The 288358-nt window shown below is 36.5% G+C and overlaps 3 protein-coding genes across 7 annotated transcripts; all 3 read right to left on the bottom strand.

The window, feature by feature from the left end:
• Positions 1-31603: 31603 nt before the first annotated feature.
• On the bottom strand, positions 31604-33559 carry LOC141399274 (membrane metallo-endopeptidase-like 1). The gene has a single exon (XM_073977785.1). It carries the CDS (start codon positions 33557-33559, stop codon positions 31604-31606), a length of 1956 nt encoding a protein of 651 aa, XP_073833886.1.
• Positions 33560-71813: 38254 nt separating this feature from the next.
• On the bottom strand, positions 71814-181628 carry Naam (Nicotinamide amidase). Of its 2 annotated transcripts, none has more exons than XM_073989145.1 (8): positions 180824-181628; positions 116829-117064; positions 102131-102317; positions 78834-78938; positions 72981-73115; positions 72622-72919; positions 72410-72552; positions 71814-72348 (listed from the first exon to the last, which is right to left on the bottom strand). In XM_073989145.1, exons 2-8 carry the CDS (start codon positions 116912-116914, stop codon positions 72229-72231), a joined length of 1074 nt encoding a protein of 357 aa, XP_073845246.1. In that variant the 5' UTR covers positions 116915-117064; positions 180824-181628; the 3' UTR covers positions 71814-72228. The 2 variants fall into 2 exon arrangements, with proteins under 2 accessions (XP_073845246.1, XP_073845237.1); XM_073989136.1 differs by lacking the exon at positions 180824-181628 and adding an exon at positions 117288-117608.
• Positions 181629-196373: 14745 nt separating this feature from the next.
• On the bottom strand, positions 196374-242089 carry LOC141404964 (proclotting enzyme). 4 transcript variants are annotated; one of them, XM_073988841.1, is made up of 7 exons: positions 241751-242089; positions 241139-241512; positions 208420-208506; positions 206978-208340; positions 206791-206901; positions 196839-197151; positions 196374-196777 (listed from the first exon to the last, which is right to left on the bottom strand). In XM_073988841.1, the coding sequence occupies exons 2-7, from the start codon at positions 241167-241169 to the stop codon at positions 196619-196621; spliced, it is 2064 nt and encodes a 687-aa protein (XP_073844942.1). In that variant the 5' UTR covers positions 241170-241512; positions 241751-242089; the 3' UTR covers positions 196374-196618. The 4 variants fall into 4 exon arrangements, with proteins under 4 accessions (XP_073844942.1, XP_073844958.1, XP_073844931.1 ...); XM_073988857.1 differs by lacking the exons at positions 241139-241512; positions 241751-242089 and adding an exon at positions 212608-212642; XM_073988830.1 differs by lacking the exons at positions 241139-241512; positions 241751-242089 and adding an exon at positions 212508-212619.
• Positions 242090-288358: the final 46269 nt, after the last annotated feature.

Genomic DNA, 288358 nt, shown 5'->3' with positions numbered 1-288358 from the left:
TGTACGGGTCAATAGAGCCAGACTCCCCGGATATGCTGCTCCGGATACAAATACAAACATGTGTAAACTGAGGTGACATCCGGAACACTGGTGTTTTGTGGTTGCGGGTCAATCCGGTATGGCCGCCGGAGGATTGCCGTGTACACTTTGCTGTCGTCTTCCGTCACTGATGAACCATTATTCCTATCTTTCCTATTTGGAAATTATAATTCAAAAGGCGGTGCACAATTTGTTGCGTTTCGATCAGTTCTATATACATAGGTGTTATATATACATATGTATATTCCCGGTGACTTAAAGTTTTTTTTTGGGTTTTTATAGGAATTGATTTCATCTCTGACTTGATACTCTTCGCAGCAGCACGGTAGACCCTTATTGTCTTCCGTCGTTAACAGGATATTGGCATAGTAGTCCGTTCATTAGTCAGATGTGAGGCAGTGGAGAGTGTTACATTGTTTATTGAATCTTTTAATTTATTTTGGGATTTTCGACAAATCTGTGTTTCCCTTGATGTTTGAGCTTTGTTCGGCTATTTTAGCACGATTTAATGTTTTCCCTCCTCTATTAGTTCGAGGTCTCATCCGATTTCCTTTCTTGCGGAAATTTTAGAGTACTCCATGCTATTTTCAGCTTGCAGCTGTATTATAAATTTGTGTCTCGGTTTGGTCTGGGCATACCCATGTGACATTATATATTCTCCAATGCGGAAATATTGTACCACCAATAGCGAGATTGTATTTGGCGAATGCTTCCGTCCGTGCTTTTGCCTCACCTGTCTCATGTTGAAGTTACCGGAGCGCGGAAATCTCTTATCATTAGTACTATATCACGTCATAGTTGGGTATCATACCGCTGTCAGCAGTTTATATGCTTTGAATGCCTTGATTAGCTGAGCAAGTATCATTCTATAAGCGTTTAAATATTCCTGGTTTCGATTCATGTCCTTAACAGAAACGCATATTGAAATATCAGAGGGTACACAAAATATGAATGGGTTTTTATTGACGACGTCCATGGTGTAGGTCCATACAAATGAACAATAAAATACATATGTTTTTGTACACATATTTGTATGTATAGAAATATAGAACCTTAAACAGTTCGTTTATTTGTAAAGGTTAAAGAAAATATTTACATACAAGGTACGAGTATGTTCCACTTTTTCCAATGATGCATGAAGGAAGGAAATCCGTATATGGGCAATATTTTTGAAAATTTAACATAGTTGAAGCCAAGGTTTAGGTTCGGTTAGGTTAGGTTAAAAAGAGGGGCGCACGTCGCCACATGTCCAATGGACATACACTTAGACCAGAATAGGCCTGTTGTGCGCTCTAGATTAATTAGAGAAAGGCGTATTTGGTATCCCTTAACTGTTTAACATCATTTACCGTTATCTGATTAAGTCCCGCTATATTGTCGGTCCCTAAAGACTGGGACCTGGTATTTGCGAAAGCTGGGCATTTGCAAAGAAAGTGTTCCAACGTTACGTCGTCCTCTCCACATGCCCTGCATAAGCTGTTATGTACGCATTTAATTTTATGCAGATGAGCTTGTAGGCCCAAGTGACCAGTAAGAATACCTGTTAGCCTACTAATGTCTGCCTTACCTAATAATAGTAAGTTTTTAGTTTTATCCTCGTTTGGGTCCCCCAGAGAATCTTAGTGGTTGTCCCTATCTGCTCTCTATTCCATAGGGATGTATGGGCCTGTTTTGCTCAAATTTTTAACTCTAGACGTGACGCATTTAGAGGCTTTGCGCTGTCCAAGTTTATTGTTGCTAATTCCCTGCCATTTTTTGCCAGAGAATTTGCTATTTCATTACCTTTAATCCCCGCATGTCCTGGTACCAGCGTTGCCGACAGTTTTTGATCGGAAATCGTCAAAAATCGACATTAAAATTTGGAAAATCGTCAAAAAATCGTCAACATAGTCCAAAACTCGGTTTGGTTACCGGTTAATGCGATTTTTCGCTGATATTTTTGTGAATGAGACTGGCAACATAAGATATACAACCCACAGCAATAAATCTAACCCAATATCACTTAAGTACCCTATAAAAACAGCACTCAGTAGATGATAGTTTCCTATGGTTATCGAGTTTGCAGTAATGCAGCATGGTAAAATTGGGTACACATTGTCATTTTGAATTACAGCTTAGCTCAAAAATCGATTTCTTGACAGTGTGACCGCCCATGATTTTCGGTACAGGTACATTTTGGTTGTTGGGCAGTCGGATATCGATAAAAATTGTCATTCAAAACTGGCTGACAGTTTAAAGGGGGCGTTAATAGGAAGTTAATAAAGCTGGACTCATATTTTTTACAACAAATTTATCTCGAAAACTTTTCAAGGAAGATTTTCATCCATTAACAAAACTAAACGAAAATTTTCAGCTGATGTAATTTGAATGTGGGGCAAAAACTATGAAAATACCTGTATTCCAGATATGTTCCTAAATATAGCCACTCCGTCTGGAAATTGCTATAAAACATTAAAAAAGCTCAAAAATCGAGTTTGGAACATTGTTTTCCTTAAAATCTTTCGGAAATTTTGGTCAAAGTGTAGTTATCGTCTTTTATTTCATGCATTTCTGGCTTAAGTGAAAAATCGTCATTTTGGACCATAAAATCGTCAAATAGTCATTTTTCAATTTTGTGCCAAAAAATCGTCAAAATGACGATAAATCGTCAAATTCGGCAACACTGCCTGGTACCCATATGATACGCACTATTCCTTGCTGGGAATAATTGTTTATCGTATTTATGCAGTGCAGTACAGTTTTCGATTTTACTGTCTTGGATTAGCATTAAACCAGTTCAGACACTCTGTGATCGCCCTGATCTCCGCTTGAAGGACCGTATTGCGATCCGGCAACCGAAGAGAGATTTCGGTCTCTGGTTCTTCAATAAAAAGTTCTGTCCCGTCCCGGGATTTTGCTCTTAATCATGGTATCGACTATACGTTCCATGGTTTTGAGTAAGAAAGATGTAGACTTATCGGCCGATAAGACTTAGGAATTGCGTAGCTAGCCTTTCCAGGTTTTGGGATAAATACTACCCTCGTTTCCTGCCTGGCTTTAGCGGTATACGCAAATTTTAAGCAAGCGTTGAAGATACCAGCTAATTTGGACGAAATATAGTCCACCTCCTTTTGGAGTAAGGCCGGAAAGACCTGGTCTGGTCCCGCTGCTTTAAAACTGTTGATGGCATCTTTAAACATTGTTTCATCAATGTTTGGTGCTTCGTCCGTAGCATTTTCCCCATCAGCCGATATCCCTACATTTGCCGTAGTGCTTAGCGAAAAATGCGTATTCATAAATAGCCCCAGCGTGTCATCGATTGTTTCCATCTTATTTCCCATATCATTCACCATAATCTCGGTTTGTGTATGGGTTTTCGATAGAAACTTTTTTATTTTTGATACATCATCAGGTAGACAGCGTTTCCAGGAATTCCGCTTTGCTGTTCTAGTCATTTTGTTGTATTCTTTAAGTTTTGTGTGATATTTATCCCAGAATACAGCTAATTTTTTACGCCGAGCTCTGCTGTAAAGCCTTTGGACCTCTTTGCCTTTGTTGCGAATTTCTCCTGTCATCCAGGGTTTTTCGTAGGCAGATTTCCTCTTTCGAAGGGGGCAACTTTCTTCGAATGACTTTACTAAGACCTCCGTTATAATATTGACATTTCTGTCTATATCTTCCGCGCTTAAGCATTCATAGCTATCGCGCCCTAGCCTTTCTTTTATTAGTTTTCCAAATTTTATTCAGTTGGTTTTGGATTTATTTCGGAAACTTATATGTAGGTTTCGGCGGTGGCTGTGTTAGTTCAAATTCTGCACATCCTTTATAAGATTTTCGGAACATATTGTTATATCTAATACCTCTTCGCTAATCTTGTTAACAAAGGTGAGTGTATTCCCTCTGTTTTGCTTCCCTCACCAGCCGCTGCAGCTCCGACGTAGGTGAATCATACGGCAGATATACTGACGCCAGGTATATGTTGCCATTCCCCTGCTTCAGTACAGTTGCGTCCGATGTTGACAACTCTGGGGAGAAAAGAAAACTTAATTTTTTGTAGCATATTATACAGGTTCTCGGGCGAGACCCTGTATTAGCATAAAAAACTTGGTAATTTATATGGTTTAGTCCAGAAACCTTGTTCTGAATAGTCCATGGTTCCTGGATCAACCCGATGTGTACTTTACCTGTGTTAATTTGCTCCATCAGTGCCATGGTTGCCGTCTCGCTCCGATGGAGGTTTATCTGGATGACTCCGCCAGCCAAGCCAAGGTTTACCCTTTTATAACTCGCAAATAGTGGTTGTATATGGCACAAGTTAAATGCTTTTGGATAAAATGAAATGTTTTTAGACTTGGCAAAAAATATTGTCCATAAAAGATAATTTGCGTGGAAGCTGTGGCTATATTTATGTCAAAAAATGGGTTGAATCCTTTTTTCTTGTTTCTCTCGATTTGTGAGTAAACCACACTTCTCACGATTTTCCTGTCAAAGTAAAGTAGAAGCCAACTAAATAAGGATAATCTCACTAATGTATTTCTTTTCAAAATTTGATCTGTGTCTAGCATTAAATGATGCTGATAACTTGAAGCCAGATTTTAAGTGTTTCTTGAAATTTTCTTCTAATATCGTTCTGTTTTTGCGATCTTAAGTTATTTGATATACATATGTGTCGTGAATGTAGTCTATACAGCATCACAGAAACCTGTATCAAAATTTTTGTGTTAACAATTTTCTAAAAATCATATTTTTTGGGCTTAATTTTTACAATTGTCATTCGATTTACTCGTACTTGATTGCAAATTTTAGATTTCTACGTTGCGGATCTAATAAATCATTACTCGTTACTTAAATCATCCATCTACTAGAAATTGTTTTTGAAAATATCGCGCATTTTATCGCGTTTTCTGCGGGTCGTTTCCACTACAATGAAAAAAATTGGTCCAGCATCTTCTTTTTTGCGGAAACAGAGATTTAAAAACTTCACTGATAAGGGAGCTACATTAATTTTATCCCAAAAAATGGTGTATGATGCTAAATCCACGGTTCTTGATTGATCGCCTTCAAATAGATATATATCGATGTAGATTTTCATGGTGCACACTGTAATCGGATGCGGACAAAAATTGTATGCACTTTGCGCAAATTTGCGATATTTTATAGGTTTTTTAATGCTAAGATGCAGCCGATGCTACATCTTAGAGTCCAAATTATATTTGAAAAAAATATATACAAATTAAAAATTATGCTCTTGCTGGACATAAAAACCACATGCGGACAAAATGATTTTGATGATTACGCGATTTACACATATGTATTTTAATAATGCATATAAATTTAAACGATTTAATTGAACTCTATATCCGTTTAAGAAGCATAATGATTTATCTCAATAACCCGATAACTTTCCGCAATGGAAAACCTTCTATTTGAATGTAGATAAAGAAAAAACCGCCCATTTTCTTGAGAGTTTCAAGAAAAATAATAGAAGTACTCCTATAGATTTTTTCCAATACTTTTAACTCTAGAATGCATGTGAAAACTATTTTTTTAACCAAAATTTATTTTTTGTTACCCAAATATGTGTTTATTTTGCCTATAACATCCTAACTATTATCCCGATCATTACAATTTTGGTCTCATTTGACTCCCCCTGAAGTTTTTATTAAAAACTAATATGTATTTTCCAATTATTGACGGGTAAATGGTCCTATATTCTGAAATTACGCGAATACTGAGTTACATTTTACAAGTATTATGCAATCTGTCTGCTGACGTCGCTTCGTGATAAACTTTTAGTGACAATTGTGCTCATTAAAATAATTAGCGTTTTTATAATATTTTTTCTTAAAAGCAGAAGTAAAACCGCGATAACTTTTGTCCGCAACAACCAAAAATTTGCTAGCGAGCGCATTTGTACTGGGGATTTTTTCTTAACCTATGTACACAAATATTGTTGATTTAGCGCTAAAAGAAAAAATTACATTTTTTTGAAAATGGAATATGAAAGATTTTACAACATTTCCCATATGTATGTGCGATGTTAGTTTTGTTGGTGTTTTCGAATTCCTTGCTGAAGAAAATTAATTATAAAGGAATGACTAAATCCGGCCCATTGGGAAGCATAGCGGAGTGCTACAGGATATGTCCAAAGGTTGCTAATAATAATGGAATCCTCAGTATATATATTAGTCAGCTGCAACTTAAATAAACAACAATCGCTGGCAATTCAACGAATCTGGAGGTCGGTCTCGAATGGATGAAAGATAATATTTTGGGCCTATGTTGCACTTATGATCGATTCGAAAAACAAACACCAACTCGGATGAACATATTGCAACATACTGATAACCTCATCAGCATGTTACAGCCACATGACCAGAGGAGGAACGTATTCTCGGTGATTTGAACGAGTGTATCATATTTCCAAACTGTACATTGGATGGGTAGTATACACTTGTTAAAGTTGGCAAGAGTTGGTTCTGGGGTTCTTGCAAAATATTATTTACTAGCAGACCCCGGCCCGCGTTGCTGGCCCGTCGTAATGAAATATTTTATGGACATTATGTTTGACAATTCAAAAATAGGCATTTACCTAACTACTTCGGTCCATTGTGAAACAGAGGAGGATTTTAAATTTATCAACAGATTTTGTCTGTAAATTTCTTTTCTCTTAGGGACTTTGTCGGATTTATTTGCCCATTGATGCTGTTTAGGATTTATTATCCTCCATGTCCCCTGTCTTTATCCTAAAGCGATCTAATTATAAAAGCTAAAAAATGGTTAAGTCGAATTCTTCTGCTTATTGAGACTTATATGATTTTAGTTTTTCATTTATAAAGATTATGCTATGTCAGACCACATTTAATTTCCTTGGCCGATGCCCTTTATTATTGATCACGAGTTCACTTCATATGGCTTCATATTCTTATTTATGTTCATTTTACTACCACTATATTCTCAACTAACAAAAATCTCAAAAACTACTATATATATATCGTTTCATATAAATATTTACGTGCATACGAGTATTAACCCCAATTGAAAATGTTTCATGTTACCACCGACTGACTGACAATCAATAAAATGTAAAACAAACCACAAAAAAAATGCTAAACCACATTCCATGTTTTTACAACATTTTTGTTCTGAGATTTCCGATTTAATGTTCAAAATCATGTTCTCAATATTTCATTGCAGAAAAAACAATGAAGTGGGAGGGCGGAGGAGTGAGAGTGAAATATTTGTTCTAACCATACACGACATTTAGAAACACACATCGTTTGCACGTGACAGTCATAAAAATTAACATTTATATTCACCTATTAAAATTACGAGACAGTATTGATTTCACATCAATAAATTGTATGAGAATTTTTATGTTGTAATTGTACGATTAAGCTATAGCTGGTGTTTTTGAAAGAAGTACAAGAAAAGATTATTGTCAAATGCCAATACACAAGTTTTGGAGACTTCCACACTTTCTAATACCCTAAATGTTATTGTGATGTACATTAGGAGTAAACCCAAAAAATACCACGGTAGTACCATGTGCGGAATATTTTCCTGATAACGAAAACGCGTGTTTTAGTTCGATTCGGTGAAAAAAGTTTCCGCACCGACTGCGATTACTAAAGCCCTTTTGATATTTTTTCTATTTAAACATTTAAATTTGCTTTATTTGAATAAATATTTATAGAAAACAAATACCATTCTCACAGGCAAATTCATTAAAAACAGTCTGTATCTTTCGCGAATTCGTTGCAAATGACCACATATTCTCTTGTCCGATAGGTACAGTAAATATAAACATAAAATTCGCAAGTTTTTGAAGAAAAACAAAAGATTTCAATATTGTCAAAGGTTCATTAAATGCTCTGAAATATCGCGATTTGATAACTAATTGGTCCAGAATGGTTCGAGATTGATTTTAAATTAGATTAAAACTATTAATAAGTTAATGCGAAAAGCGTATATGTCGTTATAACAAATAAAATGATATAATGCATTACTGAACTTCAATGCATTTGGTGCGGAAACTTTGTTTGTGATAGAGAAAAAATGACACCGTATTTCACAGTAGTTTTTCATGCTCTACACGGCTATGTGGTGGTATTTTTGATATTTGCAAAAATTGCAAAGAAGTTATAACCCTAATACATGGTACATGGTATGCACTTCAGAAGTTGTAGTCATATGACTACACAAACCAACAGAAAATTTACACGACTCAACATTTATTTTATTATGACATACATATATACATATGTATCACCATAAATATATATGTAACATCTGTATAAATAACCAGTAAGGAAAGGATCAAAGTCGAGCGGGCCGACTATATAATACCCTACACCACTGTGAATATGTAAAATATATACGGAAGCTAAATCCAAATCAGAACAGATTTTGATATAATTTTTCACATTTATTTGTAGACCAAATTCCGTCACATAGTCCAAATTTCATCAAAATCGGACAAATATAGCGTGTTTCGTGCATCAAATACCTCAAATCGGTGGAAAGTATATATGGGATCTATATCCATATATGAACCGATTTCGATATAATTTGGCACACTTATTTCTAGGTCAAATCCCGGCAAACATTCCAAATTTTATTGAAATCATACATATATAGCGTGTTTCGTGCATCAAAGACCTAAAATCGGCCGAGAATATATATAGGAGCTATAGCCAAATTTGCCCGTGGGGGTTTGCTAGATCCTCTATCGGGACCCTCCCATTGGCGAATTGGGGACGTTCGGTTTGATTCAACAACAAACAGGACACCGGGGAAATAAAATACCTGGGGGTGACCAAAATCTAGCCTAAGGGACGGCAGCTGGTCCCTTAGTACAACTGACGGGCAGAGGTTGAGTCAACTGGTATGGTCGTCTGTGGATAGCGGGTGGCGCGGCAAGAACTGCATAAGCGGCACACGAACAGCGAAACGCGGACGTCGGACTTGGAGCAAGCGGTTCGCACTATAAACGTTTTTAACAAGAGGCGGGATGGATCCTCCAAATTGGCATGTTTGTATGAAGTATTGATGTGTGTAATCAAATTGGAGCTTGGGTACCGCTGGACTGGTAAGAAGACAGATTAAGTGAGAGCCTAAACAAAACAAACTACGTATGCTAGTAGGTTTGTTTGTAGCTCGCAAGGTTGTTAGGAGAAACGAAGGAAGAAAAATAAAAAAAGAATGTAAAACCAAATGTGTTGACTTCAAGTGTTGGACATGAACTTTATTTTCTTCTGAGGTAGTTTACTTTACCAAAATAGATACAGGTGTTGATTCTTTGAGTTGTTGAAAAAGACAAGATCGATTTAGAAAAAGGAAATGATCTTCTCAACATGGCCGATTATTATTGGTAACTACAACTGGTTATTTTAGTACGAATTTTATCTGCCGTGTTTACATTAAGGTAACCGGAGATTTTAATTACTGTTTTGAGGGGAAATTTAGGGCTTACAGTTTTAGCTTAAACATTCCGCCTCCCCTTGCAGTGTATGCTGTAAAACAAAGGATAAACGAGCCAAAAATACGGGCACATGTTGGGAAGATTATATCCAAGAAAGAATATGGGGTATTATACTATTTTATCATCTAGGAGCTTAAGTATAATATATGATATTTATTTTAGAATTCATGTTTTCTTGTAATTCAAATTTTGGTTTTGTTACCTTAAAAACTAGAATTAAGTTTACTAGGGTATATTCAAAAAAATAAACTGGTTTTATAGGGATAAAAAAACAGGCTTAAGGCTAATTGTTGAAAGATCCGTAGAGAACAATTCCAAAAATGGTGCTCTGGGCTGTTGGAAGTCCTGGTTTTATAAAAATACCATCAAGTATTATTTTGGAGTACACGTCCACTCCTAGGACAATGTCGATGGGTGCGGATTTATTGAAATATTTATCGGCTAAAACGAAGTTTACAAAGCTATTTTTTAGAGCATTAGGAAGTGACTTCTTCGGTGTCAAGGTGCCAATTCGATTGTTGACTCTCAAAGTAACGTCTATTTTTTGATTCGGATCTGCTGTAGACCACAGGGTTAAAGAACATATAGTTTCCTTCTCAAGTTCGAAGCTCATAACTTCCAATTTGTCAAGATATTTCTGGGAGATATAGCTTATTCTGGCTGCCGAATCCAATAAGCACCTAGCGTAATGCTTCTTACCATTGTTTTCTACCTTGACTAAGGCGGTTGGGAGTAATGTGGCCGTATTCTGATGTAGAAGGGATGTGAGAGAAATGCGATTTTTATCATTGGATGCCGATGCTATTTCGCGTCCGGGATCGGTTTCTTTGGGAGCAGAACGTGTTTCTCGACTAGATTTCCTACTTGGCAGTGAAGACCTATCATTTAATGGCGTCGGAGTCCTCCCGTGCGACCGACTTGACGATTTCTTTAATCTAGAATGCATATGGAGGAGGGTATGATGAGGTTTCCCGCAGTACCTACAGCCAGTCGTAGTGAAGCATTTTCGTTGTGAGTGCGTATGCGCAAGACAATTTATACAGTATCCGTACTTTCTTACGGCATGCATACGATCAATCGTGTTATAACTGAGGAAGCGACGACAAGACTTTAGTGCATGCTTCTGTCTACAAACTCTGCAGTCGAATTTGGTTTCAGCTGATAATGACTTCGATTCTTTGGAGGATGTCATATTCTGGAAGAGAGGAGAGGGTTAGCAATTGGGAATGGATAAGGAAAAGAGAGCAATGGTATGTCTGAAAAAAAATAAAGGAAAATCATAATGGAAAGCAGAATGTAGAGGTTTTTTAGGATATGTTTTCGGAGAGGATGACTAATTTGGTAATTGGCCGCGTTATTGTTCCTCTTTGTGTGAGGACATCTGCTACTCGTACCCGATGGTCGACACCCTGATATACTTTCGTCACTCTCCCTAGGCGCCAACTATTTGGGGGTAGGCTTTCATCGCGGATTACTACAAGCATGTCTTCCGCGACATTGATTTCAGGCGTTTTCCATTTGTGTCGTTTCTGCAGTTCCCTTAAATATTCATTTTTCCAGCGGATACAAAATTGTTGGTGAATGGCTTTTAGTCTCCGCCAGCGATTTCGTATGGATACGCTTTCCTCTTCGATTTCCGGTTCTATGGGTGTCAGGATAGCTGTACCAATCAAAAAATGACCAGGTGTCAGTGCAACGAGGTCTGATGGGCTAGGAGATATTGGAGATAGTGGCCTGGAATTTAGGCAAGCTTCTATTTTTGATAATAAAGTTTGGAATTCCTCGAACGTATATTTGTGTGATCCTGCTGTTTTCTTGAAGTGTTGTTTGAAACTTTTCACCCCCGCCTCCCATAAACCTCCCATGTGAGGAGCGCCCGGTGGAATAAAGTGCCAGGAGATGTTTTGATGGGAGTATGTGGAGGTGAGAGCTTTGTGAGAGGATTGGATAAATTCTTTTGCGAGGATACGGGAGGCCCCAACGAATGTTGTTCCGTTGTCGGAATGCAAGTGAAGAGGACAGCCCCGTCTGGAAACGAAGCGGCTGAAAGCTGCCAGGAAAGCCGGTGTAGACAAATCGGAAGTTGCCTCGAGGTGGATTGCTTTAGTGGAAAAGCAGACGAAAACGCAAGTATATCCTTTAGTTACTCTACAGCGTCGCCCGGCATAGCTTTTTATTTCAAATGGCCCGGCAAAGTCTAGACCTGTGTGTGTGAATGGTCGAGAATAACTGCACCTTTCTGGTGGTAAAGCTGCCATTAACTGTTTTTGGCATTTTCGCTTGTATAAGATACAAGGATGGCATTTATGAATAGTAGTTTTTATTAAGTTTTGAACCTTTGGTATCCAATATTGGCTGCGAACCAAACGAAGTACCAGTTGGTTACCGCCATGAAGAGTAATTTTGTGGACAAATGAAACGAAAAGGGTTGAATATTGACACTTATACGGGACAATAATAGGATGTCTTTCGTTAAACGGAAGACTAGGAGAGGCCTCCAAACGACCACACACTCTCATCAGTCCATCTGAATCCATAAAAGGATTCAAATTCAATAGCTTACTTTTCGAGGACAAAGCCTGTCCGATTAGAAGCGCTGCATATTCGGTTGGATATTCTGCTTTTTGACTTATGCGTACTAACTGCTTTCGAACGTAAGACATTTCACTTGGTGAAATTAAACTAGTTTCTTTTCTTTGGTAATTACCTTTGTGCTTTGGATGCGTAGCTTGGATAAAACGATATACGTACGCCATAATCCGCATGGCTTTGGAAAAGCAGGAAAATCTTTTCAGAACATCTTCGTATTGGTCGAAATAGGAAAAATGAACCTGCAAGGATTTTCTCTCTAGCCCGATTTCAGGATCAATATATGGAGTGGATTTGGGCCAAAATTCGGTCGGTTTAGATAGCCAACTCGGTCCCTTCCACCATAGAGAACTATCGATTAAATCTTTTGGATATACACCTCTGCTAGCTAGATCCGCTGGATTAAACATGGACTCAACGTGGAACCATTGAGAAGGCTCAATCACTTGGACTATTTTGGACACTCTGTTTGCCACAAAGGTATTCCAAAAACAAGGTGGTTTTGCCAACCAGGACAACACTATTGTGGAATCTGTCCAGCAAAACACAGAATAATTTTGTAAGTCAAATTTAGGAAGAATATTGTCTATCATCTCTGCCAACATCACTGCCCCGCAAAGTTCCAGTCTTGGAATGGAAAGAGTCTTTATGGGGGAAACTTTTGTTTTGGAGGAGATCAAGCTAGTATAAATTTGATGTTGGTGAAGGACTCGGACATAAACGGCAGCAGCATATGCTTTTTCTGAGGCATCGGAAAAACCGTGGAATTGTACCTCAGCATCTGGAGTAAAATGGACCCATCTAGGAATTCGAATTTCGTTTATAAAGGGATATTGACCACGAAATGTTTTCCACAAGTGCAGAGATTCGACTGATATTTCCTGGTCCCATTCGGTCTTTTCCATCCAAATGTTTTGCATTATCATTTTGGCTAATATGATTACCGGTGCTAGCCAACCTGCGGGATCAAACAGTCTAGAAATCTGTGACAAAACAGCCCTCTTAGTGAATCCCCCATCAGCGGAAAGCGTTGTAGTGGAGAAGAAAAAATCGTCCGAACGGGCATTCCAACGGATTCCTAAGGTTTTTACCATACTGCAATCATCAAAGTTCAGGAAATCTGAATGTAACAAGTCCTCAGGAGGTAGACTTTCTAGAATTTTCTTGGAGTTAGAAGTCCATTTTCGCATGGAGAATCCCGCTGAAGACAATGCTTTGATTAGTTCATCCCTGGCTTGAATGGCTGACTGGATATCATGTGCCCCTACCAGCGCGTCGTCGACATACATTGAGGACCTCAAAATCTTAGAAGCAATAGGGAAAGTGCTTTGGATATCATGTGCTAGTTGCATCATTGTCCTTATTGCCAGATAGGGAGCACAATTAATGCCAAAAGTCACCGTTTGGAGCTCAAAATCTTGTATTGGATCGTCTGGACTTTGACGAAACAAGATTCGTTGAAAGGAAGTGTGATCAGAATTCACACGGATTTGTCGATACATTTTTTGTATGTCTCCATTGAAGACGTATCGATAAAAACGCCAGTTAAGAATCAGAATAGTTAAGTCGTTTTGTAATACAGGACCGGTATACAGAATGTCATTCAGGCTTAGGCCGTTTGACGAAGGACAAGAAGCATTGAATACCACTCGAACTTTCGTGGTAGTACTGTCAGGCTTTATCACCGCATGATGGGGTAGATAGAAACATGACGTGTTCAACAGAGGACCATTTTGTTGTATGGGAGACATATGCTTTAATGTTATGTATTCATTAATATTATTATCATAATCTTTCTTAAGTTGTGGGTCACGTAAGAGACGACGCTCGTTACTAAGAAATTGAGACATTGCGCTATTTCGCGAATAACCCAAGCTGGTAAGTGGTGAGTATTCCTCTTTAAATGGAAGAGACACCACATATCTTCCCTCTTCATTGCGAGTCGTCGACTTTTGATATAGATCCTCACAGAATCGGTCGGATTTGGACAAAATTTGTTTGGATGGAATATTCTCCACCTCCCAAAAACGTGAAATCTCTTTGTCAACAGAGATTTCACAGAAATACGAGACACGAGTTGAGAATGAGCTGATGGTTTGGTTCGGAACTGGTCCAGTTAGGATCCAGCCGAAGACTGTTTCTTGAGCCATTAGGGACCCACAGATTCCATGCCTACAACCTGACAACATTATGGAAGGCAGCACATCAGCACCTAAGAGCATGTCGATTTTTGAGCTTTCGTAAAATCGTGAATCTGCCAGCTCAAGATCAGGAAGATTGGAAACAATGTCCATGCTTAACGTTGTAGAAGGGAGATTGTTCGAGAGATGGGGAACAACTAATGCGGAAAGGTGCAGTTGAAAATGTTCGTCGGTATTGGAACCCATTGTGAGTTGACATTCCTTCTGCACATCGGCTGACACCGAATTGTTCAGACCTGATATCTTTGCCGCGGTTCGTTTAGATGGGAGCTTTAAAAGGTTAAACATCTTTTCAGATATAAATGTCCCCTCTGAACCAGAATCAATTAGCGCCCGTACCGTATAATCAACGTTGCAGTATAAGATTTTCACTAGTGCTGTTCCTAACAAGACGCCTTTGGAATTTAAGGCAAAACAATTCTGAATTACGCCTTTCGATTTTTGAGTGGACTGTATTGAAGTTGAGGTTCGTGGAGTAAAAGGTGCTGCAGAAGAGCTGGGAGATGAACTTCTAGGATGCTGGTGGTTGACGCTATCCGTATCCTTATGTAAGAGAGTGTTGTGGCGCCTGTTGCATTTAAAACAGGAATTCTTGCTTTTACAACTTCTTAGTAAATGTGAGCTAGAGAAGCAATTGAGGCATAGGTTATGACTTTTAATTTCTGCTAACCTTTGGTTGTAGTTCATGTTCAGAAACTTGGGACATTTTCTTATTATGTGGAGATCGTTTGGACAAAGTTTGCACTTAGGCTTGGATACATTGGCTTGGAATGTGTTTATTTTAGAGTTACCAGCCTTGAACGGCGAAGCTGATTTAGAACTGGACAGAAGTGTCTTACTTTTATGGACATTTTTCATATCAGAGACTGACTCTAACGTCCTATACCGGTTAGTTAAGAAAGCGTCCAAGTCCGACCACTTTGGAATGAGGGTTTTATCACTTAAGGTCTGTTCCCAAAGAGTGAGAGTCGAGTCAGGAAGACAGTTAGAACACAAGAAAACGAAAATTGGGTTCCAACTCTCGACATCGATTTTGTAATCCTTCAGAGTAGATATGCATGCATTTACATCTCTCTGGAGGTTCTTAAGCGAAGCTGCGTTTTCAACTGAAATTGCTGTGAGATTAAATAATGCCCTTAACTGTCCGTTTATAAGGATTCGCTTGTTTTCGTAACGAGCAGATAGATTGCTCCAAGCGGTAGTGAAGCCATCATTGGTTAGAGGACTCTTAGCAACTATTTCATGAGCCTCACCCTTGGTCTTCTGGTACAAGTAGAAAAGCTTTTCAACGGAGGTTAATTTGGAATTACGGATACAAACAGCCGTAAACATATCGCGGAACGAAGGCCACGATTTATAATCACCATGAAATGTGGCGAGTTCGATTGGCGGAAGGTGGAATGTAGCATTATTACTCGAGGGGGGATTAGGACTTGGACTAGGAACCGTGGATGAAAAGTTTTCAATAGATTCGTTTAGCTTTGAAATAATGCGACAGTATGTCGAATAGGATTTCATGTATTTTTGTTTCACCGTCTCTATTACAGACGCTTCATCCTCGTCCTGTGTTTTGTCCTTATCTTCATCTTCCTCTTTATTAGTAAGATCAGCCAAGCACTTGTCATAGACTTGCTTCAGGCTTTTCCACGTAGATTTGACTTCATCCTGATGTGTTTCGAGAAGACAGCGAGTGCTTACTGGTAACTCGTTACCATTTAATGAAGCCTCGAACTCTACCAGGTTGTCGGCTAAGCGTATGAATTGGTCCAGTGACATTTTAAACCAGGATTGGAAAAAAGGGGAATTGAAGCCTTAAATGAGGAAGGGTTTGTAACGAAGATGTTAGGTACCTTGTACCTCTATTCGTCTGTAGGGTCAAAACGACCTATAACAGGTTTTGGCTATTTGGAAATGATGCAGAAAATGGCTAAAAACAGCGAAGATGATAGCTGTGAGGAGAGCTTGTAGTATCAGAAGAGTAGATAGACAAAGAAGAGTTAATTTAGATACCGGTAATATAGAACGAGTGACAAGTTGATATTTGTTATAGCAGTAGGAGATGACAATTAGGCGGTATGATTACATGTAGGATGATTTTGTAATGGAAGATAAGATTGCAACACAAAATTATTTTTCCAAAAATAAGAAGATAGTCTGACTGATCCGTGAATGAAAAAAAAAAAATATATTTGACCAAACTTGAACTGCTGACAATTGTTATTACAGTGAACACTGTTGCAAGAGTGTTATCCTAGACAAATGTATACTAGGGGATGTATGTAGTTAAGTTTCTCAACAGGAATATTGTACTCAAAATAATCGATAATCGATTCCTTAATGCAAATAAACTTATAAGTATAAGCCCGATTTTATTACTCTTCGGCCCACTGTGCCGATGTATCTGTTTGAATCTGTATCTTAGCTTATAACGCTTATGAATACAAATCCTCGGCATTCAACTGTAGATTCGCAACAGAATGAAATCGGCACGTTGAATGCAAGTAAACTGGAACGTCTGGAATTGGACTGATTTTTATTGTGCAAGTACTCAGAAACAACACGACGTACATATACTATAGAGATAACAGGTTTAGAGAAGAGCGCTTAAAACGATCTATGATGATGTTCCTCACTATTCCTTTAACAAGAGCGACGAGTTTACTCAATCACTCACAAAATATAACTTCCACTCAAAGAGAATGACGAAGAGGTAATGAAATCGATTTACAAACCAAAGGGCAACAACAAAGGGCCTTATCACACATACAATAGCAATGCCAGCAACAGTGATGAGAGCGCTACTACCTTTCTGGCTCTCAGTGACACAAAGAGACGTCCCAAAAATGAGAATTCAAATATGCATGTTACGGAGTGTTTGTTGTAATCTGCGCTCAATGGACATGCGCATTAGGAGAGCTGTGTTGAGATATAATAACAACTGAGAGCAAATATTTTGGATATGTTAAACATGGATGTATGTATGATCGGAAATGTTAATGCAGATAAACGCTCGCTCAATCGCATTTAACAGAATAAAAAAACCCACGTTTTTAGGAGCGTGTTCTTACACTTTTGAACAAAAGTATGTCACACTTTTTTCACAAGTGATTTCTTACAACAAAAGTTAGGCGACTATGCTTTAAAATTTCATGTATGTATATTTTATTTTGCAGGAGGATTTCACTTTTGTGTTAATTTGGAATGGATTTAGGCAGGTTAACATCGAACGGAATAAGAATTTATATTTTTGATTATTAAGGAGTAGTATAGGTCACTTACTTATAGAGATTGTTACCACCGAATGAATTTCACTGTAACTTACTTCAGCTACTGTTTTGGTAATACCTGCCGATTAGTGTGTAAATCACTGCACCACTTATTCACTGCTGTTGACAATCCAAGTTTACCGGCAACTTTAGGCTTAGTCTTAATCCAAGTTTACCGGCAACTTTAGGGTTTTATTTAGTCCAAGTTTACCGGCAACTTTAGGGTTTATTCGAATCCAAGTTTACCGGCCACTATAGGGGGTTTCCTTGTTATTTAATCCACTTTTTTACTTTATCTGCCCGGCGAATCCTCACAGAACTTGAACGCGGCAATTGTTTGTGAAACTGTACGACCAACACAGAACTAAATCAAAACCGCGTGCTTGAACGATGAAACTGATGACACTCAACAAACAATGATAAAGGAAGCCAACAACCACTAGAACGGTCTCGTACCAAACCTCTGCTTGCGAAACTGAAATCTCTCACTGTCTCCAATCCGGCTCGTTGTGGACCAAATGTTTGTATGAAGTATTGATGTGTGTAATCAAATTGGAGCTTGGGTACCGCTGGACTGGTAAGAAGACAGATTAAGTGAGAGCCTAAACAAAACAAACTACGTATGCTAGTAGGTTTGTTTGTAGCTCGCAAGGTTGTTAGGAGAAACGAAGGAAGAAAAATAAAAAAAGAATGTAAAACCAAATGTGTTGACTTCAAGTGTTGGACATGAACTTTATTTTCTTCTGAGGTAGTTTACTTTACCAAAATAGATACAGGTGTTGATTCTTTGAGTTGTTGAAAAAGACAAGATCGATTTAGAAAAAGGAAATGATCTTCTCAACATGGCCGATTATTATTGGTAACTACAACTGGTTATTTTAGTACGAATTTTATCTGCCGTGTTTACATTAAGGTAACCGGAGATTTTAATTACTGTTTTGAGGGGAAATTTAGGGCTTACAGTTTTAGCTTAAACAACCATCCTAGGACTCAGCAGGCCAATCACCCACTAGTCCGAATCAAAACACGATTAACGAAACTTCTACAACAAATAATGAAAATGAACAAACCCCCAACTCGTTGACGACTATTGGCTCACGGAAAAGGATACGAATAGGACAATGGAACGTCAGGACACTTAAAGAGACATCTAGACTCGCCCAGCTAGAGTCGCAACTAATGAAATATAACCTAACCATATTAGGTATAAGTGAAATGAGATGGCCAAAAAGCGGAACGATCACAACAATGAACGGAAACATTGTTTTGTATAGCGGAAAAGAGAATAAACATGAAAATGGGGTGGGTTTCCTAATAGCAAAGCAGTATACTAAAGCACTTAAAGACTGGAAGCCAATCTCCGACCGCATAATAACGGCTCGGTTCCACACTAAGTTGAAGAAATGCATTACCATTGTTCAATGCTATGCTCCAACGGAGGAATCTGAAGACTCTATAAAAGATGAATTTTACGACCAGGTCACAGCCACATTACACAACATCCCAAAAAGGGATATAACATTGTTAACAGGCGACATGAACGCCAAAATTGGTAATGATAACGTCGGGCTAACACAAATTATGGGAACTCACGCTATTGGCTCAAAAAATTCTAACGGAGAACGGTTTGTTGAGCTCTGCCAAACATTCAACCTGGTAATTGGCGGGTCAATCTTTCCCCACAAAATCATCCATAAATATACATGGACCTCGCCTAATGGAACAATAAGAAACCAGATCGATCATATATGCATCAGTGGAAAGTGGAGAAGGAGTTTAGAGGACGTGCGTTCCAAAAGAGGAGCAGATATCGACAGCGACCATGAGCTAGTGGTAGCTACAATAAAACTAAAACTCGAAAATATCCACAAAAAAAGAAGGCAAGCGACAAAAAAAGGCTTGATGTAGCAGCGCTACGAAACGTAGAAACAAAACATGAGGCCGGACAAAGATTAAATACACTATTGCCCTTAAATAATAAAACATGGGACGAAACCTGCAGGCAACTATATGAACTAGGAGAAAACATCGTAGGATACACCCAAACAAACAAGCGTAAACCATGGATATCAAACGAAACATGGAAACTGATAGAAAAGAGAAACCTGCTCAAACCGCAACAAATAGACAACCCTGTCATAAAAGAACAATATAAAAATGTTGCAAAGAAGGTCAAAATATCAGCACGGAACGATAAGAGGGCATACTTCGACAACCTAACAAACGAAGCAGAGGCAGCAGCAGGAGCCAACAATATGAAAGAGTTACACCAAATAATCAAACAATTATCAAACCAAAGGAAACCCCACAACCATTTAATCAAAGACAACAATGGTCAACTTCTTACCACAACCGAAGAGCAAACTGAAAGATGGAAACAACATTTCGAGAACATAAGTAACGATACTGAGGATTTAACACATCAAGCCATATTCGAAAGATCCGCGGTCGACCAAAGAATCAATGTTTCCGTTCCAGACGCAGAGGAAACAGAAGCTGCAATTCTAAAACTAAAGAGAAATAAGTCCCCTGGAGAGGACGGCATACCCGCAAAGCTTCTTCAGACCAACTCGACAGCAGCTGCAGAAATACTGCTACCATACATTCAGCAAGCGTGGATAGACGAGGAATTGCCTGAAACTTGGACGAAAGGAACAATCATAAAACTTCCAAAGAAAAACGATCTGACAGATTGCAATAATTGGCGGGGCATTACCCTCCTCAACACCATATATAAAATACTTGCAACAATAATAAATGACAGGCTAAAGATCGTGGAAAGGGGACTAAGAGATGAGCAAGCTGGATTTAGACCCCACAGGAGCTGTCTGGATCAGACGAACACCATCCGGATAATCATTGAGCAATCGATAGAGTGGAGAACCCCGCTATACTTAGTCTTTATCGACTTTAAAAAAGCCTTCGATTCCATAAAAAGAACAGCGATATGGGATGCACTTCAGGCGAAAGGTGTTCCATTAAAAATAATACATATAATAAAAGCTATGTACCACAATGCTGCGCTCCAAGTCCGACACAATGGGATGGCGAGCGAACCTTTCTACACCATGGCCGGCGTAAAACAGGGCTGCCCATTGTCACCACTGTTGTTTGCGGTGGTACTAGATGAGATCATGCTAATTCTAAGCAAGAAAAAAAGAGGAATAACTTGGAACTTTCAACAACATCTGGAGGACCTCGACTATGCAGACGACATATGTCTATTATCCCACAAATTCAATGATATGCAGAGCAAATTAAATGACCTGGTGAAACTTGCGAAAATGGTTGGACTGGAAATCAATGAAGAAAAAACATATGCAATGCGCATAAACCATATAACCGACAACAACCTCACTGTCAATAATTACCCGATTTCCTATACTAACAAGTTCTGTTACCTGGGAAGCGTAATGTCAGTAGACAATGGCGTGGAAGAAGACGTTACAAATAGACTTAAGAAAGCACGATCAGCATTCGGTCGCCTCAATAAAACATGGAGAGCAACGAGCATATCAACAAAAACAAAAATGAGACTATTCAATGCATGCGTAAAAAGCACACTCCTCTATGGAAGCGAAACGTGGTTGATGACTAAGATCATAGCCCAAAGACTGCAAACGTTTATTAACAAGTGTCTACGAATAATACACAGAATATTTTGGCCAATAAAAATCAAAAACGAAGAACTACTCCTATTAGCCAATGAGGAACCTATAGGAAAGCAAATAAAAAGACGGAAATGGAAGTGGATAGGACACACACTTCGTAAATCACAAAACAGTATAGCAAGAGCAGCATTAGAATGGAACCCACAAGAAGACCGGGAAGACCAAAGAACACATGGCGACGAACAGTGCTTGCCGAATTGAATAAGATCAACAAATCATATAATGAAATAAAAGTAATATGTAATGATAGAATAAGTTGGAAGTCCTATGTTCCCATGAGGAATAAATAAAGGAAAAAAAAATAGCCAAATTTGAACCGATTTCTATATAATTTGGCACACTTATTTCTAAACTAAATTCCGTCGCACATTCCAAATTTCATTGAAATCGGACATATGTAGCGTGTTTCGTGCACCAAATGCCTTAAATCGGGCGAAGATATACATGGGGTTATATCCAAATCTGAACCGATTTTTACCAAAATAAATTGCGTTCGTCCTTTAGCCAAAAAAAACTATCTTCCCCAATTTTCATGCGAATCGGACAATAAATGCGACCTGTACTTTGTTTACAAAAATACATGGACAGACGGTCAGACGGACATGCGTAAATCGACTCAGAAAGTGATTCTATAATTCTATGGGTCTATCTCGTTTCCTTTTGCATGTTACAAACTAATGCACAAAGACATAATACCCCTTACCACAAGGTGGTGTAGGGTATAAAAATCAAATGTCGTTCGGTGGTACTGGCATCAGTTGAGAACGGCTGGACCGATTTGGATAATTCTTTTTTTAATGTTCGTCATAACCAAACTTAGGCTTTTATGCAAAGAAAATTTGACCACACTCACTTTTTTCAATTTTAATCTTTTCTACAAAAACTACTGAGCTGATTTTCCTGAAATTGTCATAGAATGTACAGAGATGACCCCCGGTGAAAATAGGCTACAAAACTTGTTGATATTCGGAAGGGGCGGGGTACTTCCCCTATACACTATTTGTTTAAAAATGCAATATTTACAATAATTACGAATGTATCGGTTTGGAAATTAATTTGCGAGACAATTGTGGTTGTGTCTCTGACCTTACCTAATTATTTGGGACCCAACAACTTTTTAAAATATGTTACATCTACAAAACTACTGAACCGATTTTCTTGAAATTGTTAGGGAATGTACAGGGATGGCCTCCGAAACAGGCTACATATTTTATTGAAATCCAGAGGAGGGCGCGGTACCTCCCCTATGCGATATTTAAAAACAAAACGCTATATTGGCAAATATTACGAGTGTATCGGTTTAAAAATTTACCAATTATTCTACAATTTTTTTAAATATGTTTTATCTCCAACACTACGGAACAAATTTCCATGAAATTTGCAGCAAATGTGCAAGGTTTGCCGTTGTTATGTATATTTTATGTGTTTCTGGAAAGCGGGGGTATCTTCCCCACGTCTTTCTTTTAAACGCTATATGTATAAACCAAACCTATGATAATATCAGTTTCAGCATAAATTTTGGAATACAAATTACTGGACCAAGGCATCTTTTTATATATGTTATATATTGAAAACTAATGACCACGCCCACTCTTTTCAATACATTATTTTTTGACAACTACTGAACCTAATTTTATGCAATTTTCAGAAAATGTTCATGAATGTCCCGTGGTCCTAATTGCCATTTATTTACATACAAATTTCCGGGGCGTTTTGTTTTTATAATCACTATATTTGTTAAACTTATGAGTGCATCGGCTTGCAATTTAATTTTCGAGACAACGGTGGTTGCCAAGAAAAGCGATATACATATGTATTTACAAATTTCCTTAAATGGTGAGGTTCAACGGTCCATCAGCCATGAAAAACTAAAATCATATAAGTCTCAATACTCGGGAGAATTCTACTTTTTTATCATTTAGAATTAGACCGCTTTAGTAAAAATACAGGGGACATGGAGGATAATAAGTCCTAAACAGCATCAAAGTGCGAAAAAATTCGACAAAGTCCGTATGAGAATAGAAAGTTCACAGACAAAATCTGTAGATACTATAAAAATCCTCCTCGGTTTGACAATGGACAGAAGAAATGAGGTAGAAAATACCAATTTTTAAATTGTCAAGTATAAAGTCCATAAAAAGTTGTCATTAAAACTCATTATGACGGGCCAGCAACGCGGACCGGGATCTGATAGTATACATATATAAATAAGTGTACGAATAGTACTGAAAGTTACTAAATTTGGAACCAATTGTTTATTTTGAACAGATATAGCTAGAATGAAATTTGGTAGGGGAACCAATGTTGGCAAGTGGTGTTATGGGAAATTCGTACCTATATATACGAAAAACACTAAATTTGGTGCAATTTGAATTTGGGTGAAATGATAGATAGATGAAATCTGGATTTAAGATTACTGTTGGAGTATAGGATTGAGGTATTTTTGGAAATTCGACCTTATGAGTATGAAAAGTACTTAATGGTACTAAATTTGGTACAAATTGGCTTTGAGGTAACGGATAGATTCTGAAATGTGGAACTCTGATTACTGTTGGAGTGATGTAGATTTTAGAGTTGGGTAAACGGAAAGATCTGGCTAGAATCCTGAAATTTGGAATTATGATTACTATTAGAGTGTAGGATTCCTTAAACTGGAGATAGTTTTGGAAATTCTAAATGGTACTAAATTTGATATTGGGTCTAAGAAGGGAGTTGGGATTCGAAATTTTGGTATTAAAGTCGCTGTAAGGGTGTAGGGTTGAGATATCGATGTGGTTTGGGAAATGTCTACCATAAATATACGAAAAGTACTAAATGGTAGTCAATTTGTTATTGAATGTAGTGAAAGAGCTGGAGTGTGGCGTTAGTATATGGAGTTGATATGTATGTACCATAAATACACGAAAAGTACTAGATAGTTTTATGGACAGCGCTGGAATTCTAAAATTTTGTATTAGAGGGGTGTAGGGTTGAGATATGAGTTAGAATTAACCTGGAATTTTTAAATTCGGTATTAGGATAGCAGTTGGTGTATAGAGTGGTGATAAGGAGGATGTGGGAGAATGGATAGAGCTGAAACAAAATTTGATATAATTATTTATTATCTAAAGGAAATGTCCTCGAATTTTGAAGTATTAGGAAGAGGTTTTGGAAATTCGTACTTATGAATGAATATTTTAATATACGAAAAGTACTAAATAGTGGCATAATTGTTTCTGGGTGAACAGGTAGAGCTGGAAATGAGAATCGCGTTTGATATATAGATTTGATAAAAGAAGTTATTTATTAAGCTTAGACCCTTATGTACGAAGAGTACAAAATTTGGTAGCAATTTCGTATTCCGTGTGGGAATAAAGCAGGAATTATATAAGTGTACTAAAAGTACTAAACATTGAATCGCTGATATAAAATGGACTGGTAAATCCAGCGCTTTGAAATTTGTTATGTGGATCACGGTTGGGATTAGATCAGAATGGTTATGAAAATTTAAAAAATTGTATTCAATATTGTACCAAAACCAATAGTACAATATTTAATAAAATATTTCAAACCCAGGCACAGTGCGAAATATGAGCACTTTAGCGGAACTTTGCTAATAACTTTTAAAGGAAAGGGCGTAGACTCCTAAAATTTTCCAAAAATGTCTCTTATATTAGTGGATAGTGTTTGGCTAAAATTGGGCTACATAGGCCCGTGGTTTCCCGCGGCTTTCATGTAACGCCGGCTGCCGTTTTTACGTTTTACATAAATTTTTCAATCGATTTTGATGCAAATTGGTATATTCAGTATTCAGCGGATAGAAAACTTATGTACAAAATATTTTCAATGTAGGTTCGCGTTCAGGTATAGCCCCCATTGAACGGTACCGGTAGATGGGACCTATTTTAAATGTTACAGACACATTTTCCAATGTATTTGGTTGTATTTTAGCATTTTATGTTCTTCGTAGGTAGAAAACCACTGTGCGAAATATTAGCATCGTAGATACGCGTTTTTGGTATAGCCCCCATATGACGGGTTCCTTCATATTAGGTATTTTAAATTTTGAAGACAAAAATTGCAACCCATTTTGATGCAAGTGTACCTTTTAAGATATTAGCGAATACACATCCTACTCACATAAAATCTGTCAACATAGGTCCACTTCTGGGTGAAGCCCCACAACCCTACACATCCATTAAGGAGTAAAATGTCAATAATTTTTGTTTTTCATTTGTAGCTATAATGTGTATTGGTCTATTTAGCAGGTCTGTACCATTAATTTTATTAATAATGTCTCTCAGATTAAGTTCAGGTTGGAACTGCATTACAATTTTTAACATATAATGGTACATGTACACATAATGGTACGAGTACTTGTACAGCATCCAAAAATGTTGCACTAAATCACCAACATTTACAGGTCAAAACTATGAAAAATTGCGAGAGGATTCTTAATTTAACAGAAATCACCATTTGTTAGAATTAGTGAGTCCATTTTTTTCAAAACACAGTCAACAATGGCGTCCATTGCCACGTTTACCTTCCACTTTGGAAATACAATTAAATGAATTTTCCCAAGTCATTTAAATAAAACTTGAATTCCTACGAAGACCGCACGTTACCGCAGCTGTTTTATGGCTTTGCGAATAGAGGAGACCCGAAACTTTCAGATCATATATATCTTAACACGGAAATGTACGGAACACACTTTTGAAATATCCACGAAAAATAAAAAAATAATTTTGAAAACTTCAATAAAGCACTTTATTCCTATTAAAATTGCATGAAAACAATAAGAGTTTTTTGCATTTTTTTAAAGAGTAAAATATCATAATTGTTTTGTAAAATATTAAGAAAAATTAGTCATGGCATACTGACTTACCGTTTGTCCGCGCCACGCTATTTTTTAATGAATCCAAATTATATTTCTTAGAAAAAACATTATGAAACAAAAGTGCAATTTAAAGTGCATTTTTAAGTCGTTTCGCGGAGTAAATCGCCAAACTGAGTATGGATCATTTGCAGTGGAGTACTTAGCTAAGAAATTCAATAAAAATTTAGTTAATTTTATGTACTTCAAAATTCCTTAAAGTTCCACTAAACTTCCCATATTTCGCACTGTGGCAGGACGCGAAGGCGTTTTCTAAATAACTTTCTGAAAACAAGTAGTCAAACGCGAAGAATCATTTCAACAAAGTTTGTTTTTCTGTACTTTTTAGTAAATTCATTTGGAAAAGTAGACAAACTTGACAATTTCTACAAGAAGGGTTTTATCCTTAATTGAAATACCTAAAAAAATATTGGTCACTGTTGATGTTTTCGGGTGAAATGCGAATAATTTTTGGAAATTCGAACTAAAGGGGTTCGAAGAATATTTAAATAAATATGTATCAATTAACAACAGAAAATTTTCTTCCGTAAAGACCTTCTCCTCGAAAATACGAATAACTGACAAAAATTTTTACAGAAATCGGCCTAGCCGTTCTGATTTTATGAATTACTATACATTTTTTACACCATTTTTATATATATAGATTCTTTAAAAAAATCCACGGGTTTTTGTAAAAATATTTTTTAAATCCGCTATTTTTGGAAAAATATTATTTAAAAAAATCCATGGTTTATCTTTATTCTTTAAAAAAGAAAAATATTAATTTTTTTAAATCCACGATTTTTATTAAAATATTTTTTTAGGAGGGTTGGCGTTTTTTGTTTGGGATGACGACATCTATTTTGTTTTTCAAAATAGTCAGGCTTAATCCCATAGTCGTTGTTTTAATATATTATTAAAACAACTTTAATTTATTAGTGGGAAAAAATGGCGATGTTTACCAAGGGGTAAGGCAGGGAATACTATAGTTTCAGATCTCGCCACAGATCTTCATCAGTTCCCTTATTTCTTGTTTTTCAACAAGAATCTTTTTATACCCAAGTGTCAATTGCTAGCTCAAATAGATACGTGCGCAAAGAAACACTCTGATCGAGAATTTCTTTGGCACTAGCTAAACTCTAGCAACTTCACTTGCAAACAAATCCAAATTTTTCCCACTGCTATGCGTTCGTCGATTCTCGACGAAAAAGCACATAACTAATTTGTTGGTATTGTATACTACAGCAATAAACAACATTTTGACGGTGCCCGGTCTCACAATTAGGAGGGTTGGCGTTTTTTGTTTGGGATGACGACATCTATTTTGTTTTTCAAAATAGTCAGGCTTAATCCCATAGTCGTTGTTTTAATATTTTATTAAAACAACTTTAATTTATTAGTGGGAAAAAATTGGCGGTGTTTACCAAGGGGTAAGGCAGGGAATACTATAGTTTCAGATCTCGCCACAGATCTTCATCAGTACCCTCCTAATTGTGAGACCGGGCACCGTCAAAATGTTGTTTATTGCTGTAGTATACAATACCAACAAATTAGTTATGTGCTTTTTCGTCGAGAATCGACGAACGCATAGCAGTGGGAAAAATTTGGATTTGTTTGCAAGTGAAGTTGCTAGAGTTTAGGTAGTGCCAAAGAAATTCTCGATCAGAGTGTTTCTTTGCGCACGTATCTATTTGAGCTAGCAATTGACACTTGGGTATAAAAAGTTTCTTGTTGAAAAACAAGAAATAAGGGAACTGATGAAGATCTGTGGCGAGATCTGAAACTATAGTATTCCCTGCCTTACCCCTTGGTAAACATCGCCAATTTTTTCCCACTAATAAATTAAAGTTGTTTTAATAAAATATTAAAACAACGACTATGGGATTAAGCCTGACTATTTTGAAAAACAATATTTTTTTTAATTAACTGGATTAATAGAGCTAATATGGCCTAAGGAGTTTTGTATTGAAAAATGAATTCTAGCGAAATACCACACACTCAACCATTACGCTACGATCGTTTCGCCTGGTGGTTTAAGCCAGGCTCATCAGGCGTATTTGAATGCTAATGGCTAGAAGACAAAGGCTGATTTTGATAACTTCTATTTATACAAACATTTTTACAATTTTGTAATTATGAAGTATTTATGGAAGTCTTTTTCTTTATCAAGTCACCCTAGTGTCTTGTCTAGGAATCATTTTCTCAATACATACACATATACAATCGAAGGGGGGGTTTCCTTCATGAATTGTAATGCCTTCAGTTATTGAAGTTTTGGATATCATGTCGACTAGTTTTGTTGATATGATACATTGGCATCATGTCGACTAGTTTGTTGATATGATACATTGGCAGTGGCTTAGAACGCTGAGATCTCGACAACATTGTCTGTTTGTTGGAGAGGACCCAGGTTCAAACCTCAGCCGGGGCAGCCGGGCTCTGCTGTGAAGATTTTTATTTATTATTGTCTTTTTAGGACGAAGGCCATTATTTATGAAAGTTTTTAATTAATTAATTGGATTAATCGAGCTAATGGCCTTCGTCCTAAAAAGACAATAATAAATAAAAATCTTCACAGCAGAGCCCGGCTGCCCCGGCTGAGGTTTGAACCTGGGTCCTCTCCAACAAACAGACAAGGTTGTCGAGAATCTCAGCGTTCTAAGCCACTGCCAATGTATCATATCAACAAACTAGTCGACATGATGCCAATGTATCATATCAACAAAACTAGTCGACATGATATCCAAAACTTCAATAACTGAAGGCATTACAATTCATGAAGGAAACCCCCCTTCGATTGTATATGTGTATGTATTGAGAAAATGATTCCTAGATAAGACACTAGGGTGACTTGATAAAGAAAAAGACTTCCATAAATACTTCATAATTACAAAATTGTAAAAATGTTTGTATAAATAGAAGTTATCAAAATCAGCCTTTGTCTTCTAGCCATTAGCATTCAAATACGCCTGATGAGCCTGGCTTAAACCACCAGGCGAAACGATCGTAGCGTAATGGTTGAGTGTGTGGTATTTCGCTAGAATTCATTTTTCAATACAAAACTCCTTAGGCCATATTAGCTCTATTAATCTAGTTAATTAATTAAAAACTTTCATAAATAATGGCCTTCGTCCTAAAAAGACAATAATAAATAAAAATATTTTTTTTTAATTCAAGACTTTTGAAAAATATTGTTTAAAAAACTCACGATTTTTTTAATCCAAGATTTTTGAAATAATGTTCTTTAAACAATCCAAGATTTTTAAAAAAATATTCTTTAACAATCCAATATTTTTGGGTAAATATTGTTTAGAAAATACACGATTTTTGGAAGAAAAATTATTTAAAAAAATTAATGATTTTGGGAAAAATATTATTCAAAAAATCTACGATTTTTGGAAAGGTATTGTTTAAAAAATACACGATTTTTGGGAAAATTATTGTTTAAAAAATCCACGGTTTTTGGAAAAAAAATTATTTAAAAAATCCAAGATTTTTGCAAAAATAGTGTTTAAAAAAACAGTGGTTTTGGATAAAAATTGTTTGTTTTAGAAAAATATTTTTTTTTTTTAAATTCAAGACTTTTGGAAAAATTAATGGTTTTCGATAAAAGTTGTTTAAAAAATCCGAGATCTTTGGAAAAATGTTGTTTAAAAAAACAGTATTTTTGGAAAATATAGCTAAAAAAAATTTTTGGAGATATTTTTTTTTAATATAATATTTTGGAAAAATTATTTTTTTAATTCAAAATTCTTGGAATAATGTTTATTTTTTTAAGTCCAAGATTTGCAGAAAATATTCTTTAAAACATTTCAAATTTTTGGAAAATTTTTGTTAAAAAAATCCATGATTTTTGAAAAAATATTGCTTAAAAAAATTGGAAAAATATTGTTTAAAAATCCAAGATTTTTGGAAAAATATGTTTTTAAAACCCATGATTTTTGGAAAAATAAATTTTAAAAATCCACAATTTGCGAAAAAGTAAGAAAAATATCGTAAAATAAAGATCGTAAACGATTAAACTTTAACAGACATTTTGTTTATTAATTATACGCTCAGCCTTTAGGCTAAAGAGGGTATTTACACTTTGATACAACCAAAAATGTGCCACATCGAAATAATGGTTTTAGACCCCAAGTATGTTTGTACGATATCCGTTTCAGACAATTTTGAGTAGATCTAGCTATGTCCGTCCGTCTGTCTGTCTGTCTGGCTGGCTGGTGCGCACGAAAACTATCGAACGGATCAATCGATTCGGTTCAAATTTTGGGTATCGAAATATTTTGTCCAGATTCGATTTAAGTTCGAAGATGGGCCATATAGGTCCACTCCTTCAGGTACCTCCCCCACAAATGTTCAAAATTTTTCGCAAAACTTGTGCGCACGATAACTCTTGTAGGGAATAACCGATTTGGTCCATACTTTACACATCGTGTAATTTCTACCAAACTTAGATGAGGTTCCAATATGGACTCAATCGGTCCACTCCTTCGGCTACCTCCCACACAAAATTTCGGAAAAGTTCAGTTTAGGACCTGCTCTCGAATCGCATTGGTTTTTGTTGTAACATCTTGTATTCACTGTCCCCTATGCGAAGGTACAAGTTTCCTCAGGGGCAAATCCATACTTCCTGAAAACACCATGTTTATGGGTGGAAGCGTAATATTGTTTCCAAACTTAGTTTAACCCCCAGTTTATGTATTTCGAAACGAAAATGTGTGCGCATGAAAAACACGCAAACCTTATTTTTGGAAACATTAATTCCTTTGCTTTTGCTTCAAAACAAAAAACAAATTTGAAAAGCACACTCAAATTTGGTAGTTTTTCTTGCGTATTCATTTTCTTATCGACATACATAAACAGGCCCTAAGTTCGTAGATAAGCCATATCGTTCCACTCCTTCAGGTACCTACCCCACAAATTTTCAAAAATATTCAGAAAAATTGTGCGCACGATAACTCTTGATGGAAGTGACCCATTTGGTCCATACTTTACACATTCTCATAATATCTACCAGATATAGATCAGGTTCGAATATGGACTATATTTGTCCACTCCATCCAGTACCTCCCACACAAAATTTTGGATAAGTTCGCTTTAAGACCTGCTATTGAATCGCTTTGATTTTTGTTGAAGCAACTTACATTCGCTGCCTCAATTACGATGGTAAAAGTTGTTTCAGAGGCAAGTCCATACTTCTTGAGAAAACAGCCCGAAGGTTGTAAAAACCCCCTATGGCACCCCCATGGTCTATGTCGGCCCATTCCTTTAAGTACCTTTTCCGCAAAATGTTTGAACTTTAATCTTAATCAACATTTTTGTCGGTTCATACGACCATAATTTTGAAACCCCCTAAATACATAATTTTTTTTTTTGTGAAAAAAAGTGTTTCAATTTGCACAGGCTGAGGGTATATCTCTGTCGGCAAAGTAGACTGATACTTTTTTACTTGTTTCTTTATAAAAATACACATTTATTCGAAAAACAATTATTTGAGTTTATTTTTTACATTTTTTAAAACGCTACAAAAACTCATAATCATCCGAAAATGTGCACATGTCCTTGGGTTTTATGTCACTTCGTGGACATGAAAATGCCTCACGGAAACCAGGGAATCGCTCTGTTATTGTTTGCAAATAGAAATTATTTCTTTTTCTTAAATGTGGTTCACTCGTACAAAATGTTTGTGCCAAATTAAGAAAGAATAATTTTTGCCATGGTATATCGGTAAAATCAGGTTGCAACTGATTTGGGTGATTTTGAAGATAGGCGTGATAGGCCACTGCTGCAGCTCCAATATTTCGAGTAACACCTATAGTTTTGCTATTATTTTGAAATTGTTGTATACACTGACGATATAATTTTGGTTCCATAGATGTTGATGGAAAATAATAGGGTATCCCAGCATCGTAGGTGTGGATAATATTTCTTGCCAATATAAATCCCAATGTTGACCATTTAAAGATGGGATGTAAATCTGGATGATAAATTGGTGGCTTTAGCAGACCGAGAGGTAATATCAACATGTTGCGGACTTCATCGTGAAAGGGTGTGGATGAATAACCAATACCATTGTTAGGCGAATACATGACATGTGTGCGATAGTCAAAACGTTTAAATGATGTGATCATTTTGTGTCGTAGTAACTGCAAGTGATTCATGTAGAAATCATTTGGTTGGAGTTGAGGTATATGGACAAATAATCCTTTGATGTGAGAGTTACGTACATTTCTGGGTTGATTTCCAACATTCATGGTGGTGTTCCTTAATTGTGGTTTGAATTCTGTGTTAAAAGGAAGTCCAGATTTGTTTTCGAATTGTGTTACGAGTTGTGTCAGGCTATCAACTAGCTGGCGAAATATATTTCTTATATCAGGATTCGTTTTTATTTCATTTGACTTGTAGACATGTAAATAGTATAGAAATGTTAATGGTAAATCTAATTTTTGTCGTACCTCTTTTATACACTCCAATTTACTGTAGCCAGTGGTGCCTTTGTCCTTAATCAGATATTGCAACAGATTTAGCATTATATAGTTACATAGCTTCTCCTTCATTTCCTTGGTCCAGTGTAGGCCGAATAAATTATAAAAATATGGCACATCGGCAACGTAAATTTTTACATTTTTCTTTGTATGGAGAATTCCAATATTTTTAATATATCTATAAAAACTTGCAAAGTTTCCTTCTTTAAGTCTCTCGAAATCATCGTTGCTTTCGAAAAGTACCGTGCGATGCCCTCGTTTTTCTTCGTAGCTTTTACTCATATTATTTAAATCAACTTGTAGAGATTGTAGTTCTATGGCATCGACAAACTCCGTTAGTGAAGGACGTTTTTTTCTTCTTAATTTTTCTATCATATTTACAATAATGTATAAGTCTAGAGTATTTTCAGTGGGTCGCGACAAAGTTATAACAGCATCACTGGCCGTCTGCTCAATGTGCGCCCTTATCAGAATATTTCCAAAGCCGTAGTCAAACAACTGTCCCAAAAATGCATAAACATCAAATTGATCCGCAGGCCATTTTTTACCATCGCTACCTTCTCGTAAATGCCACAATAGTGGCCACTCCAAATTCTTCGCCGGCTTAATAATTTTCAAGTACTCTAGCATTGGAGCACTGCCCTCAGCTTTGAGACATGATTGATAATAATTGAATGTATGGTTGAAGACGTCCATTTTAAGTATTTCATCATTCATATTGGGTACAATTTTTATTAATTCCAAATTAGTTCGGTAATCCACCAACTCTTCAATATTTGAATAATGTTCATTTTTTTGATAAGACGACCATTCGCCACAGGCGAATTCATAGAAGTTGACACAGGGATATTTCATTAAATCTATAGAAGACATTAGTTGTTTCATGTGTTGTAAATTAGGCTCCAAAATCTTCTCCGGATATGAATTTATGATGTTAATAAACAAACTAGACATTTGCATGACAAGGAACAGCAATTTGTATTTGTGACACATTGTGGGTTCGACAACTCTTATCGTAAGCGGCGTGTTGACCGTACCCAGGCATTAAAACAAACTAAATTGTTATGATAATGTGGACGAAGTCTTCCAAAATGTTATGTACAGAAGCTGGTGATAAGAAATTGTCTTTTGACAGATAACAGTCTGCTCAAGAGTTTCTCTCTTGAAAACGTTGCCGACGCTACAACCAGTGATGCCAGATAAGCTTACTCGAAAATCTTAAATTTTAAGTAAAGAAAACAATTACCAATTCATAAAACAAAACAGTTTTGTTACAAATGAAACCTACACCTACGAAACGCTGTTTATGAAAAAAAGCGGTGTTCACTATAGGTCGAGAAGGACTGTACCGATTATCATATAATTTTGTGGGCTTATTAAGTACAACACCGCCCAACCCTCACTTGCCGCTTCTGGGATGTTTGTGGAACAATTATATTATTAAGTACATAAAAATCGTTTCTTTAAAGAAGAGATTTTTTTAAAATTTTGAACGTTTTTGGCCAAAAGGTACCCAATTTTTTAACAAAGTTTGAATTTTAAAAGTCTACAATTTTTTTAATTAATATTTTTTGAAATTCCCTCTAAAAACAAGAAAACTAGATACATAATAAGCCAATAGAAATATGTGATGATCCGTACAGTCGTTTTCGAGATAGAGCGTACAACGCTAGATGCTTTTTTTAAAAACAGTGTCTCGTAGATGGCCACTTGTCACAAAACTATGCAATATTTTTCAACAAAAAAGTACCGAATGTAGATCAAAATATGCATTTCCTCATGACAAAATATCTGTTAAAAAAGCCTGGTCCTTTTCTTGGACAAAAAAATCATAAAAAATTATACAAATCACAATATTCACACAAAACGCTAATTTTATGTGAAAAAGTTGCCATAACTACAAATCGGCGTTTTAGGGTTAAAAATCAAATCGGCATTTCTGTTATTTGGTCTAAAAATTTTAAAACTGGCGATAAATCGGAAAATCTGGCATCACTGGCTACAACTATAATAAAAATATGTGTTACATATAGTCCAGAATGAAGATTCCACACTAGGGTGGGACGATTTGAACACCATCACGGGCGCCTTGAGTTTCTGATTCTTGGGATTGTACTGAGCAAAAAAGTCCACTAGACCACATGCCTACGGTGAAAATCGAGCTCCCGAAATTTGACTTGAAGTTTTTGTTTTTCAAGGTTTTTTGAATATTTTAGCATATAACAGCCAAACCACTGAGATTTTCGATCCAACAGAAAGTCAAAAATTGTGGCCAAGGCAATAATTAAGAAATCTCTAGTACATCGCAAAAGCAATGGAACGCTCTTTCAGGTAGTTATGGCCTCGATAAGATGCACATTTTTCGGAAGATATCTATAAATGACACTGTGCTACAAAATGGGACTCAAAGTCAGTGGGTAGAAAATTTCTTTTGGAGATGAAAGCCCTTGGTGAGTGTACTAAGATCCCAAAAGGAAGTGTTTACCATAGGTCAAGTTTCTGACATATCACGTGATTAATGGTTTAGTTTTTGCCCCATATTTGTGAGAAAATAGCTTTTTATTTCTGTTAAGCGTTATTATAGTTTCATTATACCCTCAGCCTTTAGGCTATGAAGGCTATATACACTTTCATACGGGCAAAATGTGCCTCATCGAAATAATGGTTTTAGACCCCAAGTATGTTTGGACGTAATGTGTTTCAGACAATTTGGAGTCGATTGAGCAATGTCCGTCCGTCTGTCTGTCTGTCTGTCTGTCTGGCTGGCTGGCTGGAGCGCACGATAACTCTCGAACGGATGAACCGATTCGGTTCAAATTTTGGCTTTCGTAATATTTTGCCCAAACTTAGTTTAAGTTCGAAGATGAGCTATATCAGTCCACCCCTTCCGGTACCTCCCCCACAAAAGTTCGAAAATGTTCGGAAAATTTGTGCGCACGATAACTCTTGAAGGGAGTAACCGATATGGTCCATACTTTGCCCATCGAGGAGCGTGTACCAGACTTAGATCAGGTTTTAATATGGACTCAATTGGTCCACTCCGTCGGGTACCTCCCACACAAAAATTTGGAAAAGTTCAGTTTAGGACCATCTCTCGAATCGCTTTGATTTTTGCTTTAGCAACTTGTATTCACTGTCCTCCATACGACGGTATAAGTTTCATCAGGGGCAAGTCCATACTTCCTGAGAAAATAGCCTGAAAGTTAAAAAAAACCCCTATGACACCGTGTGAGGAGGTTGGAGGGCAAAATAACTCTCGAACAGGTCTGCCGATTCTGTCCAAAGTTTGGTCTTAGTAATATTTTGTCCAAACATAGTTTAAGTTCGAAGATAAGCCATATCGGTCCACTCCTTCAGGTACCTCCCCCACAAAAGTTCAAAAATGTTCGGTAAAATTGTGCGTACGATAACTCTTGAAGAGAGTGGCCGAATTGGACCATACTTTACACATCTTAATATATCTACCAGATATAGATAAGGTTCAAATATGGACAATATTTGTCCACTCCATCCGGTACCTCCCACACAAAATTTCGGATACATGTTCACTTTAAGACCTGCTTTCGAATCACTTTGATTTTTGTTGAAGCAACTTGCATTCGCTGCCTCAATTGCGATGGTAAAAGTTGTTTCAGGGGCAAGTCCATACTTCTTGAGCAAACATCCCTGAAGTTGTAAAAAACCCCTATGGTACCATATGTAGTGGCTGGAGATCCATTCTTTTTAGTATCTCCTCCGCAAAACTTTTGATCTCTAATCCTAACCAACATTTTTGTCAGTTCAAACGCACAAAATTCAAATACATGCGTTTTTTAGGAAAAAATTGTTTCAATATACACAGGCTGAGGGTATATCTCTGTCGGCCAAGCCGACTGATACTTTTTTACTTGTTTTGAAATTACATGCCTATACAGTCAAATCGAATGACGAATCTTTTTGTAGAATATTTCATCCCCCTAACTCAGTTCCTTCCATGTCCTTTTAGTCTTTTATTTCTTGAACTGTAGTCAAAGTACCACAAGACAAGATTTTAGGTACGTTTCACATTGATGACTAATCGATATTTCCCCGTTTTCATGGTCCTTTTTATACCCTCCACCAGAGCTCCGAAATACTCGCTCGAATTCTACTCGCGAGTGAAATTCGAGCGAGTTCGAGCGGGAGTACTCGTGCGAGTAGAAAAAATAAATCGAGTATACTCTATTTTTACTCGTCACTCGCGAAGCATATTTCAGACTTGCTCGTTTTTACCCGCGAGTGAAAAGTGTTTGCGAGTACGAGTACTTGAAGAGTACGAATTTTGCACGAAAAAACGAGTGGGAGTTAAAATGCTCGAAATAGAGTACGAGTTTACTCGAAGAGTAAAAAAAAATTATTTATTTTTAGACCCTTTGTGTGATTGAAGGAGGTTGTTCGAAGATCGGTGAGGGTGGTCGGAGGTCCAAAGGAGGTTGTTCCGAAGTTCGGAGGTGGGTGGTCGGAGGTCCGGAGGAGGTTGGTCGAAGGTTGTTCCGAAGTTCGGAGAGGGTGGTCTGAGGTCCAGAGGAGGTTGTTCCGAAGTTCGGAGGTGGGTGGTCGGAGGTCCGGAAGAGGTTGTTCCGAAGTTCGGAGGAGGGTGGTCGGAGGTCCAGAGGAGGATGTTCCGAAGTTCGGAGGAGGGTGGTCGGAGGTTTAGAGGAAGGAGTTTGGAGTTCCGAACAACCTCCGACCACCCTCCTCCGAACTTCGGATCATCCTCCTCTGGACCTCCGACCACCCTCCTCCGAACTTCGGAACATCCTCCTCTGGACCTCCGACCACCCACCTCCGAACTTCGGAACAACCTCCTCTGGACCTTCGACCACCCTCCTCCGAACTTCGGAACAACCTCCTCCGGACCTCCGACCACCCACCACCCACCTCCGAACTTCGGAACAATCTCCGACCACCCACATCCGAACTTCGGAACAACCTCCTCTGATCCCTCGAACAACTTGCTCTTTCCATATTCAGTCCACAGGAACATCAAAACCTGTTCACTACTAGACAGGCAAAAGCACACGAACAGCAAACAAATATTTTTTCACTCGATCTTACTCTTCGAGCAAACTCCGACTCTATTTCGAGTATTTTCACTCGCACTCTTATTTTTAAACCAAGAGTACTCGCGAGTGCTCCCAAATAAAACAAAAGAGTGGAGAGTAAACTTATTGTAAATCTCGTACTCTTCGTGTACTCCCACTCGTAGGTATTTTTCACTCGCGAGTAAAAACGAGCAAATCAGACTTTTTAATCGCACTTTTCGAGTACTCCCACTCGCGAGTACTTTTCACTCGCGAGTAAAAACGAGCAAATCGGAGCTCTGCCCTCCACCATAAGATGGGGGGTATATTAAGTTTGTTATTCCGTTTGTAACTACTCGAAATAATCATTGTAGACCCCACAAACTATATGGGGATTTCTGAGTGAAATCGGACACTTTTTCAAGATGAGGTTTTTGATTTCCTTTATTTTTTACTGCGGTGATGCTGCTCATTAGCAAAACATTTTAGTATATTTTCAGATTTTTTTGGACTAACGGTTCCAGAGATATCGTGCCTTGAAAAAGTCAAATTCTGTAAAAACTACATGCAAAGAAATACTCATAACTTCTTTAATATTGGTCCAATTTGAAAAAATCTTTTTTTGTATGTTTTGTTGTTTTATCAGCTATTAACTAAAAAATAGCAAAAAATTGCACAGTGGGCTTGGATGCTATTTTCGCGATTTAATATTTAAAATCAATTTTTAAAGATGTTCGACCCCTTTGATTTTCTTTAAATTTTTTTGTATTAAACTACGTTCAATTACAAACATTTTAAGTCCTATGTGGTAATGGGATTCGGACGATTACTATTTTTCTGAATTTTTTAAAATTTGTCAATTCAATTTTTCCTTTATAACTTTGTCCAAAATTAGTATTTCCTGTATAGTTGATGCTAAGAGTACATATTTATCATTATATATTATATATTTATTATAAAAAAATAGAAAAAAACTGTACAGTGGGCTTTAATGGAATTTTCGCTGATGCATTTTCAAAATCGAAAAATGGCGCCGTTTTTAAGATGTTTGAGATAAAATTCATAAATATAAAATCAAAACAAATATCTATAAATGAAAGTTTTAATTTTTTTAACAAATTAATAAATGTTGCACAAAGTTATAAAGGAAAAATTGAATTGACAAATTTTAAAAAATTCAGAAAAAATAGTAATCGTCCGAATCCCATTACCACATAGGACTTAAAATTGTTGTAATTGAACGTAGTTTAATACAAAAAAATTTAAAGAAAATCGAAGGGGTCGAACATCTTTAAAAATTGATTTTAAATATTAAATCGCGAAAATAGCATCCAAGCCCACTGTGCAAATTTTGTTGCTATTTTTTATTTAATAGCTGATAGAACAACAAAATATACAAAAAAAGATTTTTTTTAAATTGGACCAATATTAAAGAAGTTATGAGTATTTCTTGCATGTAGTTTTCACAGAATTTGACTTTTTCAAGGCACGATATCTCTGGAACCGTTAGTCCAAAAAAATCTGAAAATATACTAAAATGTTTTGCTAATGAGCAGCATCACCACAGCAAAAAATAAAGGAAATCAAAAACCTCATCTTGAAAAAGTGTCCGATTTCACTCAGAAATCCCCATATATATTCTTGATCAGCGTACAATTCTACATCGATATAGCCATGTCCGTCCGTCTGTCCGTCCGTCTGTGGAAATCACTCTAGCGTACGAACGGATTAAAGTAGGTGGATGAAATATTCGTACAGCCCGCATACAAAGTGACGCGTGACGCGTCGCACAGTGTTGCCGCGTGGACAAAAATCAAGACATGTGATGTTAACTTTTACATATCTTTATGTTTTTTTCTTACAGTAAACACATCCGATACAACGAATCTGAAAGAATTTTGTCGATATGTGCGCCCATAATGAAGTAATAGCTCTTTAAATATGAAAAATATTTCTCAGGTAATCTAAAGCGATAATCATATAAAAATTAGACGACATTTAAAATAACATTTTTTGAAAAGTTTGTTGGTAACATTAAAAGTTTTGGATGGGGATTTGATGGGTGGGCTATAAATATAAAATTTTAGTACAAGTTGACATCAACTGGAGATGGGCAAAGTACCGTTATCAAGAATTAAAAATTTAAATTTGATAAAAAACATATAAATTCTTAATATTTGGTAGAGTATATCTTTTGATTGCCACCTATCGCCACCTTGGCTCTTGATTTTCGTTAATTGGACATCTCTTCCGAAGCTAAATGTGTAAAAACACTCTGCCCATCCCTACAACCTTTTGAGATATATCGGTTCATATATATCTTCCCCCGATTTTGCTATAACTCGGTCAATTTTAATCGAATAGCCTTGTATGTGTGATATTTTCTTAGGCCCCTGAATAGGTTCATATATGGAGGCTATATCCAAATCTGTACCGATATTTGCGAAATCAAATCAAAATCGGAAAATTTGAAGGCTATTTATCAAAAATTGAGCGATTTATAGCAAAATCGGGGAAAGATATATATGGGGACTCTATCCAAATCTGAACCGATATTTATGAAAATAAGTGAATATATTTAGGTGCCTAAGAAAATGTCACACATACAATTTGAAGGCTATTCGAATAAAATTGACCGAGCTATAGCAAAATCGGGGGAAGATATATATGGGGGTTATATCCAAATCTGAACCGATTTTTACGAAAATCGGTGAAACTACCCGGTGGCAAAATAGAAAGAAAATATCACATACAAAACTTGAAGGCAATTTGACCGAGTTATAGCAAAATCGGGAAAGATATATCCAAATCTGAACCGATTTTTGTGAAAATCTGTAGAGCTACTCAGGGGTCTAAGAAAATATAACATATCAAATTTGAAGGCTATTCGAACAAAATTGACCGAGTTATAGCAAAATCGGGGAAAGATACATGTTTCCCGTCATATAGCCCCCCTAGAACGGTACCTCCCAATTGTCGGAATTTTTGGAATTCATTTCAGTAAAGTTCGTGGTGGAGGGGACAAAAAGTTCGGCCCGGCCGAACTTAACGCTATTCTTATTTGTTGGCATTTATCCGGTTTTTGTTCAGAAAACTATGTTTTGTTAATACCCTCCATATGATGGAGGGTATAATTAAATTTGTCATTCCGTTTGTAACACATCGAAATATTCCTCGGAGACCCTATAAAGTATATATTATTGATCAGCATAAAATTCTATGTCAATTTAACCATGTCTGTCTGTCCATCCGTCCGTCCGTCTGTTGAAATCAAGATACAACTCGCAATTTTAAAGATAGAGAGTCAATATTTGGTACAGAAGTTTTTATTACTTGCAGGATGGTTAGTATTGAAAATGGGATATATCGGTCCACGTTTTGATATAGCCCCTATAGAACGGTACCACCCGATTTTCGGATTTTTTAAGGTTTTAGCTTCATTATCACACCGAAATGGCTGAAATTTGGTATTTAGACTTCGTTGGGTACTAAAACTTCCCCTTTAAATTTGTCGGTATACTCGTAGGTCCACGCCTTCATATAGCCCCCATGGAAAGGTACCTCCGGATTTTCGGTATTTTGAAGGTTTTAGTTTCATTATCACACCGAAATGGCTGAAATTTGGTACTTAGTCTACGTTGGTGGTATAAAACTTTCCCCCAGAACTTTGCCGGTATCGATCCATGCCTTCATATAGCCCCCATAGAACGTTACCACCCGATTTTCGGTATTTTGAACGTTGTGGGCTCAATATTCCACCGAAATGGCTGAAATTTGTTATTAGGGTACTAAAACGAAGGGTACTAAAACGAAGGGTACTAAAACTTCCCCTTTGTCGGTATAGGACCACGCCTTCATATAGCCCCCATGGAAAGGTACCTCCCGATTTTCAGTATTTTGAAGGTTGCGGCTTCAATATTCCACCAAAATGGCTGAAATTTGGTATTTAGTCTTCAATGTGATATAAAACTGTTCGCCAGAAATTTGTCTGTACAGGTCCACGCTTTCATATTGCCCTATTTCGACTAAAATCCGTCCGTATTGGTCCACGTTTCGATATAGCCCACTTAGAACGGTACCTCCCGATTTTCGTAATGCTGAAGATTGTGACGTCAATATCTCACCGAAATGGCTGACATTCGTTATATAGTATTCCAAGAGTTATAAAATATTCCAGAAGAGTTTTAATAGTATAGGTTCACGTCTTCCTATATCCCCATAGAAGCGTACTTCTTGATTTTCGATATTTTTTTAAGTTTTAGCCACATTCTCTTACCGAAATATAAATATAATATTTGATATTTCCGTCAAAAACTTGTCGCTATAGATCGACGTTTTGAAATGGACCCCACAGAACGGTGCCCCACATTGTTTTACCGAAATTGCTGAAATTTAGTATTAACAGGGTGTTTTTGTAAAAATGCTTGCCTGTCACACGAACCGTTCCACTGTGGGCGAAATTCAAATCTAGCGGGGAAAAAGTCCGAAAACTGACCAAGAGCTAAGTAAAAATCATTAATGCAGTATTTTTCCAAACATACTGGTAGACCTAAAAATAACAATCAGTATTGCATTTAATTGTTATTGGCCGTTATAACGGTACATTTACTAGGAGTTTTTTTGCAAGTGATAAAATCGAATTTTTTGATGACTTCTATATTGACAAGTAATATGGACAAATGAAAATAAATATGACCTAATTTAATTCTTTCAGATAGTTTGGAAGTAGTGTTTATTAAAAAAAAATAATAATTGTAGCATTATTTGATGCTGTAAATATTCTGAAAAAAATCGTTAAACATTTGTATGAGATTTTTTCTACTTAGAGCATTTTGAGTAAAGTGCAACTTATGGGAAACACACGGAAACACTACAGGACTTTTTTAATATTAAATTACATACTCCGAGGTATCTACTCCCAAAATTTCGTCTGCCTTTTTTTGCCTTTTTTCATGTTATCAACAATTTTAAAAAACCCATTTTTACATGAAAATACGTAATATAAAGTAGGGCATTTGTATGGGGGATATACCAAAACGTGAACCTAAGTGAATAATGTTTGGTGTGTAGATGTTTTGTCTACTAAAAACCCGAAAACAAAATTTGCAGCCATTTCCGTTGGAAAATGTTGCTAAAACCTTCGAATTATGGATATCGGAAGATACCTATATATGGGCACTATATCAAAACGTTGATCTAGGTCGAAAATTTTTGGTACGGAGGTTTTGTGTGTACTTAGAACCCGAAATACCAAAGTACAGCCAATTTGATTGGACAATATGAAGAATACATTCAAAATAACAAAAATCTCGGGGTTAGACCAAACGTGGACCTAAGACCCCCATCATTGGAACTAATGTTATATACCCCCTGAAGATCGTAAATACCAAAATACAGCAAAATTAACAGAACGTGGTGTGATAAACGTGGGTCCCTGCCTTTCAGCCTAACCCCACGGTGTCCTCACAACACTGGACTGGTAATAAGCGACCAATCAGAGCCCCTTGCACCGTAGTGAGATACCAATTGCGTTCAGGTGGTTGGCCCTGTTCACCACCTTGGTTTGGCGCGGAGCATCATCTAAAACTCCTGTCTTTTTATGGCGCACAGGCGGGAGAGAATGCTACCCCATTCGAGTCCTACGAACTCTTCCCACGATTTTGGGCAACCACAGCCACCACGATACTCCCCGAAGGGCATCACCAACTACCGGCCCCAGTCCGAGACTGCATTCCCGAAGGAAAGTGCTACAAGGACCAGGGGGCTTGCCGGCACCCGTGGTCCCAGAATTAAGTCTCTGGTACGACCTCGTACCCATGAAGGCTACTACCAGTTGGTCCCCAAACGGACCCGGGACTGGTGGCCCGGAGCAAAATTAACAGTGAAATGTGGTCCACATACCCAAAATACCTTATATGCGGAGGTACCGTTACGAGGACGATATGCTTTAACGGTGAGCTATATTCGCCATGCTCAGTGTAATCATACCTATACAAATAAGTAACATCTGTACCAAATTATAGCCGCTTACCTCAATTTAGGAGTTATTAATTTTCCCCGCTAGATTTGGATTTCGCCCACAGTGCGTTCGTACTAAAACGTATACGTTCAAAATTTGGTTCTTGTAAAATTTTACGATTTTTATCTGAAAGCTTTCGTCTATTTCATAAAAGCTTTTATATTTCAGGGTTTCCATGATACTTATTTTGTGAATTTTGCATAGGCATCTGCACGTAAAATGTGTTACTTGATGGCAACCCCGATAAACAGATGAAAAACAAAAAATAAGAACAAAATGTAATCAACCCAGCAAACCAATCGTACCGATATCGTAACGAAATCGGAACAAAATTCGGACGTTACGTCCGATATCTGATCCGAAATCGTAACGATATCTTAACGAAAGTTGTATGAAGTGGTTGACATAATTTCGGAACGAAATGTCGGAGCGAAATCGGATCGATTTCGATCAGAATTCGCTACGAAATCGGAAGAAAATCCTTGGGAAATTCGGAATTCGAATTTTTTCCTTCGAATTTTCGTACAGATTTCTGAACGATTTCGGAATAATGTCGTATGAAAATCTGAGCTAACTTCCGAACTTTCGTAAAGATTTCTGAACGATTTTGGGATAATTTCGTATGATTATTGAAGGAAAAAATTTTTCTCTAATGCCTCTTTTTTATTGATAAATTTGCTTTGTTATGTTTTTTATTGGAAGATTATAATTTCAAAGATATGTAATGATTTTGACTGTTGTTATCATTTTGTACTTATAGTAGAACAATGCAAACTTTGTGTACGAATATGTTGAGTCTATCAGCACTAGCTTGAATTATTATATGTTGCATTTATATTTAAAATATTTAAAAAATGTATATGCGAATTTTATAACCAACAATTTTGTTTTTCGACAACAAACTAAAATGTTGCTTGTTAGATATATACAAAAGGTGGTTGTTGTGCGAAGGGAAATTTGTTTCCGACATATCGGAACGAAATCTGAACGAATTCCCCTACGAAAAATCGTATAGAAATCGATACGAAATCTGAACGATTTTGTTTCCGAAATTGTTCCGATATGTCGGACATCCGACATTTGGTTTGCTGGGCAAATTTGTCAAAAATAATTGTGATTATATGAAGAAACGGCTGTACATATACGCGTGTGCTTCTATGGAAATAAATAAAATTGCATTCACTTCCAGTTTTCGTGTGTTTTGTGCCATTTATTACTCAAATTATTTAATTTTCATTCAAAACGATGGGTCTTTTCCATTCGTTTATTTTTGACGTATTCGTTCGTCTGATTTTGTTACGAAAACCAAAAAAAATACGAAAATAAAAAGCTTTCATTTGTTTGTCACACGAATACAAACGTCAATCGCTATGAAAACCAAATTGTGTCTTCGTTCATGAAATCGACGAACGAATGGACAAAAACTTTTTACAAAAACACGCTGTAAGTCTTCTTCATACACGAAAGGAAACTAATTATTCCATTTTACTTCAATAAAACTTGTGGTGGAGGGTATAACAAGTTCGGCCCGGCCGAACTTAACGCCTTTCTTACTTGTTTATAAGTAAAACAGGTAAAAGAGAGAACTGTAAAAATTGCTCCAAACAAAAGTTTTTTTGAAATAGTTCGGGAACGGAAATGGAAAAAACGTCAAAAAACTGGTAAAATGTCAGAGTCGGCGTATCAGCCAATCAGACGCCGTCAAATATGTTACTATTTTTTACTCGCACAAATTTGTCGTGTAAATGTTTTTAAAGAGAACGTCATTCAGCGCCATTTTTGTTTAAAGAGAAGTGAACATTTTACAACTTTTTTGTGTACGGGTATTCGGGTAAAATGCGTTTTAAAGTGGTAAAAATTGTAAAAACTTTTTAGTTCTGGAACAAAGCTCATGTTTTTCAATCAGTTCAATTGTGTGTGTGAGAATTTTTTACCCACACAGTTACAAATGGGAGCCCATTGCTTACCCCTGCTATTAAGCATTTATATGACAGTTTTTTAACAGATGTTCTGACATTGATTTCTCATTCACAAAACCTCGATACACAAAATGAAATCGTTCTACAAGATTGTTTTCAAATCAATCACTATCCCAAAACAACAAAAAAAAAACGAAGAATTTGACATTAAAATTTAAATATTCGGTAATTTCTTACGACACAAAAAATGTATAATTTTTCCTGAAAAATGTCCAAAATCTCAACGTGGTTCTGAACCTAATTGTTACTTACAATAACTACGATTACTTGAGTAAAAGATCACAGTTATTAAATATTTAAAGGCAAGCAAATATTATAATGAATTCATAATGAGCAATTTTAAAATTACTCGGGACGCCTTTAAGAACATATGTACATATAAATCCACTAGTGATCAAGAATATACACATATACTTTACTAGCAAAATGCCCGCTACTTCGTATGCGGAAAGGATATAAAAAACAAATAAACAATATATAATATGGAAATGACAAACACTGAAAATTTGGTCGCACTAATACCAATTTACTTCCAAATTTCAGGATTCAAACTCTATCCGTTAAACCAAATTAAAATTGTACTAAATTTAGAACAATTTAGAATTTTCGTACCAATTTTCAAAACTTCCTCAACGCAACAGGGCTACAATAATCATACTTTCAAATTGCTGGATTCCACCGCTATCCGTTCATTTACATACAAATTGTACTAAATTTAGTACCATTTAGTGCTTTTCGTAACCATAAGTTTGCTTTTTCAAAACAACCTGAATCCTACTCTTCGACTGTAATCGTAATTCCAAATTTCAGGATTCCAGCTCTATTAATTCACCCGAATCCAAATTGTATCAAATTTAGTACCATTTCTTTCCCAAACAAAAATTTCAGGATTCCAGCTCTACCCGTTCACCCAAATCCATATTGTACCATATTTAGTACCATTTAGTACTTCTCGTACCCATACGTACGACTTTTCAACATTTCCTCAATACTACATTCCTACAGTAATCTTAATTCCTAATTCCAACACTATCCGTTTACTAAAATTAAAATTGTACCAAATTTAGTGCTTTCTGTACCCATAAGTACGAATTTCCAAAACTACCTCAATTCTACTGTCCGGCAGTAATCTTAGTGCCAAATTTCAGAATTCCAGCTCTATCCGTTCATCCAAATTGTACCAAATTTAGTACCATTTAGTACTTTTCGTACCCAAAGGTACGAATTTCCAAAACTATCTCAATCCTACACCCCTACAGTAATCTTAATTCAAAACTTTAGGATTCCAGCTCTATCCGTTCACCCAAATCCAAATTTAGTACTGCTCGTAATCATAAATACGAACTTCCAAAACCATTTCCTTATTTCAACGCCATTTCCCAACCTTGATTTCCATACCAAATTTGAAGATTCTAGCTTTATTCATTAAAAATATGCAATTGGCACCAAATTTAGAAACTTTTAGTACTTTTCGTACACTTTTAGGTCGAGTTTCTAAATACCCTTTGGTACACTTTAGCACTTTTCGTACCTTTCTAGGACGAATTTCCAAAAACCCCTTTACACAAAATCAAATTGTACAAAATTCTGTACAATTCGATTTTCCAAAACAACCTTAATCCTCCACTTCAACAGTAACCATAATTCCAAATAACAGGATTCCAGCGCTATCCGTGCACTCAAATCCAAGTTGTACCATTTGGTACATTTCGTACCCATAAGTACGAATTTCAAAAACTACTTCCATCTCAATCCTATACTCCAACAGCAGTCTGACCAAATTCCAGGATTCCAGCTCCATCCGTTCCCCCAACTCCAAATTGTACCACAGGTAGTACCACCTACACTCCAATAGTAATCCTAATTTCAAATTTCAGGACTCAAACACTATCCGTCACCCAAATCCAAATTCTACCTCTATAGCCTACCGAGAACGGGTTGCAAATTCTAACTCTTTCCGTTTACTAAAATTCATACTTTAAATTAAAATAAATAAAATTAAAATACTTTAAAATTCAGGATACCAGTTCTATCCGTTCACCCAAATCCAAATTGTAATAAATTTAGTACCATTTAGTACTTTTCGTACACATAAATACGAATTTCCAAAATTTCCCCAATCCTATGCTCCAACATTAATCTCAATTTCAAATTTCAGGATTCCAGCTCTGTCCGTTCACTCGAATCCCTATTGTACCAAATTTAGTACTTCTCGAACACATAAGTACGAATTTCCAAAACCACCCTCATATCTCAGTCCTACACTTCACAGTAATCTTAATTCCAAATTTCAGGCTTCCAGCTACATACATACGTTCACCCAAATCCAAATTGTACTAAATTTAGTACCATTTAGTACTTTTCGTACCCATAAGTACGAATTTTCAAAACTCCCTCAATTCTACACCCCACCAGTAATCTCAATTCCAAATTTTGAGATTCCAACTATATCCGTTCACCCAAATCCCCATTGTCCCAAATTTGGTACCATTTAGTACTTTTCATTCACATAAGTAAGAATTTCTAAAACTTCCCCAGTCCTACACTCCAACAGTAATATCAATTCCAAATTTCAGGAATCCAGCTCTATCCGTTCACCCAAATCCAAATTGTACTAACTTTAGTACCATTTAGTACTTTTCGTACACTCAAGTTTCCAAAAACCCTTTGGTGCATCTTTCTTACTCTTCATCAGTGATCCTCAGTCCAAATTTGAGGAATCAAGCTCTATCCGTTCACCCAAATCGAAACTGTACCAAATTTAGTGCTATTTAGTATTTTTCGTACCCTATGTACGAATTTCCAAAACTTCCACAATACTAAACTCCACCAGTAATCTCAGTTCCAAATTTAGAGATTCCAGCGCTATCCGTTCACCCAAATCCCCATTATACAAAATTTAGTTCCATTTAGTACTTTCCGTACACATAAGTACTAATTTCCAAAACCACCCTCATATCTCAATCCTACACTTCAACAGTAATATTAATTCCAAATTTCAGGTTTCCAGCTCTATCCGTTCATTCAAATCCAAATTGTACTAAATTTAGTACCATTTAGTACTTTTCGTACCCATAAGTACGAATTTTCAGAACTACCTCAATCCTACACCCCACCAGTAATCTCAATTCCAAATTTCGAGATTCCAGCTATTATCCGTTCACCCAAATCCCCATTGTATCAAATTTAGTACCATTTAGTACTTTTCATACACATAAGTACGAATTTCCAAATTGTACCAAATTTAGTACTATTTAGTACTTTTCGTGCACATAAGCACGAATTTCCAAAACTACCCTCATATCTCAATCCTACACTACAACAGTAACTTTAATTCCAAATTTCAGGTTTCCAGCTCTTTACGTTCACCCAAATCTAAATTGTACTAAATTTAGTACCATTTAGTACTTTTCGTACACATGATTGGTAATTTTCCAAACCATTTCCTTTTAGAAGCACCACTTCCCAACCTTGCTTTCCATACCAAATTCCTATATTCCTATATTCCTGGGGCCTATTATTGATTTCATTAATTATTTAGCGATTTCTTCAAATTACAGATTTTGAAATTGAATAGTTATAACTGTACATCTCCATGTACGATAAAATTCTTAATTGCAAATAAATCGTGGTAATATGCACAATTTTATTGCACTTTCATTGATTTGCAAACATTTAGTTATTACCGAAAAGTGAGGTCCATACAGTTTTTAGTTGTTGTTATTTCTGGCCGATTTCTGAATTTATTCCCCTAATGTTGTCTTCAACAGCAACTCATTTGTTTTAATTTTAAATTGAAAATCAAAATTTTTACAAATGCATCCTTTGTAATCATCTTTTCTAACTGTATTTTAACGAATGAAAATCTTTTGTGCGACACCTGTTATGTGAAAACTAAATCAGGATCGGTTTTTATTTTTCGCGTAATTGATGTTTATATCATTATCACCAACTGCGGCATCTGTTGCAATGGAAGATAACAACTGTCTTGTCTTTCTATTATTTAGTGGTTTACGATAAATTAAGTGCGCCTAGAAGTAAACTACAAAATTTGAAATTATGTGTGATCGTTTACGGTATCAAGATGTTATAGCATTGTTAATTTGACACATGTCTTGCAGAGGGCCAACTAAGTGAATAAGTACGTAATATTAATGAAAAATAAGGATTTTTGTTGTTGTTATTTTTTGTGGTTCCAGGACGAATTTTCTAAAACCCGGCCTTATCTCGCACATTTGCATCAACAGTGACCCACTGGTAAAATTTCAAGCTCCTAGCTTTAGCCGTTTTGGCTGGGCGTTGATGATGAGTCAGTCAGTCAGTCAATCACTTATCACCAAGCTCATTTATATATATAGATAGAGTCTCGGACGAGTAATACCCTGTAGGAAGCATGGGGTCATGTGTCGACATATCACCACTTTGTTTACTATTTTGGTGACAAAAGTAACACTTTGTTAACATGTCAACAATTCATACTTTTACCTTAATAAGAAGAAGCATTGTTTATATTGACAGCTGATAGCTCAAAGAAGCATCTTCTTATTTTTTTCACTTTCTTAAGTGTATGGTGTAAAATAATTTTGGAGGTTCCTGAAAAAAAGTGTTTTTGTGAAAATTAGTAAATAAACATTATGATTTTAATAAGTACAAGTATGAGCATAAGAAATTATAAAAGGCAAGTGAAAAAATAGCAATTGTATATATAAAAACGCAAATTCTGAAACGGCTGACTACCTTTGAGGTGAAACTTCATTGTAATTACTCTAGTGTGGACGGAGAATTAGACATTTTTCAAACCTTTAGAGAAGGTTGTGGAGCCTGACGAATATATTGTCTCGTCTCGCTGAAAATGCTGAGCGTAACTTACATATCGTCTGCTCCGTCGGAAAAGGTCGTAAGTCCCTCTCAATAAGTTTTTCAGGAGGAAGGAAAAACGTTCCAGCGCTTTCTGTATTAAAGATTTTATTATGGTGGTAAAGTCAGTATTCTTCGTTTATTTATTCCGCTTAAATAGCGCGTTTGGGAGATAATTGGATGTCTTTGGACTTACGACCTTTTCCTTGTGCAGTTTTGTATTTTTGTAGGGACTAACGACCTTTTCCTACAATTTACAGACTTTTTTAAAATAAAATATTTATACTTTACAAAACAACAAAGATGTCAATATTATAAGATAGGAAAAGTCACTTGTGAAAAATTAACTGTAGAGGGAGTTAACCTCTGTTGCTACGATATCATAGCAACATTCTGTTAAACGAAAACTGTTACTCATTGGAATATTGACAAGAAAAACATTAAAACTCAAGTTTGACGGCATTCGCTTTTGATTTTTTCATTGAATGTACAATAAAAAATGAAAAGAAATAAATTTCAGCCACAAAACACGACGTTAATGTTTTCTGCCGCGAGAAATGTGAATCAAAAACGATTGGCATTGCTGTTATCAATTCCAGTGAGTTGTGTAGCCATCTGTAACCAAAATGTGGAACTATTAGCATATGTTTTGGGAATATGCATTTGTTCGGGTCTTTATATCTATACATCTTTGAAAACAATGTGGAAAGGGTATTATAAGTTTATTTTGTCCAATATTCGTGTGATATCGCGAAGTTTTCGTCGTAGACCCCCCCCCCTTGCCATTTTTTCATATCTTGACATCCATTAACAATTGGAATAAAACTCCAGGTCTCAAATTTGGACCGATCGTCACGAAATTTTGTGGAGAGGTCGAGAGAGATCGAAAGGTGTGAAATGGACCACCATGGTCACTACTGAATTTCGAACGACACGTTCAAACAAAATCTCTATAGGAAATTACATGAGTTGTCTACAGTTTGTCAGTAGTACTGTTGACAATGTCAGTAGTAAGTCAGTATAGATTCACTATTGACATTTCCTACATGAAAGAGACACGCATTACAATGCAAAAATCGACTTTGCGATCTTTTGACTTTTATTTAAAACTAAAATTTCGATCTTTTGATTTCAAAAATCGATCTTTTGATTTGTACTTAGAACAAAATCGACTTTTCGATCATTCGATTTTTTTTCTTTCGACACTTATCCTTTCCATTTTGTATATTTATTTGGTCTGTTCCTTTACTTTTAAAAATGGTAACAGTGGCAAAATATGGTTAAAGTGGTAAACTGCTCTCATATAAATTGTATGCTTTTTAAAGTAAAGGAACGCTTTGCTGGTTAAAAATGGTAAGAAATGGTAACCTCAGGCACGTAAAGGAACAGAGCAATTATAAACAATGCTCCAGAACCTGTCACAATGAAAACGTTCAAACGTTTTTCAAGTACAGCCTTTGCAAGGATGAGTAATGACTTTCCTAATCTCTAAACAATACTATACTTATTGTATTTCAAAAAATTAGTTAAACGAAAGTTTTTATTTGTCAAAAAATTGTCGTAAAAGTACGTTGACTGTCAGTTTTGATTATGTACTCCACTTTAAAGTCTAGAAAGTCGATCTTTCGATTTCGACAGCAAAAATCTCAAAATAAAAAAATTAAATCGACCTTTCGATTTTCTGTGAAGTCAAATGCCTTGCTCATACTGACGGTAATTCGCTCTCTATTCGTTGTTCGAGCCAAAATAATGTATTAATTACTTAATTTTGCATACAAAATTCTGACAGCGACGAACGATTTTTGTACATTGTTCAATTTAAATTACCCTCCGAACGACGAGAAAGTATGTCCCATCTCTAGCAAATGAGAGTATTTATCGAAATAAATTAATTATGACATACAAAATACAAAATTTAAAAATTTATGAAAAACAACAACATTTTAAGAAAAACTGCAAAGCATGAATAAAGAGTAAACTTTTAGTATAGATTCAAAGCATAGTAAGCATAATTTTGAAAATAGAAAATTTAAAAAATGTCTTGAAAACATCACAATTTTTAGCAAAAATATAAAAAATCAATGAAAAGAATAGAATATAACATAAGATAGATTTTTGAAGGAAAGAAAATTATTTTTCCAATTCATGTCTTTTGTTTGAAACTTCCTTTAAAATCAACAAACAAAAAGTATGAAAATATGAACTATGTGGGTATGAAGTATGTACCATGTCATATGAAATCTATTATACGTAAACCTCCATTATCCGGGAAGGAAAACACAGAAATTTTGGTTTGTTTTTCACCGACCGTAATGCTTCCGGTCTCGACCATTACGGATAATCGAGATCCGACTGTATTTGTTTATTGTTTTCAATATGTGACAGTGCTCTTTATTCGTAATACATTTTGGTTTCAATGTTTTTGCGACAGACTGTATAGACTGTATATAATCCGGACCATTCGATAATTCGGACACCGCCGAAACATGTCGTGCCCCAATTATCGAGATTATACTGTATACATATGTAATCTATTATTAAATCAATCAAAATCAATATACAGGAAGTGCCAACATTATTATTTGTAATTTTTATGGCACCCTGTTAAACATTATAAATGTCCATCCTAAAAGTATGCTAACAATTTCGACATATTTCTACGTTTAAACAAATTTGTACTTAAAAAATAGATCTGTCTACTTTATTTTAACATGTTTCTGTTATACAGAAACAACTTTGTATTTTTTGTTAATTATTTCCATGTCAAATGCATTTTTGCCGTATTTATTACTTTTATGTCTTTGCCTGTTTTCCAAGAGAGAATCAGACTTTAGGCTCTCATATGAAATTTTATTGAATAGTAAATCAAGCCATAGGGGGACAGTTAAACATCTTCCCAGTTTTTGCTAGAAGCAATGTCTCCCGTAATAATTAGGAAATTCTTATTCGTAAACTAACAAAACTGATAGCATTTGTGGTACTTTAGCACACACACAAAATCAACGAACATTTGGAAACAGTTGTTATCATCAATATCGAAAAACAGCAGAACTTAATGTTAACTATAGCACAGTGTAAAACTTTTAAATTTGACATGAGGTAAATCAAGAAATTTATTTAAGTGTTTTGTTATTTTGCCAAGCAGATGCCAGATGGAGTGGGAAATTATCAAGAAGTTTTCGTAAAACTTAAAGTAAACAGAGCCAAAATCAAACTTTCAAAATTTCAAAGGCTGGGTGGAATGATGAATGGCATCTTAATTATAATAAGAGAAGGGACATTTTTAAAGTAACTTAGTAAAGTGGACTATTGTCGTTAAAGAAACATGACGCCTACCATAACAAGTAACGAAATACTAGCATAAATTGGTGGTTGGTAGACTTATTGTGAGCGTGGAAAACAACGTCCTTCTAACATCAATTAGTATGTAACACCAGGGACGTAGCCAGGATTTCATTTCGGGGGGGGGGGGGGGGGTGGGCCACCTGACCAAAATTTTGAAAGTTCATGTTAGCGAAAATGCCTTATTTATCAAAGATATAAACCTTATTTTATACTTATTTTACTGATGAAATAATTTCCATTACTATTTTTAAATACAAATGGCGTAAGACCTCTTGGCAAATTTTATCTTGTTTTTAGAACTTTTTTGACAATATGTCACAGTTAATATATGGTCAAAACAATGAATATATTAATAATCCCATATATTTTTGGGCGTATCATTTATCAAATAATTCACAACTACAGTGAATGTTATGAAAATCAGTTATATCACTTCGGTAAGACCAAAAGAAAGCGAATACAATCGGAAAACCTTAGAAATATCATAACATTGAATTTTCAAATATCTTGTTATAATTTTCAAAAATATGCAAAAATCCGATGGCCGAGAACTAATGATAGTTAGTCTATCCATAAAAGAAATTCTAGCACCTAATCGCGGTTATGTAAATGACAAATTCTGTCGCCAAATCGTGCATCTGTTAATAGACAGCCTTTAGCCAAAATGTGCCTCATCGAAATAATGGTTTTAGGGCCAAAGTGTGTTTGGAAGAAATCTGTTTCAGAAAACTGGGAGTCGTCATAGCTATGTCCGTTCGTCTGGGTAGCTGCCTGGAGAGCACGATAATTCATTCTCAAACAGATCAACCGATTCGGTCCAAAATTTGGCATTCGTTATATTTTGTCCAAATTTTGATCAACTTCGAAGATGTGTCATATCGATCTACTCTTTCGGGAAGCTTCCGCAGAGTATTTCAAAAATTTTCGGCGAAGTGCAGTTTAAGACATCTCTGGATAAGCTATGTAAGCTTAAGACCTCAATAATCATGGCTTATTTATGCTAATAATTTAGTTATAAGTAGACAGCGGAATTTTATGCAACCCGTATTTTTGGTCCGATTCATGTCAAATTTTGGGACTGGGCATATTTTTGGCTTCTGATTATATTGCAATCGAAACATATGACATATGCAAAATGCATACATTTTTGCATATGCAAAATTTATGCATTTTACATATTTTCTTATGCAACAAATATTTCAATAATAGGTACAAAAATGTTTGTGTGTACAATTTTTCTGTTTAAAATTTTCTTCAGACAAGTCAATAAAATAGAGAAATGTATAACCACAGCCACAACCTTCAAAATGCCGAAAATTGGGAGGTATCGTTTTATGGGGGCTATATGAAGGCCTGAACATAAACCGGCCAATTTGTAGGTGTTAATTTTTTTACCCACAACGAAGACAAAATGCCAAATTTCAGTCATTTCGGTTGGATATTGAGGCCATAACCTTTAAAATACCGAAAATCGGGAGGTACCAATCTATGGGGCTATATGAAGACGTGGACCTATACCGATAATTTCGGAGGGATATTGAGGGCACAACCTTCAAAATACCAGAAAGCCGAAGGTACCAATCTATGGGGGCTATATGAAGACGTGGACCTATGCGGACAGATTTCAGTTGTAAAGTTGCATACCCCTTACGAAGACTTAATACCAAATTTCAGCCATTTCGGTGGGATATTTAGACCACAAATCCTTGAATATATTTTTGCATATGGTTTTGCATATGCTCATTTTATACAGATATGTACAAATATGTCAAAATATGCACGATATGCAAAAAATGCAAAAATTTCTGGGCCTAATTCGAGTTTTTGTCTAATCAAATTTACTCTGCGACCATCCTAACCATATATGCATTTGCATAGGATTCCGCTGTCTAGTTATAAGTAAAAATATGAAATAAATAAATTAATAAATAAAAAGAACTCTCTGGAAACCCTTTGCTGTTTTGCAACAAGTGTTTTCGGGGCCCCTATTACTACAGTACAAGTTTTACAGAGGCAAGTCTATACTTTCAGAGAAAATGGCCCGAAAGCTGTAAAGATGTAGTGGCTAGTGCGCACGACAACTTTCGAACCGGATACTGCGTTGGTCCAAACATTGTTTCTCGCAATATTTCAGCGAGGCTCAAATTTCAAGAATTTTAGCTAAAGTGGTATCCGCGAATTTTCTTGAACAGAGCAACAGATTTGGTCCAAACTTTGGATTAAGTAATATTTTTCCAAATTTAGTTTTTGCCCGAAAATGGGCCATACTGGGGTACCTCCCTCACAAACCTTCAAAATAGTTGTTTAAGTGCAGTATAAGGTATATTTGAGGATATTTAAAAAAAATTACTGAAGGTATTCCATGTGATTAGAGCGGTATTATGTTTTTCGTGTGCAATCCATGACATAAGGATCCAAAAGGTGAAAATTATACTGTGGCGAACTGAAATGACTGGTGGACGCAATATCTTTTAAAAGGAATGACTCTCAAAATAAGATCTACTCCCAAAATGAACTATGTCGGTACGGTCCATTTCTCCATATCTCCTCCGCAACATTTGTGATCAATGATACAAATCCATATTTTGTTTGCAAGTTCATACGTCCGAAAATGGCTACAAATTTCTGAAAATCTCCTAATACCTAGTTTTTGGGTTAAAGGATTTAGGCTGTGTAGCCGCTATTCGAACTGTCCACAGATGAAAGTTTCAATTCACACAGGCTCAGGGTATATTCCTGTTCGCAAAGCCGAGTGGTACTTGCTGAGATTTTGACGAAGAAGAACCTGTTTCCGATCAGTTTTTAGATTTCGTTTGTCGTCACAAAGTCCTTTACCGAAGGAGGAAAAATTAAAATTTCTAGAAAGGTGCATCCATTAAAAGTACTTCCCAAAATACAATTGCTGTGGGTTTCTATTACGTTTTCTTCTGGTTTTATTCAAAGAGTAACGGACAGAAAAATCCCTGAACATGAAATTCATTGTAATTTTGAAATATTGGAAATAATATGTGATAATTAAAATATAAACATTGACCTCAAGCTACATAATAATCTTTATTTTATTAACATTCAAAAGGTCGAACAAAACATAAAAATTCAACAGAAAAATCCTTTTGTCCAATAGACATTTACTAATTTGTAGCAAGATACCAGTTTCAAATAATTTCAACTGACGGCACTTCGGTGGAACAGAAATTATATCATAAAAAATGGTTGATATAGTTTTTTATTGCAAATTTCAAACATAATAAAGAATCTGTAATTGTTATTAATTTCAAAATAGCTCATTATAAAACCGTGTTAGAGGAAATATGCAAACTAGGGTTATGACTTTTTTACAGCCTCATATCCCTGTATCATAGCGTGATGAGTTTTGCCATAAGATTACATAAAATCTTAATTATAAGGTGATTCGGTGAAAAAACCTCACGCACAAAATGATTTTAAAATTTTAATTTATCAAAATTATGGACAATTTTTTGAAGTCACTGAAAACAGATTTATAATTGAAAATAAACTTTAGAGCCACATGTGATAATTAAAATGACATAAAATTTATTTCTCACTCTTTTTCTTCAATTCTGAGAATCGTAAAAATGTCGTAAACGCTTTTATTCAAAAATATAATTTTTTAACAAAAAACAAAAAATTTAAAAATTTTTCAAAGTGACTTTTTCGCGACTTTTTTCATATTTGAATGAAATAAACGTTATTATAGTTATTAGTAGGCTTATATTTATTAATTTGTGCAACAAAAAATTATTTTTTTGAAAATTTTTTTTTTTCATTTCAGATATTTTTTCGAAAAATTATTTTTTTAAAATCGATTTGTGCGTGAACTTTTTTTATATTTCAATGGAATAAACGATAGCATAGTGATTAATAGGCAAAAGTTCATTCATCCTTGCTACAGGAAATTATTTTTGAGGAAAAAAGTCATAACCCTAATGCAAACACTTAAAACCACAAAGATTAAGCAACGATTTTATCTTTTATTGTTGAATTTTTCTTATAAAAAATTTCAAAAACAAAATATCATATAATACTTCCAACTTCCAACTACTTTACATTTTTCTTGAACAATTTAAAAAAATTTTACTCAAAAATTAAAAAATGTGTAACATAAGCTAATATCCTATGGGAACTAAAACCAGGGCCCCCCGGGCCTCCCCCCTGGCTACGTCGGTGTGTAACACTGTCTAATAATACTCCGACCGACGAAATCAGCAAACTCATCAACCTTCATCGCAGAGAGAAATAGTATCTGGATAATTGTGAAGTTTTGGCTGCATTCTTATTCTGTGAAAATTTGAAATGAAAAAAACATATGTATGTATGTATTTTCTTTATAATTTTTTTCGTTTCACATTTATTTCCTTTCCCTGGACAACAGAAACAATCTCACAGAGAGGATTTCTGTTTGTTTCGAAGGCTCTATTTACAACAGAGGAGCTAAACCATCGAAAGCACCGCGACCTGTAGTACGATTCTGTAACTAGTTAACTGCAGTATTACCGACAATTATCGATAACTGAAAATGTTTACTCGCTTTTAATTTTGATAATTAACTAAATTTGTTGGTAAATTATAGACCAAAATATAGTTGTCGGTAACGGCAAAAAGTTACATCCCACTGCTGATAACATTTCCATGTTTATGTTGAAACTTATCGCCCCAGCTGCAAAAGCCTTTTAAGAGCAATCCTGACACAATCAGTGAATGGGTAAGTAAATTCAGAGTTGGAAAATGACGAGGATAATTCCGCAACCAAATCCTGACAAAACAGCTAGCAAAGGATATTCATATCGTCCAATCTCATCCTATTACCGCTCCCCAAGCTTTTGGATCAAAAAGCCTCATAGCAGCCCTCATAGAAGGCAACAATATGTCAAACGGCTTAACCAAACAGGACATGCCAAAAGAACGTTACTACTATCCCAGACTTGACGGCATCTTGAACTCCACATTGCTTAGCACGATGAAAAACTCAAAGCCAATAACAGAAATGGTCGGCAGTTACATGTGGAATTTTGAGGAAAGAAGTCTAAGATTCGAATTAAACAGGGCGTACCGTAAGGAGGTGTAATTTTCCCTTGCTATTCAACTTTTACTTCTCTAATATTCTTGTTCCTCCACACGGCGAGGACAAATTAATGCCTATCTCACCACCCTGACTTGGTTCTTGAGTGAAAAACAACTAAAAACGGCGTTAAGTTCGGGCCGAACTTTTTATACCCTCCACCACGACCTGTATGGAAGAAAGTACTAAGCTCTTCCTCTTATTCTTTGCAGAAATAGAATAAATTAACTGATGATGATGACGTTAAAAGATCTCGTATGGGGCGTCATGTTCTTTACAAAATATGGACTGATTTTACATTTTTCCGAATTGATATTTTCGCAATAATAAATAGTAGAAAAGTAGAAAAATATGACTAGAACTTTCATAACTCTTAAATGGCGGTTATACCAAAATGTTGACCCAATCGGGGTACCGATCAATGGTGGCTATGAGAAAATGTGGGCCTAAATTTCAAGGGAGAAGTTTATACCCCCATCGAAACACTACCAAATTTCAGCCATTTCGATGGGATATTCAGGCCACAACCTTTAAAATACCGAATGTCGGGAGGTACCGTTCTATGAGGAACATATTAAGACGTGGACCGACACCGACAAATTTTAGGTACAAAGTTGTATTTCCCCAACGAAGCCTAAATACCAAATTCCAGCCTTTTCAGTGCGATAATGAGCCTAAAACCTTCAAAATACCGAGGGATATATGTATGAAGACGTGGACCTATACCTACAAATTTCGGGTGGAAAGTTTCATACCCCCAACGAAGTCTAAGTACCAAATTTCAGCCAATTTGATGTGATATTGAGGCCACAACCTTCAAAATACCGAGGGATATATGAAGGCGTGGACCTATACCGACAAATTTCAGATGGAAGGTTTTATACCCCCAACGAAGATTAAGTACCAAATTTCAGCCAATTTGATGTAATATTGAAGCCAGATCCTTCAAAATACCGAAAATCGGGAGGTACCGTTCTATGGGGACTATATGAAGACAAATTTCGGGTGGAAAGTTTTATACCCCCAACGAAATCTAATTACCGAACTTCAGCTATTTCGGTGTGATAATGAGGCTGAAACCTTCAAAATACCGAAAATCGGGAGGTACAGTTCTGTGGGGACTACATCAAAATGTGGATCGATATAGCTCATTTTCAACATCACACCTCCTAGGAGTAATATAAACTTCTATACAAAATTATAAAGCTCTATCTTAGATATTGCGGGTTGTATCTTGACGGACATGGTTATTTCGACTTATTATATTTATATTTTATGCGGATCAAGAATATATATACTTTATAGGGTCTCCAACGACGTAAAACTACAGCAGATAATATCGATGTGCAAAGAAAATTTTCGGATGACAAAAGTACGGAAAAGGATAATGAAAAGGAAACTTCCGTAGAAGATAAAGCTATAGAAGGCGAATCCTCAACGGTAGAGGAGGCAGCAAAGATGAGCGAAAAAGTTGCCAATGACGATGAGGTTGTGGCTCAGAAGATGTGGAAGTTGAAGAGGCAGTAGGTGAAGAGGAGAAAGTGGAGGAGAATGTGGAAGAAGAAAAGCAGGATGAAGATGAAGCCATTATGGTATACCACCCACTGTCATTAAGGATACAGAACCAACGGAATCAGCTGAAGAAAATGAAGTGAACGAAGATAATAAAGACTAACCCTTGGATGAAAATAAAAAGCTCATTCCGAAGATGGTAAATCTGATAATGACGCCTAAGCTGCAAGTTCCTCCACATTAAGCTCACGTCGAAGACCAGAAGAAGAGGTTGATGAAAATCAATGTCGTGTTTGCTGCAACAAGGACAACTTGGTGACACTTTTCAAAAAGATGGAAGACCAAAAAACTGTTGCCGATATGCTAATGCTGATTTGCCCCTCCGTGCACATAGCCATCAAAGATTTCCTGCCTGAGTTCATCTGTAGCACTTGTCTGGACAATATCATTAAGGCAGTTCAACTTAAGCAGCAATGCGAAAGAACCGAAAAGGAATTTCACAAAAAATTGTCTCGACACAAAAACAAAATTCGACGACCCACTGGCTATGTGGTCATTGATGCTCCTCTCGATACTGATCCTGTCACGGAATCCAATGATGAGGAATATAAAGTGTCCGTCATTGCCAGTGTTTCGCACATGAAGATTCTGTTTCATCCGACCAATCGGATGAAAGCAAAAAGGAGGAGTAAGAACGGCGTTATGTTCGGCCGGGCCGAACTTGTTATACCCTCCACCATGAGTTGTATTGGAACAATTATATTCCTTTCATTTATGAAGAAGACTAACCCCCAGTTTTTGTAAAAAAATTTATTCTTCTCACACGAATTGTCAAATTTTGTAGAACGATTTACTCGCCTTAGCGCAAATGTACATCGCTGATTTTTAAATGAGGAATTCTCTGCTAAATATGGAACGCGTCTACGAAAAATTAGGTCAGTATGTCATCTGGGGGCAGAGCTATGGATGCCTATATTATTACGAAAATAGACGAACGAACAAAAATTAGTTACAAAAACAAGGGGTAAATACCAAATTTCATCAATTTCAGTAAAACAATGTGGCTAACCTTCAAAATACCGAAATTCGGGACATACCGTTTTATGGGGGCAATATCAAAACGTCGATCTATACCTACAAATTTTTGACGGAAAGTTGTTATACTCAAATAAGAAATTTTTTTTTTTACAAAATTTTCTATATTTCGGTAATATAAGGTGGCTAAAACCTTCAAAATCAAGAGGTACGCTTCTATAATATAATGATAATTCTTTTCTGGAATATTTTATAACCACATGGAAGACTAAATAACAAATTTCAGTCTTTAGGTGGGATATTGACGACACAACCTTCAGAACTACGAAAATTGGGAGGTACCGTTCTATGGGGATACAGTTCAACGTATGTGGACTAAATACCAAATTTCAGCCATTTCGGTGGAATATGGGAGATACCGTTCTATAGGGGGTATATGAAGGCGTAAACCAACACCGAAAATTTTAGAGGGGAAAGTTGAATACCCCCAACGAAGACTAAATGCCAAATTTCAACCATTTCGATGGATAATTGTGGCCACAACCTTCAAAATACCGAAAATCGGGAGTTACCGTTCTATGGGTGCTAAATTAAGTAGGTCCACGCCTTAATTTAACACCCATAGCACGGCAAAATTTCATATGTAAAGTTTAATACCCCAAATGATGACTAAATACCAATACCGAAAATCGGAGGTACCGTTCTATGGGGGCTATATGAAGGGGTGGACCTATACCGACAAATTTCTGGGGAAAAGTTTTATACCCCCAACTAAGACTAAATACCAAATTTCAGTCATTTCCGTGTGAAAATGAGGCTAAACCCTTCAAAATACCGAAAATCAGGTGGCACCGTTCTATGGGGACTATATCAAAACGTTTACAATACCAAACATCCTAGGAGTAATAGAAACTTCTATATTAAATTGGGAGCTGTATCGTGATTTTAACAGACGGACATTGTGATATCGACTTTCGATATAAATCTTCGTTGAAATCACAGAAATTAAAAGGTGCCAAATCGGGGAATGGTTATTCGGACGAAGATGATGGTGATCCCATAGGAAATCACAAGAGAGAGCGTTCCGACAATTCCTGAAGTATTTGCCTGTGATGATTGTGATCATCTCTTCCAACGCAATCAGTCGCTGGTATTGCGTCATAAGGTGCACACAATTGAACGCGAACCCATAGCATGTAAAATATGTGGTCGTATGTTCAAAATAAACACACATGGAACTACATCGCGACGAGAAGAATCTTATGAAATGACAAAAATGTGCACGAACCTTCTTTAGTAACGTTGAGCTGAGGCGTCACATGATTGAGGCCCACAGCCAATCGCGTTCCATACTGGAGTGTTTAAAGTGTAAGCGTAAATTCGTCGCAGCAAGTCGTCTGGAAAGTCCTGAAAGTCGTTGTCACGGTAATGGCAAGAATAAAAAAGGAAATGATGCCAACAGCTTTGTCGTCGGCATGATCTAAGGGTCTCCAACGAATGTTTCGATATGTTAGAAACGGAATGACAAATTCAATTATACCCTCCATATTATGGTGGAGGGTATACTTTTTTTTCTTTCTGATTAGAACATTTCAATTCCCAAAGAAAACCTTTGTTACGGATTTAATGCATGCATTTGCATACATTTATTGAACTCATTCCGCTCACTTCCTTTTAATTTGCATTGAAATTAATCAACGAATAAAAGTACTTAAAGTTGGACAAAACCAAAAACAGTGGACAAACGAAACGACAATGCACTTAGCTATTAAACATGTCAGCAGCTTTTCGTTGCCGTTGTTAAACATTCACAGTCGTTTTACAGTATAAACTCGGTGAGAAAAAAATTAGAAATGAAGTTGGGACAATGTTGAACAAGTTAGGAAAACAAACATCAAAAGTCAGTTTAGTAATTCGGTCTGTGTTTTGGCCATCACTTGGCCATCCACTTGTATTTGGTGTATATCTTTAGAACCATTCACCACTGGTGGTTATGGTTATTCAACCAAGTGCTTATTGCGTCGTCCACTTCGAGTCAGTACTCGATCCCAATTTTGTCTTGTTGTTGGTTTTTCTGTCTTTTGGTCTATAGAACATTTTTTTCCTTTTTCTTTTGTTGGTGGTCATGTTCTTGTTTCGTCCATACGTCGTCGTTCTCTTTGGTGTTGGTTTGTCGTTCGGTTGGTTAGTGGGGATTATTGTCACACTTTGTCATTGGCCTGATGCCAAGTGATGATCTGAGATGTTTTGGTTACTTTATTCCATTTTAGAAAACCAGCAGCAAAGCAGTAACAATGTCATTGTCGACAATGTTTGTGATGATGATGATGATGACGACAAAAATAACGACGAGATGTACTGTATTTGAGACAAAGTTTCTTTTGCAATTTCATATTTGAAAAACATGAAAATTCTTAACATTGTGGTCAGGTTATTAAAGAACTTTCTTCATTTGTCATAAGTTGTTAGACTTTTAGGTTCTTACAATATACATACATACATAAATACATACACATATATTTTAAATAATACAAGGTAGAAGAGGAAATACAATACTAATTTTTCTTGGGAGAAATAACAAATCCCAAAAACACGATATGAAAAAGGAAGACGTTGGAAGCATTACCGTTTTAAGGACTCATTTCATATGACTGCTTCGAAATTTAAAATGTTGTTATGTTTATGTTAAAAACGATGATGTGTGATATGCATGAAATACAACAACTAACAATGTAACACGTTGTTGCTATAGAAAGCATTATGTCAGCAATGGGCATCGCCTATGCTCATGAGCATACAGAAGACAAATAAAAGCACGCGTACACAATAGGTAACATTGTGTGCTTCGTGTACAGCATTGACCTGAACAACACAAAACTCGTGTTCCGGCCAGTGCCACCACAGTGTACATATATTTGTATGTATTTGTGTCGTTTTTCTGCGTTAGATATCCCGGAATGCCTGCTCCGGATTCTTTTGGTCCATGCAGGGACGGAGGAAAACCTAGGACCAATATGGATGTACTCGGTTTGTCACATCAAAATCCACTACAAGCAAACTTCGGTGATATGCAATAGATGCCGGGAGTAGGTGCATCTCAGGGATTGCTCAGGACTCGTTCATGTGAAGGACTACGACAAGAACTGCATGCTACGTGAACACAGCCCCCAGTGAAGTGAGTTGTTGTCGTCGTTATCAGAATACGAGACACCCACGCAGTCCCCAACGCAGTCCTCTCAACAGAAGTCACACTCGCAGCACTTAACACCAGCCACTACTGTTCCAATCCCTGAAAATGCATCCTTTTTGCAATTAATAAGTCGGAAGAATATCATGGTCACGGCGGTGCAGGATTAACAACTGCAGCTACAACGTATTGAGGAAGTATCGCACCAGAAGTGGAGGTGGGGGGATTCCTATTGCACCAATCGGTTTAATACTGACCTATCTCGTTTGAGCCTGACTCTAATGGCCAGTACATTGTATGTATGGTATGGAACTGTCAGGTAGAGTTGCTTAACGTATACATTCCGCCGATAAATAGCTGCACTCCAGGTCCAACATTAGCCCGCTTTTGAAAGGTCATACCGGTCCGATCTTAGTGGACCAAATGCTCATCATGAGCTGTGACAGCGCTGTCTGAGCAGACTAATAACTCTAACTTTTGCACAGTCAATGAGGACCCCTCTACCAGAATTAGTCAGACATAACCATCGTGTCACCTGGTCTCACAAATGACGTCACCGGGCAACCTGTCGTTTATCTTGGGTCATGCGTTCTCACTTTAACTGTCTCCATCAGCAGACGGCTCGATTTCAACACCTTTGAGCGCCATACCTAATTGCAGAGAGTTCACTAATCACAGTCTCAGATATCTGCCTAACCCTTCTGATGTTCGAGTAGCACAGAGCACGTTCCGAGACTGCTGCAGCCGCTCACCATATACCTGCTGGTCGATTATCCGAAGTTAGACCAAATTTCCCAGCAGAGGTAACGAGATGTTTAACAAATAAGCTTTATGAGCTTCTTTGAGCCAAACGCAGAGTTATAGAACTGAGACTGGAAGTTAACAGATTGGTTGGTACGCATAAACATAGGTTGCAACATTGGAGTGGGAATTGTGGGCAACGGGTATGTCAATCTTGAACCCTGGGAAGAAGGAAGATAGGACCTCTGTCACGGCGCGCCATTTATTTCAATCAGCAGTTTGCCGAGCGCCCCGGAAGTGAAAGGACCACAATTTACAATGGATGATATTGCGATTGTCATCATAAACGCTAAATCATCCAAAGCATTGGGGCCGGATGAAATGGCAGTGCCAAAACAGCTGTATGAGCCGGGATTTGAGTATTTCACCAAAGTGCTAAACCTGTCACTAGCCAACCACATAGTTGCTGACATCTGGTGGCCCACTACTGAACCCAGGCAAGCATCCGATTTCATTTTGGTCGCCCGTAGCAAATGCTCTGGAGGCTTTACTCCTCCTCGGCGTCGGAAAGGTATCAAATTGCCGATCATCGCATTGGTTCCGTAAGCAGCACAGCACCACAACAGCGCTGTACCTTATCTCCAAACATATTAGTCGAGGATTCAACCAGAACAAGCCATACGATACAACATAACATTGATACTGTCAAACACACCGCCCTGTTTGAGGACATCGAGCAGAATACCATCTGGCCAAGTTTGAAAGTTTGCATATCCAATAACACGTGTCTAAGTCTCTTAGAGTGGAACACCCCCCAATGTGGGCTGATATCTCCGGTACTGTTTAACATCTACCTTACCTATATTTCAATCCCGTCCGACGTCATTGACATCTTTACGTATGCAGATGATTCTACGATCTTGATGTCAGGTACTTTCCTTGATGTCATTTGCGAAAGGCTGAATTTTTATATATCTGATCTTTTTTCCTGATTTTCCACGCGAGGAATATGCAAATATCCGCCACTAAATCTTCAGCCACTCTGTTTACCACATGGGCTGTGGAAATGAGCACTGGCTGAATTTCATGGCCGACAGTAGCAGAATTTTGACCATTAACTAACCCAAGATTCTAGGGCTTACATTCGACAGCATGTTCAAGTCGGTTGCCACCGTGGTGCAATGGTATGCACATCCATCTTACACGCTGAAGTTCGTGGGTTCGATTCCCCGGCCAGGCAACATAACATTTTCAACGGTGGCAAAACTCCCCTCAAATGTAGGCGACATTTCCTGAGTATTTCAGTCATCTAAAACGTCTCTACAAGTGATGTCTTAAGACACGCCTTACGGAATCGGCAATAAACATTAGGTCCCATATCATTGAGCTGATATAAATCTCATTGATATGAGAGAAGTCTTATTATTATTACTTTTATTGTGGTAACGTACGCGGCGTCAGGCGACGCGAATATTAGTGCAACGCGATGGAAAAATATACCAACATCTCAGAATGCTGCCCTGAGAACTTCACTAGTGAACCATCTACATAAGCAGACTAAGCTTCTTCCAGTACAGCAACACAATGACATGCTCCAGGTCCAAAGGTCCAACCGTACAATAGAGAACCCTAGATCAGTAAGTCTATCAAGCAGGTATCAATGTAATTCACACAGAGGCAGTCACAGATGTCATACTTTCTATCGTGCGAACGCGGTCCTTGAAGAACATCCACCATCTATCGCAGCTGAGGAGCGTCAGTTGCCACGACAAATCACAGTAGTTTTGGCTCAACTATGCTCGGGATGGTGCAGCCGTCAGAAATCCTATAGGACAAGGATTAATAATAAAACATCTGTCCAACTGTTTTCAACTGTCCTGTCAAATCTACTCAACTAACTCCAGTAGGTTTGTGGTTACAACCCATCGAAGCAGCCACATTCCTTGAACTGGAGTTAGATCTAAAGTCAGAACGAACTTACATACATATCGTAAACAACATCGGCATAGACATTAGCGGATTTCATATTAAAAAAATCCCCTATTCAAAAATTTTAGCTTTTGTTATAACCTCCACCATAATATGGAGGGTATAATTAACTTTCCGTTTGTAACACATCGAAATATTATTTGGAGTAGATATATTCTCGATCAGTAGTGCGATTCTCTAACACATTTTTGGAGTAACCGACAAAAATCGGTAAAATTAAAATGCTTTTAATTTCAGTAATTAACGATATTGTTCGGTAAGTTAGCGACCAATAGAAAGTAGTCGTAAAGTTCTACCGATGGCAACCTTGCTGTCAAGTCTTATTTGAACATTTCATTCATAATTATGCGTTTTAATGTTACCGATTTTTGTCGGTAACTCATTTTTTTGAGTTACCGACAAATGTCGGTAAAATTAAAATACTTATAATTTCGGTAATTAACGATAAAAAGTAGTCGTAAAGTTCTACCGATAGCAAAAGAGTTGTCAATTTTTTTAGCTTTTCATTCATAATTTTGCGCTTTAATGTTACCGATTTTTGTCGGTAACTCAAAAAATTAGTTAGAGAATCGTACTACAGGGTAAAATTCTAAGTCGATATAACCATGGGATGCTTCTCTCATATCAACGAGTGCACCCCGATTCATATTAGCTCAATGATATGGGACATACTCTTTATCGCCGAGTCCGAACAGCGTATCTTAAGACACGGCCTGTAGAGAAGTTCTTTATGGCTGAAATACTCAAGAAATGTCATTATTGAGGGGTATTTTGCCGCCGTTGAAAAATTGATGTAGCTTGGCCGGGAAATAGAATCCTTGACCCGCAGCGTGCAAGGCGGGTGTGCATACCATTGCACCACGGTGGCACCCGAAATGGCTGAAATTTGGTATTTAGTCTTCTTTAGGGGTGTAAACCTTTCCCCTCAAATTTGTCTGTATAGGATCACGTTTTCATATAGCCCCCATAGAACAGTACCTCCCGATTTTCGGTATTTTAAAGATAGTGGCCACCGTATCCCATTGAAATGGCTGAAAATATATATTTAGTCTTCGTTGGGGCTATATAACTTTCCACCTGAAATTTGTCAATATATGTAGGTCCTCATCTTCATATAGCCCCCATAGAACGGTACCTTCCGATTTTCGGTATGTATTTTGAAGATTGTGGCTACAATATCCCACCGAAACCTCTGTAAAAATTTCTCACACACACACATTTAAAGTTTATGCTAACGAGGGTATGTATACACTTTCATACGGGCAGAATGTGCCTCCTCGAAATAATAGTTTTAGACCCCAAGTATGTTTGGACGAAATCCGTTTCAGACAATTTGGAGTCAATTTAGCAATGTCCGTCCGTCAGTCTGTCTGGATGGCTGGTGCGCACGATAACTCTCAAACTGATGAACCGATTTGGTCCAAAATTTTGCCTTCGTAATATTTTGTCCAAACTCAGTTCAATTTCGAAGAAGGGCCATATCGGTCCACTCCTTCAGGTACCTCCCCCACAAAAGTTCGAAAATTTTTGGAAAATTTGTGCGCAGGATAACTCTTGAAGGAAGTAACCGATTTGCCCCATACTTTCCGCATTGTAAAATTTCTACCAGACTTAAATGAGGTTCCAATATCGTCCACTCTTTCGGGTACCTTCCACACAAAATTTCGGAAAAGTTCAGTTTAGGACCTGCCCTCGAATCGCTTCGATTTTTGTTATAGCAACTTGTCCTTCATACGACAATGTAAGTTTCAATAGGTCCATACTTCCCGAGAAAATATTCTGAAAGTTGCAAAAAAAAACCCTGTGACACCGTGTGTAGTGGTTGGAGCGCAAGATAACTCTCGAACGGATCTGCCGATTTGGCCCAAAATATGGGTTCGTAATATTTTGTCCAAACTTACTTTAAGTTCGAAGATAAGCTATATATATCAGTCCACTACTTCAGTTCAAAAATGTTCAGAAAAATTGTACACCTGATAACTCTTGGAGGGAGTGACCGATTTGGTCCATACATTACACATCCCAATATATCTACCAGATATAGATCAGGTTCGAATATGGACTATATCTATTTACTCCTTCGGGTAACTCCCACACAAAATTGCAGATAAGTTCACTTTAAGACCTGCTCTCGGATCACTTTGATTTTTGTTGAAGCAACTTGCATTCAAATACCACGCTACTTCAACTACCACGGTAAACGTATTTTTCAAGGGCAAGTCCATACTTTATGAGAAAACAGCCAGAAAGGTGTAGAAACCCCCTATCTCACCATATTTAGTGGCTGGAGAGCACGATCAGTTCGAGAGATAGATCAACCGATTTGGTCCAAATTTTTGCCTTCGTCATATTTTGTCCAAACTTAGTTTCAGTTCGAAGATAGGCAATACCGGTTCCCATCTTCCGATACTTCCCTCCAATATTTAAAAAATGTCAGTAAAATGGTATGCACGATATATCTTAAACGGGGCAACAAATTTACCTTTTAAAATGGCCCATATCCGTCCTCTACTTAGGTACCTCCCCCACCAAAGTTCAACATTTGTGTCTATGTGGAGTTTAGGGTTTGGTCGAAGATCCTTTGGAAATGTATACCAATGCTGTTCGTTGTGGTCCTGTTTACAGCAATATTATGTTTTCCGTGGACAAGTCCGTGCTTCGTGGCATACTAGTCCAAACTGAAATGACTAGTGGGCGCCATATCTATCGAAAAGATATGACTCCCAAAATAATATCCACTTCCATAATGGACTATGTCGGTCCATTTCTTTAAGTACCGACGCCCATAATTTTGAAACCCCCTTAATACATATGTTTTTGGGCAAAAATTGTTTCAATTTATATAGGATGAGGGTATATCGCTGTCGGCAAAAAACAAACTGTTCATATATATTCAGGTTTAGGTATAGCTGGTATTACCCAATGTTATGTCATGTTCACACGAGCGTTTCAATTACGTTGTTCGCCTGTCGAACGACGTACACGAATTAACCCGTTTCCACGACACCATTCGTAATTAACAGAAACATAAACAAAATTTCCTTCATATTTGTTTCCTTGTTTTCACGAAAATTTGAACCGAAACCACATAAAATATACATTAAATGAATAGGAAAAACAGTAGACTTTCCTTCAAATGTATCTTTTATATTTATCTACACACATTTCATTCATTTTTTCCATAAATTCTGAATAATTTTGTGTTTTCAATATATTTTTCTATTTTCAAGATTAAAGAGAGAGAGACATGTCAAAACAATGTTTGTGTATACAGACTTTCAGTTATTTGTTTCCTTTTTGTTTCTGATTTTTTACGCGACTTTGAACTAATGGACAAGAAATGTGTGTGGAATTAAGAAGGAAACACAACCATCTTCCTTCTGCATCTATATAAAACGTTTAGTTCATTAATTTTCATTCATATTTTTCCTTTGTTCTAAAAGTTTTTGTGTTTTCAACAAATTTTTCAATTTTGAATTTAGACATGTCATAATTATTATTTTCGATAAATTCTCTCATTTGTTAGGGATGGGACATATTTTATCGTTGTTCGGAGAGTATTTCTACTTGAACAACGTAGAAAAATCTTCGTTCGTTCTCAGAATTTTGTATGGGGAATCAAGTAATTTATTCGTATTTGAGGGTCGAACGACGAATAGAGAACGAACGACGTACCGTGGAAACGGACTATTATGTATTTCGAGAGTTTTTTTTTGTCAAATTTTCGAACCGAGATTGCTGTAATTTAATATTGTGTGTTGCCAGGTGTTCAAAAGCTCAATTTGGAAAATTGTAAATATTGATCCATGTTTTGGAAAGAACTATGATGACGCCCCATATTAGCTCTTTTGAAGGCAGTATTATCAGTTGCGATGTACTACTCCTGCAATAAGAGGAACTGATTGTTCTTATTCATTTCAATGAAGTTCGTGGTGGAGGGTATAAATATTTCGACCCGAGCGAACTTAACGCCGTTCTTACTTATTCTATTTTAGAAAGATTTACTTTACAAACCTCTCGTGCTACCCGCTAGAACTCTAAAAGGTAAAAAAGGTTGTTATCCCATGTTTACAAAATAGGGTAAAGGGTACAAAAATTGGATCGAACATATTTGGCAAAGACATAGAACTGTAAAGATTAGAAGACCTCCAGCGCCATCTGCCGATGTATAGTGGCAATGTAAATGTCCCATCTTGTTATATTTTATGTCTGTGAATTTGGTTAGATAATCTCACTGTAATAAAAAATAACTGCATACTTTCAGGCATTCCTAAATATTTATATTTACAACAATGGTGGGCAAATTGCGTGAGACTCATGTTTTTTTTACACTTTTGTGTATGAGGCCGAGCATTTCTGCCCAATAATGATTTACAATGAAATGTACCTCTCTATCATTTCATTGGTGCATTCCAGAGAAGAAAAAATAATCCATCAAATTTAAGAATAAAACTCTTTGCGTTTGTACTTGGTAAATGTCTTTTATTTTGATATTCTTTTCCATTAAAATACCTAATTAACTTAAAATATGATTATAAGTATGTATGTAATTCTATAGCCAGGTGCTGAGTTTAGTTAAATGCGTCTAAATGATAATTGATATTCAATGTTAATATTATTTGAATGCAATACGAGTTAATTATTTGTTTTTGTTCACAGTTTCCCAATAAAAATTCAATTTCATGTTTTCCCTTCACATATCCATTCATGTGGATCGATAATAACAATAACAATAAGCGCTAAATAATAATAAATTTAAATATAAATTAAACTAAGGGAGCTAAGAGAATCTAATAGGTACAATCTAAGGGGGAGAGAGATAGAGGGCAAGCATTATCTTAGCTTAACGTAGGAAGGACACTGTTCCCTTGGAGATCTACTCCACTGAACGGTAACCGTTGCGTTGAGATAAAACTGAATCGGGATTTTTTAATTCCATGGCTAATTTATAGCCAAGTTCAGGGCGGCGATCACGTCCCTCAGCCATTGCCTTAACCTAAAATGGAGAGTAGAAAGTTATTTTCTAGATGGCAATGAATGGGTATCTTTACACCTACCTCAGTTGAATGGACTATGACACCATGATTGCTTATCACCTTCTCCTTGGTATGTTCAATGTCATGGAAATCTGTGCCGCGACAACAGTCATCAATTAAAATGGTTCTGTAGCCAACAGAGAGAGCATCAACAGCAGTAGCACCTGTTGAAGAAAATAATAAATTTAATGTTTTCTGCTTTATCATTCACTTGATTTGGTGAATCAACTTACCAACACACACATCATAGGCTAAGCCGCATACATAAATATCTGTTGCCCCCTTCATTTTTAGCTGGGCATTCAAAGTGGTATCGGAAAGTTTCTTGTTATCCCAAAATACTGAATATGAATCAACTTCTGGATTTGTACCCTTATAAACTTTAATGCCATGCTCAACCACCTTTAAATCTTTGTGTAGTTCTGCACCCCATGAATCTTGGACACAGTGACGCGGCCATAGACGTTGTTTCATTGGTGGTGGACCAGCAAATATTACTGTATCAAAGACCTGTGCTGAATCTGCATCTATCTGTAGTGAGAAATAAGAATTTAGAAATATTCTCAAAGAGAGAGGTTATTGGCAAACTTACCGGGGAATTTTCGTCAAGCGGCCTCATTTTGACATTGTCTATAAAAGAAACGTGGTCACTGGGATGCCAATCCAAGGAATAGAATACGGCATCGAAATCAACTGTGTCCAGCAGATTATTTGTGGGTTCGAGGATCTGTAATGAGATAAAAGATTTAATTGTAATGAGATATATAAATTTGTTGTTGTACAATTTTAAGTGATGTGATTTTCCTCAATAACATAGTGTGAAATCGATTCATGAGTACAGCTCCATCTTCTCCAAGAAAAGTTTTGGCATTTGGAGTTTCTATTCCACTTAAGGTAAAATATGATTGAAAAATATAGTACTGACATATAAAAAAATTTTAGAGCATATGGGTTACCAGGCTAGTAGAAGAGTGACCAGGCAAAGTAGAAGAGTTGTTGTAACAGTATTTTATATGTTTGTTTTTCTGCTTATCCTGGCTCTGTGTCTATTTCCAGTTCTAGGAATGTGGCTGCTCCGTTGGGATGTAACGGCAAACCTACTGGAGTTAGTTGAGTAGGTTGAAAAGGTGCTGGGCAGTTGTTTTCCACGGTGCCATTGATCTTTGCCCTATAGGAATTCAGACGGCTTTACCATCCAGAGCGTAGTTGTGCCAAAACTACTCTGGTTTTCCGTGGCAGCTGTCGTTACTCAGCTGCGATAGATGGGGGATGTTCTCCGAAGTCCGCATTCACACGATATTTGTTTATGGCATCTGCGACTACATCTGTGTGAATGCTATTTAAACATGCTTAAAAGGCTTGTTGATCTAGGGGTTGTCCCTTGTAGCGCTGGTCTTCTCTATCTAGATCATGAAGATCCCCCAGACATGCCTAGGTTGGACTCCCCCACCATATAGTGATTAGGGTGGCTCTCACGGTAGCACATAAGCAAGTACAGCAACGAAAGCATGTCATTGTGTTGATGTACCAGAAGAATCTTTGTCTACTCATGTTGCAGTTCTCAGAGCTGCATTCTGACAGGTTTGAATATTTTTCCATCGCATTGCACTTATATCCGCGGACCATACGGGCGACGCATAGTTTACCACAGACCGACCTATCGCGTTATATGTAGTCAACAAGGTTTCTTTATTTGCACCCCAAGTGCTACATTTCAGCTTGTCGCAGATAGCTGTGGCATGCGCGGGCGACATGAACATGCTGTCGAATGCGACCTGTTCCTGAATTCCACGTACGACTGGCAATCACACATATAATTGATTATCCAACGTTTCAAACTTGGCCGGAGGGTTGTCTGCTCAATGTTCTCGAACAGCGTGAAGTGTTTTACAGTATCAAAGACTATTGATAAGTCAATCGCCACCATCACTTTTCTATCACACGGCTTGCTCTGGTTGAGTCCTCGACTAATATGTGTGGAAATGGCGTGCAGCGATGTTGTAGTGCTGTGCTGTTTACGGAACCTGTACTTATTATCAGCAACTGAATAGCTATTTCCAACGCTGGGGGGACTAAAACTTCAAGGGTCTTTGATACGCTCATTTCCCAGACTTCTGACAGGTTGAGCACTTTAGTGAGATATTCGACAACTGGATGAGCCAGCTGTTTCAGCATTACAATTGAGAATACAACAGGGCCCAACGTTTTGGATGATTTAGCGTTCCTGATGACATTCGCAACATCATCTATTGCAAATTGTGGTGGGTCATCCACGGCAGGAAGAATGCGAGGTAGTACTAATCTCGGGGTGCTCGACAAACTGTCGATTGAAATAACTTCGGATCAGTTAGCTAACATCTTTCCAGGGTTCGAGAATGGCTTAACCTTTTCCCACATTTCATTTATACCAGCTCTAATGTTACAACTCTTCAGATGATTTAGCCACATGTTCAGCTTATGCTCACCGACCAACCTGTTAACTTCCAGTGTCAACTCCCTGACTCTAGGGTCACTGGGGTTCGCACGACGAAGCTCATCACGCTCATTTGCTAATCCCATCGCCTCTGCTGGGAAGTTTGATCTCACTTCGGGTATTCGAGCAGCCAGGAACTTCGTTTCTGTAATCCTAACATCGGAAGGGTTGGAGAGATTTCTAAAGTGGTGATTGGTGAACTCTCTGAAACTAGGCTTAAAGTGTAATGCTCTGAGGTGATGATAAAGATAATTATTGGAGATGGTCTGAACCAAGAGAAATGGCGGGTTGTCAGGTCAATGCCACGGCGGCCGATTCTATGCACCGGATTGACCCGGTCGTCACCTCAACAATTATGTATTTAATTAATTACGGGTTAACAGATGCCGCCATTTGTCAGATCAGGTGACACGATGGCTATGTTTTGTCTGCAAACTGTGACACTCTTGAGATGCAGAGTTATATGTCTTTTGCGATCATAACGAAATCATAACGACCGGTCTCACTTTTATCCAGTGCTCCAATTTACTCGCGAGTGAAAATTTGGTGGGATTTGGTTTTTTTTTGGGGGGGGAGGGGGGGGGGGGGGCAAGTTGGCCCCCTCGGAGCTCTGCTTTTATCACTAGTAGGGGGAGGTGCATTACTACGGAGCATTCGAAATTGTTATCGAGTTGAGGATACTCAACACCAAATCCGAGAGCAATATTGTACCACAACAGCATTTGGATGCCATTTCCACATATGTATCAGTCGAAGTCTTAAACAGGACAGACCGTAGCAAGGAATAGTAGGGTGCCTCCACCTATAGACCTATAAAAGCTTTTGATATGGTCAACCTAGGTTCTAATATGGTCGAGCAACATCACTTTTCTGTAGTGGAATTAATTTACATAACAAATCTGTACCTCTGTTTTTCCTTTCCACATTTCTCAAATAAAATATGTACGTCCTCAATCTTAAAAGTATAACGGGACGAGTGTAATTCGCACATATCCAGTATTTATACACCACATAAGCCCTACGAAAACAAAAATACAACCTCTTGAAAGAGAAGTGACGAAAAGCTGAAATCTTTTGAATACATTTTCGGAAATGTGAAATATGAACTTTGACAAATTTTTATTAAAATATCACAAAAATAAGAAAAAAAGTTATGCTGTGTGCGAGACGTTGTCGTTGTAACTGGCGGATTGTTATAATGCCGCCTGTTTGTGTGTTGCTAGAATATCCAACAACACGTTTTGTAACACGAACGGATGTACTGTAAGTAAAGCATATCCGTTTCCGTATAATAAAAACTCACAACAACATCAACAAAATGACAGCAGTTCCAATAGATACAGACTCTCAGAGCCTTAGCATGCTATTTAAACAAAATTGAAAAAATAATACCAAATTTGTGTGCCGTGTAGTAATGGAACGCAGGAAGGAAGAAAGAAAGGTGGGTCATAAGAAGGAAGAAGATTACAACGGAAAGTCATCATTGTTATTAATGGGCCTTTGGAATGGGGGCTCTACGTGATATAGCCAAAAAAAACTCTGAAATCTAGAAAATGAAACAATTCAATGCAATTTCAAGTTTTTTTTAGTTTAAGTTTAAGTTTTTAACAAAATCAAGGCATTTGAAACGTTATAAAGGAGATACTTAAAACTGGTATGTATTATTTTAATCACTGATAATGACAATAAAAAAAGAAAAACTTGCTCCCGGCGTTAACAGAACAAAGAGAATTCTTCCCCCCAAAAAAAGACTTAAAAACGATGACTAACAAACTATATAAAAAACTAATCCTTAAATCTTATAGAATACAGAGAGTGTATTACCTATGGGTACCTGTTAATGGGCCGTGGAAGTTGAAAAACGGTCATGATATTTGTAAGGTCATATACGAAGTCCTCACTTAGCTGCTGATGGAAAGAACCGAGAATGTATCTACCCATAAAGTGTTTTACAGTGCTCTGACACTGTATAGTTATGTCTCACGGCTATACCTACAAAATAATTTTGGGACTTATTACTTACATAGTTGGCCCTCTACAGAACTTTGTCCTACAACATGACTAAACTGATTTCGTTGTATAGCAGGTACGGCTTGTAGTTCATATGACGTCGATATTCACCGTCAACGCACGTTGGCCCGTAGATCATTTGAAGAAGATTTTTTCTCAAACATAGCAACCCCTGCTTTATCTGCTTACGCAAGTAACATCCATTAGAACGGATAGTACCCGCTTTTTTAAAGTGTCATTTTTGTTTGACGAGATGCGTCTTTTTATACCCTAAGAATTTATGCTAATGAGGGTATATGCACTTTCATACAGGCAAAATGTGCCTCATCGAAATAATGGTTTTAGACCCCAAGTATGTTTGGACGAAATCCGTTTCAGACAATTTGGAGTTGATTTAGTCATGTGCGTCTGTCTGACTTGCTGTCTGGACCGCACGATAACTCTCGAACGGATCAACCGATTCGTTCTAAAATTTGGCTTCCCTAATATTTTGTCCAAACTTAGTTTAAGTTCGAAGGTAAGTCATATCACCATAAAGGTGTAAAGCACGATAACTTTCGAACTGATCAACCGATTGGTCCGAAATTTGGCCTTCGTCATATTTTGTCCAAACTTAGTTTCAGTTCGAAGATGTGCAACAATTTCCTGCACTTCCCCTCAATATTTAAAAAATGTCAATAAAATGGTAGGCAACCAGTTTGGCCCAAACTTTGGATCTCCTAATATTTTGTCCAAATTTAAGCTTACTTCTACAATGACCCATATCGGTCCTCTACTTAGGGTACCTCAACCACAAAAGTTCAACATTTGTGTTTAAGTGCAGTTTAGGGTCTATTCGAAGATCCTTTTAAAATGTATACCGTTGCTGTTCGTTGTGCTCCTGTTTACAGGCATATTATGTTTTCCGTGGACAAGTCCATGCTTCATGACATACTGGTCCAAAAGTTATACGATGACCCACTGAAACGACTATTCCTTTAAGTACTTCTTCCGCAACACTTTTGAACTTTAATCCTAATCCACATTTTTGTCGGCAAGTTCATATTTCCAAAAAGGGCCACAAAATTCCGACCCTAAATACATTCGATCTGTCCGCAGATGAAAGTTTCAATTCACATAAGTTGGGGGTATATCTCTGTCGGCAAAGCCGGCTTATACTTTTTACTCGAATAACCGTTCCATTATCATTATGAATTCCTTATTTAAAAACCAGCGCTCTACATTTGCGCTAAAGCGAGAAAATCGATCTACAAAATTTGACAATTCGTGTGAGAAGAATAAAAATTGTTACAAAAACTGGAGGTTAGTACTGAACAAAATATGAGGTTTTGCTTGTAACATTTTAAAGAAATGACCGATTATTATAGAAGTGATCTTTTAAATTCCTAGTTTGTTCTATTTCGATAGCAATCACTTAAACCCAACTATTTTACATTCATACACACATACATATGTATACAGATTGAACTTATTGTCGGTGCTCTTTTTAGAAAATGTCTATTCATTTATTCCATTCATAGTTTCCACGTAACAGCCTTTAAAATTTCGTCTCTATTTTATAACTTAATTCTTTCCTCCCTTACTTCATACTATTTTCTACATCTTAACCTGATGCAGCAACAAGACATGTCACGAGTACTGGCCTGATATCATTATGTCAAAATCAAGAGGGTTTTCTTTGCCCTTACAAAACTTTATGGCGTTGGAGAAAATATACCGGTGATTACTTTATGTTCTCGACAATAATGCAAAAAATGAGTAAAAGAAATCTGGAAATTTCCAATTTTACCACTTTCCACAAAAACTAAAACTTTTTTATTTTCTTGACAAAAAAAAGCGGAAGACAAAATTGCATGCAGACATTCACACTTTTTAAACTTATACATACGAATGAAATACTATTTTTAGTCTTATTAAAAAAAGTTAAGAAACTAGGGGAAAGGATTTCTTATATCAACTTACCTCATGTCCTTTTTGCTGTGCACTGCAATTACTTATATCCAAGGAACCACTTATAAAGTCATTTTGTACATCAACAATCAAAAATGCGTTAACAGGACGAACGATCTGCAAAAGAAGAAGAAGAAGAAGAAGAAACCGAACGGAACAAAATTACTTCACATTGTACTCCAGATTCAGATTATTTCACTTCTATAACTGACTGGCAAGCCATAAACTTTCTTATATCAACTTTCGTTCATCGTCATCAACGTTTAAATACAACAATAAAACTCCAAGAAAAACTTGCCAACAACGAAAGGAAATAACTTATAACGGCTAACGATGAAGTCAGGTTGGAAATGAAACCTGAATGAAGAAGATTGTTGTGTGACACATATCCAAATATCTATCTCTGTGAGGACGATATCATGTCATTCATTCAAACTACTTTAACTTGGCATCAGCAGCATCAATCTCATCGCAATCATCATCGCCATAGCCATTGTCATCCATCTCCAGTCTTCCTCATCATCATTCCGTGTCGTTATTTGAATCCTGGCAATACGTTTACATTTTACACAATTCTTACTTCCACAATCCAAAAGATGACTTTATATTTGGAACGTTAAAAAACAAACAACAGACATCGCTCACACCCATAAAGAAGAAAAGTAAATCCAAAGAAATGTTATATAAGTTCAACAGAAGCCGGATGTAAATTCATTGTTATTGTCATTTTGGCCTTCTGTTCTTGGTGATGGCAGGCAATATTGTTGTTATTGTTGTTTTCTTACATCCACCATTGTCAGTTGGGAGGTAGTGAATGTAAACTGTTATGTCTTCTTGTCACATGCCGGATATGAGCTTTAAGTACTTGAAACACACAAAGCTACTCAGTGATCCTTACGGCTGCGATTGTTCTTTTTTGTACCAATCGGTATTAATGTAATATAATTAAACGGTGAATTATGGAGCAAAATATAAAGAAATTAACAATTTTAATGTGAATGTCGAATAACTGCATTTATTGCCTCAAATTTAATAATATATATAAAAATTCCATAATTTGTATATATTTCGCACGCTAAATTTTTCGTAGTGTTATCTTTGAGAAAAATATTCGCTGGTAAGTGTACACAACTTTTAGAAACATTTTGTTGTTGTAAAATGTAAGTTTTCATAACATATATGTGTATATTTGAAATATGGATGTACCTATTTATTACACTATATAACCTATGATTCCAGATTCCGAATTCCCGCTCATGATTTCAACTTTGAGGAAAACGTGTTTCTATATATATATATATATATATATATATATATATATATATATATATATATATATATTTTTGTTTTTTCTTTTTAAACGTGTAAGTTTTTATAAATAATTTCATTCCGTTTTTCTTTTATTAAAGTCTGTGTATTTCTTGGAATTTTTATGTACCTATGTGTCTGTTGTTGCTTTTGTGTTTGGTATTTCTATGCCTTTCAATAAACCACCACCATTTATAAATGTGTGTATATTTAGAGATAGCCAGTGAGCGCTTACTGAGAGCAAGTGAGCATACATTTCAATGTATTTAACATTGAGATTTACGCTCCCTTGCTCTCAGTAAGCGCCCACTGGTGTATGTGTTTGTTTTTTGTGGCTTTTGGGTTTGTATTTATATAATATCTAAACAAATATTTGTTTCCACCCAAACAAATATTTGTTTGCACCCAAACATAAATTTGTTCGCAGGACCCAAACATATGTTATGTTTGGGACTGATTGCAAACAAATATATGTTTGCTGCATATGCTAGGGATATATGTCAGAGAGGCCTTTGTTTTCCTCCGTGTAGAGACGCTGAATCCACTATCAGAGGTTCATTTCCTTGCTCGCATAATTAATCCCGCTCTGAAGAGGATGAACAACTGATAGAGAGATTAACCAGCCTACCAAGACTTCAATGGACAATTAACAGCTTTCAGTTTACAAGTCTTCGGGACTGAATGCTATAATACCAGCTATGCTTCAGAACGCAGCGGAACCGGTGTTAGAAATCCTGACGGAGATTTTTAATGGAAAGAGGTCAAGCTGTCCTACAACCCTAAGTCAACCCCACGGCGGCCATTTCTAGGCATCGTATTGACTTGGACGAATCTTCGAACAGGGGTCGTCACATCAACAATTATGTGTTTGTGTTCGTGTATTTTTTCAATGGATGCTCTTCTGAGAGTGCTCTGGCCTTAGTCGCATCCAGAATTACTGCGATAGGTATGTTGCTGCTTGCAGCGTCAGAACATCTCCCAGTGTGTCTTCAACTTCGTCGTCCGATTCTTCATCGTCGTCGGAAGACAAGACTCCTCCGCAGTCTACCCAACAACAACAACAAATGCAGCATCTAACACTTCAAGTTGTTGTCAGCGGCCTGGAAAAGCGTCATTCTTGCAATTCGAAATTATGGACTTTATGAGTTGGAAAAACATCATGCAACGTTGCGATGGTTACAACGCTCTGTGGAAGGATCGCACAAGAAACGGAGGAGGAGGACTTGCGTTCCTAATACACCTGTCTGCTGGTACAGACCTAACTTCCTTGTACTTGACTCTTGTGACCTATACATGGAATGTATGGGGTAGCAGTAAAGTGTGCTACTGCCGAGGTAGAGCTGCTTAATGTGTACATACCGCTGATGAAAACCTGTGCCCTGCGTTATATGCCCGATATTAGTTCGCTTTTAGAGGGCAATAACCGTCTGGTGCTAGGGGACTTCAGTGCCCATTATGAGCTTTGGCATTCCGTCCTATTTAATGACCAGAGGGGTACAGTGCTGATTGATTCACGTTTTGCACGGTGAATGAAGACGCTCCTACGAGGATAAGTGGAGATTGTCAAAGCTCGCCGATACCACCATTATGACACCAGATCTGATAAATGACGTATCCTGGGAACCCGCCATTTCCCTTGGCTCAGGCCAACTTCCTATCATAGTCTCCATAAAAAGACCACCCGACTTCATAACCCTTGAACGCCGTACTCTTCGGAACCATGGGAAAGCTGATTGAGTTCAGAGAATTTACTAATCATCGCTTGAGAGTGTTGGCCACTCCCTCAGCTCCTGGGGTAGCTGAGAGATCTTTCCGAAACATCCGAAATCAGACCAAATCTCCCAGCAGAGGCGACTGGAGTAACAAATAAGCGCAATGAGCTTCGTCGTACGAACCCTGAAGACCTAAGAGTTGCAGAACTTTCTCTTGAAGTCAACAGACCGAAATCAGACCAAATTTCTCAGAAGATGCGACCCAAGAACTGGAGAACTTACTCTTGAAGTCAACGAGGTAGTAGGCAAACCTAAGCGGAAAAAGTGACTAGACCACCTGAAGCAATGCAACATTGGTACAGGATTAAGTAAATTGTGGGCAACGGTTAAATCACTCTCGAATCCGGGAAAGAAGAATTATAGAACGGCTCTTACTTTTAACGGTGTGATAGTAATTGACCCAAAGAGGTGCGCCTGTTATTTTATCCTGCAGTTCTTAGAGCACACCGAGAGTGATAGGGCGAAGAGGAATGTGCTACCTCCTCCCAGCCGAGGAGGTCCCACCACAATTTACTATGAGCGATGTTGCAGACGTCATCCGAAACGCGAAATCATTCAACGCGTTCGGCCCACACGGAATACTCGACATATCTACATATATAAGAAGAAGACTGAACCAGAACAGGCAACAACAACAACTGAACCAGAACAGACCGTGGCATTTGATCTATCGAAGGCCTTCCATACCGACAACCTTGCCAAGCTGTTCGAGGATATAGAGAATACCACTCTTCCGTGTTTGAAACTTTGGATAACCAAAAAGAAGTCCAAAACACGTAGAGTGAAACAGAGAGATTCCCAAGGTGGGGTAATATCTTCGGAACTGTTTAACCTCTACTTTTCTGAAATTCCACACCCTCCAGACGGCATAGAAATCGTAATGTATGCGGATGATTGTATGATCTTGGCGTCGCGTCCTGTCGTCGATGACATATGTGATAGGTTAACGTCTGCATAGCTGACCTAGTGCAGTTGTTCCATCTGAGGAATATGAAAAAGTCTGCCGTTATGTTTACCAGTTGGACGACTGAAATGAGGTTCCCACTTAACATATTGGTCGTTGGCATCCTGATTCCGGTCGCGAAAGCCACATCTATTTGCGATAAGATCAGAAGTAGGAACAAGGTCCTCAAGTCGCTTGCCGGCAGCACTTGGGGTGCTGATAACGATACCTTGTTGACCACTTACAAAGCAATAGGCCGGTCTGCGGTAAGCTATGCGGCTCCAGCGAGCAAATGTTAGTGCTACGCAGTGGAAGAATATTAAACCTGCCAGAATGCCGCCCTGAGGACTGCAACAGGGTGCCTCCTCATGACATGAGTGGACCATAATCATGAGAAGGCGAAGGTTTTACTAGTACCAAGTTCTCGCAGTAAGCATACCTGTCACGATTTAATGGAAAGGTTTCCCCACCCAGGCACGTCAGGATACATCTTCAAGATCTAGAGAAAGAGTTCCAAATGTACAAAGGAGAACCTCTAGACCAACTAGCTCATCAGGCAGGCTTGAATAGCATTCACACTGCTACAGTCGCGCAGGCAGTAGAGTGATACAGTGCGAATGCCGCACTCGGGAACCACCATCGCAGCTGAAGAACGCCAGCAGCCATGGCAAACAAGAGTTGTTTTATCTTAGTTCATATTCGAACGATGCAACCGCCTCATTTTGTATCGGACCCTAATAGCACGATACCCAATACATGCCCGGCACGAGGATTGGGACCACACTACACGCTGCATTTGTTTAGCTGCCCAGCTAACCCCACTCACCTGCCTCCTGATTCATTAAGGACGCAACCAGTCTAAGTTGCAGAATTTTTGAGTCTGGATACAGACCTTGAAATTAGGGCACAATTAGATTCTTCAAAGATCAATACATCTCAGCTCGTATGCATTCAGGGCAAGTCGGTGGAAATCACAGTACATGATATAGAAGGGGCGTTTATAGCACCGCACGACAGCCAAAATTACACATGAACCGGACTATATACGCCTGAAATTATAGGCAAAAATGAGTAAAATGGCGTTTTTGATTTTTCGTTTTCTCATCCTGTTGACCGTTCAAAGGAAATTTAAATTTCAAAGAACTAAATTTTTCCAAAAAATATTTTAGAGTATTGGCTTTATATAGTAACTATTAATTACTGAATTCAAGGATAACAAGGACATCAACAATTTCCTTAAAAATAAATACTAAAATATCCTTTGAAAATATCCTGCAATTTTTTCAACAAATATATGTTAGTATCCTTTATGTAGTGCAACACTTCCTAGCTTTTCCATACAAGTAGATCAACTGTGCATGGGGGGTTTTCTCACCCCCACTCTGGCTTCCGGTAATACATGAAATTGTTGCCCGATTTGGTCAGCTGGAAACTAAGGCGATGGTTTAAGCTGATGATGTTGTAGTATTTATAAGTGGTACATTTTTAGCCAACTTTGTCGGACCTGACCCAAGGTTCTCTGGTGCAAATGCCAGGCTGAGTGCTCTTAGAGTGAACCCGGAGAAGACGGAACTCGTACTATTCACCGAGACGAGCTAACTTCCTGATTTCCAGCCACCAGTAATGGATGGAGTTGTATTAGAAATTTCTCGTACAATCCTGGACGAATGCATTACCTGGAAAAGTAATATCGTGGAGCGGACATGGACTCCCATAAGAACTCCAATGGCAAAAGTTGGGGAATCAGACCACAAGTCCTACACTGGTCATATTTAGGCATGGTTCTGCCCACCTTAACCTATGAAAGACATGTCTGGAATAAGGCCCTTCTGTCCAAACTAACAAGTGTACAAAGTGTCGCTCAGGCTGCTTTGAATGTGATTCTGAATTTCCTACCTTTGGATATCCTGGTCGAGTCTTAAGCTGCGAGGGCGGCTTTAAGTCTCTGTGAGCCAGGAACGTGACAGGTTTCACATGCGAAGGTCTTAGACATAATTGATAGTCAGCTTGAATCTGGCGCCAGTAATCGCAAAAGCAATTATATGCCCACCTCTTTCAAGTTCAATAATTATTGCAAACAGAAAAAAATGTGCTGAAGGGAATTCCCCTCTGAACAGTCTGATAGGTGTATCCAGGATTGAGAGAGGCACTGGTGCCGGTATTTAGCCCGAAAATGCACTAATCAAACGCTCATATAAGATTAGCGATAGATGCATCGATCTTCAAGTACATAATCTTGTGGCCCTCTCAAGCAATGGACCATAAACTCAAATACGCAATATCGGTAAACTTTACTGGTTTCCAGGAAATGTAACGTATGAGTGGCTCTAAATCAATTGATATACTAATTGCTAAAACAGTTACGTCAACGCTGTGCTACTACATTGGCAAACTTCGTAAGATGTTAACCTTATAATACAGCAATATCAAGGACATTTCTTCATATCCAATTGAACAAGCAAAAACCATAAAATCTTCTCATTATCGGCATCATCATCAAAATCTTCAAATCAAGTGGACGCTGTTTTTGGTGGATGTATTCTTAAACCTAACTTTACTAAACTTCGAAGTATGCGATTTGTATAAAGGGTACACTGGTAGGTCATGCCATGTGAATGGATAAAAGGTGGAATACCACTCCAAAACCTTTAAAGTAGCCTCACCCTAATCCTTCTATTTCATATTTTGTTATACATTTATATACATTTTTTATTTTAACGATTTTGCTAAGAATCAATTTAAATTTATTAATTTTGCATGACAAAATCATACAAACTTTGTCCCACGTGACCCTGGAAAAACTACAATTCAATTTGCCCAAAACACTCCATTGTACGTGTCTGCCATAACTACGTTTCAATTGCTGCTGTGGCAAAAGGTTCCAAGAAAAGGATAACCAAAGGATGTGCTGCAAACCGAAAAAATATGAAACACCAATCACCTCGTTTTGAGGTACTTTCATTCGAAGGAAGAAACTCACATGACTTGCAAATGAAATGGAAAAGTTGGAAACAAACGTTGACCAACCGAAACGGGCCACAGTGAAAAGTTCACTACTTTTAGAAATAATGATTCATTTTTAAACACAGCCGCACAACACAAAGATGAGTAAGCCCACCAAGACTTTTCATATAACCGCAAACAAGGTTTCACTTCTCTTCATCTTCTTTAACAAGAAATCTTTGGGGTGGTGAAAGAGATCATAGTTCTTATGCTTCGAATTACTGTTTTCTATGCCTTTGTGGCTACATAAATTATAACCTCTGTGTGGAAAAAGTTAAATTGTTTCAACTTGAATAACAATTTAAAAGTGTTTGAGGTTGACCACATGTGCCGGAAGTCAAGTCATTTCGGGTGAGTAAGTGCTAACGACAGATACATATGTGCATACGGATACTTATTTATATTCAAATAAACACCAGGTGAGTTACTTCGAGAGTGGCAGTGTGCAAAATTTATCAGTTTTCCAAAACATGTTTGACTTTAAAATGAAATGGTTTACATTTGTAAGGGAATTTGAAAAACTCGCCATGACCACAGAATGTTATTAATAGTTGATGGTGAAAATAAGAACATTTTAAAGTTCAACAAGTATAAAAGGTACTAGATAAGGTCGCACCATGAGAAATTGCTAACATAAAGTATGTGTTAATTCCAAAAAAAATGAAGGGGTACCTTTTATATGACATGACGAATTGTATAAAGTTATATAGCCGAATTAAAGGAACAACAATGCAATGACAAGACGTCAAAAAAACTTAAGAACAAAGGAATTAGACCGCGGTTCATTACGTCCTAAGGAAAGATGACTTTCCATATTATTAGCATCCAGAAGTAGCGATGATGATTATACCACAGAAACTACGTAGATTCTGGTAGTGAATTAATATTGCCCAGCCAGAATAAGGTCAGGATAGCAAGTAGGTCGGCTGCAGAATAATAAGGCAGAATGTTCCAATAGGTTACCAGCCAAACTGTTTAATATTGGAGACTACATACTGGGTGATGTAGGGGATGAAAAATACCAAGGAACGGTCCTGACCGGCTTTAACATGGCAAAGCCCAGGATTTATCTTGGTCCCTCTTTCATCCCAAGTGGACACTGACCTCCCCCGTAGTGTCAACTGGGGAGCTACCTTTAACACCTGTTAAAAGTAGTGAGTTAATATGTGCCGCGCGTTCACCCATAAGAACGTTAAAAACTTGGATTTGGGCGTCGGGTTAGTAACCCTCCCCTAGAAAAAGCAGTCTACTATGAAACAAGTAAGAACGGCGTTAAGTTCGGCCGGGCCGAACTTGTTATACCCTCCACCACAAGTTGTATTGAAGTAAAATGGAATAATTAGTTTCCTTTCGTGTATGAAGAATACTTAATACTAAATTTCAGCAATTTCGGTAAAACAATGTGAGGCACCATTCTATGGGGACTATTTCAAAACGTCGATCTATACCGACAAATTTCTGACGGAAAGTTTTTAGGCTCAAGGAAGACTGATTACCAAATTTCCTATATTTCGGTAAGAGAATGTGGCTAAAACTTAAAAAATACCGAAAATCAAGAAGTACGCTTCTATGGGGATATAGGAAGACGTGGACCTATACTGATAATACTCTTCTGGAATATTTTATAACTCTTGAAAGACGAAATAACGAATTTCAGCCATTTCGGTTGGATATTGAAGTCACAAACTTCAGTATTACGAAAATCGGGAGGTACCGTTCTATGGGGGCTATATCGGAACGTAGACTTATACCGACGAATTTTAGTCAGAAATGGGGCAATACGAAAGCGTGGACCTGTACAGACATATTTCTGGCGAACAGTTTTATATCACATTGAAGACTAAATACCCAATTTCAGCCATATTGGTGGAATATTGAAGACACAACCTTCAAAATACGAAAAATCGGGAGGTACCTTTCCATGGGGGCTATATGAAGGCGTGGACCTATACCGACAAATTTAAAGGGGAAGTTTGAGTACCCCCAACGAACTCTAAATACCAAATTTCAGCCATTTCGGTGGAATATTGAGGCCACAACGTTCAAAATACCGAAAATCGGTAGGTACCGTTCTATGGGGGCTATATGAAGGCATGGACCGAAACAGACAAAGTTCTGGGGGAAAGTTTTGTACCACCAACGTAGACTAAGTACCAAATTTCAGCCATTTCGGTGTGATAATGAATCTAAAACCTTTAAAATACCGAAAATCGGGAGGTACCGTTCTATGGGCGCTATATGAAGGTGTGGACCGATACCGACAAAACTCTGGGGGAAAGTTTTATACCCCTAAAGAAGACTACGTACCAAATTTCAGCCATTTTGGTAGGATAATGAAGCTAAAACCTTAAAAATACCGACAATCGGGAGGTACCGTTCTATGGGGGCTATATGAAGGTGTGGACCGATACCGACAAAATTCTGGGGGAAAGTTTTATACCCCTAAAGAAGACTACGTACCAAATTTCAGCCATTTTGGTATGATAATTAAGCTAAAACCTTTAAAATACCGAAAATCAGGAGGTACCATTCTATGGGGCCTATATCAAAACGTGGACCGATATATCCCATTTTCAATACCAACCATCCTGCAGGTAATAAAAACTTCTGTACCAAATTTTGACTCTCTATCTTTAAAATTGCGAGCTGTATCTTGATTTCAACAGACTGACGGACGGACAGACGGACATGGTCAAGTCGACATAGAATTTTATGCTGATCAATAATATATATACTTTATAGGGTCTCCGACGAATATTTCGATGTGTTACAAACGGAATGACAAATTTAATCATACCCTCCATCTGGTGGAGGGTATAAAAACGAATGAAAAGAAGAACAAACCGTCCTACAGTTCACGGTCCCCGCAAACATTTTAAAGACCATGATATGCGAATCTGCACCTGGAATGTTCGCACTCTTTATAGAGAAGGTGCAGTTTACGCGGTAGCAAATGTACTTGAAAAGTACAAGGCCAAATAACTGCCATACAGGAAATACGATGGATTGGGAAAGACGTCACAACAACACGCACTGTATTATGTGAATGAACGACTTGCTACAATAAATAATAATACAATACAATAATAAAAGCAAAATTCTTCAACATTAGCTTTATCTGCGCTCAAGCTCCAACCGAAGACGAACAGACCAAAGATATATTCTACGAGCGCTAAGAAGAAACATATGACCGTTGTCCTGCCCATGATATTAAATTTATTCTAGGCGAGTTTAATGCGAAAATAGGAAAGGAGAATATCTTTGGCCCAACAGTCGGGAATAGTGAAACATCTGACAATGGAATGAGGCTGATAAACTTCGCAGCGGCAAAAAACATGGTAGTTAGCAGTACCAGATTTAAGCATCACGATATTCATAAGCGCAGCTGGATGTCCCCAGTTCAAAAAACAAAAAATTCAAAGTGATCACGTTGTGATAGATGGAAGACATTCATCGAACGTATTGGATGTACGATCGTTTCTAGGAGCAAACATAGACTCGGGCCACTACCTTGTTGCAGCAAAGGTACGTACCAGTCTAAACGTTGCAAATAAAGCACGAACAGACACAACACGGAAGTGACATCGGTAAGTTGCAAACACAAGATAGCCGCAGCATATTCCACTCAACTGGCGCAATTGCTTAATGAAAGCACTCCTCGTCCCGATAAAATATCAGCACAATGGCAACGTATTATTGCCCACTCCATGCACACAACCGCAAAATCCATATTTGGATACCAGAGATCTCCACCAAGGAAGTATGACCAGGAGTGTCGTGCTGCTACCGGCTACCCTACAATCAGTAGCAACGCGTAGCGCACGAGAGAGGTATAGGGAGAAAAGGAGAGAGGAGAAACGTCTTTTCCACAGGAAAAAGATAGAAATAGAAAAGCGGTAGAGTGAAAAAATCGAGATGTACAGGAGGCAGAATGAAGTCCGAAAATTCTACCAAAGAGTGAAGCATCAAACTAATGGCTTTGGTACGGGCACCACCAAGTTAATTTGGTAACTGATACAGATAGTATGCTAGGGATATGGAATGAGCATTTTTCCAAACTGCTGGGATCCAATACTAACGAAGGCAACGAAGATACCACAGATCCAATCCCAGAAATGGTATTGAATGTATACCGCCCAGCCAGGATGAGGTAAAGACAGCAATATACCGGCTGAAGAATAATAAGGCAGCAGGAGCCGATGGAGCTGTTCAAAACCGAAGGCGTACCCGACGATTGGAACTTGAGCATTCTATGTCCAGTCCACAAGAAGGGAGATAAGAGTGTGTGCTCCAATTACAGGGGCATATTTCTACTCCCTATTGCATATACGATACTAGGCACATTGTGTGAGAGACTAAAGCCTATGGTCAAGTATTTTTGGACCCTATCACTGCGGCTTTAGACAGGACAAATCCACCATTGACCAGATATTTACCTTGAGACAAATCCTGGAAAAGACCCAAGAAATACAGATCGACACCTTCCTTCGACAGCCCTATACGTTCAAAGCTGTTGCAAGCCATGTCTGATTTTGGTACACCCCCCCCCCCCCCCCCCCCCCCCAAAGCTCATCCTGCTTTGTTAGATGACATAAACTGATACTCGGTCCTCAGTTAAAATAGGAAAGAACATCTCCGAAGAGTTTATTACCAAAAGAGGTTTCAGACAAGGAGACGGCCTGTCGTGTGATCTCTACAACATCCTGTTGGAAAAGGTCATACGAGATGCGAAGGTGAAACGAAGTGGAACAATATACACTAGGCGGGGGCGATTTGTATGGAAGGAAAAAATGTTAACGGGCGCCTGGAGTTTCTGATTCTAGGGATTGTACTGAGCAAACAAGTCTACTAGACCATATGTCTAAAGTGAAAATCGAGCCCCCGGATGTTGACTTGAATTTTTTTATTTATGTTTTTTGGATATTTTGGCATATAACAGCCAAACCATTGAGATTTTCGATCCAAGACAAAGACAAGAATTGTAGCCAAGACAATAGTTAAGAACTCTCTAGTACATCTCAAACGCATTGAAATGCTTGGTGAGTGCATTAAGAACCCAAAAGAAAATGTTCACCATAGGTAAAGTTTCTGAGATATCGCGTGATTAGTGGTTTTATTTTGGGTCCTTAATTTGTGAGAAAATAGTTTTATATCTCTATTTAGCGTTGTTGTAGCTTCATTTTGAGATTCCAGTCAAATCGTATGGCGAATCTTTTCGTAGAACATTTCATCCTTCTAACTCAATTTCTTTCATGTCCTTTTCCCCCTTCATTTCTTCAACCGTAGCAAAAGTACTACAAGATGAGATTTTTTAACATCCATAAAAATCGGTTTAAGAAAACGGTAATTTCCACTTTCTCAAGACCAAAACTGCCTGAAGGAGCATTCCAATGCTTTTGAGATGTACTAGAGAGTTCTTAATTATTGTCTTGGCTAAAAATTTTTTGTATTGGATCGAAAATCTCAATGGTTTGGCTGTTATATGCTAAAATTTCCAAACCACCTAGATAAAAAACTTCAAGTAAAAATCCGGGGCTCGATTCTCACTTTAGACATGTGTTCAAGCTGACTTTTTGCTCAGTACAATCCCAAGAATCAGAAACTCCAGGCGCCCGTGATGGTGTTCAAATCGCCCACCTTAATATACACAAAAAGCCATATGTTACTTGCTTATGCCGACGACATTGACATCATAGGTCGATCGGTAACGAAAGTAACTGATACCTTTGCAAAAGTCGAAAGGAAATCTGCTAAAGTCGGTCTGGCAGTAAACGGCGATAAACCCCAGTTGATGGTATTGACGCGTAATATGTCCACAGATCTCGCACCATCTGTGAATGTTGCTACCTACAATTTTGAGGTAGTAAAGGACTTCGTCTACCTCGGCACCGCCATAAACAGAACAAACAACATCAGTTGTGTAATACGAAGAAGAATAGTGTTGGCCAACAGATGCTACTTTGGGTTAAGTAAGCAGTTTAAGAATAAAGCCACATCTCGTCAAACAAAAGTAACACTTTACAAAACACTGATACTGCCCGCGCTAATGCATGATACAGAAGCATGGGTACTTGCGCAAGCAGATAAGCAGTGCTTGGTGTGCTCGAGAGAAAAAATTCTTCGAAAGATCTACGGCCCAATCTGCGTTGACGGTGAATATCGAAGTCGTATGAACAAAGACCTGTATCAACTATACAACGACATCAGTATAGTTGAACTATTCGAGATACAATGATTGCCATGTCATAAGAATGAGTGATGATGAACCCGCTAAAAAGGCGTATAAATACGGGCCGCATGGAGGTTCACACAGATCTGGAAGGATAAAGCTTCGTTGGAGCGAACAAGTGAAACGAGACATCAGAAAGCTACATATCCCAGATTGGGAAAATACAGCAGCAAACTGAGAGGATTAGAGATCTTTTCTTAGTTCGGGTTATGGAAAAAATGTTCTGTAAAAAGAAGAACTCGATAATTAAAGACTGAGACAAGCATATTCTGAGAGCAAGATCTTTAGCCCAACTTATTTTGAAATAAAAATCAGTGCACTTATTGTAACTACAAAATAAAATTACATATGTTGAATCTCGTCTTTGGAGATCACTCAACTTTGTCGAATGATTCAGACTTGCATTTATTTATTCCTAATCGGCTAATCATTAAGGTTTTTTTTGTTCTTTGTTTTTTGTTACATCCTTTTTACCTCTTCCATTTGACACTGTAACAAACCAAATCGCATAAATATTCATATTTCATCGCGTTAAGTGGTATATTTTATTAACAACCTTAGCTAAGGGTAAATGAATGGACGGACGGGCTATTGGATAGATGGATGGATATGCATCATATCGCCAATATTTACAAAACGTTTCATATCAATTTTCAATTAAATGATTTTCATGGAAAAACGCTAAAAACAACAGAACAAACATGAAAATTTGTTTACATCCGTGTAGAGTGTTGCTCTTCAAAGGTATGGTCGTCGTTGTTGTTGTTCTTCTTGTTGTGAGAGTCATGGTGCTGGTGTCCTCGTAGTTGTGCTACTTGTTGTTGTTTGTTTTTTTTTATTCAATTTGCATCTATCTGTGTGACATGGAATCTGTTTTTACACTGTCGTTGTTGTCACACTGGCAGTGCGAGTGAGTGAGTGTGAATATTTCTGTTAATCTCATCGCTGTCCTGTTGTCCTTTTTTGTGTTGTCTGTTGTTTGCTGTCATTGATATAATCTATCAAAAGATATGTTGCACATTTTGTTTGCTTTTTGTTTCAGTTTTTCTATTTTCAATATCAAAATGTTCGCATATTTCACTTGTCATATTTAACAGGGAGCCCTATGCCCCACGACCACCTCCACCTCATACCCAAAGCTGTCAATATATGCCGCAAATTGTAAACATGTTAAAAATTTAGTATGTTAATATTAGAGAAATAGAATTTTATATAAATTGAGTTTTTCAAAATATTATAGTTGCCCATCAAATGCACAGTTAAAATGTACATCGTCACCTAAAATGCATAAAGATGTAGGCCTCAACTTATCCCTTTCAGGGTTGTCTTTGGGCATTTCAGATGACGACATTAAACATAATCATCATATAAAAATCGTTATCTCTTTAAGTTAATGGAATAAAGAATAATTTAAGTGAAAAATACACCACCCTAATAAACATGTGTTTCGAAATTGCTCTCATACATCACTTTTCATTTCGCATTATTTGTTTGCCAACATTTAAATTTATGGAGAAGAGAAAATGTAATATGACAGATACAAGATGGGAAGCGTTGTGAAAGCAATGGCAATTCGGTAAAATTCACAATCAGTTAAGGGGTTACCAACAGTCGCGCAGCCCAAAAACGTTTATGCTAACGAGGGTATATGCACTTTCCTGCGGGCATTATGTGTCTCATCGATATAATGGTTTTAGACCCCAAGTATGTTTGGATGAAATCCGTTTCCGACATGGAGTTGATTTAGTCATGTCCGTCCGTCCGTCTGTCTGGCTGGCTGAAGCGTACGATAACTCTCGAACGGATCAACCGATTCGGTCCCTAATTTGGTTTTCGTAGTATTTTGTCCAAACTTAGTTTAAGTTCGAAGATGGGTTATATCGGTCCACTCATTCCGGTACCTCCACAAAAGTTCGAAAATGTTCGGAAAATATGTGCGCACAGTAACTCTTGAAGGGAGTAACCGATTTGGTCCATACTTTACACATCCTAGTTTACCTACCAGATATAGATCAGATTCGAATATCGACTACTGTCTAGAAGAATTTTTACGATAGTTATCGAGCGCGAATAATAATTAATTGTATATCCTCCACCATAGTCTTCCGTTTGTAATGTATTGAAATAAAAATATTAACGGTCGCCTGGAGTTTCTGATTCTTGCGGTTGTACTGAGCAAAAAAGTCTACTAGACCATATGTCTAAAGTGTAAATCGAGCCCCCTGATTTTGACTTGAAGTTTTTTGTCCTGGGTTTTTGGATATTTTGGCATATAACAGCCAAACCGTTGATATTTTCGGTCCAAAACAAATACAAAAGTGGTAGCCAAGACAATAGTTAAGAACTCTCTAATGCATCGGAATGCTCCTTCATGTAGTTTTGGCCTTGAGAAAGTGGGAATTTTTCGGAAAATATCGATAAGTGACACTGTGCTACAAAATGGAACTCAAAGTCAGTGGGTGGAAAAGCCCTTGGTGAGTGTACTAAGAACCCAAAAGGATTCGCCATTCGATTTGATTGAAGACATCTAATTTCGAAATGAAGCTACAATAATACTAAACAGAGACATAAAGCTATTTTCCCACAAATTAAGGGGCAAAAATTAAACCATTAATCGCGCGATATCTCAGAAACTTGACCTATGGTAAAATTTCCTTTTGGGTTCTTAGTACACTCTCAATGGATAAAATACTTCAAGTCAAAATCCGGAAGCTCGACTTAAACTTTAGACATGGTCTAGTAGACTTTTTTGATCACTACAATTCAGAGAATCAGAAACCTCCAGGCTGCCGTGATGGTGTTCAAATCGTCCCACCCTAATATACATATATTCTTGATCAGGGTATAATTCTGAGTCAATCTATGAATGTCCGTCCGTCTGTGGAAATCACTCTAGCATCCACAAATTTGAGTTATGACCCTGAAAATATGCGTCTTTGTTTCTTCACCAAAAATTATGGACATAGATCCACCTTTATGTTGCCTGGCCTGGGAATCGAACCCACGACCTTTAGCGTGAAGGCGGGTGTGCATACCATTGCACCACGGTGGCACCCATCAGGCAACATCAAATTTTCAACGGTGGCAAAAAACCTCTCAGTAATGTTGGCGACATTTCCAGAGTATTTCAGCCATGTAAAACTTCTCTACAAGTGGTGTCTTAGGACACGCCGTTCGGACTCACCAATAAACAGTAGGTCCCATATCACTGAGCTAATATGAAACGGGGTGCACTCATTGATATGAGAGAGGTCTCCCTTGTCCCGTATGGGATGTTTGTGGAACAATTATAGATCCACCTTTATCTATATCAGAGTAAGGCAGAGAAATTATTTGGGTCTCCCTTGTGCTCTCAATGAGCGTACATTTGTTGATGCTCACAACGTGTTAGCATCTACACAGGTTGTGAGCGATAACCAATTTACGCTCACTTAGAGCACATGGTCTCTCTTGTGAGTCACAATGCCTTTCACTGATATATATATATATATATATATATATATATATATATATATATAAAAGAGTAGTGAGGTGAGTGACTGACTGATTGACTGACTGATTCATCAACGCCCAGACGAAACGGCTGAAGCTAGAAACTTGAAATTTTTAGTGTGGGTTGCTGTTGGTGTTTAGGAGTGAGATAAGACTGGATTTTTCGAAATTCGAACTGGAAGGGTACGAAAAGTACCAAAAGGTACTAAATATGGTATCCTTTGTATTACGCGAACGCGTAGAGCTAGAACTCTGAAATTTGGAATGAGGGTAACTGATGGAGAGCTAGAAAGATGTACCAAAGGGTTTTTGGAAATTCGAGCTATAAGTGTACGAAAAGTACTAAAGGGTACTAAATTTAGTACAATTTGGATTTGGGTGAACGGATAGAGCTGGAATCCTGAAATTTGGAATGAGTATCACTGATGGAGAGTAACGATGAAAGGTTTTTGGAAATTCGAACTATAAGGGTACGAAAAGTACTAAATGGTACTAAATTTAGTACGATTTGGTTTTGGGTGAACGGATAGAGCTGGAATCCTGAAATTTAGAATGAGGGTCACCGATGAAGAGTAAGAATGAATTGGATTTGGGTGAACGGATAGAGCTGGAATCCGGAAGTTTGGAATTAAGATTACTGTTGGAAAGTAGAATTAAGATATGGAGGTATCTTTGGAAAATCATACTAATGTGCAGGAAGCAGTACTAAATGGTACTAAATTCAATACAATTTGTATTTGCGTGAACAGATTACTCTTGGAGTAAAGGATTGCGGTAACTTTGGAAATTCGTACTTATTGAAAAGTGCTACATGAAACTACATTGGATATAATATGGATTTAGGTGAACGGATGGAGCTTAGATATGAAAGTAGTTTTTGTAAAGTCGTGTACGAAAATTGGTAAATGGTACAAAATTTGGAAAAGAGAATTGCGGTTGGAATATATCTTGAATATAAGGAAGTAAGTTTTGAAACGTTTAATTATGTGTACGAAAAGTTTGGTAACGTGTTGGTACAAAAACCATTTTGGTATTGTGTAAACGGTTAAAGTGAGAAATACCTGCTATAGGGGAACGAAAAGTACTAAATGGTACTAATTTTGGCGTTCGGTGTAGGAACAAAGCCTGGATTATATAATTTGGACAAAAACTACGAAATGGACAAATATTTGTTATGAAGATCACTCTGAAATTTGTGATAAAGTTCGGAGATTGAAAAATTGTACTGAATATTGTTCTATTGATTTTATGTTAACGCGAATGCGTTTCTAAATAATGTACTGGAATTATATAGTCAAACGTGACGTATCTTTCCAAAAAATGTTTTTGTATGTTAATTTGAAAACGTGGTCCTATGCTACAATTTTGTTAACTATATATGCATTTGTTAACTATGAAATGCATCAAAAAAAAAAAAAAAAAAAACAAATTACAGTTATATACGGTTTACATACCCGTGCACATTAAGTAAAATTTTTTGTTAAATAGTTTTTTCTAACCTTTCGGAATTGTGGCATATTCCGAATTTCGGTTGGAAAATGGATTGAAGTATAAATTTTTTAAATTAAACTTTTATATCCTCTGAGTATTCAAGGTCCAAATTTAAAGAAAATTGGACAATATAGATTTGTTCTATTTTTAAAATACCCTAAGTCGAGGGGCATTCGTAGAATTTTCGGCATTCGTAGAATTTTCGGGTTCTTGGCGAAACCGCTCAAGCTAGAAACTTAAATTGTTGTGAAGGGATGAGATAAAGTTTAGTGTTTGGAAATTCGTACTGGGAGGGAATGCTGTGTTAGTGAAGGGGTAAAACCAGAAGTAGTCTGAAATTTGCAATATGAGTCTCTGTTGGTGTATGTCGTGATATGAGGTCGTACTTTTGGTAATTCGAAATAAAAAATATGGTAGCTGTGTAGGAGTGCAATACGGCAGATTTTTTTTCTTTTTTTTTTTTTTTGAAATTCTAACTACAGTGTGCTGTACTAATTAAAATCGATTAAATGTTGGTATTAAAAATATGTTTTAGTACAACAGAATAGCCAGTGTTCACCACTTCCATATTAAATATTGTTCATATTTTATTTGCTAGTAGCCCTTATATAACGGTATAGCCCGGTTTCAGGTTTTTGGAAGTTACTATCTACATTTTTGCTCTAAATCAGAATAATTTAGCATTAAGGATCCGCAAAAAATTGTAGACATAGGCCCACTCCCGATTTAAGGAATTTAGATGTCACTTGGAGTTTAAGGTTGAAAGTGATTAAAAAAAACTTCTCCACCGAAAATTGAGGACATAGACCCACGTTGAGGAATTAGCTAAAATTAGGTATTTGGGGTTCTCAGTGGTCAAAAAAAAATTATCCGCCTACAATTGTGAATATTGGTACTTTCGTACCATCCACATTAGTTCAGAATATTCATGGGGTAGGGTATAAAAAGTTTGGCCTAGCCGAACTTAACGCATATTTCTTTTGTGGGGTGTGGACAAATATGCCCCATCTTCAAACTTTGCACAAAATAATACGAGGTACTAAGCTTAGAAATAATAGGATAATCCGTGCTAGAGACAGACAGACGGACATGGCTAATCGACTCAAATTGTCTGAAACGAATTTCGTCCAAACATGCATGAGATCAAAAATCAGTATTTCGATGAGACACATTTTTATCGTAAATGGCATATACCCTCATACAACCTATATTGTTCAGTAGTGCGATTCTCTAACTCATTTTTTGAGTTACCGACAATTGTCGGCAAAATTAAAATGCTTATAATTTCGGTAATTACCGATGTTTTTCGGTAAGTTAGCGACAAATAAAAAACAGTCGTAAAGTTCTACCGATAGCAAGAGTGTTGTCAACATTTATTTGAACTTTTTATTTATAATTTTGCGTTTTAATTTTACCGATTTTTGTCGGTAACTCAAAAATGTGTTAGAGAATCGCACTACAGATGTGCTTATAACCCAATTGTTAAAACTGGTAAAACCTAGGAACAAATCATAAAGGTCAATCTTTTAGAAAATGTTCACCTACGACATTTTCGGTTGCCCCATTTCGATAGGACTTGCCTTTTCAAGGAAAATCGTGAAAATCTAAAAAAGCCTAAAATGTGAACTTTGAACTTTATTTAAAAATCCCTCCGTCGATTTTTTTGTTTTTTGATTTTTTTTCTCACCTGAACTTTGTTGTTTCATAATCCCCAACAACTTCCCAGCTGCATCACTTTCCATTTAAAGTTAGTATAGGCGTACCGTGTTTTATAACAAGGCGATGGAGTTAATGCAATGTCTTAATTTGGACTTCTATATCTCAAAAATGGTACAACTTAGAAAAAACAAGTAAAAAAGTGTCAGTCGGCTTTGCGGATTAGGAATTAACTGCACTAATACACAAATGTTGAACTTTTGTAGGGCAGATACCCTTAGGGAGGAACGATATAGGCCATTTTAGAAGTTAAACTAAATTTTGACAATTAAAAAAGTATCAGTCAGCTTTGCTGACAGAGATATACCCTCAGCCTGTGTATATTGAAAATTTTTTTCCCAAAAAACGTATGTATTTAAGGGGGTTTTAAAAATTTTGGATGTATGAACCGACAAAAATGTTGATTAGGATTAAAGATCAACAGTTTTGCGGAGGAGATACTTAAAGGAATGGATCGACATTCACCATTATGGAAGTGAATCTCCAGCCACTACATATGGTGCCATAGGGGGTTTTTACACCCTTCGGGCTGTTTGCTCAAGAAGTATGGACTTGCCCCTGAAAAAAATTTTAACATCGTTATTGAGGCAGCGAATGCAAGTTGCTTCAACAAAAATCAATGTGATTCGATTGCAGGTGATTCGATTGTGCGGGAGGTACCGGATGGAATGGACAAATATAGTCCATATTTGAACCTGATCTATATCTGGTAGGATATTACTGAAGTCCTGAAGGATATTACTAAGTCCAAATTTTGGACCGAATCGGCAGATCCATTAGAGAGTTATCTTGCGCTCCAACCACCTCACACGGTGTCATAGGGTTTTTTTGCAACTTTGGGGCTATTTTCTCAGGACTTGCCCATGATGATACTTCTACCGTCGTATAGGGGGCAGTGAATACAAGTAGCTAAAACAAAAAGCAAAGCGATTCGAGAGCAGGTCCTAAACTGAACTTATCCCAAATTTTGTGTGGGAGGTACCCGAAGGAGTGGACCGATTGAGTCCATATTGGAAACTCATCTAAGCCTGGTAGACATTTCACGATTTTTAAAGTATGGAACAAATCGGTTACTCCCTTCAAGAGTTATCGTACGTACAAATTTTCCGAACATTTTCGAACTTTTGTGGGGGAGGTACCGCAGGGAGTGGACCGATATAACCCATCTTCGAACTTAAACTAAGTTTAAACAAACTATTGCGAAAACCAAATTTTGGACCAAATGGGTTCATCCGTTCGAGAGTTATCGTGCGCACCAGCCAGCCAGACAGACAGACGGACGGACATTGCTAAATCGACTCCAAATTGTCTGAAACACATTTCGTCCAAACATACTTGGGGTCTAAAACCATTATTTCGATGAGGCACATTTTGCCCGTATGAAAGTGTATATACCCTCGTTAGCATAAATGCTGAGGATATAATTATAAAAATCTTGTAGGGAATTTTCACAGCTACTTCCTAGCTGCAAGCGCCTTTCATTTAAAATTAGTTCAGGCGCACCGCGATCGACACATACACAAATAGTATATGTAAGATGGGAGTTGTGATGGGGTTCCACCTATCCACATGTCTCTGTCTGGTATTAGTGTTTCACACAAGGTAACTACGCTTGTTTTGGATATCCGGTCTGAATCCATATGATTTATTGAATCACCCATTGTGACACTTCATATATTTTGGTGTTATGTTTGGTGGTCTCTTTCGATGCACTCACCGATCACTTTTAGTCTGCGATTGCCGGATCATACCTTGTGTGAAACTTCATGGATGATTGTTTCCGCTAAAGCAAAACATTCTTTGTACTTTCTTTATCTGTCCACATCTACGGATGGTACGTTATGCTCTAAATTATTTGATGACCAACTGAAATGACTAGTGGGCGCGATATCTATCAAGAGGAATGACTCCTAAAATAAGACCAACTCCCAAAAGGGACTATGTAAAACTTTTGAGCTTTATATTTTTGTCTAAATACAAAGTTTTTTTTTTAAGTGTTTCAATTCTCACAATCTGAGGGTATATCTCTGTCGGCAAATTTGACTAATACTTGTTTAGCTCGCTTTCTCCATAGTTAATAAGCGCGACATGTCCTTGTTGAATTAATGGGTTAGTGGGTGATTTGTGTTTGATTACTATAAAAACCCATTATTTAGTAATGGAATTTTTTACTGGGTATGTATAGCTTGTGACCACACCATATTAATAATATCTCACATCGCTTTTGGAATATCTACCCACAAAATAGAATCCCATAAAGTAGTAGTTAGAGTAGTCACAAGAACAAACTGCAACAGTATATTAATGTTTCACATACGCACACATGCACGAAAGAAATACACAAAACAAAGTATGAAAAATGCAATACTAGCAAACATACGAAACACATAGAATCCAACAACGTTGACATGTCGACAACGTCATAGACAAATTATCACATTTCCATATTAAAGGCTTCCGGGAAAATATCCAATGATGCAGAGACTGGCGTTGCTGATGTTGATTGCACAGCTTCAACATCCTTTGAAAATATTTGCCAGCCTTCGCTTTGATGTGATATATTGGTGCATATGAACATGTAACAATGTACACACACATACATACATACCTATGTCCGTCTACTTCTATGCCATTTGATGGCTAAGAAAATTCAGTACATTTTATGGACTTGTTTCAAGTTCATGAATGTATAATAGGATGTATAATTTAAAATAAATTCATAGAAAAGTTATATTTATAAATTACTAAGAATAGCTTGAAATACTAATCTATGTTTTTTTTTTAATTTGATATAATTAGGTACTAGTTTTGTAACAACAAAATCTCCTATGTCCTTCGTGCCTTTGAACTTTTCCTCTAATTCTTTTCGTCAGATCTGTGTATAGAGTCTAATACATTTTGCCAACGGATATTTTGCATATGTCCTTTTAATCTATCAAAGAACACTAAGCCTTTTTAACATGACAGTTGAGTGTTTATGACACTGTGTCATGTTCTTCTACTCGTTCATTTCACATGCTCCAAGTGAGTAGTCACTCGGAACTGGCATATTCTCCGTATGTGTATATGTATACTGTGCACATTTAAACGTTTTTTTTTGTGAATGTGAATGAAATTGCGTTGTTTACAACGCATCATTCTTTGTCATCACCATCATCATCATATGAGACTCCTCCCAATTGGTGTAATCGAACGAAAGGCTGGACTAGAATGCAAAACTTCAATAAAACGTAAATATACTAAGAAAGAAAAAACATGACAGTAAAATAGCACTCAAAACACACAACTCTTTTTTCTAATCTGTATTAAAATGGCCATTACACAGTTTATTTTTAAATGTTCAAATAAAACTTACCGTTTTTATCCAATTATTCCAACAGAACTTAAATTCATCCCGGTCAATGAACTCATCTTCATTTGTGTCAAATACTGCAAATATTTCTTGCAAACGCTCTTCGGGTACATCATAAATATGGCCTTTGTCATTACGAAACAGAGCTCGGCATATTAAACTGAATTCAGCCAAACTCAAGCGATCATCACTAAAAATAAAATAAAAATTAATTTTTATTTTAAATTTGGTATATATAAGTACAATATTGTTTTTCAAAAAAGTTTATAATTTAATCAGAGGCTCATATCCTGTAAAAATTTTGAAATGTTGATAGAATCTTTAAGATTATAGCCCTGTTCAAAAAGAAAATATAATACGAGGGCAGCACGATAACTATCTGGATTAACAATGAAAACGTGAATATTTAACATCGAAAATAGTTTTATTGTTTTCCTAAGTAGTCTCCAGGATGATTTATACACTTTTCATGCCATCAAACCAATTTTTTAATTACTTTTTCCACTCCGATGGAGACCCTCCAAAACATGGGTTTTGAACGATTTCACAGCATCTTCTGATGACGAAAATCATTGACCACGCCTTGTTTCTTGTCATTGGATCCCCAGTCAGGGCTGTACGGCGGATTACCCATCAATTTCACGTTGTGTCCGGTTCGCATTGACATGATGCAGAATGATTCGTCTTTTCTTGTTCGTTTTTCGAATTTCTCACGAGAGAAGGAGGCGAGAGGCAAACAAAAGCGAAGAAGGCGAGAGGCAAACAAATTGTTGTGCACCACTCAAAATTCACCATCCTACATTTCTGAAACCGTATAGTAGCCACACCGTCAGTTTTGTCGACGAAATAGACGACCATTTGCTTTGAAGTGCTTCTTACATGAACAACTTTCGAAGGATTTGGCTCGTTTTCGAAGACTCACACGGTCGATTGCTGTTATGTTTCGGGTTCATATGCATAGTTCAAAATTCGTCGATCTTTTAAACGTCATTTGAAGCACTGCGATCGCATTTATTCACAATTTCTTTACACCATTCCACAAGTGTCTCTTTTTAAACGATTTTCCAATTTTGCTGGATCTAACGAGAAAAATCCATTTTTGCGTCCAGGTGTTCATGCAATGTCAAATGTTAGTTGGTGGAAGAAATGCCAAAGGATGCCTCTATCTCACGGTATTTTTGCGTCCAGGTGTTCATGCAATGTCAAATGTTAGTTGGTGGAAGAAATGCCAAAGGATGTCTCTATCTCACGGTATATAACATGGCCATCTTGCATTATCCGCTCACACAAGGCTTAATTTTTTGTGGCACAACGGCCGATTTAATCGGCCCTCACGACCTTCTTTTATTGGCTGGTATAGTTTCGGATGTCACCACATGTCCTCATCAGTTTGTTGTATTGAAACAAAAACAACTCTTTCTCATTCTTTTGCCCTCGGCCTTTATACCCTAGACCAGGTATCGGCACCAACACAATCGCATTGTTTGCGGCCTCATGCATACGACTTTCTCTCTCGCTCTCTCCTCAAACAGCGTGTGCGTTAATGCATTGCTAAAATTAAAAATCATTGAAACAAGCGACAACAGAACCTTCTTCATTGACATCTGAACGAAGACTGAGAGGTGGTTGCAACAACAACATATGTATGTTCTTTTTATTCTTATCCGTCGTGGCTTAGCAAAGGAAAGACTCGCTCAGAGAGACTATAGCGCAAAATATTTTGAGCACCACCGCCATAGACAGACGGCAGCGTTAATTTGCATTAACTGACTTAATTCAAATTAATTCGTGCATTATCCACATTCTTTATGCACAAAATCAAAGTGAATTTAAACTGAATTTAGGTATTTCAATATGGCAATACTGTAGAGCAGAGATGCACACGAAGAGCATGCTATTGTTGGCAATTGTATGGGAAAGATAGTTGTGTTTAACGTTTTCGTAAAGGCGCGTGCATGACTGCTGTAGAGAGAGCCCATGTTCATGTAAGGGAGAGAACATATTCATTCTCTGAGACACAGGCTTTGAGCAAACAACAACAAAATAGTTTTTTACCAGTATTGGGGTCCAAAAATGAGAGAGAATTGATAGGGCAGTAATGTCCCTTTGATAAACAACGGCTGACATAACTCTCATTTGAATTTGTTAAGGTAGAATTAGACGTGACCATGGCCCAATTACAGGTCCTCCAAGCGAGTTCATAGAAAAACAAAGATTTTAAATGTCGAAATTCATAAACAGAAGCGAACAATTGTTTGAGGCGAATTTCTTATCTGTCAATTCAGGTAGATACATACAAAACATTTTCCGAGAAAAAGTTGAAAAAGAGTTGTTTTTGTTTGACGAAACAGAAAATACCAGCTGATCGAACTTGAACTGCTAAAATAAGTTATTGTAAATCAAATACTCATACATAACACAAAAAATGTTGACATTTTACGTCTACAACATTAAGTTTATTTATTTTCTTTTTTCGAGATACATCTACCTGTTTCTGTACAGTTTGACATTTCTATACCTCACAGCGAATTCAAATGACAAATATGAATTTTGACAGCTCAAATCGAAATCATCTGATTTTGCTGGGGGACCTGTTATTGGGCCATGGACGTGACATAACCATAAAGCCATAAGGCCATATCAATCAGCTGATTCAACCAAACCTATGGAAATGTCTAGCCATAACCATAAGAAACCAATTGGGTTTTGGTTTTCTATGGTTATGGCGTTATGGCTATGTCACGTCTAATTCTACCTTTATTCTCTGTTGTTACGACAACGCGCAGGCGTTGACATCAATGTTTACCAGCAATCAGCTGTTTCGGAAATGCAGAAACTGTCGTCTGTCACGGTAAAATAAAATTCAGTTCTTAATGCAAATTAACGCTGCCATAGACAGACGGAAGCGTTAATTTGCATTAACTGCCTTAATCAAGTTTGAAGATGTGGCATATTAGTTCACTCTTTCCGGTACTTCCCCTCAAAAGTTAAAATTGTTTCTCTAAAATGGTGCACATGATAACTGTAGAGCGGATCAACTGATTTCGTCCAATATTTGTTTCTCGTAATATCTTACCCAAAAATATATCAAGTTCGAATACGGTTCCCGCCTACGGATACCTCCCACACAATATTTTACATAAGTACAATTTAAGACCAGATCTCGGATCCTTTTGATTTGTCCTCGCGGCATAAGTTTTGTCTTTTTGATGTTAATTTTGAGGCCTATACTAGATGCATTGATAACACTGTGCAACAAGGTATCTGTGCGGTGGAAAATTCCTTTTGGAGATGAAAGCCCTTAGTGAGTATATTAAGAACCCAAAAGGAAATTTTCCCCATAGGTCAAGTTTCAGAGATATCGCGCGATGAATTTTTTGAATTTTCCCCTGTGATGCTTGAGAAAATAGCTTTATATCTCTGTTTGCCGTTATTGTAGCTTCATTTTGAGATTACATGTCTTCAGTCAAATCGAATGGCGAATTTTTTTGTAGAACATTTCATTCTTCTAACTCAATTCCTTTCATGTCCTTTTCGTCCTTTCTTTCTTGAACCGTAGTAAAAGTACCACAATATGAGATTTTTCAGCATCCAAATATTCTGCAAAAATGTTGCTCAGAAGATTTTAGGTACGGTTCTCTCTGACAACTAATCGATTTTGTCCCGTTTTCATTGTCATTTTTGACATTTATTCGGACTTGGTTCAGAATTAAACTATATTTTGTTTTTCTGTATATTCGTTATTAGTTATGTATTGGTAGGTAGACATACCCATTGATTATCGTTTATATTGCCATCTGGGATGTATCTGAAATATTTACCATATATAGCTCCCGATATGCTGAACACGTTAATGACAAATTTTCTTGGAGAATAGATCCGGTTATCTAATATTTTGAACCGGATATAGCGATATAAAACCCGGATTTTTTTTACCGATTTTAAGTAACCGATTAAGGTTATATGTATACCATTAGAAAGCTAATAACATTGCCAATCAGGGAAAATAAATTTTTTGACAGCATCTTACCTGAGTTCTGTGCTAAAACAAAAAACCCGTATTCTGGAACCGTTTTTAAGGAAAAATATCACTGCGCGTAAATAAGAACATCAAAGCTTGGTGGGTGAAATATTCTTTTTGCCGATGAAAGTGGATGAAGTTAATATTATGAACCCGGAAGGACAGTTATGCCGTAGGTCAAACTTCTGAGTTATAGCGACAAGGAATTTATGTTACGGGTTTATTGTCGTGCTTTTAAAGTTCATCAAGAATGTATGCATCACGCCATAACTCAGAAGTTTGACCTACGGCATAACTGTCCTTCCGGGTTCATAATACTGACTTCATCCACTTTCATCGGCAAAAAGAATATTTCACCCACCAAGCTTTGATGTTCTTATTTACGCGCAGTGATATTTTTCCTTAAAAACGGTTCAAGAATACGGGTTTTTTGTTTTAGCACAGAACTCAGGTAAGATGCTGTCAAAAAATTTATTTTCCCTGATTGGCAATTTTATTAGCTTTCTAATGGTATACATATAACCTTAATCGGTTACTTAAAATCGGTAAAAAATCCGGGTTTTATATCCCTATATCCGGTTCAAAATATTAGATAACCGGATCTATTCTCCAAGAAAATCTTTCATTAACGTGTTCAGCATATCGGGAGCTATATATGGTAAATATTTCAGATACATCCCAGATGTCAATATAAGCGATAACCAATGGGTATGTCTACCTACCAATACATAACAAATAACGAATATACAGAAAAACGAAACATAGGTTTTTTCTGAACAAAAATCGGGTAAATGTCAAAAAAGACAATGAAAACGTGACAATATCGATTAGTTGTCAATGAGAACCATACCTAAAATTCTCTGAGCAACATTTTTGTGGAATATTTGGATGCTGTAAAATCTCAACTTGTGGTACTTTTACTACGGTTCAAGAAAGAAAGGACGAAAAGGACATGAAAGGAATTGAGTTAGAAGAATGAAATGTTCTACAAAAAGATTCGCCATTCGATTTGACTGAAGACATGTAATCTCAAAATGAAGCTACAATAACGGCAAACAGAGATATAAAACTATTTTCTCAAGCATCACAGGCGAAAATTCAAAAAATTCATCGCGCGATATCTCAGAAACTTGACCTATGGGGAAAATTTCCTTTTGGGTTCTTAATATACTCACTAAGGGCTTTCATCTCCAAAAGGAATTTTCCACCGCACAGACCTTGAGTTCCAATTTGTGGCACAGTGTAATAAGCCTATTTAGTATTTTTTCTTCATATGTCTTCAAAACGGTGGGCCATGAGACAAATATCATCGGCATAGTCAATGTCGTTTAGGCGATTGTTGAGGTTCCACTGTATGCCACATGGGGCCTCGCTGTTTGTTTTGTTCATAACAAAGTCCAGCATTAACAGGAATAAGGTTGGTGACAAAATGCATCCCTGTTTAACTCCGGCTGTAGTCATAAAGGTGAACTTTCTGCTGTATTAAAACGCACATGGCATGTCGAATTCCTGTAGAGTTCACGAATGAGGACTATTATTTTGTCCGGAATACCATTTAGGGAAAGGATTTCCCACAGTGCATCACGCGATATGGTGTCACATGATAACTCTAGAGCGGATCAACTGATTTCGTCCAATATTTGTTTCTCGTAATATCTTACCCAAAAATATATCAAGTTCGAATACGGTTCCCGCCTACGAGTACCTCCCACACAATATTTTATATAAGTACAATTTTAGACCAGATCTCGGATCCTTTTGATTTGTCCTCGCGGCGACTATTACAACGGTGCAATGTTTTTCGAGGGCAAGTCCATACATCTTGAGATAATGGCCCAAAAGCTCTAAAAATCCTGCTGACACCAACAAAAAAATGACTTATGAGAATAATTCCTTACTAACGTTCATAAAGTTCAAAGAAGGTCTATATCGGACAGAATAAAACCTTCGGTTACTTCCATAACAAAAGTTCAAAATTTTAGCCTATGTGCTATTTAGAGTTGTGCCAAAGGAACTATATGGAACTATCTCGTTCACTTCGCAGTTCCAATGGCCCACATTTTTTCTTTGCACAAACTGCGTATATATACCCAACTCTAGTGCTATTTAAGTGACCACCAAAAATTTAAGTGACCAACCGTTGCATACCGTAATATTTCTCTCAAACTTAAATTATAATTCCGGTACATCACTCACAAAAGTTTCAACTTTTCGATTAAGTTCAGATTTAACGGCTGTTCGCGGATTGATTTGAAATTTTCATCGAAGGTTGTTCATGTAATTCTGATTACAACGGTAAAATATTTTTTCGCGGCAAGTCCTTGTTTACAAAAGCTCTAAAATCCTACGGTGACCAACTAAAATGTCGATAAAGCCGACTGATCCTTTTTTACTTGTGAAAATTTATACATAGTACAAACTGACATACCGTTTGCCCGAAACAAACAAGCATACATATGATGACAATCGAATTTGAATTGGAAAGTTTTTTCCTATGTACAAATGTTTCAGTGGAACATGCAAAGATTTGCAGTTTTTCATAGCCATATGACTGAAAGTCTAATAACACCCAATATAGACAAAAGTGATATAAATATATGTATAATATTTCTTTATCATAGACAAACAAAAACTTTTTTATTTATGTATCGCAAATTATTACAGTCATACATTTCTTTTATAGCCTTTTAACAAGCAAGACTTTATGACTTAAAAATAGAATTAGCGACTGAAGCAAACAATTAATTTCATTTTTCTTTTTTGTATCGTGCACAAAATGGCAGATACATTAATATTTTTCCATTCTCTGCTATATACATATACATACATACACTCAAGGTCTACAGAAGGTCGGCCATTCAGAGTACTGTTAACAACATTTGACAACAAACATAATAGATTTTATTTTTTGAAATTTTGCCTGTAAGGGCGAAGATCATTTTTAATGATTTTTTATTAATTTTCTCGTTTAGAGTTAAGCTTGATGATTGGAAATTATTTGCAAGTGAAAAAGGAAAGCCAAGGACTCGAACCCACATAGTCACCAAATTACGTTACCTGGTTTCATTGGGCAAGTATCCGCGTAAATGTACAAAACACATTTGCATTTGAAAAACGATAAGTTCTAGGACAGAGAAGCCATTACATAGTCGATACGTCCGAAGATTTGCTTTACCACCAATGAAACCAGGTAACGTAATTTGGTGACTATGTGGGTTCGAGTCCTTGGCTTTCCTTTTTCACTTGCAAATAATTTCCAATCATCAAGCTTAACTCTAAACGAGAAAATTAATAAATAATAGATTTTACATTATTTTGATTTTAGTTTCTTTGTATTTTAAATCACAATAATATTTTTGACATCAAACATAATAATCAGCTGGGCTTATTGGCCGACCATATGTAGGCCTTGCCTACAATGTTCCACAAATATCTTCGTACTCCAGGTAATAAAATATTTATCAGTGATAATCAGTAATTTGCGAAAAGGTTTTACAAAATATTCAACTGTATTTGTCCTTCTTAACATTTATTTCTTTCTTGATTGAAAAATGTTTAAGCGGCCCATACACTATCAAATTGGCTTGTCCAGCCGATGAACCTCTTCTGTACGTGTGTGCTTGATAAGTGTGTAGCAAAGCATTCAATCAGCCTTCAATCTGCAACCAAAATCTTCAAATTTTCCTCTAAAAATGAGTGAACTTAAATTTTTTTTATTTCTTTTAAAAACACAATAGGTGTGTCTTTTTACGTGATAATTTGTAATAATTATTACTAAATGTTACTAAATGCTGTCTTTTTACACAAAAGTTCAGTAAAAGAGAGCGAAGTGAGAGAACAATTTAGACAGTTGTTTGCTGAGAAATTGCTAAAAGTTGCTGAAAGAATTTTTCCCAGCAACATTTAGCAAGTTCAATCAGCTGTTTTTTAATCATCTGCTAATGGTCAGCTGCTCAATGTTTATCTTATTTTTGTGGAAAATGCTATAAATATTACGATTCAGCTATGTATATTTATTGATTGTTTTATTAATATATTAATTATTTTTTATTTATTTTGCTTAAAATTGAAGAACTTTTTCATTGTTTTGGAGTTAGTTTTTTTTCATGCATCGGCGCCAATGTTTTTGTTTCGGTCATCAACTGTTATCTTGCTAAAGTTTACTAAATGCTGTCATTTTACTTTTTTCTCTATTTTCGTATCAAAGAGTAAAATCTCTCTTACTCACTAAAAATAAGTCACTGAATAATTATTACTGAAAAAGTAAAAAGACACAACTAATGTTTTGTTTTTTTTTTTTTTTTCAAAATTTCTTTTTGACAACTTTGAAAAAAACCATATTCATCGGATTGACTGTGTTTCATTGAAAATTCAAACACACATTCTCATATTTTGAAAAATTTACACATACTACTACAGATATTGACATCAAAATTTGATAGTGTATGCCCCCATTTTAATCGTAGTACAGTTTTTTTCTTTTAATATACGTCCCGTCAAAAATTAAAAAAAAATATATATAATGATCGGTATAATAGTTTGGATGTCAGTGCCAAAATAATATCTGTGTCAAAAAATAGTTATTATTTTTGTTTGAAAAAAAAATAGTTTTCACATACATACATTCTGGTCAAGGCCTATAGAAGGTCGGCCATTCAGAGTTCTGTTAACAACTTTTGACAACACACATAATAGATTTTATATTATTGTGATTTGAGTTTCTTTGCATTTTAAATCACATTAATGTTTTTGACAACAAACATAACAATCAGGTGGGCTTAGTGTCCAACTGTATAAACTGTGCATTCTGGAGTTGAAAATAGGAGCACTTCTTTTATTTTCCTTGAATCTCCCAAGAAAATGGTCAGATTTTCAAGGTTTCTCAATGAGGAAGATAATCGGGTTGTTGAGATTAATGCTTAGATTAAAATAAATACACCGCTTTAATTTATATGCATTTTTAAAATATGTTTACATCGCGTAATTATCAAAATCAGTTTGTCCGCATGAATTTTACATGTACAGCAAAGTCATGCCTTTAAATTTGTATTTATTTATCGAAATTTAATTTGGAGGCTAAGATGTAGCATGGGTTTCGTCTTTGTAGGCAAAAACCTACAAAACATCGCTAATTTTCGCAGAGTGCATGCAATTTTTGTCTGCATCCGATTTCACTGTCCACAATGAAAATCTACATCGATATACATATGTATATCTGTTTCAAGGTGGTCAATGAAGAACCGTGGAAGTAGCATCACACCGAATTTTTGGGACAAGTCAGGGTCGTAGAGAAAATCTGATTAGACGGAAACTCGTTTTATCACAAAATAAAACGAATTAGGTCCAGAAATTTTTGCGTATTTTATATTTGTCGGCATGTGTCTACGTCTTCATATAGTCCCCATGGAACGATACCTCCCGATTTTCGGTATTTTTAAGGTTGTGGCCTCAATATCCCACCGAACTGACTGAAATTTGGTATTTAATCTACGTTGGGGGTATAAAACTTTCCACCAGTAATTTGTCGTTATAGGTCCACGCTTCCGGAACCTCCCGATTTTCGGTATTTTGAAGGTAGTAGCTGTGGTTATACATTTCTCTATTTTATTGACTTGTCTGAAGAGAATTTTAAATAGAAAACTGTACTCATATTTTTGAAGATATTATTGAAATATTTGTTGAATACGAAAATATGTAAAATGCATAAATTTTGCATATGCAAAAAATAATATTTGCATATAGATAATTTATGCATAAATTTTTCATATGCAAAAAATAATGTTTGCATATAAATAATTTGTGCATTTTGCATATTTTTGCATATGTTATGTTTTTCGATTGCAATTTAATCAAAAGCCAAAAATATGTCCAGACCCAAAATTTGACATTAATCGGATCAAAAATACGAGTTGCATAAAATTCCGCTCTCTACTTATCAGTGAAGTTTTTAAATCTCTGTTTTCGCTAAAACGAAAATGTTGTACCCGTCTTTTCATTTTCATATTTTCAAAAACAATTTTAGGTGATTTTCCTAATTTGGAATTTCTTGTATCTCGCGTTTTAGTAGATGGATTTTCACGGGGAATGATGATAATTAGATCCGGAACGTAAAAATCTAAAATTTGCACAAAATTCCCCCATTTGGATGCAGATTTCTGTGAAGCTATACCGACAGTACTACAATACTAGGAATGATTTTTTATACCTTCAGCCTTTAGGCTATAAAGGGTATATGAGGAAAAGTCAAAATTTTTTAGTTTCCATGAAGCCAAGGTTTGCACTATTATAATACGCGAACTATTGTAGTTTGCCAGTAACTATGACTATTGCTGGATTAATTTAGATGTTTTTGTACAAAGCTCAAAAATTTAGCAAAAAAAATTAATTTACGTGGTAGTTACGACCGCGTAAAAGAAAAACCATAAGTAAAAACACGTTGAATCTAAACAGGTTTTTTACATTGCTCTTCGATTTCTGATTAAACCATTCAAATGACGGACATCTGTCCAAAGTAAAAGTAGGAGAATACAAAATGAAGATAACACTTCTAATATATCACTTTCCAAAATTTCCACTGCATCAACCTTTTATGGATGCTGACATTTTGAAGCCGGATTTCAGGTGTTTTTTGCATTTTTTATGTAACTGGGACGCGCATTCGGATATTTCGAAAAACCAATTATAGGACTACAGAACTCGCGATTTCGCATAATCTGATATGTATATTAAGTATGTAGCCCACACAGCAGCAGAGTAATCTACTGCCAAAGGCAAAAATTTAGTGCGATATTTTTTCTAAAAAACCTATTTTTTGGGTACAGTATTTACAATATCGTTTTGAGTGTGCTTGTACCCCGCGATATTTTAGTTTTTCGACGATCCGGATCATATGAATCACAGATCGTAAAAATCCATCTACTAGAACGGCGGAAATGGCTACTGCAAAAATTGAAAAATTTGCGAAAAATGTTTTTCAAAATATCGCTGACTAATTCGCGTTTTATGTGGATCGTTTCCATTTCAATGAAGACAGTGAATCATCACTCGTGTTTGTGCGAAAACAGCGGTTTGAAAAATTTAGTGGCATGGGAGCTGTATCCGATTTATCCAAAAAATACTGTATGATGCTACATCCACGGTTCTTGATGGATTTTATTGAAATATGTTTAGATCGATGTATTTTTTCACGGTTGATAGTGAAATCGGATGCGCATAAAAAGTGTATGCACTTTGTGCAAAATATAAGCGTAATACAGTTTGTTGCACACTAAACTGCAGACGATGCTACATCTTAGCGGCCAAAGTAAATCCTGGCAAATGTGTACAAATTAAAAGAGAAGAATTCGCTGTATTGGTAAACCGCATGCGCATCAAGTGATTTTGAGGATTTCGCGATTTACACGCATTTCAAAATGAACATTACCCGATACAATTTTATTTCAAGATTATACCCCATTTAAAGGAACCCAAGATTTATTTGAAAGATATCCATATCTTCTGCTAGATTTTAGCGTGTTTTCGAGAAGTGATTACAATAAAAAATGTAATTTATTGCGTGAAATTTAACTAAAATAGAAGAAAAACTCCGACCTATTTTTCTTACATTTTGTTCAACTAACTCACAAAATAAATTTTAATAAATATTTTCTCTTACAAAAATTTTATAAATTTCCTCAATATATTTTTTGTTTTTTGCTATAATATGCAAACCGCTAAACGGATTTGTATAGTTTTGGTTTCATTTGAATCTTCGCGATGTTTAGATTACGTACATATTTTTTATATATTTTTCAGATGCATAAACAGCTTGAATTTTATTAGAACAAGTTGTAAACTACCAATTGTTTTGAATGCTTTCCTAATTTCCGCGAAAATTTACAACTTTTTCACTAAAGTTATGGGACCTCAGTAACCATATAGTATGTAGGGAGCCCCTAATTAAGAGAGTTTCTCAATATAATGATTAGAGTCTTTTAAAGATTTTTTTCTTTTTATCAGAATTGAAACCGCCATAACTTTTGCGCGCAACAACCAAAATTAGTATCTCGAACAGATTTAAGAATGGGATTTTTTTCCCAATCTATGTACCAAAAATCTTTCATGTAGCTTAAAAAAATATTTTTAATTTTTTTTTTATGGAAAACTAAAAAATTTTGTCTTTTCTAATGTGCCTCATCGAAATAATGGTTTTAGAGCCCAAGTATGTTTGGACGAAATCCGTTTCAGACATTTTGGAGTTGATTTAGCCATGTCCGTCTGTCTGTCTGGCTGGCTGGTGCGCACGATAACTCTCAAACGGATGAGCCGATTTGGACCAAAATTTGGCTATCGTAATATTTTGTCCAAAATTAGTTTTAGTTCGAAGATGGGCCATGAGTAGCCGATTTGTACCAGACTTAGATAAGGTATCAATATGGACTCAATCGGTCCACTCCTTCGGGTACCTCCCACACAAAATTTCGGAAAAGTTCAGTTTAGGGCCTGCTCTTGAATAGCTTTGATTTTTGTTGTAGCAACTTATATTCACGACGGTACAAGTTTCATCAGGGGCAAGTCCATACTTCCTGAGAAAATAGCCTGAAAGGTCAAAAAGAACCCCTATGACACCGTGTGAGGTGGTTGGAGCGCAAGATAACTCTCGAACGGATCTGAAGATTCGGTCCAAAATGTGGCCTTCGTAATATTTTGTGCAAACTTAGTTTAAGTTCAAAGATAAGCCATATTAGTCCACTCCTTCAGGTACTTCCCCCACAAAAGTTAAAATATGTTCGGATAAATTGTGCACATGATAACTCTTCAAGGCAAGATAACTCTCGAACGGATCTGAAGATTCGGTCCAAAATGTGGCCTTCGTAATATTTTGTGCAAACTTAGTTTAAGTTCAAAGATAAGCCATATTAGTCCACTCCTTCAGGTACTTCCCCCACAAAAGTTAAAATATGTTCGGATAAATTGTGCACATGATAACTCTTCAAGGGAGTCACCGATTTGGTCCATACATTACACATCCTAATATATCTACCAGGTATAGGTCAGGTTCGAAAAAGGACTATATTTGTCCAATCCGTCGGTACACTTTAAGACCTGCTCTCAGATCACCTTGATTTTTGTTGAAGCAACTTGCATTCGATGCCTCAATTATGACGGTAAAAGTTTTTTCAAGGGCAAGTCCATACTTCTTGAGAAAAAAGCCCGAACGTTGTAAAAACATCCTATGGCACCATATGTAGTGACTGGAGAGCTCGAACTGAATACTGCGTTCGTCCACACTTTGGATGTCGTATTATTTCTTCGAATATTAGATGAAATTCAAAGGTGGAAGGTGTGGACCTTCCGATACCTCCCCCACAAAAGTTCGAAAATATTCGCTAAATGGTACTCTAAATAATGTCGAAACTCAGTTTTAAAAAAGCCCTATCTATCGATATTGTGCTTTAATCCTATCCATATTGTTTTGAAAACCCCGTACGTACGTACGTTTTTTATTTTGGAAAAAAGTATTTCAATCCACACAGGCTGAGGGTATATCTCTGTCGGCAATGTCGACTGATACTTTTTTAACTGTTGAAAAACCAGTTTGCGATACGCGACAAGAAGAATATATAAAAAACACTTAAAATTTTGCTTCAAACATCATTTAATGGTAGACGCAGATAAAATTTTGAAAAGTTATACAATAGTGAGATGATCCTCATTTAGGTTGCTTCTACTTTTACTTTGACAGGAAGATCGTGAAAAGTGTGGTTTATTCAAAATCCGATCCGATTTTCACAAATTTCTGAAGGATTGGTTTTTAGCCACAAGTTTTTTCATCGGCTTTTAGAGAATTTTCGTGAAAATTAACCTTCGGCCCTATACAAATTAAATGGTAACATAGATCTCTCGGGTGCCACGAATTAACGTTAACCGATCTCCAGAAAATTTCATATGTACGGTTTTTGGATCAAATGGAAAACAATTTAGGGGGTAGGAGTTCCAACCAAAAAATGTTTTTTGGTCGCCCTAATATATATATCATTTTGACCAGTCAATATATATTTGAATATTTGTCGAAGTCCGTTTATAGAAATCCAGGTAGAGCCTCCAATATCGGAGATAGACCTCTGAAATTTGTGAGTGAGCTCATAGGTTTTTGATAGTGAAAATGGACCTTATCGGTCGTATAACCTTAATACCGCACTTTTTAGTGCACCAACCAATTTTACGCACAATATATAATTTATAATATTTTGTAGGTATAAGTCATATTTTCCAAAAGGCAGAACACATTCTTGGTGAAAATTGATGATGAAGGTTCACTTTTTGGTATAGCCGTTTAGAGTTGTCAGAAGTTGGTATTTTGTGTTTTCACAAAAACTTCCTGTAGAAAATTCGTACTATGGATTGACGTTTGCTAATAGCCCCCATAATATAATTAGAAGGCACTTTGAACATTGAGCAAGCATTCACTTTTTTGATTTGAACATTTTTAATGGGTATTTATATTTTTTCAATTTTTTTATTTTAACAGACACATTACACCTTCCAATTGCACCTGTGAAGCACTTCAAAAGTTTGCCGTTTCTTACTTATTTTTTTTATTTTATTGCACTCAACGATATTGTTGCATTTTTCTTGGAAAATATAATAAATTGTAATTTCTGTGAAATTTCTTATCGATCACTTAACTCACTAACTCACCCGTCTTTATCGAATGCCGTAAAACAAGCGTCCATTGCTGAACCGTTCGGATCGTCAATGACAATTGGCGGTGTTGGTGAGTCCATACTTTGAATTGAAAATGTGGCGCGCTGCAACTCCGGTTGGATTTATATATCGACAAAGCACACTAGGTCGCACCCACACAAACGTACCAACTATATACACGCTTAAAAATGAACGAAATTTGGCTTCCGTTTGAAACTGTGACTTTGTAACTGCAAAAAAGAACAAGAAACAAAACAAGGATAATGAAAAATATGTACATGCACACGAAAGATATTTGTAAGAACGTCTGTCTTTTTGTTAAGGATATGTAAATGTTCATAAATGTGCAAGTTGTACAAGTTTCTGTGTTTTCCGACAAGAGACAAGCACACTGCCATATTTAAATACAACTTCCACCCTTTTCTTATTTTTTTGGTTTGTGTGTTAAAATACCTTTGAGAAAATAATTCACGCAAAAACTTCGTGGGTGGTTTTAAAGTTGTTTATTTCTTTTGTATTTTTCAACCTTCAAAACTCCTCAAAATTCTCCGTTTGACAGTAAATCCTCTGCAAAGTTACTGCAGCAGAGAAGAGCTTTGTGTGCTATTTAATCTGTTTATCAGCGTTGACTGATTGTCAGTTTTAGAAATGCGATTTTAACAACTGAATGAATATTCAGTACTGTCGGTTCCGTTCGAAATGGGAATCAAAGTTAAGTGGTGGGGGAAATACCGTTGCGGGAACCACACTACTAATTCACTTTTAGAAATCAACAAAAGAAAGACACACCCTCACAACACTTCTCTTAACCCGACGGCGATAGCGACCTCGCAACCATACAATAACAACTATTAGATATTCATAAAGTTCAAATGGTTTAGAACGAATTTTCAGTGCCCTTTTTTATGAGAAGATTCTGTTCATAGTTTTTTTGTGAAACAGTTTTAACGTTTGCAGGTTAGAATAAGAGAAACCTTGTCTGAATATTTATACACTCAGTCTTTAGGCTAAAGAGGGTATAATATACACTTTCGTATGACCAAAATGTGCCTTATCGAAATAATGGTTTTAGAGCCCACGTAGCACAGTGGATGCGCCCAACGACAAAAATCAAAAAATTCATGTCATCGTTTTAAAAATTTAAAGATGCAAATCGCTTCAAAACGTTCCAAATTATTCGAAACTCAACTAATTTTTTCCATTTTTCGAGGTTCTTAAGGAGAAAAGGCTTCACAAACATGACTAATTTTGAAGGAAAAATGGATTTAAAAATGAGAAAAAATAGTTATATTCTAAGCGAATTTATGAAACAAAGGACTATTATTAACGCCTTAACTTAAGTTGAATCATTTAGTAAATTGTCTAAGCTTCATTTTTCTAGTTATGAAAATTCCTCTAAATTGCTAGAGTTGCCAACTATTTTGGTTATAATATTGGTCAAAATTAAAATATTTAATATATATGTATGTATGGATTTCCTTAAAGTTTTAGTTACTTTCCAAAAATTCGCACAAATGGCCACTAGTACCAAATTATAGCCTAGCGCCTGTAGATTTCAAAACTGTATGGACTTTTTGCGGAAATCTGCGATTTTTGCAGTTATGACCAAAAGATTAACTCCCTTTTTTAGTTGCTGAATTTATATTTTTTGCATTTTTTTAAATTATTTTTATTATCCTTTCTTATATTTATGTACAATATAATGTTTTTGTACTATTAGAGATTTCTATTGTCATGGTAACTTAGAGCTACATTGAAAACTCGTGAAAGAAAAAGACAAAGTTTTGGGCGTGTTCGCTTCAACAAATAATTTTTCTTTATTTGGGACACCCTAATGTTGGGCCACGCCAAAACGTGGAGATTTTTCCTGCACTGAGGACTTAAAATACATTATTACAAATAATTCTGCAGAAAAAGGTGATTAAAGCTTATAAAGTACCGAAAAAGTATGGCAACATTATATGGAGGCTGTAGTCAAAAGTGGACCGATATAAAATTTCTTTATAAGGTAGTGTTCTGAACTCTGAGTTCATTAATAAAACCTATTCAGTTAGAATATTTGGTTGACATATGCCCAAATAAATCGATATATAAATCATATGGGAGTAAACTAAATCATGGACCAATACTGACAATTTTTCGTGGGGATCCTTAATATGCAATAATAACTCCTGGTACCGAATTACAGCAAATTTGGCTGAACAATGTCTTGGTAACAGTAAAATACTTAAATTCAAGAGGATCATTACATGGAGAACACGCGAAATCTTGGACGTAGGACTGCAATGTTTTTGTTAGAGTGTTTTTTGGCCACGAGGACCCATTGATAAAAATTTCAGTTCGATATGTTATCTAGAAGTATTTTTGTCACACCTTACCATGTAAGTGCCACCACTGTGCGTAGAAGGCAGGATAACACTCGAGCGGATCAACCGATTCGATTCAAAAGTTGGGCGTCGTAATATTTTGTCCAAACTTGGATCAAGTTCGTAGATGGATCATATCGGTCCACTCCATTGGGTACCTCCCCCACAAAAGTTCTACAATTTTCGCTAAAATGATACGCACAATAACCTCGAAGGAAGTAACCACACTATAAACTTTTTCTGTTGAATTTCACAATGGTAATGATAGGCAACAAGATGCGACACAATAATGCGTAATTTGCAACAGCTAACAACAAAGCTAAGATTTTACGCAATATGTGTTTAAAACTTTACACATTTTGAGTTGCGACTTTAGACACAATTTGTAGTAATTTTACTCACTTTTGTATGTAAGTGTATGGAGATGTACCCAAATATATTCATAACTTCTGAAATTTTTTAATAAAACTACGTGTGTAATTAAAAATACTAATAAAAGGAAATATATATTTAATTATATACAATATGTTTAAAGAACTCTAAACTTTAATGATAATTAAATTATCTAAGTCATTAAAAATTATTTTACACTTTAATGCACAACTTTTTCGGCTTCTATGCACTTTTTCACAAATTTATTTCTTGACTTCTAATTTTCTTCTTCTTATTTTAATTCTGATTTATTTAAAAAAAACAATATCTTCTCAATCTTTGGTCCGCTTCGAAAAAAGAACCGAGAGCAACTTACACGTTTTTAGAGTATTGTTGTTCTCCTGCTTGAAAAATGCATATTTTTGTTGTACGAAAATTAATTTGCTACTGTTGTAATTACAGTTTCTGCAACACTTTATGTTTAAAATGAAGCAGTTTTAGTTTAATTTCAATCACATTATATTGAAACTACTCCTTTTGCAACAATTTGTGTTTGAAATTAAGCATATCCACAAATTGCACTATAATTTGGTAATTTTTGCGCACCGCCTAAAAAATAAACAAAAAACACAGTGATTTTCATTGCAATTTTCATCAAGTAATTTAGAGTGCAGTTGGTCCATGCTTTGCACATCATTATTTCTACCCGAGATAAATCAGGTTCGAATATGATCAATCGGGTCCTCCCACACAAAATTTGAGAATAGTGCAGTTTAACACCTCCCTTCAAATCGTTTTGATTTTTTTTCGCAGCAGGTTGTATTCGGTGACCTTATAACGACCGTACAAGTTTTTTCAGGGGCGAGTACATTTTTCCTGAGAAAATGACATGAAACTTGTAAAAAAAAGCCCCTATGACCACCATGTACGAGCGGCTGGTGTTCATGACAACTTTCGAAGCGGATACCGAGTTGGTTCACTCCGTCGATAAGAACCTAATAATCTTGTCTTTAAGCGAAACATTTAAAAAAGCTATTTAAAAAATTGTGAGCTGTCAAAGTAGAAAATTTCGCTTTAAACGAAAAAAAATTGACCGTTTTCTTGTCAAAAAAAGGGCAAAAAATTAAAAAAATCGGTCTCGCTTAAAGACAAGTTTTTTATGTATTTAATAAGCTCACCAAACCATATGCAGATCGGTCAATTCGTTTTCGAGCTATCGTTGGCACCGAATTCAAAAATGCCATTTCGAGAAACACGCGTTTAAAGTTTCTATGCTACATACAAATCACCAGGTAACCCCTTAAGTTCGAATATGGGCAATATTGTTTCCCTTCATGGGGTACCTCCCTCACAAAATTTCAAAATTTTTGTACAATTGCAGTTCGAGGATCTTTTGGAAATTTTTATCTAAGCTACTCCTTGTGGTCCTGTTTACAGCGATATTATGTTTATGTTTTCATGGGAAAGTCCATGCTTCCTGACAAAACCTCTACATTTTAGCGTTCCCACTGAAATGACTGGAGGTGGCGACATCTATCAAAAAAAAAAACTACTTCTAAAATAAAATTTACTTCCAAAAGATTGAATTCCTCCGAAACACTTTTGAGCTTTAATCCAAATTAATATTTTTGTCGGCAAATAAATATTTTGTCCAAAAAGGGCCACCAAAATAATTTTTGGGGAAAAGGAATTTGGTCGGGTAAGTGGTATTCGATCTGTCCAAATGAGTGTATCTATTCACGCAGGTTGGAGGTATATCTCAGTCGGCATAGCCTTTTTTATACCCTCCACCATATTATGGAGGGTATAATTCATTTTGTCATTCCCTTTGTAACACATCGAAATAATCGTTGGAGATCCTATAAGGAATATATATTCTTGATCAGACATCTTTGTGTTTATTTCAGCTTGAGTCCATATTTTGTTGTAATTCAATTGTTTGAATAACAACAAAATATTTTAAAGTGGATATGAAATTGATTAGTTGCGGGCGAAGGGTAGGGAATACTATAGTTTCAGTTGTCACCAAACAACTTCATCAGTTCCCTTTTTCGCCGACTCTGTATCGATAAACAGGTCAATAAAGCCATCTAGCAAATTAAACAAAATGAGAAATTTGCCGTATGGCCCTAAAGCTGTTTACCCTACAATTTGAGTCGAACTAAGGAATTTCATATCCACCACTGTTTTTATGTCGTCTTTGCTTCGCAAAGAATACGAACATACGAATGTTGCTTCAATAAGCGGGGGTAAAAACAACAAGAAAGTTGTTTTTGCATTACGCATTGGTCAACAAGGCCGTGCTGATGCCTATTATTGTTGTTGGCGTTTTTTATTGTTGGACTGCAGAATTTTACATCTTTGAGTCCATATTTTGTTGTAATTCAATTGTTTGAATAACAACAAAATATTTTAAAGTGGATATGAAATTGATTAGTTGCGGGCGAAGGGTAGGGAATACTATAGTTTCAGTTGTCACCAAACAACTTCATCAGTTCCCTTTTTCGCCGACTCTGTATCGATAAACAGGTCAATAAAGCCATCTAGCAAATTAAACAAAATGTGAAATTTGCCGTAAAATTCTAAGTCGATATAGCCATGTTCGCCTGTCCGTCCATCTGTTGAAATCAAGATACAGCTCGCAATATTTAAGATAGATAGATTAAGATATAATATGGTACAGAAGCTACCTTTACTTCTAGGATGTTTAGTATTGAAAATGGGCTAAATTGATGTAGACCCCATAGAACGGTTCCTTCGGTATTTTGAAGGTTTTGCTTTCATTTTCACATTGAAATGGCTGGAATTTGGTATTTCATATTCCATGGGACTACAATGCTTTCCTCCAGAAAATTGTCAGTACAGGTCCACTAGATTGACCCAAAAATGTTTATACTCCTACCCCTGAATGTTTTCCATTTGATCAAAAAAACCTTATGTATGAAATTTTATGATGATCGATTAACGTTAACCCGTGCCACCCGGGCCATCTTTGTTTCCAAAGTAATTTGAATGGGACCAAAAGTGATTTTTTACAAAAAATCTAAAAGCCACATTTAAGGTCCAATCGATGAAAATTTAATACCAGTTCACTGTTGTGGCTAAAAAACTAATGAAAATCGGATCGGATTTGTATGTAGCTCCGATAGGCCGATTTTAGGAAGTTTGAGCCCTATATAGCTATATTGAAATCTAATCCGAATTTCGCAATTTTAACAAATTACCGTAGCGTTTACCCGAAGTAAGCTTTTTTCCTCAGGTACTAAATAGTGAAATTCCAACTTTAGTGGGCTAGAACTTTTATGAAACAGCATGGAACAAAGTTTCGTTTTCGCATAATGATGCCTGATAGTGTCCTCTTTCAGCCCATATATACTCTTATGCCAGTCCTGTTCCGTCCGTTTCACACTTTTTTATTTAAATTTATTGAAACTACATGGATAAAAATGTTTGTTACAAATTACACTGTGCAGCAGCATTTTTGGAGTGTGGAAAATTTCTTTTGGAGATGATAGCCCTTGATGAGTATACTAAAAACCCAAAAGGAAATTTTCGCGATAGGTCAATTTTCTGAGATATCGCTTCTGAGTTATAGTGAAATTAATTCTTTCTTGACAAACTATACGTACCTACATGACAAAAAACCTAACGAAATTTGATCACGCCTTAACTCAGAAGTTTGACCTACGGCAGAACTGTCCTTCCGTGTTCATCACTCTACTTCATCGACATTCATCAACAAAAAGAATTTTTCACCCCCCAGCCTTTGATCTCCATATTTGCGCGTACTGATATTTTTCCTTAAAAACGGTTTAAGAAAACGGGTTTTTTGTTCTAGAACTGCAACTAACAAAGTTTTCATAAGCGGATTAATTTAATTTGATTGACAACTCTATAAGCTTTTTAATGGTATACATATAAGTTTAATCGGTTACTTAAAACCGCTTCAAAAATCGGTTTTAATGTCGGAATATCCGGTTCAAAAATTGAGATAACCGGATCTATCCTCCAAGAAAATTTGTTATTAACGTGTTCATCATTACAAGAGCTATTTGTGGTAAATATTTCAGAAGCACCCCAGATGTTTACATAAGCAATTGCCAATTGGTATGTCCACATACCAATAAATAACCAATATCGAATATACAGAATACCAAACATGGTTTAATTCTGAACGAAGTCCGAATAAATGTCAAAAAATGACAATGAAAACGGGACAACATCGTTTAGTTGTCAAAGAGAACCGTACCAAAAATCTTCTGAGCAACATTTTGTAGAATATTTGGATGGTGAAAAATCTCATCTTGTGGTACTTTCACTACGGTTCAAGAAATAAAGGACGAAAAGGACATGAAAGGCATTGAGTTAGAAGAATGAAATGTTCTACAAAAAGATTCGCCAATCGATTTCACTGAAGACATGTCACCTCAATACGAAGCTACACCAACGCTAAACAGAGATATGGACGTATTTTCCTTGGTATTATAGGAAAAAAATCAAAAACTTCATCGCGCGATATCTCAGAAACTTGACCTATGGCGAAAATTTCCTTTTGGGTTCTTAGTATACTCATCAAGGGCTCTCCAAAAAAAATTTTCCACCCCCCACACTTTGAGTTCCATTTTGTGTCAGAGTGTTATTTGATTATATCTTTAATCGGATAGTGTTTAGCTAGTGAATTTGACTATAGCATTTGTGGAAGAAATGGAACAAAAATTAAATGTTTGCTCCACATTTTAAACTCTGGGAGACATATTCCGGCAATTACGAAAACCAAACTTGAAATTTAACTTCCATACTACAAAATGTTGCAATCATTATAATAAAGTTTTTTCATCATGATGGAGAAATTCCCAGTTTTGAAATTAAAATGGATGCAAATTGCAATGATGATGTACGCGGTTAAAATCGCCGAAAGATATTTCTAAGGGTATTTTCATATTTTAAATTTTAAATTTTTAACATATATGTTTGTATATGTAGATAAACTGCCCGTATGTCCATTTTAAAAAAGGAAAAACGTGTTATGTTTGCAGTAATAACATCTCTGGCATCTTATCGTGTATATCAACATATGTATGACCTGACGGCTAAAACATATCGCAATCACATAGAAGAAATTCCATGGAAAACTAGTGCCCAAAGGTAGTGGTGTACGGTATCACATGGTCGATCCCGTCCGACTATACCCCTTTCTTACTTGTTTTTTGTAGGAATCTTATTGCAACTTCATCGATATTGATTTGATTTGTTTATTAATGTCATCCAAAAACTCAGTCAATAAACCTTACCAATGGCATAATATATGTATTTCATATTTACTATTCAACTTGATATCAGGTAACAGCTTTACATTTACATATGTACATATAATACCTTCCGTATCACTGTGCATTTTGTCATAACTGTGACTATGTTGAAACTTTGTTGCAAATCGAATAAGCAACCAAATAGGTAGAACAAAATTACATTCGATCAATGTTCCAAGCCTGAATTCACAGAGTAAAACAAATAAACAAAATTAAAGTCGATTTGTTTTATGTTACCATGCGACTTTTATTACAAAGCTTCGTTACCGACATGTGTGTGGCCGGGAAAAATACATACAGATAAACCTCTAACAATACAATAATGTTCAAATGGAGGAACAAATACATTTGTTAGTAGCCAAGTTCATTCATAACTGAGGCGATATAAATTTTACACTACGAACACTTAACGTAATTCGAGTTTTGCCTGTAACTCCTACCACCCGCCTTGGAAAAAAATTCACAATTCAATCTGGCGTTCTGCTTCATCGCAATTTTATTGAAATAACAAAAAATCTTTGCAATCAATGGGAAATCGGTTGTTATAGTAACAATAACGTCATGCCGCGTTCGCCCGTTAGTTTGTTGACTATGACGTGATGGTGGCTTATCAACAACAATGTAAATATGTCAGCGGTAGTAACATTGGGCTCATTACGCCCCTCTTCAAGTAAAACGTTCTATAAGTTACAGCGATTTTTTCTCATGCCTTGGTTTATTATTGTTCCAGAATTGTTAAACACTCACTTTTAGGTTAAATTAAGTGACAATATAGAGCCAAAATTGAATTTAATGACAAATGCCATAGTCTAATGACAAATGACAACAACTCCATGCAAATTCAGACGTAAGTCATATGTACACGCTTAACATCTTTACGACCATTATTTCTTAATTTAGACATGTATGTAAAAAATTATGATTACCGCAGAAAGCAAATCCTCCATCCCAAAAGTACTTAGCACATTACATGTGCCAAACTGTAGGGCACCATTTTATTCGAGTCATAAATGTTTCTAATACGCAAGCTATTAAGAGTAGAATATTGTTCGATAAGGTTGGGAGATAAGTCAAACTATGATTGTAAAATATAGCTAAAGGCTTTAAAATAATTTAAATTGGGTGGGACTGTTATATGGAACCCGTGCATTGCATATTGCAAAATTGAAATTTTTTATTTATGCGCTCCAAAAACTCGATGTAGATAAAACCTCTAAAAAACCTACAGACGGAAATACCTCAAACAAAAGAGAAGTTATTGGTTATAAACGTATTTTATCCATTACAAAGAGGTTATAAATGTCAATCCACGACGACGGGCTCCGATTTGACCCGCAACCTCACTACACCAGCTTTCCGCGGCGGCCACCAGAGTATACATATGTTTGTATTTGTATCGTGTGAATGTCCGCTCCAAATTCTATCGGTCCATGCCGAGACGGAGAAAGAACAAGACGAATTTGGATGTGATCGGTACGTCACATCCGCATTCACCACTCTCAAACTTCGGTGAGATGCAATAGATGTCCGGGGTTGCTCTGGAGAACAAGTACTTTCTTTTGTTGTTGTTCAATAGCTTGTTTGAACTACCAATATAATAGTACATTTGCAATACTTACAATTTCTTAAATAAATTCACATTTTTGACTTTCTCTTCTTGGTCACCTCTGCTCTGGACTCTGTGTTGCTCCACATGAAACTCTAACGCAGTCGTCTCATCAGCAACCGCACACGCATGTTTTATCCCCGGTCGTTACAGTTCCAATGCCAGGAAATCCATAGTTTTCGCAATTTAATTACAATGGACACCGAGGTAATATCGAGGATATAGTTGAATTTATGAGTCGGAAGGTTATCAAGGTCGCAGCGGTGCTGGAGACCAAGTTCAACAACAACTGCTAGATCATCTAAAGAGTTGCAACGTTAGAGCCGGAATTTGTGAATTGTGGGCAACAGATAAGTCACCCTGAAAAGCAGCTAGATAAAACCTCAGTCTCAAGTGCGCAGATTATTTTAATCCACAGTTTGTCGAGCACACCGGGAGAGTGACAGGGCGAAGAAAAGAATCCCCTAAGATTTTGGTGCCGAGGAGGGACCACCACAATTCAAAATGAATGATATTTCAAATGCCATTAGGAACGCTAAATCATCCAAAGCTAAGCCATGGCGGTATCTCCATGGTAATGATGAAACAGCTAGATGGACGGGGAGTTGAGTGTATCAATAGCCCCCACCATCTTGCCCGAAGTTTGGAAAATGAAGACAGGCCAGGATGCCGGCAAAGCTGAATCGGACAGACCGATTTCACTTTTGTCATTTCAGTTTCGCCGATCATCATCATAGGTTCACTCCATCTCCTCGAAGACTCAACAAAAACCAGCCGTTCGATAGAACAGTGCCCTTGTCTTATCAAAAGCTTTTGATACTCTTAACCACTCCACGCTATATGAGGACATCGAACAGACTACCCTCCGGACAAGATTGAAACGTTTAATAATCAATTACACTCCGGTTCATCAGAATAGAACCAACCAATTGAAAATAATATTTTTGTGGACATGTAGAGTATATAGTAGCCGACATTTTCAATACCTAACCTGTTACACATATACGTTATAACGGTACTTTTTATTCGCTTTATGAAAAAATGTCAAAATATTGGCATGTTTTAATGATTCACCAGGATAGAACCACCATAAGAATTTGCACAAATCCTTTGTCTGATGTGGAAAACTTTTACAAAAAACTACATATAATTAAAAACAAAAACAGTGAGTGTCCATTGCCGACAAATATTGGGCAAAAAAAATTGTATTAGGGTCTTGAAATATGATAAAAATCGATGCTTAGAGCTCAAAAAGGATTCCTATGAAGAAATCCATTGAAACAATTTACAAAGTCAAAAATGTATACTGAATTGGGTTCAATACTTTCAAGAATACAACAAAAGTACAAAAAACAGAAGAAATATGGTAATGATAACTCAAATTTTTGCCATTTCAATGAATTATATTTTATCTGAGGAAAATGAATGAAAATCGATGGGTTCTGCGCAGTTTCGTTGGCTGTGGACATATACAGGTCCAAAAAATAAAGAAAATCCAATCGCAGAACGCTTCATGTCACCATGAAGACCTTCAAATTTCAAACGATCCCATGACGTTTGATGTGCCCAAACAACTTAGTGATAGGGGCATTCAGAGGTCAATTTTATCGGAAGAAAAGTAATTAACTTTGATGGTTTTGAAGTTTACTCATGGTTTGTGTACCGAAAAAATATTTCTGACGCATTACAACACAAGAAAGGGCAACTTTGTTTCAGTGGATTTTACGTTACGCAATATCTTCTAAATCAAAGCCCTTGATGTTGAGATAAAGGGTTCAGCGGTGGGAGTTTTGATATTTTTCGGAGCTTTAGATGTCTACAGCAAACGAAACTTCGGGGAACCCATCGATTTTCATTCATTTTCCTCAGATAAAATATCAATCATTGAATTTGAAAGGCATAAATTTGAATTATCTTTACCATATTTCTTCTGTTTCGGGCTTATAAAGCTATCGAATGAGATTTTTTGTACTTTTGTTGTAGTCATGAAAATATTGAACCCAATTCAGTATACAATTTTGACTTTGTAAATTGTTTCTATCGATTTCTTCATAAGAATCCTTTTTTAGCTCTAAGCATCGATTTTCATCATATTCCAAGACCCTAAACAATTTTTTCTCCAATATTTGTTGGCAAAGAACACTCACGGTCTTTATTTTTAATACGAGTAGTTTTTTGTAAAAGTTTTCTACATCTGACAAAGGACTTGTGCAAATTCTTATGGTGGTTCTATCCTGGTGAATCATTAAAACATGCCAATATTTTGACATTTTTTAATAAAACGAGTAAAAAGTACTGTTATAACGCATATGTGAAACATGCTAGGTATTAAAAATATCGGCTACTATATACTCTACATGTCCAGAAAAATATAATTTTCAATTTCTCTCCCATCGTTAGATATAACGGTATTTGTTGGCAAAATTGGTTGGTTCTATTCAGATGAACCGGAGTGTATATGTGTGGACGTCAGTCGTACGTGGAATTCGCAACAAGAAGTCCAAGCCCGTATATTGAAACAGGGAGTTCCCCAAGGCGAGGTGATATCTCCGGAACCGTTTAACCTATCCTGTATTTCGTCACCTCTAGACGGCATTGACATCGTAACGTAAGCGAATGATTGTACGACCTTGGTACCTTCCCTAATGTCGTTTGTGAAGGCAGAACCCCTATTTCATAGACCATACCACCTCGCGAAAAATATTCAAATATACGCCACTACATCTATGACCACTCTGTTCACCGCAGAATTCCGACCACTAACTACACAAAATTCTAGGGACCACATTCGACAGCATGTGCACACCATCCGCGTATTCCATAGCTATCTGCGACAAGCTGAGATGAAGGAACAAGGTCCTGAAGAAACATTGTTGACCACTTATAACGCAATAGGTCGGTTTATGGAAAGATATACGGCGCTAGACTGATCCGCGAATAATAAACCGGATCATCTACATGAGGAGGCGAAGTTTTTTCCTGTACGGCAACACTAGGGCGTGTTCTTGTTCCAGTAATTATCCTAATCACAATATGGTGGATGGGACTCCCCCACCAGGGTATGTCTGGAGGGTTCTTCATGATCTTGAAAGAGAAGTACAACGTTACAGGAGTGAACCCCTAGAGCAGAAAACAACTATCGTGTGAATGTGATCCTCCGATTACATCCCCCATCCATTGCAGCCGAGAGACAACAGCTCCCACAACATAGCAGAGTAGTTTCGACACAACTATGCTCGGGGTGGTGCAGTCAGTTAAATTCCTATAAGACAAGGAATGATGACACCGTGAAAAACATCTGTCCAGCATGCGGTGAAGGCTCGCACGACGCACTAAACTTTTTCAACTGTCATGTCAAACCTACCTCCAGTATCTTCGTGGTACCTATAGTACCTACCAACCATCGAAGCAGCCACATAGACCCAGAGCCAGATTAAGCAGAAAACGGACTTACAAACATATATCACACGGGCGACCGTCAACCATTAGGCGAAGGATTTTGAACGTGTAGGATACATTATATCTGTCCAATGGTGGAAATCTTTTTGGCCTTATGACCATGGCTTTTGCTTTTTATTTTCATGTCTGTGAAAATAAATTCGTAAACAACTCCAGCGTCTCTGCCCATTTTGATTAAGACGCTTACCAACACTGAAAATCTTTTTACGGTAAAAAACACGAATTTAAGTATAAAATCACATTAAATTATAATAAAAATTAAACAAATTTAAATTTAATTTAATGCAAAAATGCTTAATTAATAATATTACATAAAATATGCCAACATTTTATTAATATTTAAGCAGATATTTGAGTGTGAATTATTATTCCGCCTCAAGTATCCCACGTGCCATATATCAACATACACCATACGATAGGTAATAAAAATACCTATTCGACAGTACCCGATATATATCCCAAAACGTTTTGGAACCCGATATATCGGCCATTTTATATATATGCCGAAGGGCCCCATATAGTAAATGGCGAGTTTCTCAGGAACGGCTCCACGTGCCATATAGCAACATAAACCATACGATAGATAATAAAAATACCTATTCGACAGTACCCGATATATATCCCAAAACGTTTTGGAACCCGAGATATCGGCCATTTTATATATATGCCGAAGGGCCCCATATAGTAAATGGCTGTTTCTCAGGAACGGCTCCACGTGCCATATAGCCATATATACCATTTGGAACCCGAGATATCGGCTATTTTATAAAATCCCTTTGATATATGCCAAAGGGACCCTATAGTATATGACCCCCTTCATGAGTCATATATATAAAATGGCCGATATATCGGGTTCCAAAACGTTTTGGGATATATATCGGGTACTGTCGAATAGGTATTTTTATTATCTATCGTATGGTTTATGTTGCTATATGGCACGTGGAGCCGTTCCTGAGAAACACGCCATTTACTATATGGGGCCCTTCGGCATATATATAAAATGGCCGATATATCGGGTTCCAAAACGTTTTGGGATATATATCGGGTACTGTCGAATAGGTATTTTTATTATCTATCGTATGGTTTATGTTGCTATATGGCACGTGGAGCCGTTCCTGAGAAACTCGCCATTTACTATATGGGGCCCTTCGGCATATATATATATATATATAAAATGGCCGATATATCGGGTTCCAAAACGTTTTGGGATATATATCGGGCACTGTCGGATAGGTATTTCGATTACCTATCGTATGGTATATGTCGCTATATGGCACGCGGAACCGTTCGGGAGAAATAGGCCATTTACCAAACGGGCCCTTCGGTATATATAAAATAGCCGATATCTCGGGTCCCAAAACGTTTTGGCATATATATCGGGTACTGTCAGATAGGTATTTTTATTGCCTATCGTATGGTATATGTCGATATATGGCACGCAGATCTGTTCCTGAGAAACAGGCAATTTACTATATGGGCCCTTCGGCAGATATATATAATTGGCCGATATCTCGGGAACCAAAACGTTTTGGGATATATATCGGGTACTGTCGAATAGGTATTTTTATTACCTATCGTATGGTGTATGTTGATATATGGCACGTGGGATACTTGAGGCGGAATAATAATTCACACTCAAATATCTGCTTAAATATTAATAAAATGTTGGCATATTTTATGTAATATTATTAATTAAGCATTTTTGCATTAAATTTGTTTAATTTTTATTATAATTTAATGTGATTTTATACTTAAATTCGTGTTTTTTACCGTAAAAAGATTTTCAGTGTTGGTAAGCGTCTAAATCAAAATGGGCAGAGACGCTGGAGTTGTTTACGAATTTATTTTCACAGCCATTTTATTTTCTACTTCCTCATTCCCAAAGAAATGATTTTCTATAGACGTTAAAAAGCAGATAAAATTAGATTTTTTTATTGAACACCTTAAGCAGTTCATCCCACTTTATCTAGTAGAAGCATTTTTTTTTATTTTCCCATAATGAAACCTCAAACTTAAGAATATGTCATCAACAGCATGTTACCAGTAAATTCTTTGGAATGAGCTGCGTGTTACCTGATTCAACCAACGAAGACAAATACAATGTCTGAAAATATTTATTCCAAACTAAAATAAGTTCAAATTAATGGAACACAACAAGAAAATCTAAAAATAATGACAGAACAACATTTGTGCCCTTCCCCACTCACAGTGGTTTTCTAAGGCGAGTATATACATTAGGGTTATTATTTTTTACAACCTCGATTACATAAAATCTTAATCATAAAGTGATTCGATAGAAAAGCTTCCTCATAAAAAGCTAAAGTTTTTATTTTTCACAATTTTTGAACAAATTTTGAAGTCACTGTAAGCATATATATTTAACTGAAAACAAGGTATAGACCCAGCAAAAAGTCCTCCCAAAATAATGTTTTTTTACGGGATTTTTGACAGCCGTAACTAATTACAAATCCCTCTACTAACACATTTTTTTTAACAAGGACATGTCGCTCTTAATTGCTAGTTATTCTATGGCCACTAGAATAACTAGTTATTCTGTTAGAACTAGAAGTTGAAAAATTAGCTAAAAATGTATATTTTTAGATCAACAGTTGAGGTGGAATTTGTTTTCAATTTTAAAACACGTCATTTTTTTATTTTATTTCTCCCCCTGCTGGATTTGATCATGCGAACTTCTGATATGTAGCCGAACACACTACACACTCGGCCACGTCTACGAACCTTAAGTGTTGTTTAAACACTTACATGTGCCACCGTATCATAACTCTGTAAGGAGTAATATAATTAGTTTTTTTTTGTTTACATTATTTTGTAAAGGGTTACATAATGACTAACGGATCCGAATTTTTGCTGTGGGGGCACACGACATAACCAAAATGACATAACCGTTTGTTTCTTACTAATCTTATCATCGTATTAGTACATATATACCATTTTACATTATATATAATTTTATTTCATATATTATAAAAATTAAAAGTGGTTTGTGCGGGACCTTTTTTAATATTTACATGGAATAAAAGTTTTTTTTTTTTGTTATTAATAGGCAAAAGGTCATTCTTTCGATCAAAACGAAATCACTTTTTGAGAAAAAAAATCTTTTTCATTTCATAGGATTGTTTAAAAAAAAATTCAAAGTAATTTGTGCGGCACCTTTTTTTATAATAAATGGAATGAATGTTATTTTAGGCATTAATAGGCAAAAGTTCATTCATTCTCACTATATAAAATAATTTTAGAAAAAAATTTCAAAAAGTCATTACCCTAATATCCATAGGTATATTGTTGCATCAACGGTGTATTGTCGTTTTGTTAAGTGATAAGTGGGTACTTAATGACTTAACGATAATTGCTCATCAACAGTTTCATTGGAATAGGAAAACCAATGAAGAAAACAATCGGCAATGAAGATTAGTTTTGTAAAATATTTTTAATTTATTGGGTCATTACAGTTAAAATAATGCATTATGATTATTGTTGCTATCAGATAGATTTAATATTTCGAGTTCGCAGACAGAAATGCCACACATAATAAATTGCGCCCTTTACCATAGCCGAATTCCATGTTCATCGAAATCCAAAAGATTCAACATATTTCTTCCACGAAAAAAAAAGAACAAAAAAAGTTTTCATAAAAGTTCCAACTTAAATGAAAATCATATCACATTTAATACAAATAAACTTTTACAAGGTCTCCAAAATTACCGCGCTACGAAACATGACATGTCGCAAAAAATGTCAAAGTTCAAATTGAATTGAAAATAAACTTAATAAATGCTATATTAAAGATGAAAAAAGAAGCCATTCCAAAAACTCATTGGAATAACAATAAATTTAGCGGTTGATGGAACACCCTTGGTGGCCTACAATCACAAAAAAACAAAATCGATTAACAGTCTAAATGCCTAACTTCAACCTACCTCTATGTCTGCTTGCCTATTTGCATGACATTTCGTGTAAAACGTTTGCCAAAAGAATGTCTATCTGCTTGCTTGTCTTAGAAATTGCACCGAAAAAGTCCGCATAAATTCAACTGAATAATGACGGAATTAGTGCATAATCGGAAATGCAAAATCGAAAACAGCCAACAAACGAAAAAAATGGAAAAGTTTCGCCGTATCGTATTTTACACGCAGCCTGCGATGTGAGTGTTATAGCTGACACCAAAAACTTCAGCAAAGTATGTTTGAGTGAATGGTGTTTGAATACTTCAAATAGGAAAAAAAACTTATTAGGAATTTGCAGCAGTTGATTGTGTACAGAGATGGTAAGCATTTGGTGGCAAAATAAGGTGTTCCATATCAACTGGAACTTTTTCAAACTGTTATAAGGAAGTCTCAAATTCTTAAAAAAAGACTATCAAAACACTAAGTATCACAATTTCAGGATCTCTGATTGCACAGGATAATTTTACCTTGTTTTCTGAAATATTCCGGAAGGGAAAAGGTAGACTTTTCTCATATCAATGAGTGCACCCCGATTCATATTTATAAAAAAACACCATAAAACACCACTTGTAGCTGAATTACTCAGAAACGTAGATGTCACCCTATATACGTTGCCGTAACCACAAACCAAATTTAATCTCTCTTTTCGTATGTCAGGAATTGTCGCCAACATTACGCTGAGAGGATTTCTGCCACCGTTGAAAATGTGATGTTTTCTGGCCTGAGAATTTTTACATCCGCTAAATGTAGTTGACTTGAACCGCACAAGGCTTTTAACCATAAGAACACATAGTGATCTCTTCCCTATATGTATTTATATAATTGTGTATAATACCTTCTTGGCTAGTTTGAGCAGTGTTGCCAGTATTTTTCTGTGCGTCATCCCCAAATACAGAGTCTTGGGGATGAACGACTCTGTATTCCTTTTTCCCCAGAAAAAATGTCCAAGAACTATTTGGACGAACATTAGTGACAATTTTTAATAATTGTATTAATATTTCACTTTATTGCCGGGTTATTCACGAAAACAACGATTTCTCCAAGCCCTTATTGGTGTTACTGGTAGATCGTCCACGACATTTCTAATTTTTGTTACAACTATCAATTAATGGTTTTAATTTATTGCTTTTGACACTATGTTAGTGCGTCCGGTATGTAAATTTTCTTGCCTCTATCGATTTAAAAATTGTAGGAAGCGTTTGGAATTTGAACATTCCAAAAGAACTTTAATTTTTGTGTATATGAGAAAAATTCTTCGAATTGTCTTGAATACCTACTTAAACTGTCTTTACGCATTTCATCGATAGTACTCGACTTGATAAAAACTTCTAGCTTGCAACATCGCCCTTTACTAACCATATACTTACGCATAAATTCAAATTTCTTCTTCCAAAGTATGCAAATAAATTTTGTAAACCGACTTTATTTTAAACCATCACGTCTGCTGACCAGCTTAACACTGAGTTCAAACAATTTTGCGCGCATAGTTCGACACTCCTTTTGATGAAGTTTTATATCGAAATATTTAGAAATGTGTCCCCTTACTGAGGAGTTTAACAGCACATAAAATCCCCAAATTTGTAAGTCTTTTCCCCATCAAATTCCCAGCTCCCCAATCCTATATTTTGTTACCCATTTTCGAAAAAATATCCCCAGTTTGGGGAAAAATCCCCAATACTGGCAACACTGAGTTTGAGGTCGTTTTCTCTCACACTCTCTATCTCTCTCTCTCCCTCTCTGTCTTAATTTCATTGTTGTTCTAATACCATTTGCTTGTTCATTTTCCTGCTTAATCTGGCACTGACTCTAGGTCTAGGAATCCTTGACCTACAGAAAATGGCACGGCTACACCATTTCGAACGTTTTGAGCCAAAACTACTCTGATTTGTCGTAGCAGTTGACTTTTTTCGGGCTTCCTAATCTAGGAGTTCCCTTTTCTAACGTTCAACCTCTATGACTCTCTCTGTATATAACGAAGATGACTCCTAACATGCAAAGGTGAGGGCAGTACTTCAACGAGAACATGACATTGTGTTGCCGTACTAAAAGAGTCATCGTCTCCTATTGCAGATGTTCGTTCGTTCCACTGATGACGTAAAGAGCTACCCTGTTACAGTTCTCAGGGCTACGTTCGGACAGGTTGACAATTTTTTTCCATCGCATTGCACTGGGGTCGCATAGCTTATCACAGACCGACCTATCGCGTTATATGTGATCATCAAGATTTCTTTGTCTGTACCCCAAGTGCTACGGCGAGGGAATTAAGCACCTTGTTTCTATATCTCAATTCATCGTAAAAAGCTGTGGCATGCGCGGACGATGTGGTAGTTAGTGATCGGAATTCTATTATCACCGACCAGGATGTTCAACTCAGCATAGCATACGCGAACGACGTGAACATACATACTCTCGAATGGTGAAAAAGGAAAACGGTTGTAAGATCGATCAAATAGGAGTTCAGCCTTTCACAAATGTCATTAGGGTAGGTCGGGTAAGTAACCCCAAGATTGTACAATCATCTGCGTACGCAATGATCACAACGTCGTCTAGAGGAGGTAAAGGCTACGGAGCTACGACTTCACATCCTCGACTAAACTGTGCAGAGATGGCGTTCAGCGTTGTTGTAATGCTGTGCTGCTAACGGAACCCATGCAGCTGATCAGCAACTAGATACCTTGTTCTGTCGCTGGGGGGAGTAAAGCCTCAAGAGTGTTTATTACGGGCGGCAAAAGACAAATCGTTCTGTACGATCAGTAACATCATCGATTATAAATTGTGGTGGTTCCTCCTCGGAAGAAAGATATCTAATGCGAAGTAGTACTCTTCTCTTCGCCTTCTTGCTCCCATGGTGTTCGCAAATTACGCACCTCTTCGAATCAGGCAGCCAAGCTGTTAACTTCCAATGGTAGATAGCTCCCTGACTTTGGGGTCACTAAGATGGCTCGAGGATGCTCATCATTCTCATTTGGTAGGGAAAATTCGTCACACTGCGGATATTCGACCTGCAGGTATATAGCGAGCAGCTGTGATGAAGTCCTTTCTAGTACCCGAACATCAAAAGAGTTGCGCAGTTCCCAAAAGCGGTGATTGGTGAACTCTCTGAAACTAGGCCAATTAGTTTCGAAAGATGGGCGAGTCGAGAGGTCTGCTGGTGGAGACAGATTTTGTGAGATGGCCTGACTCAAGAGAAACTACTGGTTGCCAGGTGATCTCATTTGTCAGACCAGATGACACAATGGTTATGTCTGGCGAACTATGGCACACTCCGCTAATTCTGGTAGGTACGTCCTCATTGAACGTGCAAAACGTTGAGCTATCAATCCCTCTGGCCATTATCGAGGACCGAATGCCGCAACCTATAATGAACATTAAAGTCATGACCCTACAAAAGCGGGCTAATGTTGGGCCTAAAACCTGAATACGTTGGCAACTCTATCTCGGCAGTTCCACACCTGCATGCTATCAACATAGACCATGTTTATATTATAGCCTTTTGCAGGGTTAACCTTCTTAATGAGGATTTATTTGACGTATACGCAAAGGAATTGACATTTGAAACCCAGTGGGTTTGTTAAATCCGGTTATATATAAACGTACTAATACATTCCATTTATGAGTCATCGGAACTAGGCTCAAGCAAGATAGGTCTGTATTGAACACCTTCACCTCCAATTCTGGCGCGATTCGTAAATATTATGTATTTTCAGTGACTGGAAGCAACGACTGGGCGGAACTACGGGGGAGTCTCGTATTCTGATGACGAAGTAATAGACACACTGGGGGCTGTGTGAACGCAGCCTGCAGCAACATAGTCACCCCGGAGATGGTCTCACGCTGTAGACTTAAGTTGTTTAGTTTAATTTCCTGCACTGCCGCGACCATAATATACTTCCGACTCATAAGGTTCACCATTTCCTCGATGTGTACTTTCAGCAACGACCGGGGTTGAGTGATATGATGACGACGAAATAGAGACACTGTGGGGGCTGTGTTAACGCAGCCAGCAGCAACATAGCTCCTGTCGTAATCGGTCACATGGACAAGCCCAGAGTACCCCTGAGATGTTCTCACTGCCGACAACTATTGTATCTCACAGAAATTTGAGTATGGTAGATGCGGATGTGACAAACTGAGCTCGTCCATATTGGGACGGACCAAAAGAATCCGGCATAGGTATTCCGGTATATGAGTTTATTTTAAGTAGGAAACTTGACATGAACTCATATGAATATTACAGTATTCGAAATCTTTACAATGCTTAATATTTTTAATACGTTATATATACTTCATAGGACGTTTTCGACGTTTACAACGTTCCGTCGAAACCCTAAGAAATTGTCATACAGGTCATCTCTGATATACGCTGCTCCCATATACCGGCAATGGCAATCAAAAAATCCTCAAAAGTTTCTAAAAATGTTCTGGCACATGCATTCAACCACCCCGTGGATGATTCGTGTTGCAAGTGATTGAGTGCTTATACCTTTTCAAATGCTTATCATTCGCCCATATCTAAAGACCAAACAAACTGAAATCACCTTTTTGGAATTTTAATATTTTTCGAAGCTTTTACTATGGAATTTTACCAAAAAACCCGCATCAAAATGCAGTACCGCATATGTAAAGTGGCCACATATGTTTGTTGAGGATGAGTTGTATACGATTCTATTGAAATTGCAAGCAAACTCTAGACGAGATAAGACCAACAAAAGCAGAAAAAATCATAAAAAAACAGAATAGAAGAGCAGCACCTCAGCTACAGCATTGCAAATAACAATGGAATGGAGCACTAAAATTCTCGCTGCCGGATTACCATGGTACATCGTCTAAAACGAACTATTTCATGTTATGATAAATTATTGTTTTTACTGCATCGTTGAATGTAAACAAATGACCGAAGAATTCATTGAACAAAACGTTTGGTCTCTGTGTATAGCGTTGACGTTGTCCGGGAGCGGGAGGAAATGTTTTACATGAGTTTTGATAGTAGAACATACATATAGTTTTTTGTCCGGAAACTGACCAAAAATATGTCGTGTAAGCGATATTTAAATATTCGCTATATTTGGCATTTTAAGTGCAGCCGGAACATTTTTTATATATTTCTTGTTTTTTATTTTTCCTTTCTTGTGCAGATGTGTGTAATTCTGTGCAGTGTTTGCCAGTGCAAATTTTGTGGTATGTATGTACACATTTATGTATTTTAAGGCCAATCACTTTGGTTACACATTACGAATGCTTTTTGTTATCATACAGGATTCAATGTTATGCAAAATAATCTAATGTTACTCTAGATCGAGACTTTAATCAATTGCATTGGGATAGTTTAGTGAGACTCGTCAAAATTATATTCAGCTTGTCTTTAATAAGTTATACACACTTAGGTGCCTATAACACAACGTTGCACTAAAGGTAATTTTGACAGGTTTTTAGGCAAAAAGTCGATTTTTGCACTTTTAATAACGCAAGTTTTCTAATTTGATTCGAAGAAAGAACATGTCAAATAATATGGATGTGCAATTTGTTTTCAAAAATATTCAAATCTCTCGATAAAATTCGAAGTTAAAATCAAAATTTCGAAGACAAAATAAAAAATTTTAAAAAAGATTAAAACTCAGATTAGAATTTAAACGCAATTTGTAAGAGTTTGGTAATAATCAAATACATATATATGATGTTCAGTGGAATGTTGGCGGTGTGTACTTTCTGTTTTAAGAAATAAATTTATTCACAATGTTTGTTACGGCGGAAAAAATCGTCATATAGAATAAACCTAAGAATTTATTTTTTTAAAAATTATAGTTTTATCTATATATATATATATATAAAAATGGTGTAAAAAATTTATAGTAATTCATAAAATGAGAACGGCTAGGCCGATTTCTGTAACATTTTTTGTCAGTTATTCGTATTTTCGAGGAGAAGGTCTTTACGGAAGAAAATTTTGGAAAATCTCTCTGGAAAAGTCGGAAAATTAAAAAAAATCGAAAATTGAGTTTTTGTGAAATTGAAATTTTATTCCTTTCCCTTTATTCCTTAATAGCGAGACGAAGTTCGCCGGGTCCGCTAGTAGTTTTATATAATAGACTATTACAAAATTGTGTCCAACTTTGTCTGAAATTCTGCCACCGAGAATATCTTCAGCAAAGAGTTTTGAATCAACTGCATTATATACCAAGTTGCCATTTTTTTGCGTTTTGTGAGTTATATTACTTTTTTGAAGGTGCCCTCCTTGCAGACAAAATTTTTTTTAAGTTTTGGTTTGGTGAAGAGTCTATGAAACACAAAAACATCCAATTTGAACTAAAAAGACATTTTTCTTTGAAGAAATATTCACCATGTGCTTTAAAAAGGTACAGACGTGTCGTGCTCAACATTTTTGTTAATTATAGCTGTACTACGTTTTAACTAGGGATCATTATTGCGCGATTTATTTGGTCCTTTTAAAAAAATAATATTTCAAAAACTGAGAAGCCAATTGATAATTCCCTTCGCCGGGATGAAATCATGATATTGGTAGCGATCAGTAAAATTTTGCTACACTGTCAGTTCGTTTTCAAAAACATTACTCTCTGTAATAGAGGGTAATAAATGAAGTTGAGCCAATGGGGGAATATCGATAGATATCGCACCCACTAGTCATTTCAGTGGGCCATCGTATAACATTTGGACCAGTAAGCCAGGAAGCTTGAACTTGCCCACGGAAAGCATAATATCGCTGTAAACAGGACCACAACGAATAGCATCGGTTACATTTCCAAAGGATCTTCGAAGAGACCTTAAACTGCACTTAAAAAAAAATTTGGAACTTTTGCAGGAAAGGTACCTTAAGGAGAGGACCAATATGGACCATTTTTGGAAGTTAAACTAAATTTGGACAAAATATTAGAAGATCCAAAGTTTGGAACAAATTGGATACCCCGTTTAAGACACAGTTTTTAAATTTTGGGGGTTAGTACTGGAAGTTGTGGACAGGTATTGCCCATCTTCGAACTGAAACTATGTTTGGACAAAATATGTCGAAGGGTAAATTTACGACCAAATCGGTTGACCAGTTCGAGTGCTAAAGTGCGCTCCAGCCACTACATGGTGCCATAGGGATTTTTACAACTTTCGGGCTATTTTCTCAGGAGATATTTACATGCCCCTGAAAAAACTTGTACCGTGGTAAATTAGATCAGTGAATGCATGTTGCTTCAACAAAAATTAATGTGAACTTATCCGAAATTTTGTATTGGAGGTACCCCAAGGAGTGTACAAATATAGACCATATTCGAACCTGATCTTTACCTAATAGATTTGTATATTGGGATGTGTAAAGTATGGACCAAATCGGTCACTATCTTCAAGAGTTATCGTGCGCACAATTTTTCCGAACATTTTTGAACATTTGTGGAGGTGTAACTGAAGGAGTGGACCAATATGACTTAAACTAAGTTTAGGCAACATATTACGAAAGCCACATTTTGAACCGAATCGGTTGATCCGTTGGAGAGTTATCGTGCGCACCAGCCAGCCAGACCAACAGACGGACGGACATTGCTACATCGACTCCAAATTGTCTGAAACGGATTTCGTCCAAACATACTTGGGGTCTAAAACCATTTTTTCGATGAGGAACAGTTTGCCCATATGAAAGTGTATATACCCTCGTTAGCATAAATGCTGAGGGTATAATAAAAATCTTTTGGCGTATCAATATTCTAGTTCATTTCTTTTTTTTAACCGCGTTCATTGGTTTGGAACGAATAAAATAGGTAAAATTAGAATAGGGGGTAGGAACAAGAAAATTTGTTCGTTATATCCGGCGTTCTTTATAAATGCGTTCATCTGTAAAATTCTCATTAAAGCTTTCTTTTAAATATCACAAATTAAAATATTTGAAACAATGCTTAAATTCATGGCTATCCGCTTGTGCTTAAAAGCGGGCCAGTAAATCCTAATAAATTGTAAACAATTCTATTTGCGGGGTGACAATTTTTGTTCGTTATAATCATTGTCGTTTTAAGAAGTTGAATGTGTGTACAAATATTAAGAGAAATTCTTTGTGAACACAAAGCTTTGTTCGTTATTAACGTAGTTTCTTACAACCGATGTTCGCATGGGATTGTATTCAAACACCTTTTTGACTGAAACACATAATTCTCGCAAAGCGGCTAGAGAAGCCGGTCACATGAGATGTGTGTTTTCTCTTGCTTGTTACTTACTTACCTACTTACTTTTTCAATTGCAATCTTCCATCATTCGAGCTCAACTCGAGTGAGCATAGTCAGATTGTCCCACATAAAACATCTGATGAGCACCGCCAACAAGTGCGAAACATATGAATCTTTGTAATTTGATGCTCTGTCTACCACTATACAATGTGTTCAATTTCATGGCAGCGTGTTCTGTCCAGCGGCTGCCACGCAGCACTTAACACCAGCCGTTGTTGTTCAAATCCCTGAAAATGCATCCTTTTTGCAATTAAATTGCAATTGACTCCGAGATAAGATCGAGGAAACCAAGCTCAGGAACAACTGCAGCTTACAGCCCCGGCATACTGGGGACACAAACCAAGAAATACTTCTATCAGATCACATTTAGCTTTCTCGTGGATTAACGTGAATTTAGGGGCGCACTGGTAGCGGTGTTTCACATGCAACGTCGCATTGACGTAAAATATAATGACTGCAAACGGTGTTTGTCTAAATCCCACCAAGCTAGGGACTGCCGAAGTAAAAGAAAATGTGCCGTATGCAATGAAAAACACCATACGTTCCTTCATGAAGATGCGCAGAGCCTGGTTAAACCCTCAAATAATCGTCAGCGTCATGCCTGTGAAGTTATATTGGACATTATATTGGAAAAATTAATTTTTAGCAAAGGCGCAAACCATTCACAGGGTGACTCAGAGAAAACATATTTAACTAAAATTGGAGAACAAATTGAATCGCAAATTATAATTTATGGTCATAACTATTAAAATAACGGTAAAGTATAAACAATTCTGAACAAAATGAATGAAGGAGGCATAAATACGTGTTTAATATATATCAAAGAGCTGTATTGAAAAAGACACTGAACAGAACAGCCCATTGTGCCAAAACTATAAAAGATGGGCGGACGAAACTTGGCTTAAATTAAAGGCCTCTTGAATAGCTATCAGCCCATATATAGGTTTTATCCGAAATCAATTTCAGAGATCTGCATTTTGCGATCTACCTTGGGCCCACCTATGAAATATATACTGAACATAATAGCCCACTGTTCCAAAACTATAAAAGATGGGCGGACGAAACTTGGCTTAAATTAAAGGCCTCTTGAATAGCTATCAGCCCATATATAGGTTTTATTCGAAATCAATTTCAGAGATCTGCATTTTTGCGATTTACCTTGGGCCCACCTATGAAAAAGACACTAAACAGAACAGCCCATTGTGCAAAAACTATAAAAGATGGGCGGACGAAACTTGGCTTAAATTAAAGGCCTCTTGAATAGCTATCAGCCAATATATAGATTTTATCCGAAATCAATTTCAGAGATCTGCATTTTGCGATCTACCTTGGGCCCACCTATGAAATATATACTGAACATAATAGCCCACTGTTCCAAAACTATAAAAGATGGGCGGACGAAACTTGGCTTAAATTAAAGGCCTCTTGAATAGCTATCAGCCCATATATAGGTTTTATTCGAAATCAATTTCAGAGATCTGCATTTTGCGATTTACCCTGGGCCCACCTATGAAAAAGACACTAAACAGAACAGCCCATTGTGCAAAAACTATAAAAGATGGGCGGACGAAACTTGGCTTAAATTAAAGGTCTCTTGAAGAGCTATCAGCCAATATATAGATTTTATCCGAAATCAATTTCAGAGATCTGCATTTATGCGATCTACCTTGGGCCCACCTATGAAAAAGACACTAAACAGAACAGCCCATTGTGTAAAAACTATAAAAGATGGGCGGACGAAACTTGGCTTAAATTAAAGGTCTCTTGAATAGCTATCAGCCAATATATAGATTTTATCCGAAATCAATTTCAGAGATCTGCGTTTTGCGATTTACCTTAGGGCCCACCTATGAAAAAGACACTAAACAGAACAGCCCATTGTGCAAAAACTATAAAAGATGGGCGGACGAAACTTGGCTAAAATTAAAGGCCTCTTGAATAGCTATCAGCCCATATACAGGTTTTATTCGAAATCAATTTCAGAGATCTGCATTTTGCGATTTACCTTGGGCCCACCTATGAAAAAGACACTAAACAGAACAGCCCATTGTGCAAAAACTATAAAAGATGGGCGGACGAAACTTCGCTTAAATTAAAGGCCTCTTGAATAGCTATCAGCCCATATATAGGTTTTATCCGAATCAATTTCAGAGATCTGCATTTTGCGATCTACCTTGGGCCCACCTATGAAATATATACTGAACATAATAGCCCACTGTTCCAAAACTATAAAAGATGGGCGGACGAAACTTGGCTTAAATTAAAGGCCTCTTGAATAGCTATCAGCCCATATATAGGTTTTATCCGAAATCAATTTCAGAGATCTGCATTTTGCGATTTACCTTGGGCCCACCTCTGAAATATACACTTGACATAATAGCCCACTGTGCCAAAACTATAAAAGATGGGCGGACGAAACTTGGCTTAAATTGAAGGCCTCTTGAATAGCTATCAGCCCATATATAGGTTTTATTCGAAATCAATTTCAGAGATCTGCATTTTGCGATTTACCTTGGGCCCACCTATGAAAAAGACACTAAACAGAACAGCCCATTGTGCAAAAACTATAAAAGATGGGCGGACGAAACTTGGCTTAAATTAAAGGCCTCTTGAATAGCTATCAGCCAATATATAGATTTTATCCGAAATCAATTTCAGAGATCTGCGTTTTGCGATTTACCTTAGGGCCCACCTATGAAAAAGACACTAAACAGAACAGCCCATTGTGCAAAAACTATAAAAGATGGGCGGACGAAACTTGGCTAAAATTAAAGGCCTCTTGAATAGCTATCAGCCCATATATAGGTTTTATTCGAAATCAATTTCAGAGATCTGCATTTTGCGATTTACCCTGGGCCCACCTATGAAAAAGACACTAAACAGAACAGCCCATTGTGCAAAAACTATAAAAGATGGGCGGACGAAAACTTGGCTTAAATTAAAGGTCTCTTGAATAGCTATCAGCCAATATATAGATTTTATCCGAAATCAATTTCAGAGATCTGCATTTATGCGATCTACCTTGGGCCCACCTATGAAAAAGACACTAAACAGAACAGCCCATTGTGCAAAAACTATAAAAGATGGGCGGACGAAACTTGGCTTAAATTAAAGGTCTCTTGAATAGCTATCAGCTAATATATAGATTTTATCCGAAATCAATTTCAGAGATCTGCGTTTTGCGATTTACCTTAGGGCCCACCTATGAAAAAGACACTAAACAGAACAGCCCATTGTGCAAAAACTATAAAAGATGGGCGGACGAAACTTGGCTAAAATTAAAGGCCTCTTGAATAGCTATCAGCCCATATACAGGTTTTATTCGAAATCAATTTCAGAGATCTGCATTTTGCGATTTACCTTGGGCCCACCTATGAAAAAGACACTAAACAGAACAGCCCATTGTGCAAAAACTATAAAAGATGGGCGGACGAAACTTGGCTTAAATTAAAGGTCTCTTGAATAGCTATCAGCCAATATATAGATTTTATCCGAAATCAATTTCAGAGATCTGCGTTTTGCGATTTACCTTAGGGCCCACCTATGAAAAAGACACTAAACAGAACAGCCCATTGTGCAAAAACTATAAAAGATGGGCGGACGAAACTTGGCTTAAATTAAAGGTCTCTTGAATAGCTATCAGCCAATATATAGATTTTATCCGAAATCAATTTCAGAGATCTGCATTTATGCGATCTACCTTGGGCCCACCTATGAAAAAGACACTAAACAGAACAGCCCATTGTGCAAAAACTATAAAAGATGGGCGGACGAAACTTGGCTTAAATTAAAGGTCTCTTGAATAGCTATCAGCCAATATATAGATTTTATCCGAAATCAATTTCAGAGATCTGCGTTTTGCGATTTACCTTAGGGCCCACCTATGAAAAAGACACTAAACAGAACAGCCCATTGTGCAAAAACTATAAAAGATGGGCGGACGAAACTTGGCTAAAATTAAAGGCCTCTTGAATAGCTATCAGCCCATATATAGGTTTTATCCGAAATCAATTTCAGAGATCTGCATTTTGCGATTTACCTTGGGCCCACCTCTGAAATATACACTTGACATAATAGCCCACTGTGCCAAAACTATAAAAGATGGCGGGACGAAACTTGGCTTAAATTGAAGGCCTCTTGAATAGCTATCAGCCCATATATAGGTTTTATTCGAAATCAATTTCAGAGATCTGCATTTTGCGATTTACCTTGGGCCCACCTATGAAAAAGACACTAAACAGAACAGCCCATTGTGCAAAAACTATAAAAGATGGGCGGACGAAACTTGGCTTAAATTAAAGGCCTCTTGAATAGCTATCAGCCAATATATAGATTTTATCCGAAATCAATTTCAGAGATCTGCGTTTTGCGATTTACCTTAGGGCCCACCTATGAAAAAGACACTAAACAGAACAGCCCATTGTGCAAAAACTATAAAAGATGGGCGGACGAAACTTGGCTAAAATTAAAGGCCTCTTGAATAGCTATCAGCCCATATATAGGTTTTATTCGAAATCAATTTCAGAGATCTGCATTTTGCGATTTACCCTGGGCCCACCTATGAAAAAGACACTAAACAGAACAGCCCATTGTGCAAAAACTATAAAAGATGGGCGGACGAAACTTGGCTTAAATTAAAGGTCTCTTGAATAGCTATCAGCCAATATATAGATTTTATCCGAAATCAATTTCAGAGATCTGCATTTATGCGATCTACCTTGGGCCCACCTATGAAAAAGACACTAAACAGAACAGCCCATTGTGCAAAAACTATAAAAGATGGGCGGACGAAACTTGGCTTAAATTAAAGGTCTCTTGAATAGCTATCAGCTAATATATAGATTTTATCCGAAATCAATTTCAGAGATCTGCGTTTTGCGATTTACCTTAGGGCCCACCTATGAAAAAGACACTAAACAGAACAGCCCATTGTGCAAAAACTATAAAAGATGGGCGGACGAAACTTGGCTAAAATTAAAGGCCTCTTGAATAGCTATCAGCCCATATACAGGTTTTATTCGAAATCAATTTCAGAGATCTGCATTTTGCGATTTACCTTGGGCCCACCTATGAAAAAGACACTAAACAGAACAGCCCATTGTGCAAAAACTATAAAAGATGGGCGGACGAAACTTGGCTTAAATTAAAGGTCTCTTGAATAGCTATCAGCCAATATATAGATTTTATCCGAAATCAATTTCAGAGATCTGCGTTTTGCGATTTACCTTAGGGCCCACCTATGAAAAAGACACTAAACAGAACAGCCCATTGTGCAAAAACTATAAAAGATGGGCGGACGAAACTTGGCTTAAATTAAAGGTCTCTTGAATAGCTATCAGCCAATATATAGATTTTATCCGAAATCAATTTCAGAGATCTGCATTTATGCGATCTACCTTGGGCCCACCTATGAAAAAGACACTAAACAGAACAGCCCATTGTGCAAAAACTATAAAAGATGGGCGGACGAAACTTGGCTTAAATTAAAGGTCTCTTGAATAGCTATCAGCCAATATATAGATTTTATCCGAAATCAATTTCAGAGATCTGCGTTTTGCGATTTACCTTAGGGCCCACCTATGAAAAAGACACTAAACAGAACAGCCCATTGTGCAAAAACTATAAAAGATGGGCGGACGAAACTTGGCTAAAATTAAAGGCCTCTTGAATAGCTATCAGCCCATATATAGGTTTTATCCGAAATCAATTTCAGAGATCTGCATTTTGCGATTTACCTTGGGCCCACCTCTGAAATATACACTTGACATAATAGCCCACTGTGCCAAAACTATAAAAGATGGGCGGACGAAACTTGGCTTAAATTAAAGGCCTCTTGAATAGCTATCAGCCAATATATAGATTTTAACCGAAATCAATTTCAGAGATCTGCGTTTTGCGATTTACCTTAGGGCCCACCTATGAAAAAGACACTAAACAGAACAGCCCATTGTGCAAAAACTATAAAAGATGGGCGGACGAAACTTGGCTTAAATTAAAGGCCTCTTGAATAGCTATCAGCCCATGTATAGATTTTATCCGAAATCAATTTCAGAGATCTGCATTTTTGCGATCTACCTTGGGCCCACCTATGAAAAAGACACTAAACAGAACAGCCCATTGTGCAAAAACTATAAAAGATGGGCGGACGAAACTTGGCTTAAATTAAAGGCCTCTTGAATAGCTATCAGACCATATATAGGTTTTATCCGAAATCAATTTCAGAGATCTGCATTTTGCGATCTACCTTGGGCCCACCTATGAAATATATACTGAACATAATAGCCCACTGTTCCAAAACTATAAAAGATGGGCGGACGAAGCTTGGCTTAAATTAAAGGCCTCTTGAATAGCATCAGCCCATATATAGGTTTTATTCGAAATCAATTTCAGAGATCTGCATTTTGCGATTTACCTTGGGCCCACCTATGAAAAAGACACTAAACAGAACAGCCCATTGTGCAAAAACTATAAAAGATGGGCGGACGAAACTTGGCTTAAATTAAAGGCCTCTTGAATAGCTATCAGCCCATGTATAGATTTTATCCGAAATCAATTTCAGAGATCTGCATTTTTGCGATCTACCTTGGGCCCACCTATGAAAAAGACACTAAACAGAACAGCCCATTGTGCAAAAACTATAAAAGATGGGCGGACGAAACTTGGCTTAAATTAAAGGTCTCTTGAATAGCTATCAGCCAATATATAGATTTTATCCGAAATCAATTTCAGAGATCTGCGTTTTGCGATTTACCTTAGGGCCCACCTATGAAAAAGACACTAAACAGAACAGCCCATTGTGCAAAAACTATAAAAGATGGGCGGACGAAACTTGGCTTAAATTAAAGGTCTCTTGAATAGCTATCAGCCAATATATAGATTTTATCCGAAATCAATTTCAGAGATCTGCATTTATGCGATCTACCTTGGGCCCACCTATGAAAAAGACACTAAACAGAACAGCCCATTGTGCAAAAACTATAAAAGATGGGCGGACGAAACTTGGCTTAAATTAAAGGTCTCTTGAATAGCTATCAGCCAATATATAGATTTTATCCGAAATCAATTTCAGAGATCTGCGTTTTGCGATTTACCTTAGGGCCCACCTATGAAAAAGACACTAAACAGAACAGCCCATTGTGCAAAAACTATAAAAGATGGGCGGACGAAACTTGGCTAAAATTAAAGGCCTCTTGAATAGCTATCAGCCCATATATAGGTTTTATCCGAAATCAATTTCAGAGATCTGCATTTTGCGATTTACCTTGGGCCCACCTCTGAAATATACACTTGACATAATAGCCCACTGTGCCAAAACTATAAAAGATGGGCGGACGAAACTTGGCTTAAATTAAAGGCCTCTTGAATAGCTATCAGCCAATATATAGATTTTAACCGAAATCAATTTCAGAGATCTGCGTTTTGCGATTTACCTTAGGGCCCACCTATGAAAAAGACACTAAACAGAACAGCCCATTGTGCAAAAACTATAAAAGATGGGCGGACGAAACTTGGCTTAAATTAAAGGCCTCTTGAATAGCTATCAGCCCATGTATAGATTTTATCCGAAATCAATTTCAGAGATCTGCATTTTTGCGATCTACCTTGGGCCCACCTATGAAAAAGACACTAAACAGAACAGCCCATTGTGCAAAAACTATAAAAGATGGGCGGACGAAACTTGGCTTAAATTAAAGGCCTCTTGAATAGCTATCAGACCATATATAGGTTTTATCCGAAATCAATTTCAGAGATCTGCATTTTGCGATCTACCTTGGGCCCACCTATGAAATATATACTGAACATAATAGCCCACTGTTCCAAAACTATAAAAGATGGGCGGACGAAGCTTGGCTTAAATTAAAGGCCTCTTGAATAGCATCAGCCCATATATAGGTTTTATTCGAAATCAATTTCAGAGATCTGCATTTTGCGATTTACCTTGGGCCCACCTATGAAAAAGACACTAAACAGAACAGCCCATTGTGCAAAAACTATAAAAGATGGGCGGACGAAACTTGGCTTAAATTAAAGGCCTCTTGAATAGCTATCAGCCCATATATAGGTTTTATCCGAAATCAATTTCAGAGATCTGCATTTTGCGATCTACCTTGGGCCCACCTATGAAATATATACTGAACATAATAGCCCATTGTGCAAAAACTATACAAGATGGGCGGACGAAACTTGGCTTAAATTAAAGGTCTCTTGAATAGCTATCAGCCAATATATAGATTTTATCCGAAATCAATTTCAGAGATCTGCGTTTTGCGATTTACCTTAGGGCCCACCTATGAAAAAGACACTAAACAGAACAGCCCATTGTGCAAAAACTATAAAAGATGGGCGGACGAAACTTGGCTTAAATTAAAGGTCTCTTGAATAGCTATCAGCCAATATATAGATTTTATCCGAAATCAATTTCAGAGATCTGCATTTATGCGATCTACCTTGGGCCCACCTATGAAAAAGACACTAAACAGAACAGCCCATTGTGCAAAAACTATAAAAGATGGGCGGACGAAACTTGGCTTAAATTAAAGGTCTCTTGAATAGCTATCAGCCAATATATAGATTTTATCCGAAATCAATTTCAGAGATCTGCGTTTTGCGATTTACCTTAGGGCCCACCTATGAAAAAGACACTAAACAGAACAGCCCATTGTGCAAAAACTATAAAAGATGGGCGGACGAAACTTGGCTAAAATTAAAGGCCTCTTGAATAGCTATCAGCCCATATATAGGTTTTATCCGAAATCAATTTCAGAGATCTGCATTTTGCGATTTACCTTGGGCCCACCTCTGAAATATACACTTGACATAATAGCCCACTGTGCCAAAACTATAAAAGATGGGCGGACGAAACTTGGCTTAAATTAAAGGCCTCTTGAATAGCTATCAGCCAATATATAGATTTTAACCGAAATCAATTTCAGAGATCTGCGTTTTGCGATTTACCTTAGGGCCCACCTATGAAAAAGACACTAAACAGAACAGCCCATTGTGCAAAAACTATAAAAGATGGGCGGACGAAACTTGGCTTAAATTAAAGGCCTCTTGAATAGCTATCAGCCCATGTATAGATTTTATCCGAAATCAATTTCAGAGATCTGCATTTTTGCGATCTACCTTGGGCCCACCTATGAAAAAGACACTAAACAGAACAGCCCATTGTGCAAAAACTATAAAAGATGGGCGGACGAAACTTGGCTTAAATTAAAGGCCTCTTGAATAGCTATCAGACCATATATAGGTTTTATCCGAAATCAATTTCAGAGATCTGCATTTTGCGATCTACCTTGGGCCCACCTATGAAATATATACTGAACATAATAGCCCACTGTTCCAAAACTATAAAAGATGGGCGGACGAAGCTTGGCTTAAATTAAAGGCCTCTTGAATAGCATCAGCCCATATATAGGTTTTATTCGAAATCAATTTCAGAGATCTGCATTTTTGCGATCTACCTTGGGCCCACCTATGAAAAAGACACTAAACAGAACAGCCCATTGTGCAAAAACTATAAAAGATGGGCGGACGAAACTTGGCTTAAATTAAAGGCCTCTTGAATAGCTATCAGACCATATATAGGTTTTATCCGAAATCAATTTCAGAGATCTGCAAATCTCGCAAAATGCAGATCTCTGAAATTGATTTCGAATAAAACCTATATATGGGCTGATAGCTATTCAAGAGGCCTTTAATTTAAGCCAAGTTTCGTCCGCCCATCTTTTATAGTTTTTGCACAATGGGCTGTTCTGTTTAGTGTCTTTTTCATAGGTGGGCCCAAGGTAGATCGCAAAAATGCAGATCTCTGAAATTGATTTCGGATAAAATCTATACATGGGCTGATAGCTATTCAAGAGGCCTTTAATTTAAGCCAAGTTTCGTCCGCCCATCTTTTATAGTTTTTGCACAATGGGCTGTTCTGTTTAGTGTCTTTTTCATAGGTGGGCCCAAGGTAGATCGCAAAATGCAGATCTCTGAAATTGATTTCGGATAAAACCTATATATGGGCTGATAGCTATTCAAGAGGCCTTTAATTTAAGCCAAGTTTCGTCCGCCCATCTTTTATAGTTTTTGCACAATGGGCTGTTCTGTTTAGGGTCTTTTTCATAGGTGGGCCCAAGGTAGATCGCAAAATGCAGATCTCTGAAATTGATTTCGGATAAAATCTATATATGGGCTGATAGCTATTCAAGAGGCCTTTAATTTAAGCCAAGTTTCGTCCGCCCATCTTTTATAGTTTTTGCACAATGGGCTGTTCTGTTTAGGGTCTTTTTCATAGGTGGGCCCAAGGTAGATCGCAAAATGCAGATCTCTGAAATTGATTTCGGATAAAATCTATATATTGGCTGATAGCTATTCAAGAGGCCTTTAATTTAAGCCAAGTTTCGTCCGCCCATCTTTTATAGTTTTTGCACAATGGGCTGTTCTGTTTAGTGTCTTTTTCATAGGTGGGCCCAAGGTAAATCGCAAAATGCAGATCTCTGAAATTGATTTCGGATAAAACCTATATATGGGCTGATAGCTATTCAAGAGGCCTTTAATTTAAGCCAAGTTTCGTCCGCCCACCTTTTATAGTTTTTGCACAATGGGCTGTTCTGTTCAGTATATATTTCATAGGTGGGCCCAAGGTAAATCGCAAAACGCAGATCTCTGAAATTGATTTCGGATAAAATCTATATATTGGCTGATAGCTATTCAAGAGGCCTTTAATTTAAGCCAAGTTTCGTCCGCCCATCTTTTATAGTTTTTGCACAATGGGCTGTTCTGTTTAGTGTCTTTTTCATAGGTGGGCCCAAGGTAAATCGCAAAATGCAGATCTCTGAAATTGATTTCGAATAAAACCTATATATGGGCTGATGCTATTCAAGAGGCCTTTAATTTAAGCCAAGCTTCGTCCGCCCATCTTTTATAGTTTTTGCACAATGGGCTGTTCTGTTTAGTGTCTTTTTCATAGGTGGGCCCAAGGTAAATCGCAAAATGCAGATCTCTGAAATTGATTTCGGATAAAACCTATATATGGGCTGATAGCTATTCAAGAGGCCTTTAATTTAAGCCAAGTTTCGTCCGCCCATCTTTTATAGTTTTGGAACAGTGGGCTATTATGTTCAGTATATATTTCATAGGTGGGCCCAAGGTAGATCGCAAAATGCAGATCTCTGAAATTGATTTCGGATAAAATCTATATATTAGCTGATAGCTATTCAAGAGACCTTTAATTTAAGCCAAGTTTCGTCCGCCCATCTTTTATAGTTTTTGCACAATGGGCTGTTCTGTTTAGTGTCTTTTTCATAGGTGGGCCCAAGGTAGATCGCATAAATGCAGATCTCTGAAATTGATTTCGGATAAAATCTATATATTGGCTGATAGCTATTCAAGAGACCTTTAATTTAAGCCAAGTTTTGTCCGCCCATCTTTTATAGTTTTTGCACAATGGGCTGTTCTGTTTAGTGTCTTTTTCATAGGTGGGCCCAGGGTAAATCGCAAAATGCAGATCTCTGAAATTGATTTCGAATAAAACCTATATATGGGCTGATAGCTATTCAAGAGGCCTTTAATTTTAGCCAAGTTTCGTCCGCCCATCTTTTATAGTTTTTGCACAATGGGCTGTTCTGTTTAGTGTCTTTTTCATAGGTGGGCCCTAAGGTAAATCGCAAAACGCAGATCTCTGAAATTGATTTCGGATAAAATCTATATATTGGCTGATAGCTATTCAAGAGGCCTTTAATTTAAGCCAAGTTTCGTCCGCCCATCTTTTATAGTTTTTGCACAATGGGCTGTTCTGTTTAGTGTCTTTTTCATAGGTGGGCCCAAGGTAAATCGCAAAATGCAGATCTCTGAAATTGATTTCGAATAAAACCTATATATGGGCTGATAGCTATTCAAGAGGCCTTCAATTTAAGCCAAGTTTCGTCCGCCCATCTTTTATAGTTTTGGCACAGTGGGCTATTATGTCAAGTGTATATTTCAGAGGTGGGCCCAAGGTAAATCGCAAAATGCAGATCTCTGAAATTGATTTCGGATAAAACCTATATATGGGCTGATAGCTATTCAAGAGGCCTTTAATTTAAGCCAAGTTTCGTCCGCCCATCCTTTATAGTTTTGGAACAGTGGGCTATTATGTTCAGTATATATTTCATAGGTGGGCCCAAGGTAGATCGCAAAATGCAGATCTCTGAAATTGATTTCGGATAAAACCTATATATGGTCTGATAGCTATTCAAGAGGCCTTTAATTTAAGCCAAGTTTCGTCCGCCCATCTTTTATAGTTTTTGCACAATGGGCTGTTCTGTTTAGTGTCTTTTTCATAGGTGGGCCCAAGGTAGATCGCAAAAATGCAGATCTCTGAAATTGATTTCGGATAAAATCTATATATTGGCTGATAGCTATTCAAGAGGCCTTTAATTTAAGCCAAGTTTCGTCCGCCCATCTTTTATAGTTTTTGCACAATGGGCTGTTCTGTTTAGTGTCTTTTTCATAGGTGGGCCCAAGGTAAATCGCAAAATGCAGATCTCTGAAATTGATTTCGAATAAAACCTATATATGGGCTGATGCTATTCAAGAGGCCTTTAATTTAAGCCAAGCTTCGTCCGCCCATCTTTTATAGTTTTGGAACAGTGGGCTATTATGTTCAGTATATATTTCATAGGTGGGCCCAAGGTAGATCGCAAAATGCAGATCTCTGAAATTGATTTCGGATAAAACCTATATATGGTCTGATAGCTATTCAAGAGGCCTTTAATTTAAGCCAAGTTTCGTCCGCCCATCTTTTATAGTTTTTGCACAATGGGCTGTTCTGTTTAGTGTCTTTTTCATAGGTGGGCCCAAGGTAGATCGCAAAAATGCAGATCTCTGAAATTGATTTCGGATAAAATCTATACATGGGCTGATAGCTATTCAAGAGGCCTTTAATTTAAGCCAAGTTTCGTCCGCCCATCTTTTATAGTTTTTGCACAATGGGCTGTTCTGTTTAGTGTCTTTTTCATAGGTGGGCCCTAAGGTAAATCGCAAAACGCAGATCTCTGAAATTGATTTCGGTTAAAATCTATATATTGGCTGATAGCTATTCAAGAGGCCTTTAATTTAAGCCAAGTTTCGTCCGCCCATCTTTTATAGTTTTGGCACAGTGGGCTATTATGTCAAGTGTATATTTCAGAGGTGGGCCCAAGGTAAATCGCAAAATGCAGATCTCTGAAATTGATTTCGGATAAAACCTATATATGGGCTGATAGCTATTCAAGAGGCCTTTAATTTTAGCCAAGTTTCGTCCGCCCATCTTTTATAGTTTTTGCACAATGGGCTGTTCTGTTTAGTGTCTTTTTCATAGGTGGGCCCTAAGGTAAATCGCAAAACGCAGATCTCTGAAATTGATTTCGGATAAAATCTATATATTGGCTGATAGCTATTCAAGAGACCTTTAATTTAAGCCAAGTTTCGTCCGCCCATCTTTTATAGTTTTTGCACAATGGGCTGTTCTGTTTAGTGTCTTTTTCATAGGTGGGCCCAAGGTAGATCGCATAAATGCAGATCTCTGAAATTGATTTCGGATAAAATCTATATATTGGCTGATAGCTATTCAAGAGACCTTTAATTTAAGCCAAGTTTCGTCCGCCCATCTTTTATAGTTTTTGCACAATGGGCTGTTCTGTTTAGTGTCTTTTTCATAGGTGGGCCCTAAGGTAAATCGCAAAACGCAGATCTCTGAAATTGATTTCGGATAAAATCTATATATTGGCTGATAGCTATTCAAGAGACCTTTAATTTAAGCCAAGTTTCGTCCGCCCATCTTTTATAGTTTTTGCACAATGGGCTGTTCTGTTTAGTGTCTTTTTCATAGGTGGGCCCAAGGTAAATCGCAAAATGCAGATCTCTGAAATTGATTTCGAATAAAACCTGTATATGGGCTGATAGCTATTCAAGAGGCCTTTAATTTTAGCCAAGTTTCGTCCGCCCATCTTTTATAGTTTTTGCACAATGGGCTGTTCTGTTTAGTGTCTTTTTCATAGGTGGGCCCTAAGGTAAATCGCAAAACGCAGATCTCTGAAATTGATTTCGGATAAAATCTATATATTAGCTGATAGCTATTCAAGAGACCTTTAATTTAAGCCAAGTTTCGTCCGCCCATCTTTTATAGTTTTTGCACAATGGGCTGTTCTGTTTAGTGTCTTTTTCATAGGTGGGCCCAAGGTAGATCGCATAAATGCAGATCTCTGAAATTGATTTCGGATAAAATCTATATATTGGCTGATAGCTATTCAAGAGACCTTTAATTTAAGCCAAGTTTCGTCCGCCCATCTTTTATAGTTTTTGCACAATGGGCTGTTCTGTTTAGTGTCTTTTTCATAGGTGGGCCCAGGGTAAATCGCAAAATGCAGATCTCTGAAATTGATTTCGAATAAAACCTATATATGGGCTGATAGCTATTCAAGAGGCCTTTAATTTTAGCCAAGTTTCGTCCGCCCATCTTTTATAGTTTTTGCACAATGGGCTGTTCTGTTTAGTGTCTTTTTCATAGGTGGGCCCTAAGGTAAATCGCAAAACGCAGATCTCTGAAATTGATTTCGGATAAAATCTATATATTGGCTGATAGCTATTCAAGAGGCCTTTAATTTAAGCCAAGTTTCGTCCGCCCATCTTTTATAGTTTTTGCACAATGGGCTGTTCTGTTTAGTGTCTTTTTCATAGGTGGGCCCAAGGTAAATCGCAAAATGCAGATCTCTGAAATTGATTTCGAATAAAACCTATATATGGGCTGATAGCTATTCAAGAGGCCTTCAATTTAAGCCAAGTTTCGTCCGCCCATCTTTTATAGTTTTGGCACAGTGGGCTATTATGTCAAGTGTATATTTCAGAGGTGGGCCCAAGGTAAATCGCAAAATGCAGATCTCTGAAATTGATTTCGGATAAAACCTATATATGGGCTGATAGCTATTCAAGAGGCCTTTAATTTAAGCCAAGTTTCGTCCGCCCATCTTTTATAGTTTTGGAACAGTGGGCTATTATGTTCAGTATATATTTCATAGGTGGGCCCAAGGTAGATCGCAAAATGCAGATCTCTGAAATTGATTTCGGATAAAACCTATATATGGGCTGATAGCTATTCAAGAGGCCTTTAATTTAAGCGAAGTTTCGTCCGCCCATCTTTTATAGTTTTTGCACAATGGGCTGTTCTGTTTAGTGTCTTTTTCATAGGTGGGCCCAAGGTAAATCGCAAAATGCAGATCTCTGAAATTGATTTCGAATAAAACCTGTATATGGGCTGATAGCTATTCAAGAGGCCTTTAATTTTAGCCAAGTTTCGTCCGCCCATCTTTTATAGTTTTTGCACAATGGGCTGTTCTGTTTAGTGTCTTTTTCATAGGTGGGCCCTAAGGTAAATCGCAAAACGCAGATCTCTGAAATTGATTTCGGATAAAATCTATATATTGGCTGATAGCTATTCAAGAGGCCTTTAATTTTAGCCAAGTTTCGTCCGCCCATCTTTTATAGTTTTGGCACAGTGGGCTATTATGTTCAGTATATATTTCATAGGTGGGCCCAAGGTAGATCGCAAAATGCAGATCTCTGAAATTGATTTCGGATAAAACCTATATATGGGCTGATAGCTATTCAAGAGGCCTTTAATTTAAGCCAAGTTTCGTCCGCCCATCTTTTATAGTTTTTGCACAATGGGCTGTTCTGTTTAGTGTCTTTTTCATAGGTGGGCCCAAGGTAAATCGCAAAATGCAGATCTCTGAAATTGATTTCGAATAAAACCTATATATGGGCTGATAGCTATTCAAGAGGCCTTTAATTTAAGCCAAGTTTCGTCCGCCCATCTTTTATAGTTTTGGAACAGTGGGCTATTATGTTCAGTATATATTTCATAGGTGGGCCCAAGGTAGATCCCAAAATGCAGATCTCTGAAATTGATTTCGGATAAAACCTATATATGGGCTGATAGCTATTCAAGAGGCCTTTAATTTAAGCCAAGTTTCGTCCGCCCATCCTTTATAGTTTTGGAACAGTGGGCTATTATGTTCAGTATATATTTCATAGGTGGGCCCAAGGTAGATCGCAAAATGCAGATCTCTGAAATTGATTTCGGATAAAACCTATATATGGGCTGATAGCTATTCAAGAGACCTTTAATTTAAGCCAAGTTTCGTCCGCCCATCTTTTATAGTTTTTGCACAATGGGCTGTTCTGTTTAGTGTCTTTTTCATAGGTGGGCCCAAGGTAGATCGCAAAATGCAGATCTCTGAAATTGATTTCGGATAAAATCTATATATTGGCTGATAACTATTCAAGAGGCCTTTAATTTTAGCCAAGTTTCGTCCGCCCATCTTTTATAGTTTTTGCACAATGGGCTGTTCTGTTTAGTGTCTTTTTCATAGGTGGGCCCAAGGTAAATCGCAAAATGCAGATCTCTGAAATTGATTTCGAATAAAACCTATATATGGGCTGATAGCTATTCAAGAGGCCTTTAATTTAAGCCAAGTTTCGTCCGCCCATCTTTTATAGTTTTGGAACAGTGGGCTATTATGTTCAGTATATATTTCATAGGTGGGCCCAAGGTAGATCGCAAAATGCAGATCTCTGAAATTGATTTCGGATAAAACCTATATATGGGCTGATAGCTATTCAAGAGGCCTTTAATTTAAGCCAAGTTTCGTCCGCCCATCTTTTATAGTTTTTGCACAATGGGCTGTTCTGTTTAGGGTCTTTTTCATAGGTGGGCCCAAGGTAGATCGCAAAATGCAGATCTCTGAAATTGATTTCGGATAAAATCTATATATTGGCTGATAGCTATTCAAGAGGCCTTTAATTTAAGCCAAGTTTCGTCCGCCCATCTTTTATAGTTTTTGCACAATGGGCTGTTCTGTTTAGTGTCTTTTTCATAGGTGGGCCCTAAGGTAAATCGCAAAACGCAGATCTCTGAAATTGATTTCGGTTAAAATCTATATATTGGCTGATAGCTATTCAAGAGGCCTTTAATTTAAGCCAAGTTTCGTCCGCCCATCTTTTATAGTTTTTGCACAATGGGCTGTTCTGTTTAGTGTCTTTTTCATAGGTGGGCCCAAGGTAAATCGCAAAATGCAGATCTCTGAAATTGATTTCGAATAAAACCTATATATGGGCTGATAGCTATTCAAGAGGCCTTTAATTTAAGCCAAGTTTCGTCCGCCCATCTTTTACAGTTTTGGCACAGTGGGCTATTATGTCAAGTGTATATTTCATAGGTGGACCCAAGGTAGATCGCAAAATGCAGATCTCTGAAATTGATTTCGGATAAAATCTATATATTGGCTGATAGCTATTCAAGAGGCCTTTAATTTAAGCCAAGTTTCGTCCGCCCATCTTTTATAGTTTTTGCACAATGGGCTGTTCTGTTTAGTGTCTTTTTCATAGGTGGGCCCTAAGGTAAATCGCAAAACGCAGATCTCTGAAATTGATTTCGGTTAAAATCTATATATTGGCTGATAGCTATTCAAGAGGCCTTTAATTTAAGCCAAGTTTCGTCCGCCCATCTTTTATAGTTTTTGCACAATGGGCTGTTCTGTTTAGTGTCTTTTTCATAGGTGGGCCCAAGGTAAATCGCAAAATGCAGATCTCTGAAATTGATTTCGAATAAAACCTATATATGGGCTGATAGCTATTCAAGAGGCCTTTAATTTAAGCCAAGTTTCGTCCGCCCATCTTTTATAGTTTTTGCACAATGGGCTGTTCTGTTTAGTGTCTTTTTCATAGGTGGGCCCAAGGTAAATCGCAAAATGCAGATCTCTGAAATTGATTTCGAATAAAACCTATATATGGGCTGATAGCTATTCAAGAGGCCTTTAATTTTAGCCAAGTTTCGTCCGCCCACCTTTTATAGTTTTTGCACAATGGGCTGTTCTGTTTAGTGTCTTTTTCATAGGTGGGCCCTAAGGTAAATCGCAAAACGCAGATCTCTGAAATTGATTTCGGATAAAATCTATATATTGGCTGATAGCTATTCAAGAGGCCTTTAATTTAAGCCAAGTTTCGTCCGCCCATCTTTTATAGTTTTTGCACAATGGGCTGTTCTGTTTAGTGTCTTTTTCATAGGTGGGCCCAAGGTAAATCGCAAAATGCAGATCTCTGAAATTGATTTCGAATAAAACCTATATATGGGCTGATGCTATTCAAGAGGCCTTTAATTTAAGCCAAGCTTCGTCCGCCCATCTTTTATAGTTTTGGAACAGTGGGCTATTATGTTCAGTATATATTTCATAGGTGGGCCCAAGGTAGATCGCAAAATGCAGATCTCTGAAATTGATTTCGGATAAAACCTATATATGGGCTGATAGCTATTCAAGAGGCCTTTAATTTAAGCCAAGTTTCGTCCGCCCACCTTTTATAGTTTTTGCACAATGGGCTGTTCTGTTTAGTGTCTTTTTCATAGGTGGGCCCTAAGGTAAATCGCAAAACGCAGATCTCTGAAATTGATTTCGGATAAAATCTATATATTGGCTGATAGCTATTCAAGAGGCCTTTAATTTAAGCCAAGTTTCGTCCGCCCATCTTTTATAGTTTTTGCACAATGGGCTGTTCTGTTTAGTGTCTTTTTCATAGGTGGGCCCAAGGTAAATCGCAAAATGCAGATCTCTGAAATTGATTTCGAATAAAACCTATATATGGGCTGATGCTATTCAAGAGGCCTTTAATTTAAGCCAAGCTTCGTCCGCCCATCTTTTATAGTTTTGGAACAGTGGGCTATTATGTTCAGTATATATTTCATAGGTGGGCCCAAGGTAGATCGCAAAATGCAGATCTCTGAAATTGATTTCGGATAAAACCTATATATGGGCTGATAGCTATTCAAGAGGCCTTTAATTTAAGCCAAGTTTCGTCCGCCCACCTTTTATAGTTTTTGCACAATGGGCTGTTCTGTTTAGTGTCTTTTTCATAGGTGGGCCCTAAGGTAAATCGCAAAACGCAGATCTCTGAAATTGATTTCGGATAAAATCTATATATTGGCTGATAGCTATTCAAGAGGCCTTTAATTTAAGCCAAGTTTCGTCCGCCCATCTTTTATAGTTTTTGCACAATGGGCTGTTCTGTTTAGTGTCTTTTTCATAGGTGGGCCCTAAGGTAAATCGCAAAACGCAGATCTCTGAAATTGATTTCGGTTAAAATCTATATATTGGCTGATAGCTATTCAAGAGGCCTTTAATTTAAGCCAAGTTTCGTCCGCCCATCTTTTATAGTTTTTGCACAATGGGCTGTTCTGTTTAGTGTCTTTTTCATAGGTGGGCCCAAGGTAAATCGCAAAATGCAGATCTCTGAAATTGATTTCGAATAAAACCTATATATGGGCTGATAGCTATTCAAGAGGCCTTTAATTTAAGCCAAGTTTCGTCCGCCCATCTTTTATAGTTTTTGCACAATGGGCTGTTCTGTTTAGTGTCTTTTTCATAGGTGGGCCCAAGGTAAATCGCAAAATGCAGATCTCTGAAATTGATTTCGAATAAAACCTATATATGGGCTGATAGCTATTCAAGAGGCCTTTAATTTTAGCCAAGTTTCGTCCGCCCACCTTTTATAGTTTTTGCACAATGGGCTGTTCTGTTTAGTGTCTTTTTCATAGGTGGGCCCTAAGGTAAATCGCAAAACGCAGATCTCTGAAATTGATTTCGGATAAAATCTATATATTGGCTGATAGCTATTCAAGAGGCCTTTAATTTAAGCCAAGTTTCGTCCGCCCATCTTTTATAGTTTTTGCACAATGGGCTGTTCTGTTTAGTGTCTTTTTCATAGGTGGGCCCAAGGTAAATCGCAAAATGCAGATCTCTGAAATTGATTTCGAATAAAACCTATATATGGGCTGATGCTATTCAAGAGGCCTTTAATTTAAGCCAAGCTTCGTCCGCCCATCTTTTATAGTTTTGGAACAGTGGGCTATTATGTTCAGTATATATTTCATAGGTGGGCCCAAGGTAGATCGCAAAATGCAGATCTCTGAAATTGATTTCGGATAAAACCTATATATGGGCTGATAGCTATTCAAGAGGCCTTTAATTTAAGCCAAGTTTCGTCCGCCCATCTTTTATAGTTTTGGCACAATGGGCTGTTCTGTTCAGTGTCTTTTTCAATACAGCTCTTTGATATATATTAAACACGTATTTATGCCTCCTTCATTCATTTTGTTCAGAATTGTTTATACTTTACCGTTATTTTAATAGTTATGACCATAAATTATAATTTGCGATTCAATTTGTTCTCCAATTTTAGTTAAATATGTTTTCTCTGAGTCACCCTGTGAATGGTTTGCGCCTTTGCTAAAAATTAATTTTTCCAATATAATGTCCAATATAACTTCACAGGCATGTCAGCGTCGTCCGCAGTCGGATTAGATATCGGCCACGTAACAGTCCGTACAGTCGTCCGTCTGATAACGCTCACCCCTCGGCAACTGTGATAGTCTGGATTGTGTCGTCCGATCGACCCACTATTGTGAGGGCGGTTTTGGACCAGTGCAGTAGGCAGAGTCAGATATGTTCTTCTCTAGTGCATAGTCTTCGACTCCCTACTTCTACGATCGATGGTAGCCAAATATGTCGGTTGACCGTTAGTTCGATCTATGACCGGAGTCAGTCCATTTCAATTATGACTGTGGTGACCAATATGGACCATGCGCTTACGCCTACAGCGGCAATCGCAGATCGCATCAAAGCCTCATTTATAGGTCTTCCGTTGGCAGATCCTGATTTTAATAGGTCTGGTCGGGTGGCCTTTGTACTCGGGTCGGAAGTTTATGCCAGGGTCGTAACACATCGCTATACCATTTTTGGTTGGGTGTTGTCGGGCATATGTAACATATCGACGCCTCCAAACAATAGTATGCTAAGTCGACTTAGCATGTTTTCAAGTTCTTTACATTTTTATATTTAACGTCCTTTAAATTAAATTCTGTCAAATTTTGGTAATGATCGGACAATCCGAACAGAAGTTATAAACAAATATTTACTTAGCATAGTACTGGAGGTCAAAGAAATTTCCAAACTTTTAGAGCTTGTCCTGCAAAACTCGCTTTTCAGAATTAGCAAACTATTATCTGAAGGTGTCGAACGTCCTTTAACTTAAATTCTGTCTAATTTTGGTAATGATCGGTCAATCCGAACAGAAGTTATAAACAAATATTGACTTAGCATAGTACTGTAGTTCAAAAAAATTTCCAAACTTTGAGAGCTTCTCCTGCAAAACTCACTTTTTAGACTTAGCATACTATTATTTGGAGGTGTCGATATAGCAAGTAGAAAAGTATCAGTCGGCTTTGCCGACAGAGTTATACCCTCAGCCTATATAAATTGAAACCTTAATCTACGGAAAAATCTAATCTATTTAGGGTCGTTTTAGAATTTTGTGGTCCTTTTTGGACATTTGAACTTGCTGACAAAAATGTGGATTAGAATGAAAGTTCAAAAGTGTTGCGGAGGAGGTACTTGAAGGAACGGACCGGCATAGTCCTTTATGCAAGTGTATCTTATTTTGGGAGTTATATCTTTTCGATAGATATCGCGCCCACTAGTCATTTCAGTGGGTCATCGTATAGCTTTTAGACCAGTACGCCATGAAGCATGGACTTGTCCTCGGAAAGCATAATGTCGCTGTAAAAAGGACCACAACGAACAGCATCAGTATACATTTCCAAAGGACCTTCGAACAGCCCCTAAGCTGCACAAATGTTGAACTTTTGTGGGGGAGGTTCCCATATTGGGCCATTTTAGAAATTCGACAAAATTTCGACAAAATATTAGGAGATCCAAAGTTTGGACCAAATTGGTTGCCCCGTTCAAGAGATTTCGTGCCTACCATTTTCGTGATATATTCGGGGGACATACCGGAAGTTGTGGACCGGTATTGCCCATCTTCAAACTGAAACTAAGTTTGGACAAAATATGACGAAGGTCAAATTTTGGACCAAATCGGTTGATCAGTTTGAGAGATATCGTGCTCTAGGGGTTTTTTACATCTTTCGGGCTGTTTTCTCAAGAAATATGGACTTGCCCATGAAAAAACTTTTACCGTCGTAATTAAGGCAACGAGTGCAAATTGCTTCAACAAAATCAAATTTATTCGAGAGCAGCTGTTAACGTGGAGGATACGACTAATATAGTCCATATTCGAACCTGATCTATATCTGGTAAATATATGTGGATGTGTAAAGTATGGACCGAATCGGTCACTCCCTTCAAGAGTTATCGTGCGCACAATTTCTCCATACATTTTTGAACTTTTGTGGGGGAGGTACCTAAAGGAGTGGGCTGATATGGCTTATTTTCGAACTTAAACTAAGTTTGGACAAAATATTACGAAGGCCAAATTTTGGACCGAATTAGCAGATCCGTTCGAGAGTTATCTTACACTCCAATCCCTATACACGTTGTCATAGGGGTTTCTTGCACCTTCGAGGCTATTTTCTCAGGAGGTATGGACTTGCCCCTGATAAAACTTGTATTGGGGGCAGTGAATACAAGTTGTTACCACTAAAACCAAAGCGATTCGAGAGCAGGTCTTAAACTGAACTTTTAATAAATATTGTGTGGGAGGTACCCGAAGGAGTGGACCTATTGAGTCCATATTTGAGCCTCATCTAAATCTGGTACAAACTTCATGATGAGCAAAGTATGGACCAAATCGATTACTCCCTTCAAGAGTTATAGTGTGCACAAATTTTCCAAACATTTTCGAACTTTTGGGGGAGGTACCTGAAGGAGTGGACCGATATAACCCATCTTCGAACTTAAACTAAGTTTGAACAAAATATTACGAAGGCCAAATTTTGGACCGAATCTGCTGATCCGTTCGAAAGCTATCGTGCGCTCCAGCCAGACAGACGGACGGACAGACAGACGGGCGGACATGTCTAAATCAACTCCAAATTGTCTGAAACACATTTCGTCCAAACATACTTGGGGTCTAAAACCGTTATTTCGATGACTCACATTTTGCCCATATGAAAGTGTATATCACCAATATTTTTGAAAACTTAACATAGCTGAAGCCAAGGTTTACCCTGTTAGAACACGCTACTTGTGATTGAATATTATACAAATTAAATATTTTTGGATAAAATGAAATGTTTTTGGGAGTGGCAAAAAATATTGGGTTTATTGGTATTTATGTTAAAAAATGGGTAAAAATGGGTTGAAGCTAATTTGTCTTTTTTTGTTTTCTCTCGATTTGTGAGTAAACCACTCTTCTCACGATTTTCCTGTCAACGTAAAAGTAGAAGCAATCTAAATAAGGATAATCTCACTAATGTATTACTCTTCAAAATTTGATCTGCTTCTACCATTAAACGATGACATTTTTAAGCCAGATTTACAGTGTGTTGTAACATATTCTTCTAGTTGCGTTCCGCAAACAGGGTTATCAAGAAATCATTTATAGGATTGTAGTACTTGTGATTTTGAGTTATTTGATACGTATATTGTGAATGTAGTCTGCACAGCTTTATAGAAATCTGCATCCAAATCCTGAAATTTTGTGCGAATACTTTTCTAAAAATCATATTTTTCGGGTCTAATATTTGCAAATCATTCCCCGTGAAAATCCATCTACTAAAACCCGAGTTACGAGAAATTCCAAAGTCGGAAAATCACCTAAAATTGTTTTTGAAAATATCGCGTATTTTATCGTGTTTTCTGCCGGTCATTTTCACAGCAATGAAAAAACAGATACAGCATTTTCGTTTTTGCGGAAACAGAGATTTGAAAACTCACTGATAAAGGAGCTATATTAATGTTATCCCAAAAAAAGTGTTTGATGCTACAGTTGCGTGCAAAATAATAGCAGTGGGGAACTGCTATGTACGAAAATTGCAATAATACTGCTATAAATCATTAAAGGAATTTAATTATCTGCAACAGGCGAATGCTTATAAGGTCCCAAACCTAAAGGGTATGAAAATATAATGAATGGACAAAATGAACAAATGAGAAAAATTAAAAATAAACTGAATTAAAAAAAACATTGTATATTTATATATTGTATTTCAGTCACAAGATCGCAATGTGTTGTAAGTTGGCCGGCATGAGTAATTTAAATTTAAATTATTGTTTATTAACGTTAACAATGGGATAACGCATCTAATAGCCTGTTTCACTATGTCGAACGAAAATGAAAACGTAAGATAAAACAACTGAACTCGTGTATGATTGATTGTTTTTAAGTCTGGAGTATTACCCCCAATGTTCTTCAAAACGAACTGACAGTGTTGCAAAATTTTACTGATCGCTACCAATATCATGATTTCATCCCGGCGAAGGGAATTATCAATTGGCTTTCAGATTTTTGAAATTATGCCTTTTTTAGCGAAAAACCGAACTCTTTAAGTGTCTAGTATTCTCAAATAAATGAGAATCACACTCACTTTTCGGCTTTCCCAAAAAACATCAGAACAAAAATATTTGCAAACTACTATTAGCAGGTATCAACTAAGGACTTATCGAGTTCTGTAAGTTGAAAAGAACATCACCACAGTTGCCTGTGAGTAATTGTTGTTGAAATTTGTTAAATTCCCAGGCGGGTGCCGTCCGCTCGTGTATAATTTTTAAATTTTGCATTTGTTTTAAAGCAAACACAAAGTCAATATTGCCATGAAAACCAAAGTTTAGGTGTTTTTCGTTCGCAATTATTTTCTTTCGACATAGTGAAACAGGCCCTGAATCTTTGAAGGGCTAACCTCGTGTGGCGAATGGGGCCAACACCTCCACATTCCTTCATGTTATGATCGAGTCTCTTCTATCTCCCAATACGAAGTCGTACTCGCCCGCAATTCTGCAAGCCATGTAAGCTATCATACCAACCCTTATTTATTTTTATTATTAATAAAACCGGCATTTGCCATTATTATTTAATACCCCGTTTACACTTAAGCGGATTAAACCAGTGGGTTTTTGGTTCAAATGTCAATTCCATAGCGTAAACGTCAAATAAATCCTCATATGATGTTTAACCCGACAAAGCTCTAGTGCAAACGCCTTTTAAAACTAAAACCCCATTATTATATTTTTATTTATTGATTTTTGGGCTTTGCATATCTCCCCGTATTACATTTCAAATCCTTTGATAAAAAGATGATATAGCCGATATATGTATGGAAGCCCCATCCTTCGATACCTACCTTCTTCGACAGTTTGAAGGCCTTAATCACATTTTCAACCAATTCAATTGCAGTTTGCCACTTTGCGTTCTTTGGTAGGATAACTTTGGACTGGTTAAAAATCCAAAATTATATTCTACAAATTAAATTTGTTATTGAAACACGCAACAGGCTGATTACAAAAATAGGCGAATGACAACCCTAAAAAAGACATATAAAAAGCAACAAAACCTTTACACAATTCATTCTTAGCACAACCCCTCATAAACGTTTTTTTATTAAATTAAATTGTAAAAGATTACATTTTATATCAGAAGCAATAAAAACAGGACGTTTTTTGAAAAAAAAAATCATTTTATTTTCACCCATAGCAAACCGGTTTCTAAGGACAACACAAAAGACGGCTATAAACAACAACGACCACATTCATATTGAACTCTTATTGAACCTATAAATAATGCCACAACTGCTATGTCTGGAGAAAAATGCTACCTTAATTTGGCTGCTTAACTGGAAAAATCTTTTTTTTTTGGTTCTTCTTTTTTATTTTTGTTTGTCAACGGGAACAACAGAACACAACAATAATAAAAGGAACCTCATAAAACATCGGGCACACATACACAAAGGTTGGCTGCCAAGTGCATATGAGATGGTTCAACTCAGCAGATATTCAGTTCGAATTCCCATAACTAGGGACAACGTTGCAAAAGAAACGAGCTGAGGTCCTTTTTGCCGATGGTGGCAAAGCAATAAAAACCTGCAAATGTTGGAAAGATTGATTTACGAATATTTAATGGTTGAGCGACATCTGCTGTCATAAATTTCCCTATATCGGGTATGAACGAGCGAAGGAAGTCTTGTTTGTCGAAAAATATAGTCGTTGTCTGTTTCTTTGTACCCCCAATAATTGACTAGAACAGAACTGCACAGCACGTGTGAATTGCGTTCATAAAATAGTCGATTTTGTTTTTTTTCTTCGGCATCATCGATTATGAATGAAGTGTCCTGCTGTCCAGTTCAGTCCTTTTTTATGACCAACACATCAAAATCAAACAAAAGACCAAAAAAATGAAAACAAAGCGTAAAATATGAAGAGAAAACATCATCGTGCAGCAGGACACTCTATATTTTTTGTTTGTTTTGAGTCTGGGAGGAAGAAAATAACAAAGTTTTATGGTTTTTTACTTCTGGAATTTTGATGACACTTCTCAATAAAAATGATGGATAAATGTCATAACAATGAGGTAGAATGATAATGGTTTTGAAAATATTAATTTATGGACACTTTTTTTGCCCAACGCCAATTCGTGGAGGGTGTGCCATCTAAAAAAAATGTAAAACCACTAAATATTTATACTAGAAACTAGAACAATAGCGGGTTACCATAAATCCCCGAAGTCGTATCTCCAAAAAAGTCAAAATTAATTTTTGATTGAATCTAATACGTAAGACTAAAATATGTGCTCTTGCAAAATTTCAAGAAAAGGCATTTCGGAAAATGGGATACCATTGCAGATGTTGTTTTCGAAAACCAAGCGTTTCTGCGGTTTTGGTTTCATTATTTACTCCCATTCGTATATGATTGGTAATATCCCATATACTAACCTTCATAAGATTAATATTCCAAAAAAACAATTTTTATTTTATAACGTTTTTTGCTTCTCCTGTAAAATTATTATTTTGTTAGTTACGACTTTTGGCATTTATGGTGACGATATGCAGTACCTGATTAAACGTACACGCAGGGGAAAAATATGATTGATCCAACAATATTCGAAAAGCAAAATATGTATTGTAAAGATATTCTTAGATTCCGTATGTAGTATTGTGACTCCAACAATAGTTTTTGTTAATTACAACAATTGTTTTTGTCATATCCAACTATAGTTTTTGTCTGCTGGACATTATTATCACAGCTGAACTCGCATGTGTCCTAGCACACAGGCAAATTGTGAAAAACGTACTCTTAGTTTTTGCGAACCATAAACAATTAAACGTTTATTCAATTTTTTATATATATTTTTTAATGATTTGCATTGTAGGCGATTTTAAACAACATTTGCTATGTTCCACAGTAGGGCTATAACCAAAAAAATACCACCACATAGCCGTGTAGAGCATGAAAAACTATTATGAAATACGGCGTCAATTTTTCTTTATCGCGAAAAAAGTTTCCGCACCAAATGCATTGAAATTCAGTAATGCATTTTTTAATTTTAGCTGTTATGACAACATATTTGCTTTTAATTAAAATTTTTATTTTTTTGTAATCTAATTTAAAATCATTATCAAAGCATTCTGGACCAATTTGTTCTCAAATCGCGCCATTTCGGAGCATTTTATGAATTTTTGACACTATTGCAGTTTTTGCTTTTTCTTTATAAACTCGTGAATTTTAAGTTTATATTTTTTGTACCTACCGGACAAAAGAATATGGGGTCATTTGCAACGAAGTCGCGAAAGTTACAGGCTGTTTTTGTTGACTTTGCCTGTGAGAATCGTATATATTTTTTACACAAATACAACACCAGTACCACGTGGGGAATTTTGTCCTAATAATGAAAACGCGTTTCTAAGATCGATTCGGTGAAAAAAGTTTCCGCGCCGACTGTAATTACTAAAACCCTTTTGATATTTTTTCTACTTATAATTTTAAATTTGCTTTGTTTGAATAAATATTCATAGAAAAAATACAATTCTCACAGGCAAAGTCATTAAAAACTGTCTGTAACTTTCGCGAATTTGTTGCAAATGACACCATATTCTCTTGTCCGATAGGTACAATAAATATAAACATAAAATTCACGAGTTTATAAAGAAAAAACAAAAATTGCAATAGTGTCAAAAATGCATAAAATGCTCCGAAATGGCGCGATTTGAGAACAAATTGGTCCAGAACGCTTTGATAATGATTTTAAATTAGATTACAAAAAAATAAAAATTTTAATTAAAAGCAAATATGTTGTCATAACAGCTAAAATTAAAAAATGCATTACTGAACTTCAATGCATTTGGTGCGGAAACTTTTTTCGCGATAGAGAAAAAATTACACCTTTTTTCATAATAGTTTTTCATGCTCTACACGGCTATGTGGTGGTATTTTTGATATTTGCAAAAAAGTGCAAAAAGTTATATCCCTATTCCACAGCCTGCAAGAAGCTACTCATTTTTACTACGATAACATTTTTTCCTTTATGTTATCGGAAAAAAATTTAAAAATTAGTAGATTCTTGACCAATTAATTTTTAAAAAAATTAAAAATTAGTAATGAAATATCAAGAAAAATTAATTATTAATTCTTCCTTAAATTTCCCTCTCTCGATTTCGCTTCAGCTCTGATATTATTCTCTTTTCTTCGACAATCCGACCAACTTACCCAATTTTCAGATGAAAGTCATACTCGCACAGTTAAGAAATCAAAGATATGGCTAGGTTTTGTTTACCCCATGCAAACATCTGCAAAATCCGGTCTCCGCCATGTGCCCATGCCACCAAAAGGAGTGCGAAGTGCTATGACTCTAGTGGCGATAAGGTGTATGAGTTGGCTATTTACTACCAATTAACAACAAAACTAATGTCCGATGATTAGGACCTAATACGAACGTATTTTATTAACTAATAAAATACTTTAAAATATTTCTAGAAAAAAGCTTAAAGCTTATAAAGTAGAACGGTCATAAAAGCATTTTGTCCGATAGGAGTATAGGAGAGTATCGAAATGGAAGAAATATATGTTGTTACCAGTACCAGCTTTAGATACAGTTGCTGCCATCGAAAACTAACAACCAAATTGATCACGTTGTTACTCTTAAAAAATGTTTCATTGATTTTGAATCAACGTAGAGTTTCATTGAATAAATGCAAAGTTCCATTAAATAACAAAAATGAGTTTCTTCATTACTCCAATGAAATTTCCTCAATTATGCAATGATACTTCTTTATTAATTCAATAAAGTAGTTAGATATTACAATTCTATTATTGCTGTGAAACTTTTACATTAATACTGTGAAACAATAATAAAAGTTATATTATGAAACTCAATGAAACTCCTTCATTAATACAATGGTTCAAAATCAATGACAAAATTCACTGATACAACGTAATTTTCTTTCAGTGCGTGGATGGGGACAAATTTAATTATACCCTCTATATAATAATAATAAGTTTGATTTGTCGATTTGTAATTTGTTACTTCTGCCAAAATTCACTGAATAAAGTCATTACTTGATAATGAGTTTTTTGTTGGGCAAACTCAAGTTGACAATTAGTTAAGTCCAAGACCTTCACATGTTCATTTGTAATATAAAACTCAAAATCTCTAAGTCTAAAAGCTATTCTCGCAGCTTGATACTTAACCAGAATACACAAAGTTTAGAAATCCAGGATCAAATTCAGGGAGGTTCATTAATACATCTTTTAGACACTTGGTAATTTGGACAGAAATGCCTTATTGTCAAGTGGTACAGAGGTACATATTTAACTGTGAGAGAAAATTCTAATGTTCGTGGTCCAGCTTGATAGACCTTGAAATAGCAAAAATTCCCACAAATATGAATTTTGGTGGAGAGCTAGTGTTTGCCATTATAAGCAATGTCCTAAAAGTCTCCATCAATCCCAAGTGTGCAAAAACAGTTATTCGGGGCCAAAGGTCAACATTTAGGGATTTTTAGGTTTTACGATTTTTTCTTGGGTCTAATCAAAAAGTGACTACAGCAAATATTGTAGACAGAAAAATTCTGTACAAGTCTGGTCTTTATAATTGTTTTCCTAGAAGGAACCATTCTTGAGATACAGCTGTTCTAAAAACACATAATTTTTATGCACATATTCAGACGAACCGGCTAGAATAACCGAAGTTACCGGGTCTGTCCCCGCAGCGTGTTTAGTAGAGTTATTCCATGTTATGGCCCCGGCACATACGGTCCGTTGTGCGTCGCGTCACGCGTTAATAACAACAACCACATGAAAAAAAGTGTAAGTGATGCCAAGTTTGTTCCTGAAGTTTTCATGTGGTTGTTGTAACGCGAAGCTCAACGGACCGTATGTGCCGCTGCCTTTAGAGTCATTTTATGCAAAAATAGCCCATTTAACTCACATGTGTAAACGAAAGCCTAACGGGAACGACTAGGATTTTGAATTTTTGTCCGAATGTAGGGTGTGTTGCGCTTATTACGGAAAAATGTAATTTTCATGGGTGGCGGATCCGCTTCACCGGTTATTCGACCCGAAAGGCCAAATTTAAAAAAGATAAAAAGTGGATATTGTTTGAAAGCTTATGGAAATACCTTACGCATAGTGTGGTTATTTTAACCGGTTCGCCTCATAATGCACTTACGCGGCTAATTTTTAATTTGAACTTTAGATCTCGAAATCTCGAAAATGGTAAGTCTTTTTAACAATCAAACAGACCATTCTTGAGAAAAATCAAAAAAACTGAATAATGCCCCCAAAAATGACTTTTGACCCCGAATAACTTTTTTTGCACACATGGGATCGATGGGGACTGTTAGGACGTTGCTTCTAATGGCAAACCCTAGCTCTCCACCAAAATTCAGTTTTGTGGGAATTTTGCTATTTCCCCTTATACGCATGTCTATTTTGACTGGGCTATAACAGCTGTACGAGAAAGTAAAAAATTGCTAAAAAAAAAACACTTATCAGTACTACATCATCATCAGCATAAGTCACTTCCATCTTTCGAATTTGAACTGCCAAAATTAGTTGTTGTATATTGAATACTCATACAAAAACACAACAAATGTTGACATTTTAGTTGTACAAAAAGAGTTTGTTTTATTTTGTTTCGCGATGCATCTACTTTGGTAATTGTGCCATTATTGACACTGGTCGAAACAGATCATTTATTGCCAGAAGCAAAAATAGTGGTGAGAGAACTACCACCCGTTGTGTACATTAGGGTTATGACTTTTTGACGTTTTTTTCTCAAAAATGATTTCTTGTTGCGAGAATGGGTAAACTTTTGCCGATTAATGACAAACATAAAGTTTATTTTCTTATAGTATTCAAATACCCAGCAAAAATACTCATTACAAATTGACCTACTATCTGATTATTTTAACAAGGGCCTGTCATAGGAAATCAGTAATTATTTTTTGGCCACTAAAAAGTAGATAAATAGGTAGTTAAATAAGAAGTTGAAGTAACCAGAGAGTAACTAATTATTTATCTACTTTTTTGGTCAAATAATAAATTCTGATTTTCTATGACATGCCCTTGTTAAAATAATCATCAGGTCAATTTGTAATGAGTATTTTTGCCTCACAAACCACATCTTTTTTGAAGAAATACTAATGAACGGAAACATTTTTTTCTCAAAAAGAATGAATTTGACTAAAATAACTTTTATTCGATTTAAATATTGAAAAAAAAAGATCACGCACAGACCGCTTTAATTGATATGATATATGAAACAAAGTTGTATATTCATGCTTTACCTTTTTGAAAGCCCCCTATATATCAAGAAAGGCAGCCATTGTATAGTTTGTAAGGAGGTTTGCTGATCTATGTGGAATCCAATTGTGCCTTATACCATAGGCAGACCGCAGGGTTAATTTGCCTTAACTGCCTTAATTCAAATTAATTCGTCCATTATCCACATTCTTAATGCACAGAATCAAACTGAATTTATACTGAATCTAGGTATTTCAATATGACAATACCGTAAAAGACATACCCATCCATATTCATGTAGGATAGAGAGAGCATATTCATTGTAGAGCGTAATTTCGGGGTATGGGGGCTTTATCAGAACTTGGACGTTACTGAATTTAGGTATTTCAATATGGCAATATCGTAAAAGCGAACCCATATTCATGTAGGAGAGAGAGCATATTCATATGCTCTGAGACACAATTTGCATTGCAAACAACAACAAAACAGTTGTTTTCCAGCAATCAGCTGTTTCGTTAATGCAGAAACTGTCGTCTATCAGGGTAAAATTAAATGCATACCTTAATGCAAACTAACGCTGCCGTCTGTCTAGGGTATTAGTTGCAAGGTTCAGTAAACGTTCCATTGTCTTAAATAAAAAGATAGAACCAGTAATTGATCTATAGTCGTTATGTAATGTGTGACTTGGTTTTCCCTTTGGGACAAGTGGAACTGTCCAGATACATATATATAATTGTTCCACAAACATCCCATACAAGGACAAGGGAGACTTCTCTCATATCAATGAGTGCACCCCGATTCATATTAGCTCAATGAACGGCGTGTCTTAAGACACCACTTGTAGAGAAGTTTTACATGGCTGAAATACTCAGGAAATGGCGCCAACATTACTGAGGGATGTTTTCCACCGTTGAAAATTGCTCGATGTTGCTTGGCCGGGAAATCGAAAGTAGAGGACCAATAGGCAAAAACCATATTTGGGTTTTGTATTCTTAGATCGGGTTCGGATTTTATGGCCTAATCTAAACATGGTTAAATATCGACTTTTTAACGCAAATCGGGGCTGTATCTCAGAAACCAATACGAATCTTGTTTTGACCACTGCACCAAACTCGTAGATAAGAGCAGGAAGAAAATATTTAGAGGAATAAAGAACTCGAAAAACTGCATTTATTGCCTCAAATTTTATAACATATATCTAAAAATTACATAATTTGCATATATTTCGCAGCGTATCTCCAAAACTGTTAAATTTTTCTTAATGTTATCTTTGGAAAAAATATTCGCTGAAATGTAATACACAACTCTTCAAAACATTTCATTGTTGTAAAATGCTTCTATTGCGTTCTTTCTTGCGTAGTTTACAACTACAATTTGATAAATATTTCAACAATGCATTGAAATCTCAAATATGAGAATAAACTGGCTGTGTGAACATTGTTTGAAATATGTTTTGTAGAAAGTATGTTATTAAATACCGCGTAAACAACGTGAAATAATCATTTTACAGTTTCAAAAAGTTCTAAAGAATTGGTGGGCACATTATCTGCAATATTTTGCGAAAGGTTACTTGGTTCAACTCCCAACCCTTTAGCTGCTACTGACCAGAATTCCACAAATTGTGTAAACTTTTCTATATTTTAACGATTTTGATGCGCTAGATGCAGTTTTTCGTAGTTTACCAACTTTACACATAAATTCTACTACTTTAGGGCTACAATATTGCTAAAGACTGCAAAGCAAAATTCTTATTAGTTTCTGAGATAAAACCCAGACCAATGGAAAAAGGTGTTGTTTTAGCCCGGTTTCGATGAGGCCATAAAATCCAAACCCGATCTAAAAACCCGAAACCCTAATAGTTGTTTTGTAGTCTTAATATGTACTTTCAGAAAATGCAGTTTATAAGTTGTTTGCATTTTCAGTGTTGCACAGTGTAATATTCCAAACGTTTTTTGTAATATAAAAAAGTTACAAAGAAAAAGTTTAAAGGCAATTTACGAGAAGGAAACCTTTAATGGAACTGGTGATGGGAAGTCAATATAAAATGTCTTTATCAAAGAAGCCAAGCTTAGTTGCGATGCAGATCCAGCAATAGTTTCAAAGCATTCTATGATTTGAATTATCGTTTGCTTAAAAGGTAGTTTTAACGATGCATTAATGTGGTATTAGAGAACGTTTGTACTATTTCTCATATTTAACTCTGCTTAAAAGTTTTTTCATAACTTTTACTCAAAAATCGAGATAAAAGCGCCAGTATAAACGTATCCTTAATGTACTTCTTATATGAAATGAATAGTATAACTAAATAAACATTACAAACACCTTCGAATAGCGACATCTACAAATCACTAGTTAAAGCTTCAAAGTAAACAATTCAAAGCTTAAAAAGTGTTGACAAGTTTTCAGTGACAAGTGATACCAATTTCAAAGGACACGTATTAGCAATGTTACCAATATTTTCTTTTCAAACAGTGTTTTGTAATATCATGACGACTTAACCCCAATAGGGTAATCACTATGGAAATTGCAAAATGTATAATAGAACTCTGAAATTTAAACATACTTTGTAGCCGAGAGTAGAGGGTAGTAGTACCTCAAACGAATTATTTCGCTTTTAATTTACACGGGAGGGCATACAATCGACATTGAATTAAAGTCAACGCACTTTTAAAAAATAAATACTTTTGTTCTGTTATAATATGATTAAAATACAATATGTAAAAAATTATTTAAATGTTAGACCTTGATATTAATGATATGCACCTCGTTGACTGCTTAATACAAAAAATTTAAAGTTTTGACATACTTTGTTGGTATTTTTATTATGGTGCAGTTAAAATTAGTAAGTTTACATATGTATAACAGTATTTTATAAACCCACTGGGTTTCAAAAGTTAATTCCATTGCGTATACCTCACAAAAATCCTCACAAAGTAAGTAAGTACCAAACCCACTGGGTTTCAAATGTCAATTAACCCCATTTTTACTCCGATAACCGATTTTTCCTTTATGTTATCGAAAAAAAATAGTAAAAATGTGTAGAAATGTGCAGTACTGGAACAGACCATATGTTTACACTGGCGTTCATTCATGTTTTCTTAAGGCCCATTTCTTACCCCCTGTTTTTGTAACTATTTTTTTTTTTCGTTCGTCTATATTCGTAATAATTTAGGCATCCGTAGCTCAGCGTCCAGATGACATAAATACTTAATTTTTCCTATACCCGTTCCATATATCGTTAATGGGCCAAATACATAGGGTCCGTTGCGCGTTGAAAACAACAACCACATGAAAAATGTGAAAGTGATGCAAAGTGTGTTCGTGAAGTTTTCATGTGGTTGTTGTAACGCGACGCTCAACCCGCCGTATGTGCAGAGGCCTTAAGAAACCCACATTTAAAAATCAGCGCTCTACATTTGCGCTAAAGCGAGTAAATCGATCTACAAAATTTGACAATTCGTGTGAAAATAATATTTTTACAAAAACAGGGGGTTAGAGTACGTTTAGATTAGCTTTGTCCCTTTACCTTTTTAATAGTAAAAGTAGCAAAAGAGAGAACTGTCAAAATTGATCTCACGTAACAAGTTTTGCACAAAAGTAAAGGAACGGAAAAATAGTAGATCTGGCGGCAATGTCAAAAAACAGACATTGCCGAAAACAACATAAATTTCACTAAACAAAACAAAATAAATTTCATTAATTGTTATTTTTCATTTCACTGGTTTAATTTTCTTAATATTTATATTTATTTTATATTATTTATTTTTATTTTGCTTTGACAGCGCACGTTGTTTTCTTTTTTCTTTTGCCTTAATTGTCAAATCAACAGTTTGACAGATTTTCCATTTTTTACATTACGAAATATGTCGAGCAGAAAGTAGTAAAAGAGAAGGCCATTTTGACATGCTCTCTCTTAAATTTTGCTTCAAGTTTTACTACTTTTTGGGGTTAAGGAACACTTTCCGAGTTAAAAATGGTAAAACTTTAACGTAAAGGAACAAATCTATTTACGAAATCCACTGGATTGCAATCGTCGGTTCCATGTCAATTTAAATGAAATTCACAGAATTTCAGATGAGTTCTGGATTTCATAAATATAAAAATGTCGATTTCGCAAAATGTTAATATTAGCATCATTAAAATCGTTACAATTAACAGAAAACCTCGAAATTGACAACAACGATTATAACGCATTGGCATTTCTCAGATTCTCTCGCGAGAATTAAAACACTTTTTTTCTATGAAAACTTGTTTAATAATTTTAACGTTATATTGTGAAATAAACAATTCCTTATCTTTTCAATTTCGCATAATCCCTTTGCTATATTTTGACAGAAATGAAACAAAAAAAATAATTGCATTTTCGACCCTGAACTTTACGCTAAGGTGCGCATGATACGATAAAGAGAGAACGTTTCATTAAACGTGATTGATTTTTAATGAGCAACCAAAACAAAACATATTAAGGGTTGCCAACCCTCAAGGTCGTTAGGAAATTATTGGATTATTAAAGATGTTTCGTTTTGCATAAGAGTTCATTTAATCGAACCGCATTTTCTTTGGAAGGCGGGTGTGCTTAATTTAGGAATTTTATGTGGAAGGTATCCGAAGGTGTGGGCCCTTATAAACCGTATTCGAACTTGATTTAAGTGAGGCAAATATTACGATGTGTAAAGGTTGGACCCACTTCCTCCGAGAGTTATCGTGAGTATAATTTTATTGCAAAATTTTGAACTTTTGAACCTATGCGCTTCATCCAGACGGAAAGGACAATTTGCCTGAAACGGATTTTGTTCCAACATACTTGGGGTCTAAAACCATTATTTCAATGACTAAATTTTTTATAGTATGATAGTGTATGTGCCGTCTTTAGCCTTGAGACTGAGGGTATAAAAAGTACTTTAAGTCGAAGGTCTCACTAGAGTGTTTTCATTGAAACTTTTAGGTATTTATAGATCGAGTTCCCCACTACAGTAACTTTATGATATCACTCTACTGTGAAACTCGACCTAGGAACCCTTGTTTTCATGAAATTGTTTCAATGAAACACTCTAGTGTGACCAAGGACTAACGGATGTATTGTTTTACTTGAAGTGTTAAAAAACAAGCTTACACATTATTCATGTGGTTGTTTTCTACAACTCAACTCTCACAACGGACCGTATGTATTTGGCCCATTAGTGGGCATTTTCTGAAACCCCTAGTTCGGTTTCGTGTTTTTAGATCGGATCGGAACGACCCTTTTTTCATTGATCCGGACTTTTCATCAGAAACTAATAAGAATTTTGCTTTGCGTTCTTCAGCAATATTGTAGTCCTAAAGTAGTAGAATTTAAGTGCCAAATAGACGAACTAGGAAAAACCGCACCTAGATAAATTGATAAAATGTAGGAACGTTTACAAAATTTCTGGAATTACGGTCAGTAACAGCCAAACTATTCAGAGATGAGCCAAGTAACCTTTCGCAAAAATTTTCCAAATAATGTGCTCAGCAAGTCTTCAGAACACTCTGAAACTGTAAAAAACTTACTTTATGTTGTTTAGGCCGTATTTCATATCATACATTTTACAAAACATATTATAAGCAACGTTCACATAAGCAGCTTATTCTCATATTTGAGATTTCAATATATTATTCTGAAGAGTTGTGTATTACATTCCAGCGAATGGTTTTTCCAAATATAATATTAAGAAAAATTTAACCGTTTTGGGGATACGCTGCGAAAATATACAAATTATAGAATTTTTAGATATATTATAGGTATAATTTGAGCAATAAATAAGGCTATTCGTGTTCATTATTTTTCCAAACATTTTCTTCTTGTTCTTATCTACAAGTTTGCTGCAAATGTCATGGAAAGATTCGTATTGGTTTCAAAGATATAGACCCAATTTAAAAAGTCAATATTTATCCATGTTTAGATAGGGCCATAAAATTCGAACCCGATCTAACAAAATAAAACCAAAAGAGGGTTTTTGTCTACTGGGTCTGTACTTTCATAAAAAACGCAATAGAAGTTGTTTGCACAAAATTACATTGAAAATGTTGCACAGTGTCATTTATTAATAATTTGTTTTTCTAAAATGTTCTTTTGAATATTCAACACAACCATTTTGTGGAAAATTTGGCCATTTTAATATAATTGTAGGCATTATTATGTTGACGTCTCCACTATTTTGTTCTTAAGAGGCATGCATTTTCGGTTGTGATGAAAAACGCTCACCAACAATTCCGATATATTAAATGGTCATAGCTCAATGAAATTTTACACAAAGTTAGATGACACTATGGTTGAAGCTTTTTTAACATTATTTTCACATTTTATTACAGTAATTTTTTAGTTGAGTTGCAATACAAAAGACGCGTACATGCCGAGATTAGGAGCACTACTCTGTCTTTATTTTGTTAAAGAAATAAATAATTTCGTACATTTGGCACAAGTGTGAACTTTGTTTTGACGCGTCAAATTTTGGTTTATTTCGGTAATCTTCATTTATTCCCTAATGAAACTTTGAAATGGCCTAATATTTTGTGATTTTAATTCACCACTAAATACTTAAAAAAGTTACATTTATATTGTATGTGTATAATATCCCTATATCTGTGTAATAATGCCATTAAAAATTGTTTAGAAGTGTAAAATTTTAATTTGACGCTTATTATATGTACGCTGTATGTAAACAGCTGTTTAGTATTTACATCCAAACAATTTTTTTTAAATTTCGTTCACACGTGTACGGACCTAAAATCATTATATCCATGAGGTATATTTTCTACTAATTTTTAATATTTTTCGATATCATATAGGAAAAATTATTATCGTAGTAAAAATTTTAAGATTTTTGCAGGTTCTGAAACAGACATACATTACATCATTAGTCCTAAGCTAGGAATATCAACACTTTATTTTGTACTATTGAACTAAAGGCCGCGGCACATACGGTCCGTTGTGTGACGCGTTGCGCGTTGAAAACAACAAACGTATGAAAAATGTGTAAGTTATGCCAAGTTTGTTCTTGAAGTTTTCATGTGGTTGTTGTAACGCGACGCTCAACGCACCGTATGTGCAGATGCCTTAAAACTGAGTGTTTGTTGCACGTGGTACATATCGCCACATAAGTAAAATAACACAAATAATGGCAACCCTTAAATCATTTTCTCAACACTCACCGAAAACAAATCGAAGAGAGTTTCATAAAGTGGTGAACTGCGGCGTTGTTATGCTTTACTCACAAGGGGGTAGAAGAAACACAAATCATATGGATGAATGGGTATGTACATTTGTCGGTATGTATGTACAGATATGTATGCGCCTTCATCTGCCACCAACAATTAGTAAACCTTTAAGATATTTACTTATTGTTGTTGTAGGTATTTCCACTTTGCACTTTACACTGAATTACACATACACTTGTTACACTTGTTAAGAGAGAGAATTTTGTATTTTTGGCGATAATTTTACGTCAGACTCACGCGATTTTCTGACTAATTTGTATTCTTCTGAAAAACCAAACTAACAAAAACAACGCCAGTAAACACAACAAAATTATTCGCGCCCAATTTTTTCGACTATATAAACAAAACCGGCAAACTTATTCTTGTGAAATTATGACGTCCGACGCTGCTGATGATTCGAACGATGAAAAAATAAGACCGTCGCCAGAACGTTTTCAAGTCGCAAGTTTCACCACAACTGACGTGAACTTTCAGGGCAAACAATAGGAACTTTCATTGCTGTGCGGCGTTTGGTGTGAGTGTGTTTGGTTGGTTGGATGAATGGACGGACGTACGTACGAGCCAGTCTAATTATTGTTGGTATTTTGCCGCATTCTATCAGCTGTTGTTAATGCCGTCTCAGCTGCCGGTTTTATTTTTTGTTTTCATTTGTGGAGAAATCGAAAATTTTTTGTACTTTTTTTCGTATTTCTTTGCGAGTGAGAAACTGACCGCGTGTATTTGTACCGGCGTATTCATTGATTCGCTGATTTTGCACAGTGTTTTTGCCTATTTTAGACAAAATATGTTTTTGTTTTGTGTTATCAAACTGATTTATAGCAATAAGTAACCTTCGATTTACGAACACTGGTAGTGCATTTTTCTAATTATAATTTGAAGTGGCCTTCTTAAAATAGAATCCATGGAATACATAATTTTCGTGAAAAATAATAAATAACACAATGAGAATACCACGAGACTTACAGTCAGCGTCAAAACTGTTCAGTAATTTTTGGTAGACACCTACTATTATTGGTAGACACAACTATGATAAATCAAAGTCTTATGTCAGACTATGAAAATTTTCATGAAAATGTTTTGAGCTTATGGGTAAGAAGGGAGAAAGGGAGCTCCTTCACCTCCGCTCTCTCCTAAAAGCTAAAATATTTTCATGTATTATTTTCAGTGTCTGGCACAAGAGAAACATAAATTCGAAAGTGATCCATCAACTTGCAAGAACATAATCGAACGCGAATCTATAGCAACTTGGGAAAAAAATTAAAATCAATCCTTGTGTAGTGGAAATGTAACGAAGAAGAAATAACAAATTAGCATTACTGTCTGTCTTCTCCAAAGATGCCAAGGAATAAAGCTATTTTCTTTGATTAAAGCAGATTCGACATTTCTGGCCCTAAAATTGCGTATCGAATAAAATTCTATACGCACCGTGAATTATTGATTCAACTGTGGATTATTACGCTATTAGCAGTAGGATTCTCTAGGTCGTACAACTGTCTAGCGAACCGAAGAAATTGCAAAAATGTATCCTTTCTATATTGCACCACCTCAAAAATATAAATTTCTGAACAGTACCCTCAAATAAATTTTCTACGCTTTTATGCAGAAATAGACACTTTGAGATGGCGCCCCAAACTCACTAGATGTTGTAGCAGCATAGAAAAATACATATGTTTGAAGCTGTGTTGGCAGCCGCAGGCCGAAACACCATGGTTTGGTTTCGGGTCAATCCGGTACGAAAGAAGCCGCTGTCATTGGATTGTATGGTATTCGTATGTTGCCTTCTTTCACGAAGTTTTATGAGTGATTTATTTTGATCCTCATCCAGTGTATCATAAGCCTACAAAAGACAAAACATAATACTGTAATACTTTCAAAAATCGAAAACTATATCACATCCGGGTCTAATATACTTATTTATGAGGGACGACAGGGTATTTTTCGAGCGGTCTTCATCGGGGAAAGTAAAGCATTTAGTTGTTCCTATTTCAATCCCACCCATTGCCCCTAAACTTCCCATTCTCAAATTTTGGTTCGTCGATTTCTACGATAACTCCAGGACCGTCAATCAACAGCTGGGTTTGGTTTGAACTGAAAACAACAACTTCTCGACAGAAGTTGTTTCAGTCCGCTTTTCGATTTTTCTTTCCTGAATTATGTTGTCTACTTGCCCACATGAAACAGAAAACAAAAATCTGACATGTGGACAGAGGCGAGTTATTAAAAAATGTTCCTATGGAACTATGGACACTATATCTGACCCCACGACGAGCCCGGACCAGCTTTTGACATCTGCAAATATATAATCATGTGCACTTAAATATTATTATTTGATTTACCTCCACGAACGTGAATTCATAGCAACTGTGTCATCAACTAGAATAAATACTTGTGCAGTGAAAATGTGCCCAAAAAAGACATAAGTGCCAGTACCGTACGCAGAAATAACATATGTAGTAGCGCACCAAAGCTTGTCTGTCGTTCTCGAAAGACGCATTTTATTGATGGAAGCAAATTCGACATTTATGGCCCGAAAGTCGCATAAGGAACAAAACTCTATAAGTACCATAAAACATGATTGTGTCTCGTTTATGGTTTAGAGATCTTTTGCAACCGCCTTGAAATAAATTTTCTACAGTTATATAGTCCGGTCAAAATAGACATTGAAATAGCAAAAATTCCCATAAAGCTGAATTTTGGTGGAGAGCTAGGGTTTGCCATTAGAAGCAACGTCCTAAAAGTCCCCATCGATCCCATGTGTGCAAAACAAGTTATTCGGGGTCAAAGGTCAAAATTTAAGGGTTTTTAGATTTTCGGATTTATTTTTTGAAAACGGTTGATCTAAACAAAAAGTGACTAAAGTAAATATTGTAGACAGAAAAATTATCTACAAGTTTGACATCTATAATTTTTTTCCTAGAAGGAACCATTCTTGAGATGTAGCTGTTCTAAAAAACACATGATTTTTATGCACTTATAAGGGAAATATGCACATATTCAGACGAACCGGCTAAAATAAGCGAAGTAATCGGGTCTGTCCCCCCAAAAAAATATATATTTTCTTGAAGAGCGAAATTATAGCTATCTTCTAAAAAAATTCCAACAAAATCGGAGCGTGTTTAGTGGAGTTATTCAATGATAGAGTCATTTTATGCAAAAATAGCCCATTTAACCCACATGTATAATCGAAAGCCCAACGGGAACGACCCCAACGAAAACTCTCCGATTTTTTCAAGTTTTGTCAGAAGGTAGGGTTTGTTGCGCTGATTACGGAAATGTATAATTTTCAACGGTTGCGGATCCGGTTCGCCGGTTATTAGGCCCGAAAGGCCAAATTTAAAAACCGGGTTAGACCCGGTTCTACTGAACCGATTACTGCAAAGTGGATATCGTTTGAAAGCTTACGGAAGTATCTACCACATAGTGTCGTTACTTTGACCGGTTCGCCTCATAATGTACTTACGCGGCTAATTTTTTATTTGACCTTTAGATCGAGATATCTCGAAAATGGTAAGTCTTTTTTAAGAATCATAAAGACCAATCTTGTAGACAATTATTGAATCTACAACTTTTACTTTAACGGGCTTTTGCTAAGTATTACCGTTTTTGAGAAAAATTAAAAAAACTGAATAATGCCTCCAAAAATGACCTTTGACCCCGAATAACTTGTTTTGCACACATGGGATCGATGGGGACTTTTAGGACGTTGCTTCTAATCGCTAACCCTAGCTCTCCACCAAAATTCAGCTTTGTGGGAATTTTTGCTATTTCGCATGTCTATTTTGACCGGACTATATATGCAGAGAGGTATTAAAGCGGTGTCACAAACGCTCTATGGTATTCGTATGTTGCCTTCTTTCTGGATCCACGAAGTTTTCTGAGTGATTTACTTTATAGTGAGTAAATTCATTCTCGTCCAGTGTATCATAATCCTATAATAAAAACAAATCATTAATACTATATGTATATACATAAAACTGTAATACTCGCCTTTCAAAAATCGGAAACTATCACAGATCCAGGTTAATATATTTCGTTATAATGGGCAACATGGTATCTTTCGAGCGTTATACAGGGGAAATAAAGCATATATTTGTTCCTTGTTCAATCGCATCGAAAACCCATTGCCCCCCCCAACAGTATGATCACGATATTTCCCATTCCCAATTTTTGATTCGTGGATTTTCACGATAACTCCGGACCGTCAATGAGCATCTGGGTTTGGAGTGAACTGAAAACAATAAATTCCCGAAAGAAGTTGTTTCAGTCCACTCTCATTCTTTCCTGTTGACAAGAAGGGCTTGTCTTATCCACAGAAAACAAAAATCTGACATATGGACAGATGCGAGATATTAAAAAAGGTTCGTTTGGAGCGATGAACTCTATATCAGCCTTTGTCCTCTGAAAATATATAATTATATGCCTTAAATATTATTATTTGACTTACATCCACAACGACCAATCACAAGCACGAGTATACCAATACGAAAAGAAAGAATATGATCTATATAAAAAATTCAACTGGAGTCCAATACTGAAGTTACTTTTAGAACATGTGAAAAATATAAACCATTTTGGATGTACAACGAAACATCAGTGAGCGATAAATACATGTCTATGCAAAGTCCATGAAAATATAAAATTCCTCTTGAAAAGTTGTATGAACGAAAGTAATAACACCATTTAGTACTCTAGAGTATTCTACATATATTGTTTGCGATAAGAGCTCCAAGCAATGTATGTTTAGAGAAAGTACCAATTGCAATCGCGCACGATCTACCATCAGTGGTACCAAAATTATTTCGCGCAAAGGTGCGTAAGTTCAGACGTACAATGTAAAAGTCACTCGCATAGATAGAAACAACATAATATGAAGTACAGTAAAAGAATTGATTAACACCTTAAATTCTAAATCCACTTCATTTTTAAGTTCTATAGAATTCAAATACATTTCTTTAAATATGTTGCAGAAAAAATATACGAGAATAAAGTTTTAATTATAATTAGACATCGGATTTTTTCATATTTTTGAAATTTCGACCAATTGTAACTACAGTATTATATAGAATTATATCGTTCCAATGATAGAAATTCGATGTCATATTGAAAATAATCAATAATACGTACAAAAGCTCCAGCTTCTATTGTATAATAAGTGCATTATGTGCATTATAATTTTCAACAATATTCAAAAATCCGATGACTAATTATAATAGACCACTCTGGAAATTATATTTGTAAATACAGTGCAAAATTTAAAGCACAAACTTTGGAGCATCAAGTCACTGGTGAATTTTATTTTATACGTGGAATCAAAAATGTACAACATGTTTCATTTTGTACAGTGTCGGAGTGCTTACGACATGATGCCTCTGCTACGAGCTCATATTTAACCCGTTTTTAAAATAATTGTAAAGTATGTAACACATTTAAATGCTATACATTTTCAAAGTGATGGTCCATTTTTTGAATGAAATGGGATCGGACGTGCACGTATGACAGATCAACTTTATATGGAAAAGATATAACATCAGAAAATGTATAAAGGAATGCTTCCAAAAAGGAAATTCCAACATAAAAATCTCCAAAATAGGGCGTACGCTCCAACTATTTTTGTATTCAAATAATTTAAAATTACTATAACAATATGAAAATAAATTTAAAAAAGCTTTAACATTATTGCCAGTTATATTTCTGTTCCCGAAACCTGCATGAATTTAAAATTTTTTACTACGATTTCCATTTTTCCTTTATGATATTCAAACAATGTTTCAAACAATCGTGTTTCTTAGAAAAAAAATAGTGAAGATGTCAAGTTTGTAAGCTCTGTAATTAAAAGCAATATTAATGATTTCTTTCAGAATTTATTTTATTTTTGTACTCAAAGAACATATTGGACAAAGAAATACTATAAAATAGTTAGTTAGGTTTTATAATCGAAGCAGCCGAAATATAGATATTTATATAAATAAATGGTTTGGAAAACATGCCCATCAATTATTAATAGCCCTGCGTAGATAAAAATTTATTTTAAATTAAAAAATCGACTTACGTCAAAGTATAATTATTCAGTAACTTCTTTTCAGGTAGTAAGAGAGAGATTTTACACTTTGATACGAAAATAGAGAAAAAGGAAAACTACAGCATTTAGCAAGGTAACAGTTGATTACCAAAACAAAAACATTGGCGCCAATTTTCAAACTAATTCCAAAGCAATGAAAAAGTTCTTCAATATTAAGCAAAATAAAAAACAAGTAAAAAAGTATCAGTCGGCTTTGCCGTCAGGATATACCCTCAGCCTGTGTATATTGAAACAATTTTTTCCCAAAATACGTATGTATTTAGGGGGTTTTAAAAATGTTGGGCATTTGAACCGACAAAAATGTTGATTAGTATTAAAAATCAAAAGCTTTGCGGAGGAGATACTAAAAGGAATGGATCGACATTGGCCGTTATTGAAGAGGATCTCCAGCCACAACATATGGTGCCATAGGAGGTTTTTACACTCTTCGGGCTGTTTGCCCAAGAAGTATGAACTTGCCCCTATAAAAATTTTACCGTCGTAATTGAGGCAGCGACTGCAAGTTGCTTCAACAAAAATCAAAGTGATTCGATATCAGGCCTTAAAGTGAACTTATCCGAAATTTTGTGTGGGTGGTACCGGATGGAGTGGACAAATATAGTCCATATTTGAACCTAATCTATACCTGGTAGATATATTAGGATGTGTAAAGTATAGACCAATTCGGCCACTGCCTTCAAGAGTTACCGTACGAACAATGTTTCCAAACAATTTTGAACTTTTGTGGGGGAGGTACCTGAAGGTGTGGACCGATATGGCTTATCTTCAAACTTAAACTATGTTTGGACAAAATATTATTAAGGCCAAATTTTGGATCGAATCGAAGATCCGTTCGAGAGTTATCTGGCGCTCCAACCACCTCACACGGTGTCATAGGGGTTTTTTTTGCAACTTTCAGGCTATTTTCTCAGGAAGTGTGGACTTACCCCAGATGAAACTTATACCGTCGTATGGAGGGCAGTGAATACAAGTTGCTAAAACAAAAATCAAAGCGATTCGAAAGATGGCCCTAAACTGAACTTTTCCGAAATTTTGTGTGGGAGGTACCCGAAGGAGTGGACCGATTGAGTCCATATTGAAACCTTATTTAAGTCTGGTACACATTTCACGTTGGGGTAAGTATGGACCAAATCGGTTACTCCCTTCAAGAGTTATCGTGCGCACAAATTTTCCGAACATTTTCGGACTTTTGTGGGGGGGGTACCGGAAGGAGTGGACCGGTATAGCCCATCTTCGAACTTAAACTATGTTTGGGTAAAATATTACGAAAGCCAAAATTTGAAACGAATCGGTTTATCCGTTCGAGAGTTATCGTGCGCTCCAGCCAGACAGACAGACGGACGGACATTGCTCAATCGACTCCAAATTGTCTGAAACACATTTCGTCCAAACATACTTTGGGTCTAAAACCATTATTTCGATGAGGCACATTTTGCCCGTATGAAAGTGTATATACCCTCGTTAGCATAAACATGCTGAGGGTATAATAATTAATATATTAATAAAATAATCAATAAATATGGTTGAATCGTTATATTTATAGTATTTTTCCACAAAAATCAGATAAACTTTGAGCAGCTGACCATTAGCAGATGATTCAAAAACAGCTGATCGAACTTGCTAAATGTTGCTGGCAAAAATTCTTTCAGCAACTTTTAGCAATTTCTCAGCAAACAACTGTCAAAATTGTTCTCCCACTTCGCTATCTTTTACTGAACTTTTGTGTAAAAAGACAGCACTTAGTAAAATTTTGTAATAATTATTAGAAATTATCAGGTAAAAAAGACACAGCTATAGTTTTTATTCGAAAATCTTTCAACATTCTCTGAAACAGTCGAGGCTTCGGAAATATTAATTTTTAATTCCTCCTGTTTACTGTTGAGTGAGGTTAGCCGGCCAGCGAACCAAAACAAATTCAAATTCGTCACCCCAAGAATATGAATTTCTGTATACAACTGTTATGTACTTGTTTATAAGGGACAACCGAATATATTTCGACCGATCTTTAATAACGCATTAAATAGTTCAATATCGCCAAAACCCCATTGTCCATGACCACAGTTACATATTTACAGGTGCGAATGGTCGAAAATTTTTCCTATCCGGCAACCCCGAACCAGTTTTTGACACATGATACCATTGTAGCATAACTAAATACAGTTTAATGTGTCTACTTTTATTTACCATCACATCTACCCATCGCAACTACTTCAATTCCGATACAATTCCTAATCAGGGAGATTTTTAACATTTTAATTGAGATCTCATTCCTGCAACTTCCGGAGAGCAGTCTCCGTGAAGGGACCACATCGCTCACGAAAATTTGATGAATTGGTAAGAATTCTATTCAATTGGTGAATATAAAGTATATATTATATATATATTATAAACGCTACTAATCACAAGTTTTTAGCATTAATCATTAGTGGAAAGACATTATAAATCACCTTAATCTTTATTTTCACACAAAAGCCCAGTTATGTGCGAAATTTTATTACGACACGAATAATATTTTCCAAAGCACTAAATACCTTATACTAGAATTTAAAACTCATAATACCGCCTACGCATTTCGTATATCCGATATATATGTTAAGTTGATCTACGACAACAATGTTTTATTTTTAGTCCATTCAGACGTAACAACAGTGTGCATCATTTGTTCATTTTCAAGGTTATGAGTAATATGAGAATTAATTTCACAATTGTTGTTGTTTTCTTTGCCGGTACTCTTCCCAAATATTTTTATGATTTCTAAAAGAATGCTCAATGTCATTTGTGATAAGAAACATGTGCTCTCGCTTTCTCTTCCTCTTTGTGGAGAACGCTATATTTATTTATTGCTAAAAAATGCATACTTATATGAAACAAATAGAGAACACCGCATAGAAATCTATAAAATAGTTCACACCTTTTCCTAAAGAAGATATTGTAATGACAGACGATTGCCCGTAGTTAACCCAATGTTTGTTTTTTTTTTGTCGTAGGGACGTGACAATTGGAAAACAAATTTTGGTTTCATGAATGAAAGCACAAACGTAATAAGATTTTATTGATATTAGATTTCAATGTTAAATTTATTTCTGTCGTTTTTTTATTTGAAATATTTATTATTATTTATTATTATTATTTAATATTATTTATTTATTTAGTTAAACAGGTTTGTATCTTTGCTATTGTTTGCTGACCTGGATGTCCAGAAACAACTTTTAGAATCCATACAACGAACCAAAAAAAAACCCAGAGCGAGCATCACAATCGAAAAATTGGCAAATTAAAAAAAAAAAAAAAACATAACCACATAATGCAAAAAAGAAACTGTATGAAAGCAAGCGTCACAAGCAACTGCTAAATTAATTATGAATGCAGGAGATTGACTACAAATTGGCAAAAACTGCAATTGTAGCAAATAAATGGAGGAGTTTTTTCTAAACTGAATAATAAGACTTATTAAGTTTTTAATTACAGTGTAATATGAATTCAATTTTAGTTTCATTTATTTTACTTATTGCATCCTGTTTCTGAAATATTTTTTTAGTTTTCATAAGAATAACCTTTAAGTTCCCTGTCGGACTTTTATTAACCAGTTGATAAAATGATTGATAATAGATCGATAATTTTTAAACTGACCTAAAACTGGCTGAGAAGTTATCTAGAGATGAACCACTTTGAACAGAAAAAAATTTCGGCGATTGTCCATGTCTAGATAACTTTTCGACCAATATAAAGTTAGTCGAAAAGTTATCTAGAGATTAACCACTCTGAAAACAGAAACATGTACCGTCTGCAAAGTATTTGTGTTTGTCGAAGAAATAAGGCACAAATGTATAAATAATTCGCACTTGCTTTTTCTTAATATTCTTCGTATAAATGCAGCATCCAATTATAGAATACAGTATTGATGGACTGAACATATTCGTACATATTACTAATATTATTCTGGAATTAAAAAGGAACACAAAGGAAATATACAAATTTAACAAAAAAGAGAGAGAGAGACAAAGAAAGGGAGAGAGAATATGAAAAGTCAAAAATAAAAAGCACACAGAAAAAAATTTTGTTTTTATTTTCACATTATGTTTTAAACTGACTAAATATAGGCAAAAAAAGTTAGTTTATTATCAGTCGAAAAGTTATCTGGCGTAGGACAGTACTGACTACTCAGGCGCTCATCGCCTTGTAAAATTAGTTAGTTGGCATAAGGCAAAATAATCGATAAAATGCCACTTATGTTTAAAAAAAAGCTAGTTTTATGTGAGCTTTAAATCGGCCACAGTCCCTACAGGGTTTTAATAAACTGAACATATTTACTACATTAATTATATGTGTTCTACTATAAATTATGCAAATCTCGCCCTCTGGTTTTGAGCGACAACAATATATTGGTTAGGAGTAGATGATGAGGAGGCCTCCTCTCCCAGTGTTTTTGTTGCTATAATATGGTCCTCCTCAACATTAAAATGGATGCTTACATTAAGCAAAGCACAACACACATTTACGATTTTAGCTGTCTCTTCAGGACTATAGTGTAATTCCCTTGCACCAAGAAGATGCGCCAACGATTCCTCAAAACGCCGTTTGTTCTTTCAATTTTATTCCGACATTTTACGAGGACTTCATTAAAGATAATTTACTGAAAATCACCTTTTAGAGCACTATTAATACATTAATTTTGATTTGTTTACTTTAAATTTAGTATACAACCAAGTAGCCAAAAGTTAAATCCGCCTACGAGATATCCATATCCATCCTTTAACCATATAGGACAGAGATGGGCTTCGAAGACTGTGACATGTTCAACAACAACCGACATCAAAATCCTTCTCAAAGCTAGTTTGATATACACCTTAAGCGAATAAACGCAATGCAGCGTTCAACTTGACAACCGCTGGAGCATGCTGCGTCAAAACTTGCAACAAGTATTGAAGCAGTATTTCTTGAATCTGTTAAAAATGTATTGAATGTTTCAGTGTATTTTTTAATAATTGCATGATTGTGGAGTTCAAGCGGATTGAAACTATCTCGATAGCGTCTTCTTTACAATCTTGTGGACCTTTTTGGTGCTCCCTGTAGGAAGTAAGATCTAAATATATTCGAAGTATAATACTATTCGTTTGTAATTAATTGAATTAATCGAGCTAACATGGCCTAATGAGTTTGTATTGAAAAAGTGAATTTTAGCGGAGTCCCACACACCCAACCAATATGCTACGATCGTTTCACTGGTGGACATCAGCTCATCGGGCATATCAGATGTGATTGGCTAGACAAAGACGGAGTTTGATAACATCTAACATTATTGCAAATTTGCAGCTATGTCGTTTTTGTGAAGCCTTTTTTTCTATCAAGTCTGCCTAGTGCCTAAGGTGAAGCCACTAAAGAAGGAGGACGTGTTTACTCCTATACGGAAGAAACCCCCAAATGAAGGTAGTTCAGCATGGACGATGAAGCTGGCAGACAAAGGCAGTGGAACCTGCAAGAACGACTGGCTGGAAAGATGGAGAAATTTTCTGAGTGCTGTCACCTAGCTTACTGTTTATATCAACTTTGATTTTATATATTTCTAAATTGTTTATCAGTTTTAAGTGGACTACATTTTAAAAATACATAGATTCCCATTTAACTAAAAAAAAATCTCCTCTACACCCTCAACAAGACATTCACTATTTTTATTAAAAAATAAGCTTGTTCGCTACCTGTACAAATAGTGTTATACGCATTTCTGCTCCAGTATCATCCCAGCAAACACAATGTCGGACGTCCGACGCGTCTGACCGACTTCGGTTAGAACTCTGTCCGACTAGTCTGACGAACTTTTTCCCGTCCTCTCTCTCCCTCTCTGAAGGAAATTTTTCTATTTTCTCTTGTGCTGCTTTGGCAAAATTAAGCAGAGAAAAAAGAATTGTACATGTTTCGCTCTCGCACATTGTAAATCACTGCCGACCAAGATGAGGGCACACACAATTCTGAATATTGGCATCTTTGACAGTGTGTTAGTAAGTTTGTATGCACGCATGATGCAAAACAAAAACAAATCAAAACATTTGCTCTCTTTTGTGTGCTCTTTCATTGCGTTCGGGTCGTGTGTGTGTGATTTGCCGAACAACTTCGTAACTTCAACAATATCAAAGAACGGCATTGGCCAACGTTGATGAAGTACGAATGAAACATTGAGTGCTCGGGTTTTAATTTGTGTATAGGAGAACAAATTTGGTTTATTTTTGTTATGCGTGTTGATGCATGATAGTGTTTAAATGTTATTCATAGTGATCGGTTGCATATATATTTCTTTATTTTTATAAAGTTAATGAAAGTAAAGATTTTCTTCGTCAAACTTGAACACTATTCCGTGGAAAGTCAAATGTTTTATATTTGTATATGGCCAAAGTTAAGTTTCTTAACACTTTTATGTGTATCAACATTTTTTTCATGTGAAGACATGTATTTTTTCAAATATTAATAACAATTGTTTTACATATTTCACAGATCGTGTTGACTAATTTGTTGTTCTCCACAGTTTGTTTTTCAACTTTTAATATGTTTAAAGCAGATAAACTTTTATAGGATTTGGATATTTCATGAATTAACTTTGTATTTTCAACATATTTTAATAATAAAAACAAATTCTGGTCGAATGCTGGTAAATAAATCAGAAGTTCATACGACAGTTCATCTGACTCCGGACCAAATTCGGTCCGAAAGTCGGCAAACACTTTCGAATTTCATAAGATTTTACTTCCCAATTCGGAGCGATATCTGTCCGAAAGTCGGTAAATAAATAATTCGGATCCGAACTCGGACGTTTCATCCGACTTTCGGACCGAATTCGGTCCGAACTCGGATATTTCTTCCGATTTTGGTTTGCTGGGATGTCTACTCCAATAGTATGTAGCTATTTACTACTAGCTACGTATGTAGCTATTTAATTGTTCGTATATACAATTTGCTCCTTGAGCAAATAACATGAAATTAAATTGATTAATTAAAAAGCATACTTTCAGGCACTGTGGTTTTAACTTCGTCACTGTGAGTTGTCATTTTTAAATTAGAACATTCGACAGTTATATCAGGTTGACATTCACAGCCAGTTTCTGTATGTCGAAAGAAGAATGTGTGCGAATGAAACACGCCCGAACTTTAGTTTTCGAAATAATTTTACTTTTGCTTTTGCTTCAAGACAAAAAACAAATTTGAAAAACACACAAGAGTTTGGACGTTTTTCATTCGCACACATTCTTCTTTCGAAATACAGAAACTGGCTGTCATTTCCGATTAAAAATTGGCAATTCATGTCTATCATTGAAGTTCTAAGAATTTCTATTTATAGACAGCAAATTCTTGTTGTTTTGTTCATTCAATAAAGTGTCAATTCTGTCAATAGATAAATGATTATCAGTAAATGGTCGTTATCAGCTGAACAGGCCTCTTAAGATAATGACAATTATTATTGGAGTGGCGTAAATTAAAATGGGTGTGAGAGCGAAAGAGAGGTAAAATGCGTTTATCGCAAAAACACAATAATTTAATTTGAAGATTAAATATTATCATTGCCCATTCAATAGCAAGTAGCATGAACGGACTTTCAATCATACAAACAGTCCGCTAACAGACATGGAGGTAAAAGTTAATAAATTAATTAAAAAATAAACATACGGAAGGAAGTTGTATGTTTATAAATTATTATGGGATATGAGCTGTATTTATGGGTGGAGAAAAAGGTCTGTGATTCAAAATATTTTGAAGAAAAATAGTGGACGGGAACAAAAAATTTGTTCTGATTTTTGTAAGGGGGTTTCTTTTGGAATTTCGATTTGCTGTCTGATTCAAAATTGTAGAATACACCAAAACTCTACGTCTACCTAAACTCCAGAAATATGCAAAAGTAAAAACACATTTTAGGGTTAAGGTCGTACTTCATGTGATTTTTGGCAAAATTGTAATACAAACCATCATTTTAGAAGAATGGTGTAAAAGACAAAAATGTTCACTACAACTTGTAGTACAGTAATTTCTGGTTACCTGCATTATTCATAGCTGTATTTTGGCGTTACCTGACCAAAAATCTGTTTATAGGCAAGTATTCTCTAGATTCCGTTCAATATATTATGTTTTAGTGGACATTAAATAGCTGCATTTTCGGCATAGCTGCATCAAAATTATGGTGATTTTACTTCAATTTTGTTGTAAAATTTACATATATCTGCACAAAAAAAATTTTAAATTTTTTTGCGACCTCAAAACAAGTATAAAATTCAACCACTCTGATTTTGCCCTGATAAGAAGTGTGCAAAATAAATACAACACAAGAAAAGATAATGAATTGTAAAAAATTGTAACGTTTTCTCTCCCGAACTTGAAATATCTCTCACTTTATTATTTCAACATTGCTTATAGTTGCACATCATATGCACGTAAGTAATATTGAAGATATCGGCCTTGTGGGGCAGGTAAGCGAATTTAAGCTTCCTGCATTTTGGGGATAGTTGCACAAGAAGTCGTGCAATTTTTGATTGTGCAGGTAAGCAAAAAATACTGTACAAGTCACTAAAGAAATGAAATCTCTATGTGCATTACATACCAAGGAAATGTCGGTATCAATTTTGCCAAAAACCAAGAAAATAAAATAGGGGTGCAAGCTTCTACTACTACTACTATTTCTACAGTTTTGGAAATATTTGAGTTAATATGCCAGTCATAAAATGGGTCTTTTTGGTCTCTTTTTCCGCAAATCTTTAAAATCTCCAATAAAATGTGATCGAATCAAATCAAAATATTCTAGAAATTTGTTCGACATAAAATTGTACTATGTCCTAGAGTACATCAAAACTCTAAATTTTACCTAAACGCTAGGAAGTTACCCTATACTATATTATGACATTCCGAATAAAAAAAAAATGCAAATATGTGCAAGATGTCTCGATGGAGATTGGTAAAACACTCCTCCCTTTTTATGAAATGATAAGGTACATAGTAGGCCAACTCGATCTTACTCACAATTATTTTCATCATTTACTGTGAAAAATTACCTTGAAAAAAATCAACAAGTACGGACATCAATTATTAAAGAACGCACACTTCATTGGCGACACTGAACATCTTAAATACGTTTCACGTACCTTTCATTACAATTACAAAAAATATTTAAAAATATTTATTTTGGCTGTTATCTTGGTTTTATGAACCACTTAAATATTGAGACAAACAAAAAATGCCAAATAGGGTCAATTTGAACTGCTTTTATACCCACCTTTTAAACAAGAAACGTACATATTTTTGCATAACTACGCGCAGTGGTAGTGTAAATTGATAATTTTTTTCTAGATGTTATGCATTGGCTTAACTCCATCATTACTCTCTATTAATCATCAACTTCAAAATCACAAAGAAAATACATATGTACATATGTAAAATTAACACACATCCTGTTAAAACTACAGTATTTATTTCATATTATTTTTTGTCGTTGTTAAGTTAAATAAATTATTTATAAAATTAATTACAAACTAACATATCGATATACATAAGTACATATATAAAAGAGGGGCGACAAAGGGTGTCAATAAATTACAAATTCATCGTGTGACGCTTCAATCATTTCGACTAGTCCTAATTCTACAGAATGAAGAAAACTCCGCACCAAGACAGCATGTCTAGTCCTTTGTGTGATCGGCAATCCAGTCCAAATATTCCGAGACCCGAGTATAAACACCAGGATAACCAGGTTCTCCACATTTATTACCGAACGACACAACGCCCAGTTGCAGCCAGCGTGAATCGTAACGCATCATAAGAGGACCACCAGAATCACCCTGTAAATCACCAGACATTATTTATGATTTCTTTTTAGGTGTAATTTTCATTGTACTCTACCTGACAGGCATCCACACCACCGTCTGAATAGCCGGCACATAAGAAATTCTCATTGATCGGTTGGAAATAGGAACGATCACAATCTTCATTACGCCAAATTGGCAATTCAGCTTGACGTTGTGATGTTGATTCTTTACCGCCATAATATGTTGTGCCCCAGCCGACTACTGTACCTCTACGACCCGGCAGTCTGTCCTTAGGAGGCATACGTCCAGCACGTGGTAAACATACAGGGATGACATATTTTGATTTGCGCACAGGCTTATCCAGCACCAAAATGGCTATATCATTGTAGAAACCAATTCGAGAGAATCTGAAAATAAAACAAATAAAATGTAAATGCAGTTGAATTATGATTATTACATTGAAAGGTTTTTTAACAAGTAAAAAAGTATCAGTCGGCTTTGCCGACAGAGATATACCCTCAGCCTGTGTATACTGAAACAATTTTTTTCCAAAAAAGGTATGTATGTAGGGGGTTTTAAAAATGTTGGGCATTTGAACCGACAAAAATGTTGATTAGGATTAAAGATCAACAGTTTTGCGGAGGAGATACTGAAAGAAATGGATCGACATTGACCGTTATGGAAGTGGATCTCCAGCCACAACATATGGTGCCATAGGGGGTTTTTACACTCTTCGGGCTGTTTGCTCAAGAAGTATGGACTTGCCCCTAAAAAAACTTTTACCATCGTAATTGAGGCAGCCAATGCAAGTTGCTTTAACAACAAGTAAAAAAGTATCAGTCGGCTTTGCCGACAGAGATATACCCTCAGCCTGTGTATATTGAAACAATTTTTTCCCCAAAATAAGTATGTATGTAAGGGGTTTTTAAAATGTTGTTCGTTTGAAGCGACAAAAATGTTGATTAGGTTTAAAGATCAAAAGTTTGACAGTTATGGAAGTGGATCTCCAGCCACAACATATGGTGCTGTAGGGGATTTTTACACTCTTCGGCCTGTTTGCTCAAAAAGTATGGACTTGCCCCTAAAAAACTTTTACCATCGTAATTGAGGCAGCGAATGCAAGTTGCTTCAACAAAAATCATAGTGATTCTATTTCAGGTCTTAAAGTGAACTTATCCGAAATTTTGTGTGGGAGTTAACGGATGGAGTAGACAAATATAGTCCATATTAGAACTTGATCTATATCTGGTAGATATATTAGGATGTGTAAAGTATAGACTAATTCGGTCACTCACTTCAAGAGTTACCATACAATTTTTCCGAACATTTTTGAACTTTTGTGGAGAGGTACCTGAAGGAGTGGACCGATATGGCTTATCTTCAAACTTGAGCAAAATATTACTAAGTTCAAATTTTGGACCGAAACGGCAGATCCGTTCGAGAGTTATCTTGCGCTCCAACCACCGCACACGGTGTCATAGGGGTTTTTTGCACCTTTCAGGCTATTTTCTCAGGAAGTATGGACTTGCCCCTGATGAAACTTGTACCGTCGTATGGAGGGCAGTAAATACAAGTTGCTGAAATAAAAATCAAAGCTATTCGAGAGATGGCCCTAAACTGAACTTTTCCGAAATTTTGTGTTGGAGGTACCCGAAGGAGAGGACCGATTGAGTCCATATTGAAACCTTATCTAAGTCTGGAACACATTTCACGATGGGCAAAGTATGGACCAAATCGGTTACTCCCTTCAAGGGTTGTCGTGCGCACAAATTTTCCGAACATTTTCGAACTTTTGTGGGGGAGGTACCGGAAGGAGTGGACCGATATAGCCAATCTTCGAACTTAAACTAAGTTTGGACAAAATATTACGAAAGCCAAATTTTGGATCGAATCGGTTGAACCGTTCGAGAGTTATCGTGCGCTCCAGCCAGCCAGACAGACAGACAGACGGACGGACATTGCTCAATCGACTCCAAATTGTCTGAAACACATTTCGTCCAAACATACTTGGGGTCTAAAACCATTATTTCGATGAGGCACATTTTGTCCGTATGAAAGTGTATATACCCTCGTTAGCATAAATGCTGAGGGTATAAAAATCAAAGTGATTCCATATTAGGTCTTAAAGTGAACTTATCCGAAATTTTGTGTTGGAGGTACCGGATGGAGTGGTCAAATATATTCCGTATTTAAACCTGATCTATATCTGGCAGATATATTAGGATGTGTAAAGTATAGATAGTATAGTATAGGCCACTCCCTACAAGAGTTACCGTACGAACAATTTTTCCGAACATTTTTGAACTTTTGTGGGGGATGTACCTGAAAAAGTGGACCGATATGGCTTATCTTCAAACTTAGCTATGTTTGGACAAAATATTACTAAGGCCATATTTTGGACCGAATAGGCAGATCCGTTCAAGAGTTATCTTGCGCTCCAACCACCTCACAAGGTGTCATATGGGTTTTTTGCAACTTTCATGCTATTTTCCCAGGAAGTATGGGCTTGCCCCTAATGAAACTTGTACCGTCGTATGGAGGGCAGTGAACGCAAGTTGCTAAAACAAAAATCAATGAATTTTTCCAAAATTTTGTGTGGGAGGTACCCGAAGGAGTGGACCTATTGAGACTATATTGGAACCTCATATTACTCTGCTAGAAAGTTTACGCTATAAAAAGTATGGACCAAATCGGTCACTCCTTTCAAGAGTTATCGTGGGCACAAACTTTCCGAACATTTTATAACTTTTGTGGGGGAGGTACCGGAAGGAATGGACCGATGTAGCTCATCTTCGAACTTAAACTAAGTTTGGGCAAAATATTACGAAAGACAACATTTGAACCAAATCGGTTCATCCCTTCGAGAGTTATCGTGCGCTCCAGCCAGCAGGACAGACAGACGGACGGACATTGCTCAATCGACTCCAAATTGTCTGAAACACATTTCGTCCAAACATACTTGGGGTCTAAAACCATTATTTCGATGAGGCACATTTTCATCGTATCAAAGTGTATATACCCTACTTAGCCTAAAGGCTGAGGGTATAAAAACGGAATATGAAAGTAAGTTTCCGCCATGGGCTACCATCCCAAAAAAATATGTTCCGTATGTATTTAGGCGGTTTTTAAAATTTTGGGCGTTAGAACCGACAAAAATGTTGATTAGGATTAAAGATCAAAAGTTTTGGAGAGGAGATACTAAAAAGAATGGATCTCCAGCCACTACAAATGGTGCCATAGGGGGTTTTTACACCCTTCGGGCTGTTTGCTCAAGAAGTATGGACTTGTCCCTGAAAAAACATTTACCATCGTAATTGAGACAGCGAATGCAAGTTGCTTCAACAAAAATCAAAGTGATTCCATATCAGGTCTTAAAGTGAAATTATCCCAAATTTTGTGTGGGAGGTACCGGATGGAGTCGACAAATATAGTCCACATTTGAACCTGATCTATATCTGGTAGATATATTAGGATGTGTAAAGTATGGACCAATTCGGCCACTCCCTTCAAGAGTTACCGTACGAACAATTTTTCCGAACATTTTTGAACTTCGAACTTAAACTATGTTTGGACAAAATATTACTAAGGCAAAGTTTTGGATCGAATCGGCAGATCCGTTCGAGAGTTATCTTGCGCTCCAACCACCTCACACGGTGTCAGGGGTTTTTTGCAACTTTCAGGCTATTTTCTCAGGAAGTATGGACTTGCCCCTGATGAAACTTGTACCGTCGTATGGGGAGCAGTAAATACAAGTTGCTAAAACAAAAATCAAAGCGATGACCCTAAACTGAACTTTTCCGAAATTTTGTGTGGGAGGTACCCGAAGGAGCGGGCCGATTGAGTCCATATTGAAATCTTATCTAAGTCTGGTACACATATCACGATGGGCAAATCGGTTACTCCCTTCAAGAGTTATCGTGCTCACAAATTTTCCGAACATTTTCGAAATTTTGTGGGGGAGGTACCGGAAGGAGTGGACCGATATAGCCTATCTTCGAACTTAAACTAAGTTTGGGCAAAATACTACGAAAGCCAAAATTTGAACCGAATCGGTTGATCCGTTCGAGAGTTATCGTGCGCTCCAGCCAGCCAGCCAGACAGACAGACAGACGGACGGACATTGCTCAATCGACTCCAAACATTTCGTCCAAACATACTTGGGGTCTAAAACCATTATTTCGATGAGGCACATTTTGCCCGTATGAAAGTGTATATACCCTCGTTAGCATAAATGCTGAGGGTATAAAAATTCAGTACAGAGGAGTGATTTGATTAACCGGACCGAAAATAACAACCTCAGAGCTAAACCCGAAAATCAAGAATAGTCCTTTACCAGATATAAATTAGAGATTATTCGGTTTTAGTCTAAAGCGGGGTACACACGATCAGTTTTGACTGTTGATTTTCCGGAATTATCGATAACTGTCCAACCGTCCATCAACCACAAAATATTTTGTGGTTGCCTGTTGACTGACAAAAGTGAACGGCCACACTGGCAAGCAACCGATTATTTGAGCAAAACTGACAGTCAAAACTGATCGTGTGTACCACGCTTAAAACTTAAAACTTGACTTTCGGTTAATATATAAAGGTTTTCTAAAAGTCGACTTTCGAGTTTTCATTAACAACCGAAAACCGGTTATAATCGAATATAATCGGCCGTGTTCATTGTTGCGATCATTCGACTACGATTTATGGTCGACTAAGACTAATAACAGACAACGACTAGTAGTCGACTTCGTCTTTCGAATAATCGATTATCCGTATTTCGCACAGACAATAGCTGTGTCTTTTTACGTGATAATTTCTAATAATTATTACGAAATGATACTAAATGCTGACTTTTTACACAAAAGTTCAGTAAAAGAGAGCGAAGTGAGAGAACAATTTAGACAGTTGTTTGTTGAGAAATTGCTAAAAGTTGCTGAAAGAATTTTTCCCAGCAACATTTAGCAAGTTCGATCAGCTGTTTTTTAATTATCTGCTAATGGTCAGCTGCTCAATGTTTATCTTATTTTTGTGGAAAAATACTATAAATATTACGACTCGGGTTTACTTATTGATTATTTTATTAATATATTAATTATTTTTATTTATTTTGCTTAAAATTTAATAACTTTTTCATTGCTTTGGAGTTATTTTTTCGTTCATGCATTAACGCCAATGTTTTTGTTTTGGTTATAAACTGTTATCATGCTAAAGTTTACTAAATGCTGTCTTTTTACTTTTTTCTCTATTTTCATATCAAAGAGTAAAATCTCTCTTACTCTCTGAAAAGAAGTTATAGTACGGTTACACTAGAATTTTTTGTCGGGTTAACCCACTTCGAGAGGATTTATTTGACGTTTGCGCTATGGAGTTGACATTTGAAATCCAAACCCACTGGGTTAATCCGGTTAAGTGTAACCGGGGTATTACTGAATAATTATTACTGAAAAAGTAAAAAGACACAACTAATAGTCGACTGCGGTTTTTACATATTTTACTACTAATAATCGATTATTCGATTTACAGAAATCGACTTTACTTATCCCTAATTTAAAATAAGCAAGAAAGTCAGCCGCCTATGTACCGAGGCCATTGCTTAATTTTGTTTTTGAATATCGTACATTTTGTTGATTTTTCCTTATAGTACGTTTATATATAACCGGATTTAACAAACCCACTGGGTTTCAAATGCCAATTCCATTGATCATATTTTAAATAAATCCTCATAAGGATGGTTAACCCTGCAAAATGCTATAATATAAACATGACTTTATAGACTGAAATTTGTTATAAACAACTAGCAACGCAAATCACGTCTCAGGATCTTCTTATGTGATAGACAGAAGTAAAGAAGAAACAACAATGTGCTTGTGTTGCTACTTAGACGAAAACAACCAGCAATAAAGCGAAAGTCGGCGTAAACAAGTAGCAACAATGCGTCTGTGGACAATACCTTACAACTGCGGATCAATTACAGAAACCAACAACAATTCCCGTGAATGGGGTTGCGGCGAGACTGTAACAAAATGCCCAACAAAAGTGATCTTTGCCTGCAAGGCGTTGTAGTCGAAAGTTGCCGAGTACAACATAACCGCGAGTGAGCAATAAATCAGCATCGTCATAGTCTACCGATGGGTCAAGTGTCTACGGAGCTGAGTCCCCAATGCTTCCAAGGTGATTGAGTTTCCGCAAGCAATTTACCTTCACGAGTTGTTAGTGTCTCAGGACCGGCATCTGAAGTAAAAGATCCCGACCTGACCCAGAGGGAAAAATTTCTCAACCGAAGACCAACAGAATTCTGTTACCCCACGCCAATTGCATTTGCTGATCAAGAAGGTCTTCTAACCACCCAGATCTACGCGAGTGTAGGTTCCCGCCCAGGTCCCAAGTGAAGGTCAAGGAATCAAGAGTGTGATTAGCTCGACGCCATGAGAACCACCCTAGGTCTACAGCAGTTCTCAGGTCTGCATTCTGGCAATTTTGTGGCAAACAACACTAGGGCCCAATAGTTTAAGGCGGACCGACCTCTCGCGTTTTATGTCGGTAACAATATTTTTTATCTGTTCGCCAATTTCTGCCGGCTGGGGACCTTGTTCACACTTCTCATCTTATAGTAGATAGTTGTGACATGCGCCCATCGGCCAGCACATTGGGGAGTTTTATCTCCGCAATCCAAATGGTGAACAATGTGGCTGTGACTTAGTGCGAGGAAGAACTCAACAAGTTCAATTTAATTCAACGGTGGGACCTGATGCCATGAGCGTGCAATCATGCGCGTTCGTAATTATATCAATGTCTTCGTGAGGGTGTGGAATTACAGAATGGTTGAAGTTAAACAGTTCCGGAGATATTATCCCTCCTTGGGGAAGTAGTTGATTCACTCTACGGGATTTGGTTTATTGTTCTTAAATTCCAACGTTTTTTACAAGTCCGGAGGATAGTATCTTCGACATTCTCGAACATCTTAGCCTGACTGACCGTATCAAATGTTTTAATTAGGTCCATTGCTACCATCACTGTTCTGTGACACGGTCTGTGCTGGTTAAGACCTCCGCTAATATGTGTGGAAATGGCATGCAGTGCTCTTGTGGTACTATGCTGCTTCCGGAATCTGAGTTTAATGAAGGAGTAACGCCTCAAGTATCTTTGCTAATTGTGTCAAAAGTGAGATCGGCCTTTATGATTCGCCTTTGTAGGCAAGGACCATCTACAGGGTGGTCCCACTACCATTGAAATTCCATCATGTCCAAGGGCTTTGGATGATTTGGTGCCTAGGACGTAGATGAACAAGATGAGCACTCACTCGCCTTTACGTTTTCGTACGATTTGCCATACAAATGCTCTCTTCGTGTTCATCGTTGGTCTAGGATAACATATGCAACATCATTCATCTTTCTTTATTTCTTTCTTTTCCTTTTTCTCGCGTTAGATAAAGCCTTGACTATTATCCCCAATTTCCTTCTACCTGTTCCAATGTTGCAGCACTCAGATGCTTTAGCCACTTTTTCCGTTAGTGGTCACCAAATTATATATTGATTTCCAATGTCAGCTCTCTTTCTGTAGTGTGGCTACGCTTCGCACGGCGAAGCTCATCACATGCATTTGCTAATCGCGTCGTCTCTGGGGAAATGAGGTCTTATTTCAGGTATTCGACTAGAAGGTACTACCAGAACATCTGAGGAATTGGACAGTTCTCTAAAGCATTGATTGGTTAATTCTCTGAATCCTTGCCAATTGACTTTCCCATGCTTAAGGCAAGTACGACATTAGTGAGGTTATGAACTCGGGTGGCCTATTGGTGAAGATGAGGTTAAGGAGATGATCCGACCCATATGCCACGATGGATATGTCACCTGCTATGGCAGTCTCCTCTAATCCTGATGGCAGCTTCCTCGTTCGGGATGAAAAATGTGGGGCCATATATCTGCTCAGCTAGCGCTATACCTTTCTAGTCATTTCCTTGGTGGAATGCCATAGCTCATGATTAGACAGCAGAATCCTATGCAAATGCATATATGGTTAGGATGGTCGTAGAGAAAATCTGATTAGACTGAGCATATGCAAAACCATATGCAAAAATATATTCGAGGATTTGTGGTCTAAATATCCCACCGAAATGGCTGAAACTTGGCATTTTGTCTTCGTTGCGGGTATAAAACTTTCCACCTGAAATTTATCGGTATAGGTCCACGTCTTCACATAGCCCCCATAGAATGGTACCTCCCGATTTTCGGTATATTGTAGGTTGTGACCTCAATACCCCACCGAAATGACTGAAACTTGGCATTTTGTCTTCGTTGCGGGTATAAAACATTCCACCTGAAATTTGTCGGCATAGGTCCACGTCAACATATAGCCCCCATAGAATGGTACCTCACGATGTTCGTTATTTTGAAGGTTGTGGCCCCCGAAATGGCTGAAATTTGGTATTAGGTCTTCGTTGGGGGTATAAAACTTTCCACCTGAAATTTATCGGTGGACCTAGTCTTCATATAGCCCCCATAGAATGGTACCTCCCGATTTTCGGTATATTGAAGGTTGTGGCTTCAATATCCCACGGAAATGACTAAATTTTGGCATTATGTCTTCGTTGTGGGTATGAAACGTTCCACCTGAAATTTGTCGGTATAGGTGCACGTCTTCATATAGCCCCCATAGAACGGTACCTGAAATTTGGTTGAAATTTGGTATTAAGTCTTCCTTGGGGGTAAAAAACTTTCCACCTAAAATTTGTCGGTTTAGGTTCAGGCCTTCATATAGCCCCCATAGAACGATACCTCCTGATTATCGGTATTTTGAAGGTTGTGGCTGTGGTTATACATTTCTCTATTTTACTGACTTTTCTGAAGAGAATTTAAAACAGAAAAAAATTTTACACACAAACATTTTTGTACCTATTATTGAAATATTTGTTGCATTAGAAATTCATAAATTTTGCATATGCAAAATTGCAATGTAATCAGAAGCCAAAAATATGCCCAGTCCCAAAATTTGACATGAATCGGGCCAAAAATAGGGGTTGCATAAAATTCCACTGTCTACTCATGATGCACAATAAAATCTCCTAGGAATAGCCGGTTGCCACCTTCCAGCAGCGGTCTGATGTCAGGCGAATAACGCGGGATTCAGCTGTTAATTTACGGGACACACAGCTGTTCTCTCTCGACGGTCCACACTTGACCGCTACCCTCCAAGTATGGGTGACTAGTGTCGAGTTCAAGTAAGATAGGTAGACCACAACCGCAACAGTTCGACTGCAGAAATGTCAGGAAATGGAACACTAATACTAGGATGTTAGTGACTCTTGCTGGTACTGCTACCGGGGAGATTGCAGGCGAGTTTCATGACGAATCTGATGACGAAGACTCACTGGGGATGAAGTTGGCGCAGCATGATGCAACATAATCCTTATCGCTATACATACTCAGGAAGACCTGGCCTGAACAATTACTGAAATATACCCATTCACGGCATCCGTTTCATGACCCTGACCTATGGTGGATGGACGGTGACAAATGGAGCAAAACCATGGTCCGGGGCTACTCCCTATACCCGCAATAATCAAAAGAATCTGAAATAGGCCTTCCGGTCCGCTATATAGATCCCACCGTCGTCGGATTGTCTCATCGGTCATTTTAGTTTGTGCCGGCTGGGTAATAATGACTGGGAAGAAAAGCTCTTGGAAACAATTCAAAATTATCCGAATCATGTTCTTAAACTGTATTTTTGCGAAAATTTTTTGTGGGAAGAAGAATGTGTTGACCGGTATAGCACCTGATCTAAGTCTGGAAGAAAAAAAAGATATACAAATGCCCAAATCGGTTACTCTCACATTACCGAAAACATTTTAGAACTTTTGTAGGGGAGGTACCCGAAGGAGTGAAGTGGTATCTTCCATATCTACGAACTTGATCTAAGTTTGGACAAAATATTGCGAGGTGGAACCACATCGATTTATTCTTTAGAGTTATCATGGGCATCAGCCAGACAAACGGATGGGGGACAGAGCTAAATCGACTCCAAATTAGTTATCGAAATCTCATTTATGCACTTCTTACCTTTCATGAGCTCGAACTTCTTTAACACCAAAAGTTACTGGCGCTGAAGGTTCAGCATCTGTCGACAGATCAATGTCTCCAAGACGTACTGTGAATTGACGGGCAGCAAATCTGTAATAGAAAATTTCCAAATATTATTTAGCCACATTTTTCTTCAATTCTCTCATTTCACATTTTTGTTACTTACGGTTTTTGTCTCGAATCTCTCGTGCAATGAGCAGCTGTTAGAATATACCGCGAACCAATTAAGGAACCACCACACCAGAATTCTGTACGTTTGGGACCATGTAAGAAGATAGCTGCCATCCATGGCCACTGACCGTTCGGCGATTCTACACCACCCACAATACGACCAGTAGAATATTCTTGTTGACCACAATCTTCGGGATCCACAATATTATTGTTCGCCAATAGTTCCAAATCGTTTGAATCCAAAGGATTTGCTGTTGTTGTTGTAGTGGTGGTCGTTGTAGTTGTGGGTTTACTTTGTGGCCTCAAAATCAAATTTGTCGATGATGGGCGATGAGGGCGTTTTGTAGTAGTTGTTGTTGTCGTGGTGGTGGGAGCTTTTGTAGTTAACTTCAACGGTCTTTGAGTTGTCAGGACGGTTGATGTTTCGGGTAGGGGACAACAGACACCAGGTACAAATAGGCTCTTGAAACACAGCGATTCTCTAAGACTGCTTAAATTTAAAAGTAAAGCTGGACAGCTGCTTAGATCTTCACAACGTCCCGGCCGTCCACTGGGGGTTTTACAGCGGTTTTCAACATCTTTTGCTGTTTCTCGTTCATCACTGAACACACCCGACTGTTCAACACTGGCCAAAGTTGTTGTGGTGGTGGGTCTTAAAGTGGTGGAAATTTTAGTCAAAGTCAACGTTGTGGAATTTTGCAGAGATTCGCCATTTGGTTTTTTAGTTTTGTTCTTATTCTTCTTCTTCTTACGCTTCTTTTTTACTTCCTTGTTCTCGACAAACATGGGTTTGTTAATTGGTTCCTCTTGACCAATTCGTTTGTCGGCTACTTGTACCGAAGATGAACTTTTCACCGAATCAATGCTATTCTCCAGTGTTGAACCCGAAAACAATTTGGCTGAATTATCACTTTCATTTGGCGTTCTTTCTGTTGTGGTGGTGGTCGTTGTTGTTGTTGTGGTACTTGAGGTAGTGGTGGTGATGCTAAGAGAACCCTGTGCACCACTATCCTGACCTCCTCGCGTCATATCTACCAATAAATGACCCACCGTGTTTAAAGCTCCCAATGTTTCGGAGATCCGATGAAAGGTTGACGGGGACAAAAGGCCGCGGCTTTGTGATTCATCACTTTCACTAGCACTAGAGGCACTACCACTCTCCTCACTTTCATCATAGTACTCGCCCGAAGCTTCTTCATCATCCTCATCAAAGAAATCACTCGTACTGCTATCCGATTCGGACCTTGAATCATCGGCCGGTATTTTCAAATCCTTGCCACGCCCTGTCCGTATCGCATAGGCTGGTGGGGATAGGGGTCTAGAAAACGGTGAATCCGATTGAGACTGGAAAAAGGACGCTGCCTTAAAAGTAGTTATGAATCGATACTTGTTTGTTATGTTGGGGGATGCTGAACATCTAATTGAGTCAATACTTACATTGGTCGTTGGTTAAATGCCGCGGTTCATAGTTCTCGTCTTCTTCCATGGCCGTCGTCCGTTGTACTATAATGGCGGATAGTAGGCCTGCAAAGGGAGAAAAGAGATTTGTTAAAATATATGACAAAATTAAAGAAGTTTGAGGGGACTGGAGAGATCAGATTAATAGCAGTAGTGACCAAATTTTTTAAATTTAATATTTAGATTTAAATATTTAATTTTAAGAAAAAACAGAAGTCTCGGCACTTCTTTTCCCCAACAAGAACATCAACATCAGATCAATTCTGTGACGGTGTACCAGATTGAGCCGAGAAAACATTACCTTGACCAAGGGCTTCACCCCAATAACTACATGTTTGTGCTTGTCTTTATTTGTATTTAGGGAACGGTATGTTTCGGAATGTCTGCTCCGGTATTTTCTGATTCGTGCCGGAATTGAGTGTAGCCCTGGACTATGGTTTTGCTCCTTTTGACACAGTCTCATCCACCATAGGTTGGTGTCGGTCAGATGCAACATATGCCTTGAATGGATACATTTCAAGAATTATTTAGGCCTGACCTTCCTGAGGGAGTATAACGATAGGCATTATGTTGCTTCGAGAAGCGCCAAGTCTTCGTCATGGGATTGTGAAACTCCGCCGCAATCAGCTTTACGCAATGCAGTTTAACTGCGACGGTCTTCTCGCCGAGATCAATGATATTGTGAATTTTATGAGTCGGAGAAGTGGCGATTTGAAAACAAAGCTAAACAATAACTGAAGTCTGCGGAGTTGTGATGGATACAACATACTTCGCTTGGATCGTACGAGAAGTGGAGGTGATGGACTTGCAATGTCTGACCAGTACAGACATATCTCGCTTAAGATCGACTCTAGTGACCCATACTAAATGTGTATATGCCGTCGATTAATAGCTATTTCCTGCGTTCTTCGCCTTATATTAGGCCACTGTGGAAGGTGATAATCGACTGGTTCTAAGCGATTTTATTGCCGAGCGTAGTTGAGCCAAAACTGTTCTGTTTGCTGCGATGAATGGGGGATGCTCTCCGAGGAGCGCATTCACACGATAGTTGTTTATGGCATCTGCGACTGTATCCATGTGAATGCTATTTAAACCTGCTTGACAGGCATGTTGATATAGGGGTTCTGTTTTGTAGCTTTGGACCCCTCTTTTTACATCATGAAGATCCCTTCTGAGATGCCTGGGTGTGGATGGTGGTCATATCCCCATATGGTGATTAGGATGGCTCCAGCGGTAACACCCGAGCAAGTATTGCAACGAAAGCATGCCATTGTGTTGTTGTACTGTCTCCTTATGTAGATGGTCCACTGAAGACATGTTGCAGTTCTCATGGCGGTATGAATATGTTCACATCGGGTCGCACTTATGTTCACGGACCATACTGGCGCAGCGCAGCTTACCACAGACTGATCTATCGCGTTATATGTGGTCAACAAGGGTTCATTATCTGCACCCCAAGTGTTGGGACTTGAGAACCTTGTTCCTACATCTCAGCTTGTCGCAGACAGCTGTGGCATGCGCGGACGACATGAACATGCTGTCAAATGTGACCCCTCTTCGGGTATTTTGTGACCTGAATTATGCTACGGTCAACCATGCATGACATTCAACTCTGTTCTCAAATGTGCCGTCCATGTGGTGAACAGAGTTGCCGTAGATTTAGTGGCGAATATTTGCATATTCCTTGCGTGGATAGGCTTTCACAAATGACATTAGGGAAAGTAACGTTACCATATCAATGCCGTCTGGAGGGGACTGAATACAGGGTTGTCTGCTCGATGTCAACAAACAGCGTGGAGTACTTCAGAGTATCAAAGGCTTTTCATGAGTCAAGCGCCACCATCACAGTTCTATCACACATCTTTCTCTGGTTGAGTGAGTCCGCGTCTAATATACATATGTGGAGAGGGTGTGCAGCGCTACTGTCGTGCTGTGCTGCTTACCGATCCCATGCTAAAGATAGACATCTGGATAGCTATTTCTGACGCTGGGAGGACTAAAGCCTTAAGGGACTTTGATACGGGCGGCAAAAGCTAAGTCAGTATGTATGATTCACCTTTGTTGGCATCCTTGCCAGGCTTCAGTAGCGGGACCACCCTGCCCAATATCCAGACTTCGGGAACGATGTGGGTGGTTAAAAACTTTAGTGAGATACTCGACTCCCGGCACATTATTTAGCGTTCCTGATGACATTCGTAACATCATCCATTGCTGGTTCATCCTCGGCAGGAAGAGATCTGATACGACGTAATACTCTTCTCTTCGCCCTGTCACTAAGGGGATGATCGACAAATTGCCCATTGAAATAACACTTTTTCGGATCAGTCAGCGTAACGTCACCAAAAGTGACTGGGGTCCAATATTCCTTCTTTACAGGGTTCGAGAGCGACTTAACCGTTACGCACAATTCACTTATTCTGACTACAATGTTACAACTCTCTCGATGATTTAACTATGTGTGATCCCCTTATACTCACCGACCAAGCTGTAAACTTTCCAAGGGGTCTGGGGTCACTGGGGTTGCACGACGAGGCTCATCACGCTCATTTGCTAATCCCGTCGACTCTGCTGGGAAATTTGGGCCAGGCTCAAGCGAGATAGGTCTGTATTGAACAGACTGGTGAAATATATGAATGCTAATCCCCAAGCTCTAATTCTGGCGCTATTCTTCCTCAGTATATTATAACCATCACAACGCTGAAAGCTGCAGTTGTTGTTGAGCTTTGTGTCCTGCACCGCCGTTGCCAATATATTCTTCCGACATGTGTAGGGCGGCTCAAAAAGACAATTTTTGAAACGCCTACCCCCTAACCCGTGCCAACATTGCAATCTTTGCTTTCATAGTAATTTGTATGGGGCCAATGTTGCATTTTTACGAAAATTCTCTAAAGGCCGCGATTATGGTCCAATCGATGAAAAAAACTTTACCAGTTCATTGCTGTGGCTAAAAAACGAATCCTACAAAAATTTTTGAAAATCGGATCGGATTTTGATTTAGCTCCAATATGCATATTTGGGGCGATTTTTGGTATTTTGAGCCATATAGCAATGCCAAAATACGATCCGATTTTTACGAATTTGTGTAGGATCCGTTTTTTATCTAATGAAATTCCATATTCATAAAAATATACCCTTTGCTCTGTTCCAGAACCTGCAAGAAGCTACTACTTTTTATTACGATAACATTTTTTCCTTTATGTTATCGAAAGAAATAGTAAAAATGAGTAGATTCTTGCAGTACTGGAACAGACCAATAGTGTTGATATATTTTTCTTATTTTAAAAATTACTATTTTTATTCATTATTTGGGCTTTATTTATTGTATGTTGTTACCAATATTTCGCAACCGTTTCCATTGCATTTTCAGGGTATACTCGTATCTACAAAATGAGCATAGTGTACCTTTGTATGTGTAGTAATGACCTCCAGCTCAAAAATACTCCTTTATTTGTTTAAAATCAATAAAATTTCTTTGACTTGTTTCTCTTTATCAGACAAAATAAAGTCACTCTTAACCTACTTAAAATCTCCTAAAATATTTTTACTGTTACACGACAAAAAGAAAATTGGCCTGTTTACACGAAATTCAATATTCTGCCATCTTTAAGATTTTCATTTTTGATGTGATATTTTGCATAATTAAGAGCAGCTGAGTCTGAAATTATCGCACATCTTGTTGTTCATTTAATTGCAGGCCATTAAATTCCACTTCGGCTACACAAAACAACCATCATCGTCATCTGCACAATTTAGGTGAAAGTGACAAAAATTCCATAACAAAAATAACAAATTAATGACTTCATTTTAAGATCAGTTCATTGTTTAATTTTGTGGTTACTGCTTCAGATGAGTGCTGGTGGCTGGCTGCCTTCTTTAAGAAAAAAAAAAAGCAACTTTACTTGCGATTGTTGAAGGTAGATACGACGATAATTTAACCGAACATGTAAACCATTTTCCATGGTAAATGAGCACAAATTAATATAAATTGGTATTCCTTTCCCCATCCATGATGCACTCCCCACAAACAATAACAAAACTAAACAAAAATCTACCAAAAACCACCTGACCTTGAATCCATTTCAGGTGAACAAATAAAAATCCACTTAAACGAGTGAATGCCTGCATGGTTTTTTGAGGGTTATCTTCTTGACACACTTCACCACATACCGATGAGTAACTTAAAATGTCTGTCTGTCTGTCGAAAAAAAAAACAAAATAATACACGTCCAGAAAAAAAGTTGTAGCCCTTTTTGGTGCCATGCCAATGATGGGTTGGTTGGTTTGCTCGCTCGCTGATTGTCTTAACGGTTATATCATAATATACTCGCCCAAAAATTCGTGGAATATGTTAAACTAATAAAAACAACGACAGCAAAAACATTCATTAAATGAAAACATTGCCTCCTCCTCACCCTACTACCTACCTACCACAACAAACCAACAAAAACAAAAAAACTCACTAAAACAAGTTAAAAATAAACAAAAGCGAAATGAATTGAACTAAAATGAAGAAATGCCAACAATTGTGTACGTAAATTGATATTTACGAATAACTGATTGTTGGCATATTACAGTACCCCGCTGACAAATTATAATTATTTCATACTGTAAATAATCAGTAGACATTTGTCATTAATCAAAAATTTAGTTCGAAACTAGATTTGTATTATTGGAAGTATGGTACTCATTGGAACTAAGAGGACTAAAAGACTTTCTTTTTAGAGAAAACTTGGTATGGCTGTAGTTTAGGAAACGACAAAAACAAATATCGAACTATTGGAGTGAACTTAAAATAAAACAAGTAAAAAAGGATCAGTCGGCTTTGCCGACAGAGATATACCCTCAGCCTGTATTAATTGAAACACTTTTTTCAAAAACGTGTATATTTAAGGGGTTTTGAAAATTTTAAGCGTATGAACCGACAAATATCGCGTGTACTATTTTAGCTAATATTATCGATTTTTGTGCGGGAGGTACCGGAAGGAGTGGACCTACAAGTCGCTTCAACAAAAATCAAATTGATTCCAGAGCAGTCCTTAAAGTGAACTTATCCAAAATATTGTTTGAGAGGCACCCGAAAGAGTGGACAAATGTAGTCCATATTCGAACCTGATATATATTTGGTAGATATACTGAGATGAGTAAAGCATGGACCAAAGCGGTCACTACCATCAAGAGTTATCATGCGCAGAATTTTTCCGAACATTTTTGAACTGTTGGGGGGAGGTACCTGAATGAGTAGACTGATATGGCTTTTCTTCGAACTTAAATTAAGTTTGGACAAAATATTACGAAGGTCAAATTTTAGACGAATCGGCAGATCCGTTTAAGAGTTATCTTGCGCTCCAACCTTTCTTTCAGGCTATTTTCTCAGGAAGGATGGACTTGCCCCTGATGAAACTTGTACTGTCGTATAGAGGACAGTGAATAGAAGTTACTGCAACAAAAATCAAAGCGATTCGTGAACAGGTCCTAAACTGTACTTTTCCGAAATTTTGTGTGGGAGGTACCCGAAGGTGCGGACCGATTGAGTCCATATTGAAACCTTATCTAAGTCTGGTACACATTTCAGGATGTGGAAAGTATAAACCAAATCGGTTACTCCCTTCAAGAGTTATCGTGCGCACAAATTTTCCGAACATTTTCGAACTTTTGTGTGGGAGGTACCGGAAGGAGTGGACCGATATATCCCATCTTCGAACTTAAACTAAGTTTGGGCAAAATAATACGAAAGCCAAAATTATAACCGAATCGGTTCATCCGTTCGAGAGTTATCGTGCGCTCCAGCCAGCAGGACAGACAGACAGACAGACGGACGGACATGGCTAGATCGACTCCAAATTGTCTGAAACACATTTCGTCCAAACATACTTGGGGTCTAAAACCATTATTTCGATGAGGCACATTTTCATCGTATCAAAGTGTATATACCCTCTTTAGCCTAAAGGCTGAGGGTATAAAAACTATAAGAACGAAAACAATTAAGAAAGACGTTAAGTTCGGCCGGGCCAAACTTTTTATAGCCTCCACCACGAACAGTATTGAAGTAAATATAAATAATTAGTAACTACTAAGCTCTTCATCTATTTTAATTCTAATTCCTTGGAAGAGAATAATATTTTAACTGATGGTAATCTCTTTATACTAAAAATGTTCTGTGTGAAGGTTTTCTACCCGCCGTGAGTGCGGTTCTATGAGGGCTACATGAAAACCTATACCCACAAATTTCTGGTGGAAAGTTTTATACCACCAACGAATACTAAACACAAAATTTCGGCCTTTTCGTTGGGATATTGATGCCAATACCTTCAAAATACCGGAAATTAGGAAGTACCGCTCTATAGGGGCTATATGAAGACGGGGACCTATACAGACAAATTTTAGGCGGAAAGATGTATACCCTAAACGAGGACTAAATACAAAATTTATATTGAGGCTAAAACCTTGAAAATACCTAAAATCGGGATGTACCGTTCTAGGAAGGCTATACGAGGGCAGTTCGGAAACTTCTTAGCCTAGCACAAAACGCGCTGTATAAACAGAAAAAAGTTAAGTGTTTTGGAAACTTCCATTTCTGTTATGAACACATGTTAAATTTTTTCGATCTGGCAACTCCTTCATATAGACACAGGTGTTCAAAAAAGACGCATCCGCAATTTTTTTTATAATGGAGAAATTAGAAATGCGTGCTGTCATTAAATTAAATTAAATATTTACATAAAAAAGGTTTATCGGGACAAGAAATTCATAATGATATGGTGAATGTGTTAGGTGAAAGTGCTCCTTCATATGCATATGCATAAAAGCCAAGTTGAGACAATATATACGGGCTTCTCCAAAGCTTTTGATAAAGTGTCACATTCGATATTAATATACAAATTACAATGTTTAGGCTTCCACTCATCTTTTTTACAATGGATTGATTCCTACTTATCAAATAGAATATGTAGAGTAAGGATTGCTGATTTCATTTCTACACCATATGTTCAAACATCTGGTGTTCCACAGGGGAGCGTATTAGGTCCCTTGTTCTTCAATTTGTTCATTAATGATATTTCTTCTTGTTTCTTTAGATCCCAATTCCTGCTTTACGCAGACGATCTTAAGATTTTTTCGAAAGTAGATTCATTATTGGATGCAGTTTATCTGCAGGCTGATCTTGATAATCTATACAATTGGTGCATTTCGAATAGAATACCTTTAAATATCTCTAAATGTTTTCACATATCATATAACAAATCCCATCATCCTATTTCATACCGCTTTAAACTTGGTGAACATACATTGACGACAGTTGAAACTATTCGTGATCTTGGGGTTGTTTTCGATTCAGCCATGTCGTTTGTGCCTCATATCGATTACATGCTTCCGAAAGCTTATAAAATGTTAGCATTTATTAAGAGAAATTGTAATGACTTTACTGATCCCTGCACTCTAAAAGTTATTTACACAGCTTTTGTGAGATCTAGAGTTGAATATGCTTCAATTATTTGGGATCCACATGGTATATCCCATACCTCCCGCGTAGAAAGAATTCAACGATTATTTTTAAACATGCTTTAAAATCTTTTCCTTCCATTTGTCATTCCACATACATTTCTAACTGTTTGTTTTTGGGATTACAAACTCTTGAGCATCGTAGAAAAATTAATTCGGCTCTCTTTGTTTTTGATTTGATTAATGATTCAATTGATTCTCCAGAATTAATATCGCGTATACCGCTTTATGTACCACCTAGGCAAATGAGATATACCGATGTGTTTAACGTTTGCCTACACCGCGTTAACTATGCTAATCATAGCCCATTAACACGGGCTTTTTGTTTTATCAATTCCATTAACATGAAATACCAAAAGGAATTTATCCAGTGTATAGAATTCAGCATTTCAAAAGATAATTTTAAATTATATTTTTTAACTAAATTTGATTAAAAATATGTTTTTCTTTTTTTGTAAATATTTATATTCTTTAAATCATAGTCTGTAAGGAAATTATGTTCCATAGACCGAAATAAATAAATAAATAAACAGAAATTGTAGCCAAAGTGCATGATATGGTATTAAATGATCGACGAATAAAAGTGCGTGAAATTGCTAATATCATGGGCATCTCAAATGATCGAGTCCATTTAATTTTGCATGAAGAACTACAGATGAAAAAGCTTTCTGCAAGATGGGTGCCGCGTTTGTTAACAGTCGATCAAAAACGCATAAGAATGAACATGTCTCAAGCTTGTTTGGATCGTTTTAAGCGAAATAAAATGGATTTTAAGCGTCGTTTCATAACTGTTGATGAGAAATGGATCCACCACTATACTCCAGAGACAAAAGAACAATCCAAACAATGGACTGAAGCTGGAGGAAGTGCCCCAAAGAAGGCAAAAACAATTCAATCGGCTGGTAAGGTTATGGCAACGGTTTTTTGGGACTTCAAAGGTATTTTATTGATTGACTATCTGCAAAAGGGTAAAACAATAAATTCAGAGTACTATTGCAACCTTTTGGATCAATTAAATGTACAAATTCGAGAAAAACGTCCTGGACAACGCACCAGCGCACAAGAGTGTTTTAACAATGGCTAAAATCAACGAATTAAAGTACTAGTTGCTTGACCACCCACCTTATTCTCCTGATTTAGCTCCCAGTGACTTTTACTTGTTCCCAAATCTAAAAAATTCCTTGCTGACAAGCGTTTTACCTCAAATGAAGATGCAATTACAGTTGTAAACCACTATTTTGAAGACCTTGAGGAAAACTATTTTTATCAAGGGATAGAATTGCTAGAAAAGCGTTGGACTAAGTGTATTGAAGTTTCAGGAGATTATATTGAAAAATAAAAATAAAAGTAACTATTCTCTTTCATTGATAGGCTACATACCGAAAAATTTCAGATTGATAGTTTTATAACGCCAATGACTAAATACCAAATTTAAGCCATTTCGGTGAGATATTGAGGCCACAACCTTCAAAATACCGAAAATCTGGAGGTATCGTTTTACGAGGGCTAAATAAAGACCTGAACTTATACCGAAAAATTTCAGATGGAAAGTTGTATACCCCCAATGAAGGCTAAAACCAAATTAAAGCCATTTCGGTAGGATTTGATACCACAACCTCAAAATATCTGAAGATGTCGACTTATACCGACAAATTTCAGGTGGAAAGTTTTATTGCCCCAACGAAGACTAAATACCAAATTTTAGCCATTTCGGTGGATATTGCGGCTAAAACCTTGAAAATACCGAAAATCGGGAGATACCATTCTATGGAGGCTATATGTAGACGTGGATCTATACCGATAAATTTAAGGTGTAAAGTTATATACCCCCAACGAACACTAAATACCAAATGTCATTAATTTCGGTGGGACATTGAGGCTAAAACTTTGGAAATACCGGAAATAGGGACGTGAACCTATACCGACAAGTATCAGGTAGAAAGTTTTCGGTGGGAAATTGAGACCACAAACTTCAAATTACCGAAAATCGGGAGGAACCGTTCTATGGGGGCTATATGAAGGCGTGGGCTTATACCGGAAAATATCCGATATAAAGTTTTATACCCCTAACGAAGACTACCATTTCTGTGTTATAATGAGGCTAAAACATTCAAAATACCGAAAATCGGGAGGTACCGTTCTATGGGGCTATATCAAACCGAGGACCGATATCCATATAAGAAACTTCTATACAAAATTATAAAGCTCTATCTTAAAAACTGCGACCTGTGTCTCGATTTCAACAGACAGACGGACATACGGACATGACTATTTAGAATTTTATGTTCATCTAGAATATGTACACGCAGAAAAATATATGTTAGAAATATGTTTGGACCCAAACAAATATTTGTTTGGGACTGATTTGAAACAAATACATGTTTGGATCCAAACATAACTTGTTTGTGTCCAAACAAATATATGTTTGCAACATTTTGTAATATATCTCAATTTTATATGTTTGGGTACCAACATATTTTTTATGTCTTTGTTGCTTTTGGTTTTGCTATGCCCTTCAATAAAAAACACCACCATTTATAAATGTGTATATATGTTAGGAAGCAAGTGACAATACATTTCAATGTGTTTCACATTGCCATTTACGCTCCCTTGCTCTCGGAAGCGTCACCTGGTGCATGTTTTTTTTTGTGGCTTTTTGGGTTTGTATTTGTTTGCACCCAAACATATAATTTGTTTGCACCCACACATATATTTGTTTGCAGGACCCAAACATATGCTACACAGTATTGCTACATAGTATTGTCGAGCAAACCTTCTTTTTGCAAAGTTTGAAACGCTCGTGTGTAGTAAATCTCACCCGGTTTTCCACCAAAAAGTTAGCTACTCTCCGTAAAGCAGCTAGGAAATCATATAACAAAGTCAGTAAGACGAAACTCAGTATTGATTGAGTAACTTCCCAACGCTCAACGTAATACGTGGACTAACTCTGGACTAGAGACTCTGGATATACTATCAGGGGTTCACTTCCCCGATTACATGGATATTGATGCACCAAGCCATAAACAATCCCGCACTGAAAAAGATGAACACCTGATATAGATATATTAACCAGCCTCCCAAGGTTTCAGTCGCGAATAACAGTTTTCTGCCTTACAAATAGCTTGGACGCAAATGGCTTTGCTTCTGAAAGTTGCGGGACAGACGATAATATCCTGATAGAGATTTTTAATGCCTGAAAGAGGTAAAGGTGACCAACATCCACAAAGCGGGGAAACCAAGTCATATATAACCCAATTACTATAGACCAATTAGTCTTTCTTCTTTTCTGTTGAAGACAATGGAAAGGCTACAGGATCATGAAATTAGGTCAAAAGTGGATTCTAAAAACGTCGTTAAATCTCAGCACGTTTGCATCAAGGGTGAGTAGGTAGAATCCGTCTTACGTTACCAAGAATATGGAAAATTCAAACTTTACTTTGTCGACCTTACTCGGCATAGATCGGGGTTTCAATAATGTTATGTTCCAAACCGCCTTCAGCAACACAAACATTTCCTCCATTTTAGTGGAATGCATTGATGAGATGCTGAAAATCAGGATCATACATTCGAGGAGGGAGTTCCGAGAGGAAAACTGTTAACAGTGGTACACCACAGGGGGAAGTTCTCTCGGCCAACTGAAAACGAAGGTGGTGGCTGTAAATGCAGTAGTACTAATAGTGGTAAATTTTTACCAACCTTGTCTGACTTTGGGTACCCCTCAGCGATATTTCCTTATCAATTCAGTAAGAATGTTTTATCATTGAGCTACTATCGAGGTGCACTCATTGATATGGGAACATATGTATACAGTTTGACTTTTTGCAAGGTGCTCTGGTACAACAGTTCACCTAGGCTCGTGAATTTTTCTTAGTGTAACCCTAAAACGGCGGAACTTGTACTATTCACCAGGAAACGCAAACTTCCCGATTTCCTGTCAACAGTTTAAAGGGAGTTGCATTGTCCCATGACATGGAAAAGGAATAGCAGGCATGGGAGCACTCTACTCCCGCAAGAACTCCATTGGCAAAAGTGTGGTCAAACGCCACTACTGTCCAAACTATTTGGTGTGCAAAGGACTGCGTTATTTCTAATCACCAGAGCAATCATAAGCATCTTTCAGGCTGCTTTGAACGTAATCCTGAATCTCCAATCTATGGATATTCTGGTCCCGTTCCAAGTTGCGAGGAGGGCTTTTCGACTCCGAGAGTCAGGAACGTGGCGAGCTTCGCTGTTTGTTCACGTGAAGGTCTTAAACTTAAATGATATCCAGACAGTAGTCCCTATTATATGCCCTTCATTTGGGCTGAAGGTAACTCCCATCATGCAGATGGATCCAAGAGAGGGGAAGGCACTGGCGACGGTGTCTACAGCGAAAATGCACTAATTAAAAACTTGCTTATAAAAGGTTAACTAAAGTTGTAGCGTCTTTCAAGTAAAGATTATTGTTATATGGAAAGCAAGAGAGTTGGCTAGTGGACTTAAAACAAGTCCGACAGGACTCTTGACTATATATGTCGATAATCGGGGAATTAAGGCTATCCAGTCTTAGACCATTAACTCGCGAGCTATCCTTGAGTGCAAAACTGATTTGTATGATATATGAGATATCTCTATGTCGATCGATATGCCAATTTATAAATTTGTTTGTCCCAGACGGGACAGGGGTGATTTCCCTCCTATCAATGAGTGCACCCCGATTTATATTAGCTCAATGATATGGGGCCTACTGTTTGTCGCCGAGTCCGAACGGCGTGTCTTGAGACACCACATATAGAGATGTTTTACATGGCTCAAATATTCAGGAAATGTCGCCTATATTTTGCCACCGTTGAAAGTTTGATGTTGAATGGCCGGGAAATCGAACCCACAACCTTCAGCGTTCAAGGCGAGTGTGCATACTATTGCACCACGGTGGCACCCGTGACTGATGTTCTATTAAATCGGCAAATTTCGTGAGATTTACCTTGAGGTGCATTGCAGATTACTTTTTGAACTGTACACTTTCATACGGGCAAAATGTGCCTCAACGAAATAATGGTTTTAGACCCCAAGCATCTTTGGACGAAATGTGTTTCCGACAGTTTGGAGTTGATTTAGCCATGTCCGTCCGTCTGTTTGACTGGCTGGTGCGCACAATAACTCTCGAACGGATCAACCGATTCGATTCAAAAAGTGGCTTTCGTAATATTTTGCCTAAACTTAGTTTAAGTTCGATGATGGGCGATATCGGTCCACTCCTTCGGGTACCTCCCCCACTAAAGCTCGAAAATGTTCGGAAAATTTATGCGCACGATAACTCTTGAAGGGAGTAATCGATAAAGTCCATGCTTTACACATCCTGAAATTTCTACCAGACTTAGATGAGGTTTCAATATGTACTCAATCGGTTCACACCTTCGGGTACCTCCCACACAAAATTTCGGATAATTTCAGTTTAGGACCTGCTCTCGAATCGCTTTGATTTTTGTTGTAACAACTTGTATTCACTGCCCCCATACGACGGTACAAGTTTCATCAGGGGCAAGCCCATACTTCCTGACAAAATAGCCTGAAAGTTGTAAAAAAAAACCCCAGTGGCTGGAGCGCACTTTAGCACTCGAACTGGTCAACCGATTTGGTCGGAAATTTGGCCATCGACATATTTTGTCCAAACATAGTTTCAGTTCGAAGATGGGCAATACCGGTCCAAAACTTCTAGTACTAACCCCCAAAATTTAAAAAATTTCAATAAAATCGTATGCACGATACACTTTCTTGAACGGGGTAACCAATTTGGTCCAAACTTTGGATCTTCTAATGTTTTGTCCAAATTTACCTTCTAAAATGGCCCATATTGGTCCTCTCCTTAAGGTACCTTCCCTGCAAAAATTCAACATTTTTATTTAAGCGCAGTTTATGGTCTGTTCGAAGATCCTTTAGAAATGTATACCGATGCTATTCGTTGTGGTCCTGTTTACAGCGATACTATGTTTTCCGTGGACAAGTTCATGCTTCCTGGCATACTGGTCCAAATGTTATACGATGACCCACTGAAATGACTAGTGGGTGCGACATCTATCGAAAAGATATAACTCCCAAAATAAGATCCACCTTCATAATGGACTATGTCGGTCCACTCCTTCAGGTACCTCCTCTGCAAAACTTTTGAACTTTAATCCTAATCCACATTTTTTCAGTAATGTTCAAGAAGGGCCTCAAAATTCTGAAAAGACCCTAAATACATTCGATCTGTCCGTAGATGAATGTTTCAATTCACAAAGGCTGAGGGTATATCTCTGTCGCAAAGCCGACTGCTACTTTTTTACTTGTTTTATACTCTCTTTCAGTTCTGCATTACCCAACTCTACTTCTCATTATCATATTCAAATCTATCCAGGATGAACACAATGGACCAAAGGACTCACAGTGAAGCGGTCAATGTTTAAATCAGAAAAAACTGTGGTTTTAGAGTTTTGCGTCATTTATTTGCTAAAATTCGCTTAATTTTACGCCATTATAAAATATCACTGAAACAATATACTACGACATGCAACCCTGTTTTGGGACATAAATTGTTATAAATGACCAAAAAATTCAACTGTTTTATAAAGGTTTTGTGTGGTTTTGGCAATTTTCATTAGGCAACGATGGGAAGTTGACAAAAAGTCTGTTAAGCGTGGGGTAAAGTAACCTATGGAAACAGCGAATTTCTTTCAGTAAAGTTGGGCGTCATTTCTGATAAAAGAATAAAATAGCAAGGGCAAATAAATCGAACTTTTCTTTATTCTTTTATCAGAAATGACGCCCAACTTAACTGAAACGTTGAATGTATTTTCAGCTTTAGTCCCTGAGATAAACCATACTGCTACAAATTAAGTCTAAAACACGATTATAATCCTAAAGGAAAAATTAGAGGACTTCCACTAAAATCATCCTGGAACAAACGTGTAAATTTTATTTATTTTTGTTATTTTTTTCAAATATGTAATAATACATGTAATAATACAATAAAGTTATGTAAAAAATAGCACTAGCAAGGCTATCGACTAAAACTTGTAAATTACTAGCAAAGTATTATAATTTATTCTTTTATTAAGTCAGTGAAAAGTTAGCCTTAGTCGTTGATTCTTCTGACAACCTCTATGATTACTTGACCGTGTACCGTATAGTATAAGGCAAGTCAATTTCGTATTTCATTCATGTCTCGTGTGGGGGGTATATCTATATTACGCAAAATAAACGTCACTCATTGTGAACAAATATTTATTATTGTGTGTTCCACACATCCACACATTGGGTGCCACCGTGGTGCAATGGTATGCACGCTCGCCTTGCACGCAGAAGGTCAGTGGTTCGATTCCCCGGCCAGGCAACATCAAACATTTTTCAACGGTGGCAAAATACCCCTCAGTAATGTTGGCGACATTTCCTGAGTATTTCAGCCTTGAAAAACTTCTCTACAAGTGGTGTCTTAAGGCACGCCGTTCGGACTCGGCGATAAACAGTAGGTCCCATATCATTGAGCTTAATATGAATCGGGGTGCACTCATTGATATGAGAGAAGTCTCCCTTGTCCCGTATGGGATGTTGTGGAACAATGTTTTTTTTTATGTTTTGTGTTCCACACATCTACAAAGATATGAAACATTTCCGACTATGGATTATAACTGAAGTATAATTATTTTGGTTGTAAATTTGAATGGATTTTTTTTTTTCATTCGCTGCAGATGCAATATTATATTTATTTTTAATATTTGCACAACTATTTACACATACAGGTTAACAATTTTATGTTTTTGGTTGTATGTTTTTCCGGTTTGCAAATAAACATTAAAAATGGAGCAATTAACACCGACTGTTGAAATTATTTTTAATTAAACAATAAATGTTTGCATAAATGATTTTGAAATTTTACAATTTTCATGGGAACATAAAGTGGGATGGCTACAGAGGAAATAATTGGATGTTATTGGCAAATAAAATAAAAAAAAGATAAATTTAAAACAAGTCAAAAAGGGCTATAGTTCGAAGGGGGGCGACCTTGTGATACTCTACACCACTACCCCTGGGCACTAGCTTTTCGCGAAATTTCCTTTTCATTAGGGCAATATTTTGTAGCCGTTTGGTTCTTTACGTTAAACGAAATAACACAATATACACAAATAGTCTCATGTTACTTGCTTATGTCGACAACATTGACATCATGAGACGATCAGTAAAAGAAGTAACCGATGCTTTTCAAAAAGTCGAAAGAGAATCTAATAAAGTGGGTATGGCAGTAAACGTTTTCAAGACCAGGTTGATGGTATCGACGCGCAATGCTTTCACAGAACTTGGACCAACTGTGTACGTTGATACCTACATACATTTTTGAGGTAGTTAAAGACTGCGTCTACCTCGGCACCGTCATAAACACAAACAAGTAAAATGTAGTTAAGTATCGTTCTATGGGTGCTATATCAAAAAGTGTAACTATACCGACAATTCCGGTTGGGAATATTTTATACCCCCAACGATGACAATGTACCAAATATAAGCTGCTTTGGTGGGCTAAAAAGGCTGAAACCTTAAAACTACAAACAATCGGGAGGTACCGTTCTATATCAACACGTGCACTTCTACCGCCAAATCTGGAATATTTTTTGCCCCCAAAGAAGACAATATAACAAATTTCAGTCATTTCGTTGCGCAAAAGGGATATTTTATATCTGCAGTCAAGTCTATGTACCAAATTTTAGCTATTTCGGTAAGATAATGCGGCTAAAATCTGGAAAATACCGCAAATCGGGCGGTACCGTTCTATGGGGCTCACACCTAAAGGTGGATCTGCACCGACAAACGAAGTTTAAATCCAAATTTCAGCCATTTCAGTTGTATAATAAAGCTAAAAGCCTCAAATACCAAAAATCTGGATGTTTCGTTCTATAGGAGCTATACCAATGGTCCATTTTCAACATCCTAGGAGTAATAAAAACTTCTATACCAAATTATAAAGCTTTACCGAAAGAGTGGACCGATATAGTCCATATTCCAACCTGACACATGACTGGAAGAAATAATACGAAATGCAAAGTCTACACCAATCAGAAACTCCCCGCGAGAATTACCTTGCGGATTTGCCATTTTGGTTTGGTGCAGTCAGGGTTTCTTGGAGCTTTTAGGCCAATATCTCAGGAAGTATGGACTTGCGCAATAAAAATTTGTACCGTCGTAAAGGGAGCCGCAAGGACAACCTACTGAAAAAAATTCAAAATGATTCGAGAGGAGCTCTTAAACTTCACTCTATTCGAATTTTGTGTCGAAGGTACCCGAAGGAGTGGACCGATATTAGCCATATTCGAACGTATATTTATATATATTTCGAAGGAATAATACGATGTGCAAAGTTTGAGCCAAATCGATCGCTCCCTTCCACACACACCATTTTACAGAAAAATTTTGAACTTTTGTGGGGGAGGTACCCGAAGGAGTAGACCGATATTGCCCATCTTCGAACTTAAACTATGTTTGGACAAAATATTACGATACCCAAATTGTCGAATTTCGTCCAAACATACTTGGAGTCTAAAACCGTTATTTCGATGAGGCACATTTTTGGTCGTATCAAAGTGTATATACCCTTTTCTAGCCGAAAGGCTGACGGTACAATTATAAAGCTCAGACGGACGGACGTGGCTATTTCGACTTAGAATTTTATGATCATCAAGAATATACATATGTATGTACTTTATAGGGTCTCCGACGCATATTTCGACGTGTTACAAACGGAATGCAAATATAATTATACCTTAATCTTATGATTGAAGACTGGGTACTTGCAGATATAGCAGTGCTTGGCGTGTTTGGAAGAAAAATTCTTAAAAAAAAAGAATTACGGGCCAATCTGCGTTGACGTGAATGTATACGTTGTATGAACCACGAACTGCATCGGTTGTACAATGGCATCTGCATAGTTTAGATTCACAACGTTTATGTTCGCTAGACCATGTCATAAGAACGGTCGAAAAAAATCGATTTTTAACTCAATTTGGTAAGGAAGAGTCTCAAAATCGTTAAAGAATGCTAGAGCCACACTACAATTTATGTTCCCTCATTCTTTATTATTTTAAATTAAATATACCAAAAAATAAATATTTATGTCTCTTCGATTTCAATTCACGAAGTTAATCTTGGAACTAGTTCTCGGTAAACGTTTCGATTATATTTTTCACCATCTTCGCAGTTGACAAGAATCCAGCCCAAAACATTTTAGGTTAGCTGATGCGCAATCAACGATTAATAACATCATCTTTATTGCTACTCAGTCTTGTCAAAGCTATATTTTAGGTGTTAGTGGTTGCGTGAAAATCATACACAAATCTTAATCCTTTTTTTTCCAAAACTACCCAATCAGTTTGAAAAATATTTACCAAACTTTTGATTAAAGGACAAGACAATCAGTAATCCCCTCATATCTATTCACAAAGAAAAATACCATAATTAAGGCATTTAATACTGAAAATTCCTTTATAATCAACTTAAACACAGCTCTTTGCACTCTCTCGTTAAGAGGAGAAAAATATAAACTGAAAAAAAGCGAAAGTGAAAAGTCTGGGGGACTATATCACGATGCGGAAATAGCAATTGCCAAGAAAATCTCAATTTGCAAACTCCAACAACATTATAGCCTGAACGAACAATAGTGAACAAACAGCCACAAACCAACAAAACACCATCATGCCAGTCATACAAGTTGCAACATTTGCAGGCAGCTATGCATGGAAAACCACCTAGTCCAAGCAACGGCAACGTTTGGCTGTCTGTCTACATCTCTGTGATTGTAAAAGTAAACTTTTTTCATTGTTGTGTTGTGCTGCTGTTACTGCTGCCGACTGTCATCTTAAAATAGCTACTGGAATTATTACATAACTTGGGGATTAACTAAATGCTGAAGTAATCCACCATCCACATCGTCGTAAATAACAACATCAACAAGAAAACCAAAAACTTGAAGTTTAAAATCTGCTCAGCTCAGCTACTGCTGCTGCTGCCCACTGACAAAAACAACAATTAAATTATTTAAGTTTACTCATGCGATTATCTGGCCCGAATATATATTTGTTTGCTGTGTATCTTTATGGTCAACAAAACAGCTGATATCATATATGCTGCCGAATAGCGGCGCTAAGAAACAAAATAAAACCTGGAATTACTTGTATTTCCTAATACCTACTCACTATGAAGCGGAAATTTTTCGTTTGCCGCATTTGAAACGAAGAGCTTCATACGAAAAATGTTGTCCATGGTCAGGTACACTCACTCATACATACAGTTATGAGTCATTTAAATAGCATAGGGGAATTTTGTGTGAAGAAGCTTTTTAAGAGGTTCAATTAAAAATTCGAGTTTTTTCGAAGTAACTCCACATGCTGCTAATTATTCCACTGACAGACCCTATCAGCAGTCTACTCAAAAAATCCTTGTTTTATTGCAAGAATATCGAGCGAAGTATGGAGAATAAAATTATAGGCATTGTAACAAAGACCACAAACACCACTAAAAACTTTTCAAATTGAGACATTTTTCTCATCATATTGGGACACTTTTGGTCCCATATCTCAAGTCCTTGAACTCCATTAAAGCGCAACGCTATTAAACTTTTGCGGAAAAGGTACCTGGAGAAATTGACTGACATAATCCATTTTGGAAGTGGATCTTATTTTTGGTAATTTTGACAGTCATTTTAGTTAGTCAACTTAGGAATTTTAGAGCTTTGGGTTATTACGTCAAAAAGCACGGATTTGTCCAAGAAAAATATATATCTTTGTAATCGGAATCACATGGACTATGTTAAAGTTAGAAATTCTCTATTGGTGTTTCCACTACAAACCTCCAGGAAGCCTTTCTTTGCCTAGTTCGGGTCGCCGAGAGGTTTCCTTTCTTTAAGTATTCTTGACAAACCCCCGAGAAACTATGTGAGTGATATTTTCAATTATTTCCTACAAATTTTCTCTGATACTATGTTCCCTCAGTGCGGATCCTAGAGAGTACTCTCTTAGTAGTGGAGTTTCGCTGCAATTTTCTCCTGGAATTTGTCCGCTCAGTTCGAATCGTTGTGAGAATTTTCCAATAAGCAGGATTTTTCTCAGCCTTGGATCACTTTTGTATTGCTTTTTTTTGAAGAAATCACTTATCTGTATAATTTTCACCGGTAAGCAGGCGTCTCACCCACACCAGTAAAATGTTGTGGGGTTTGGTCCTCGAAAATGACCAGAGGGGTTACTGGCTGAGCAGATTAATAGCCCTATCTGGTCTGACAAATGACATCACCTGGAAACCCGTCGTTTCTTTTGGGGCAGACCATCTCCCGATAATTGTCTCCACCATCAGGCCGCCCGATTTCATCACCTCTGAATCATGGGAAAACTAATTGGTCCAGTTTCAGAAAGTTGACTAATCACCGCTTCAGAGATCTGTTCAGCGCCTCTGTTCGGGTAGCAAATAGGACGTTCCAAAAGAGAGTTAGACCAAATTTCCCAGCAGATGCGACGGGATTAGCAAATGAACGTGATGAGCTTCCTCGAGCCAACACATGTTGGTGGGTGAGCATAAGCGGAACTGGTGGATAAACCATCTATAGTGCGATTCTGTAACTAGTTAACTACTACAGAATTACCGATAACTGGACATTTTTATTTGCTTATAATTTCGGCAATTAACGATTTTTTTGATAAGTTACCGATCAAAATAAAGTTGTCGCTAACCCGTACCGATACCGAAAGTGTTGTCAATTTTTTTCAACTTTTCATTCATCATTTTGCGTTTTAATTTTACCGATTTTGTGGGCAACGAAGAAAAGGTTACAGAATTCCACTACTGAAGAGTTGCAACATTGGAGCCTGAATAAGTGAATTCTGGGTAACGAGTAAGTCACTCTCGAACCCTGAGAAGAAGGAAGATAAGACCTCAGTCACATTTGGTGAATTTACACTGAATGATCAGGAATTCCGGAACAAGAAGTTCAAGCCAAGTGAAACCGGGAGTTCCCCAAGGTGGGGTGATATCTCGAAAACTGTTTAACCTTTACCTCTCCTGTATGCCATCCCTCCCGAGGGCCATGAGATCGTAACGCATGCATATGATTGTACGATCTTGGCGTTTGACACCTTCCCTAATGTCCTTTGTGAAAGGCTGAACTCCTATTTGACTGAACTTTCTCCTTTTTCCACGAGAGGAATATGCAAATAGGTATACGTTACTAAATTTACGGCCACTGTGTTCACTACATGGACTGCAGAGGTGAGCACTGAGTTGAATGTCATGGTCTATGGTAGCAGAATTCCGATCACTAACTACCCCAAGATTCTAGGGGTCATATTCGACAACACGTTCACGTGGTTCGCGCTTGCCACAGCTACATGCGACATGCTGAGATGTACGAACATGGTAATCAATTCCCTAGGGACCCAGCTTGTAGCTTACCACATATAACGCGATAGGTCGGTCTGTGTTAAGCTTTGCGGCACCAGTGTGGTCCGCGAATATAATTGCAACGCTATGGGAATATATTCAAACCTGTCGCAATGCCACCCTGTCTTCAGTGGATCGTCTACATGAGGTGACCAGTACAGCAACACAATGACATGTTCTCGTTGCAGTACTTGCTCGTTTGTTACCTTGAGAGCCATCCTAATGAACATATGGTGGATAAAATAGATCGACTCCATTTTATCTGAAAAGTATTTCGTCCAAACACACTTGGGGTCTAAAATCATTATTGATCTGCTGCCCACCTAGTTTACATATGTTTGAGTTCGTCTCGTTTTCTTTTTATAAGTCTTCTCCAGATTCTGTTGATACATACCGAAGAAAAATACTGGACCAATATGGATGTGTCACCCACAACCGCATCCACCACACTCAAATTTCGCTGAGACAGAAGTTAACACTGCATGTTGCAACTGTTCAACCCTTGAAAATACTATTCAATTGCAATGGAGTGATAAGTATTTTTTAATGCTTGTGGGCAAATTGCAGTACGGAGTGGGCCGATATAATCCATTTTACACAGAAAAAAATTGTAACAATTTGATAAAAAAAATTCAAAAATCTGATTAAATTTTAATTGATTTTTTACCGATAAAAGTAATGTTCATATTGACTATCGTCGATAACAAATATTGGTTAAAACACTTAAACAAATTTCAATCAATTATTTGTTTGAAATCGTTTATCGGTTGCTTTTTGGTAACACTTTCATGTTTGATAAATATTTTCCCAATATGTTTGTAATATTTTATCGACATTCGACAAAAATATGATGATGAAACTTTTAGAACTTTATTTAGGTTTGGAACGAACTTTGTTTAGGTACGAACTGCAAAGATTGGACAAAATGATTTGTCCCTTCGATAGTTATCGCGCTTACCAGCCACTTAAGTTGGTTGGTAACCTAAGAAGTGGACAGATGTAGCCTATCTTCCATAATACTCAAATTGAGACCAAAAATCCCGGTAGAAGCAACAGTACTGGAACACTTAATATTCTAGGGGCGACATGTTGTACTGATTTCGTCCTGCTAATTGATTTAAGCTAATTAGATTACCAACATTAAAAAGTAGTCGTGTAACGTTCAATACAATTATGGTACAAACATTTTTGAATGGCTATATACCTTCAGATTTTCTTATTTCATCTATTAGAATAAATATTCCTACTAGACCTAGAAGATAGATACTATCGTTTCTGTCATATTAATTTTCATTGCACAAATTATGCATCTGAAGAACCCGTCTGCAGAATGTGTGATGGTTTTAATTCCTTTTATTTTATTGTAGACTTTGGTTTAGATATAAATATTATTAAATCTAGAATAATTTCGTATCTAAATGTGTAGAATATGCCTAATATTCGTACTGGCTGTTGAAGAATATTCTGTAGCTAGTATTCAATGCTCACTTTACCCGTCATGCTCCGGATCATGATGTGTACGCGATCCCTACGTGGTCGCCCCCAAGGTCAGAAGGGGTGGGAAAGAGTGGCGTTGGGAACGCTCGAAAAAAAAAAACGTTTACATAAGTCACAGTTGGTTTGCATTAAAAATAACATTTTATATGCCATAAGTCGGACCCATTTAAACTATGTACCTATATAGCTTTATAAATAAAACTACCCAAGTTTTTGTATGATATTTTCACCCACAACTGTTGTCAGTTATATCGGAAAGTAGACCCATTTCCCCCAAATGATTTACAACACACAAAAATTGTGGCTGAGCTGCTAACGTATCGTAAAACAAAAGTTTTTTTTTAACTTGGGCGCTATCTCAAGATAACACCGGCATGTTGTAATTACATGCCGCTATCATTGGGACTATCTCAACTTTGGGACTGACTGGAATGTTGTTTTTTAATAAATGCAAATGACGTCATTAGTCATATCAGGAAGTACCTCAATACCAAGATATAATGCAGAAGCTCAAAGCAAACAACAAAATAGACTGCAAGTAGCTAATACCTCGCCTGAACCACAAAGAAACAACTCCAACTCCTACACAATTTGGTTGCATTTACATAGGCAAAAGGCAATTTGCATTCATTTCCACTTCGTAGTTGTCATTTTTGTCACAATTTAAATATGTTTTAAATTTCTTTTATTATCATCGCGTTTTTTATTTGAATCATAAAAATATTTTTCGTTACTCCATTTGAATGCCAAAACACAACACAAAAAAACAATCGACCACATTAAAATGTCATCTTATTGTTGTGCTGTTGTAACTCTCAGCTTTTCGGGCTGAATTTTTGTTTTCACTTTCTTTTCACCATTCGTCGGTCGTTGTGGAACCAGTTTGAATATTTTTTGAGATTATTATTATTGCAAGTAAAGATTTCAGATAATCAAAATAATAACAATAATTGTGGCAAAAAGCAATGCTGTTGATTTTAAAATTACAACATCACATCTTTCGGAGTCAGGTTATTCATGTTAACATTTATAGTGAAGTCATAAAAATATTGAAAACAATTAAATGCAATTAACATTTCTGCAAGGTTTAAAATCGTTTTTGGAATATATAACATGGAAATGTTGCGCTTTATTTCCACCTCGACTGCAAAAAATCCATGTAATAATTGTGGTAAAAAACTTTTGAAAACAAACACTCGATTAATTGAATGTCGAAATGTGTATCCCCAAAACAGATCCACGCTGATGAAATAGTTGCTGAAGCAAATGATAAATACAGTTAAAACCCAAAGAACTTTCCTTGATAATAAAAAATCTACCAAAACTTTAGAGAGAGAGAAGACTAATGTCCAGATAAGGCGCCAATATCGACTTAAAATAAATCCTAACTATTTGAACCAAAATTGACACGTTGCGCCAGCCACCAGATGAAAAAAACAAGAAACTATTGAGCGTATTGAATGCAGGTTTTCGGAGTTTGTGTCGGAGTCTGGAGTCAGAGTCATGAAAAAAGCTCGACTCCGACTCCGGGAAACAACTTATTCAACATTTATAAAAATGTTTTAATTAAAAAATACTTAAAATCTGTTTAAATCGGAAACATTTTTGGATCAATTGATTGTTTGATTGGAATAATGTTTGTATATTCATGGGGAAGATCTTCTAGAAGATTTACTGGTCATCTCATAGACGACTCACTGGTCTTCTCCTCTTGTTTTTTATTAGAAGTCATGTTTGTCTTCTGTGAAAGGACCTATTGGACTTCTAAGAAAAACCTTGTAGTACATTAAGAGAAATCATACTGAAAGCCAACTGGACTTTTAAAGAAGTGATATTGATCCTACTAGACTTCTTGCTGAATTTTTTGAATCTATAAGATGTCATTTTTCTAAACAGCATATTCGTATGCTGTGAGGAAATTCTGGTCTTTTGAAGTACTTATTTATGGGGAATCTGTTTTTTATAACAGAAGAGCATGTGGTCATGTGGTAAGAAAACCTACTTGACCATTTGTCTCCATTTGTCTCCCTATGAAAGGAAAGGAAAATACGCTTTCGATTAAATGTACTGCCAATATCAGGCGTGTGGGGTAAATTTTTCGATCGATTTATGAAGGAAGGGAAATATATAACAAATCGACGTTAAATTACGAACATTACCTCTATAGGATGGTGGATATATTAATGTCAAAGCATATTTTATAATTTCTATTCGACCTAGCCGAACTTAACGTTGGTTTTCAGATAAAGTTCAGAAAGTTCAGATAAAAAGTTGCTTAGGAATATATTTGTAGTTTTCTTGAATATTGAACGCTTCAGCATCTATGGACTGACCAAAACGGTGAAGAATGATGACAAATAGTGTTTATAAATGTAATTTTGCAATTTTAACCTTCTGAGAACCGTTTCTACAGACCAAAACCCCCTAAAAATTGCAAACGAATTTTGACCTCGCCGATTTTGACCTTAAAGATGAAGAGCTACAAATTTGCATCAAAATTCTGAACGATTTGGACAAAATGATCCCTTTGACATGGGGGCCTTAAGTCTTCTGTGGTCCATAACCACGAAAGTGCATGTTATAGGGAAATACGCTTTCACGCTGCGTTGTTAGAATATGGATAATTTTCCATGACTCAAAAAATTACAAAGACTGTTATCGGACAGTAATTACGGTAATTTGGTATTTCGGGTCTCATTAGTACATAAGTTAAACTCGGAAAATTGTAAATATATTCGTAGATCCTTGTTTCGGTAGAGAAACCTTGTAACGATACCGTCCGATTTTAGTTATTTTGAAAGGGTTTCATACTGTATTCCGGATTCCCAACGCGAAGAAAACCTACAATATAGGTCCATGTTTTGGTATACCTCCCGATGTAACGTATCTTGAAAGTTTACACTGAAATGACTGTAATTTGACTGGTGGAATTTATTTTCGGAGTCGACTCCGGAGTTTTTGTCGAAGTCGGAGTCGTGAAAAAAATTGGACTGGAGTCGGAGTCTTGGCAAAAATGGCTCGACTGCGAAGCCCTGGTTGAATGTAAGAACGTTCCGAGGAGCAAACATTGTTTAGAAATTCCATTTGAAATTCAGATTTCAAATTCAGAATATATCATTTAAATTTCAGATTTTCCATTTTATATTCAGAAATTGCATTTGATATCAGAAAATTTAATTTAAAATTCAGAATATTTCATTTGAAATTCGAATGGAATTTCTGAAATTCAAGGGATATATTCTAAATTCGAAATGGAATATCCGAATTTTAAAGAGAATATATGCATTACAAATAAAATATCTGAATTTCAAATGGAATTTCTGAATTACAACTGGAATTTCTGAATTAACCAGTAAGGAAAGGATCAAAGTCGGGCGGGGCCGACTATATAATACCCTACACCACTGTGAATATGTAAAATATATATGGGAGCTATATCCAAATCAGAACAGATTTTGATACAATTTTTCACCTTTATTTGTAGACCAAATTCCGTCACATAGTCCAAATTTCATCAAAATTGGACATATAGCGTGTTTCGTGCATCAAATACCTAAAATCGGTCGAAAATATATATGGGAGCTATATCTAAATCTGAACCGATTTCGATATAATTTGGCACACTTATTTATAGGTCAAATCCCGGCAAACATTCCAAATTTTATTGAAATCGTACATATATAGCGCATTTCGTGCATCAAATACCTAAAATCAGCCGAGAATAAATATAGGAGCTATAGACAAATTCGAACCGATTTCTATATAATTTGGCATACTTATTTCTAGACTAAATTCCGTCGCACATTCCAAATTTCATTGAAATCGGACATATATAGCGTGTTTCGTGCACCAAGTGTCTTAAATCGGGCGAAGATATATATGGGAGCTATATCCAAATCTGAACCGATTTCTATATAATTTGGCAAACTTATTTCTGGACTAAATACCGTCGCAACATTCCAAATTTAATTGAAATCGGACATATATAGCGTGTTTCGTGCACCAAATTCCTTAAATCGGGCAAAAATATATATGGGAGCTATATCCAAATCTGAACCGATTTCTATATAATTTGGCACCCTTATTTCTAATCTAAATTCCGTCGCACATTCCAAATTTCATTGATTTATTGATTTATTTGTTAATACCTGTACAACAAGATTAACTCTTATAATTAGAGTACAGGTTTAGTTGTGTTATGAAATATCCGATTAATGTTTAACAATAACACATGATTATAATTAGATGGTATTACAATAAATAAATAAAAAATATATATATTTAAATTTAAATTAAACAATTTGAATGATTACATTGAAAACTTGAATTATTACATAGATTATTTAATTCAGTTATTGAAGAAGTTAAATAGCCTTTTCTTAAATATAAACGCGTTGCTAATGATTTGTATTGAGTGTGAAAGGGAGTTCCAAAGACGCGTAGAATTGATATAGAACTGCCATTCAGATACTAGGCTTCTCCGCCTGAAGGGAATAAGTTTTCTGCCTCTGCTAGATCGAGTAAAATTTAATTTATCGAAGAGGTATTTAGGTTCTTGTTTTTCAATAATTTTGTGTAGAAATATTAACGATTTTATACTTAGTAGTTTGTCAAAACTAACCCCATAAAGGGTATAAGAGAGATGGGAAACAGGTTGGGTTCTTTTTAATCCATAAACATAGCGTATTACGTTGTTAAAAGCTACGTTTAATTTCCGCCTGCTCGAGGAGTCGCAGCTTGCGAACAGCTCACACCCATAAAAAAGGCCAGGTATCAGAAATGTTTTTGCCAAAAGCATACGAATGTTGACTGGTGTAAATGATTGCGTAGCCCATAATGCTCGTAGTTTAGAATGTGATTGCCCGGCAACTATGTTAATATGATTAGACCAACTTAGAGTATGGTTAAACACAACACCTAAATTTTTAGCATTGGTAACAATATCAATTGTTTGATTGTTAATAACTATATTTGAGATTTCTAGGGAGAAACGTTTATTTTTATGGACGATGAGGCATTTAGATTTCTGGGGATTTAATAATAGGCTGTTTGCCGTAGCCCATTTATGTATACGGGAAAGATCTTCGTTGAGTTTTGAAATGCAATCGTCAACCTTATCAACCGAGCAACTTTGAAAGGTTTGCACGTCATCCGCATACATAATAACGTTGCTATGAACTAACTGTGCTGGAAGATCATTGGCATACAATGAGAATAATAGCGGTCCAATTATTGATCCTTGAGGTACTCCTTTAGGTATTATCAAGGGCAGAGATTGTGTTTTGCCTATACAAACGGATTGAAAGCGATCGCTCAGGTATGAGTTTATTAGGTGTATTGCTGTGGAGGAGAACTTGAAGAGTGTCCTTAATTTCATGCAAAGGTTTCTGTGGTCAACTGAGTCAAACGCCTTTGAATGGTCAAGTAAGACTAGAAAGATAACTTTATTGTCGTCAATGTCAGTTCTTATTGACTCGGCTACTTCGACTAAGGCGGTGATGCAGCTGTGACCGGGGCGAAATCCAGATTGTTTATCTGACAACAAAGACTGACGATGGAGATATTCCGACATTTGTTTGTGGAGAATTTTCTCGAATACCTTAGAGAGGTAGCAAAGAATGGAAATCGGGCGATAGTCGTTGTTAGATTTTGGGATTGGGATAACCTTTGCATGCTTCCATAGAGTGGGATACGTGCAAGAAGTTAAAATACTATTGAACAAGTATGTAAAATAAGGTAACATATGAGGAAGTATGATCCGTATAAATTTGGGGTCAATGCCATCAAGACCGATGGCGTTTGACTTTACAAGTTTAAAAGTACCATATACTTCATCGGGTGCCACGCATCTGAACTCGAAATTGTCTCCAATATCTGCATTGTCTTCTGACTCAAGATAAGTGCTATAGAATGAATTATCGGAGTTTATAATTGGTGTATTGATAAATTTTTTATTTAATTCATCTATATCTTCATGAAAGTGAGTGACGGGTTTTGATTTTCCAATTCCGATGTCGTTTATGAGTTTCCATTTACTTTTCGTGTCAATCGCGGATCTAAACTTAGTGGAATAATATAGAGTTTTTGCAGCATATATTTGTTTATTAACCTCCCTTCTTCCTATGCGAAACTCTTCATAAATTGCAGGTGTTTTAAAACGTTTCCACCTGGAGAATGCTAGGTCTCTGTCCTTAATATACCTTTTTATGGTGGAGTGAAACCAAGGCTTGATATTTGCTTTGGGACGTAAACTTTTTAGAGGGACTGTCTCATTAAAAATGCGTATAATATTTTCCCGGAGAAAATCTAGCTGTTGATCAGCGGACATCATCGTATATAAAACATTCCAGTTAACTTCATGCAGCTTATAGCTTAGGAATGTGTAATCTAGATTACGGTAGTCACGATAGGAAAACGTATCCACCTTTTCTTGTGAGGTGAAGTTGTATGCAAGGAAGATTAGATCTTGTTTGGAGAAACATGGGACACTTATTTGATCATACAGCAAGACGTTTGTTACATTGTTAATGAAAAATAAATCTAGAAGGGTGTTAGTGGTTGTAGAGTAATGTGTTGGGTTTGTGTGATTTGTAGCTGATAGACCCAGTCTTGACATGAGTTCAATTAATGAGGAATCAACTAGGACATTGGAGTTGAAGTCACCTGCAACAACCACATCGTCGTAGCCCATGGTTATATCTTCCAGAACATTGGATAGCAGTTGCAAGTTAATTGTATTTCTTGGCCGATAAATGCACCCAATTAAAAGCTTTTTAGAGTAAGATAAAAGTTCAATAAAAATATATTCGATCTGTTCCCCGAGGATGGATTTTATTTTCATTTTGGCTTTCAGGTTATTTTTAACATCGGACATATATAGCGTGTTTCGTGCACCAAGTGTCTTAAATCGGGCGAAGATATATATGGGGGCTATATCCAAATCTGAACCGATTTCTATATAATTTGGCACATTTATTTCTGGACTAAATACCGTCGCACATTCCAAATTTAATTGAAATCGGACATATATAGCGTGTTTCGTGCACTAAATGCCTTAAATCGGGCGAAGATATATATAGGAGCTATATCCAAATCTGAACCTATTTTTACCAAAATAAATAGCGTTTGTCCTTTGGCCAAAAAACTATCTTCCCCAATTTTCATGCGAATCGGACAATAAATGCGACCTGCACTTTGTTTACAAAAATACATGGACAGACGGACATGCGTAAATCGACTCAGAAAGTGATTCTATGTATATCCCTAAAAGGAACTATGGGTCTATCTCGTTTCCTTTTGCATGTTACAAACTAAAGACATAATACCCCTTACCACAAGGTGGTGTAGGGTATAATAAAATATCTGTATTTCAAATGGAACTTTTAAATTGCAACGGCTATTTCCTGAATCACAATTGAAAATGGTGTAGAATCGCCACCTTGTTACAGCATAGGTACGTACCTTGTTCCGATAACATATGAGCGCAATAGTAATGTGTTGCGCATTTCATGCAAACAACCGGAAAATCCATAGTTCTTTCCATAGGCCTCCACCATGGATAACATGGAATGACCAGAAGTGCAGCTACCGAAAAGAATGATACATACAGGGCTAGTAGCAACGAGAAAGTTATTGGGTGAAATAAAGAGGGAGAAGTAACTTTTTTCCGCAAGAAAAGAGTGAAATGGAATAGCAAGACCGAAAAATCGCGATGTACAGGAACCAGAATGACATCCATAAATTCTACCAATGAGTGACACATCAAACTTATGGCTTCGGCATCGGCACATCCTACTGTAGAGATAAGCAAGGTAATCTGGAAACATGTACAGATAGTGTGCTCAGGATATGGAAAGAGCATTTTTTTGAAAGTGATCCTACTATGAAAGCCATTCATTCCAATAGATATTGCGGCCAACAGTAATCTCAGTTGGTCATCGTAGGATTAAGAACTTTTGGACCATTTTGTCAGGAAGCATGGACTTGACCACGAAAAACATAATATCGCATTAAGTGCACATTAACTAAAAATGTTGAATTTTTGTGAGAAAGGTCTTGAAAATGTGATGGGCTGTTTGAAAGCAGTTTTACGATGTGTAAAATTACGGCCAAAGCTTTTGGTCCATTATCTTAGAAAATATGGACTTACCCCCGAAAATTTGTACCATCGTAATCGGGGGGCGAGAACAACATACTGCGAAAAAAAATCAAAACGATCCGAAATATGTCTTGAAACAGGATTTTTGCAAAAAAAAAATAATTTTGTGTGGATGTACCGATTGGACTGATATACATATTCCATATTCAAATCGTATCTATGTATGCCTGAATGAAATGTTGCGATGTGCAATGTTTGGACTAAATCGCAAAGTTATCGTGCGCACCATTTTAACGAACATTTTTGAACTTTTGTGGGGGTGATACCCGAAGGAGTGAACCGATATCGTCAATCTTCGAATTTAAACTAAGTTTGGGCAAATAGTACGTGATCCATCGGTAATGAGGGCAGCGAATACAAGTTGCTGCATAAAACAATCAAAGAGATTCGAGAGCAGGTCTTAATCTGAACTTTTCCGAAATTTTGTGTGGGAGGTACCCGAAGAAGTGGACCGATATTTGAATCTGATCTATGTCCGGTAGAAAAATTACGATATGCAAATTATGCACCAAATCGGTTAATCTTAATTAATTATCCTTTGAGCTGAGCTGTTAAGATGGTACTTGAAAAATTGGGATCCTACCGAAGCCCCCCAAACATGCAACCATTATGCTACGTTTCAGCGGTGGTTAAGTACGACCATCAGGCATATTTGGATGTTCGAGAGCTATCGTGCGTGTGCGCCATTTTAGCGTACATTTTTGAAATTTTGTAGTGGAGCTACCCGAATTAGTGAACCGATATGACCTATCTTCGAAAAGTATTACGATGCCCGAATTTTGAATCAAATTGGTTGATCCGTTCGAAAGTTATCGTGTGACCCAGACAGATAGACGGACGTATATGCAAAGTATGAACTCGACTCCAAAAGATCTGCAACGCATTTAGTCCAAACATTATTGGGGTCTAAAACTATTTTTACGTTTGTCTAATAGCTTGGGGTATAAAAAACGTAATATGCAATATTAGGAAAGCAAACCAACAAAAATTCTATTCTTAGTTCGGCCTAAAGAACAAATGTTCTGTTGAGGGCCTAAATGCTAAGAATGTAAAAATTCAAAAGTCTCATCGATTTTGATGAAATTTCAAATTTAGACAATCAGGCTTAGTGGGCGAAATTTAGCATTGTTTTTATAGAATAACTTCGAATGATAAGCATCTGAAGTGATAACCGAAAGTGGTGGTGTAGTGTATGAACATCAACTTAAAGACTCTTATAAATATCTTCCCACTTAAGTGACGGAATAACAACTTAGCCCATGTTATCAGCTATGCACTTGCATTTGTTCAACCACTAAGTCCATGCATGTCTGATATTCTGCTGACTAATAATGACAACAATAATGACCTTAACCTAATTAAAAACATGGTAAAGTTATAAAAACAAGTAATTATGTACTTCAAAATCCCTAAGACACTAACCAATTATCGCGATTTTACATCTGTAATTCAATCAAAACATGTTATTAGTATTTCCAAATGAAATGAATCATCATTCAGTTCGAAGTGATAAAAAATTGTTAATTCATTTTCAAACAGGTTGGAGATTTAAGCGAAACACTGTTATGTTTGTGTCTTAAGTCTTTTGATTTATTTGTCTGCCCGTTGGCCCTGATTTTCAAAATTTGACCTTAAGAAAAAAACAGCAGCGATGACAGCGGATAACGAACAACTAACAATTACCAGCCAAATAATTATTACACAATACAATACGAAAATTACTATATTGAACAAAGAGTGACAAGTTGTAAATAAATAAAAAAGAAATAATAACAATAAAAAACCGCAAATTAAATAAACGTTAATTTTTGGTATTAGGGTCACACACACATTACCAGGTATCGTTAATCTGGCGACGGTGGCTCATTTCAGCCACAAAGTTTAGTAAAGAGCAGATAAAAGTTTAACAAAAAGCAATCAAAACGAAGTCAATAAAATAAATGTGAACAGCAGAAGAGTAGAGAAAAAGAAGAGAAGAACTGGAGATGAGATGCCAAAGAAACTTCAAGTATGAAAAAAAAACATCACCAGCAAATATGCAAATTTCACAAGTGTTACGAAAAAGTCAAATAAAAATGGCAATAAAGTGAAGAAAGAAATGCAGAATGTGAAACTTACCCAAACTTATGAGAAATGCAGTGAAGTGCATTTTTGCCAGCAGTGATTCCCAGCGATGAGTAGTCGAAATTGAAATTATTTTTATTTAAACGCGACAATCTCCCAAAACATTTGCCAGGAAACGGAAGTTGCAAAAATAAGTTATCTTCGGTTTTATGGGTTTCGAATTCCAGCTAACGTGCTTTGTTGTTGTAATTTTGTCTTAAAAGCCACAGATTATTTAACACAATTTTGTTAAAGAAAATAAAAAACAAACAACAAGACGACAAAGAAGGGCCTGAACAAGCCAATGGCGGACAGACACACAAAAAACGTCAATATGCTGGCAGTTTTATGACTGACTAAAGTCAGCTTAGCTCCGAGTAGTCAGTCGGCTAAAGCACACAATGAAAATGAAAGTGTTGAATGCTTCTTTCTTTTGTGTTTTTGTTGTGATATTCCTCCTCAGTTATTTTTGTTATTTTGGTTGTTGGCTGCTTGGTTTGGTTGCTTGAACAACAGACGGACGTCAGCTTTAACTACCAATTACCAATTTGTAAGCAAAATTTTGTTTCACTACGTTTTTATTAATAATAACCAAAATAAAAAAATAAATTTAATTATTTTCTTCACTTTTTTCTGCACAATGAGTTTTTAGTTTCGTTTGTTTTTTCTTCTTCTTCTTGAATGACTTTAATCTCGAAAATAAACATTTAACACAAATTTACACAACTGCACATTTTATAGTTGTTGTTGTCGTTGTCATATATTTTGCAATAAAATTTTATTTTTGTTTCTTATTTAATAATTTCACTTTGTTTTTGCCACTTTACACACTGCCTGCTCTCGTGGTACGTACGTAAATTATTTGAAAATTTATTGGCGTTATGTCTTAATTTCAAAACTCAATTTAAATTTTCGTTTCAAGTCTTGTCAAGTAAAACCTTCCGCTATTCCTTCCGTAATCGTGCCAAGCACGTCTGCGACTGTTTCATAGTTTTATGTTTTAGTTTTGGCATCGACTGCGTTTTGTGTTTAAAAAGTTTTGCGTGGTTAAGTAAAGCACAACTTAGAGCTGAAGTCTGTCGCAGCTCATGTTGACGTTGGAGTAACAAAAACAACAACAAAACGCACCAATAAAATAGCTTTATCACAATATTGATATGTGTTATACACTGTAAAAAATATTTTAAGTTGGGCTTTATGCCACCATAATATGGAGGGTATAATTTAATTTGTCATTCCGATTGTAACACATGGAAATATTCGTCGGAGACCCTATAATGTATATATATTCTTAATCAGGGTAAATTTCTAAGTCAATATATAGTCCGGTCAAAATAGACATGCGTATAAGGGGGAAATAGCAAAAATTCCCACAAAGCTGAATTTTGGTGGAGAGCTAGGGTTAGCCATTAGAAGCAACGTCCTAAAAGTCCCCATCGATCCCATGTGTGCAAAACAAGTTATTCGGGGTCAAAGATCATTTTTGGAGGCATTATTCAGTTTTTTTAATTTTTCTCAAAAACGGTAAGACTTAGCAAAATCCGGCAAAATTAAAAGTTGTAGATTCAATAATTGTCCACAAGAGTGGTCTTTATGATACTTAAAAAATACTTACCATTTTCGAGATATCGCGATCTAAATGTCAAATAAAAAATTAGCGGCGTAAGTACATTGTGAGGCAAACCGGTTGAAGTAACGACACTATGTGGTAGATACTTCCGTAAGCTTTCAGACGATATCCACTTCGCAGGTATCAGTAGATCCGGGTCTAACCCGGTTTTTAAATTTGGCCTTTCGGGTCGAATAACCGGCGAACCGGATCCGCAACCGTTGAAAATTATACATTTCCGTAATCAGCGCAACAAACCTTACCTTCGGACAAAACTTGAAAAAAAAAAACGGAGAGTTTTCGTTGGGGTCGTTCCCTTTGGGCTTTCGATTACACATGTGGGTTAAATGGGTTATTTTTGCATAAAATGACTCTTACATTGAATAACTCTACTAAACAAGCTCCGATTTTTAATTAATGTTGGAATTTTTTTAGAAGATAGCTATAATCTCGCTCTTCAAGAAAATATATATATTTTTGGGGGACAGACCCGATTACTTCGCTTATTTTAGCCGGTTCGTCTGAATATGTGCATATTTCCCTTATAAGTGCATAAAAATCATGTGTTTTTTAGAACATCTATATCTCAAGAATGGTTCCTTCTAGAAAAACAATTATAAAGGTCAAACTTGTAGATAATTTTTCTGTCTACAATATTTACTTTAGTCACTTTTCGATTAGATCAACCGTTATCAAAAAATAAATCCGAAAACCAAAAAACCCTTAAAATTTGACCTTTGACCCCGAATAATTTTTTTTGCACACATGGGATCGATGGGGACTTTTAGGACGTTGCTTCTAATGGCAAACTCTAGCTCTCCACCAAAATTCAGCTTTGTGGGAATTTTTGCTATTTCAATGTCTATTTTGACCGGACTAATAACCATGTCCGTCTGTCCGTCTGTTGAAAACAAGATACAGCTCGTAATTTTTAAGTTAGAGCTTTGTAATTTGGTACAGAAGTTTCCATTGCTCCTAGGATGTTTGGTGTTGCAAATGGGCTATATCGGTCCACGTTTTGATATAGCCCCCATAGAACGGTACCACCCGATATTCTGTATTTTAAAGGTTTTAGCTTCATTATCACACAGAAATGGTTGAAATTGGGTACTTAGTCTTCGTTGGAGGTAGAAAACTTTCCCCTTTTCCCTCTGCCTGATTGCCTTGCTTTCCTGCTTCATTTTTGACATAATAAAAATAAAAGAATAAAGAAGGCCGAGGAAATTTCGAACTGGGTTGCCCTTTTCTTTTTTATTCTTTTATCAGAAGTAAGCAAGGTAAGCAGGCAAAGCAGCTTATGTACGCAGGCCTTTAGTCTTCATTGGGGGTTTCAACTTTCCCCTCCATGGTAGAACAAGAAAAGGTAGCAGCAATACCCAGCTGACTGAACTGGGTTATAGTGTTAGTGTCAAATTTCATATGACATTTTATACATTCATTTCTATTTCGATGTACATTAGGGACATATATTTTTTGAGAAAAAAAAATATATCATTCGGAAAAAACCATTTCCCAGAAAGACTTCTTCATATTAATGATATGTAACCTCCTCCAAGTTCGAACGATAAGCCGCGCAGTAAATCACCGCTTGTAGAGGCGATACAACGTTTGTTAATATGTGAGGTATTTTGTTAAAATTTAAAAAAAATAAAGCCCTAATAAACATGTGCTTCTTTGATTTCTAAAACAAAACATTGAAACAGCTTCTCCTTTTCTATGAATTTCCAGCGACCCCAAACTTTTCTGCAAGAATTCTACTTTCTGCGAGAATTTATGCATTTAGTGGAATGATGTGGAACCATAAAAATTGAAAATGTAACGAATTTTCATTCATGTTTTCCAAAATATTCAACCAAATGTGAAAAATTATTAGTTTTTTAAATTCCAATAATTTATAGACATTTCCTTGTTTTGTTTACAAATACAACTGACAGTAACGTTACAAACAAAAACAAATTCCTTTGTGGTTGTTGTTCGAGTTGTATTTGTTGTAGTATTAACTTTACCTTGTATTTGTTCTACCATGTTTCCCCTCTTAATTTGCTGGTATGGGTCTACGCCTTCATATAAAGATACATCCCAATTTTCGGTATTTTGAAGGTTGTGGCTTCAATATTTCAACATAATTGATGAAATTTGTTATTTAGTCTTCGTTGGTGGTATAAAATTTTCCCCCAGAAATTTGTCCGTACAGGTGGTGGTTGGGGTCACAACAACCCACCGAAGTGGCTAAAATTTGGTATTTTGTCTACGTTGGAGGTTAAAACCTCTCCGATTGAAATTCGTCGGTATAGCCACCACCTCCCGATTTTCGTAATTCTGAAGGTCAATAATATCCCACCGAAATTCGTTATTTAGTCTTCCATGGGGTTATAAAATAATCCAGAAGAGAATTATCAGAATAGTTAAGATAATGTGGCCAAAAACCTAAAATATATCAAGAGTTTCGCTTCTATGGGGGATATAGAAAGACGTGACTATATCCCCCATAGAAACGTACCTCTTGATTTTTTAACCACATTATCTTACCGAAATATCCGAAACATGGTATTTAGTCTTCTTTGTGTCTAAAAATTTTCCGGTAGAAATTTGTCGGTATTGATCGTCGTTTTGATACAGCAGAACGGTACCACCCGAATTTCGGTATTTTAAAAGTTAGCCACATTATTTTACCGAAATTGCTGAAATTTGGTATTCAATCTTCTTGATAAACGAAAGGAAACTAATTGTTCCATTTTACTTCAATACAACTCGTGGTGGAGTTCTTCTTACTTGTTTAATATCAAACATACACAGTTGGTATCTGTCGATCTGTTTTTCATGGGTCTTATCTAGGGTTTGCCATAGAGTAGAGCCCGGATTGGTATGACGCGATTATTCCATTGACTGTAGGTTTCGGAAGTTCACACAATACCCTGGATAGTAGTTGACACAAACCCTCTAGTCTCCTTTCTTGTGCATGGGACATAGCAGCCTGAGGGTCCAATCGTTGGGTAAGCATTCCTCCAGCCAAATTTTGCTAATCATCTGATGCGTATTACTTATCAGTATGTTATCACCGGTCTTGAACAGTTCGGCTGGCATGAGTTCCCGCTACCTTATTGTTGTTCTTAAGCCGATTACTTGCTGTCATTTTTAGATAGCTGGTTATTCTTTGCCACTGCGCTTCCACATTATGGGGACAGTGATAAGTTGAGCTTTTGGTACGTGTTATATTTGCCGCTTCTTCTCCTGTAGTAGATCGTACTTTTGCAGTTACATAAAGACGAGTGCGCAAGGACATGGTCCGAATCGAAACTCCCCCATCGAATCGATCGGACATCGAACACACTGGAAGAGTGTTTTCCGCCTATCATAACATGATCGATCTGACTTCTGCTTTACCCATCTGGGCACGTCTACGTGACCTTGCCTATGGCGAGGTGTAGAAACCGATTCTAATCGCTGCCATGTTTTTGTCGCTGCAAAATCGATCAGCCTCATTCTGTAGTCGGATATTACCTTGAAGACTGAACATTGCGGCCGTGGGTCATCGGGTCGATTACATCGTACTTCCTCAACTCCGTACCTTCTAAGTACATATAGGAGTTTTCAGCCTTAGAGGGGTTTGTTTTCTTTACTCTATGAGTGAATACGCGGCACATGTTTGTTCACTACATTTAACGGGGAGCTCTGTGTCCACTTGAGATGTGAAAGCAAGATAAGTCCTGGTATTTCCACGGGGAGGCAGTGTACACTTCAGATGAGAAACCGAGATAAGTCCTGGTCTTTGCCATGTTACAGCCGATCAAGACCGTTGTTTGATATATTCCACCACCTACGTCCGTAGTCTCTAATATATAATACTGTTACTAGGTAGACTCTAATATATAATACGTTTGGACAATATCGTAAGGTAGAGACGAACGAAGGAACCAAACAACATGTTGCTACATACTGAGTAAACACAACCCCCAGTGAGCTGTCGTCATCACAATACGAGACTCCTCCGCAATCCCCCATCAGAAGCAGGTTGTTCATGATCTCAGCGGTGCAGGAAATCAATTTCAACAACAACTGCAGATTACAGTGTTGTAATGATGAGGATGAATCGCACCATAAGTGGAGGTGGGGGACTAGCTTTCAGCAGACCTATTTTGCTTCAGCCTGGCTCTAATAACTCGTACAAGGAATATATGGCTGTATCAATAGGGGTTATAAAGATTTAACCATCATGTCACGTGGTCTGACAAATGACCTCACCTGACAACCCGTTGACCACCTCCCCATAATTGTCTCCCTCAGCAGATTCCCGATTTCATTAATTCTGAACGCCGCACTTTCATCAATCAAGAAAAAGACAGTTGGCCTAGTTTTAGGGAATTCACTACTAATCACCGCTTCAGAGAGAGATGGGTTGGCAGATCTCTTAAGAGATCAGAATTCTGATGTTCGGGTAGCAGAAAGAATGTTACTAGACATCATCACTGCTGCCGCCGCTCTAATGTACATGCTGGTCAAATACCCGAAGTGAGGCCAAATTTCCCAGCGCGATTTGCAATTGAGCATGCTGAGTTTCGTCGAGCCAACCCCAGTAACCCCAGAGTCAGGGAGTTGACACTGGAAGTTACCTGGTTGATCGGTGAGCATAAGTGAACAAGTGACCAAATCATCTGAAGAGTTTCAACATTGGAGCGGGAATAAGTGAATTGTCGATAACGGTTAATAATACTCACGTTTGGCGACGTTACGCCGACTGATCCGTATATGTGTGCAAGTTATTTTAATCGACGATTTGCCGATAATCCCTACAGTGACAGAACGATGGATGATGTTGCAAATGCCATTAGGAACGCTAAATCATCTAAAGCGTTGTAGCCTGATGGTATCTCCATGGTATTGCTCGAACAGATGGATGAGCCGGGACTTAAGAATCTTATCAAAATTCTCAAAATGTCGCCAGCCACGCACATCGTGCCTGAAGTCTGGAAAATTAGAATGGTGGCGCCGTGTTGCTACTGAATCCTGGCAAGAATGCCAGCAAAGGCGAATCGTAAAGACAGATTTCGATTTTTTCGCCGAAAGCAAAAATTTTTGGTGCTTTACTCCTCCCCAGTGTCAGAAATAGCTAGGCCGATCATTAGTATGGATTCCGTAAGCAGCACAGTACGACAACAGTTCTGCACCCCATCTCCAAACATATTAATTGAGGACACAACCAGAACAAGTCGTGCGATAGGACAGTGTTGGTGGCGCTCTATTTATCAAAAGCCCGTGATACTGGCAAGAACTCCACGCTGTATGAGTACATTGAGAAAACTTCCCTATGGCTAAGTTTGAAACGTTGAATAATCACTTCATTATATGTGGGAACGCAAGTCGTACGTGGAATTCATGAATCCCAAGTCCCGTAGTGTTTCACTCTAGGAGTTTCCAAGGTGGAGTGATATCTCCAAAACTTTTTAACCTCTATTCCACCCCCTTCTCCTGTATTCCACCCTTTCCAGTATGCAAATATGTGTCACTAAATCTGCGGCCACTCTGTTCACCACATGGACTCCGAAGATTATCTCTCAGCTGAATGTCATGGTCGATGATAGAGTCACATTCGCGCATGCAACACCTATCTGCGACAAGTTGAAATACAGGAACTGTGTCAAGTCCCTATCCGGCATCACCTGTGGTACAGGTGCGGAAACCTTGTTGACCACGTATGACGCGATCGATCGGTTTGTGTTAAGCTATGCGGTCGGCGAATGTAAGTGGAACGTGATGGAAAAATATTCAAACTTGTCAGAAAGCCGCCCTGAGAACAGCAACAGGATGCCTCCTTATGGCGATGGTCATTATGTCTTGTTACGGTGAGAGCCAACGTAACCACAATATGGTGGTAGGTTGTTTTCATTTGAACAGTTTGTTCAGTCCAAATCCAGTTCCCACGAATATCTCCGTGAGAGAAACTATTGTCACAAGGTGAATGAGAATTATTCCTCATATTTTAATAAGACTTTTGGTAAAATCCTGTTCCTTTTCCTGTTTGTCACAACAGACAATCCGACCATACGCGACCCACTATAGCTCAAAAACTAAGTATATGTTTTTGTGGGATTATTAAGAACCTAATAATCTTGCCCTTAAGCGAAACGGGATTTGAAAATATCCTTTTTTTAAAATGATGAACTGTCAAAGTCAAATTTCTATTTTAACTAAAACAAGTACGAACAGCGTTAAGTTCGGCCAGGCCGAACTTGTTATACCCTCCAACACCATTTGTATTAAAGTGAAATGGAACAATTAGTCCACTTTCGTTTATGAAGACGACTAAATCCCAAATTTCAGCAAGTTCTGTAAAACAATGTGGCTAAAATTCAAAATACCGAAATTCTGGAGGAATCGTTGTATGGGGCCTATATGAAGGCGGAAAGTTTTTAGACTCAAAGAAGACTAAATACCAAATTTTCAATATTTCGGTAAAAGCTTCAAAATACCGAAAATCAAGAGGTTCGCTTCTATGGGGGATATAGGAACCCGCGGGCCTATACTGATAATTCTCTTATGGAATATTTTATAACCCCATGCAGTCTTCCATAACAAATTTCAGTTTTTCGGTGGGATATTGACGTTATAACCTTCAGAATTACGAAAATTTGGAAGGTACCGTTCTATGGGGGCTAAATCGAAACGTGGACCTATACCGACGAATTTCAGTCAGAAAGGCTTTTACCTCCAACAAAGACTATATACCAAATTTCAGCAATTTCGGTGGGTTACGGTGGCCACAACCTTCAATGTACCAAATTTCAGGCATTTCGGTGTGATAATAAGGCCAAAACCTTCAAAATACCAAACATCGGGTGGTACCATTTTATGGTGGCTATATGAAGGCGTGGACCTATACCGACAAATTTCATACGGAACGTTTAATACCCCAAATCAAGACGTAAAATCAACTTTCAGCCATTTCGGTGTGATAATGAGGCCAAAAGCTTCAAAATACCGAAAATCGGGTGGTACCGTTCTATGAAGGCGTGGACCTACACCGACAAATTTCATACGGGACGTTTAATACCCCAAATCAAGACGTAAAACCAAATTTCAGAAATTTCGGTGTAATATTGAGGCCACAACCTTCAAAACACCGGAAATAGGGAGGGAGCGTCCTATGGGGACCACACTAAGGCGTGGACCTATAGCGAAAAATTTCATATGGAACAGTTAATACCACAAATTAAGACCAAATAATAAATTTCAGCCATTTCGGTGGAATATTGAATGGGGGCTACACAAAGGCGTGGATCTATACCGACAAATTTCTGGGTGAAAGTTGTATACCCCCAACGAAGAATAAGTACCAAATTTCAGCCATTTGGTTTCATAATGAGGCTAAAACCTTCAAAATACCGAAAATCGGGTGGTACCGTTCTAAGGGGGCCGATATAGCCCATTTGCAATACCAAACATCCTAGGAGTAATAAAACCTTCTACAACAATTTACAAAGCTCTGTCTTTAAAATTGCTAGCTGTATCTTGATTTCAACAGGCGGACGGACGGATGGACGGACAGACAGACGGACAGAAGGACATGGTTATACCGACTTAGAATTGTACCCCGATCAAGAATATATATACTTTATTGGGTCTCCGATGAATATTTTGATGTGTTACAAACGGAATGACAAATTTAATTATACCCTCCATATTATGGTGGAGGGTATAAAAATAGACAGGTTTTTCGTCATAAATCCGCCAAAACAAAATTTAAGTTACTCGCTTAAGGACAAGCTATTTATGTGTATAATAGACTGAAAATGATAACCCCAAGTATGTTTGGACGAAATGTGTTTCAGACAATTTGGAGTCGATTGAGCAATGTTCGTCCGTCTGTCTGTCTGTCTGGCTGGCTGGCTGGAGCGCACGATAACTCTCGAAAGGACGAACCGATTCGGTTGAAATTTTGGCTTTCGTAATATTTTGCCCAAACTTAGTTTAAGTTCGAAGATGGGCTATACGGTCCACTCTTTCCGGTACCTGCCCCACAAAAGTTCGAAAATGTTCGGAAAATTTGAACGCACGATAACTCTTGAAGGGAGTATCCGATTTGGTCCATACTTTGCCCATCGTGAAACGTGTACCAGACTTAGATAAGGTTTCAATATGGACTCAATCGGTCCACTCCTTCCGGTACATCCCACACAAAATTTCGGAAAAGTTCAGTTTAGGGCCATCTCTCGAATCGCCTTGATTTTAGCTTTAGCAACTTATATTTACTGCCCCCCCATACGACGGTATAAGTTTCATCAGGGGCAAGTCCATACTTCCTGAGAAAATAGCCTCAAAGTTGGAAAAAAAACCCCTATGACACCGTGTGAGGTGGTTGGATAACTCTCGAACGGGACTATATTTGTCCACTCCATCCGCTACCTCCCACATAAAATTTCGGATAAGTTCACTTTAAGACCTGTTCTCGAATCACTTTGATTTTTATTGAAGAAACTTTCATTCGCTGCCTCAATTGCGATGGTAAATGTTTTTCAGGTGCAAGTCCATACTTGAGTATCTCCTCCTAAAAACTTTTGATCTTTAATCCTAATCAACATTTTTGTCGGTTCAAACGCCCAAAATTTTTAAAACCCCCCCTAAATGCATGCGTTTTTTTGGGAAAAAGTTGTTTCAATATACACAGGCTGAGGGTATATCTCTGTCGGCAAAGCCGACTGATACTTTTTTACTTGTTTTTATACCCTCCACCATATGGAGGGTATAATTAAATTTGTCATTCCGTTTGTAACACATCGAAATATTCGTCGGAGACCCTATAAAGTATATATTATTGATCAGCATAAAATTCTATGTCGATCTAACCATGTCCGTCTGTCCGTCCGTCCGTCTGTCTGTCTGTTGAAATCAAGATACAGCTCGCAATTTTAAAGATAGAGAGTCAATATTTGGTACAGAAGTTTTTATTACTTGCAGGATGGTTGGTATTGAAAATGGGATATATCGGTCCACGTTTTGATATAGCCCCCATAGAACGGTATCTCCGGATTTTCGGTATTTTTAAGGTTTTAGCTTCATTATCCTACCAAAGTGGCTGAAATTTGGTATTTAGTTATCGTTGGGTGTAAAAAACTTTCCACCTGAAATTTGTTGGTATAAGTCCACGCATTCATATAGCCCCCATAGAGCGGTACCTCCCGATATTCGGTATTTTGGAGGTTTAAGCTTCATTATCCCACAAAAATGACTGAAATTTGGTATTTAGTTATCGTTGGGTGTATAGAACTTTCCACCTGAAATTTGTTGGTATAGGTCCACGCCTTCATATAGCCCCCATAGAACGGTACCTCCCGATATTCGGTATTTTGAAGGTTTTAGCTTCATTATCCCACCAAAATGGTTGAAATTTGTTAATTAGTCTTCGTGGAGGATATAAAACGTTCCACATGAAATTTGTTGGTATAGGTCCACGCCTTCATATAGCCCCCATTAAACGGCACCTCTTAATTTTTGGTATTTTTTAGGTTTTAGCCACATTATTTTACAAAAATATTGGTATTTGCCTTTTTCATAAACGAAAGGAAACGAATTGTTCCATTTTACTGCAATACAAATCGTGGTGGAGGGTATAACAAGTTCGGCCCGGCCGAACTTAACGCCGTTCTTACTTGTTTTCTTTTCACCTCAAAACTTATATCGTTTGTTTAATTGATGGTGGTTCAGAGGGGGATAAAAACTCGACTACCTCAAAGTTGTAGTTTTCAACATCCAACAGTCCTATACCACATATGTATATGATTCATTAGGTGTACAAAACTTATTCTGCGGAGTGTATAAATATAAATATATTTGTGATTTCAATTTTTCTGTGTATTTCTTACTAAAATATGAGAATATCATAGATTGAAATGAGAGTATGTACTCTCATCGCGACGTTGTTGCTATTCCATGCATCAAATGTCAAAAATACATTTGAATCATGATAAGAAAACATAAAAGAAAACGAGAGCTAATAATTGTAAACATCACATCAACCCAAAAAGAAAGAAGAAAAAACAATAGCATTAAAATATTACAATATGTGAAGCTTTGAAACAATAGCTTTATTAGTCTTAACATTTCCACTAATGTGCATAAATAGCTTTTCAAGCAATCATTGGCCGTTTAATTCTACAGTCTTGAGCGGTTTAATTGTAATAGCTAAAGCACGATACAAAACAATGTATAGTTGGTCATTAGTGCTTAGGTTTACTGGTCTTATCACAATTGAACCAAGTAATACATACCAGCAGCCAAAACCGTTGTCTAAAACAGAGAAATTAATGGCATAAAGAAAACAAAACTACATTATTCTCTCATATTTTGTTATTATTTCTTCAAAGCTCCCGTTGCCATTATTGTTAATTGTTCAATTGATTCATCTTCCAAAAAAGCGAAAACAGCTGTTTCATTTTAATAAAGCGAAGCAAGGCCTTACATTTACCTTTCAAAGTAAATTCGACATTATTTCCAATATTTGTTGCCAAACAATAGCCAGCAAAATTGGCAAGTGGTGGGAAGGTGCGTTCATTCATAACTGGCAACAGTTGTCAATCGATATTTAATTATGTTGGTCACACGCCTGTAATCACATTATTGGCGGACTACACCGTTTATTGTCTTGCCGAACATTTTAAGATATTCACGGCCGCCAATGACGTATTGCGGTTATTTGCGTTTACATACATACACACTTTAAATGATTTCGTTTTACGAAATTCTGAACGTAGTTCATTCATATTGACTTTGAGATTATTTTAAATTATATTCAGCTAATGTCTACTTTAGCATAAAATCAGTCAGTTATTCACATCGAGAATTTGAATAACTACAATTCGGGTTATTCTGAACGAAAATTCCCCGTGAGCTTTTTCACTTTCTTCTTTGAGTTGAAACGGCGGAATGACAAATGACAGAATAACCCCCAATATCTTTGCCGCCTCAACATAATTCTTTCTTGTGGGATATTTTCCTGAAGTTGTGTCAAAGAAAATCTACCTTTTAATTTTGCTATTAAAATAGCTCAGAACATCGTTAGAACAATTGCGACAGGTTCATTGCAGGCACTCATTGTTCGGGAGAATCATTGTGCGGATAAGGTTTGGCTTATATCCAAATTGTGTCTGGCTAATTAAAACCCACAGCTGAATGTTGAATAGATGAATAGCTATGGTTCGCGTACTGGGGGACTTCAACGCTTATCATGAGTTTTAGCATTTCGTCCTAGGCAAAGACCAAAGGGCTAGAGCGCTGGTCGTCCAAATTAATAGACGAATGAAAACGCACCTACAAGGATAAGAGGACACTGACACAGTTCGCCAGACATCAACATACTGTCGAATGTGACCCCCAAAATCTTGGGGTATTTCTTCTTCTTTATTCTCCGATCCGCATTGGAATTTTGGCGATCGTACAACAACAAATTAAATATTTTAGCTGTATATTTAGATATGTATGTATGAGTTTATGAATATGTTATGGAAAAATATTCAGCAATGGTGAGCTTTTTATTCCTCGCAGCGTTGATAAGGCTTCTTTCATCTGGTTGATTTGTCCATTCCAAAATGTTTTTTTATCCATATTTCTCTTCTTCCTCTTGGCCTTTTTCCCTCAATTGTACATTTAATTATGCTCTGGATGACAGAATACTTTTCGTTCCTTATTATGTGTCCCATATAGGATATCTTCCTTCTTTTTATGAAATCAAAAAGTTGTTGTTCAGTGTTCATTCTTCTCAGGACTTCTTCATTTGGTTCATCGATTGACTTGATTGTCCATGTCTCGGCAGCATATACATAATAGATGGACCATATATAACATTTTATGAAGCGCATTTTTGTTGTAATGTTAACGTCATGACTTGGGCTACTTCTATTCGGCATTTTATCTCTCTCGGGGTATCCCATTGGTCATTTATAAGAGCCCCAAGATATTTTAAGTTCCTTACCCGTTCTATTTCGTCATTTTTTATTTTCAACGATGAGTTGTTTTGGTAATTTTTTCTACTTATTACTAGGCCGTATAATTTGCTTATTTGAGTAAGTGAGTTAAGCAGTTTCTGTAGACCATATAGGCTTGTGGAATTAATGTTGTGTCGTCGGCGCACAGAGGGGAAATTTGTGTTAAAAATTGATCAAAAGCCATAGAAAGCTCATTTATAGTCGGATTGATATAAAATTTTGCACAAAGCATATCTTCTGTACAAGGGTTAATCCTATAGAAAATAATGAAAATCGGTCCAGATTTGGATGCAGCTTCCATATATATTCGCATCTGATATGAGATAAAAATGCACCAAAATCACTGAAATTTGACACATGCAACCTGAACTAGCCTAAAAAAAACATTGAGCCAATTTTCAAACAAATCGGTACAGATGTATATATAGTAGGGATATAACTTTTTGCACTTTTTTGCAAATATCAAAAATACCACCTCATAGCCGTGTAGAGCATGAAAAACTATTATGAAATACAGTGTCAATTTTTCTCTACCGCGAAAAAAGTTTCCGCACCAAATGCATTGAAGTTGTGTAATGCATTTTTTAATTTTTTCTGTCATAACAACATATTTGCTTTTCATTAAAATTTTTATTTTTTTGTAATCTAATTTAAAATCATTATCAAAGCGTTCTGGACCAATTTGTTCTAAAATCGCGCCATTTCGGACCATATTAGGATTTTTTGACACTATTGCAATTTTTGGTTTTTCTTTATAAATTCGTGAATTTTATGTTTATATTTTTTTAACCTATCGGACAAGAGAATATGGAGTCATTTGCATCTAATTCGCGAAAGTTACAGGCTGTTTTTGTTGACTTTGCCTGTGAGAATTGTATTTTTTTCTATAAATATTTATTCAAACAAAGCAAATTTAAAATTTTAAGTAGAAAAAATATCAAAAGGGGTTTAGTAATCACGGCCGGTGCGGGAACTTTTTTCACAGAATCGGTCTTAGAAACGCGTTTTCATTATTAGGACAAAATTCCCCACATGGTAGTGGTGTTGTATTTTTGTAGAAAACAAATACGATTCTCACAAGCAAAGTCAACAAAAACAGCCTGTAACTTTCGCGAATTCGTTTCAAATGACCCCATATTCCCTGGTCCGATAGGTTAAAAAAATATAAACATAAAATTCACAAGTTTATAAAGAAAAACCAAAAATTGCAATAGTGTCAAAAAATCCTAATGTGGTCCGAAATGGCGCGATTTGAGAAGAAATTGGTCCAGAACGCTTTGATAATGATTTTAAATTAGGTTACAAAAAAATAAAAATTTTAATGAAAAGCAAATATGTTGTTATGACAGATAAAATTAAAAAATGCATTGCAGAACTTCAATGCATTTGGTGCGGAAACTTTTTTCGCGATAGAGAAAAATTGACACCGTGTTTCATAATAGTTTTCCATGCTCTACACGGCTATGTGGTGGTATTTTTTTGGTTATAGCCCTAATATATAGTCCCATATACATATATTTCATTCCAAATTTTATTTTTTGAAACTTACTTAAATTAAATTTTTTCTCAATTCACATGAGAAAAGCCGTGAATGTTTCTGAATAATGCAAACATATTTGATAGGTGTTGGTTTAGTCTGATAAATAAGAGCACCGGTTATAAGGAAGAGCAAAATTTAGTGTGAGTAAACCTTGCAATTCCATATAAAAATATTTCATATTTTAGTTGAGAAAAATTAGATTTTTTCGGAATGGCGCAAATATGCGCAATTTTTTATGATTGAATCTGATATTTGAGACTCAAGCGCATAAAACATTAGACGAAACTATGGTCGGGAAATGGCGGGGAAATAGACTTTTTCACTATTGAAATTGTAGTAATCTTAAAAATTATCACAAAAAAAAATTTCATAAAGAGGATATGTATCACCATTATTAAAGAGCTAAGATGTAAAATCAATCTGAAAATTTTGAATGCTTATCTTGTTCGGAAACTGTACAAAAACAATAAATCTTGAAAACTATAAACTTTCGCGAAAATAATGTCATTTTAATGTTCACCTAATTTCTTAGTTTTCGAAAATTTACATTTTGTTTTCAGAATGGCTGCGTTCAATCGACTGCTGCATTGGATTGGTTAATGTTACAAAGTCGAGGATGGTTAAAGCAAATGTAGAAAAGAGTCTCTTTGCCGTTTATCAACATTTTTTTTCATAAAAAACGATTTTCATATTTTGAGTTTTGAGCAACTTTAGGCCTATGTTTCCCCTCTGTGCGGCGTATCGTATATTGTTTATTAATTCAGAGTAATTCGCCCTTTGGGTATTTAGACATCTGAATTCTGCTACCATCGACCACTACATTCAACTGAGTGCTCCCCTATGCCGTCCGTGTGGTGAACAGAGTGGCTGTAGATTTAATGGAGGATATTTGCATATTCCTCGCGTGGAAAAAGGTAAGATCTTTCAAATAGGGGTTCAACTATCACAACTGACATCAGGGAAGGTAACTGACCCCAAAATCGTACAATCACCCGCATACGTTGCGATCTCAATGCCGTCTGGAGGGGTTGTAATACAAGAGAGGTAGAGGTTAAACCTTAGGGAATTCCCTGTTTCATTCTTGGTTTGGAATTCTTGTTCCAGAATTCCACGTACGATTGGCGTTCACACATATACTTGAATATCTAACGTTTCAAACTTTGCTGCAGGCTAGTCTGCTCGATGTTCTCAAACAGCGCGGAGTGCTTGACAGTATCAAAGGCTTTTGATAAGTCAAGTGCCACGATCACCGGCTTGCTCTGGTTGAGCAGCTATGTTGTCGTGCTGTACTGCTGATGGAACCCATACTTATGGGACGTAGAGAAGTAGAGAAGTTTACATGACTGAAATACTCGGGAAATGTCGCCAACATTGCTGAGGGATATTTTGCCACCGTTAAAAACTTGATATTACCTGGCCTTTATGCTGTTGTAGCAGCATGGAAACCTAAGCAGAATCATAGGTTTGATGCTGGGTTGGCAGCCGCTGGCCGACTATAGGAAAATTCGGTACGAAAGAACCCGCTGCCGTGGGATTGGCAACATCATCCATTCCAAATTGTGGTGGTTCATCTTCGACAGGAGGAAATCTAATGCGACGTAGTACTCTTCTCTTTGACCTGTCACTCCCGGAATGCTCGACAAACTGTCGATTAAAATAACTTGCGCACCCCTTCGGATCAGTCAACGTAACGTCGCCAAACATGACTGAGGTCCTATCTTCCTTCCTTACAGCGTTCCAGAGTGGCTTAACCGATGTCCACAACTCACTGAGTGTTGTAGTGTTGCAGGTCTTCCAATGATTTAACCGCTTATGCTCACCGACTAATCTGTCAACATCCAGTGTCAGCTCCCTGACTCTGGGTCATTGGGATTGGCATGACGAAGCACATTTACTAATCCTGTCGTCTCTGCCGGGAAGTTTCGTCTTACTTCGGGTATTCGTCCAGCACCTATATGATGAGCGGCTACGACAGTGATCATGTCTCGAAACGTCTTTTCTGCTACCCGAACATCAGAAGGGTTGGACAGATTTCAGAAGCGGTGATTAGTATATTCTCTGAAACTAGACTAATTAACTTTCCCATGATTGATGAAAGTGCGGCGTTCAGAGGTGATAAAATCGGGTGGTCTGCTGATGGAAAGAATTATGGGGAGATTGGTTATGTCTGGCGAACTGTGACACACCCCGCTTATTCTGGTAGGGGCGCCCTCATTGACGGTGCAAAACCTACAGTTATCAATATGTACATCCAGTACTATACGGAGGATTTCCGAGGACCGAATGCCACAACTCATGTTGAGCAATTAATTCCCCCAAGGTTATGACCTTCCAAAAGCAGGCTAAAGTTGGGCCTTTAACTTAGAACAGCTATTTATCAGCGGGATATATACGTTAAACAAAACTACCTCGGCAGTTCCACATACCTGCCATGTATGGGTCATAAGAGCTGGTGCAATGTAACACCTCCACCTTTGGTGCGATCCTTCCTTAGTACGTCGTAACCATCACAACGCTTTAATCTGCTCCGTCGTGGCCATGATATTCTTCCGACTCATGAAATCCACTATTTCCTCGATCAAATCCCGTATTCCATTGCAAATAAATTGCAAAAGGATCCATTTTCAGGGACTGGACAGCAACGGCTGGTGTTAAATGCTGCGAATGCGGCTTTAGATAGGTGGACTGCGGGGGAGTATCGTATTTTGATGACGACTCATTGGGGGCTGTATTCACGCAGGATCTCACCGAAATTTGAGTGTGGTGAATGCGAATGTGACAAATTGAACACATCCTCTTGGGTTTTGCTCCCTCCCGACACGACATGCTGCTCCCAACACTGAAAAACGATACAAATGCAAACATGTGTACACTTGGGCGGCCCAAAAACGACAACAACAATGATTTTTTGAAAGGTAACGTTTTTTTTTCGTCGATTTGACCATAATGCGGCCTTTAGAGCATTTTCGTGAAATTCTCCTTTGGTCCCATACAAACTACAATGGAAACAAAGATCGCTCCGGTGACAGGGGTTAACGTTAAACAATAGCCATAAAGCTTCATATATAAGGTTTTTTGATCAAATGAAAAAATAGGGTGTAGGGTTTTCACTATACCTTTTTCAGATGTAATTCGAAAAAATTTAATTCGGGAATTCCATTTGTAATTCGAATTATTCCACTTGTAATTCGAATTATTCCACTTGTAATTCGAATTATTCCATTTGTATTTCGAATTATTTCATTTGTAATTCGAATTATTCTGTTTGTAATTTGAATTATTCCATTTGTAATTCGAACTATTCCATTTGAAATTCGAATTACTCCATTTGTAATTCGAATTATTCAATTACAAATGAAATAATTCAAATTACAAATGGAATAATTCGAATTACAAATCGAATAATTCAAATTACAAATGAAATAATTTGAATTACAATTAAAATAATTCGATTAAATCTGAAAAAGGTGTAGCCGCTGGCCCGAACACAGGTATTGTGTGGTTCCGGGTCAATCCTGTATAGCCTCCAAATCGTCAGCCAGAATTTAGACCGTCCAGTAAGCTATTGCCGACATACGGTTAACCAACGCGCTATAAGCGCTCCTACAAGCATCCCCAACCTCCAGCAACGAAGAACAAAGTGATAACATAGCTGGTTCTCACTATGTCTCACTATCCTCTGTCTGCGGATCCATTCATATTCATTCAATTATATACAATTATTTAAATTTGTCTCCATATTATACGGCAATTGAGCAATAGCAACAGCACTTGGCTCAAATTTCGAAACAAATAGAAAACCCACAACACAAATGATTCAGAGTGGTTTCCCCGAAAAATACAAAACAGAAAAACATCAACAAAGGTAAAGCAAAGCAGCAGAACAACACTCAACAGTAATCATGGCCTACATAAACAAAACTAAAAACCCCGATAATGGGTGATGACTACTTGGTATTGAAGACTTGTCAAGAGACTCAAACAAACAATGAGCCGCATATGTAAATTTGCACAAAAAATATTTAAATATTTCATGTTTTTTTTAGTTTTGTTTTGCATTCATGATTGATGTTTTGTCAAAGTTGTATGGCTGTCATACATATACTACATTTATGCGTTTGGGCATTTCGTAAGAAATGTCCTTGTGTTTTTTTTTTTTTTTTTTTTGACGTATCTAACTACGGGATTTTCCAAACACTTGGCAGATCGCATGACACGTTAACCTTTTCGCGACTTTAGAGATAACATCCACAATGACCTCGGTTAATATTCTGTGAGGGTGGGAAACTCCGCTGAATTTGGCTGAAGGACGCACTTATGATAATTTTTATGATGGTTTTATGTGGGTTTAGATTAATATTGCCATTATTTTTTACTAAGAATTCGGGTCGAATAATTGTTTTTAATAAAACAATGACAATAGTCAACTGGGCCAGCTATGATACACTCTACAAAACTACATCAATTCATACTAAATCGAAATCAGTTAGTATTCAGATAACAGGGGTAACTGTGTCGCATAGTATGTGTGTATTAAGATTATTCGGGGCGAGGAAAGTGAAGTGAAGTTAAAATAGACAACTGATGGAACCTTCTTTATAAGGATTTATTTAACGTATACGCAATGGAATTGACATTTGAAATCCAGTGGATTTATTAAATCCGGATCTATGCACACGTGTACTACTATTCACAACTGGACGAAATATGACTATTTGGAAGCAAAATATTAAAAAAGTTGGGACTGGTATCCGCCAATGAACTCCAAATTTGTTGGGAGATATGCCCGCGAACACATAGCAAAAAATTGCGAACACAACACCCAAAACTTTTTGAATACAATTTTTATAAACGATGTCGCACAATGGTGCCTCAGTGGACAAAAATCGAAAAATGTTTTGTCGACTTTCTATAACACTATGCAACACTGAAAATGCAAACAACGTTTACTATCTATTTTTTGTCAGATCCAGTTCGGATTTTACGGTCTCATCTAAACCGGGCTAAATCTACACTTTTTTGCATTTATCAGGCCTTTATCTCAGAAACGAATAGAAATTTGGCCTTGCAATATTGTGGTCCTAAACTAGTAGAACTTATCTTTTGAAAAAACCACACAAGAAAAACTCCATCTAGGGCATCAAAATCTATAAAATATAGAACATTTTACATAATTGCTGAAATTCTGGTCAGTATCGGCTAAACTATTGGGAGTTGAACCAAGTAACCTTTTGCAAAAATCTTCCAAATGAAGTCCTCAACAATTCTTTGGAACAATCTGAAACTCTAAAATGCTTACTTCATGTTGTTTCAGCGGTATTTTGCATCATATCTTTTACAACACGTATTTCAAACACTGTTTACACCAACAGTTTATTCTCGCATTTCGGATTTCACTACATTATTTACATTTTTATTAAATCGTCGTTGAAAAATTTACAGAAAAAAACGGCATAGAGCTATTTTACAACAATGACATGTTCTGAAGAGTTGTGTATTACATTCCAGGGTATATTTTACCAAAAGAAAGTATTCAGAAAAACGGTTTTGGAGATACGGTGCGAAATATATAAAAATTGTATATATTTTGAAATTTGAGGCAATAAATGTAGTTTTTCGAGTTCATAATTCCTCCAAATATTTTATTCTTGTCATTATCTAAAAATTTGCTTCAGAGGTCAGAAGAAGATTCGCATTGGTTTCAGAGATATAGCCCCGGATTTCTTTAAAAACTCAATATTTAACCATGCTTAGATGGGGCCATAAAATCCGAGCTGGATCTGACACAACAAAACCCAACTAGGGTTTCTTGTCGTTTGGGTCTGTACTTTCAAAAAATACTCAGTTCGAATTGTTTGCACAAGATCACCTTAAAAATGTTGCACAGTGTAATTTTATGTTACGAATTTTGTCGATATATGGCGTTACTAGAAAGTTATAGCTCCTAAAAGATAGAACAATGTTCGTAGGTAGCTTACATTGAAATTTATATAAAAAAGGGAAAGGAAATGTATTTAAACAAGTTATTAAAAATACACTGTGCAACACGAAAATTATTAACTATATTCTGACACCGCAGCGTGATAGAAGACAAAAAAAAGAGGACACGTGTCTCGCCGTTTTTTCGTATCTCATCAACTTTGGGGTTATAAGCCTCCAACGGTTTGAGGCTTTGATGTAAAAAGGGTCATTTAGTTAGGACTATATCATCCAAACTGTTAGGAAATTTGAATTCATCTCAGAGACAAAGTTGTCTTAAAGAACAAAAATTGTGATCACATATAATTCATCAAACTTCATCTGCAAGGTCAAAATCGCTATAGTCAAATTTCTTTTAAATTTTTTTCTCAAGTTTTGTTATACAGTTATCAAACCGATCAAATTTGAAGCAAACAACCAACTACAAAAATGTACCTCATATCTCAATAAACATCTCTCTAGAATTAAGAACTCTGTAGAAACGGATCTTAATGGTCAAAATAGCAAAACAATTTCGATTTTTATCCTCTTTTCTCGGCTTCTGCTCCATAGATACTAACCAAACCGTTCAAAATTCAAGAAAACAATCAACCACAATATTCTAGCAAAGGCATCAATAAACAACTTTCTGGATCATACGAAATGTCTATGAACGGTTCTTAATGGTAAAAATAGCAAAAATTTTTTGAAAATATCCAATTTTTATACTTTTTTCTCCGACTATGGTCCAAAGATACGCAACCGCCCAAAAACTAAGGATACATTCAACCACAAAAATGTACCTAAGATTTCAATAAACAACTATTTAGAACATATGAAGATTCTAGGATCGATTCTTAGGGCTGAAATTCACGAACAATTAAATTATTTTTAACATTCAGGTTTGGAAATAACAAACTGTTAAAAACTCAAGGAAATTTGAAAGGTTTGTGATTTACAGACCTGAACAGGAAAGAATGATCTAAAATAATCGAATTTTGAGCTTGAAGAATCGTTCCTAGAATCTTTATTTGTTCTAGGAACTTGTTTGTTGAGATCTAAGGTACATTTTTGTAGTTGACTGTATCCTCAATTTTTGGGTGGTTGCGTACCAGAGTCGGAGAACAAAGTATAAAAATTGGATATTTTCAAAATATTTTTGCTATTTTTGCCATTAAGAACCGTTCACATACATTTCGTATGATCCAGAAAGTTGTTTATTGATGCCTTTGCTAGAATATTGTGGTTGATTGTTTTCTTGAATTTTGAACGGTTTAGTATCTATGGAGCATAAGCCGAGAAAAGAGGATAAAAATCGAAATTGTTTTGCTATTTTGACCATTAAGATCCGTTTCTACAGAGTTCTTATATTCTAGAGAGATGTTTATTGAGATACGAGGTACATTTTTGTTGGTTGTTTGCTTCAAATTTGATCGGTTTGATAACTGTATAACAAAACTTGAGAATAAAATTTAAAAGAAATTTGACTATAGCGATTTTGACCTTGCAGATGAAGTTTGATGGATTATATGTGTTCACAATTTTTGTTCTTTAAGACAAGAGCTACAACTTTGCCTCTGAGATAAATTCAAATTTTCTAACGGTTTGGAAGATATAGCCCTGACTAAATGACCCTTTTTACATCAAAGCATCAAACGTTTGGAGGCCTATAACCGCGAAAGTTGATGAGATAGGGAAAAACGGCGAGACACGTATCTTCTCGTTTTTTATGTTCTATCACACTGTGGAGTCAGAATATGGTTAATAAAACATGACTCAAAAAATTACACACAGTGATATTAAAACTTTTTATGAACAAAAAAGTTTACATAAAGTGTTTATACATAAAGTACCGCTATGTTGATTGATGCAATATCATGTTATACATTACTCACAAATTTCGCTTCTTGCATGGAGTGTATCTAAAAATTGCAGCATCGGGGATTTTTGACATAAGACAGACATCCCTTTCGAATAAAATTATGCAAAAATTACATCCGACAAAATCCGATTTTTGAGGCACAACCACATGTTCATAAACAGTGCGTACAAAAAATTCAAGTTTCCTGATTTTGCCTCAGTTTACCAATTCACTTTATTTGACTGCCTCCTGTTATTTTTGTCGAAAACACTTAAAGAAGCTCGAATCTGAAATAATGTTGCCGATAGTTAATGCCACTATTATAGTTAATGCCACGTTCTAATTTTAGACATAAATTACATTTCAACTTTTGAATTGGGAACTAAGTCCATATCTACATTAGGAAATTTTTCTAGGGGCAATTGTTAGTTTGAAGGACAGAGGGGTGAGGCATTTGGTAACCCTTTGCCACTTAACACCCTCTCTTACCTACAAACTGACAATTGCCGCAATGTGTGACAATGTGTTTTCGGATATTTCACGTCAAAAAACTTGATAGGAAAATCGTTAGTTTAAAGGTTGTTAAAGAGGGTATATTAGAAACAAAAGTACCGTTATATACGGGGACTACATCCAAATCTAAAAACAAAATTGTTTAAATAGGTAGAAAATATCGCATATTAAATTTGAAGGCTATTAAATTAAAATTGACTGAGTTACAGCAAAATCGGAGAATGATATATAGCACTATATCAAGATCTGAACCGCTTTTTGTCAAAATCGATAAAACTGATCAACGACCTAAGCAAACATCGCATATTAAATTTGAAGGATATACAATTAAAATTGACCGATTTATTGCAAAATCGGGGAAAGATATATATGGGGGTTATATCCAAATCTGAACCGATTTTTATCAAAATCGGTAAAACTGATTAGGGGCCTACGGAAATATCAGATATTCAATTTGAAGGCTATTCTCTTAAAATTGACTGAGTAATAGCAATATCTGGGAAAGATATAAATGGGGACTATATTAAAGTTTGAACCGATATGGACCAAAGTTGGTATTTTTCATTTTTATGCCCTCAGAATTACTTGCATAAAAATTAATCATCCTAGGTCAACTCCTTCTATTTTTGTCCACGTTTACAAGGAAGCGGCACCACTGTGTGTCGGTGTTTGAATATGTCCAAGGGTTGAAGGCTCAAATTCCGGCCGAAGGCCGCTTTTAAATTTCATCGTATAATGTTAAAATATGCTCTGTTCAAGAACCTGCAAGAAGCTACTAGTTTTTACTACGATAAAATTTTTTCCTTTATATTATAGGAAAAAATAGTAAATATTAGAAGATTCTTGTAGTTCTGGAACAGACCTATAGTTTATAAGGCAAAATATGTACTAGGGATACGTAAAATCGATAAATCGGTTATTAGCCGTAAAATTTCTAAAAATTGTAGTCGACTATTGAATGTGCGAAAACCGGATAATCGATTATTCTTAATCGACTTTCGGAAGACGGAGTCAACTATTAGTCGTAGTATATTATTATTCGTAGTAGAATATTAATCGTGGTCGACTATCAGTCGTTGACTATTGGGCGTGCTAAAACCACGTAATCGATGGAATCTTTTGTACATATAACCATCACGGTCGCATCAACGAAAATTGTAGATTATATTAATCGGTTTTCAGCGGTTAACGATTAATCGAAAGTCGACTTTTTGAACATTCTCAAATAATCGACTAACCGAAAATCGAGTTTTAAGTTTTTCCGAATGATCGAAAAACCGATTATAGCATTTCACTGCGTATCCCTACTCTGTACAAGGGGTTCAGTATTAAATTCTGGCCAAAAGTCACCTGTCTACACCATCCTTTAATTTGAAAACAAAATTATTTAAATTGTCAAAAAACTCATGACAGTAGTCATAAGTCACAAAAATTGTGGACTTTATGTCCTGCATCAACTGCAGAGTTATGATATTTGTAATGAGGGTCACTGGTGGAGAGTTAGAAAGATGTACCAAAGGCTTTTTGGAAATTCGAACTACAAGTGTACTAAAAGTTACTAAATTTGGTACCAATTGTATATTTTGAAAGGATATTGCTAGAATCTTGAAATTTGGTATGAAAATCAAGGTTGGGAAGTATTGGTGATATAAGGAAATGATTTTGGAAATTCGTACTTATGTGAACTGATAGAGCTGGAAACCTGAAATTTGGAATTAAGATTATAATTGGAGAGTAGGATTTAGATCAGGAGGTAGTTTTGCAAAATCGAACCTATGTGTACTAAAAATACTAAATGGTACTAAATTTAGTACAATTTGGATTTGGGCGAACGGAAATTTGGAATTAGGACTACTGTTGGAATATATGTATGTAGGATTGAGGTACTTTTCTGGCTATTTCTGCACAAATACTTTTTTTGGATGTCACTTTCACATTTTCAACAATTTTCGAAGTAGTTATCGGACGGTTTGTTTTAACTATATTAATTATGTTACGCTCCTCCCGTTCTGATAATATTTTTGACCGTCCAGATCTGGGCTTTGAGGTAAAAATTCCGGTTTGTTTATAGTTAATTATCACGAGAGTTTGGGGTCGGGAATTCCCGTCCCGGGATTTCACGGGAATTCCCGAAAATATTTGGACGGTAATACGGGTATTTGTATTTTCATATATAAGTCATATATTATTTGCCTTATAGTTATTTAATGTTAGAAATGCAGAGAAATAGGGATAATTCGTCCCACAATAATTCGTAATTCTCGATAATTCGTATAAAGTACATGCATTTTAGTCCCCTCGATAGTTACTATTTTTATACCCTCCACCATAGGATGGGGGTATATTAAGTTTGTCACTACGTTTGTAACTACTCGAAATAATCATTGTAGACCCCACAAAGTATATATATTCTTGATCAGCGTGCAATTCTACATCGATATAGCCATGTCCGTCCGTCTGTCTGTCCGTCTGTCCGTCTGTGGAAATCACTCTAGCGTCCGAACGGATTGACGTAGGTTGATGAAATTTTGGGAAAATATGTTATATTTACGTAGGACTTTTGGTATTGAAAGCGGGCAATGTAGGTCCTCGCTTTCGTATAGCCCCCATACAAAATGACGCGTCGTCGTTTTAAGGTATTTTTAAGATATTTGGCCCATTTTACCACCGAATTAGTTGTAATTTGGTACTTTGTGTCTCCAGAGGCCAAAATATATTCCTACCAAAGTTGGGTTATATAGGTCCACGTTTTGGTATAGCCCCCATATAAGGCCCCATATAAAGTACGCGTCATTTTAATATAATTTGAATGTATTAGACCCATTTGACCACAGAATTGGTTGTAATTTGGTATTTTGTGTCTTCAGAGGCCAGAAAACATTCCTACCAAAGTTGGGTTATATAGGTCCACGTGTTGGTATAGTCCCCACATAAGACCCATTATAAAGTACGCGTCATTTTAATATATTTTGAATGTATTAGACCCATTTGACCAAAGAATCGGTTGTAACTTTGTATTTTGTGTTTCCAGAGCCTAAGAAACATTTCTACCATAAAATGTTTATATAGGTCCACGTGTTGATATAGCCCCCATAATACAATATCTCCCGATTTTCGATATTTTGAACGTTTTAGCCTCATTATCACACCGATATGGCTGAAATTTGGTATTTAGTCTTCTTTGGGCGTATAAAACTTTCCCCCAGAAATTTGTAGGTATAGGTCCACGTCATCATATAGCCCCCATAGAACGGTACCTTCCGAATTTCGGTATTTTGAAGGTTGTGGCCACATTAATCCACCGAAATGGCTGAAATTTGTGGTGGAGGGTATAAAAAGTTCGGCCCGACCGAACTTAACGCTTTTCTTACTTGTTTGGAATGCAAAGTCTGTATAACCTCACATATTTCTTTATTTTTTTGTTGTCCACGTCAATGAATAAGTACAGTCTGAAAGATTTTCATCACAAGACCTAATATTTCACGTTTTTTTAAGACATTTCCTTGTTGTTCTAGTATAAATTTTTATTGATAGCATTTTTGAAGAATATTAATTTTCGAAGATATTTTCAATTTGTTATTTTCTCAAAAATTATTGTATACAGTATTAAAAACTGTGTCATGTATATGTGGCAAATAGCGTATATTGGAACTCAGTAATAACTGTGGTATGGCTCATACTCTAAATGTTGCCTATTTAAGCCAAAAACCTTAAATGTGAATTTTAATGGTGTTCCGTTAACGTTATCCCGTGCCTCCTGACCGAGCTTTATTTCCATAGTAATTGGTGTGGGGTCCAAAGGTCAATTGGTCTAAGTGTCGCAATTATTGTAAAATCGATGAAAAAAAATTTCCAGTTCGTTGTTGTGGCTAAAAAACGAATCCTACATAAATCTATGAAAACCGGGTGAGATTTCGACATTATCTAATATGTGTTGGCCAATTATAGGTAATTTGGCACTACAATATAGCTAACATTAAAATCCGAGTCGATTTTCACAAATGTCATCGATGAGACAATGATGGCGATGTTAGGGCCAACTTCGAGAAAAATCATTTTAATTGTGCAATTGCAAAGCCTTGTATATAAAAGTTCTGTTCGTGTAAAACTTCTTTATAAATGGATTTGTGCTACATATGCTCGACACGTCCTTCGACCCATAAGAAGAACGTCCCATATCGTTGAACTTTTTGATAAGAAGGAAGCCTCCGCAAATTAAACAGAAAGGATTGAGTTTTAACCGCATACTTTTAGATATTTTTGAACATCGGCCTTATAAGATTTATTAGTACCTTTATTTAAGTTTTTCTAATACATATTACTATTTTACTAAAGTAATAACTATAAATAGAAAGAGTAGCTTTGATTTGATTTTTCTCACGTCAATGATACTCGAATTCGATTTTCCACAGTCTCGGGAATTCCTGGGATTGAAAAAAGTCGGGAATTCCCAAACTCTAATTATACTGTGCAACAAGGTTTCTGTGCGGTGGAAAATTCCTTTTGGAGATGAAAGCCCTTAGTGAGTATATTAAGAACCCAAAAGGAAATTTTCCCCATAGGTCAAGTTTCTGAGATATCGCGCGATGAATTTTTTGAATTTTCGCCTATGATGCTTGTGAAAATAGCTTTATATCTCTGTTTGCCGTTATTGTAGCTTCGTTTTGAGATTACATGTCTTCAGTCAAATCGAATGGCGAATCTTTTTGTAGAACATTTCATTCTTCTAACGCAATTCCTTTCATGTCCTTTTCGTCCTTTCTTTCTTGACCCGTAGTAAAAGTACCACAAGATGAGATTTTACAGCATCCAAATATTCCACAAAAATGTTGCTCAGAGAATTTTAGGTACGGTTCTCATTGGCTACTAATCGATATTGTCACGTTTTCATTGTCTTTTTTGACATTTACTCGGTTTTTGTTCAGAAAAAACCTATGTTTTGTTTTTTGTATATTCGTTATTTGTTATGTATTGGTAGGTAGACATACCCATTGGTTATCGCTTATATTGACATCTGGGATGTATCTGAAATATTTACCATATATAGCTCCCGATATGCTGAAAACGTTAATGAAAAATTTTCTTGGAAAATAGATCCGGTTATCTAATATTTTGAACCGGATATAGCGATATAAAACTCGGATTTTGTACCGATTTTAAGTAACCGATTAAGCTTATATGTATACCATTAGAAAGCTAATAAAATTGCCAATCAGGGAAAATAAATTTTTGACAGCATCTTACCTGAGTTCGGTGCTAAAACAAAAAACCCGTATTCTTGAACCGTTTTCAAGGAAAAATATCACTGCGCGTAAATATGAAGATAAAAGCTTGGTGGGTGAAATATTCTTTTTGCCGATGAAAGTTTGATGAAGTTAATATTATGAACCGGGAAGGACAGTTATGCCATAGGTCAAACTTCTGAGTTATGGCGTGATGCATACATTATTGATGAACTTTAAGAGCACGACAATAAACCCGTAACATAAATTCCATTTCGCTATAACTCAGAAGTTTGACCTATGGCATAACTGTCCTTCCCGGTTCATAATATTAACTTCATCAAACTTTCATCGGCAAAAAGAATATTTCACCCACCAAGCTTTTATCTTCATATTTACGCGCAGTGATATATAGAAGACCAAAAATAAGAAGACACGTGTCCCGGCGTTTTTCCCTATCACTTCAACTTTCGCGGTAATGAGCCCCCAAAGACGTGAGGCCTTCATTTCAAAAGGGATAATTTTATCAGACACATAAATATCTTCTAAACCGCTAAGAATTTGGGTTTAAAGAATAATAATTGGAAACACATATAATCCATTATACCTCGCCTTCAAGGTCAAAATCGATAAAGTCAAATTTCCCTTTTAATTTTTTTCTCTGATTTTAGTCTACAGATATCAAACCGATCAAAATTGAAGCAAACAACTAACTAGAAAAAAATTTGAAGCATTGTGGCGTTTTTGTATTGGGATAGCGTTTGCAATTTTGTTTTTTCAAAATAGTCTGGCATAATCCCATTGTTGTTGTTTTAATATTTTAAAACAACTATTTTATTAGTGGAAAAGATTTGACATTGTTCGCCAAGGGGTAAGGCAGGGAATACTATAGTTTCGATCCACGCCACTGGATCTCATCAGTTCCCTTGTTTCTTGTTTGTGGATATTCTCCACCGAAGTTATTTTTCAATAACTTCTTCAACAAGAAACTTTTTATGCCCAAACATCAATCGTCAGCTCGAAGTATAAAGGTAAGCAAAGAAAAAAGTTCAATGAGAAGTTTTTCCTTGGCAACCTCATACAACTCCGACGAAAGTGTCTGCGAAAACAATTCAAATCTCTTCCACTTGTATGTGTCGTCGAATTTTGACGAATGCACACACCAAAATTTGGTTGGTCTGCTTTACAGCAAAAACAACACACGTCGTGCCAGTGTCTTTTTTCTTTGCTTACCTTTATACTTCGAGCTGACGATTGATGTTTGGGTATAAAAAGTTTCTTGTTGAAGAAGTTATTGAAAAATAGAAACGTTTCTTAATGTGAATTGTGAATTTTAATTTAAAATATAAAGAGTGCGTTGTAACAGTCTAATAATAGCTCTGTTCCTTTACGTTCAAGAATCTTCAAGTTTTACAACTTTTTACTCGAAAAGCGTTCCTTTACTTCAGAAACCATACAATTCATATGGGAGCAGTTTACAACTTTTGCCAGTTTTGCCATTTTCATAAGTAAAGGAACAGACCAAGTATTTGCAATGCATGGTAAATGAAAACCAAAGAAACGATTACTGCTGACACTTGTATTTTATTGCGTAGTTTTGTGTTTCCTTTCGTGTCTGTTTTTAACTAACTTTATGATACATTTTTTTAATTTAGCGGGTTGGCTACCAATTTTGCAAAATTTGGTTAAGAAAACATAAAACTAATCACCGACAGCTGAAATGGAAATTTTTAATAAGAATTCTCTCTAAAACGAATTATATTCAGTAATTTGGTACAGCAAAACATTTCTTCAATCGATTTTGCTTTGGACATAAAATTAATTAATAAGTATCTTCTTTTTGTACTTTTACTAAGCGTTATTTCTAACACATTTTCTTTTTCTAATTTAGCTACAAATTTTACTATCGACTTGGAATCACAATTTTCCTGGCCGAATAAATCACAAGAAATAGTTTACCAACATGCATTATTTGCACATCAAAATACGTCTCTTTGTTGAACTAAATAGAATTAGCGTCAGTCGAAATTAAAATTATCGTACATGTTTTGAATCAGGGTTATTTTAATTTTTTTAAGAATCATATATGAAATAAAAATAAAATGAAATTTGTTATATTTTTTTAAAATGTAACACATTAAAAAGGTTGGTATAACATTTGTATTCCAACCATTTCGCATTGCAACAATAAATATTGTTACTTCTAACCAAAACAATTGTCAATTGCAAAAATAAATATTGTTACTTCTGACCGCAACTATTGTAAGTTCTAACAATATTTATTGTACATTTTGACCAAAACTATTGTGAATTGCAACAATAAATATTGTTACTTCTGACCAAAACTATTGTAAGTTCTAACAATATTTATTGTCCATTTTGGCCAAAACTATTGTGAATTACATTTTTACCAAAACTTTTGTGAATTGCAACAACAAATATTGTTACCATTGGCCAAAACTATCGTAATTACAACAATATGTTAACAATAGCTGTGTTCCAGAACTAAAAAGTTTTTACAATTTTTACGACTTTTACACATTTTACTCGAAAAAGCGTTCCCGTACACAAAAAAGTTGTAAAATGTTCAATTCTCTTTAAACAAAAATGGCGCTGAATGACGCTCTCTTTAAAAACTTTTTACACGACAAATTTGGGCGAGTAAAAAAATAGTAACATGGTTGCCGGCGTCTGATTGGCTGATACGCCGACTTTGACATTTGTTCCAGTTTTTTTGACGTATTTTCCATTTTTCCGTTCCCGAACTATTTCCAAAAACTTGTGTGTGACAACAAATTTTTTGCAGTTCTCTCTTTTACGAGTTTTACCATTAAAAAGTACGGGAACGAAGCTAATATATATTTTGGACTTGGAATATTGTTGGATCAAACATATTTTTTTCTCTGCGTGTGAGGCCTAATTACGTGATTCGATTCGATCGATAATTTGCTCGCGAATAATTTTTCGACACGATAAAAAAACAGCATGATAGGACTCGATCGAAAACGTTCAAGCAATGTTATCGAATTTTTCGATATCGAACTATGGAATCCTAGTGTTCTTCAAACAACATTATGAAGGTAGACGGCAAAAAATATGTTTATTTTAAAAGAAAAACAAAATAATGAATGAAAAAATTAAATATTTGTGGAATTTGTTGAACAATACATTGAATAATAATTTCGCAACGAAGTAGTGCTAAGAAAATTATTTATGTTTACGAAACCTTTTTGACATTAAGTGTGTCTGCGTACTCGATAATTTGTAATAATTATTACAAATGTTTCAAATTTTGACAGTTGTATAAAGGAAAAGTTGCTGAAAAAATTGTTTCAGCAACAATTAGTAAGTAAAAAGACACACCAATTGTTGTAACAGATTGCTGATAAATCCACCTTAATAGTTGTCTCTCAAAATTAATGAGAGAGAATTCGGTGGGTGTTTTCCTTAGCTTCTCTGAGAGAGTCTTTCCCTTGGTAAACAACGGCGGATGTATTCTATTAAATATTGTTCACCTATAAAAAGGCTATTAATATTAAATATGTTTTGCGGAAATGCTTACTTTTTTTCAAATTATTTTTAAAGACTGCAAACAGTAAATTTTGGCTAATGAAAGGATAAATCTGTAGGTATATTTATTTTAATTCTATTTTATTACGAGTGCAAAGGACTTTCCCAATTTTTTCTTGTTATTTAGTGTAAAAAAATGCTGACATTTATTTACTAATTTTATTTTTCTTCTATAAAACAAAAATACATTAAGAAATCTTTCATTTTGTTGGTTTACGATATGCAATTTAGCTACGAATAATTTCGTGTATCTTCCACAGAAATTTTCAAAAAAAGTTTAGGAACAAGTCTAATATCGTTTTGAAATATTTACAGCAGATAGTCCTCGCGGCTTATGTTAGAACAGTATAATTTTTATCGCGGGTAAGTCCATACTCTCTGAAGTGCAGTACACATTGTCAGTTTTGAATGTCGATATTTCGCAATTATCGATAACTGTCAAACCGTCCAGCAACCACAAAATATTTTGTGGTTGCATGATGAATGACAAAAATGAACGGCCACACTAGCAAGCAACAACAAAGCTGTCATTCAAAACTGACAATGTGTACCCAGCTTGAGATAATTACCATAAAACAATAAAAACCTTACGGTCACCAACTGTAACTCTTAAAGTGAGTTATCGATTTCCGATCTTTACACATCGTAATCGTTCTTTCCAACTTACGTCAAATTCTTAGATGGACTATATCGGTACATATTACAAAAGTTCAAATATTTGGTGTTAAGGACAGGTTCAAACGTGTTTGCGAATAAGTTTCAAATATTATTTCGGACATCTCTCGCAGTAGGTACTCATTATAACAGTAATGTTTTGAAAAAACAACCTATACTGGGTTTGTTTCTCTTCATTACGACACAGGCTGAGGGTATATCTCTGTCGGCAGAACCGACTGTTACTTTTTCAGTTGTTTTACAGTCCAACGTTAATGAATTAAACCAACGTGTACTTTATCCGCATTTGCTCCATCAGGTCCTTAGTTGCATCAGTAGTGCGTTTCTCTAACTCATTTTTTGAGTTACCGGCAATTGTCGGTAAAATTAAAATCCTTATAATTTCGGTAATTCCGGAGTTTTTCGGTAAGTTAGCGATTAATAAAAAACAGTCGTAAAGTTCTGCCGATAGCAAGAGTGTTGTCAACTTTTATTTGAAATTTCCATTCATAATTTTTCGTTTTAATATTACCGATTTTTGTCGGTAACTCAAAAAATGTGTTAGAGAATCACACTACAGATTTGATGTCGTCGCTGTTGGCCTCCTCGTCCTTGCCTTTCCATTCTTGGAATAGACACCATTCGAGACGTAATACGTCATGCCCTAAGTCTTTAGAACTTGGCCATGGTGAGATACAGTTCCACCACAAGGAGACTGCCATCCTCGTTCTGCTCCTAGTAGAAGATAATGGGATGGCATCCAAAATAATATTTTGATTGTCAATGACTTCGAAAATGCATTCCGTTCCGAACGCTCACAATTGCATTCAAAACATTACAAACAAATTTGAAATTAAAATTAATATTTATGAAGAATCTTCATGAATCCGACATTTCTAATATATTTGAAAACACCGCTCAAATTTGGTAAATACTGCGCCTGGGAAAGTACTGCACTGCAATTATGAAGAAGAGTAGGTGTCAACAAAAATATACTGCATTTATGAACACATGAAAATGTAAACATGTTACGCAGTGATGAATTTTAAAGTCTGCTGCGGACAATTTCTACCAGAATCTCTACTGGTGTCGATAACTTCATAACACAGTCCATCCTTGTAGTGCTTTCTGGGTACTTTGACGTAAAACGATGGCGGCTCATATCGGTCTCCAGAACCATCTGCCTCTTCTCATTTTGGAGCTAACTCTAACACTTCCCCTAAGCATCTCTGTCTCCATCTCCCTCTATACAAATGTAACTTTTTTTCTTTTGTTTTAGGGGAACGCTCCCGCAGTCAGTTTTTGTCCGCGAAGAATACAAGAATTCAAAAAGCTGGGGATAACTCGCGTTTTGAAAACGACTCAAATTACAACGTTGCACTATAGGTAAGTTGGACTGGTTTTTAGGCAAAAAGACGAAGAGTAGAAAAGCCGATCTTAAAATCACGTTCCATGAATGAAAACATCGAAAAGAGTCTCTTAAAAAATAGTTTAAGTTTGAATGAAAATTGTACTTTTAAAAGAAAGAAAAGGAAGACACTATGATAAATATTTCAAAGCAATTCGCATCTAAGACGTCCACTAATACAGGTCATTGGAAATACCAAACGGAAGCTATCCGAGTTATACCCTAGAATAGCTTCGCGTCGTTCCAAAAAACTGCGACTCAAAGTGAAATGAGGCAAAGTGCGTAGAAGAAACATCAGAAATATAACAACGCACAGTGAAAATGGGTACTGACAGAAGTACCAAGATTTTAAAAAAATCGATGTCGGATTTTTTTTTGTGGTGGGGGGAGGGGGTTTTGCCAAAGTGTTTAGTTTTGTTAGATTTTAAGATTGCCAAGTTTGAGGACAATCGGAATATGTTAACACGTACCACAGGGACCTCAAAGTTTCTTAAGTAATTTGTATGGGGCCAAAGGCGAATTTTCACGAAATTGCTTCGCTTAAAAATTCCGACATCGATTTTTTCCTTTAGAGTTAAAACCAGCCTAATGAGTACTTAAGGGGTCATGGCCACTTACAATTTTTTTTATTGGCTCAGTTTAAAGTACAGTTAGAATAGAATATGTGAATTGTGATTTGTATGTAACATTGAAGTTTGAAACGCTCGAAAACGGAAACTGCTTTAGTGAAAACAGTGTTTGGTAGCGGCCATATGTCAGAAAACTGTGCAATATTTTTCAACAAAAAAAAAAATACGAAAGTAAATAAAGTTGTGATCTGTAAGATGAAAATAAAATGTTCCAAAAAAATTTGGTAGATTTAATTTAATTTTTCGTGCTTAATAAGTGACCATAACCCCTTAAATAACACAAAGGTTTTAGTGTAAAAAAACATCTTACGAATTAGCTTTTTTGTTATGGGAATATATTCTCAAAGTTCGTTGGATACTGCTTCATTTTTCATATTATTAGTTTAATTTTTTTATTCAAATACTATTTTCCTATTTTAATTGAATCATTTTTTTAATTCTTCAATGAAAATTTAATTTTTAATTTACAAAATACTACTATAGCGGCAAGTCCCGACAAATCCAGCGGTCCCTAAATAGCCCCGAAAACTTCCGAAAACCCGTGATAAGGAATTTCGAAATCCCGAAAACCCGGATTTTTTGAAAACCTGTCGCGTTAGACATCCCTCTCTGAAACAAAAGATTATTTTCTTATGTTGAATATAACATGTAGAGCATACTTTTAGGCTTTAAACAAAATAGATATTTGTTTGCATTAAAATCTTCGTTCCGTTACTTTTTTAATAGTATAAGTAGCAAAAGAGAAAACTATAAAATTGGAACTTGAATAGAACCCCCCAACAAATTTTTTCAACCTTCATTTTTTCCGATTTACACAAGATATGAAGTGTTTAAGTTTTCTTATATTTTGTGTCGTGTGTTTTGAGTAAACTTAGTCATGCTTTGGCCATGACCCTTTCTATAATCATGTGTAATGTCTAGCAAAGCTTGCCCTATTCCTTCCACAAGTTAATTTTTGGAATCGTACTGTCTAAATATTACGAATAAACCATTCTCATACATTTTAGAGAATATTTACCACTGGAGAATATGGAGGCCGCTTCAGGATATACGCATTTCTTCTGAAAAATTTAAATTTTTAACGACTCGAAGTGTATAAAAGTTTATAAAATCGCGATAAATGTTCACTCCGGACATCCGAGAATGCTTCTCACTACGGGTAATGCCTGCTTTAGAACTCCTTTGTAAAATATCGTAAGCATTCAAAGTGAAAGATATTGACGCCAAGTCCTTCATAATTCTTAAGGACTCTCCTCATCATGCAAGCAATTGCAAAACTATATACCTTTTCTTACGCGTTCTTTGAATGAAAGATAACTTTCTAAATTGTTTCTGTACAGATGTAGGTGTTGGTACGCATTACTACCCCCATACCAATTGCTGATATTATTCGAATGTTCGGCACAACTTTCGAAAACGGCTGTCACTGTCGAATGTTTGGCAAATGATTTTAGTGTGTACACAAGCACGTTCCCACCATACCATTGCTATCTAAAACGATATAGTTTTCGAATATTTCTCGATAGTTTTGCGGGTATTTTGTTCGAGAACGACACACGAGAATGAATTGAAAACGATTCATTCGTCGCTCAGTTTGAGGCAGGAAAAACTTCGATTTCGAATATCGATATCGCGGGAGTACTCACGCGAGTAGAAAATGTAAATCGAGTATACTCTATTTTTACTCGTCACTCGCGAAGCATATTTCAGACTTGATTTTACTCTCGAGTACGGGTACTTGAAGAGTACGAGTTTTGCAAGAAAAAACGAGTGGGAGTGAAAATGCTCGAAATAGAGTACGAGTTTACTCGAAGAGTAAAATCGTGTATAATCGAGTAGGAAAAATTTATTTATTTTTTGACAGTTTGTGTTTTCGGAGGTTCGGATGATGTTGTTAGGAAGTTCGAATTAGGTTGTTCGAAATTTCAGAGTTTCGACGAGATTGTTCCGAAGTTCGGAGGATCAGATGAGGTTGTTCCGAAGTACGGAGGAGGATGGTCGGAAGTCCAGAGAAGGTATTCCACAACTGTTAAGGAGTTAAGGGGTGACGTAGGAGATGAAAGATGCCATGCAACGGTCCTGACCGTCTTTAAAATGGCAAACCCCATGACTTATCTTGGTCCCTATTTCATCTCGAATGAACACTGATCTCCCCGTGGTAACACCCGTTAAAGGCAACAAGGCAAGGGCGTTGGGTTACTAAGCCACCCCTACAAAAACATCGTTCTATGTTGAGACAGAAAAAGGAAATCAAACCCCTCTAAAATTAAGGACCCCCGTAATTTGGATAGGTAAGTCGACTTTCGATTAATCGAAGATCGACGAATAATCGATCATAATCGATTTTCTGCGGTTATGAAAAAGTCGAAAGTTGAGTTTTATGACAAGCTAAACAATCGCCAGACCGAAAAATCGCATTTTTAGTTTTAGACCAAAATCGAAAAGTCGAAAAATCCATTATTGCTTTCCATTACCTATCCCTACCCCGTAAACGGTTTAAATAACATTAGCTGTGTTCCTTTACTTACCTGAGGTTACCATTTTTAACCTGCAAAGCGTTCCTTAACCCCGAAAAGTGGCAAAACTGGAAGCAATTTTTAAGAGAGTGATAGTGGAGAGATATCGAAAATTGCTTTCTCTTCTACCACAGGCTACCATCAAAATTTCTGCAGGTAAAAAATGGCAGAACTGATTTTTCGACTTTTGTTTGACGATTATTTCACAATGAAAAAGAAAATGGACGAAAAACAGAAGAAAAAGTCGAACGCTGACAAAACTAAATTAAAAACTGTGAAATAAAAGACGAAAATTGATTTTTTATGTTTCTTTTTGACATTGCTGCCAGATCTACCATTTCCGTTCCACTCTTACCATTAAAAAAGTAAAGGAACAAATCTATTATCTGCGAATCTGGTCCTGGAATGTTCGGACTCTTTACATAAAAGGTGCAGTTTACGCACTGGCAGATTTAGTATAGTACTGTCATACAGGAAATACCATGGATTGTGAAAGTGTCACAACAACACCTAAATGTGACGCACTGTTTTATAGCTGTCATTACACAAAGCATGTCTTGGGTTGCGGATTTGTAATTAATCGGAGGTTAAAATATCTCGTCTCCAGTTTCACGCCGGTGAATTAAAGAGTTCCTACATAAAACCTACATTTTCAACATCAGCCTTATTTGCGCTTATGTCTCACGGAAGACAAGGGCGAGACCAAAGATATATTTTACGACAGAGATATACCCTCAGCCTCTACGGAGTACGGATAGTCAATTTTGCAAGTGGATCTTATTTTGGGATTCATTAATTTTGATAGATTTTGTGCCCACCAGTCATTTCAGTTGGTCATCATATAACTTAGAGGTTTTGGTCCACAATGTCAGGAAGCATGAACTTGCCCACGAAAATAGCATCGGTATATTTTTCCAAATGTTCTTCGAACAAATCCTAAACTGCGCTTAAACAAAAATGATGAACTTTTGTGGGGGGTACCCTAAGGAGAAGACCGATTTCTGAAGTAAAACTACATTTGGACAAAATATTAAGAGAAATGTTGGAGGTACCGGAAGGTGAGCATCGACGGAGCCAACCTTCAAACTTAAACTTAATTTGGATTATCGTACGCATAGTGCCATAGGGATTTTTACAGCTTTCGGACTATTTTCTCAGGAAGTATGGAATTGCCCCTGAAAACAACTTGCATGGGGGCAGTCTACACAAGTTGTTACAACAAAGATAAAAGCGATTCGAGAACAGGGGCCTAATTATGTGATTCGATTCGATCGAGAATTTACTCGTGAATAAGTTTTCGACACGGGAAAAAAATGGCATGATAAGACTCGATCGAAATCGTTGATCGAATGTTTTGAGAGTAACCGGTATTCGGACTATGTGTGGAATGTTATGAAGGTAGATGTCAAAAAATGTGTTTATTTCAAAGCAAAAACTAAAAAACAAAATTATGAATGAAAAAATGTAAATATTTGTAGAATTTTTTAACAATACATTGAATAATAATTTCGGAATGAAGTTGTGCTAAGAAAATATGAAAATTATAAATGTTTGCAAAATTGTTTTGACATTCTTGTTACAGATTGCTAATACATCTACCTTAATAATTCTCTCTCAAAATAAATGAGAGAATTTGGTGGGTGTTTTGCATTAGCCTCTCTGAGAGAGTATTTCCTTTGGTAAACAACGGGAGATGAACTGTTTAAAATGCACTTTATTAAAAGTAAAATAAAGGCTATTAATATTAAATAATTTTTGTTTTGCAGAAATGCTTATTTTTTCAACTTTGTATACTTTAACGACTGCAAACACTATTTTTTGGTTAATGATAGCATGCATATATATTTATTTTAATTCTAATTTTATCACAATTTCTCAAAACGACTGAAAATGACTTTTCCCAATTTCTCTTGTTATTTTGTGTAAAAAATGCTCACAATTATTTACTAATATCATTTTTCCTCTATAAACAAAAATACAATAAGAAATCTTTCATTTTGTTTGTTTACGATAAGCCATTTGGCTACGAGAAATTACTCGCAAATTTATAATCAATTTCTCGATAATTTTACTCGATAACGAATGTTGTCATCCCAACTTTGAGTACTCGGGTCGAAACAACTCGATATCGAATCACGTATTTAGGCCCCAGGTCTTAAACTGCATTTTTTCGAAATTTTGTGTGAAGGAGACGAGGAGTTGACATATGTATATCCATATGTCATCCATATTCAAGCCCGATCGATGTCTCGTAGAAATATTACGATGTGCAAAGTATGGACCAAATATTACGAAGGTCAAATTTTAGACCGAATCGGCAGATCCGTTCGAGAGTTATCTTCGCTCCAACCACTACACATTTTACCATAGGAGATTTTTACAACTTTCTGGCTATGGCTGACTTCATAAATACAGTATGATGCGTCAAATGACATCGTCGCGACTTCATAAATGCAGCATGTCTTTTTATTGACATCGTCGCGACTTCATAAATGTCACGCTACACATCACACTGCGCAGCAATTGCCGAATTTGTGCAGTGTTTCCAAGTGGACTGCACACCAATTGACATTTCTTTAGTACTGTTATGCCAACTGACATTTGCAAAGAAAACAGGAAAAATACATACATACATAAACTATTAGAAATGGCGGATTTGTGGTAATTATTCAAATAATAAATTTATTTTCAAAAAACGGAATTTTACAAAAAGTAAAGCAATGTGTGCGTTCATGAATGCAGCAAAATGACACGTCTCGTTTTTGACAATGTTTCCACACATATTTACTTCATCTTTTTATGATATTGTCATTTTTTTTTTTTTTGCTATGTAAATACTGCATTTATGAAGTCAGCCTATTTTCTCAGAAAGTATTGACTTGCCCCTGATGAAACTTGTACCTTCTTAATGGGGGCAGCGAATACAAGCTGCTGCAACAACAATCAAAACAATCCGAGAGCAGGGGCCTACTTACGTGATTCGATTCGATCGAGAATTTGCTCGTGAATAAGTTTTCGACACGATAAAAAAACGGCATGACAAAACTCGACCGAAAACGTTCAAGCAATAGGTCTGTACGATAACCCAAAAGTTTGTACAAATTTGCACAAACTTTTAAAAAATGCTGTTCGATAACAAACTTGTAAAGTAAAAGAGAGCGAATTTGGAGACAATAGTGAGAGAATTTTGGAGAGCTTTGGAGAGTTTTGTTTACAAGTTTTTGGAAGGAAAAATTTTCTTGTAAGAACTTGCAAGTTTGATCAGCTGATTTAAATTCGAATATTTTGTGGCGGACTTCTTGGCAAAAACATAAACAAACGTTTGGTTATTAAAATAAAAAAGGGAAATAAATAAATTATGGAAAACGATAATGTAAATAAAATAAATTATTTTGTAGTTTGTGGTGACTACTTTTTTATTTTATTATTTATTTATTTAACCTTTTCCGCCAACTTCTTCTTCAAATCATCTGACTTCTTGCAAGTTTTTGCAAATTGCTGTTCGATAACAATCTGAAAATTTTTAGCTTCGAGAGAGTAAAATTGGTGGAGAGACGTTACTGAGAACTTGCTGAGTACTTGCAAGTACTTTTCACTTGCGAAGTTATCGTACAGATCTAATGTTATCGATTTTTTCGATAGTAACCGGTAATCGATCAGGTAATCTTCAGAGAATATTATGAAAGTAGACGCCAAAAAATGTGTTTATTTTAAAACAAAAAACCAATATTATGAATAAAAAATGTAAATATTTGTGGAACTTTTTAAATTATACATTGAATAATAATTTCGGAATGAAATAGTGATAAGAAAATTACCTACATATGTTTATAACACCTTTTTGACATTGTTGTAACAGATGACTAATACATCTACCTTAATAGTTCTCTCTCAAAATAAATGAGAGTAGGTTTTTTGCTTAGCCTCTCTGAGAGAGTCGTTCCTCTGGTAAACGGCAGATGTATTCTATTAAATGTTGTTCACCTATAAAAAAGGCTATTAATTTAAATTTTTTTAAAATTATTTTTAAAGACTGCAAACAGTAAATTTTGGCTAAGGAATGCATTAATTTGCATATATTTTTTTAATTCTAATTTTATTACTATTTCGCAAACGAGTGCAAAGGATTTTTCTCAAATTTTCTTGTATTTTGTGTTAAAAAAAATGCCGAGACTTTTTTACTAATTTTATTTTTCTTCTACAAACCGACAACAAACAATTCCCAGCAAAAAATTTGCATCCGCGGATGCAGTGGAAGAATCACTACTAGTGCACAGTACAAACGCCGTTGGAGTACATCTTTTTCTATGAATTCACCTATGAATTTTACAAGAGAGCGCGCAGCTAGGATGCGCTCCATTTTGCTTCCACAGCACACAGCTAGGATGCACTCCATTTTCGATCCAAATCACAGCTTTTGATGTAGTGTTTTGGATTGAATTTAAAGGTACTCTTCGGATTGTGTTTTTTATCAATCTAAAGATGCAGCAAAAATGCAAGCCATTGTGAAATATCATAAAATTCATTTATTTTTTTTGTAAAACATGAATACAAAGAACCTTTCTATATAAACTCAAATTAAAAAAGCTTGCATTAAATTCAATCACATTTGTGCTTACTTCCTCCGTCCTCCATTTAATCCAAGCGCATCTGATTTTGCTTCATCATCCTAAAGGTTTTTTATGTTTCCTTCCCATCACTAGTTCAGCTTTCGACATGGACTCCAACTCCACTCCATTAAAAATTTCCGTCTCGTGAATACCGCAAAAAGGTTCGCAACTTAAGGGGTCGATTATGGATAGCAACTCAACTGTAGTTGCGATGCCAGATTAGAAAATGATACAATTAAAATAACGGAAACGACAGAATTTTTTGTTCAATCCATTCAATATCAGTGTTTTGGACCTACAGCTATTAATTTAATTGTAAAAAGCATGAATTTCAATGCGGAAATGAAAACTTCTATTACAAAATTTGTTGTCAGCAACGCAACTGGAGTTGGGTTGCTGTTCATAATCGACCCCTAAGTTTTTATTTCTTTATTTTATACATGACACAATTACCCAGGTAGTGGCATCGTAAAATTTTGAATATGTTATGTCAAAACTTTCTTTATGGGGGTTATCATGAATGAAATTTCCCCGTGAGTTTTGTTTTTCCGCCGTTGCAACTTAAGGGAGAAAGTGAAAAAATTCACGGGGAATTGCCGTTCATGATAACCCCCTATGTTGTCGGGGAAATTACAACAAAAATACATAATTTTTTTATAAAGGGATTTGACTTTTCATATTCGATCAGCTGGTGTGATACCACTACCTGGTAGTTCTGCCATGATTTTATAACAAAAATTCTTAGAAATGAATACACTCTTTTTTATTGGTGGTGGAAATTATTTCGCCAGCGGCGGGTAGGGATCAACCAACTGTTTTTTTAGGGATCTCTATAGCAACTGCTTATAAATTGTATCCAACGGATTGCATTTTTCATAACTCCGTGTGGACTGCATCGAAGGATGTTGTAAAATAATAACTGCACATGCACAACTTTTAAAATTTTTTGCTGGGTTTTTATTACATTTTATACAAAAATACATTGTCTTTCATTTTGTTGGTTTACGATAGGCAATTTAGCTACGAGTAATTTCCCGCAAATTTATGCTCGATAATTTTACTCGATAAAACAACTCGATATCCAATCACATAATTAGGCCCCAGGTCCTAAACGGAACTTTTCCGAAACTTTGTGTGAGAGGTACACGAAGTAGTGGACCGTTAGAGTCCATATTGGAACCTCATCTAATATAAGGAATAAGGAAAGCGTGGGAATGGGAAATTTTCCTCCCATGGGAATGTTCAGAATAGAGCTGATAATAATTCAAGCTAGTGCTGATAGACTCAACATATTCGTACACAAACGGGTATGTGATGAAAAACGATTCGACTCGTTTTGCCATAAATCGAAATCGTATAACTCTAATTTTGGTGAATATTTTAATGAAATTGAAAATGGATTTTAAAAATATTATTCAAATAAGGGGCTTTTGCGAAGCAAAACTATATATATCATAAACGGCGCTCCGATTATATACCATTTCGATTCTGCAAATCGAGTCGATTCGGTTTTCATCACATACCCGAAAGTTTACATTGTTCTACTATAACTACAAAATGATAACAGTGAAAATAATTAGATGCGTTTGACATTACAATCTTCCAACAAAAAACATAACAAAGAAAAATTTACCAATAAAAAAGAGGCGACAGAGGAAATTTTTTCCTTTGATATTCATAAGACATTTTCCAAAATCGTTCAGAAATCTTTTAGAAGATTCGGAAGGTACCTCAGATTTTTATACGACATTATTCCGAAATCGTTCAGAAATCTGTAAGAAAATTCGGAGAAAAAATACGCATTCCGAATTTCCCAAAGATTTTCATCCGATTTCGTTTCGATTTCTAAACGAAATCGATCCGATTTCGTTCCGAAATTATATCAACTACTTCATACAACTTTCGTTAAGATATCGTTACGAATTCGGATCCGACATCGGACGTAGCGTCCGAATTTTGTTCCGATTCCGTTACGATGTCGGTACGATTTGTTTGCTGGGTTCATACAGACCGCATGTACAAGCAGAACGGGTCAACTGAGTATGTATGCACATTCAGAAATTCAATTCGATCAAAAAATCTCTTTATACCAAAAGAGAGTACAATCAATATCCGACTAGAATTTCCCCCTTCTTATTCTAAAACGAATAGATCATCCCTCACCTTCATTATTAAAAAGAATTTTCACTTTAAATGAGACATGTCCCCACAAAATAATAAGTTTATCGTGCCACCCTCCCTCCGCTTACTAAAATAGATGAAACAACTTTAAAGATGTTTATTTTTAAAAGAGGAATTTGTTGAATAAATTCCTTTGTAGTTTATATTTCAAATACGAGCCAACTTTATTATACTTCTTGTTGTTGATAATTTTTTCTATTACAAAAAATTGCATTTCATGATGTTCAAGGTTTTTTGTTTTGTTTTATATTTATATAATGCATTTAGTTTTTTCCCCAAGAAGATGGGTGTATATCCAAAAAAAAAAAAAGAAATTCTAAGAGAATAAAAAATCGTTAAAACTTAAAAAGAAAAATTCATTATACATTTCGTTATGCATCATAGTTCCAAAATTGAATACGTCAAGGCGATCGATCCTAAGAAAAAAATTCAACATATTGGTTTTCATCATTTAAATTTTGAAACAAAAAATTGAGAAAACTCCAGATTGTTTTGGTTTTGTTTTTTGTTTGTATATTTATATATAGTTGTGTTTTTTGTTTTCTTTTTTAATAATAATTTGAAATTTGTACAAAATTATTAATGATAGAGTAGTGTATAATTTAAAAAAAACAGATGATATGAGAGAAAAAATCACTATTTTTTATAGTTACAAAAAAAACATTGTGTAAATTTATATTATAAGGTATAGAGGGTAAATATAACTAAGTTTACAAATAAAATTAAATTAACAAAAAAGCAAAAAAAAATAATAATAAAAAATACCGCTACAAAGAAAAAAATTCTTGGTTTCTGGGAAGGGTAATTGGTTTTTTCGTGTTTGGGGGCAGGTGAATTAATTTATTCACTCTACTACTAATAATAATAATTTAAAGGGCGGGTGTGTTCGATTTGCTGAGAGAGTGTTGTGTACAAAGTAAGAAAACTAAATTTAAATTGCATTTCTTCCTTATTCTTGTTTCTCTTTATTTGTTTTCACATCATTACAATATTTTTTTTCAATTAAGACCAACTAACTAACAAACTTTGCAAGTAAACCGAAATTTGGTACAACAAAAAAGAGATAATTTGTTATGATGGATATTTTTTTGTTTAATAATGATGGATGATGTACACGATAGATAGACATTACATATATCACACATGATAATCACAAGGAAAAAAGAGTGCTCAGACTCTTTTGACAATCTCTTTGTTTTTTATAATAAACGCTTTTGCCTTTGAAAATTTAAGGCTGGAATAGGTTGAAGCGCGTTAGTGCATTCTTCTGGATGTTGTATACACAGAAATGTTATTAATTTTTTACACAATAAATCTACTTTGTTTTGCGAAAAATACTCTATAAGAATATAGATATTTTCAATGAGATCTATTTGCGATGGCATAAAGCAGTAATGCGGTGAGTGGCTGGCATTTAAAAATACCACTACGAACTGCCTTTGCCACACGCTTGGTAGGCTGGGCTTGGCTTCACTTGCAAAATTTGCTAAGAAGTTTTACAAACAGTTGCCTCCTAATTTACAGAGGGGTTTTAAAGGCTTTTAAGGACTTTTCTTTAAGACTTGTTGTTCTTTTCTTTTTGCTGAGGAACAGTCTTGAATACATTGATTTTTGATTGGTGTTTGTTTTATTTGTTGTGTTTTTTATATAAATTAAAAAACACAAAGAATATAAATAAAACTTTTTGTCGCGCTTGCACTTGCATCAAACAATTCCGTTAGCATTTCAACAAAATAAAACGAGATTTTTTATAAACTTTAAGTAATTTAAAACAAGTTTACCAAAGAGTATTTCTTTTGTTGTAATTGGAATTGTTAGGCTTACAAGTTAAACAGAAAGTTTTATTTGAAAATAAACTCATTACAACCCATTTAAAGGTGGGATTGGGTTAGAGTGTGAAAGTATGAGTTGCTTGGTATGATATTAAAATTAAAAAAAAAAATATTTTAAAAACCAGAAGAAAGCCACAAGTTATTGGCTGCTTTCCCCTTAAGTTTCTTCTTCCCTAGAACGTTTGTACTTTAAAACTTCTACATAAGCTTATCTTTCTTTTTTCTTATTCCTGTTTGTATCGTTTTTTTTTTTTTCGGGAAAGAAAACATTTGATTTTGTGTTGTAAATTTTTTTAAATAAATTTTAAATTATATTTGGAGACAACAAAAAAATGATAAGGTCAAATTGTAATTTTACGGTATTTTCATAAACATTTATAAAGAAAATGGGGGAGGGTCAATATGTATCCTATTGTTGTTGTTGCTGTTATTTTTCCACTTTACAAAACAATACTAAAATTAGGACAAAATTTGAAATTTTCTTTCTTCCGTTTGAAAAAATTAACATTGATACACACAGAATCTATTTGTTGATTTGATGACTGACTTGTTTTTGTAATTAATTTCGTTAATAAAGTTAATGAATTTCGTTTTGTTTTTCTTTCTGTTTCTTTCTAATGGATAGAGTAGTTGGTAGTTTAAAATGTTTTTGTTTTTTAGATTTTTTGAATATTTTTTGTAATTTTTTTGTTTGGGTTTTTTGTTTTGTTTCTTTTTTTCACATATATTTTTTGTTTTGTTATTGTATGTATATTAGGGGGATTGGTTTCCATTCTATACGACGATTTTCCACTTAATTGTAGTAGGCTAAGATGTTTTTTGTTTTATGGTTTTTTTTATACTGTCTATTAAAATTAATATATTTTATGTTGAGCGCGAACCCAAATTATTCAAGAAGAGAGTGTTTTGTTTGAAAGGGCTTGTCTGTGTGTGGCATCCTGTCACAGAACGCCATCACTACATATTGTTCCCATCACAACAGAGACACGACCTTAATGGAATAACAAAAACGCCCAGCATTTATGTTACAAAGCCGCGAAGGTAATTGATTGGCAAAAATCAAAAACCTGGCTGCTTTAAGCTGTTACCATATTTTCTATAGTTGTTGGTGGTTTTAGGTTTTCGTTCTTTCGTTAGTGGTTGTAGCTGACGATGTT

Source organism: Musca autumnalis, unplaced genomic scaffold, assembly GCF_047663935.1.
Source record: "Musca autumnalis isolate F117 unplaced genomic scaffold, ASM4766393v1 scaffold_1, whole genome shotgun sequence".
NCBI lineage: Eukaryota > Metazoa > Arthropoda > Insecta > Diptera > Muscidae > Musca > Musca autumnalis.
This window is presented reverse-complemented; position numbering and strand designations above follow the sequence as displayed.

What these genes read in the sequence shown, in the direction of transcription:
- LOC141399274 (XM_073977785.1), bottom strand. Translation starts at nt 33,559, where the DNA reads ATGTGTCACAAATACAAATTGCTGTTCCTTGTCATGCAAATGTCTAGT.
- Naam (XM_073989145.1), bottom strand. Translation starts at nt 116,914, where the DNA reads ATGGACTCACCAACACCGCCAATTGTCATTGACGATCCGAACGGTTCA. An exon ending in GGAATAATTGGATAAAAACG is followed by an intron (nt 78,939 to 102,130) that starts GTAAGTTTTATT and finishes CTTCTTTTGCAG; the next exon opens with ATCGTTCGTCCTGTTAACGC. An exon ending in AGCCTATGATGTGTGTGTTG is followed by an intron (nt 72,553 to 72,621) that starts GTAAGTTGATTC and finishes TTTCTTCAACAG; the next exon opens with GTGCTACTGCTGTTGATGCT.
- LOC141404964 (XM_073988830.1), bottom strand. Translation starts at nt 212,565, where the DNA reads ATGCAGGCATTCACTCGTTTAAGTGGATTTTTATTTGTTCACCTGAAA. An exon ending in TCACCTGAAATGGATTCAAG is followed by an intron (nt 208,507 to 212,507) that starts GTCAGGTGGTTT and finishes CTCCCTTTGCAG; the next exon opens with GCCTACTATCCGCCATTATA. An exon ending in GAAGTTCGAGCTCATGAAAG is followed by an intron (nt 197,152 to 206,790) that starts GTAAGAAGTGCA and finishes TTTTATTTTCAG; the next exon opens with ATTCTCTCGAATTGGTTTCT.